Here is a 266,432-nt window from a genome sequence, read left to right on the forward strand (position 1 = left end):
TTCAGCACTTCTCACAATGTGTCCCCATAGTCCAGTGCAGAGAACGGACAGTGAGAAAAACACAAATATGTTTATAGACTATCTCAGAGGGGACAGGTGAGGATGCCAGGAGCCTCTCAAAGGAGACAGTAGACTCATGCACCACCCCCGGTTTTTTTTTGTTTTTTGTTTTTTTTTTTTTTGGCTTTTTGCTTTTTGCCATTTTCTGTTGTGGTGCATAAAAAATTTTAGTACCTTTTTAGAGAGAATAACAAGTAACAGGCAAATCAGTCTCGAGCTGTTAGGATGTATTTCTTCATAATTAAAGCAGCTTCCCCCCAGACCAATTAATTTTCAATATTAAGCAACATGTTTTGTTTTTGTTTTGATGTGGTTGCATTTTATATTCCAAACATAAAAATGTGAAAAGGGTCAATTCTGTGATAATGGTTGACTGATTGTGCATTATACTGCCGTGCAAAAATACATGGACGTCAAACATTGTTTAAGGCTGAAATTATATTAGAATTTCAGTTTTATAATTTTAGTTACATTTTTGTCCTTTTTATGTGCTTTTGTCATTCTTTTGTAATGTTACTATTTATGTTTGTTTTAGTTTTATTTTTTATTATATGTTTTATATATTATTGTTTTGTTTTTCATTTAATATTTATATTTTATTTCAGCTTTATTATAATGAATAGAAATGTTTTTAATAGTTGTAGTTTTAGTTAGCAATAACAACCCTGATAATGGCTGACTTGGTGTACATTATCCTGTATATATAAATGTCCTATATACTGCATTATACAGCTGCCCTAAATGTAGCGAGATCTGACCTGTGTTTTTACAGCACTTCACATGGTGGACATTTCTCCTGTATACAGCAAGAACGGGAGAGAGGGGGGTGTCATAATTTATGACTGACATGGCTCAGACAGCCATTAGTTGCATATAATGAATGGATTCACTCTCGCAGTGTGACACAGTACTGGGTCTGCAAATTGAGCCGTGATGTTAGGACAGATTGGAACTGTCACACACAAACTCAATCCCTCCTGCCTGGAAAGCTGTCAGCTGTGTCATAAATTTTTAGGTTGAACCACCAGAGATTCCTACGCAAAAGACATCACCAGACAGATGTTTTCCAGTCTTAATACTGAAAATGTGGCTGTTTAATTAGCTGTGTTTCACAGCTGTCCTGTGGATGTTCTTGTCATTTACTATGTGACCTAATCATTGTTGTGATATATGAGGCAGTGTGAAGGAGGACAGCAGGTTATGAACTTACTCGGATAAAATGGCTCCTGTTTCCACTGGCTGCTCCTGTTTTATTTGTGTAAAATGCGTTTTGGCCTTGGTCCAGCAGTGCAATGCGTGTGGCGGCAGCAGGATTACGAGCACATCCAGAACTCATTGCCTGCCGTCTTCTGTAACACTAGAGACCAATTAATAAAGTTGTGACAGCCGTAACGGAATGACACTCAGTAAGAACCCAGCCAACTGCAAAATGGCCACACACATGCCATTATTGATTTGAAAAATGTTAGGGTTACCAACATGCACGACAATTTGGTAAAAAAAAATAAATAAATAAAATAATATATATATATATATATGCTGATTTAAAATCTCTTTGGGTTTGAGTAGCTGTTTGCTCTCTCCTGTTGCAGATGCTTGATGTTTTCTCATCTAGGGAGGGACTTTTGATGTCAATCTGATGGCACGCTGCCATAAAAATGGATGACCAGGACACAGAAATGTTGAAGCCGCATATATTGTGCCTTTATAGGCCTAATCTTAAATGCACATACTTTAAAATGGCTTCTTGCAAGTAAAGATATGAAATCTATATTTTCCCTATTAAAGTTACATTATTATTTTCTTCCCCGAAACATACAGTGTGGTTCAAATGTCTATATATATAGATATATATTTTTTTCAATTTAATACTTTTTTATAATTATACATTTTATTATTGGCATAACAATTTGAAAGAAAAGTTGAATTGAGAAGTATTTGGTATTTGCTTTAATTACACTCCCTGAACTGCATGAACTCCAAATTTTGCATAAAACTTGGTGATCATGTAAACAGCATAATTTATGAGCATAGCAATCCAAAGAGCATTTTGTGCTTCATTTCACATAATCAGTCAAATCTGATTTAGTATTTGATTAGTGTCCTAGAAATAGTGCAGCATCTGAGATATTTCTTATTAATGTCATAAGGTTTCATAAAAAAAATACAAATCTTTAAATTTTGTTTATTCCAGATTTAAAATAATGATTTAATTCCACATTTAGTGTAGTTTTGCACCCTATTGTTATAATAATAAATAGGATATGACATACAGTCAAACAGACAGTAGTTTTTGTGCGTACAGCACTGGACAATCAAATTACACTATAAAGTGTGGTTATAAATTCAGGTAGTTACTTGTATTTTATAACCATGAAGTGTAAGAACAGAAGTAGACATACTCAGTTCTGCAGTTTGTCTGTAGCTGCAGAGAGCAGAATAAAGGAGAAGAGGAAAGCAGTGCAGGCCTGTCAGTGCTTTGATGTTTTTTATATATGCTTCATACAGTAGTTTTTGATATAGATGCTTTTAGTCTCATGAGATGCATCTCTAGTTCGACTGACGTTCCATAAGACTTCAAACAGAAATTACATTTAACTTTTAGACAGACACAGCTCCCATGATTCTGTCAGTCTTTCTGGGTTGCATTCCCTCCATGTGACATTCATATATCAATAAATATTGGTTATCAATGCTGCTTTGGCATTTAAAATGATTTTTGCTTATGTAAGTTGGCAGAACTCAACCTCTCTTTCTTTACAACTGTATTTACTGCTACACTCATACTGTAAACCCTATGAGCACAGAATGTTAAGTCAAAATTGAAGCAATCCATTTTCATCATAATCTCATCAAAGATTGCCAGGATCACGAAGTCCTGTGTTCAGTTAGCTGACTGCAGTGATATAGTTATATGTTAGATAATATAATAATCTCTGTATCAAAAGAAATCACAGGATGTTGTATGAATTCCAAATTTTTGCTTTTCTGAAGAAGTGCAAAAACAGCACAATGTTAGCACAATGTTAGGGTGTTAATTGTGGGTGGTAGCGTTAATATGCAGTTGCTTTTTTTTTTCTTTTTTTTCTGCATAATGTTAAAAGAGGTACATTTTCTATTTAGAGTGAGAGGGGACCAGGTCATATTCAGTAATATTTTTAAATGTTTTTTAACAAGTAATACTCTTAAATCTTAATCATTACTCCAGTCTTCAGTGTCACATGATCCTTCAGAATCAGTCTTATATGCATTATCAATGTAGAAAATGCTATTTTTGGAACCTGTTATACTTTTTCAGGATTCTTTAATGAATAAAATGTTAAAACGAAGAATTTATTTATTCAAAATAGAAATCTTTTCTAAAAGCTTTGCATTTTTTCTATTCAGTTTTGCATCAGAAATAAATTATATTTAAAAGTATATTAAAATAGAAAACCAATATTTTAAAAATACTAAATGGGGTGGGGAAGGGGGATGGGGTGTACTTTTTTGTGCTTGAAAACACGTTTCTTCTTTGACCAATATATGGAAAACACACTTAGAACAAATTAGCAAATATATAGTTCAATCATGAAACTCTAGATGGCGCAGGCTTATGGGTTGTTAACATAACTGATGATATTCAGAGAGTTAAACGACTTAGCACAAGCTGATTGGTTCATGCTGCATATGCAGCCAATGAGCTAACTGCCTTGCATGTATATGGTTGGCTAGCAATCACTCGAGATTCCTGCAGCGCACTTTCAGAGTTTCTCTGAAACCCTCCACCTTCCCCAGCTCCACCTGTATAGATCTGCTACAGGTTATTTTATATGATATTTGTGCAGCAGCAGTATGTCTTAAATACTCATAGCACCATATCGCCGTATGCATTGGCAGTATCAAGTTGTACTTGCTTGCAACAGCAGCAATAATCTACAACTACAGCAATAACCAGCAGCAGCAATTCAGCACCAGCAGCAATTCAGCAGCAGCGTGGCAGATCTATTCCGCCAAGACCAAATACATTAGCATTATCATATCCATCACCATGCTAAAATCTTCAGAGCGTTGTCATGATTGAACTGCTTATAATGCTTTATTTATTTCGAAAATGACATTAAAAATCTGCTTTAAACTTTATCATCATCATTTTAAAATGGAATGATGCTTCTTTGCTATGCAGCACAAAATCTTGTGTAGGTTAGCTGTGTGACTGGCGCAGTGCATTCACAGCTGGATAGATACACCCAATCAGATCAGTCATATGGCATCTCCAGAGGCATAATGCTGTCGTTTTATTATGGCAAGTCTCCCAAGGGGAAGATGCATCATATGTCATAGGTTAAGTAAATATATACCTATCAGCAGAGACACATACACAAACCCCCCACATTAACAATCTTTCTACCTTTACTTATTACCCTAAAAAAAAACCTCTCACTTCCCAACCTGGAAATGCCAAACAGTTCTTTGCACTAACTGTTGTAAGTTCTCCAGGGAGTTCAACATAGATGAAGTCTCCTTGTGTGTGACAGTAGAGGAGTCTGTCTTGCAGGCCGAGCTCAGGCTGTGGTCTGGTGCTCCAGCTTTTACAAAGCTTCATTACTGAATTCCTTTGTACTTTTATTTCCCAAGTCCACTTCCCAGAGTTGTCATAGTTTTAAATTTTTAATTTAATTTTATTGTTATTATTTTAGTTTATATCATTTTCATTTTAGTTTTAGTATTCTAGGACTACCAGAGGTAATGAAATAATAGCTATCATTAAAAATGTTTAACAGCGTTACATTTCTCAGCACAATCTGTTGTTGCATGTAGGAGCATTTTTATGTTTAATGTAGATTATATGTGTGGATATTTGTGTTTAATGTTAATTTTATAGGTTTCAAGTTGTTTGATTTGTCATGTAATAAGAGACTGAAGCTAAAATTACTTTGTGGCCATTTTTTATTTATTTTAGATTTGAAGATGTATTTTAGTTTTTTTAAAAAAAATATTTTGATAAACAGATTTTTTCATTTTGCTTTCGTTATTAACACTACTGCATCCTGCCTACAGTCACTTTTCTAGAGGTGCGTTGTCAGCAAATTTTGTGGGCAAAAAAAAGGTCCATTGTCTATTGTAAAAAGCACAGCTCACACACAATTCACTTTTGAAACCAAGCAGCTTTCTGTTGGTCAGCGGACCGAATTCATGTGGCCAACTTGCAAATGAGTATGAGGAATATTTTCACCCTCATAATCACTCTGATTCCTATTGGAATGGCTGGATTTCACCCTTGAAATTTCTCAGAGCAACAGTAAATGTGACCACACCTTAACTGGAAGGCTAAGATATATTATTATTAAACTTCTTCCCAATTGTTCTATGGATGTGAACATGATCTATGGATTAGTGTTATTGGTAACACTTTAGTTAAGGGATCTAGAATATGACATGCAGAATAAGGCATTAATATGTGCTTTATAAGTACTAATACACAGCCAATATGCTATGCATGCTAATAAGCAAAGTTAATAGTGAATAGTGTTCCCTAATCTAAAGTGTTACTGAATTATTTTAGGCTTAAACTGAAAGAGAGACGTGAGCTGTATCTGGGGACAAGAATATCATAGAGATGCAACCATGTTGTAAAATGTATATAACTCCAAGCACCTAAGCAACAGCAATGTGCTGGCAACTATCCAAAAGCGTTAAGCATTGTGGTAAGTTTTGCACAGGCAAGCACCACTCACGTTTTCGTCTGAAAATGTAAAATGCAGTCCATGCACAGAACCCTGGATTTACAAAGGACCCTTTAATTAGTATTTACACATCTGTGAATATTTCATGACTCTGTGCACTTAAAATTAAAAGGTCTCAGTGCAGGATGCAGTATAAATGATTATGTGCTTAACCTTGTGCATCAGCTTTTTGTGTCAGCTGTGCCTGCTTAAATCAAGGGTGTCAGTGTGTTTTGGCTTGACCATTTTTTCTCTCAGCCTGCGCCAATTTCTCATATTTTTATTGATTCCTGAAAAATTACATGCTAGTATATGCTGATTGGTTCTGGCTTGGTGCTACACTCTTAAAAATAAAGGTTCTATTGATGCCTGGTTCAGTGAAGAACTTTTAACAGCCATAGAACATTCTGCAAAGGTTCTTTATTGTGGAAAAAGATTCTTCAGATTTTTTTATGTTTTTCACACTAAGAAAAGGTGGTTATTTTAAGAACTTTTCACTGAAAGGTTCTTTAGGGAACCAAAATTGGTTCTTCCATGGCATCAGTGCAAAACCTCCTTTTGGATCCTTTATTTTTAAGAGTGTAGCTGGTGTTGTTTATCACCAAAATTTAGCTGGTCAACCAGCTTGGACACCAGCATGCTAGCATCTCATGCTGGGGACGGGCAAGCAAAATATAACCTAGACATGCTGGTGACCAGCTATGCTAGTTATATCAGCAGTGATATAATGCAGAAAGACTGAGTATTGTGGTATTTTTATTCAGCCAGTGTGAGTCAGTCTTTTGGCTTCTGTCTGCTAGCTTTAAACTTTCCCCTCATCAGGAGGCAGCCAGGAGCTTCATCTCATCTCTATTGCAGAGACTTGCAGAAACAAAATGTTTACTGTTATCAGAGGTCATTATAATGAGTACAGCTCCTCCAAATATCCACCGATGTGCTTGTGGTTTCGTGATTTTGCCTAAGTACTGCTGGTAATTAGTCTTGGGAAAGATTCCAATTAATAGAAGGGAATATGAAAAGATAACAAACAATGTCCTGTGGGGTGATGCTCATTCGATCCTCAGGTGGTTTGGTTTCTCTGCATGTCTAACTGTGTTTCCAATAGAAAAGCATCTACAGTAGTTTATGTATACATATACAGCACTGGAGGAGATGAATCCATAATGCACATAAAAGCTTTCACACATATTGATCTGCTCTTATGGAGCCAAAGAGAGAAACAGAGTAAATGAGACAAAGGCTGGGTTAAAAGTTTCCAGGTGATTTTCAAGTAGATCTTATTATTTTTTATCCTCAAAATTGTATGTCTCAAATGAAATTTAACAAACTATATTTCTTTCGGATAATGAAGGTATGAGAGGAAAAATGCGCACATGCGTCATTGTACTCTCCAAAATGGTGGAAGACGGTAACTCGGGGAGAAGAATTATTTAATAAATTGTGTTATTTTTGTTTTCTTTGTGCACAAAAAATTCTTCTCATAGCTTCGCAAAACTGAAGTTGAGCCATGATGTCACATGGACTATTTTACCAACGTCTGTGCAGGGTCAGAGAACTCCAAGATTTCATCAAGATTTAATATAGGTCTTGCGGGTTTAAAACACACTAATTAATGGCAGAATCTTTTTGGCGGGGTATATATATATATATATATATATATATTATATATATATATATAGGTATATATATATATATAAAGGAGTGTACATTACTCATAACAAAATGAGAAGAAACAAAAATGTTTAAATAAAATATCATGTGACACTTAATGCAGGAAGTAAAAGGCAATTCACAATTTTGCAAAAACCATGAATCTGGCATTAGTAAGTAATATATTAATAAGCAAACTTACCATTACCAATTAACAGGTTTGTACAATAGTATTTTCCCCCAGTAAATATTACAAAGGATTTTTACAGTGCAATGCAAAATTAAAAAAAAAAAATCAGAGTACAGAATATTCGCTTTCGTAAACATCATATTATTCAAACCATGCCATTCTTGTTTCTCAACAAAGATGAATGATTTTGACCATGTTTAAAAGGTTTTAAATTATATGATGCAGTAATGTGACCAGTTTTAGATAGAGCTGTTCACATTATTATTTGAATGGCTTTTTTCATGCAGGTCTCCTATTGTGGTATATTTGATTTCAGATTTAGCCAACCTCAAACAACAAAAATGGTGTGGTTAGTTGCTGTATATGTCGGTCAGACATCTTCCTGTCTAAGTAGGCTCTTGGCCAGAATAAGCCATAAAGTGGACCTTTTTACACCTATTCTTAGTTTGGCTCACAAGACTAAGGTCTTTCAGTGCAGGTATCCTGGCTAACAAATCACTGCACAGCACCCTGTTTGGAGCCCTGTGGTATTTAATGGTGCTAGCTGGGTTTTGTTGGAAGCTCGAGAGCCTCTCAAGGTCTTAATTACCCAGTGTTTAGAGGAGAGACGGTGGACAGAGTGTTTTATTTGATAGGTAGACCAACTGTACAGTATATAGATAAAACCCACACCCACAGGCTTAATGGTGTCCATTATGGAGCTGGTTGTTTTCCAGAGTCTGCCAGACTTTATTATCCTTCTTAACTTTATTGGTAAAGACATCAAAAAGCATTAAAACAACATAGTCAATCACAATAAGATAACACTAGGGTAAGAAGACAAACACGGGCTTCTGGCTTCCTTGAAGATTAAGGTGTGCAGGACATGTAACCTTGGAGCTTTCATTGCAGTTGTTGTGTGTGGATGAGATTTCCCATGAGGAGAACTCATTTGGGTGGAAACTAACAGTCTTGAACAGGAAGTGTGTGTGTGTTTTGTATCTCTGAACTATTGTGTGTGGTTGCGTTTGTGTGTTGGGTGTGGTTATAATGCATTACAATTGCAGGTCTAATCAGAGGGCTCTGCTGCTCTCTGATGTCATATCAACAGTCCTTCTGCCTCCCGGTGCATCATGGGAACTTTGGCATCTCAGGGACTATATTTTCCCACCAACCTCCTCCAGGACCTAACATCCCCACCTGCTGCAGAAACTCAGTGTGAACATGGACTCCTTACAGTGATGTTTATACACACACACCAGTCAATCTTTTATCTAATGTCTCATGCCACCCTGAATCAAACTGAAACCATATTATATTATATTATATTATATTATATTATATTATATTATATTATATTATATTATATTATATTATATTATATTATATTATATTATATTATATTGTGAAAAAAAAGGATTTTGTGACTTTAATATTTTATGCATGTATTACATCATGTGTGACAGGGATATGAAAACGCACACAATCACAATAACTGACAAATAGAGGTGTTTTTATTTTATTTTTATTTTACTTTTTTTTCTCAAAAAGAAATCAATACTTTTATTCAGAAAGTATGCATTAAAGTTACCAAGAATTATCATCGTTTCCACAAACATGTTATGGTGCACAATTGTTTTCAACACTGATTATAAGAAGAAGAAATGTTTCTTGAGCAGCAAATCAGTATATTAGAATGATTTATGAAGGCTCATGTGACACTGATGACTGGAGTAATGATGCTGAAAATAGCTTTGCATCACAGGAATAAATTATATTTGAAATATGAAAACTGTGATTTAGAAAATCAATAATATGTCACAACAGGTTTTCAAAAAAAAATTCGGGGGTGGGGGGTTAGTGGGAAATGTGACCTTGACTGATCTGGGCTAGTTTGTTGAGATTCACCCATAATAGGTAACATGCTGAGACATCCCTCTGTCCTCTGCAGAACTGCTGTTTCATAAAGATGCAGCTAGCAGTGTTTTATATTGCTCAATTATTTCTTGATATATTTCATCCATAATCTCACTTCCTTCACATTGTTTCTGAGATTAAGGTTATCAATCATTCCTCACTGGCGAGGTGCCAATTAAAACTGCCAATCAATTATCATAGTTTAGATCTCATTATATATTCCCCAGACACTCCCAAGAGCGCTGCCTCAGACAGTCTGGAAATCGCTGTTTTAACAAGGAGAAAAGTGCAGAGTCACATTTCTCTCTTCCTCTCAACCCCCCTCGGTTCAGTATCTGGAACAGTTGTGTATGAATGGGAATAAAGCTCTCTCACCTCAGAGAAACATACCCGCAAGAAGAGGACAAAAATACTCTGCACCAAATAATGAAAGTTATATAGACAGACAGACTGAGTGATTCTGACTGAGAAAGCTTCTTCAAATGTAGGTGCCCTTACTGATATTATGGGTGTTTATTTGGGATTTAGGACTGATATATGGTTTAATCCACAGTGTGCACTTCTCAGGATTTACTTAAGATTTATTTAAATATCTGCATAGGGTAACTTGAGGCCCAGTGATGACGTTTCGTCATATATATGGATCATTTTTGTGAAATTCCATTTCCACATAGAACTTCTATTTGAAAAAGCAAGAACTTGTCTGATAAAAAAAAAAGTTTAACAACCTAAGGGGTCTGTTTGGGATCCCCTCGGAGGAAAAAGTGTGCTTGTCGTGTTTTTTCTCCAATTTGCAAGTCAGTACTGGAGGCACTTGAGGATGCAGATCAGCAGATGGATTGTCCCACACCTCCCAGCCAATTCTGTCTGCCAGAGACAATCACAGACACAACGCTGAACTCACAGCTCCAGCCAAATCCGATCACGACATTGATCTGAGACAGGAACAAGGAGAATGCCCACACGCACACTGATAAATAATACCTTTCTTACAATAAACCGACAAACCTATATAACAATCAAAGGTATACTGAAGTGTAAAATTTTTGCTATTATCCTAACAAACTAAATTTTGATTGTGGGGATGTTTCAATGTGAGATGATTGTTTTAATGAGTAGAATGTTATTTAAAGAGAAAATTCTATCATCATTTACTCACCCTCATGTCACTCCCAACCTTTATGACTTTACTTCTTCTGTGAATCACAAAATAAGATATTTTGAAGACCATTGATAACCAAACCATTGATACCATTGATTTCCATTAGATACCACTGATTTATTTAGTTTGACTCCTAACCCTAAGGTTGTGGGAGTCTCGGGCCGGCAATACCACGACTGAGGTGCCCTTGAGCAAGGCACTGAACCCCCAACTGCTCCCCGGGCACCGCAGCATAAATGACTGCCCTCTGCTCCAGATGTGTTTTCACAGTGTGTGTGTGTTCACTGCTGTGTGTTTGCACTTTGGATGGGTTAAATGCAGAAAACGAATTCTGAGTATGGGTCACCATACTTGGCTGTATGTCACGTCACTTTCACTTTCCATTTGAATGGACAAAATATCTTCTTTTATGATCCCCAGAAGAGACTCATAAAGGTTTGGAACAACATGAGGGTGAGAAAATGAATTTAATTTTTTTGGTGAACTGTCCCTTTAAGGTTACCATTATTTAAGATATTAGTCCCAAAACACAATCCTAACATAACATTTTATAGTGTTAGGTAGACAAAAGCAATGAATTCAAGATAAAAGAGATGCGTTATGTTTATATTACATTACACTGCTTCTTGAAATTAAATGTCCTTTGGGAGGTGCTAAAAGGTCTCGTTTGAAAATAACAATCCACCTATATTAAACCCTGATGATAATTAACAAAATCTTAAAATGTGAGAAAAAAACACATTTGCGGAAGCCACCACGCCATTTTAATTTGCTTTTACAAGTCTTTGAGCTTTTATATTGTGCATTGTGTTTCATGGGACTCATACCTGAACGTGCCACATCATAAACTGACCACTGTTCCGGGTGCACTACTAAGCAAGTTTACTATGGGAGAAGTAAACGTGTTATGTGATGCAAATGCCAAAATGTATTTGTTTACAAATCATCCACTATAATACAAGTGTTTTAAAGTCACATCATAATGTAGATGCCACACAAAATTAAGCCTTTATTAATCAATTATCTGAGGGTTTAACTAGTTTGGAAGGGAAAAAATTAATTAATTTAGAATAGTGTGAAGGTGTGTGCTAAATTTAGTGGATGTATCAAGAATGGGTTATTGTTAGAAGCTTCAGTGGAATATCAGTATGTTGGCTTTGTCAGCCTAACATAATATCTTCCCACTAAACAGTAAGCATAGTTTATTTCTAAACTCCTCTGCTAGTCTGAGGGATGTAGCCTACATCCTGACATCCTGGAATGCAAGCCTAGCTAAAATAAGATTTGAAAATTCAGGCATAAATGTGCTGTTTTTATCTAAGCAGGTGAAATGTAATCAATCTCTTTCCTGGCCCTGGTTTTAAGGCCAGCTTGGCCTGTTTTTTTACATCCCACTGGTAAGCATTTCCTCTCCTAGAAGGAAAGAGATGGTTCTCACTCAGGAGGTTGGCACCCTCCCTACAAAACACACTGTAACAACGATGGCTTGAAAGATGGTGAAATGTTGTTCAAAGCGATAAATATAAATTCGGGACTTTTTGGCTGTTTTGATGGAAATAGGGATGTCCAGCTACATTTGCTAAAATGTGCAGTATTCCGCCAGTGCGGATGGCTAGGAACACTGTATCCCATAATGCAATGCATTCACATTGACATTTAAATTCTAATTTACATTTATTTGTATAGAACTTTCACAATACATATCCAGCATATTTACAGAAAATGTCATTTCAGTGTTACACTCAAGAAGTATCATGGTATCAGTCAGAACTGACTGTCAAAATAATGTCCATCTGGCAGTAGGCTTTATACAAGTTTGCCAGTGTTGTGTGTCCATCCAAAACTCTAGGTTATCTCCCTTAGTACTGCAAATTTTGTGTGACATGTGAAATCAGTCGTACAATTCTACATGGGTTTCCAATGCTAAGTCTGACTTCAAGTGTCCATTCTGTTGCTCTTTTTCAAGTAATAAGCTGGATCTTTCTTTTTATGACACCCTATTAAAGTGAATGCCTGTTGTGTAAACATTTTAATTTAATGTTTAAATGAATGCATCTGTTCAGACTGGCACAATCATTTGCATACCACCAGGTGTTGAACTGAAAGGTGTTCTAATCTCATATCTGCCACACTTTGAAGGCAACAGTCCAACGAAAAATATATAAGGAAAAAAAAAAAAAAGAGTGTGAATGTGGCTCATAGTTTTTCCTGCTAAGCGATAGCAGAGAAATATCCAGACCCCTATTGTCCTATTGCCTATGAACTCTTTGACTTCCTTTCTTAATTTTGAGTTTGCATTTTCTTTCAGACCATTTGGCGCTTTTATGCAAAAATCTGACTTAATTTTCATGCTGAATATTCGTGTTGGTTTAAACAAGTGGAAATTATGCTTATTTAGTCTCATTCTTTTTCTTTCTCTCTGTTTTATATCTCTCACCCCCCACCTCTCTGTTGATTGACCCATATAGACACCTGGATCAATTGGCAGCGCATAGAGGCAGGGAAAAAAATGATTCTAACAAACAGCTACTCAGACAAACAAGATGCCTGATTCTGATGATGAGGAGAAGGAGGAGAGATGGATTGGGGGTAAGGCGGTGCAAAACAGGAAGGATATATAGGCATTATGGACACTGATGTTGATTACTTTTGGTGAAAGTACTTTTTTTATCTGCTCATATTCTTTGCTTGCTCAGCTCCACTCATTTTTAAATTCATTACATATTCAAGCCGACACACGTTGGCTGCAGTAAGAGTGAGACAAAGTTGTGTGGCTGAGAATGATGAGAGGATGAATCAGCACACTGTGTGACAGCCTCTGGAGTGGCGCTGTGAGATGTGACTGTCTTGTGTGATGATGAGAGGGATCTGAGTCAACACTGAACCGCCTGAGCCAAGGGAAGCACACTCAAGGGAGGCACCTCAAAGTAATTAAAAATCAGAGCCAGAGATGTGTGTGTGTGTGTGTGTGTGTGTGTGTGTGTGTGTGAGAGAGAGAGAGAGAGAGAGAGAGAGAAGGAGAGGGGAAATGAGGAGGCAGAAAGACTGAGAGAGAAAGGTCATTTTGATTCTTATGTTCGCTGAGGGAGTTTTGGGTCAGAGGTGGGCGGCAGTTTGTCTAGAAAGCAAATCACAGTGGTCTAGTTTTCCAATGGGTCTAATAAGGCAGTCATACTGTGCAGAAGGAAAGGATAATTCTGGGTTCTTTCCAATCTAATGTCTGTTGTGCCACAGCCCACATCCGTGTCTTGCTGTCGATTAGCACTGGCAATAATATTGACTCATCCTGTGACTGAACAAACAGGAAACATGTTTACAGGAATACATTTATAATGGAAGCTAACCAAGAAAATGGGCACAAATAAACACTTAAAATGTACAATAAAACTGTCTTACTGGTAAACCATAAGATTTAGTGCTGAAGTGTATTATCACTGGATGGAATTGCAAAATAATGACTGTTTGTGCAAAGGTTTCCCAAACGAACCTTCCCCCGTCTACCATTTATTTACGTGTATAGTAAGTAGTATCTAGCTAATTTTATTACTTTACCTTTTTAATTCATACACTTATTTTGACCTTGCACTTCTCTACAAATGAAGAAGACGAAAGTGCTCCATAAGAAACTACTTCTCTTTTTAAGCATATTGGGGTTGGGGGCAATATTAGTCTTAAAGGAATAGTTCACCCCAATAATGAAAATTTTATGAAAAGGCACTCAAATTCAAGCTATGCAAGATAGCTTGATAGCTTTTTTTTCATTGGAACAGGTTTCTAGAAATTTAGCATTACACCACTTGCTCACTAATGGATCATATGCAGTGAATGGGTGCCGTCAGAATGAGACTCCAAACAGCTGAATAAAACATCACAATAATCCACAAGTAATCCACACCACTCCAGTCCATCAATTAACATCTTGTGAAGATGTTGTTGTTTAGATGTATCCAATGGCAAGAAGTAAAAGGCTCACCAGCATGTGGCAAAAGGCCCACAGTATTGATTAAACAAATACTTTAGCTGAAGTAATGTTTTGCAGAATGTCTATGATACTTGTTTAGAAACATTCATATCAAAAATGTTGTACCAGCACCTGTTTATTCTAAAACATATAAAATGCACATATTCCATTCTATTGTTGGTGGTTTCCTCGAGGCATGAAACAGACTTGTGTTTTTCCCTGTCTGTTGCCGTTGACATTAACATTTCTGCTTTTTAACCCAGCCAACTTGATCTATAAGTATATATTCTTATAAAGTGTAAAAATGTTTCTCCTTTATGCACACTGAGGGAGAATGACAATGCTATATATGCGTTCCAGAATATTCTTTATGAACTCCTGATAAACCCCACAGCACAGTCAATCAGCTCCGTTTCACAGCCACGCCACTGATTCAGCTCATCTGATGTTCATCTAATGCTGTGCACTCAGAAAGTACAACACTCATAAACAGAATCAATCATTCACTCTGACAGTGAGCCTGATTCAGATCGGCCAATGAAAGAGCACAGTGAGTCAGAGCCTCTATGCATTATGCACGTTTCACTCTGCAGACAGAACGAGCAGCTGCATGTTTGATGAGTGAACAGTTACTCGCAAGAATATTTTTTTGTTTAACAGGAAGCTGTAGTGAGTGCATGAAAGTATACGGGGAGTACGGGGAGATGGATTTGTACAACAGACGGCTGGTGAGTGGTATATATGTAGTGAGCATGTGTAAAGATAAGGTCCATTAACCTGTTGTATGATATCTGTCTCATACCCCTGACTAACAGTAATGATAGAATGAGAGAGGCGGAAAGTGGCAAGAACACTGTGCGTGTCATAAGAGAGTTGGAATAAAGATATTAGATATTAAACCAGGCATTTCTCATAACACTTCACAGTAAGACTCCTTTTATTAACATTAGTTAGCAGTGTTGGGAAGGAAAATCAGACTTTAGCACCTCTTTTTACTTTGAGACCATTCTGAGGATAAATACAGATTTAAAATCATAAAAAGAATTAGTTAATATTAATACAAGACCGCCCCGCTGTGTGGGTATATAAGGAGCAGCGCAAGCAACTCGCATTCAAGCTTTCGCTTCGGAGCCAAGCACATCGCTTGCCGCTTTCATCAGAGTGTTTACAAGCAAGTCAGCTGGTGTTGGTGTGACGGCGTGATTCAGCAGTTCGTCCGGGCTTCCTGCATTCAGCTCCCGCATTCCCCTGAGCGCTTCTGCACCACTGAAAGAGCTTTTTCTAAAAGCCTTGGGAGTTCCAGCGTTTCCCGAGTCCGATCCCGAATTGACGGCCGTGCTTTCCCGGGCAGCTGAGAGCATCGGGCTCGAGTGGAATCCTCCACCCTGTCCCGAGCGCTCGAGGCTGGATGATTGGTTCCTTGGGGCTGCTCGTGCTGATCGCCAGCACCCGAGCGCTCGAGGCTTTCTTCCCGGAAGTGCACCAGGAAGTGACCAGTTCATGGAGGGCACCTTTAACTCCCCGGAACTGTTTTGGTGCTTCCTCCGCCTTCACTGCCCTTGATGGCGGAGCGGCAAAGGGGTATGCTGGGATTCCCCCAGTGGAGCGCTCTGTTGCGATGCAACTGTGTCCTCAGACCACCTCCACAGGGCGTGGTGGTCCCAAGCTTCCCTCCAAGGCCTGTAAGTTTTCATCCACGCTTGTGGCCAAGGCTTACAGAGCTGCGGGTCAGGCCGCTTCTGCTCTGCACACCATGGCCACCCTTCAGATCTACCAGACCAAGGTGCGCAAAGAGCTGCACGGGGGCAGTGCTGACCCAGGGGTTTTGCAGGAGGCGCGCACTGCCACTGACCTCGCTCTCCGGGCGACGAAGGTTACTGTGCGCTCCTTGGGTCAGGTGATGTCCACTTTGGTGGTCCCAGAGCGCCACCTATGGCTAAACCTGGCAGACTCCTCAACTCCCCGGTCTCCCAGGCTGACCTCTTCGGCGACGAGGTGGAGAATTTTGCCCAGCAGTTCTCTGCCGCCCAGAAGCAGTCTGAGGCCATCAAGCACATCCTGTCCCGGCGGCCCGCTGCTGCCTCCACACTGCCGATGGCGCAGCCACCTCAGCCTGCTCGTCGTCGAGGGTGCCCCCCTGTGGTCTCCTCCACTCCCGCTCGGCCACAGCAGCAGCCTTCACCCCGGCCGCAGCAAGGAGACGGCCGCAGAAGGGCGGCGCAGCCCGTCTCTGCCCCTAAACCTGCCAAACGTCAGGCCAAGCGGCATTCCTGAGACGGGCGACCCGGAGTTGGAGACATCAGCTCATCAGGAGATGGTAGCAGGACCACTCCTTTCCCCGGAGGAGGGCCGGGGGAGAATCCTTTGTTCTCATTTTCTTTTTGTTCTGCCACTGGCCCCTCTGCCAGTGGTACCCAAACCTTCATTAAAAGAGCTGTTTCCTCTACCTCCGGGTCCCAAGAGGCCGCGGACGACAGTTGGTGACGTGCTCGCACTCCATCCACGCTAAGGGACGCTATGCCTCCCTAGGCCGGGACAGTCTATTCCGCCTCACTGCCCCACTGTGGGTACACCTGTAGTTCCCTTGACTCTGCTGGATCGGTTTCTGGGAGCCTGGCTAGAGCTCCCCAGGCCATCCTGCTGGCTCATCCGAATGATCAGGCTCAGCTACGCGATTCGGTTCGCCCGGCGTCCCCCCAGGTTTCGGGGTGTTCGTGCGACGATGGTGGGCAAGGATGCTCCTGTCATGCGTGCGGAGGTCGCAACCCTGCTGGCAAAGGGCGCGATAGAGCCGGTCCCTCCAGCCGACATGAAGTCTGGCTTTTACAGCCCCTACTTCATAGTAACCAAGAAAACAGGTGGGTTACGGACAATCCTGGACTTGCGTGCCTTGAACCGAGCTCTTCACAGACTTCCGTTCAAGATGCTAACGCCCAAGTGCATTTTCGAATGCATTCGTCCATTGGATTGGTTTGCAGCAATTGACCTGAAGGATGCTTACTTTCATGTCTCCATTCTTCCTCGACACAGACCATTTCTTCGGTTTGCTTTCGAGGGGCAGGCATATCAGTACAAGGTTCTCCCATTCAGGTTGGCCCTGTCTCCCAAAAGTCTCAAAAGTCGCGGAGGGAGCCCTGGCTCCTCTCAGGGAACAAGGTGTCCGTATCCTCAACTACCTCGACAACTGGCTGATTCTAGCTCACTCTCGAGCGCGGTTTTGCGAGCACAGGGATCTGGTGCTCAGACACCTTGCCCGTCTGGGTCTTCGGGTTAACTGGGAAAAGAGCAAACTGTGCAGAGGATCTCTTTTCTCGGTATGGAAATAGACTCGGTCGCCATGTTCGCGCAGCTTACGAGCGAGTGCGCGCAGTCACTGCTGAATTGCCTGAGTCAATTCAAGGGCAAAAGAGCGGCTCCACTGAAACTGTTTCAGAGGCTCCTGGGGCATATGGCGTCCGCAGCGGCAGTAATACCGCTCGGGTTGCTCCATATGAGACAGCTTCAGCACTGTCTTCATGACCGAGTCCCGAGATGAGCATGGCAACAGGGCACGTGACTGTCACTCCGGCCTGCCTCCGAACCTTCATCCCGTGGTTGGACCTCTCATTTCTATGGGCTGGCGTTCCCCTAGAACCAGTGTCCAGACATGTTGTTGTGTCAACAGATGCCTCTGCCACGGGCTGGGGTGCCATGTGCAACAGGCATGCTGCATCAGGTTCCTGGACAGGACCCCGACTTCAGTGGCATGTCAATTGCCTCGAGTTGCTAGCAGTACAGCTTGCTCTGCACCACTTCAGGGCCCTGCTGAAGGGCAAGCACGTTCTGGTCCATACGGACAACACTGCAACCGTAGCGTACATCAACTGTCAGGGCGGTCTACGCTCCCGCCACATGTCCCAACTCGCCCGCCATCTCCTCTTGTGGAGTCAGAAGCATCTGAGGTCGCTTCGTGCCATTCACATTCCGGCCAGGCTCAATCGTGCAGCCGACAAGCTTTCACATCAGCAGTCTCTCCCTGGGGAATGGAGACTCCACCCCCAGTCGGTTCAGCTGATTTGGGAACACTTCGGAGACGCTCAGGTAGACCTGATTGCCTCTCCAGAAAATTCCCACTGGCAGTTGTTTTACTCCCTGACCGAGGGCACCCGTGGCACGGACGCTCTGGCACACAGCTGGCCGCTGGGCCTGCACAAGTATGCGTTTCCCCCAGTGAGCCTTCTTGCACAAACGTTGTGCAAGATCAGGGAGGACGAGGAGCAGGTCCTTATGGTTGCGCCTTTTTGGCCCGGCCGGACCTGGTTCCCTGAACTTCTACTCCTCGCGACAGCCCCTCCCTGGCCAATTCCTCGGAGGAAAGACCTTCTTTCTCAGAGACAGGGCACACTCTGGCACCCACGTCCCGATCTTTGGAACCTACATGTGTGGGATCTGGACGGGTCACGGAAGGTTTAGGTACCTTGCCACCTCAGGTGGTAGCTACCATCACCTCAGCTAGAGCTTTGTCTACCAGACACGCCTATGCTTTAAAGTGGAACCTCTTCGTCACTTGGTGTTCTTCACGTCGTGAAGACCCCTGGAGATGCCCGATCGGGTCAGTGCTTTCCTTTCTTCAGGAAGGGTTGGAACAAAGGCTGTCTCCTTCCACCCTGAAGGTCTATGTGGCCGCCATTTCAGCTCACCATGATCCTGTTGATGGTAAGTCTCTTGGTAAGCATGATCTGATCATCAGGTTCCTGAGAGGGGCCAGGAGGCTCAATCCGCCTCGCCCTCATCAAGTTCCCTCTTGGGACCTCGCAGTCGTTCTATCAGCACTGCAGACGGCTCCCTTCGAACCCTTGCACTCACTCAACTAGGAGTGTAGCCTCCTCCTGGGCGCTGGCGCATGGCGCCTCGCTAACAGACATCTGTAGAGCTGCGGGCTGGGTGACACCTAACACGTTTGTGAGATTTTATAATCTCCGTGTAGAGCCTGTGTCCTCCCGGGTACTCACCCCTTCGGGCCAGTAAGGACCTGCTTGGTGTCAATCCGCTTGCTGCGCCATTCCACTCCACAGACTGGATGCGTGCGCTATTCCCTCAGGTGAGTTCCTCAGTTCAGAACCCTGGGTTCCTCCAGCACTGTTGATGTCCAGCACTTGCGTGCATGCCCTATCAGTCAGCCCTGTGTGGGACTAGGTGCCTCCATGTGTTGTGATTCCCCTTTCTGGGCAATCCCACGTGTGTATTTCCACAGTAAGTCTCTTCGTAGCATGTGTCTTTCCCTTGGCAAGCACCTTGCCAGCTCTGTCATTGAAACTTCCACCCTGCGGGCTGGGTACCTCAGAATTCATGTGTATCACCACCTCTCGGTTGATACCTGCGTTGTAAGTCCTCCTATGAGCAGGCAGCCTGCTAGCATACGTCCAGCTGGAATATGCTACCCAGTGTATTCTTTGTCAGGTATAGGCCCTCACCCGTGCTGGCCTCACGACAGGGTGCTATCACTCACACGGGTCACTGGAAAACAGCCATGTGGCGTTTTGTAAGGACCCCATTCGTTAGTCTCTTTCTGATGTAACGTAGAACGTGACCGACTGAAAGGGAACGTCTTGGTTACGTATGTAACCCTCGTTCCCTTTGCCACATTGCTGTTCTGCTGAATGTCCAAGAAATGGAAGCGTAAGCGTAAGTTCTACTAGGAAGACTAAATGTCACGTCACATTACAATTAAGGTCTAGCCAATCGGCTCTCAACACGATGGATATAAAAGCGCACTACTCACATCCTATTGTGTTTGCAGATACTGCCAGTGTCATTTCCCTCCATCCTCCCCACCACCACCAGGTTGGCCCTGTCCATGCGGGGGGTAGGCTCTGCCCTGCCTTCGTCTTCGGCAGGATTAGCTGGTATCTACAAACTTCAGATCCACGCTATGGATGGGGCCTATGCCAAAATAATTCTATTTTTTGTGTTTTTGTAAATAAATACTTCAGTCTTATCTCTACCTCCTGAGTCTTTCTGGTAGAAATATCTGCGTCCACACGAAACCGACACAAAACAAAGTAGTATACATTCCAGACCAGTATGTGGTGCTGTAATTCTGCCACAGTGATACACTAAAAACGGAGAAGACGACTTAGCGCATAAACCTTGCGTGCGGTATACAAATGAACATGGAACAATACATTAATTAATCTGCATTAATGTTAGTTAATAAAAAGACAATCGTTCAGTGTTTGTTCATGTTTTTGTTGCTGTTACGTGATGTAGCGGTATCTGACTAGGGGCGAGGCATGGGCTGATTATGTCATTGTTTCAGAAAATATACGGATTCGCTGTCCACACAAAAACGCAAGGGCTGCATTTTCAGATTTATCTACTCTATTTCAAAAAATATTGGTTTCACTCTCCTAAAACGCCGGATCCTTGTCTACAAAACGCCTATACGATACAAAATTGGACAGGGCCTAACATGAACTTACAATGACAATAAAATTTATTAAATGCAATGACATTGAAAATATTTAATAAATCTCATTGATTAAATAATTAATTAATCCTATTAAATACATGAATTATAAATTCTACAAACCTGAAAGTATTTGTAAATATTTGTATGTCTCTAAAGTTGTTTACATTTAAGATGCTGTTGATAAAAATATTAATAATGCCGTTTTAGTGTCTATGCAAATATACATACATGTATGTGTTTTTCATCACTTTTTGTACAGATACCTACAATTACATTGGCCTTTGAGATGAATGGAATTACTAAGCTTTTTCAGGATATTATAGGTCTCCTTATCAAGGATCCATTTGCGATCAGCACCAGTTGGTTAAAAGTGTTTGCAAAAATGACTCAGAGAAGTTTCTCTCTTCTCATTAGAACTCATGTCTACTTGGCAGTGACTGCTGTGACTAATTCTGTCTGGTTATATGGATTACTGGCCAAAGAAATCCCTATGGATTCATTAATCACATTAGCATAAAAAGCCTCATATTCAGAATCATTCTCATAACAGACAATGCAGTCCAATCTAATTTGCAGTGTGAATAGTATTTTTCCTCTTCATTTATTTTATTTATTTATTTATTTCCAGCCCAGAGTTAGTTCACAGCACTTGGTAATTTTAGCAAACTCTGCATGAAATACACTCAGTGAACTGCCTAGAACAGATTTCTCTCATTTACAACAGTCTGTCTTGTCTGGGATGTGGTAAAGAGCTTCTAATTGGGTGGTATTTACTTCATTTTAACTTTTTTCATGCACCGTCAGGTTTTATGCTCTCATGAGTAGCAGCTACTGAGGAAAGACAGGCACAGCAGTGTGGTTAAATAATTCCACACAAAATGCTTCACTGATGTAAGATAAATTGCACATTATAATTTATTATAAAAAGTGTCATCTTGCAATTAATATTCAGTCAGCAAGGCACTGGGTTTGATACGCTCTTGAATGTGGTATTATTCCTTAGTTTGTGAGTGAGTTGCATTCAGATTTTGTCTCTGTACTGCATGACTGTGCAGTGACCTGCAAAGCTTTGTGCTGTACTCCTTTATAGCTGTCAACATCTATCACACTACAACACTTTAAAAACATCATAAACTACTCTTAAACCTCACAAAGAGCTTCCGTTTCCCAGTGGACATGGGGGCAATTACTCATACTGGGTGAACAAACATGTATTCCCGCATCAAAATCATGGCATCAATGTAATAATTCACTTTAGCTGCCCAGGATACTGAGAGATGGTCAGTATCCTCATGATTGAGAGATGTGAACATGCAACAAACAATTGTAAACATTCATTTGCTGTAAACTGCTAGTTACCCATCTCAATGTGTGAGTCTGTGAGAAGCAGGCCAGATGAATGCAACTGCATTCACAAAGCCAAAACCCTCTATCCCTGTTCTATTCTTAGCTGCTGCTTGCACAGAGCAGATAATATAAAGGCTGGTATGGTAGAAAATGGACAGGCTGGGAAATTAGCAAAGGTCTAATGACTGATGCTATCTCTCTGCACTTTGAGAACTAGAAGTCAGTAATTAGAGCTGGTAAATTAGACCCCATTCAGGCTAAAGTCTATCATTCACACAGTGCTTATGGAACAGCGCCTAAGTGCATTATCTCTGCCTTTGATCTCTATCGAGACCTTTAGTCTCCTCATTCACAGTTATGATGGTGCCAACCAACCCCCTGCATTGAACGTTCACCATAATTCATATATTTAATCACCAGCAGATCTGCAGCTTCAGGCTTTGAGTGAGACTGATTTTAAATTACATTCAAAAGATTGGAATCATTCAATTTTTTTATGTTTTTGAAAAGAAGTCTCTTGCAACGATGCTGCATTTATTTAATTTATTTAAAATATTTTTTAAAAATATTGTTAAAACAGTAATATTATGAAATATTATTGCAATTTAAAATAATAGTTTTCTGTGAATTCTGTTTTTATAACTTGTCAGTCGATTTTGTTTTTTCATTCTAGTTTTGCTCCATGTAACCTAGTTTCCCCGTGTTGATTACTTCATTCATTTCCACCTGTGTTCATTAATTACCTTATTGGTCTTCATTCATTTAAGCCCTGTGTTCTCTTGAGATCCTTTGTTGTGTATGTACGTTCTCCTGTCCATTGTGTTTATGTTGACATTAAACACTGTTTTCATTCACTCCATCGTTGTGCGTTTCTTTACAGCCACATTCCGTTACAGAATACAGGACTGAAAAACATCGTTTTTTGAAGCGTTCCTCTTTCTTTTATTTTTGTCCTTTTTGTTTTTTTTCCCCTATGGATTTACCTTCAGTCAAGCTCCTCTGTATTGAGTAAGAGGATCACTCCCTCAAGGACCATACGGAGACTTTTTAAATCTTGCCCATCTAACCCATTACCCGGACAGCTGCCTGTGTACTTTTTATTTCATCGGCCTGAACAACACGACAAAGGCAAAGCTGTCCGGGGAATGTCCCTGAGGGGGTTTCGCCGCCTTCGTGTAGTTGGTGCTGTAGAATAATAATGGACTGTATTTCTCCATCTGCCCAGCTGAGGAGGACATCTCCGGCCCCATTCCCTAACCAGAGACCAGCCAGCCGTCATCCTGCTGCTGCATGGAGCAAATGCCTGAGCCCACCATTGACGGAGAGCCTGAGCCTGCTGCAACACATGAGCCAGCACATAAAACCGCTACTGAGCCGATTGTTGCCCCGGAGCCTGAGCCTCTAGACACGTCTGAACAGGTGTGTGAGCCGGCAACATCGGCTGTTCCAGAGATAGTACTGGTGGAGATTGAGGGCTTGGAGGGAAGCCCCACCCACACTCCCGCCGCTGAGGGTGAGCTACAACTGGCCCTGAATCTCCATTATTTCCTATATCTCCTAAGTCTCAGCCGGTTCCGTCCAGATCTCCTGTGTCTTCTAAGCTCCCTGTGACTCTTAAGCTAACCCACCCAGCCTCCCTCTCCCACCTCCTTTAATGCCAGCCAGTTCCTCAGCCCTATCTCTGCTGGTGCCTCTCAGTCCCTCAGCTCATCCTTAGTCAGCGCCATCTGGGCACTCTAATCTGCCTCAGGACTTCCTGTCTCCAGCTCAGTCTAGGCATGAGGATCCCATGTCTTTGCCTCCAGCCTCAGAGTCCTGAACGCCACCTCGGTCCTTCAACCCATCAGCTCTGCCTTGGCTCCTAGCTCCCTCTTTTCCACTGTGGCCCATCATCCCCCTGGCTCCACCAGGCTACCTCGTAGCTCCCTCTTTTCCACTATGTCAGGTTATTCCTTTTGTTCAGCTAGGCTTTTTTGTCCTCAGTAGCTCTGTCTCCGCCACAGTCTTCCAGATCCCCACCCTGGTCGCCTGAGCCTTGAGCTCCTCTTTGGCCCTCCGTATACTCTGTGTCGCCCTGGCTCTCCATCTGCTCTGCTCCACCTGGATCTCCACCTCCAGTGGCTCCGTCTCCCTACCTCGACTTTGCCCTGGGGCCTCATCCTAGCTGGTTTCTAGCTCTACACATGGCTCCTCCTGCCCCTGGCTTCCCCTTGGACTCATTTTTTGGACTTTGTTTTTGGACTTTGTTGTTTCTGCCTCTCCTGCTCCAAGCCCACCTCCAGAGCCCCCACCCTCCCTCCTCTGTTGGACTTTGTGTTCTGTGGCATGAGGAGGCATCTTCCTGGGAGCGGGTGAAATATAACATGTCAGTCAGTTATGTGTTTTCATTGGTTCTAGTTCTGCTCCCTGTGACCTAGTTTCCCTGTGTTGATTACTTCATTCAATTCCACCTGTGTTCATTAATTATCTCGTTGGTATCCGTTCATTTAAACCCTGTGTTTTCCTGAGTTCCTTTGTTCTGTATTGGTTTGTGGTTGTACATTCTCCAGGTGATTCTCCTGTCCATTGTGTTTAAGTTGGAATTAAAGGCTATTTCCGTTCACTCCATCATCGTGTGCTTCTCTACAGCCACATTTGGTTACAGTTTCTTGTTTGTGCAATGTATTTTATGGTCACACTTCATTTTAAGGTCTAATTCTCACCATTACCAAACCATTAACTACAACTTTTGCCACAATCTCTTAATTTACTGCTTATTAATGGTTAGGTAATTAAGTTTAGATATTGGGTAGGATTAGGCATATAGAATATGGTCATTCACAAAATTTGTTCTACACTAATAAACAACCAATATGTTAATAGGCATTCTAATAAGCAACTATAGTGAGAATTGGTCCCTATACTAAAGTGTTACCTATTTTACTAATATTTTTATTTTGCATGTCTTTTGTGAATATATTATGTGCATGTGAATAATGTTTCATGCATGTGAATTTGGCTATGCATGTGTGCATCATCCCTTTTGTGTGAATTGTTATTGAGACCAGTCCAGCTCAATCTGTGATCCTTTAAGTAGTATAAGGATGGGGTTGTTAGTGTCCTGTTAGACCAATGAATTGCATGATCTAAGCCATTTCAATTGGTCATGGTGACAAATTATAGAATAAAACAAAGCCTTGATTAAGTGGTAAATGCATAGAGATATACAGTAATTCCAAACAAACTGAAAAAAATAGAAAATTTTGGTGGCATTTTAAATAGACACAGATAATTGATTCTGACCTTCAGAAAGAATTTATAAACCACCATGTGTACATTTTATGTAAACTGGCTCTCAGCTATAGAAAATTTGACCCTTTAAACTTCAAAAAAAAAAAAAAAAAAAAAAAAATTTTAAAGGGAAATGTCATTTATTGTGGCAGATCTTACAAACTTTGTTTTTGATTAAAAAGATAAAAAGGTAAAATAAAAAATAGTATTGGCTGTGTCCCAACTTTCAAATATGACTTTTGAAGTTCAAATAACATTTTTAAGGCAACACAATTAAACAATCAGTTGATGTGTTTGGCGAAATGTCAAATGTTGACCTTTGAAGTTCAAATGAAATAAAGGCAACAATTATTTATTTAATAATGTAGTTGTTTTATGTGTTTTGATGCTGTAGGAATGACGTCTCCTTCACATTATAAAACCTTGAGCAGTCAGGCCACCTTCATCAAAAACAGATCATGTGCTGTATTTCAGTATTTATAGATTCTGTGCTGGGCTCCGTATGCAGATTGAGCAATTGACCTGCTCCGACCTTGTTGGAATGTCCAGACTGCACTAGTGCCCTTCCTTGGAGCAATGACAGGTTCCTTCACACTTTTTATTCTCTGTTTCCATTATTCTCTTTTTCTTTATCCATCCACTCAACTGTTACTATGCACCTTCTTAATTATAATTATAAGCCTCCTTCTTTGCAATCATAACTCCTCTCCTAGTCTCTCTAATTGCAACACATTTATTGCACCCCTTCCAAATAATCAAAACTATTGTACTCTGCCCCTCCTTCCCTCTAATCATAACTTCTCTTATGCACCTCCTCCTCTATAGCCATTGACTCCCCAACTATACCTCCTTTTTATTATCTCCTTTTCTCAGCTGTACCTCCTTCTATCTTATCATAACTCAGCTGCTTCACCTTCCTTTTTTAGAACAATTACTCCTTCAGTGCTCCTTCTTCCCTTTAATGATAACTCTTATGCACCTCCTTTATAACCATAACCTCCTTCCTTCTAATCATATTTCTTCTACTGCCCTCTTCACTCTAACCATAATTCTTCTATTGCACCTCCTACCCTCTCATTATCTTTCTCTTTTGTACTTCACCTCCTTTACTATAATCAAAACCCTCTCACCTTTGCACCTTGCACCCTCTAATTATGACTTCCTTCATAACTCCCTCATATCATAATTGTAATCCCCTTCCCTCTAATATAACTCCTCTAGTGCACCTTGCTCTTTATTGCCATTATTCTTCAACTACACCTCCTTCTTTATAATTAACACCTTTTCTCCACTGCACCTCCTTTTCTGTAATCATAACTCAGCTGCTTCACCTCCTTCTTTAGAATGATTACTCCTCACTGCACCACATTCCCTCTATTGTGCCTCCTCTTTTTTACAACTCCTCAAGTGTACTTCCTTTAATCATAACTCCTTTTATGTTTCTTCTCTTTTATAGCCATTACTTCTCAATTACACCTTCTTTTTTATCATTAACTCTTCTTTTTTGGTGTGCCTCCTCTCTAATCAGAAATCAACTGCTGCACCTTCTTCTTTAAAACAATTACTCCTCTACAATTCTACACTATTACTTCTCTGCACCTCCTTCCCTCTAATCATAGCTCCGCTTATGCTCCTCCTCCTTTATAGCATTGCTCCATATTTACACTTCCTTCTTTATAATGATTAACTCCTCTGGTGCACCTCCTTCTATCTAATCATATTTCAGCTACTGCACCTCCTTCCTTAAAATCATTACTCCTTCCCTATAATCATATCTTCTGCATTGTGCCTTTTCTTTTATCACAACTCCACAACTGCAAATCTCTTAATCATAACTCCTCTATTGCACCTCCTTCCTTCTAAACATAACTTATTTTGCTCCTCCTCCTCTATAACATTACTCCTTAATTATACCTCCTTTTATATCTATGAACTCCTCTGCTGCACCTCCTTCTCTCTAATCATAAATCAGCTACTGCATCTCCTACTTTAAAACATTTACTCCCCATTGCACCTCCTTCTCTCCAAACGCAATGCCTGTATTGTGCCTGTCTTTTATCATAACTCATCATCAGCTGCTCCTTCCCACAAATTATAATTCCTTTTTTCCACCTTTACACCTTCTTCCCTTTTATAATACCCCCTCTACTGCACATTTGTCCTTCAATTATAAGTCTTATACTGCACATATTTCTCTGCTGTCATAACTCCTCTCCTCACCTCCTTCCTTTCAATTTAATTTCTTTTAATGCACCCCCTTCCCCTTTAAACATGATTTCTCTATTACACCTCCTGCCATCTGATCATAATTTTTCTTCCCTATAATCATATAATCTTCTCTCCTCTGTGCATTTAACTGCTTTACTGCACCTCCTTTCCACAAATTTACACTCCTCTGTCGAACCGCCCTCCCTCCAACACAACTTCTCTACTTCACCTTCCCTTCAATCATAACTTTTCGGCTCCTTATCTCACTACAGTTCTAATTGCTCAAACTTCCTCGATCAGATTAATCCTTTCTCCACCATTCCTGCGCTCATCTCTGCCATCTCTGCTTACCTACCGTTCTCCACACTTCTCTACCATTCACATCTTTTCTTTACTGTACTGCAATGCAGCAGAGCAGATCTGGGCGCAGCTCAGGGAACCTGAGAGAGCAGCCCTCTGTCAGCTCGCCTGCACTGGCAAAGATGTGTCTTAATCACACTGCGCTATCTCTCTCTCCTTTACTCTCCACATCAGGCATACAGTCTACAGTGGATCAGTTTGTTTGAAACTGAAACTGATATTGATTCATAGATAAGTGAATCAGTTGCTCACATCCTTTTCACAGTGGCAGAAAAATCTTCTAGCAAATAAGACTTCTGTATGGTTCTATATAAAAATGTATTATTAAATGAGTGAACTATAAACTCTATGCTTTTACTATTGTTTCTGCAGTGTACAGTATGCACTGTGCATAATAAAATGATTACAGTCTCAGTTTCTTAAATGTTTGATTCATGATTTGATTAGGCTAACAGCTTTTAAAACATTTTTAGACAGCAAAATTTAAAAACGTAATGTGATGAGGATTTGACTGTAGCATGGATATTACTGTTTGAAATATTTGTTGTGGCTTAATGCACATTTTGTTTCTTAAGAATAGAAGGCAGCATATTATGTGTGGTATTCAGTGAATAGTACACCAGTTTTACATTTCAAACACAGACCCTCAAGGGGTTTGATTTTAGTGTCAACCTGGGTGCAAGCTACTGTGAATTGCAAACTCTATAAACTCTTTTAAGAAACTAAGAGAAAGCATCTGCAAAGAACATAAAGGTCTATGCAGCTCTATTATAAAAGGCCTTTTTAACAGGGATCTTAAAGCACAGCACAGTTCTTATCCAAACAGTGTTTCTGGCATCAACAAGAGGATCAATTGATTTCATCACAGGCAAATGCTCAGAAACTAAAATCCGACTGGAGCCTCCCTGCTTGAGAAATGATGAAGCGGATTGAGGTCGGCCCTGAAGCCTAATCTCAAAACCAAAGCGAAAAGCTTCTGATTTCATGGGTGTATGATATTATGACAAAATAAAGACAATTTAAAAACAAATCCGATGGTTCCACTAATTTTCTATCATCCTGAAATGTCTAACGTGTCTAATTTACATGAAAACAGACTAAATTAGCAATTTGGGAATCTAGCTGCACCTGCAGATTGCTAACTAAAGCTTTGCGCTTTAGTGTTAGTGAAACAAATAATAAATGCCACGCAAGCATACATAATGAAAATCCTTTAATATTTTGCACATAGATATATTCATATTATTGTTATAATAATAACTGTAAGTCAAAAATAATAGTCATTATATGCATATAAAACTAATCCATTAATTTACTGTATGTACTATGCTGTATTTCTGTATATAAAACAACATGAAGAAACACCTCATTAGCTTATATACAGGAGCTTGGAGGGAAGGAATAATAAAGCCAATAAACACACACATACACACACACACAGAATCAGTGAAAACACTGATGAGGTTATTCAGTCACTGACAACATGTACAGAGTCCATTCTGCTTTCGTTGGTGTTCGTAAATTATACACAAACACCTTGCACTGGTGTCAGTCATGTAAAAAACAATCCAAGATATGGAAAAAACTAGCAAACATGATACTGATGCTCCATCATAGATGCCTGGATGAAAAATGAACAATAGAGATATTTCAAATAGCTTTGGTTGAAAAGAAACTGCATAAATAAACATCAAGGGCAGGGAAGCACCTTCAGAGAAGCCACAGCGTTGTGTTTCATGTATCCTATTGCTACTCAGAATGATACAGAGAGACACGATATAGAGAGAGGGACGGCTCGAGTGTTTGATTACCCAAATGAAGTACTGTTTAACATCTGTAAACCACAGGAGATATTTGAATTCTAATAGTCGTGTGTGGGTGTGTCTGTTTCTGTGGTTTGTGCGAGCGTCGTCTTTCACCCGAACGGGTGGGGAAAACATCCTGCGTCTCGCTCCAGTCCCTGTTGAAATGATTGCACCATAGGGTCCACAATGCGACTGATGTTATGAAAACTCAAATGGGGCCTGACTGCTCAGGGATGGAATATCTGCCTGGTGAAAGTGGGGCTCCAGGGGCCCCTGCATCAACCCAAACCTCCAAGCAACGGCGTGGTCAAGAGGAGCCATCAAAACTGTGGAGAAAGAAATTTTGCTTTAAGCTGTGGCAATTTTCAGCAATAAAACTCCAAAGTAGGATTTTTTTGAGTTTGAAACCATCTGCATGCTAGTGTACTCTTAAAATTTGGCAAAATAAACTTTTAGCTCATATATGTATATATGTATATATATGTATTTAAAATATTGATGTCCCGCTAGTATAAAAAGAAGTACACTTGAGCATACCTTTAAAAATAGTATTTATTACAAAACTAATATGCTTTTAAAGTCAATTCACACTGCACCAACAGATGCCAACAAACATCAACAGGCATGTTCGTCGGGTTTTGTCTGATCAGTGTGTTGGCATTGGTCAGCACTTGTTTTTGCAAAACATGCAGATCTGGGGGGCGCGAGGACTGGAATTGAGAACCACCGGTATTGTCATTATAATACGTAATTATGTCCCCACTGGATGCGACAAATGCCTCATTTATAATGGGTTTAAATGTTTTCGTCTTGGCGCTCCGGGACACATGCCATCACAGGGGCATAACATTTCCATCACACGCTTGAGGTATTCGGCCAATCACAATGCACTGGATAGCTGGCCAATCAGAGCACACCTCGCTTTTCAGAACAATGAGCTTTGTAAAAATTGACGTGCTTCAGAAAGGCAGGGCATAGAGGAGAAACAATAATGTACAGTATGTGGAAAATAAGGTGTTTTTTGAAACTTAAACCGCATAAACCCATTTCATTACACCAAATACACAACATAATGTTCTTTTTAGCAGCACCATATGACCCCTTTAAGAATTGGCCTTAAAAGAATAGACTTAAGTGCATACAATTTTCAGATACTTAATTACATTTATAATTAAATTAAATTGTATCATAATTTACATTCATATTGAGTGTGATTATTTGAACTTAAGATTGCTTTTTCACCTACTTAAGTAGAACTTAAGTACGATAGAGTCCACAGTCGAAAGCATTTAAAGTAACTAAAATATACTTTACCTGTATATCTTGTTAATATCATGAGCAATATGTTGGAAAAACTAGTAAATTGGCCTTAAAAGAATATACTTAAGTGCAAACCATTTTCAGACACTTAATTACATTTACAATTAAATTAAACTGAATTAAAATTTACATTTATTATAAGTGTGATTACTTGAACTAAAGAGTAAAACTTAAGTACATTAAGGTCTTACTGTAAGTATACACTACTTTTTAAGTAATTTATAGTTATTTCTGTTGTCTATACAATATGTGTAAGTCCACAGTTGAAAGCATTTATGGTAAAAAAAATATAATTTACCTGTACCTGGTTAATATTATGAGCAGTTTGTTGGAAAAACTAACTAACATTCACCAAAGTGTGTTACTTTTGTGGAACAGTTTTGAATTTTGAGCTTTTCCATGTCTGTTCTTATTGTGTAATTTCTGCTGAAGCTTGTATGTCCCATATTTAAATATTATACCATTGTAATGATAAAGTTGAGTTTCACTTAAAATATAGTAACAATCAAATTATAATTATAATCAAGTCCTTTGCCCTACACCAATTTTTGTCCCATCAAATGCCCTTAATACCAGAAGCCGATTAGGTTGTACTTCTTCAGTAAGAAAAGTAGCTTAATTTGGAACTGTATACTAGCATACTACTCTTACAATTTATGCAATATGGCGGAAATAGGAAGAGTAGATTGCTATTCCAAATTCATCTTATGCCAACACTGGACAGAAAACTGTCAAATCAAAAATAATTTAATGTGGTCTTCACATACATACATGTGTCATCATTTACTAACCTCTGTTTTGTTCCCACCCTGTATTAGTTTCTTTTTTCTGTGAAACAAAACAACAACAACAAAAAAAGAGATCTTCAGGAGGGCTTTAGTTATTAATTCGAGTAAAATGACTGGTGATTTATACTGTCAAGCTCCAAAATAGGCAAAAAGGCACCATAAATGAAGTCCATAGGACTTGTGCTCCATATTTAAATTCTTCTGAAGTGCCTCTGCCGTATTTCAAACATATGCAGCGTTTATCAAACTTGTTTTGTCGACTGAATGCAAGCATAAATAAGACTTGAGAACTCCAACAAAGGGGTTTTTGGGAGCTTGGCAGTATAAGTAATATTTGTTTGTTTTACAGAGGAAAGGAAATAATACAGGGAGGGGTCTGAACATGAAGGTGAGTAAGCGATGACAACATTTTCACTTACAAAATGACAAAACTGTTCATTTAATGACAGGTTTTACAAGAGGATTACAGAAATCATCCCTGTATGGCATGGAAGTTGGTGTCTTTAATTACAACAAACAACAAGAAATTGAAAATCAGCATTCCTGTGAAATCTTGATGGGATTGGTGAGTAATCCCTAAGGACAAACGTCTGCCTTTCAGCTATTAAATATTAACAAAGACAATTTCTGCCCCAGCTGGGCAGCTTTACGAGATCACAGATAGACAGGGTCACCTCTGCCGTTGTATTCATACGCATATGGATGCATACATGGGCACATGTCCCCATGTGGGCTCTGTTTTTAACTATAGTAAGCTGCCTCGCTGTGTAACATCTCTTCTTTGACAGCACTCTAACTGAAATGAAAATTGAAATGCTCTATATAGGCAGCAACCCCATTAGGATCAACCTCAGACGCCGCAGTCTGTTCATGCATATTGCACACAAAACTGGAAAGCACTTGGGAAAATCAGATCAGACAGAACTCTGACTGCTTCACAATTTCCGGGAGTCAGGGTGAGCAGGTCAGTCTGCCAGGAAATAAAATTCTGTGTACCTACTTAATATAATGAGCATTTTGGTGGGAAGAACTAGTCTCTGGATTTGTGTTTAGATTTTTGAAAGATTCTCTTTCTCTGCAACATTGTAGACCTGTAGAACTATTTCAGTGAGTTTGTTGGTCTGTAAATATTTGGTAGAATAATTCAATTTGTAATCACTTTTTTCTATTTTTTCATTGATACTTTAAATAAATTATATTTACATTTGTCATTTTGTCATATTTATTGAAATCTGCACTTACTGTAGTTTGTTGCACTGCATCAGCAAAGGATAGAATGCTGTCTTAGATGTTGCTCTTTCTTATAAGGCAGCATAATTTAGCTGCCTACTGCTTTGGAACAGCCTTCACTTCAGGAACAGGACAGTGATGCCTTAAAATGCTGTCTGTGTAGGCAGCTCATTCAGTTTTGGAACAGAGCCGAAGTCATTTGAGCAGAACTCACCTGTCCCAGAGCTTCACGTTCCTGCAGTTGTTGCTGCAACATCCTGCTGATATCAAAGCTGTGAAGATAAAAAAAAAAGACTTTTATGAAGTTTTTGTGCACAGCAGTCGGATCTGGAAGAACAAAGCCCATTCATTTTCTCAATAGGGGAATATATTTTTAATGCATGTAAATCCACAAAAGACCTTTCAAAGATTGTTAAGCAAAGATGAATTTGGTTCCGCAGGAGCCATGCTGTTACCAAAATATATATAAATATATGAATATTTTGAAAATACAGTGATTGATTTTACTCTTGTAAGCAAAAGTCAGTTGAATAGTTTTACTTCTTATCTGCATTTTTGCTGCAGTTAAATCATTTGAGTCTGTCGTAAAAGACTTTTATACAGTTTTTTCATATTCAGTTTTCATAAACCTACTTTTTTTTCAGTGCATCAAAGGTTGTAATGTCATTATTTGTCTTGGAGCTGGTTGTTTTTCATAACATAACGTTCATAACTTTTTAATAAAAAAGGAATCTCTACCCTCTTAAAAATAAAGATTCCAATGTTTTTTTTTTTTTTTTTTTTTTTTTTTTTCATTTCCCCAGCAATCCTATTAAAGAATCATTTGGAGTCCCAAAAGAACCTGTCAGTAAATAGCTCTAAAAACTAACAATATTTTTTTCCTAAAGTAAAGAACTTTTTAATAATCTGGGGAACCCTTTTCCACTATAAAAACCTTTTTCATTACTGGAACATTTCCATTGATGTTCAAAGTTCTTCATGGAACCATAAAGTAGATGCCAAAAAAGACCTTCATTATAGGAGTGTATTAACGAAAAATACTTCTGGAACCAAGGCCACTTATTGTCATAATACAATCTTCAACAATGGGCACAGAATAAAAAGCATTTGGATTTGGCTTTTCCACAGAAGTGTTGGTAAATTTCGTTGAGGTTTGTGCACATTAAGGTTGACACTGAGGGTGGTCTGTAGGAAATAAGAGGCTTTTGACTTAATTTGTTGCCCTCACAGTGCCTGAGCAGTTATTTTCTTTTTTTAAGGTTTAGTTGCACACTGGAGACCACAGGCAAACCCTCTTGTTTACCTGCTTTTTTGAGCCTGGCGACAACATTTTCTTCTGCTCAGACTAAACCAACTGTGAACCTGTCTGCTTTTCCCATATGCCACCCTCATCAAACACACACACAAGCAGACATACCAGTCCTTTGGGTTGAAAAACCTCACTCTGTGGAGGGTGTATTTACCAGAGTAAGAGCATACAGTTAAATACAATTCACAGTGTCTCTTCTACATTCTCAGACTGCTCTTAAGAGTAGCTTCAAACTGACATGCAACATACCAGTGCACCTTTCATTGGCAGGCTAATCAGCGCTTAGCCAGTTTTCCGGTACTCTGACTGTTCAAAGTCATTCGATATTCATTCAGATAGAGTGATGGCACATCCATTCTTTCTGAACTCGCCTCCATTAAGCCAGCATCAGTAGTGCTCTGTTTCATTCACCACTTCTGTTTTTTCATCTCGTTATCATATTTGCTTCAGGCGTGCATACGCAGTCGGCCATTAAAGATTCATGCCAATCTGTGGACTTCTAAAAAACACTTTAGGAGGCTTTAGCAGACATCCTGGCCAGTTTATCCGCTAACATTCACAACGTGAAAGGGGATAAAGCGCAGGAACAACCGGGAACGCAAAGCAAAACTGATGTCCTGGAGAGAGATAGGCCCTCTGCTTTGATCAAACAGCAGATAATAAGAACGACAAAGAGGTTTTGGACTCTTCTCCACAAATGCTCAAAGGATGATCAAGGATAAGGATCCAATCAATATTTGGTGATGAAACAAATCAAAAGCAAGGATTCCCAGTATCATGCAATCAAGATTAGATTTGCATCCATTGAAGCACAGTGTTCTCCAATCATACTGGACAACATGATCATCAGGCTTTGCTGTCATTAATTTTGGCATGGAATAAAAATGTATCCTATCTGTTTTTTAAAAACATGTTAGAGAATGTATTATGATGATGATTCACCCATGCATATGGTTCATTTTTTAAATTTGTTTTGGCCTCATAATTATTAATCAAAATGTCATAACTGGGCCTTCCAGTGAAAACAACAGAGACTTTAACATATGTGACATATGCGGGACTTTGCATGATCATTGATCATGATCATTTAGTACACTTATGAAACTAGTCATACAACAGTAATATGGGAGAAAAGATCTGTTGCTACTTCCATTTTATTTTGACTTTAAAGCAAAAAGGGTTTTAGTTTGAGAAGAACGTGAGAAGTTTGAGAAGAGGAGAGCTAAACTGACCATAAAATATACAATTTGGTGCATTTGCTGATATTTCTATGACCAAAAAACAAGATTATTCTGAGAGCTTGTAATGTAAATCAATGTCATGCATATAAATATCAGTTGTCACTCTATATCTGCCAATACACAATGGTATTTAAATGCTTAGTTTTATTATCAAAGCTCTGTAGTTTTTATTGTGAAGGTCAAAACATATAATACAAAGATTGAGAAATGAACAAATAAACTTGAATCAAATGTCTAATATAAAATACTTAATACTCACATTTTAACGTCAGTATAAAATGTTTAAAGTATGAAGTCTTTTGGGGTTATTGAATTCTTAGATCATTTATGTGAAACATGGCAGGAGATCCAAATCTCTTGTCGTATTTTACCATCAACATTAACAATCATTATACTAGGCTTTACATTATAATAATGCCCTAAGCATGCGTTTAGCTCTTGAGCTTGAATATTGAAATTGCATTGTGTGGGCTTTTATAATGTCACTGCGCTTCTTGGCTGGTAGCTTATAATGTTCAATTTGCCCTGAGAGCTCATGGGCTGATATTTATGCCATGTGTGGCGACTCAGATCTGTCAGATAGAGTCTATCCTGAGAGAGGCGGCGCTGAGGTCAAGATGTGTGATTTCATATTTGTACAAGTTCAAAACTTCTGTCAAGATGAATATCTCTTTCACAATCTCCCATCTCTATAACAAATACACACAAACACGCTGCTACCGCAAATGCAGACAGACTTAAACATTTCCATCATCGTAAAACAGGGATTATGGGAGAATGTCCTATATTTTTACAGATCATGGGAAAGCTTAAGCTCTGCAAGCGGGAGGGGGATCACAAAATTCACTGAGAAGAGCAGCTACTTGCTCTATTCTCAATTGTTTAGAATTAATAATTAAAATAAAACAGTTATAAATAGATGCAGGCATCATAAGATCAGTTTTCACACATTTTTGTAACAAATTATTTTTTTGCTCACCACTGTGGACATTTGCTTGCAATCTATTTGTAGTGTAATTTTATTATTCAAAGGCATAGTTTCATAAATACTTGCCTATAAAAGCACAGATGTTGTCTTAGTTAATCATTTTCACACATCTGCAGTCCTAATGATCCTAATTGTAGATTCTGCATGTACTATAAGAACACACTTTAGCCCCGCTCCAAACATCAGCCTTAGGCTTTGTTCACACTGCACATATGTCATATGTAACCAGATCAGATTTTTTTTCAGAGTCACTTTTGCACCATTCTTGAGACTTTAGCAATAGATGTAGCAAAAATGCATGAAAAATGACAGTTTGCCATATGTTTTTATTTCTTGTTGTAATATGGAAGATTCACCAAAATCTAATTTCTGAAGTCTGATCAAGGCCTTAGACTCTGTAAATGGCAAAAAAAAAAAAAGAAAAAAAAAAAAAGGGAAAGGATGTTTCAGCGCACATGCTGAAAAATAGCCAATTGGAAATTCTCTCTGAATGTTAATTATTTTGTCTGTTAAGTTTTGCTGATTGTGTGATTGAAGTAAAAAGAGTTGAAATTGCTTAAACACACTAAAATAATGTCATATACTGTATCATCCAAAGGCCACAATGCCCCTCACAGAGCATGCAAACTGAAGGTCATTGCCTAATGAAGCTCACTGCACATTCATGCATCTCACAACTGTGTTAAACCATATCCCTTCAGACAGAGTCACGTTCAGTTCAGTCTGCTGCTGCCTCCACTTAAGTGCAGATTTCGTTCTCTTAATCACACACATAACTTATTTTTTTTTTTTTATATTAAACACAAAAACAATGGGATTTTGCTGTGTGCTACTGCTGAAATACATGGAAATAGGAAACCTGTCAGAAAACAGTTGTTTTTGCAATTATGCATGGTGCAAAAACACATGCAGTTTTTTTTTTTGTTTTTTTTTTTTTTGTGAAACGCACAATCCTCACATAAAGCCATGACTCAACAATCTGAGCTGAGCCTGCCGTGACAATCCATTAGGGGCCCGTGACTAAGAGCTCACTGTAATATTCTTTCCCAGGGAAATAAAAATACTCAAATATGGTGCACAGGGCAAGAATTATAGGATGTTTTCTAACTTTCCAGATCCTGTTTTTGTTCACTTCATCTGCTTAAACCAGGCCACTGCCTAAATGTTAGCCTATTATTTTCTATAACATTTTTGAGCATCAGTTAAACACTGCTAAAGACAACAAGGAGGCCATATATATAATTTAATAAATTTCACATGCGAGTCAGTTCCTTTTTTAGCCTTTTTCCACCTTTATTTAAAATAATATTTACATATTTTGCTTATATAACATATTTATATTATACACAGTTGATTTGTTATTGCCTAATTATTTTTATATTTTTATAACTGAAGTCATTGGTGTCAATTCAACTGAAAATAAAATAGAATAAATGCAACCATTAATAATAACTTGTATAAGAGTATAAACTGTACTAAAATAAAATTAAATGTAACCTTAACTAAAATAAATAAAACTAAAATGTAACCTTCACTATACAATAATTTGTTAAAAAGTGTAAACTGTAATAAAATAAAATAATGTACTGTTTTAGATTTATTATATAATAGTTTCTTAAAGAGTTTAATCTTTACTAAACTTTTTATAAAATGAAATAACACAAATGCAACCTTCATATACAATGATTTTGTAATCTTAAAAAATAAAATAAAGTTATGTTTAAAAAAATAAAATGTAACCATCATTATACAATAATTTGTTAAAGTGTGTAAACTTTACTAAAATAAAATAATAAAATGTAACTTTTATTATAAAGGTTATAAACTTTGCTTAAATTAAATTGAATTAAATTAAATTAAATTAAATTAAATTAAATTAAATTAAATTAAATTAAATTAAATTAAATTAAATTAAATTAAATTAAATTAAATTAAATTAAATTAAATTAAATTAAATTAAATTAAATTAGGGCTTGAGTGTTTACCTGATTATTCAGCAGGACACCTGTAAGACTGTTAGTGGAAGTGGGGGAAAGGTCTATGCCTACTGTATGTGTGGAGGTAAACACTGAGAAAGCCGTCAGCTTCAGGGCTAAATTTAGAGCCGGAGTCAGAGGGGGGTATCTCCCAAGGTCACGGAGGAGCACACGCAACCTAACGTTCACACTCACACTAACACACTCCCACATACACACACAGCAATTGAGATACAGGTTTGCCTAAACCACAGGCTTCCCTGGGGACTGAGAGTTTGAGTCTGAAGAGGTCTGACTTCTGTATTATCAGAAAATGGCCTTTTTTTCAGGAGTTGTGTAATGGCCGCTTTGTCTCCTCTTTAAAAGCCTCACTCTTATCTGTGGTATTAGGAAGGTCTCAGTTTCGCCACGGCTTGAACTGAAGTGAAAGTAGCTGAGAAAGAAATCTCACATGCATAAAAGCAGAAAAGCTTAGACGAGCACACTGATGTAATTCAACAGGCTAGAGTTTATGAGAGAAGCAGCGATGTCAGCTTTAAATGACTTCAAATTCTAATTTATTTCACAATCACACTATGCTATTGTATGGCTTCAGAGTCACGTGGACTACTTTTATGATTTTTTTTTTTTTTATGGTGCTTAGTGTCTAAACGTTTGCAAAGCTTGTTACAGTTTGATGGAAAAGATTGACTGCTGTATTATTAAAAATGTCTTTTATGTTCCACAGAAGAAACAGAACTTACAGGTCTGGCATGACATGTTGGTTAGTAAATGATGACAGAACTTTCATTTTTGGGTGAACTGGTCCTTTAACCTTGCTCTGTGTAAAAAAACACACACTTTGGTCCCTCCATCTGTTCATAGTGTGAGGTCAGCAAGAGAGAAACAAAGAATAGAGCACCCATTTTTCTCTGCCTTTAAAACAATGCCCTCATTTTAATGTTCAGACTTTCAAGACATCAGAATATTAACAGATGCTGCCAAATACTGTACTGCCTGTATGGAAACAGCTTTCATGTGAAATCCAAAACCAGCGACCAAATTTCCGGCATGAGCTGACAGCATTAGCTACTGTACAACGTGATTCCCATGCAAAGTCCAAATAAAGCTCCCCTGCATCTTACCCAGAAAAAAAAGCTAGCAGCATGATGGCATAAAGATTAGTTTAGAGGAGGTCAAGAGGTGCCTGTTTTCATGCAGGATTTCGTTGAAAAACACAGAGGGATTGTCTTGTGACGCTGTTATTTAGATGCTCATTTATCTGAACTTTGTTGGCTGAAGTCACTGTAATGTTTATAATCATGTGCTTTGGCTTTTTGAATAAGAGCCACACGCTAAGAAAGCAGAAAAATTATAATTCTCTGAAAACCCCTTACAGGATCATCCAGAGCTTCAACATCACTACATCTACGCACAAGTTTAATTCCCACAACAAATATTATGGTTATGATTTGCAGCGACTGCACACACTGCAACACACTCCATTTGAATTAATAGCTACACAATGCAATGTCAATACGGTAATGACTAACATCATGCCGGTCTGCAAATAGGCATACAAAGCTCTTATGTCACGAACTGTGACATAATCCTGGTTAAACTGTGATATAACAGTGATATAACTTAAAAATTCATTTTACTACAAAATAAATAAATAGCATTGGCTGTCTAGGCACCATGACCGCAACAATAAAATGCTGACAATGCTGATAGATTCTCTATAAAACCAGGCACATCAACATATACAGATGCCAGAACTGGAGTGTTTTTTGGAGTGTACTACCCCTTTAAAACCAATACTTTACACACACTCTATTAGATCATCAACACCACAAAGCATTTCAGAGCCTCATTAGGGTCGTTCAGAGGAAGATATGGATGATATGGAAGTGTACAGGGTCAGTGGACATGCGGTTTTCCCTTTGGGACCAACACCAGAACAGACTGTGACAGTGACAAATGTCTACAGCAGCATTACAGACACGTAGGACAATGTTGAAACCACAGCATCCAGCAACAACAGTCATCTTGTTAGCAATTACCTTTTATTGTTAGTGCTGAGCTGAAAGCCATTCTTGAGGTTCTTTGCCAGTTGTAAAGCTAATATCTTTCAACAACTATTATCGATTTCATTTTGACAGTGAGAGAATGTTTTTTCGTCACCAGGAAGGTGCTACCGTAAACGTAACGAATAAATCTTATCTGAAAAGATGAGGGAAGCTAATTTAACTGTCGAGAGTCAGCTAAAGAAGTTCTTCTGTATTTTGAGTTATTTAAATCAGGACATCAATCTGCTCTTTCTTGGTCCTTATTTCATCTTAAGGGGGCATTTCTTGAAGCTAATGAATGCAAAGTGAGTCACATCTTTCACCTTGAGGTGAGTGTTTTATGGGTGGTGTGAACTATAGGCTACTCAGCATGTTCTCCTGTACAAATCGTTATCTGCAGCTGTGGGATATGCACATAGCTGCCTAGAGCCTTTGATTTGCACCATTTCTCTAATGTGTGTGTTTATTTAAAATCATGGGATTTTGAACAGTCAGCACATCTTTTACCTCATAACAAGCTAGCAATTTCGTAAAGAACATACGTAAAGTAGCAAAAATGCTACATTTTACTATTCCATGGGGCCGCCGAAGAGGAGTTGTGAATGGCAGTGAAACGACACATGACACAGCCAAAATGATATAGGATATAGGATATAGTAGTCCCAATTACATTCTTACTGCACACATATGTGGAACATACTTTTTTTTTAACAGACAAAGAAAGTTAAATGTATCATCAAATGTACTTAGTGTGTGATTTTAAATGAAGTGTTTGATTTATAATTTCACCTATTATGTGTGTGTGTATGCTGAGGTGTTTGTCTCAGTTACAAAATAGAACCATTGCATTAGCATGATATTTGTGATTTTTTATTTTTTTTATTTTTTTGCTAATGCTAATTCTATGGTTTTTAATACATGGTATCCCATAGCAATCTCTATAGAGGACCTCTAAGTACCTTTGTAACTTTGCACAGAAATGTGCATTCTTAAATGAGGCAAAATAGGACACTTTCTGAATGGGAAAGTCCAGTTCCTTAGATTTGATACTCATTGATACCAGGCATAGGTCTGGTGTCTCTGGAGAAATAATTAACTGTGTTTCAAGATGGATGAGCCAATCGTGAGTAACTTCAGCAGAGTCCATGGCAATCTGCCTGTGGGTGGCAGGCTAGTCTGAAGAAAACTGCAAAGACCTCGACATCAGCAATCATCAGACATCAGGGCTATGCTGCCTTCACGTGCTATTGGAGTTATTGGAAATGAATGGCCTCAGGAGCCATATTTATGATTGGGAAACTCAAAGTTTCAGAGTTGAGTGCGCCATAAACTTTAAACATGGCGGAGGAGATAACCAAATGTATAAATAACCATATGATGCATACTGTGTGTATTTTACACAGCATTTATAAAATTTATTTGACACTGTATTGCTAGATTAGGGTGTCCAATCCTGCTTCTAGAGGTCTGATGTCCTGCAGAGTTTAGCTCCATCCTGTCCAAACACCAGCTGTATCTAGTAATCTTGATTAGCTGTTTCAGGCTGTTGCAGAGGTAAACTCTGCAGGATAGTGCCAGGAACAGGATTGGACAGTGTGGGTAATGTTTATATGTGCCAATGAATGGGATGCTACATTGTATTCGAAATCTGTTGGATACTGACTAAACATCTTCTATGTATATATATATATATATATATATATATATATATATATATATATATATATATGGCTTTAATAAGATTTCCCCAAGAAATAGGCAAGAATACACTTGCCATCCTCCATGATTCCTATTCTTTCCAAGAACAAAGCACTTGAACGTGACAAACTCATCATCACGACTTGAGAAGTGGAAAGTAGGACATTTCTAAACATGCACATTTTTCGATCAGACCTCTTAAAGATCTGTTATGTGTCGTTTTATGTGTCATTTTGCAAGTCAGACCCACCATTCACGCCATTGTAAAGGCTCCGATGGTGTGGCGACAGCTCTTCTCCTGCCAATCTCCGAGGTGACATCTCTCTACCAGGGCTGCCAAACTTTCCATGTTCAGGGCTCATGCTGTACTGGTGCCTCAGCATCTCAGGACTACTTCCTCCCAGCTTGCTTTTGTCATGGTGGAGCTCTGATGTTCCTAGCAGCAGGTGTCTAGCTTCTGGACTCCCAGGCCCACTTCCTAAGCTGCCCCTGTGCCTCTGGATGTAGAGCTCAGGACTCATGGTTTGTCCTGGAGCCAGATGGTGCTTCGGATGAGTCTCTGGACTACGGTGGCCCAGGGATCGACCGTACTTTTCTGGACTAAGCCCTCTAATCAGCCGATGGTCAGGCACAGATATGGAGCCACAGCGTGGTCGGCAGGGCTGGGGCAGTACAAAGGGATACTCCAGGCTGGTACTTCTGTGCCGGACGGGAGGCTCAGGGCTGGAGATTTCCACCCGATCTCCTTCCGCTCTTTTCCCAGGACGAGCCTTCTGGATCTCCGGGCTTTTATTCCCAGTTCCTCCGCTAGACGGCGGCTGTGGCTGCTTATGGTGTGGATGCTCAGAGCTGTCAGTGCTTCCAGCACTAGAAGTACTGCTTCCATCCCCCACATCCCGCATCAAGCCGGGTACCAAAAGCCCACTTTGACTATCAATGGAGTTGCGACACCCAATGGACCCCGTCCCACTTTGGCCTCCTTCCCCTCCGCTGCCTCCTTTCTCCTCTTCTATCAGCAGACAAAGTTCCCTAAGCTCCTGGTTCTCCCGAATGACCTCCTCCTGCTTGCGCTCCAGTTCTGTCAGCTTCTGAAGATACAGTGCCACCTCCTTACGCATAACGCTGGCACTGAAGCGGCCCAGACGCTGCCACTCACGCGACACCCGCTTGCCCTTTTGCCGGTCATCGTCCAGAAAACAGCACAGGTCTCGCAGTTCCCTATTGTCGTCCTGCAGCTTCTGGTTTACCTCCCATCACAATTGTGAAAAAAAAATATACAAAAAGTGTTTACATATTTTAAACTGTTGCTATTTAAGGACAATTCTTGAGGACATACAAACTATATCATATCATTTCTTTGATTTAATAATTCATTATGAGACTAAAGTGTAGTTAAAAGGGGTTGTTCAAGCAGAGCTCTCATGTATTTCTGTCACTGATCTAAGATAGAACAGTCTAAAGCTATGATTTTCTCGTAGTTGCCACATTTGACAAAAATCTGCTTGTCCATTAAAGCAACAGCTCACCTGACACACATGAGAACCAAATGAATTTGGCATCAGTGTTACCAAACTCTGCGTGACACACGATTATTGAACTTGAACTGAGATTAAAGATCTTCAAAATATTTGTAGTGAACGTCAACTAAGCTAAATTGCATGGCTTAAAAAAAAAAACGTATATATAGGGCAAGTGTCATATGGACTATTTTTATGGAACTTGACAGATGTGGTCATTGTCTTTATATGACATAAAGCTGAAATGTAAAAAAAAATTATAACAATAATAATGTATTTTTTGATAATCTGTTCATTTAAAGGGTACAACATTGTGCATTTTTATATGAATGTTTATTTATATGCAACTTGACAGATGTGGTCATTGTCTTTATATGACATAAAGCTGAAATGTAAAAAAAAAATTATAATAATAATAATGTATTTTTTGATAATCTGTTCCTTTAAAGGGTACAACATTGTGCATTTTTATATGAATGTTTATTTATATGCAACTTTCATGGTTTAAATGTGGGAAATGCTCACATCCATGCACAACAGGTGTTTTACCAGCAGTTCAAACATCAGAAATATCAATGATTAATTATAAATTATAAATAAAGAGTTATAAATAATTATAAAATATATTTATAACTATTTAAAAAACTAAGGTACTCATTGCTTATATCAGTGTTAAGTTGTTTTCTTTTTTTCCAGCAGCTTTTCGTTTTAATCAGAAGAAAAGCATATAATGCAACAAGAAATTATTCAATGCGTTATTCCTACAAGAAGAATGATGTGCACCTAGGTGCTTCTGGCGCATCCTCAGAGAGCGCAGGTGTGCTCCAGACACCCATGATCTCATCTGCTCACCTTCAGCCCCCGGATCTCGTTCAGATGCAGCTGGAGGCTGCGGTTCACCTCCCGAATCAGATTACTGTGATCCAGAATGACGCTCATTTTATCGGTTTCAGACCTTCGGAGTCGCTGCACCAGTTCCTCTTTGCTCCATTGGAGGAGCTCTTCATCCGTGAGGTTGGAGATGTCTTCTGCTGGACTTTCTGGCGCCTTGGATCCAGGCTGTGCTTGTAGAGATTGTGCTTTCTCCATCAGGAGTGGCGAGCTGCTGCTGTGATACCAGGTGCTGATCAAATATTAATGAGGCAGGCAGCATCCGCTGTGTTAGGAGGAGTCAGGGAGACAGAGGACGCATCGTGGAGTGATGCCCGGATCCGATGCCCTTAGAGTGGGAGTCGCCTCGAGTTTTCCCAAAGCAACAGCTGATGCAGCTCACGAGTAGGAGGAAGGGCGGCATACAGAACAAGTCCGCCCAGATTATTCAGCATCGACTCCCATTCATAGTTCTTGTAAGTTGGGGAAAGTGACGGTACAGGATAGCCGGGGAGATATGGGTGGTTTCAGGCGGCCCGATGCGCTCGCCTCCGTCCGCCTCTGCGCGCTCCAGCATCCTCGTGGAGATGGAGGAGGAGAGACGCAGCATCCGCAGCCAGAGCTCCGGAGAAATGAGCGTGACTGCAGCGACTGAGTAAATTCTCTCTCTCTCTCTCTCTCTCTCTCTCTCTCTCTCTCTCTCTCCTCTCTCTCTCTCTCTGTGTGTGTGTGTGTGTGTGTGTGTGTGTGTGTGTGTGTGTATCTCTGTTTGTGTGTCGTGCATGTTTGTGTGTGTGTGTGAGTTGCCGAGAGGCGATGCTGCTAAAGTTGCATTTAGGTTTGTATCGAGCGCCATCTATGGACACATTGCGGTACTACAGATGAATATGCTAACATTTTCCTTCTGTTGAAACAATAATGTTTCAGACATTAACTCAAGGTAAGGTAATTATATAATTAGAGCACGGTTTAGGCTATTCACTGTATACATACCTTTGATTACACAGCTCTGTACTGTCTTCCTTGAACATTTTGATGTAAACCCTCTTTCACATTTTAGAAAAGTTACGTTTTTGTATTTCATTTTTCATTAAAAATAAAAACAGTTCATATTGGCCCATGAGACAGCAAATACAGAATTACCCTGAAAGAAAAAAAAGAATATAAATATAGCCTATTAACTGTCAAATGACACGTTTTTAAAAATTACTATTTAACTTTGCCACATTCAATGACACTTTTCTGACCTTTGACCTGACCCTTAATGAAACATATTAAATTACATATTAAACAAGATTCTTTGTATTGTGACTTTATACATCCATCCATTCTTTTTTAATAATATCTATATAAATTTCATAAATATTCACAAACAGAGTTCAGTAATAATTTAATGCATAGCCTATTTTACATGTATATTTTTATTTTTATTTTTTAATGTAATAGCCTACGTTATCTCAGATCAACGGTATTGTGTGTAGGCTATAGGCTACTACTATATTATAACTACGAATCGATCAAAAAAAATGCTTGGTCAACATATGTATAGCATACTCTTCATCTATATTAATTTGATTATAATATAATAAATTATAATATAATACGTTCCTATATAACCATTGTTACGACTCACAACCCGTCAAAATATTGTTTAGTCGGTATTAAAAGTATGTGAGAAATTTGAGATCACAGGTGTTTACGCAGAACTCATTTGCATCAAACGCTGCTATAGAAACCGCTCAGCGCACCTACGCGCAGAAATTCGACACTGCGGCGGAACGCTCCTTTGACGTCACGCGGAAGCAGCCTGTCGTGGCGCACTGAGTGTGTAGTAACACGTCACTCTTCGGAGCTCCAGGAACCGGCTGCGGACGAATCCTGCTCGACGAAGTCATTTTCACTTCCAATGGTCGTGTGATCGCGGTTATCATATTTTATTTATTAAAGCCTCGTCGATTAAAAAGGTACGTCTATCGTTGTGTTCTACTGATGAAATCGGGGTTTGTTGATGTGTTTGATTTAAACCCACAGACCCCGGATTAACGTTAGGTCAGCGGAAGTCAGTAACGATAATGTTACTGTGTGTGTACGGGTTACACGGATACATTTAGTAGTATGTTTTGACATTAATGTTCGGGATATTCTATATTTTTTTAATAATATGACTGCCTTATTTCTTGCTTTTCCTCTGCTTTCTTTTTTTCTGTGGTGTATTGAGAGTGTGATGTTATTAACTAGCGCGAGCTTGTCCACTGAAATATAGATATACGCGTGACGTTATGACGATGCTCTTATTTTGACTAAAACGTGTATCATTGTTTAGTAATATATTAATATCAATATGTTAACACCAGTGTAATGCATTTAAGACCCTTCAGTCAGTTGTTATTAAGTTGTCTAGTGTGCTGACCATATCTTAATATGTTGGACTCGTTTAGTATTTTGTATCAGGTTTTTGTTATTTTGTGGCTTTTGATATGTCTTTGGGAACAGTGAGTTCATGTCTGTCTGGAAACTCTATCATTGTGTAACCAAACAGTCAATACAGGTATTGGGCCATGCTTTAGTGTTTAGGACAGGCATGTCCAGGGATCCCTCAGATTTAGGGTTATCAGAGGCCAAAGTCTCTTCTAATACTTTGAAGTGCTATGTGTTTCGTCAGCAAACCTGTGACTGGAGTTCAGTTGGTATTCTAGGACAGGTGTGTCCCAGCAGTAGTACATTCTGCTCAAAAATAGCATCTGATTTTGCTCCTCAACACATCTACGCATATCTCTGATCCGCAAGCTCTTAATGACGTTTTGGGCTTGGCGAGGGTCACCACTCATGTCAAGTGACTTTGTTCAAAGATGACAGTTGCGTGAACATTCCTTCTGTTATGAACAAACATAAAAGAATGCATTTCTACTCACATTGCTGACATGGGTGAAATTGTACCTGTCACTCAAGTATTTGCTGTTAATTTTAGGCTCTGCTATCCTACTCGTCCAGTTTTGGAGACACAACCCATTAGGTGTGGTCTAGGGTTAAAAAGACTTGGCAGCTCACTGTTTACTCATTTCGCTGTTTCTGGTCGTTCACAGTTCACACTGTCATGTCGACCTACCAAGAGTTCATCCAACAGAACGAAGATCGAGATGGAGTACGCTGCAGTTGGAACCTCTGGCCTTCCAGCCGCCTGGAGGCCACACGGCTAGTGGTTCCTGTTTCCTGCCTCTACACTCCGCTCAAAGAGAGACCGGACCTGCCTCCGGTTCAGTACGAGCCGGTACTGTGCAGCCGGGCCAACTGTAAAGCCGTGCTCAACCCACTCTGGTAAGGACTGAATCACATTTCCAAGCAGTGTTGAGTTCTGTGTGTTTGAACAGCGTGTGGTCAGTGTAGATTAATATCATGATGATATTTGATTTGCATATCTGAATTATTGATTAGTTGGTGGACTGGAATGCATTTTGATTATCAGCTTACACTTAAGAACAGTTAATTCCTTTTTATTAAATTAAACATTGGTGTCCTTAATCATATTGCTGTTGCTGTCATTATATAAACACAATAACGCGGGTTTAGAGGGTTTTAGGTGAAGCTGATTTTGCCTGGTTTGGATGTTGACCTTTTATGTTAGGGTTAGTAAAATAGTGTTTTGCTCAAGTGGAGGTTTGGTCTTTGCCTCTAGATTTCCACAGACTTGCTAATTACATTATTTCAGATCTTTTTAAATGTTAAAAGAGTCTATACAGTGTTACTTTCCAACATTATCATTGCTATGTTAATTAGATCAGGTTAGTTAACTGCTAATTGTTTCCTTCAACCGCTGTGACTAAAAGCAAGATGATTGTTTCTCTTTGAGTGCTAATGACTTGCATTAGAAAAGGCTTTGTCATTGACAAGTTTAGCAACTTTAACACTTGATTTCCTTTTGTAGTCAAGTGGACTTCAGAGCTAAGATATGGGCCTGCAACTTCTGCTTCCAGAGGAACTCTGTGAGTATACATTACTGAAACTCATTCTCAGTCTTGGTTTTCTAACGTCTATCACACCTTTCACTGTGAGTAAATATTCATCTATTTCTTCACAGTTTCCTCCATCATACGCTGGCATTTCAGAAGTGAATCAGCCTGCAGAACTAATGCCTCAGTTCTCCACCATTGAGTACATAGTGCAGGTAAATTTACATTTACTCTGTGTACTCTGTTCTGTACATAGACATACTTAACTGCACAAACATATAGATTAACTGTAACTCCTTTAGCTCACAGATAGCTGCTTGTGTCATGAAGCTAGTGTTCAATGTGTTTTAAAAAGTGACAGGATTTTTAAATAGTTTTTCTTGAAATGTAAAAGTCTGTATACACTTCAATAAATACTTCAATAAATAAAAAGTTCAAAGAACAGAATTGATTTGAAATACAAAATCTTTTGTAACATTATGAGTGTCCTTACTGAAACTTTTCATTTTTCTTTAAAACATCTCACTCCATTAATGTATATATTACTATTTAAAATGTATTAGAATAAATAAATGAATTAAATACAGTATGTAATATTTGAATTACCATTATGTAACCTGATTTATTTCTCTTCAGCGTGGACCTCCAACCCCTCTCATCTTCCTGTATGTGGTGGACACATGTCTGGAGGAGGAAGACCTCCAGGCCCTGAAAGAATCCCTTCAGATGTCTCTGAGTCTGTTGCCACCTAATGCCCTGGTGGGTCTCATCACCTTCGGCCGCATGATTCAGATCCATGAGCTGAGCTGCGAAGGTATCGCCAAGAGCTACGTCTTCCGCGGCACAAAAGAGCTCACGCCCAAACAGATACAGGTCAGTGATTGCGTTTTGATTTACCATTCCTAAATCTATAAAATAGCCAATAAGCGACCATGTAAAGCAGAGTTTTCAGTTACATTTATCAGGTGTGTCATCTGTTTGCAGGAGATGCTGGGACTGATGAAGCCAGCCACCTCTGGACAGCAAGGCAAACCACTGGCCCCTCATGACGCTGCTGCTGCTTCTTGCATGTATGAGATGGTCATCCGTCACTCTCCTTATCATGCACATTAGAAGTGAACAGAGGCTTTTACATAAGAGTCTCAAGAAAATGATTTACTTGAAGGCCGTTGTGCTTATTTGCTATTTTCTTTGCACCTGTTTTAGATTTCTGCAGCCTGTGCAAGCAGTAGACATGAACCTGACCGACCTTCTGGGGGAGTTGCAGAGAGACCCCTGGCCTGTTCCTCAGGGGAAGAGACCTCTCCGTTCCACGGGCATCGCCCTTTCTATTGCTATTGGACTACTGGAGGTATAGCCAGGACGTTATTCATTTAAAAGCTCATCTTTTATGGCATAAAATTTGACCAAAGAGAGATAGGAGAGAATTTAAAAAGCTGGATGAATGGATAAAACTCACTCATGAAAAAATGCACAGTTTTGCTGTTGCATGTGTTCAGTACCCTGAGTATTCCTGCAGAGATTTTTCTCCTTTCATTATAACTCTGGTCTGGCTGTGAGTTCAAATTGGCAACGTGTCCGAAATGCTGGCTGTGAGATTCAAAGTCCACTTCAGTTGTCATGTCATATCAGAACAGTTGTACCTAGTACTCGAGCCAGTCATTACTCTTACATAACTCTCAAGATAGGAAACAGACTACCTACTGCACTCTTGAGTTTGTTTGATAATAAGTCTAGCATGGCTGATTTAACTTAAGCCTGCATTATTTCCTTTAAAAGGCACCAATAAAGTTTGTAATATGATAGAAAAAATACTAAAACATACACTTTGACAATGAACTAAATCAAGTTTTTCGCATTTTATTCATTGTCTCTCTGTCATTCTATTTGTAGGGCACTTTCCCTAACACAGGGGCCCGTGTGATGCTGTTCACTGGTGGCCCCCCAACACAGGGGCCCGGCATGGTGGTGGGAGATGAACTGAAGACCCCCATCCGCTCCTGGCACGACATCCAGAAAGACAACGCTCGCCATCTGAAGAAGGCCACTAAGGTGATTACAGATTTTAGTTATAACGATCTGTTGATGAATTCTTTACGTTTATGATTTTCCGGTTTAATTTGTGAAAGGCTAATTAAGAACTTCTTTTGATGTGTATGTAGTATTACGAGGCTCTGGCAAACCGTGCAGCAGTAAACGGACACAGCGTCGACATCTACGCCTGTGCGCTGGATCAGACGGGACTGCTAGAGATGAAATGTCTATCCAACCTCACAGGGTATCTACACAATATCAACGTCTTGTTTCTTTGACGCCAAGTAATTCAAGTGAAATATGATACATTTCCAAAATATTTCTTGTTCTGTTTTAGGGGCCACATTGTCATGGGCGATTCCTTCAACACGTCACTTTTCAAGCAGACCTTCCAAAGAGTCTTCAGCAAAGACTACAATGGAGAGTTTCGCATGGCTTTTGGTGGTACTTTGGAAGTGAAGGTAAAAGAGTTGGACTTCAAATACCTTGCAATATCCTGCCAACCCCAAACTTTTGAACAGTAGTTGTAAATCATGACATTACCCATCTTCTCAGACCTCAAGAGAGCTGAAGATATCTGGTGCGATCGGGCCATGTGTGTCTCTCAACACCAAAGGACCCTGTGTTTCAGACAATGTAAGTCCCAAGCATGTAACTTCCCATTTCATGCCCGCTTCTGCAATGGATTCCAAACAGGACTTCACACATCTGGACACATATGTGAGAATGTCTCGTTTTTTTCACAGGAAATGGGTGTTGGAGGAACATGTCAGTGGAAGATTTGTAGTCTCACACCTGCCACCACCTTGGCCATGTATTTTGAAGTAGTAAATCAGGTATATTGTTATATAATTATAATTTCTATTGTATATGCAGTTGGGTGTGAGAGCTTATATTTACATTGATGTATCAATGACACTGGTATGTTATATTTTCGTAGCACAACGCCCCAGTTCCTCAAGGTGGAAGAGGAGCTGTCCAGTTTGTTACACAGTACCAGCATTCAAACACACAGCGGCGGATCCGTGTCACCACCATTGCCAGGAAGTGAGTCTTAGCTTCAGCTTTCAACCAGTCGATATCATATTAAAATCAAGGCCTTGGTTGGTTCTTTTCATTCATAAGATTCTCCTTTGTTAATATCAACTTTGATGTGGTACAAAAAGGTTATCTAAAGTCAACATATCTCATGTTTCCATGTGCTATTTGTGTTTGCGGTAGCTCAAAATAGATTTAGCTGCGTAAATATGTGTAGTTTAAGCCCTGAGTAGCTCTTCAGTAGTCAAATTCTTGAGTGTTCAATTTGTGCGTCATTTGTTCTCGACAAACCGGTTCTTTCTGTTGTCACACCTAGTTGGGCTGACGCACAGTCCCAGATCCAGCATATCGAGTCGTCATTTGATCAGGAGGCCTCTGCCGTTCTCATGGCCCGGCTCGGCGTTTTCAGGGCGGAGTCAGAGGAAGGGCCTGACGTTCTCCGCTGGCTAGACAGGCAGCTCATTCGCTTGGTGAGTATCACAGCTATTCAGAAGCAAATGTAGGTCAATGCCTCCATTCAGAAGAGGCAATAATGCAAATCATTGAACCATTATCATTATAATAATGACGTAGAAGTTGCGTCAAACTCAACTTTTGTGTTTGTTGTTTGGTTTCAGTGTCAGAAGTTTGGCCAGTTCAATAAAGATGATCAAAACTCCTTCAGACTGTCTGAATCTCTCTCACTGTACCCACAGGTAAAACATAAACTCTTATATTTGTGATAGGTTATAATACATTTTTACATTATGGTGTTTATATTCTAATATGTTATAGATGATGGTGTCAAAGTGCATATCTAATCTATATTTTTATTGCATTATTTATGTTTTATCTTTTTGAGTGAGCTGCCAGAAGTACTAAAACAAAAGACCTTTCAAATTAAGAGTCATGGTGTATTTATAATTAAAATGAGTCCTACATTATGCACAAATGTAGCAAAAATTATGCCTAAATACCCAACATTTAATTCATAGTAAAATCTTGTAGCCTGTTTAATAATCACATCAGCAAAATCCTATATTTTGGGTTTAATTGCATTTATTGATATATTAGTACATATCAAAGTCAGTACATAAGTATATATTGAATAAATCATGCCTTGAATAGTTCAAACTTGCAGTTACACTGTTTTGCAATTGAATGTGTGCCTGTTTAAATACATAAATGATGCATGATTTATTTTGAGGTTGTACTGTATGATTAAAAACCTGTATGAGAATATCACATTTCCGAAATTAATACTCGTCTATTTTCTTAACAGTTCATGTTCCACTTGAGGAGATCCCCATTCCTGCAGGTGTTCAATAACAGTCCGGATGAGTCGTCCTACTACAGGCATCATTTCGTGCGTCAGGATCTGACGCAGTCGCTCATAATGATACAGCCCATCCTCTACTCCTACTCTTTCTACGGCCCTCCAGAGGTGATTTGAGACCCGTCCATGCAACATTATAATACGGAATGTTATGTAATTCAGCTTGTACTCATCTAGTATTTGTCTGGTTTTGTAGCCCGTTCTCCTGGACAGCAGCAGCATCCTTCCTGATCGCATTCTGTTGATGGACACCTTCTTCCAGTTGGTGATTTACCACGGAGAGGTACGAATCAAGTGCTTTGTTGCAGCTCACTAGATTTTGGATCAGAACTGTTATTTTCATCGGTTCCTCAAATGTGAAATGGTGTTTGTCTGAGGTCAGTTTAGTGATGGTGTTATTCTCATCTTCACAGACTATCGCTCAGTGGAGGAAGGCTGGATACCAGGAGATGGCAGAGTATGAGAACTTCAAGCAGCTGCTTCAGGCTCCTCTGGATGACGCGCAGGAGATCTTGCAGACACGCTTCCCCATGCCCAGATACATCGACACCGAGCACGGAGGTTCACAGGCCCGCTTCCTCCTCTCCAAAGTCAACCCCTCCCAGACCCACAACAACCTCTACGCCTGGGGCCAGGTACACACCTTTAGTTCTGACGGCGGGTTATGTTCGTTATGTGTTCTTAGGTGCTTGAAATGCATTCAGTGTTGACAGGAATGCCTGATCTCTAATATTATATCTCCTCCTTGTAGGAGTCCGGAGCACCAATCCTCACAGACGACGTCAGTCTGCAAGTTTTTATGGATCATCTCAAGAAACTGGCTGTTTCCAGTGCCGCGTAAACTTTCTGCAGAAGATCAGTGAAGGATGTACATTTAGAGTGTTGAAGAAATGGACTTTTGACCTAATCTTCTGGAAAAACTTCCATATCCAACCTTGATACAACAAAGTGCATCTCTGTGTTTGTTTAGGAGGTCCTCCAGAGAAACGGTTGTTAGATGTTTTCTAATTCTCATCTACGCAAGTAATTATGATTTGTCTGTCATGTTTGTTTGCTTATTTAATTAACTGAGGTTAGTTTGTGTCTAACAGAAAGTGTTACATGTTAAACCTTAATAACTAACATCTGATTTCCCAAAGAGAAAATGTTTTCTGCCATCGTGTTGCTTGTGTCGCTCTTTCCCAAGCATGTCTAGACTGAAATTCCTGTTAATGCTTATTTGCCAGAATCCTCTTATTTGTGTTCTTTTTTTTGTATTGCACAGATCGACAGTCTAATCACTTTCATAAACTGTACCTGTGATCTGCTCACTTGCGGGGAGAAACAGTATTCTATAGTCCTTTCCCTCCAGTCCTGTAACTAAATGAATGTTGTATGTAAAGAATTTAAATGTGACTTGTGACCCACATTCCAGTTATATCTTGATCTACAATTATGAACTAATACTATGCATACTATTTATAGTGAAAATCTCTTATAGGTTTACTTCATTTCAAAGGTAAAGACGAGGCTGAGCACCTTGAATCTAAAATAAAACATTACAAATCAGCATGACTGAGGCATTTGTACCTATTTATATCAGGATTTTATGTCTGATGAAATGTGGAATCATTAACATTAAAATAAAAAACAATTTGTACTTATGCACATTATTTGTAACTGTAAAGTTCACAATATGATTTGTTATTTGTCTACCATAAAAATTTTTTATTTATTTATTTATAAAATATAAGTATGTGGACACCTAATTTGGTTTCTTTTTTAACAATATCTATCTATAACTAGAATGTAAAGTTAGTGAACTAACTTTGATGTTGGCTTGGCCTTGGGCCAAAAGAGCCACTGTACTTGTGTGTCCAACCTTCTTGAGCTGCCTTGGTGGAAAAAAAAAAAACTTCCAACAGTATTTTTCTATGGACCCTTGCTGTTTTCTGTTCCAATAAAAAGCCTTGGCTATGACAACAGTTTCAACAGGTTTGGCTAGCTGTATGCAAAATAAGTCATGCCTTTTTCCCCTGTTTGCTATTTCCCAGTCATCTAACTGAAGTGTTGTAGGCAAGAACACAGAAGGTAAAAGAAACAATGTGGTTTAAGTCAAGGTGAGAATAGATATGAAAAATAGATAAGTAATATAGTTTCTTTTCTTCACTTTATGTGTGATAACTTGAGAAATATGTTGTCAATACTATTCAAATGAAAAAAAAACGTAATGGTACTTAGGAGATTTACAGTTTTTGCATAAATACTATATTGGGCTTTATTAAAGTTTATGAAAATAGAATGCATGTATATGCATTTTATATTTATGCACATAAATGGAACATTTTAAAATCTGTGAACATATATTGAAGTATTTTCTGTCCTGTGGCGCCATCGTGTGGACAACATTAGCATTGTGGCCTTCATTTCTGAACAACATCATTATGAAAGGGTCCAATATTTTATGAATGATTACAAATATTTAATGATTAGTTCACTGATAATTTACCCACATTAAAATCGAATTTACTGATTCTGTATCTTATTTCATGCTTTAAGAGTTTATTTTTCAACTTACATTTTTAAGCAGTGATGAATGATAACTATGTGAGTTGCTAAATTGTATTTTGCAATAATAATACATAAACTATATAATGATGACAAAATAACAACAGTTATTGTTTTCATAATATTTACTATTGACAATACAAAATATAGACATACAAAAAAAAGCTGCCAAGACGAATGATTTGTCCGTTCTTGCAGCGAAAAGCCAGAATCAGCGTCATATGTAACTCGAGAGATCGATGCAGTCTTTTTCTGGCCTAAGACAAAAAAATATCTCACAAGCACTCATTTTAATATCTTTAATATATTCTTCTAATTGTTTTGTACTGATTCGCTGGAGTGTTTTAATGTAAAAGGCTGTAGTTTCAGTATGTAGACCTTTTTCCCCATGCCAGTGTTGAAGTCTCGAGCCGTCAGAGAGGCTGCTGCAAATCATTCAATTTCACAATATACCAGCTCACAAAAAATCTGAATTTAGCCGTTGGTGTGTTCTCATGGGTGGATTGTGTGCAATCGCTGTAATATTTTATTTTTAAAAGGTCTTAAACAGGAATAAAGTCGTTTGTTGTGAGGTCGTTGTGAAGCCCCGCGGTCTCGCGTTGTCAAAATAGATGACGCAAATCCTTCATTTTCCACACTTAAACAGCTGAAAAACACCCACTTTTAGCTCTTGGTTTGTTCTAATGGGTGGATTGTGTGCAATCGCTGCAATATTTTATTTTTAAAAGGTCTTAAACAAGAATAAATTCGTTTCTTGTGAGCTCGTTGTGTCAGTGCACGAGAAGCCGCGCCGTATCGCGCTGTCAAAAGAGCTGACGCAAATCCTTCATTTTCCACACTTCAACAGCTTAAAAACACCCACTTTTAGCTCTTGGTTTGTTCTAATGGGTGGATTGTGTGCAATCGCTGTAATATTTTATTTTTATAAGGTCTTAAGCAAGAATAAACTCGTTTGTTGTGAGCTCGTATTGCGACTGCACGAGAAGCCCCGCCGTCTCGCGCTGTCAAAAGAGCTGATGCAAATCGTTCATTTTCAAACGTCAACAGCTGAAAAACACCCACTTTAAGCTCTTGGTTTGTTCTAATGGGTGGATTGTGTGCAATCGCTGTAATATTTTATTTTTTAAAAGGTCTTAAACAAGAATAAATTTGTTTCTTGCGAGCTCGTTGTGTCATTGCACGAGAAGCCGCGCCGTCTCGCGCTGTCAAAAGAGCTTACGCAAATCCTTCATTTTCCACACTTCAACAGCTGAAAAACACCCACTTTTAGCTCTTGGTTTGTTCTAATGGGTGGATTGTGTGCAATCGCTGTAATATTTTATTTTTAAAAGGTCTTAAACAGGAATGAACTCGTTTGTTGTGAGGTCGTTGTGGAGCCGCGAGGTCTCGCGTTGTCAAAATAGATGACGCAAATCCTTCATTTTCCACACTTCAACAGCCCCAAAATACCCGCTTTTAGCTCTTGGGGTGTTCTAATGGGTGGATTGTGTGCAATCGCTGTAATATTTTATTTTTATAAGGTCTTAAACAGGAATAAATTCGTTTCTTGTGAGCTCGTAGTGCGAGTGCAGGAGAAGCCGCGCGGGCTCGCGCTGTCAAAAGAGCTGACGCAAATCGTTCATTTTCAAAATTCAACAGCTCAAAAACACCCTCTTTTAGCTCTTGGTTTGTTCTAATGGGTGGATTGTGTGCAATCGCTGTAATATTTTATTTTTAAAAGGTCTTAAACAAGAATAAATTCGTTTGTTGTGAGCCAGCTGTGAGACCACTCGCTGAACGGAGCGGTGAATTCTCTCTCGTCTTTCTCTCTGTTCTGTGGCCAGATATACATTTTTAATAAGCCCTGACCCCTGTAATATTCAAATATGTTGGTTTAGCTTGTCAGAGTGAAATAAATTCATGTATTTATTCTTATTTTTAACCGATTTAAAAGTGAAACTATGGCAGACTCCTCCCTCAGTCCCGGGAATTGCTCCTGTAGGGGCGCAATTTTTCTCAGATAATGGGAGTCTATGGGAGATTTCTGATTTATAAAAATTAATAATAAATAAACTGTAAGTCTGATCAGTCTAAAAAGATATAGCAACCAGCACCGCTATATCCCGCAGGTGTCTGCCGAGTTTGGGGCTTGTGGCTTAAAAGCCCTAGGAGGAGTAGCGTTTGGAATTCTGTCTCAGAAGAATAATAATAATAAAAAAAATAAAAATAAGTTTAAATAGCATAACAGTATGTTGGCTTGTTGCCAAGCCAACATTATTTTGGTTTCTTTTTTAACAATATCCTAAAAATGTTATTATAGAACATCATTACAATATCTTAAGCTATTAATTACAATTACAGGTGAGTAGCTTGCATTATGTAAAGTTATGGACTACAGGTGCTTTAAAAAGTCTTTAATCGAAACGAAAGAATAAAGGAGGGCGCAAAATGGACATGAAACAGTCTTTGCGATTGCTCAAAGACTTCAGTTTAGTGGGATCTGGCGCCCCCTTTAGTGGACATTAAAAGATTAGCTCCCATTCATTAAAAGATTAACTCCCATTCAAATCTAAGGACGTTTTGGTGACTGAACTCTATTATTATTATTATTATTATTATTATTTATTAATAATAGCAAAGATTGATATCTGACATGCAAATAAATCCAATCCAGTTCCTTTTGGCCAGCGCTGAGAAAAGTAACGGATACCAAGTGATCATCATGCTTTTATTTACTACTCAATCAATTACTAAAGAATTGCATTTAAGTAGTATTTGAATTTACTTGAATTAATATTTGAAATAATAGCGAGAAGTCGTCTTTTTTAGAGGTATTATTTTAAGGAACTCGTTCTGACTGGTCACTTCTCTAACAAGGAAGTGACAAAAAATAATTTGAAAAAAAAAAGAAAAACAAATATGTGGCAAGATAAAGATGTAAAAGGCTTTCTTTTACTGTCTATGGTAAAAGGTGACGTGAACCTACTGTTTGATCCACTCTCCGGAACAGAAGGTGGTGGTACTGTACCAATAAACTGGATGCCAACCGCTGTTTAAGAAGAAGAAGAAGCACGTGACAACAATTTAATGTCCTACATTTTTGACATTAAATTGCAGATATGAAGATAGATCCTGTAAAGTGGAACCGGAATGCGTCACTGGTCTACGCTGTTGGTGTTTGGACCATGCTTGGTTACGCATATTACAAATACACGCTCGGAGACGACAAAGCTAAAGGTGAATTATAATAGTTAATATAATAATAGGTTCAGCTGTCATATGCACCGAGTGTTCAGTTACTCTACAGACATTTTGAATGTATCCTAGAAGCTTAAAAAAAACACTGTGGGAGTTTATATACTAAATAAATGACAATGTTGTGTCAATTTCAGAACTGCAAATGTGTTGCACATAATGTTTTGTTTTGTTTTTTTAGTTGAAAAGGTCATCGAAGACAACAGACCTAATGTGAAGATATATGAAACAAAGCACACTCGGACCACAATTATCTATAAAGATGATTCAGTGCCATATACCACAATGCTTTTAAACTTCATCAAATCTTCTTATGGAAGTTCTACAGAGAGTCAAAAACAAGACGAAGCAAATTTTTTTTTTTTTTTTTTTTTTTTTTTTTTTTTTTTTTTTTTTTTTTTTTTTTTTTTTTTTTTTTTTTTTTTTTTTAGTTTTTTTTTTTTTTTTTTTTGTTTTTTTTTTTTTTTTTTTATGTGAGTTGTTTTTTTTTTTGATTGCTTGATTTAGTGAAGAAAATGTTATGTGTGTTTGTTTGATTTTTTTATTGAAGAGAATATTAAATGTTATGGTTTAATGTTTTAATTTGAAGTATTAAAGAGGCAATTAAGTTCCCTGGCTACGTAAATAAAATATTTTGATGATTGTCTTTTGAGATAAGCAACACATCTAAAGAGGTGTATTGTGTTCACAGCCTCTGTGTTAAAGGAATAGTTCACCCAAAAAGGGAAAATGTACTGAGAGGTACATCAAAGATGCAGATGATTTTGTGTCTTCATCGGAACAGATGATCCGCAATGGATCCTTTGCAGTGAATGGGTGCCGTCAGATTGAGAGTCCAAACTGCTTATAAAATCATCTCAATAATCCACACCACTCCAGTCCATCAACTAATGTCATGTAATGTGAAAAACTTTGTAATAAATGTAGTTTCTTTTCTAGAAACCAGAAAATACAACTTTGATACACTTCTGTTGGTGTGTTTATTGAAATGTATTTTTAAAGTTTATGTAATATTTTGGGGGTTTTGTTTTTGAATCATGTTAATTGGCACTTACTAGTAAAGAGACGAAACAGGTTTATAGACAGGGTGGTGTTGACAGGCTGTGAATTACACTACCAGTCAAATGTTTGGCCGCATCTACACATACCATTACTACTTTACACATTTGTGAATAATAGTAAGGTCCTTAAAACTATAAACACAAATTTAATACAAATTTTGAATGCTGCTTCAGTACCCAATTAAATAAAATACAATCAGGGATATATTTTAAGGTAATTAATACATTTTTAAAAATACAAGTATTTACCTGAAATGGTTTACTGCGCCAGTGCGCAGCCGCTGAAAGGGGCGGGGCTTCGCAGAAACCGGAAGATCAAAGTGTTCGAGTGTTACACATGATTGGAGACCAAAACAATGAAGGCGATCATTCAAAGAGTAACGAAGTCAAGCGTAACAGGTACGGCACAAAATTCACACATTTCACAATAAATCCTGCTGTCAGCTGATCGCTCCTTGTTAAACTCTCGGTGAATGTGTTGAAATGAAAATGAAAGCGGCTACAGGCATGACTGTACTGTACACTGTACACTGCTGTCATGCGCGCGCCATGCTTTAACAGCTTCACAGTGACGTTGCTGTCCTATTAACCGCATTTGAAATGTGCAATTTAAAATATACACAGATGTCGATCTAAAACTGTTGAGATCAGCAGTAAGTATCATGTTAAGCACGCAGCTCGAGTCACGCTCTCTTTACTGTACGGTGACGTCATTCACGCAGTTGGGGAGGAGCAGATCAGCTCCATTGGCAGAGGACTCTGCGTCTTGCTTGGCATCTCAGTGGAGGACACGCAGAAGGATGTTGACTACATGTAAGTACTACTGATGTCTGGCCAAAAGGCAGTTTTGCCAGGGAGACCATACGTAATATAATAACATCAATACCAATGTATTATAACAACATCAGATATAGTAATAATGTGTATTAGTATATTTAATAGTAGTATTATAAAACCAGGGTCTATTTTTTTTATAGATCAGATATTTCATTCATAAAACCAGGCTTGCAGGATTCATCCTCAAACAAAGTGAAGTACATATTTACACACAGATCTTAATTATCATGTGTGATCTTTCCGTTAAAGCTAAATTTATTTGATCAAAAATTGAATGTGAACTGTTAGCCTAATACAATTTAAAATATGCCATTTTTTGTTTTAGTATATTTTAAAATGTGATTTATTTGCGTGATTTAGAAGATGTGTTTTAATCATTTTTTTTCAAGTTTTGATTTTATCATTTTGATTCGGAGATGATTTTTATGTGCTGATTATATGCTCATGTTCTCTTGTTTTTCAAATGTATTTGCTTATTCGATGGAACACGAAGAGATGTTTTGAAGAATGTTTGTGCTGCTCGTTTCATTTTGCCATGCTGCTTACAGTGACCATATCAAATATTTTCTGTATGTCTGATCTGTATGATGTTGTTTATCAGGGTACGTAAGATTCTTAACTTGCGTCTGTTTGAGGACGAGAACGGCCGTGCCTGGAGCCGCAGCGTGATGGACAGAGAGCTGGAGGTGTTGTGTGTGAGTCAGTTCACTCTGCAGTGTATCCTCAAGGGAAATAAGCCGGACTTCCACTCTGCCATGCCGACTGAACTGGCCCAGCCCTTCTACAACAACATGCTGGAGCAGCTGAGGGAAGCCTATAAAGCAGAGCTCATCAAAGGTGAGCTGACTGTTGAGGGTTTCATTCTTCTGATTAGGATGTGTTCGTTCGTTGTTTAAGGTATTTGCTGCATTAAATAGATAGTTTTCCAAAAATGACCTTTTCACTTACATGTGTGATTCCAAACCTGTAGAACACAAAGGAGACCTTTCCAGTGTTTTTGTGTGTTGATGGTGAATATGATTAAAAATGTTCATCTTTCAAAAGTCACTGATACATCAATCGAACAGTGATTTAGAAATGTTTTTTCTTTTTTCTTTTGCAGTAAGAAGACAGTTGAACAGTGGTTCTTCATTTAATTTATTAATAATAAAAAATGGATCACTTACTGTGTTTAAGAATGACTGTATTAAAATGACTAAATTAATAAATATCAGCCAGTGCTTGTTTAGGGAAATAAATGGAAGCATTTGCTAATCTGATTTTTACTGAATGTATAAATTACTTTTAATATTATTTTATATACAAGTGTCATTAATATAAAATACTAAATAAAATATATATTTTTTAAAGTTGTTTTTTGACTATTTAGTTTAATAATTGTATACCTGATGACAGACTAAGCAGAATCCCAGTAAAAGAGATTTATCTGAAAGATTTATGAATATATACATATTCACTTGAATTAAAATTACTAAATCAGTATAGAATAAAAAAAATAATTTATATACCTAATTGAAAATGCTAAAAACATAATTTTTTGTTTTTGTTTTTTCACTATGAATTGGTGTTGGTTGTAACTTACACAGCTTGTACTGTGTTGCAGATGGGCAATTTGGTGCAAAAATGCAGGTACTCATTCAAAATGATGGACCTGTGACCATTCAGCTGGAGTCTCCTGCCGGCCCTACAGACCCTAAACTGGTATCCAGCTTTGATTCGCAGTGAAATACATGCCTAAACGTTATCTTCTACAGAAACTGTAAATTCTGTAGTTCTGATTACAGCATGTATTGTTTTGGGACTGTATAAACCCACAAACCAGTTTGCCTCTCTTCCTTTTTTCATGCTTCAGCTGTCCAAACAAGAGAAACAACAGCAGCGGAAAGAAAAAACATGGTCAAAAGGCCCCTCCGAGTCCAGCAGAGAGAAGGCAGCTCTGCGCTCGAAAGCGGGCGCCAGCGCCAGCAGCGGAGCAGAGGGAGATGTTTCCTCTGAACGTGAACCATAGAGTACCTCACGGTACACTTACAGCCACAGTCCAAACTGATACATTTCTAGAAGCTGTTTTTTATTATTGTTGAATTGAATCAAGCTCCAGGGGTTGCTCTTTGGAGACTGAAACCAAATATCACAGTCTGCTCATTGTATTTCTTTGCTTTTGTTTTATTTTTTATTTCATTTTTAGGATTTTGCAACTTGCATATCAGTCCAGCTTCCAGTGGAATGCTGCTGTCTTCAGGGACGTCTTTCAGTGCACAGCTCAGTCTTCTTACTGTCCCTCTCCACTGTCCACCGTAGGGACCAGTCTGATTTCCTTCTGAAACCTTGATTGTATACAAACATAAGAACGAGTGGCAGCTCCACATTTACTAGAAGAAAAAAGACTCAGGCACACATCAGTGGTATTTTAGCACCACTTTGAATATCATCTGAATATTTACTATGCCATCTAATTTATTTAAATGTATATATCTCTGTGATGGGTTTTAATAAAAACAGGAAAGAAAATGTGCGTCATTATTTCTTATTCCATAGCTGTTCTTTTTTACATAATGCCATCATATTTGAAGATCTTGTTTAGATCTACACATCTGAAACAATATTCATAAATCTATTTTCTATGAGGTTATTAGGGACCTAGTTTGAAATTTAAATCACCGTAAATACAGTGTGACCAGCAAAAAAGTAAATAATTTCATAGCAAATTGCTAAATATGGTCAGTAACATAAGGACAAAGGAGCTTTTGTGAGCTAACCTGCTTTACGGCATGACTTTTTAAGTAGAAAAAAAATTCCTGAATGTGAAAAACACGTGTACCTATACAATTTAATAATAAAAAAGCATAATGATTGTCTTACACTTGGAGAGGATATTGCTCACTATCAGAAGTTAAATATAATTTACAGGTAATTGATTGGGTGGGGGTGATGTGATTTTTCATACATGCATTCGCGGACATTAATGATGAATATATCATAATTTTTTTTATAATTGAATGAATTTTCATTTAGATAATTATTTTAAAAAAAAACACGCTAATACATAACTTTAATGTCTTTTTTTCATTATATTCGATTTTGTTTGTATTTTTCCATATAAATAAAAAAGTAGCAAATTTTATGAACAGTCTATTTCATAACACGGCTATTTCATCATAACGGTAAGTCAGTCTTAGCGTTTTTAGGAAACAAGGAAGTTTTTAACCCATTTAATTGTTCTCTTCAACGTTGTTCTTATTTACCATATTTAGCAGTTATTCAATGACGTGCAGCGTCGGTCATGTGATCATGTGGGCGCGTGTGTAAATCTGTGGGTTAGAGACAGAACCCCTGGACTGTAACTTAGTTACTGTAGAAGCTTGTGCTGCTGGCGGCACTCGCTTTAAATACAGACTGGAGAGGAGCACTCAGTGGTAGGTTTATGTGATATCAATTTTCTTATATAATAGCATTGCGTAATTAGTTATTAAATGCGTGAAAATGATTTCAGTTCGCATTGGGCATGTTTGTTTTCACTATTGAAACCCCGTTTCTCTGTTCTATACGCTGAATAATCCTCATGAACTAGTGTTTAGACCTTCAGACCGCAACTTATTAATATTCGTCATATTTACTTATTATTTTACATGCCTATATTTTACATGCATAACACGATATACAATCAGACATTACGGAAAGTTGGACGAAGATGTCCCACTGAAGAACAATGTGTATTTAATTTAAATTGTAGCATATTTAGATATGTTTGGCATGTGCCAGATGATAATTGTTTTAAATAAATACCTGCAGAAATATTTGCTAATTACATGTCAGCACAAAATGTGAAATTATTAAGTGCTACCTGAGGCAAAAAAAAGCCACTTAATATAATGTTTACTTGAAATAATTAAATTATTTTCTATTTCAAATTATGAGTTGACAATGTAGTTAAATAATAATAAATTAAAAAAAAACAAAAACAGAAAAAAGATACTCTTCTGAAAAATACATTTATTATTTGACTTTTACACAGGCATATGAATATATTCATACTTGATGTATAGCCTATATATTATATTTATGAAGAGAGCATTGTAAAATAAATACAGTGCATGATATGAACACTGTGTTTGTAGTGTAATCTTTGCCAGATTGATTTGCATTCAGCTATTCACAAATATTCCACAACAAAGTTGAAGTACAGTCATGGTCCTAGTTTGTTTGTGTGATCTCCAGCGCTGATGGCGCCAGCATGCGCTTGGTTTGCACTGAGGACCCGGTGCAATGATGTGGAGCATCTTTGTCAGGAATTTTTAAACATATCTCACACTAAATAGCTTCCATGCACTGTAGTGACAGGAACAAACAGGAAGATATGTGTGTTTGTGCACAGAAAGAAGGTGAAAGAGGAGCTGTAGAGCATTCACCCTCCTGCAGAAAACAGACTTTTAGCTTTAGACCTCGTTGACTATTGATGAATGTTTCCGTGAAGTATGCATGTGTTTTTCTGTGGTTTGAGTTACTAAGAATTATGTTCTTACAAAGGACTTATTTACATTCCTCTTATGTAAATGTCACTGGTGTGTGTAACGGAGTATGTCTAATGAGACATGCTTCCTTTTTCTGTGGTGGTGTGTGTGGGTATATGTAAGTATTTTTATTATTAGGTGTATTTTTAGTAATATAGGAATTTATATATGTATGTATATATACATAAAAACACATAAATTAATTCTATAGATTGTTTATATATTTGTATAACTATTATTTTTCAAGGCATTTTTATCAAATCTTAAACCCATTGGAATCTATAAAAATAAATGAAAATGTAATGTATTTAAACATAAATATTTCCAGAAAAATATTCATGAGTTATGTAAATTATTATTATTATTATTTATTTTTCAAGGCCTTTGTGTCAAGTCTTGAAGCCAATGTATATATAAATAAAAAAACATAATACTGTATATAAACATATATTTCCAAAAATATATTTATAAGTTGTGTAAATTATTATCATTTATACTTTTAAATTAATTAATAAATTAACATGCAGTCCTTTTTTCAATGCCAAAGCCTTGGAAATGTATTGTGTCTGCCAGCATACATTGCAACTCTTTCAGTGTTTTTAAAAATCATGAAGTTACAGAGAGAATGTCCACAGAATTTGTATGCAATCTTTAAATAAACCTCTAGCTCTTTTTTTTTTTTTAGTCTCAATGTATTGCTCATGCATGTCTTTGTTTGACTGCAGCTGTGTTTTAAACTCACATATGCACTAGTTTCACTTCAGACTATTGCCTGACTATGGATGCCCCCAAAGACAGAATCAGTAGTCTGAAGAACACAACAATGTTTCATTTATACAGCAATTCAGAAAGCGAGAGATATGACTTAACACCTGCTGCTTTCATAAATAGCATAACTTACCTGATCTGTAATTAAGAGTCCAGCCTGTTCAATAAAGCTAGTTTGCAGGTGACCTGGAGTGTGTAGAATCTCATCACACTGTAATTTTATATCTAGTGACTGTACTAACCACACAGTGTTGCACTTGCTGTAACTGAGCTGTGTAGCTGATCTAACCAGTGACCTCACTGTATTTTCTTGTGATTAACTTCTGCAAATTTTGTTTTGAGGAAATTATCTGTTTAAGATCTGTCTCCATGTGAGTGTGACTTCAGTGCTGCTGTGTACGCTAATTAAACAAATATCGCTTTCGAAAATATAGTTTCAAGAGATGTCAGGCAGACAGGGCCGTCAGTGTGTAATTGTCTCTTTGAGGAAATGATTACAGCTTCTAGACTCTAATCTCAGGCTTACAGACAAAATCTTTCATCTGTAATCATAATAATACGCCACAGACATGCACAGAGTATGACTGAATGTGAAGGGAGACAAGAGTGTGGCAAATACAGTATGAATGCATGCATCAGTCATACAGTTTTATATTGCAGGACTTTAAAACACCAAGAGCAATATGGCAGTGAACTCGTCATTACAACCCAGCCGGATGGACAGAAGGGCTAGTTTTCTTCAGGTAGGACAATCAGTTGTACACTAAATCTGAAACCCTGACAAATCAAAGATGGCATTTGTGATTTATTGTATATTTTAAAGAAAACGTTTGGGTGTTTCTTGGTGGCTGTGACTTGGTGTTGTTTTTAATGGCCAATGTAAAAAGTGCTCACTCCCAAGTCAAGCTTATTCTGGACCTTTGGGATTTTTATTAACCAGTTTTACTGTATGGCTGGTGGAAATTTTAAATCTGATTTAATAGTATCTGTAAAGGGAAAAAAAAAACACATATAAAAGCATATTTATCATGCATGATAAGATGCATGATTTGGGGCATCAAAAATGTTTATAGAATACAAAATGCAGGACTAACGCAAAAATGCAACAATAAATGCAGATTATTTCCTTAAAGATGTCATTTTTTTTACATTGATGTATAATGTTTAGTTCCAAATTCATTTTTCTGAGTTTAATCTATGCTGACTATGTGCTTAAAACAGTTTGTGTCTTAAAACATTGGTGTAACAATTTAATAAGAGCGGGACACGCAATGGGCTCAGGCAGGCACTGTTTTTGGATCAGTATAAATATCCCTATTCTCCTACAGAACATTTTCTGTTCCACTGCGTACATTCACTGGCTGTCTGGTGTTTCTTGTAAAAATCAATGGACAGAAACTGTGTGTGTGTGTGTGTGTGTGTGTGTGTGTGTGTGTGTGTGTGTGTGTGTGTGTGTGTGTGTGTGTGTGTGTGTGTGTGTGACTGCAGCAGGGCTTGTTGCCCAGACAGGACCATTCAAGCGCTCTATAATAGATGTGTCTTTTTGAGATGCACATCTCTCTCTCCTCTCTCTCTCTCCTTAATTAGTGCTTCATTTCTTCATCTTCTCAAGGGCTTTTTTATTTTATCATTCAGTCTAAACAATTGTTATCTCTGTTCCATCCTCATTCTCAGTCTTGCTCATCTAAAGTTTATCTTGCCTAGTTTATGTTGTATTTTATGCTATTCAGTCAAGGAATTTATCACTAGCACTAGGAATTACAATAGAAACCTCAAAGAACTTTTGTGTTTTGATTCTGTTTTCATCTGCATTTAATGGCCTGCAATTTAATCCAAAATAGCCCATAATTGCAGATTAGCATTAAAAGCACAGGAAGCTGGCATAGTGATTCAAAATATTTACATGGAGTCAACATTGTGCAGTCACCATGGTGGCATATTGGAAACATTACTTCATTTTCAAAGTAGTTTTGGTCAGAATGCCACTAACAGCCTGCTAGGCTGCCTTGTTTTTTTGTTGTTGTTTTTTTTGGATAATTTTGTTAATTAATGTACTTAATTTTTAATGTATGTAATATAGAGGGTTGTGTAACCTGTATCAAATTAATCCTGCTCCATTTGCACATGGAAGCATGTTTCTGATTAAAAAAAAAAAAGGTAAATAAAACTTGTTAATCCCACAACTCAACTTTTTTTGTTTGTTTTTTATTCTGAGTTTGTCAAAATTCAGATTTTTTTTTTCATAATGAGATATAAACTCACAATTGCAAGAATTGTGAGACACCTTTTTGATTTTTTACTCCATGATGGAAAAAAGAAAAAACACAATTGCAAAATGTAATAATTGCAATAGCAATTTAGAATTCAGAGAAAACGAGTCGTAATTGTGAGATGTAAACACAATGTTGAGATTATAACTCAAAATCCAACACACTGAAACACATTTTTCTCATGTTTGTAGTAGAGTTTATTTCGCATATCTACTGATGTCATTTAAAAATCACATGCAGTTACTTGCAGAGAGTAATGCTGTGATGGTTGGGTACTGTTGCCATGACAAATCCCATTTCCTGTAGGGGAAAATAGATTAAGACCACAGGAGAGTATCTAACTTGCTTCTTGCAGGGTTAGATAGATGACAGCGAGGCTGAAGCTGTTGCCCTTGTTTTGGTCACAAATAAGCCTCTTCAGCAATTTTTTATTTTTATTTTATTTTAACTTTCCGTTTTTTCTTCACTGTTCTCAGCAGGTTTCCTGGCAGTTTCTCTTTTTTCAGATTCTTTGTTAGCAAAGGAGAAGTTGCCAAAGTGAATTTTAAAAGAGCACTATATTAATTCACTGAAATGTTTTCTGCTTGGACATGTAAGATTTGACCTGTTCTATAAATGTGCAGCTCGTCGATGCGTTTGCATTGTCACTGGGAGCATTGGAGCTGCAAATGGTTCACGCTGTGCAGGAAAAAGACAGAGACACAGACATTTCTATGCTCATAGAGTGAGTACACATACCAAACACGTCAAAAATGCATTTAGACCAGCATTGTACAGTAAGCTCAATAAGAGTGCATTTAAATGATATACTGCATATATTTTCTGTACTTTTAAAAGATGCATTGCATTTACATCTGTTAAGTTAATGTACTGTAATATATGTAATTACATTTACAAAGAACCTCTTTATGTTTTAGAGTGGAGTTCAGTAGAGGGCGCCAGTGTCTAGTCTGTCTTTCTAATGCCTTTTCTTCATTTAAAGGACATAAAAGACATTTCTGTCAAAACAAAACAACCCTCTACACCCATGCCTTGTTTTGTTCTCTGTAGGATAGAGGGAGAGATAAATCCTGTGTGTCTACAGTATCCTGCGGTAGATGGGGCAGGTACGAGCATAAGTGTGAGTGTGTTGGATAAACTGATACACACACACCCCATCTGGCTTCTGCTTTCCATCGACCAGCGAGAGGCCACTTGCATCCTTCTGCAGCAACCAGCTGGGGTAAAATATGTTAGAGAGAGTGAACGCAAAGACGCCAGACAGATTTTTTTAAAGAAACAGTTCACAGAAATTCAAATTCTGTCATCATTTATTCACCCTTGTTTTGTTCCAACCGCATCAGACTTTCGTGAAATACAAAAAGAGATGCCCATGTTGCTGTTTTCCAGAGTGGATGCTGATTTATATAGCTTCAAAAATGACATTAAGTATCATAAAATGTTTATGAGTTTTGGCACAAGAGGCTTTAATCAAGATTTTTGACAAATACTTTTCAAAACACATCAACTCTTTTAAAGAGCTAATGCATTGCCATTAGAGCAGTATGAGTATCAGTATGAGTATATAAATTAATATATTATTATTAATAAAGAAATATAATTAATTAAAGCACATGAATTCAAGATGTAAACTGAATTCACATTTCATTTCACCCCCCCAGTAACTATTGTTTTACAAAATGAATCATGGAAAATTATTTAATATAGCAATGATTCTATTTTAGAACTGGGAGGTTAAAAATGGTTAAAGGTATAGTTCTGTCATCATCTACTCACCCTTATGTCATTCCATTTTGAAGAATGTTGTTAACCAAACAGTTGATGGTAGCCATTGTAATTCCATTGTATTTTTTCCATACTATGGAAGACAGTGGCTACCATCCACTTTTTGGTTACCAACGTTCTTCAGAATATGTTCTTTTTTGCTCAACAGAAGAAGTAATTCATACAGCTTTAGAATGACATGAGGGTGAGCAAATGATGACAGAATTTTCATGTGTGGGTGAACTGTCCCTTTAAGAACTGCTGCATTAGAAACATATACATAAAAAAAAAAGTTTTCTTTTTCCCTGTCCAGGTGTTTTTAGTGTGGAAATCATCTATCCTGCAAAAGAAGGTCCTGTCATTCCACATGGATGGTACCTCAGACTCCTCTGTCATTCACATCCCTGTAAAGGAGAACCAGTACAGTATGTTGGGTCCCTTATATCATACTAAGCCATAACTGTTGTTGACGCTCTGCTCACATCTAGCCATATCTGCTTCTGTGTACTGTGTCTCAATAAATTCAAAATGTTGGGCTGTGAAAGATAAATAGGGGTTTCTTTTTGATATTATGGTCTTTTATTGGGTATCTGTCTTTTTTTATTGTTTAAGCATTTATACTGAGCAGCTTGCTGCTTTCACGTGCATGCAGTTGTGAGGTCTAAGATTGACTGTACATGTGCACTTTGTATATCAATTTATAAATCTCTGTTTTGTGTCAGAATGGGTATTTTTCCCCCTCTTTTTTCACAGATAGTTAATAGTTAATCAGTTATAATAACCTGAGCAGCTATTTGCGACTGGCTTGGTTTAAAAAAGAGGCAGCATATTTGCAGCTAAATGTCACAATAGTAGCCTGGCAGCATTTCAGGAATTTAAAGCAGTGCAGTTCCAAGAAGTTCTGCATGTACAATATCAGACACACCCTATTGTTTTTGGCCTGGGCACAATCCAATTGATGTGGTCTGAGAGGCGCTGAAGGCTTCTGAGCGTTTTACCTGCACAGTTGAGAATCAGTTCAGATATTTCCCAAAACATTTTCAGAAAATTCCCAACAAATTACCAATCTAGGGCAACACTCAGTGCCCCAGTGCTGTTATGATGGATGAAATTGAGAAAATGCTTGGAGATTATAGTCCTTTATTGATTGTTGTGTATTGCTCTTTTTTCCTAGCATTTTCTCTACAGGGCTCAGGAATCAGTTTTGCTGACCTCTTTCGTCTTGTGGCCTTTTATTGTATCAGCAGGTAACACTTTTTCAATGTCTGAGACTTATTAAGGTATAGGAAGTTGAACAACCCTAACGCTAAGCACTGTACTTGGTGCATGTAACTCAACCACTCACATGAAAACTGAAAGTCTGCCCTCTCTCTGCTCAATATCAATTTCCTACCAAGTAACAGCAGAATTATTACTTTTTCTGAATGGGATGTATATGTATGATTTGACCTGTCACTGTAGGAAAAGAGTGAATGATTGTATTTTCTTTCCCGTCTTTGGTTTTCTCCCATTGTTTATTTCTCTTTCATGCACTATTTGTCTGTCTGACTCTCTTTGTTTCATATTAGAGACATTCTGCCGTTTACCCTGAAGCTCCCTGAGGCCATCCATTCAGCAGTGAGCCTGTCAGATCTACATGAAGTGGCCCAGCAAGGAGCAGGTACTGACCAAGCTCGTCTAACCCACTTAAAATATCGCATTTAGTAGAGATACAGTTATATAAAATGATATATAATAATACATTATTTCCTGTTTGGCCCCATGATTATTTATTTGCATGTTCTACCTATATGAATCTAAAATATTATATCTGCATAGTAATGTAGATATCTGTGATTATGTGTGTTATTTGTGACTGGTGAATTTACTCAAAATAGGTTTGGGGGAGAAATGTCCAATGCAGGGTTATTAACCAAAACTGAAAAAATGTAAAAATGTTTTTGTTACTTGAAATAAATTAAAACATTAACTGAAATTAAATCAAATATTAAAAAAAAAAAATTAATTCATTTTATTTCATTATTTGACAAAGCAATATTCTCATTTTCATTTAGTTTAACTTCACGTACAAAAAAAAAAAATACAATAAAAAAATAAAAGTGATTTAGACATTTAAAAAAAACACACACACAACAAAATTACTGAAACTTTAACTAAAATTAAAATGAAGAATCAAAAAAAAAATCGAATTCAGAATATGTAGGGAAAAAACTGCTAGTATATCTCAGTGTTACTAAAATAGCAGTGGTCCAACGTCCATTCAAATTCAGGGGTCATTCACTCTCTCTGATTTTGGAGCTAAGTGGAATTTGAAACGCAAAAAGAGTCTTCAGTATTATCAGAAATTAAAAATGGCCCTTTTCATACAATAAAATTATTAACAAATTTGCCTCATTTTTATTTTTTTAAACATAACAGTTTTTAGGATTAGAGCACTGGTCCCCTTGCACACTAAATTAAAACAGCACTAACAAAAAAAAGAAAAAAAAATGTCTCAGACCTAGGGCACCAAGTGAGTCAGATCTGCCATTGGTGCCAAAGCACAAGTGACATGATGCCAAGTGTTTCAGGAATGTAGAGTTTTTTCAGTAAACTCAAGCAGGTTGCATGGACAAGTAATAATTAGTATTGCAATATTTTATATGTTTTTACATGCTTCAGACCATCTTGAACTAGTATCAAATATTATTTGTCAGATAATGAAGAAATATTGCAATGTTCCTAGAGAAGAAGGAACCTTTGCCATGACTGTCTTGTGAATAACTATGTGTTTGAATCTCTCCGCCCACCACAGCTGAGACATGCTGGCCTACTATTCAGTTCCATGTTATTATTAGTCCAGCTGACATTCCAGATAGCGTGTGAGACTATGTGAGCTAATCAGAGCATAGAGGTTACTGAAGGAAAGAGTATTTGTCTGTGTGTGTGTGTGTGTGTAACCATATTTCTGGGGACAAATTTGTACCCAGAAGTGAGCTAAACCTGACAAAATCTCCCCAAACCTCCTTTTTGGATGTACTCATTTGACTTGGTTTAAAAAATGTTAAAAAAAAAGCAAATAAAGGTTTTTTTAATTATTATTGTAAAAATGCAGAAAGTTTTCTGTCAGTGTTAGTGTGTGGATTAGGTTACAAAATATTAACTAGCTGTATATAAAAACAATAGAAGTCTGTGCAGTGTCCCCATTTAGTTAAGTGTGTGTGTGTGTGTGTGTGTGTGTGTGTGTGTGTGTGTGTGTGTGTGTGTGTGTGTGTGTGTGTGTGTGTGTGTGTGTGTGTGTGTGAAATTTAGCAGACACAGTCATATTCACCTAAAAAGAAAACAGACACAGGATTTACATTTTTTCCTTAACAGTGATAGTTCTGTTCTGCATTAGCAACGAAGCTAAAGCTAGCAATGAGGTTAAAAAAAACAACAACAACATTTGTATGACAGAACAACAACATTTGTATCACCTTAGCAACACCCATCCACAGTAAAGTACTCTAAAGTTGCCATATCTATTCTTAATAGAAACTGGCCCATCAAGCCAACATAAGGAGAAACTATACTGAAATGGGTTGGGAGAGAGACAGAAAGCATGGGGAGGAGAAAGAGGAGGGGTTTGGTATGCTCTGTGAAGTCAAGTTACATGCCGATACACCTCCCCATACACGCTGTCTGTTTGGATAAAGGACTCAGTGTTTGGCCAGCTCTGTGTTGGGTGTGTTTGTATGGCATTTGTGAATCAGTTTTCTGAAATGCATGACTGAGCTCGCTAAATTTCTCCAAGAACTTCAGTGGGACTGAGGACAACAGAAGTGAACAGATGCTTTAGCCTGGCTGAACTAGATATAGCCACACACACTCACACACTCAGATTCACATGTGTGCTGACAACGCGTGGTGGTCTATGGTAGGAAGCTGGAGTGGGTGTGTTTGCTGCTTTTGTGGTTGTGTTTGTATAAAGACTGTGCATGTATGTTGTTAACCATTAATCAGATTCTCTCTTTTATTCCAGCATTCTGGGAATCTTCTCTCAACAAACAACAAGGGACAATCCCTGCTCCAAACAGTTCTCTGCTTCAGGACAGACCGCCGATCTCTCTGCACAGCAGCTGCTCTGATGTCTTACAGACAGAGGATCAAACCTGCGCTCCGTTTGGGAAGCTACTGACCAACACCTGCCCTGATACCTCAGAAGGTGAAAGGAGTTGCTCCAGCAGTGCTTTGTCTTTTATAAACCCTGTCTTTCTCAAGACACAGCAAGATGTCACAGGAAATTCAGAAACAGTGATCGCAAAGGACCCAACAGCCAAAAACGGAAAATCTCGTCCCCCTCCTCCACCAAGACCACCTCCTCCTCGCATTTTGGTTCATACCCCTACTTCACCTACAGGTCCGAGGACTATGCCTTTGAGTGCTGGCATTACTAGAACGAGTCGGAGACACAATCCTCCACCACGACCTCCACAACCTCCAGACATCGACAGCTACCGCTGCACCATTGCGTTAAATGACGAAACCATCTCTAAGGCCCTTTCTCAAGCCAATATGACTCCTTTAAACCCGACCAGCAGCACTATCCTGCAGCAATGGACTGGACCCGAAGAGAAAAGGCGAAGCTCAAGTGGCCGAAGCTTGTCTACATCCTCATCAGACTCTTTGGATTCTCCTCCGCATCCTCTCCCATTGGGACTATCCCAAAACGTTGGAAAATGCCTCTCCACGGATGACAGCAGTGATGAGTATGGGGACGAGGAGGACGACTACGGTGTGGGACTTGAAAGGGATCTGCATCTTCGCCTTCGTGCTTCCCGCATGTCAAAGAAACTCCTGTCGGTCGAACTAGTAGGCCCTCGACCAAGATCGCTTGTTATCCCACAAGCACTTAGGGGACACTTCCGTAAGGTCCGAGATGTTTTCAGTGTACTGGCTAAGCCTGAAAAACGCATCTTGCTTCGGATCATTGAGTTGTCCAAAGACAAAACTTCTTACTTTGGGTGCCTGGTGCAGGACTATGTGAGCTTTGTGCAGGAGAATAAAAACTGCCACTCGTCCAGCCAGGATCTTCTGCAGACCATCCGGCAGTTCATGACCCAGATGAAGGCTTACCTCAAACAGAGCTCGGAAATGAACCCACCTATAGAGTCTTACATACCTGAGGACCAGATAGGTAAGTAGATTTCCAGAGTTCCAGTCTGTTTTGGGCCATGTTGAACCATTCAAATAAAGAGTCATTTTGAAAGCACCTTTCTGGGGGATCAACCTAAGAATGGCTTACTTTCAGGGATATCTTATACTGTTCCTGGAGGGCCACTTTCTTGAAGAGTTAGCTACGACACACCTGCCTGGAAGATTCCTAAAGTAATCCTAAAGACCTCAATTAGGCTGGTTTAGGTCTGTTTAATTAGGGACAGAGCTAAACTCTGCTGGTGGCTTTCCAGGAGCAGGGTTGGACACCCCTGGATTACTTATAGTAACTGTGCTGTGCTGGCTGGGTGAGTTTTATTCACTGTTCATTTTACTAGTGTCTGGAAACTATTAGTGTGCTGCATTTTGAAATGCTAGCTCCCTTGTCTTCCAGATATGTAGCATCAGCTTGCCTTTTTGTTTTCGTAATCTTTGCAGTTTGCAAACTCATAGTTAAATTCAAGGTTTGATTACTTTGGCCTCACTGACAGTTCAATAATATATATATAGTCCAAAAAAATACCTTGAAATACCTTTCAAGTTCAGCTGTCCTCTCTGCAACTAGTCTGGTTTGTATAAAAATGACAGCTTCAGACCAGACTGCTATTGAAATAGCTGAAATAAGGTGCACATTTCACAGTTCACATAGAGTAGCAGTCATTTAAACAGCAGATTAAATATTGAATAACTGCATTTTAAGAAAATATGCTATAATCCTGTTTTAATTGCTCCTAATATAATGAGGATATTTATAAAAAAAAATAATAATTGGTGGTTTAGGACCAATAAAGAAAGCTTGAAGGCAGAAATTGTAGAGCTCTGCATGAATAGGCTACTTTACTTATACAAAAAAATGTAACTCAAGGCAAGTAAGAAAGTGTTCAAAGTGTAAATTCTTCATGAGCATAGCACTTAAACTTGTGTAATTTATCCCAGCTAAAATGTTGTTGGTTTAGCTTAAAGATAGGCTAATGATTTCCACAATAATGATTTATGTTTTCCAAAGGCCTGACTTTTCTTTGTTTGTCAAACTGTAATGTTAAAAGCTTTGAAGCTGTGTTGTGATACCATGGTTACACAATAGTACATAAGGGACATAACAATAAATCAACTCCAATAAACAAAAACTGGGATCCTTAATTCATAAACTTTTGTATGCTTTAAATGCTTAGCATACCACCTTGAAGAAAAAAGCCATCAGTGTTTTTAATACATTTATCAGAGGTTACAAAACAGCACTGATGGAATTAGATGGTTATAGCATGTTACTTTGATTTATACCATGGTACTGAATGATTATCCTAATCATATATTCATATCTGTATTCCCAATGTGCAGCAACCAATGTGCGTTTTTTTTTTAGTGGAATCAAAGTACTTCAGAAGAAGCGTATAAAATTGATTTTAACATCATAACAGATATAATAAATATCTGATTGACAGTTAAATGACACTCTAATTTCAGAGTTGTTTATTTCATTCAGCTGAACTGTGAAAGAGCGCATATTTGCTTAAATATCTCAGATAACGTCAGTGGTACGAATCATTTCAGATGCAGCCAAAATTACATTAACAGTGGTTATATGTACTTTAAATGTTATTGTTTGATCAAAAGTATTGCTAGGGACAACAGTAGTTGCTGGATATTGCTAGGGACATGTCTAGCATCACTGCTAAATTCTGCACACTTGCTTCAAAAAATGTTGCACAAATAAAATTGTGTTACAGATTTTGAAAAGACTAATCTAATTAAATTTTTAAAGCTCTCAGTTTTGTATGTCTGTGTCATTTGTACAGTAGGTAGTCACAATGGAGCAGGACGTGAGTTATTTGTGTGTGTTCGTAGGAGTAACCCTGTGAATCATGTGTGAATGTTTGTGAATTGTGAACATTTTGGTGCATTTTTTTAGGGTTGATTATTTTAAGTTTTCTTTAAATCATCATGTCTAGCCATTATGATAGTGGATCTGTAATCTACAGGTGACTGTAGCTACTAATATTTATAACTCCTGTGTATACTGTGAGAAATAGAGTTTCATTAGAAGTGTCATCGTGTGTAATTGCTTGTTTAATAACTCTATAGAGTACAGACAACTGATGTGAGGCCTGCTTTTGTCCTCATTTGACTTGCCCTTTGCATCTCAGAAAGCCCTTATTTCACAGGGAGAACTGAATACCAAGAGCTTAGGCCTAATATATCTTGTAACGTTTGTGTCAGATTTTCCATAAACTCAACAGTCACAGTACGCCAGGGTTATTCAAATCTGCCAATGCAGTGCAGAGTTTGGCTCCAACCCTAGTCAAACACACCTGAGCATGCTAATCAATGTTTTTGGGATCATTAGAAAATCACAGGCAGGTGACTTTGATCGGGGTTGGAGCCAAACTCTAGCCCTCCAGGGCAAGATTTGAATAACCCTGCGGTTCGCTCTCTAAGCATTCTGGGTGTTTTGGTTTTTCACTGGTGCAGAACAGAATAGGTAGAAAGAAATAAAAGTGAGAAAAAGAAAAGTTCAGAACAGCGTCATTTTAGCATCACTGATACTGTTTAAGTTTTTATTAATATTTTGAATTTGTTTATACTGTATTTTCATTTTAAATGTCATTAAAGTTTTAGTAGGTTTGTCATGTTATTGTCATTTTATACATATTTTTAAAATATGTCTGTATAATTATTATTATCTTTATTATCTTTATATAAGTCAAACTAAAAGAAAATGTCATTTAATTTGAATATTTTTCTTTAATTTCAAGTGACGTGTTTTTTAGTTTCAGTTATGATTTTAGTCTTTTTAGCCTTTCTTTTTAGTTTGGAACAACAAATTTCAAATTATGAGAATTTTCATTTGAGGGTGAACTATTGCTTTAAAATGTCATGCCTGTTTACGCTGCCTGTTTTTTTTTTTCTATGAATATGGTAAATGTCTCTCAAACTCTTATATATTAAAGCTTTAACTGAAACTCCGTCTCTTTCACAGATCCAGTGTTGGAGAAGGCCATGCATAAGTGTGTGCTGAAACCTCTGTACAGCTGCTTGCAGTCGGTGCTGCATGATTTCCAGGGGGCCGGTGGAGTGTGGCAGAGGCTGCAGGAGAATCTAGCCCTGGCCAAGACCAAACAGCCTCACGAGCTGGGAGTGAACGGAGCCCGGCCTCCAGACGCCCACGCCATCCACAGGATCCGCCGAAAACTCCGAGCCATGTGCCAGATGTACTCACCAGAGAGGAAGATTATGGTGCTGTTAAAAGTCTGCAAACTCATCTACAATATTATGCAAGACCAAGAAGGTGTGTATGGCTGAAGCTTATTTAAAGGCTTTAAAAGTCCATATGTTTTAGGGGTGTATGAGATCGGTAACTGAAAGCAAAAGTATTTGCATCTTAAATGACTGGATTGTACTTGCTGGAATAGTTTGTGTGAAGGTCACTAATAAATCTTTCCTCTGTGTTTGCCAGTGCGGATGTTTGGAGCGGATGATTTCCTGCCCATGTTGACATATGTGCTGGTCCAGTGTGACATGCCTCAGCTGGACACTGAGATCCTGTATATGATGGAGCTGATAGATCCCTCATTACTGCATGGAGAAGGTGCATTAACATGTACTCATTCTTGTGTAATAATATTACATAAACCTGAATTCTTTTAAAAAGATGCAAAAAAAAAAAAAGAATCCAAACTGTATGAGTTTCAGAACGGACAAGCATTTTCCATGTGTGACGAACTTCCTAAGTTCTGTTCCCCATAGAGTCATTTCCTCCTGGGTGTGCGTCTCCTGTTCTTACTGAGCACACTGTGGCAGCCATTCATGGAAAAAATGTATTTTGTTGGATGTACACAGTCAAGTCACAAACTTGATGATCTAATGTGATAGATACAATGATCCTCATTATAGTAATAATTTCCCCTTTTTTGTCAGTTTCAAAATGCACTAACAGTCTGGGCAGTGAGTAATGCATGTTTTGAAAACCACTGGCCAGTTCTGTCCCAAAACTGTCTTGCTGTCTGTTGTTGCCTATAGAGTGCAGCAGTCAGGTCCTGTAAGTAAAAATGCCATTAATTTTCCTGATAAACCTGTTTTATAAACTTATAAAACAGACCTGTTATGAGCTCAGAGGTTATTAATTGATTGTATAGCCGAACCCATCCATTTGTGTTAATTCAACTCAATTTTAAAATAATTATGTTTAATAGCAGAATTTGTGGTGGAAAATACCATACCCATGATGCTGTATAGAAAATGTCATTAATCAGGGAGTTTCGGTGAGCAAAGCGCACCAAAATGTTCCACCCACTCCCATGAAAATATTATGTTTCGTTTCTATAGATACAACCAACATCTTTAAATAAGTAGTTGTATATTTATCACAGTTGTTTTCATTTGATTATATCATACACAATGCTGCACGGGATTGTAGTTCTTTCCTACATTAAAGCTGTTAAGTACACAGTTGTGTACCTTTCTCTTTTTTTGTCTGATTATCAAATGCTTTTTTGCTTCAAATCAAAAGTTTGCTTTAAAAGTTTGTAATGTCGTGATTCTCAGTTGAATCAAACAAAGATTATGTCCCTATGGGAAAAATGAAAATATTTCCAAAAACAGCACTACTGAAAAAGTGAGCATGCACTAATACTCTACATGGGCAGCAACGTCATGACACAAAAATAGCAGTTTTCAAATGCAAAGGGATACTCGACTCACAATTGATTCATATATATATAATGTTAAAATGTTGATAAACTAATTATGCATTACTCTTATATGCACATAAACTTCATAACACGCATAAATATACACTGCCGTTCATGTTGTGTGCTTTTTTTTTTTTTGGAAGGAAATTAATGCTTTTATTCAGCAATGACAAAGCAAATTGACCAAAAGTGACAAAAAAGTGAAAAAAAAAAACAAAACAAAACAAAAAACACAACCACTAAAAAACATTGATAATAATAAGAAATGTTTCTTGAGCACCAAATCAGAATGTTAGAATGATTTCTGAAGGATCGTGTGACACTGAAGACTAGAATATTGTCATAAAAATTACATTTTAAAATACATAAAATTAGAAAGTTTTAAATTGTAACAATATTTCACAATATCAATGTTTTAACTGTTTTTAGCCTTAGTGAGCTTATTTCAAAAACATTTTTAAAAATCTTACCAACCGCAAACATAGGTTTAATAGGATAAAATAATAAATTTCCAAGTTGATTTTCAGCAATACTTTATGGTACCAAACATTTTTTTTTTTTTCATTTAGGTTTTGGGATGTTCACTAGGTTTTTGTTCTGTATATTAAGATGCTTCTTTCTCTTGATCCTGTACAGGAGGATATTACCTCACCAGTGCATATGGAGCGATGTCACTGATTAAGAACTTAAAGGAAGAGCAGGCTGCTCGAGTACTCAACTCTACAACACGTGACACACTCCACCAGTGGCACCAGCGTCGCACACTGCAGAGAAACCTGCCCTCAGTGGACGACTTCCAGGTAAAATCCTGACCTCCGAACAGTATTTGCAAAGTTAACTGCATTTTATAGATATGGACTATTTTCATTCCATAAACTCTGTAATATCTATTCGTTTGTGTGAAGAACTACATGCGAGTGGCTCTGCAGAAAGCAGATAGCGGCTGCACGGCTAAAACCCTTCAGGTGCGGCCCTACGCCACGACAGAAGAGGTGTGTCATCTTTGTGCGCTCAAATTCGGTGTGTCTGATCCAGAAAACTACGGCCTGTTTCTTTACATGGACGAGAACAGCCAGCAGTTGGCCGCAGACACACACCCTCAGTGGATAAAGTCAGAGTTACATAGTCGACCGAAGCGTCAACACTTTTACTTTGTCTACAAGTCGATACCCAGCATGAATTGTTCCACTCCTTTGTCTTGAAAGCAGGACGTTTCCTGAACACTCAATAGACGGAAAGTGTGTAATGAAGGTGTGACTTCACGGAATGTGTATAAAGATCGGGAAATGATAAGGTCTCATGGATAGAGTGGCTCAAAAAAGAATAATTTAATTGGCACTTTACAAGAATAAAGTACATTTGGGTTGTTAAAATGAGTAGTTTCGAAACAGACTTGGGTAACACGGTTGCACATATAGCCTAAATGGAGTCAGGACTAGCTAGTTTGGGACCAAATGTTGGTTTGTATTTATAAATAAAACTTGTATTTCCAAAAATTTAAGAAGAATGTAAGAGTTTGCAAAAGGTTTCCATTTGTTAACATTAGTAAACCAAATTAGTTAATCTGAACTAACAATGAACAATACTTTTACAGTATTTATTAATCTTACTTAAAGTTGAACTCAACATTTACTAATAAATTTTTAAAACCATAAGTAGTGTATTTTGTGAACATTTCATCTTACGGTAGTTAATACATTAACTTATGTTAACAAATGAGACCTTACTGTAGAGTGATACCAATATTAGTATTTTTATTTTAGGTCATTATTATATTAGGTCATTTTTATCTTACAATAACCATGGTAACTAGGTTGAATAACTGCAATTGATGGTTGCTGTTTCTATAAAATTTCTATAAAAAATGAAAATATACAATGATTATATTTTATTTTTTTTATAATTTACTTGTCTTTCCCACTAAAGGGTCCTAAATAACATGATGTTATTTCTTGGGTATCACAATTTTAAGCAATATTGTTTTTTTTGTTTTTTGTTTGTTTTGTAATGTTGGAAAATGATGTAGTAACAGGCTTGCATACAAAACACAGATGAATTGTATATATATATTGATTTAAAAAATGACAAATATTTTTATATTTATCAGTTCCACAGACTAAAATTGTAATGTATGATAATGCATCGTTTATGCTAATATAATAACAATAGTTCATATTACAAATCTGACAATAAGAAAAAAAACTTTTTTCTTTTCCTTTTTATAGTATGACACCAAAGTGTGCCATATTTGCTTTGTAAAAAGTCCCAAATATTACATTATGTAAAATAGTGTTTATTCACATTGCTATGTTTTGAATAGAAATGTTTAATATAAAAGGCATTTATTGGGTATTGTCAGTAATGTGGTGTTGAACCTGTGAGTATATATTTTTTTTTTCATTTGATTCAGTATGAATTTAAAGTAGCATCTGTACCCAAAAATGCCAGGACTGCAATGAAAGATATTGTGCCATTGTTATGTATATACAGAGGTGTCAGGGATTATCTCTAGTCAAACCAGTACATAGTTCTGTACATAGTCAAATATTTTTGCATTCAGGTTGATTGTGTGTTGAAGTGTTTAGAGATGATGCTTGATCACATGGTTGATTTTTCTTTAGCACAACAGAGATGCGTCAGTGTGACCTTGCAAACTGTTAAATTGGCTGAAGAAGCTTTTTCTCTCACTTTGTTCTTGTGAAAAAGGAACACTTTGCTCCTTATACTTCAGCCAATGTCTAAATGTACTACACTGTAAATGTGTAACATGTACAACACACCTATGGCAGAGAATGTGATTTTTACCAGTTTCCTTACTGTTGATGATCATTTAAACACTGAACTTGTGCATACTTTATTGTCTTTGTTGTTATTTGCACTGCAGAAAATAAAGAGTGTCTTTATTCTTTTTATGGTCTCAGACCGTTTAAAATGTTTATCAAGTTACACAGTAAAATGTTTAACCCATGTGGTTATTATTATTATTATTATTATTATTGTATATTATTTATTAGTATTTTAAATAATTATTTATTCATTTATTTTTAACTTTATTTATTATTTTATTGATTATATTAATATTGCAAAAAATCATCAATATTAATGTACATGCATCAATCAATTAGACTGCATAATTTAATTTAATTAGTAATGAATTATATTAATAGTGTACACAATAATGAATAAATTTATTTGTTTTATATTGATTAATTATATTAATTCTGTGAGAAAAAAAAAATAACATTATTCAGTATTAACATGAATGAATCAACCAGACATTGTTACACCAAAAGGTTGTTAATATTAGCATTTTAAATAATTATATTATTTATTCACTTACTTTTACATTTATTTATCGATTTTAAATACATGTAATCGATCTTGATATATATATAGATATCGGTATCAGGAATTGATCTTCCTGATATAGATATTGTACCTCAAAGTGATGATTTTACTGAGCATTTATCACCTTGTATCATGCATGCTGTGTTTTACTGATATATGGCTCCCCATTATCGTCCAGAAAGAACATTTGTTACAACCACTAAAGACAGATTCAGAAATAACCTGCCTGATTTATCTCAACTGGTCTGTGTACACATAAATACACATGAACTACACGAATTGACTAGTAACATGGGCACTATCTTCTCTAATACATTAGAAGCTGTTGCCCCCATCAAATTGAAAAAGGTTAGAGAAAAATGTACTGTGCCATGGTACAACAGTAATACCCACTCTCTCAAGAAAGAAACTTGTAATCTTAGCAACAAATGAAGAAAAACTAACTGGGAAGTTTTTAGAATTGCGTGGAAAAAAACAGTATGTCCAGCTATAGACAGGCTCTAAAAACTGCCAGGGCCGAGCATATCCACAAACTCATAGAAAATAACCAAAACAATCCAAGGTTTTTATTTAGCACAGTGGCTAGATTAACAAATAACCAGACGCCACCTGATCTAAATATTCCCTCACAGTTAAATAGTAATGACTTTATGAATTTCTTCACTGATAAAATAGAAAACATCAGAAAAACAATAACAAATGTAGATTCTACAGCATCTAATACTTCAGCTTCATTCATCGTACCCAAAGATAAACTGCAGTGCTTTACAACTATAGGACAGGAAGAGCTAAATAAACTTATCACTGCATCTAAACCAACAACATGTTTATTAGATCCAATACCTACTAAACTACTGAAAGAAGTGTTACCTGTAGTGGAAGAGCCGCTTCTCAATATTATTAACTCGTCTTTATCTTTAGGTCATGTCACAAAACCAATCAAGCTGGCGGTTATTAAGCCTCTTATTAAGAAACCACATAGATCCTAGTGAACTGGCAAATTACAGACCCATTTCAAATCTTCCAGGTACGTCTAATAAATGTAAAAGGGTGTTATATTAGACAGCAACTTGTCTTTCAAAAATCATATTTCCCATGTTACAAAAACAGTATTCTTCCATCATTGCCAAGCTGTCAACCATTTCTGATGCAGAAAAGCTAGTTCATGCATTCATGACCTATATACTGGACTATTGTAATGCACTGCTAGGTGGTTGTCCTGTATCCTCAATAAACAAGCTACAGGTAGTCCAAAATGCAGCGGCTAGAGTCTATACCAGGTCAAGAAAAGATTATCATACTACCTTAATTTTACAGTCTCTGCACTGACTACCTATTACGTCCCGTATCAGTTACAAAATATTATTGCCTACCTGTAAGGCGTTTAGCTCCTGCATACTTAACTAGTCTTTTACCACGCTACAATCCATCACGCTTCATAAGGTCGCAAAACTCTGGCCTTTTGGTAGTACCTAGGATAGCAAATTCCACTATAGGAGGTAGAAGCCTTCCTGATAACGTTCGGGGTTCAGACACAGACTACACACGTTCCACCAAAAAGTTATTAATATTAAAATTTTAGATATTGTAAATATCTATTCCTGACAGCGCTTTATATTTCCCCTTGTATGGATGCAGCATCCGCGCTGACTACGTGCCCGTCGCCATGGTGACAGTGCAGCTTCAGCACCACCGCTGTCATCCACAAAACCTTAATTTTAGCTGGCTGTCATTTCTTCCCTTATATCCCCAACCTCCCGCTGACGTTATTTTTCAAGCATAGCAACCACGTTATTTGATTTGACCCGTCATCAACTCACGATCTACACCCGTTCAGAACGTGACTTCGTGCTGGTGTGTGCAGTCACGCTTGTAAACGTTCTTCGTGCGTGAACGTGGTGACGAGGAGTCCACGCCGCGGCGATCCAGTTGACGACAGAGGCGCGGAGGGGGCGAGCCCTGATGCTGCGCCTGAGTCGACGAGATCCGCGATCCGCGACGCGACGCACGATTCACACCGGTGGAGCCGAAGATGGTAGCGGTGCACGCCTCTGCGCACTCCGTGGCCTCCTCAGAATGGATCGTTTGCCTGGACAAGAGGTGAGAGACACCAGAACGCGTCCAATCTTTACGTGCGTTCATGTTAATGTCCGGAGGGGCTGCAACAAGGTGACAGCAGCAGAACGCGCGTTCTCTGTCCTGCGTCCCCGATGCATCTCCTGCATCTGAATAGGCATCATGTATAAATGTGCATTTTGTTTTCTGCAAGGATTTTGTTGGGAAATCGTGTGGAAGCGGCGTTGTTTCTTCTGTCAGCGACAGTGAATGGCACGCTTCTCCACTGAACTCGTTTGCCGGTGTCACATCATGTGAATTGCATGCGTGCATCCTATATTTTAATGACATATTTTAAAAGGACAAAAAAAAATCAGCCTCTTTTATATATATATATATATATATATATATATATATATATATATATATATATATATATATATATATATATATATAAAAATATGACTGTATAAATCCAATAAGCAACCAGTTAATGTCAGGTTAGTTGTAATTAGGCTGCTGTTGGATGCTCACTTTTTAGTTCTCAACTTTAAGATGCTTAAACATATAGAACATTACTAAGAATATATGTTACCTTCTCCCAGCCCCTCCTAGTCCAGACACATCTCTGCAGGTTACCATGGCGATGGGAGGGAAACATGAGATCACCTTACTGGGTGTGATGGGTTTTCAGTGGCTGATGTTTTAATGGACTCTTTAAATGTAGTCGAGCACATCGTCTTCACACTGATCAATGTAATGGTTCTTAAAGATGTCCATAGTCTCATTAACATCCGACATCAGGATGCATTGTGGTGATCAATAAATGTGCACACACACAAAGAAGAAAAAAAAACGGACCGCACTGTTGGATGATACTGTGCTGCATTGTGCTGCTCTGGCAGTTTCTACAGATCACTGACACCATGAATAGGCTACTGACTGCAGAACAGCTGATCCCAGTTGTATCATTTCAAATTAGGAGCGGTTGGTTATCTGGTTTGAATTATATGTCTTTCGGTATCAATCATTGTACTGTATTGTGTTTAATATTCTTGATAATGAAAGGGTTAAATATTGTTGGGAAGACAGAGACAGTTAAACTGTTAGCTTCCCCTCCATTGATATTCATACTATGCAAAATTATGAAGCCACCTGTCAGAATAATGATCCCCACTGTATTGTTGCTGTGAGAAAACAAGTGTTATTTTAGATTATGTTTCAGTTTTGGTACTTCAGTTCAAACTTATATTTCGCTAAGGCAACATTTCAAATTTTTGTGTACATTTATATATATATATATATATATATATATATATATATATATATATATATATATATATATATAAAGTTTTTCAAATATATTAATATTAATATATTTCAATTAATGGAAAAAGCTGAATTAGCATTTTTTTTTAAATTGTCATATCTATATTGATTCAAGTTTTTCAAGTTCTACTTTGAGTATTTATAATCTACACTGTAAGAAACAAATCTGTAGAAATTAAGCTTACAGATGTTTCTTTTAACCGTGAAAAAACAATACAAGGCAATGTGTAAAGATACAAGTAAAACACCTGTGAAAAATCAATATAAACAATACAAGGCAATGTGTAAAGATACAAGTAAAACACCTGTGAAAAATCAATATGGAAAATTCCTTCATATTGACAGTTCATTGTGCCCTATTATTACAGAATTTTCTTGTATGTTTGCATTATATTTGGCTTGTATGATAAATTAATAAAATATTATAATAAATATGTTTTAATTGTATCATGACTTGGTCAAATAAAAAAAACATGTTTCAATATTCTAACCTTTTTTTTTTAACTACAGTTTTAAAGGAACTGATGCCTCTAAAAACCTCTAAACCTGCACCTTTAATGCCTACTGCAAAACCTCTGGTAATCTGAAAATGTAAAAATATAGAGAGAGAGAGAGACAAAGGGAAAGTGCTTTTTCAAAAGACCCTTTGGAGAGCTGAAGAAAGCTTCATAACGGGCTGGAGCTATATGAGAAAAAGAAAGAAACGTAGGTGAAAAGAGCATGAGTGAGATAGAGAGGCATGGCTTTGCACTGGCAGCTGCTGTAATGCAGTGTCCATTCTGTGCCCAGCAGATATATGCTGGTAATGTGTTTCCATGCCAGTGAATCTCAGCAAATAAAAGTCAATGGCACTCTCACCCTCTCACATCCACAGGAGCACAGGCGGACTGGTCCAGATCACACAAGATCAGCCTGCTGCTCAGCATAACCTGCAGGCAAATAATAAATATAGAACTAGTTAATGTAAATGACGTTCATCTGGTCCAACTGGATCTCACTGATGCACTGAATCATAAAATAGTTTTACATAGAGTGTGCAAGTAATAGCTAAAGAAGTTCACCATCACAGTCATATCATGTGATTTTCCCTCTTTCTGTGGTTTCAGAGAGTTCAAGTGTCTCTCCACTGATTTGATCTGTCCTGTTTAAAAGTACAGATCACAGCCAGTGATTTTATCTTCATTTAATCGCTGTGATTTGTCATTCTGAGTAGATGAGTTTACCTGTTCACCATGATGACGTTTAACGTCCCGACAATCTCTGTAGTTTCATTTAGCCACTTGTTAGCAACCACCTCTTTCAAGACAAGTTAAAAACTTTTTTAAAAATGTGGTATCCCTTACACAAAGAAAATGTATTTTCTCATATATTAACAATCAGTATATTAAATGATTTATTATATACAGAAAATATACAGAATTATATATTTAATATATTCCAGTATAATCAGTAATACATAAGGAATTGCCACGGTTCATATATTTAAAAAATATGTGACAATATATTAACTTATCATAACACTTTATGTATAATTTTTATATTCAGTAAAATCCTTCATAATATATAGGTGTAAAATCTGGTAATGTTTTCGGTGTAAATATATTTGCACATGCATGTGCCATATATTTACATATAGAATATATATACTCAGTTATAAGGAAAATATATATTGTGATATATATCCTTGTATTAATTTGTTTATTTACACAAAGTACTCATTTGATTAAGTTATGTCCAATGTCATTTTCCACTCACCATTTTAACAAGACACCCAATTGTCCAAAAAACTACAACTTTATTTTTTCAGTAAATTATTCAGGTATTTTTCTTATATAAAGTCACACATATTTTCATATATCAAATGTGTAACTATGCAAACAGTAAAGTGAGATAATATGTGTTCAGCTTCATTCTTGAGAAATTACTTGAGTGTTTCAATAAAGCTAATTACATTTTCTAGTATATTTCCATATGTTTTTGTGTCATAAGGGAATTACTTATGTATTTTGTGTCACAGAATGAAAAAATGTCTTGAGTTTGTGTTAACTACAGACCTTAATTCAGACATTTAACAAAAATCCCACTGACTTTTGTATGATTGATTCGTTTCTTCGGGTTTTGGCTTATAAAAATACATAATCCCTCCATCCACAGGAAATTAGTGATAGGTTATAGATCAGATATTTTTGTGTTGTTTATCATTTTATCTGTACACATCAAAAAAATAGGCTTTGATGTTTAGAAGCAATGACTCACCCGCCTTGGTTTGTTGCAGTTTCAAAGCCAGTACTAAAAGAGTAGGTCTAGTTTTTTGTTTGTATTTTTTTTTTTTTTTTTTTTTTTTATTATTATTTTTTTTATTTTATTTTCTTAAAGTTGTTGAAGCCGACCTTGTATAGGCAGTTTTTTTTTTTTTTTTTTTATTTTTTGTTCATATTTTTTTTTTTTTTGGTGAACACAAAACACAACAACAAAACACAAAAACAACAATAAAACAGCAATGATAGTAACAACAATGAAAAATAAGCAGAAAGGACAAATGAGTAATAGTAGAAGTATTTAAATAGAAATAGCATGTATAATAATAATGATTATAATATTTTAATATTTAATCATTTTTTTTTGTTTGTTTGTAATCTATTATGGAACTTCATTAGCTTGAGTAGTCTCCATATAAAATGTGTCCCACTGTCCTTGGTTTGAAAAATGTCTTTGAAGTCTTCCTCATGCTGTAATCTCCATAGCAACAAGGCATTTCGGAATAAAAGGAGTCCGAATCACAGCATACTGACATCGTTAAGAGAGGCAGTTTATTCACTCAAGTGCACAACACAAACACACACACACACACACACACACATGTACATGTCACCTAATGAGCTGAGAAGTGAGAGCATTGCTATATACAGTATGTGCAAATGTGAAGAGTGCCTGCGTACAGTCTCTCAATCTCTCATACACCATTAGAGAAAAAATATGCTGCCTGACAAATAACTTGTATAATAGTTCAGGTATTATGTGTTTAGTTTGTTCAGGAATGCTCAGAAACCAATGCAAATGCTAAAGTTTAAAATCTGCAAACAACTGTATCAATTTCTCTCCAAAGATGAATTATTAGTTCTAATCAAGCTGCTGAAGTTCTATATTCATGAGTATATGATTCATGGCTTGTATTTTGACTGGAGTGATGATTGCGACAAAAACCGTAATCTCGGTCACATTAATACACATTCTTTATCCTACAGACAGCACAATGTGCTTATTCTAATGGACACAACTTCGTCTGTCCTTGTAATTGTCACATGCATCGCTGCAGTGTCAGGATTTTCTTGTTGGTCAGTTTGGTTAGAGAGCGTCTACCCACACCATAATGTCTGTCTGTTTTTAGGCCAGCAGAACGCTCGGGAGAAGATGTGGATATCATTCTGGCTCGGCTGAAGGGTGTGAAGGCCTTTGAGAAGTTTCACCCCAACCTGCTGCAGCAGATCTGCATGTGTGGCTTCTATGAGTACCTGGAGAAAGGCATCACCTGTAAGAACAACGATTAGTATTTTTTATCATGATGCTTTCAGATATTATTCCAGTTTATGTTTTGTTTGTTTTGTTTTTTTCTGATTTGAAACCAGTCATGTGTTTTCAGGTGGCTATAGGAAAGACATTAATTATCTAAAATTTAAAAAATAGGTTTGTTTGTTTGTTTGTTTACTTTTTTTGTATGGGGTGCTTGTGTTCCGTACATGGTTAAAGAAATTAATACTTTTATTCAGCATGGATGCATTCAGCAAGGATGCATTAAATTGATTAAAAGTGACAGTAAAAGGATTTAGAATGGTAATAAAGATTTCTATTTCAAATAAATGCTGTTCTTTTGAACTTTCTATTCATCAAAGGATTCCGAAAATAAGAAAATGTATCACAGTTTTTAACACTAATTAACATTTATAAGCACCTAAAATGTCTGTAATGAAATGTAATGTAACGAAAACGTATCAACAGTTTTTAACACTAATTAACATTAATTAGCACCTAATCAACATATGAATGATTTCTGAAATCTTGAGTAATAGCCTCTGACAATTCAGTTTTCCCTTTTATATATTATTAAAATATATTAAAATAGAAAACGGTTTAATTTTGTAATTAAAATTAGAGTTTTGCTGTATTTTTGATAATAAAAAAATAGTGAGCATAAGAGACATTTCAAAAACGTTAAAAAATCTCACACTTTTGAATTGTAGTGTACATTATAGGTTCTTCATATCACTATATTGGATTCTGAGTTATTTAGATGGTTTACTAAATAACTAAAAATAAAATATTCTCTATGGAACCTGAAAATGTTCTCCTATGGCTTCAGGCTATAAAACTCTATTTTGTTCTTGCATGGAAAGTTTTATTGTTAAGCACGTAGTCCTGAATCTGTACTTAAGGTTGAATTGGCCTCTTAATGAGACAATAAGAAGCACATGCAATGTTAATGAAAAGAAGTAACTGTCCTGAAATCCAAATGAAGATTGTGATACAGTATTTTTTGCCTGTAGTGTATCGGCAGGGTGACATTGGCACTAGCTGGTATGCAGTTCTGTCTGGATCTCTGGATGTGAAAGTGTCTGAGACGGCCAACCATCAGGTAAGAGAGAAGCCTCAATCTGCTAGGAGTCAGCTGAGATAAGTAGTAGTTTAGCCTCGCAGACATCATTTGCAACCATCAGCATACAGAAACTGGTACAAAGAGCCCTGTTGTGAGTGGGCGAATGGTCCACGACTGGCCTTGTTAATGGTCTGATACTGTACATGAGGACGCTGATGCAGGGCTGCTGGGGATAGAAGCATCTTTCTGTGAATCCACTGGGAATACAATGAGTCACACTGTCAGATGTGTTTACTGGACCTAAAGCATGCATCACTCCCACACAGCTGAAGAGGGATTTCCAAAGATTTGCATATTAGAGCTTATAGAATCTATATATTGATGTATAGAATGTGATCTCTTTGCAGGTAAAGTTTAGATTACAACCAAACAGAATTGCAAAAATAATCAATGTTTCTCATTTGCCAAACTTACAGTCCCACCACAAACACATGGCACTGGTTGAGCCAATGGTTCTGTGTTAGACTGGTTCAAACAAAGCAATGTTGGGCAGTTTATGAAGTGATCATGTTTTTATAGACATATTAAGCTCAAAGATAGTATTTTTACATCATGTTTATTTTAGATTACTCAACAGTTCAAAAGTTTGGGGATGGTATGATTTTTAAAAATATTTTTTGATGAAAAACGCTGCTCACCAAGGCTGCGTTTATTTGATCGGAAATACAGGAAAAACAGTAATCATTTTATTTATTTTTTATTTTATTTTATTTAGTCTTCAGTGTCACATGATCCTTCAGAAATCATTCTTGCTGAATTATTATTGTTAAAATATTAATTTCTTTAAGAAAAAAAAAAACAATCATACTGACCCCAAACATTAGTGTATGCTGAAGTCTGCCTTTTAGATTTTTCTCATGAGAAAATATTTTCCCCTGAGTCTGTATGCATCATAGCCGTCATATTTAAAGCATTCTGGGTTGTACTTGCTTGTCTGCATACAGTATGTGAATATGAGAATCGCTGTTTCATTGATGCAATATTAACTGCTTGTGTGTTACTCCAGTTTCATGGGGTGATCCGTTGGGCAATAAGCTCTTATCACGCTGCTCTGATTAAATGCATGTAAAACGCAAGACAGGGAGTAGAAAAGAAGTGTAATTGTGAATGTAATATGACTCATTTATGAGTGTGTGAGCTTGTGTTTTACTGATCTCAAATCACTTGTTATGTGCAACGATCTTTTTAAACCTCACTGAGCACTTTTAATAATTGTTTGGATATGTTTATATATTTTTGAGTAATTTTATTTATTTAAATAGTTAGTTTCAAAATTAAAATTCTTTTCAATGCAGTTACAATGAATGAAGATTTAGGAGTCATTTAAAGCCATGCAGAGCTTTGAATTTAAAGCAATTGTTGACCTAGAAATGTAAATTTACAGAAAATATACTCCTCCTCAGGCCATTCAAGATGTAGATGAGTTTGTTTCCTCATCAGAACAGGTTTGGAGAAATTTAGCATTACATCACTTACTCAGCAACGGATCCTCTGCAGTGAATGGGTGCCGTCAGAATGAGAGTCCAAACAGCTGCTCAAAACATCACAATAATCCACACCACTCCATTCATTCAATAAATGTCTTGTGAAGTGAAAATATGCACACTTGTAAGAAACAAATCCATCATTAATGGGTTTTAACATAAAACTCACTTTTGGACAAAATAAAAAAAAAAGTCCAATTCCTGTTGTCCTCTCACATCAAAATCCATAGTTATTACATACATAAATACATCGTTTTTTTAGAAATGTTTTGGACTGTTTTCACTTTGGTTGATCTGTGCATATTTCTCTCCTTATTCAGAAAACAGTATTATAGCTAGAGACTCTATATTTTAGCTATAAGTAATGTTTAAAACATGTTTATTACAAACATGCAGATTTTTGCATCAAATGCTGTTAATTGATGGACTGGAGTGGTGTTGTTTATTTGTGGATTATTGTGATATTTTTGTCAGCTGTTTGGACTCTCATTCTGACGGCACCCATTCAAGGAATGTAATGCCACATTTCTCCAAATCTGTTCTAATGAAGAAACAAACTACATCTTGGATGGCCTGAGAATGAGTACATTTTTTTGGTCAGCTGTTCTTTATTTGTTTATTCACCGAAGCCTTACATGTTTACATGTGGAATGATAGCACAGTTTTCATTTTAGGTGAACTTCTCCCTTAAGATCTTTATAATTAGCTTGCAAAGATGTTTTCATGGTCTTTCTCCCTCTGGTTGTCCTTCGCTCTTCATAATATTTCTTCTTTTTTTCTGTAGGATGCTGTAACGATCTGTACTTTGGGAGTGGGGACAGCATTTGGGGAGTCAATTCTGGATAACACTCCTCGACATGCCACGATTGTCAGCCGAGAGAACAGTGAACTTCTGCGCATCGAACAGAGGGAGTTCAAAACCCTGTGGGAGGTTCGTTTGTGCGCAAATGTTACTGAACATTTTCATTACAGCTCCTGGCTGACAGGTTCAACTGAAATGAAAAATCTGTCTGTGGGCCGCTGACATAGAGTTTCCAGTTTTTTGAGGGTAGGGTTTTGAAAAGAGGCTGCGTGTTGATTTAATTGATTGATTTAATTCATGAAGTGTGTTAGAAATTAACAATATGTGTCCCTGGACCACAAAACCAGTCTTAAGTCGCTGGGGTATATTTTTAGTAATAGCCAAAAAAACATTGTATGTATTGTATTTTTCTTTTATGCCAAAAATCATGTTCAAAGATCATGTTCCATGAAGAAATTTTTTTAAATTTCCTACCATGAATATATCAAAACTTAATTTTTGATTAGTAATATGCATTGCTAAGAATTCATTTGGACAACTTCAAATGTGATTTTCTCAGTATTTTGATTTTTTTGCATCCTCAGATTCCAGATTTTCAAGTAGTTGTATCTCGGCCAAACTATCCTACCATACATCAATGGAAATCTTATTTATTCAGCTTTCAGATTATGTATAAATCTCAATTTCGAAAAACTGACACTTAAGACTGGTTTTGTGGTCCAGGGTCACATATGACAAACATTGGCATCTTAAGTTTTTAATGTTTTGATGCCATACAACCATACTTTATTAACAGTAATTTTCCTTATGCATGAAATAACTGTATGGTACAGTTGGCCAAGCAGTACCGCAGATTGTGCAGTTGTGTAGATTTCTTTAAGTGATTTCAAGTAAATCATTAATTTTGTAGGCTTTTGCCTATTTTTATTTTTAAAGTTAAATAGTACTAAAATGCTAAATGTTGCATACTATTGTTCATCATTGCATACTGCATTCTAGTCCTACTCACTATTCTATATATATATCTAGTTATATATATATATATATATATATATATATATATATATAGTGAAATTGGACTAAATGCAAACTAACTACAGTAAATTGAATTAAACATGCAACATGGTAAGGTCATGTGAAAAAAAATGTTGCATGCTATTGTTTATCATTGCATGCTGCATACTGCTCTTTTTTTTAACAGTCAATATACAGTACATAAAGTCCTCTCTGTTTTATTCTTTTATTTTATGTTTGTTCATGTCGTTTTTTTTGTAAGGAGGTTTTTTTTCATTAGTAATCACTGAGGATCAGTAAGGGTGGGGGTCTCTGTTTTGTTTGCTGCTCGGTCAATTCCTTTCAAGTAGGGCTCGCTGACTGCAGCCTGCGGTGGACATCCACCAACCCCGCCCACAATCCAAGTGTGACGTCAGAAGTCACCCCACACGCCCATCCCCGACACAACCCCGCCCACTGTGCCTGCGTCGAAGGGTGACGTAAAACGAGATGCCGACACGCCTATATAATATGTGTCATATTGTGTTATATCCGTACCTGGAACCCGGAAGTATGTTGAATCAATTTATGGAAGTTTATGGGATCTCAGTAAAATAATATGTCCATCGTTTTACTAATACACCCGTTTTTCTTATTTTTGTAAAGGATGTCTAGGTTTAAAAATGGCACATCTTAAATCTAATATATATTTATATGTCTAATATACGGAGCTGATTTTGGAAAAAAAAAAAAAAAAATCATAAAACAGCTCCTAAAATGCTTTATGTTGATTAAAGTAGGGCTAATTGTCAATTCAAAAAACTTTAAAACCTTACCATGTTCATTTATTGTAATGAGATAAATTCACGATTTATTAAAAAACGATTTTGAACCTACCCAAGGCAAAATTGAAATGCATCAATTTTTAAAGGGGACCAATTAGATTTTGGTATTGTAAAAGTATGCAAATGTATTGTAAAAGTTGGTATTGTATAATTGTCATTTATTTTCTAAAAGATTTATTCCACCTTATCATAAAGTGTTAAACATTTGAATGATAGAATCAACATTTCGCCCATATGCCGTAGGCTACACATACTTAGGCTGAATAAAGATTGCATTGATAGATTATATAAGTAACATGACACTGACCTTCAGTCCTTGTTCATCACAACTTGATATGAAACCATGTCCAGGGTCCTCCACATACTTAAAGATGAATGAAAAAGGCATCCATTGTTTCTCATTGGGTATTTTTATATTAGTATTTTACAAAAATAATACATGTACAATTTAAACAAAAAATAATATACACCACCAGTCAAAAGTTTTTGAACATTAGATTTTTATTAGTTTTTTAACGTCCTCTTCTGCTCACCCAGCCAGCATTATTTGATCCACAACACCGCAAACAGTAATGTGAAATATTTTTACAATTTAAAAGAACTGCTTTCTATTTGAATGTATTTTATAAATGCAGTTTATTCCTGTGATCAAAGCTGAATTTTCTGCATCATTACTCCCGGTCGTCAGTGTATTAACATAATAATAATACTAATAATAAAATGTTTTTTGAGCATCAAATTCAGCATATGAGAATGAAGGATCATGTGACTGGAGTAAGTCACCTTTGAAAATCACAGGAATAGATTTCATTTTAATAGAAATATAGAAAATTGTTATTTTAAATAGCAAAATATTATACAAATATTTTAAAATTGGACTGTTTTTCCTGTACTTCGGGTTAAATAACTGCAGGCTTGATGAGCAGAAGAGATTTCTTTAAAAACAAAAAACTCACTGTTCAAAAACTTTTGGACTGGTTGTGTTTACACAAAAGGTATTCTCCAAATATTATAAAGTCTGAGCAGCTGAATGAACAGCTGAATGATCATATAAACAGTTCTTGACATGCAGTACACAACAACAAACATACATAGACTACACAGAGAGATTCCTTGCTTCAATATATCCTCCGATTCTCCCTCCAGGTAGTCTTTGATGGCATTCTGTTGATTTTTTACTGTCCCATCTGGAGAACCGCAAGGCCCTGTCACCTCCCCACAGAATAAACCCACGAGATGACTCTGTACCACGCTGGACCAATGTCCCTACAAACTTCCACTTTATATGTCCTCTTGGCGCTCCTGTTAAAAAGAGAATACATAGTGTTGGGGGGGATATGTGTCCACTAAAAATTTTTACCTCATCATTCTACAATAAACATATTTATGAATTTTAAACCACAAAAAGCAATCAATATCTAAAGAAATGCGCTCTCACACCATACCTCCATGCACCACTGCATGGCTTATGTGGTCCTTCAAGTGAATTGTAACAAGTAATTTTCTGTTACTTGTGAAACTGCAGCAGGGACCCCCCTTAACCCGGGGAGAACTGCCTCTGCATCAGGCGTTTGGACTGAAAATGTGTGTAGAATGCTGTAAACATGACAAACAAACATTATGTGTTTCTTTTTCGTTAATATAGAAGACTACAAAGATAATTTGTGACATACACAGAGTTATCCAGCAAGACATTGTGAAATGATGCGGTGCCCAACCAAGTTACTGTGGATGGGTACTGTGATCAGAGTATATCATTAAAGATGTCATATGTATGTGAGTGTTTTGTGTGTGTGTGTGTGTGTGTGTGTATGTGAGTGTTTTGTTTTGTGTGTGTGTGTGTGTGTGTGTGTGTGTGTGTGTGTGTGTGTGTGTGTGTCTGTGTGTGGTGGTGGGGGGGGGGGTAGAGGTAATTACATATGTGTGAGAGGGATGAAGTGTGTGTGTCTGAGTGGGTAGAGATGAGTGTTATGTGTGGGGGGAAGGGTATAAAAAATTTTTCACATTGATTCATAATTGATTTATTTTATGTTGTAAGTCTTGTGCCTTCTATCTGTATATGTGCCTATATATATATATATATATATATATATATATATATATATATATATCTATCTATCTGTCTATCTGTCTATCTGTCTCTCTATCTATCTACACATTTTTGTATGTATGTATATATGTATGTATTGCTGTGTGTGTGTGTGTGTGGTGTGTGTGTGTGTACATACATACATATATACATACTGTTGTGGATAGATAGACCCCCCCCCCCCAACATAAAAAATCCAACACTCATAGCCTCCACGTAAGCCCCCCACACCCCCAAACATACACAACGCACACACACACACACACATATATATATAAGTATATTTTGTTGCTAGCTAAAAGCAATAACGTGCCGGTGTGAAGTTGAAATTAAAAATACTTACTGTTGTTTATGCACATGCACACAAACGACGCACACGTTCTAAAAGTTGTCAACGTTTGGTAAAGACCAAAGATATTTTTTTTTTACTTACCGACACGGCAAACAACAGCTTATTTTTTAGCGGTTTGGCAACCAATACAAATTATCTTCTTATCGATGCTTCTTCCTGTTTCAAAATGATTGAGAATGTGACGTATTTTGACATGGGCGTGGTCTGTGACGTCACACTTGGATGTGGGCCGGGTTGGATGTCCACCGCAGGCTGCAGCGAGACGCTCCTCATTCCTTTGGGCTGTTCTACACAATTCATAGGCCAAATCTCAGGCTTTAACAGGCTTTCATAGTGTGTGTGTGTTGTAAATGTAAGCCAGTGGTCTCAGTGATAATCGATTCAGGAGTCATGTGTTGGTCTTTGAAGTTTGTCTCATTTACTTAGCAGAGAATTAGGAGAAAATGCATTGGGATATTGTAAAAAAAAAAAAAAAAAAAAAAAAATGGCCTGGATATCTGGATTCATTGCCTTAAATGGATTTAGCATAGTTGTTCAGTCCCAGCATGTCAGAAGCTTCTGAGTGTGCTTGGGACTGTATGGATGAAATGCATTACACAGACACTTTGATACAGTCGTCCATGCTTGAATCTTGAGGAAGAAAGGCTGAAATTGCATCAAATACAAAACAAAACAAAACAAAACAAAACAAAAACAGGGTTTCCATCCCCATCTCATAAAGCCTTTATCTTGATATGATTGAGATCTCATATCTTGCAACATTCAATAATGCCTCAGAGGAGTTATAAGAAAACAACATAGTAGCATAAATGACGTATTTAAATATTTATCAGCCTTTGTTTATGCTTCTGCTTACTATGCATCTTCATAACCCAGATTAAAGCAATAGTTTAGGTATAAAAGTGAACATTCATTTACCTCATATATCATTCCAAACACTTTTCTTTAAATATTTTGCCGAATGTAGCAGCTCTTTTTCCATTCAATAATTGTATGCAGAGGCTGCTGAGGTAAAAAAAAATGACAAAAAAATTACCTTAATGTAGTCCAATTGATTCATAATCTATATTTCAATATTTCTGAGGGCATACAGAGACCATTTAAATTGATATTTCATTGAAAATCTTCCTGTCATTTATGTTATTTAAATAAAAGGCAACGTCCTGGGTCAAACTTATGACACCATATTTGAACATAAATGAGATTTCTAAATATGCACAAGTGTATAGACTACTTAATATATAGCTAATAAATAATATGTTACAAAAAACTATTTTAAGCTTTCTATTCATTAAAGGATATTGAGAAAAAGAAATATCATGGTTCCCACATATCTATTAAGCAGTACAACTGTTTTCAACATTGATAATAATAATATGCGATGATTATCAGCATATTAGAATGATTTCTGAAGGATCATGTGACTCTGAAGACTGGGGTAATGATGCTGAAAATTCAGCTTTGCCAACACAGTTAGTGTTACAATATCTGTGGACACCTGTTTTTTTATGAAGAATCTGTCTACAGTGCTTTTATGACTTTAATATGCTGATAATTTCTGATCCTAAACATTAAACATGAAGTGAGTGTGACTCAGTGTGTGAGAGACACAGAGGCTGTCGGGCTTCTGTCATTAGCGCAGTGTGTGTAGATAGTATCACTTGTGTCTCACAGCTCGCTACTGACCATATGTGGCTTATTTTTGTTTCATATCTCACACACGCAGCTTTAATTAGCATTAATTATGTATCAGTCTCTGCTGCATCAGTGGAACAATGTGGGTGAAGATCTCTGTCTTTCTACAATTTTCCTCCTTTCTCTCTCATAAACCTCCTCTCATTCAGGCGAGTGCTCATAACAGAGTGTTTTTGTTTGTACATGAGTGGTGTGTGTGTGTGTGTGTGTGTGTGTGTGTTCATATATTTGTGTATACGTGTGTCGTCCACCATTTCAAACCCTTTCAAACTCATCGGCCTTAATTATAATATGTGTACTCAACTCTAAACAATACAAATGGCATAAAAATGTTCTTAGAAACTAGTATGGCTAACAACACAGTCCATCTGTAAATAGTCTACAGATTTTACACCTCATTAAAAGTTGATAATATGCCAGGTAAACAACATTTATTAGTTGTGCTGGCTAAGTATTAAATTATTAAGATCATCCTGGTATTAAAAATGTAGCTCATCCCATGCCGAAAATATGAAAATTCTGTCATCATCTACTTCTGTTGCTCCAAACATGTTTATTATCTCGAGTTATCAAGTTAGGTGTTTGGTTTGGTTGCATTTTATTTCATGATTGCACTGCAACAAATATAATAAAATTTAAGAACAAATATAATATAAACAAATGAAATTTAAAAACAAATATATTATTTAATGTAACAAATTTTAAGACAATTATTCAGCCTGTGGCCACCTAAATCAATTATTAAAAAAGCATTTTTGGCAAATCCAGGTGATTTACCATAGAAATATGATGTTTTTAGATGTTTATAACGTTTATAGCGCCAGCTGTGGTCCGATCTCCCTGAAACATTACATGCTTGTTTAGAATCACCTGTCGCGTGCACTCAGCAGGTTTGTGAAGTTTTGAGGTTTAGTTTAGGCTTTATATTTGGACAGGCCCTAAAGGACCCCTTTATAGCTTCCCAAAGGGTAAATTTCAACATGGTTTTGATAATTATTGACCTAGAGAGTCCACAGAATTGCACTGCTGTGTTTTTTTTTCCAGATTGATCGAAATCAAGTTCGCAAAAGTAGGCTTTTCACATCTTCTCAATCATTTAAAAAAGCGGTTTGATTAACAGCAGTTGTTCTAGAGCCAGGGTTCTTCGGAATGAGGAGGTCTATCAAATTCATTGGCTATGTTTTTTTTTTTGAGATACGCAAATGTCCCCATAGACACTTATGGCACTTTGGACCAAGACTGTGCACAGCTATTGCACATGCATGTTGATATGACAAATGGTTGCCTAGTTATAGTCATTTTTATGTTTTTTACCCTCTTATAGCGCCACCAAAGTGGCCAATCTCCACATTTTTTTTTCCTGTGACCTCAGCTTGAGCTCTTACATAAGTGTTCCATGTTTGGCGAAGATATCTCATTCTGTTCAGGAGTTATAGGCATTTTACTAAAAGTGGCCCTGCCCCTTTCGACTCGGTGAGTCGAAAATTCAACTTTTTTTTATAATTATTGATATTCACTCACCAGAGAGTCTTTCTGCACTGGTTTGGTTCCAATCAGGGCCAAAAACCTAGGACTAGTTCGCTAAAGTAGGTTTTGCAAAAAAATGCAAAACCCCTGAAAATTTTGATTCACAATCAAATCTGAGGCGTGCGTTTTGTCTGGCATGAACCAAGGATTCCAACAACAGATTCCAAGACACTTGAGCCTGCAACTGACGGTTTAGGACTTACAAGCGATTTCGTAGTTTCGAACACTGTAGGGCCCCCATCAGGCTGATAAGGGTGAGCCTTGGTCACATTGTAGTCAGTCTGAGTACTACCATTCCTCCAAGTTTTACGGTTTGGTCTGCACGATCAGTTTTACATGGAAATCGCTCATCCGTGACCATTCTAACAATTACAGTAGGGTTTCAGCGCTACATGCTTGAACCACTAAAAATAAAATAAGAATATTAAAAACGAACATAATTTAAAATATATAAAAATGACTAAAAGTTAAATTAAAATGAAAACTGAAAAAAAAAAACTGATCAACATTTAAAAAATTCCTATAAATAATATTAAAATAACACTGGACTGACAGACAAGCTTAAATGGACTGGACTTGATCTGTAATATGCAACAAAACATGGTCCTCTTAATATCATAAAATTATATTAGTGTATACCTGACTGGAAAAGGACTGAACTAACTGATCCTCAAAGACAGCTACCCTCCTCTCTAATGTGATAACGGTGATTTCACTACAGCTGCAGGGCACACACACACACACACACTCACACTCTCACAAAACTCTCTGTTCAGGGTAAATACAATTTAATACCCTTAATAATTGATGATGCCACAAGCTTTTGAGAGCCTTTTAGCAGCCCTCTCTCTAACTCATGTGTAATGCTGTGGTACAGGGTGAATTGAGCGAATGCGGCTCTATGATTGGCTGCAGCTATTGCCTGGCAACGGCAACTGAAGTCCAGTCAGATGCTCAGCCTGAAAGATCCAAAGAGCAGACACTGGATCACATTATCCATACGTGTGTAACTGGAGCGTCAGGGTGTGCGGGTTTGATTTCATGTCTTTGTGCATCTGACTGGAAAGCAGAGGAGCGTTTGCCGGATAATGCTGGGAAGTTGGCCGGGTTTAGGAAGTAGCCAAGTATCACATCCCTGTCGGACTAAACTCCACAAACTCTTACAAGGGTGAGTCCCATTGGCTCATTGTCTTTAATGCATAAAGATTTGATGCTGTTTTTATAGTTTACAATCTGGAAACAACACTTATAGATATATTACAACCAGCACTGGGTTCAGAGCCACATCAATATCAATGTGGTTTTTGAGGTTAATGATGTCAGAGGTCTTTTTTGGCGAACGGCATTGATTGTTACTGGTGGAAATCATGGTTTTGCTTTTTGTTTCATAACATATGATGTTTAAAGATGTAGTATTGCTTATAGGATGTTCACGACTTGATAACAAGGCCCTGAACTTGTGGTGGCGGTGTGAGGTGAATATCAGCTGCTGAAAGCCGAGGATGTGCGCTGAATGTTGAGGGGCTTCTGTCTCTCTGGGACAGTTCTGTGCCAGGCTGCAGGGGGCACCGCCTGACCAGGCGATGACGGAGGAAGTACTCTTCTTTTGTGTGCTTATGTGCTGTTAATTGCATAATCCTGGCTGAATTACTTAACCTCTATTTGAAGACAGCCAGCTGGAATGCACAACAATGTATTATTATGTGTCTGGGGGATGGGAAAAGTTAAGAAATGTTAGCTTTTGTTTCAGCTTCAGGAAGCAGGAAGGAAACAGGATATACAAAGTGCATTTGTGTGAATGGGACAAAGCCTGTTTGAAGACTTCAAATCAGTGGCCAAAGAAAACCAAGTGCTCCAGTTGTAACCCTCTGTGTTTTCTCTTTAACTCTAAACATTCAGTTCACTTTGTCATACAGAATGTCCTCTGGACTCTGTCACTTCTACTCAATGGAAGCACAACGCCTCAGAGTAGCATGAGCTGTAGTACTGCGTTTGACTGAATGAAGGCTCAGTGCATCTGTATTACATCAGTTCACTCAGAGACCTGTAATCTCACAGTGTGTGGTGAAGGATCCTGTGGAGTTGCAAAAACATACATGTCCCTGCCTGACAGCACTTAGTTTCACTCTTTTAGATGCTTTTGAATGTTATGGCTCAGTTTGCCTTCTGGAAAAGTTCAGAAATGCATCGAATTCTATTCTATTCTATTCTATTCTATTCTATTCTATAACAATAGCATCATGGCAAAAACTTTTTATACAAGCATATTCCTCACTTTTTTTTCTAAACTTGTATGAAGTATATATAGTATATACACTAATGTTCCAAGGCTTGTGTAATATATATGTCAGTATTTATTCAGCAAGGATGCATGTAATTGCTAAAAACAAATATTATTTTGAACGTTATATAAAAAATTCAACATTCGAAAGTCAAATAGAATATAAAATTTTATTAATATTTCATAATATTACTGTTTTGGTGTATTTTGGTCATATTAATGCAGCCTTACAAAACACTAAAACTCAAAACATTAAAAATACTTATAGACCCCAAACTTTTGGATGGCAGTGTATGTGAATGTGATATTACATACATATATTTGTAAGATTTTATGAGTAATTGATGAAGTGAGGGAGATAAATCAATTGCTGAAAAATTAGAATAAACCAATAATTAGGCTTGTAGTAATTATAAAATATCCTTAATGCTTAAAATAAGATAAGTTTATATAAGATGCAAAACCGTGTAAAACATTGACTATATTCATAATATTTAGATTTCTATATATTTATACTTTGTATATCATGTTTCCTTATTTATTTGAAATGTTTTGCTGTAAACTCCATTCACACAGGCCAAATAGATAAACCCATTTTAAGAACATCCAAACAGATTTCCAGCAGGTGCAGTATAATGTGTGTGTTTGAACTCTAGGTGAGTTTGGGCTGGTATCAGAGTCTCATTCATTGCATGCTGTTTCTCAGCTGCATGTGCCACCTCGTCACCCATCACCATGGCAATAGCGAGAGGAAAAGAATGAAAACATCTGAATATTCATAGTGATCGTTGCCAAGCCACAGAAGGCTTCAATCTGATTGGTGGAGCTCTATGTTCTTACTACAGATCCTTCAGTTTAATGATGTAAAGGCAGTTCACCTGTTTGAAAATGACTCAGGTTTTGAGGCTTAGAATACATTTTCATTGTGTCAGTCTGTGTCTTGCAGAAATACAGGCAGTGCATGGCAGGGCTTCTCGCCCCACCGTATGGAGTGATGGACAGCGGAGCTTCAAATGATAGTGAGTATCACATGCAAACATACACACTCACATAACACATCAGTGATTATTTCTCAACAATTTTCTGTTGGATGCAGGAATGCCGGACAAAGAGAATCTCAACAGCGACCCTCTCAATTTTATGTCAAAAAGCCTGAATAAGGTATGATTGGTTTATTTTCTATTTCTATTCATTTCTATAAAGTTGTCCCCATTCATCACCTTTACAGTTTAATGGGTTGTGTAAACACAATAAAAATACAGTAAAAACTGTAAAGTTATTTTTTATTAAAATGTATAAAAAAAAAACTGTTTTGTATTATAATATATTTTAAAATGTAATATATTCCTGTGATCAAAGCTGAATTTTCAGCATCATTACTCCAGTCTTCAGTGTCACACGATCCTTCAGAAATTATTATAATATGATGATTTGCTGCTCAAGAAATGTTTCTTATTATTATCAATGTTGAAACCAGTTGTGCTGTTCAGTATTTTTCTGGAAACTGCTATACATTTTTATTTTTATTTGAATTCCTTGACGAATAGAAGGTTTAAAAGAAAAGCATGTATTTTAAATATATATTTTTGTAACATAATAAATTTACTGTCATTTGTGATCAACTTAATGTGTCTGTGATGAAAAGTATTAATTTCTTTAAAAAAATAAAATAAAATTGGCCCCATTCTGTTGAATGGTCATATATTTTTCTATGTTGGTCACAGTCCCTGTTCTTGGGACTTGCAGTTGTCAAAAATCAATATTTTAATGATGTCATTTTTGCTTTATCTTAATTTTTCTGGCACAGCTTCCTGAGAGTGACTCAAAAACAGTTTTTGATGATTAATTTGACTGTAATTCCCATTTCCATGCGCATAACTCAAGACCGCAGACACGGTTTTATGTTAATGATGTATAATTAATTGAATTTAAAACACAGCATCTGCTAACAGAAGGTCTTTTATGTCATTTACACTAGCAAAATGAGTGCAGGCCATTGAATCCCAATAATTGTGCTGCATAAATCAGAAAATAGGCTGTGCAGGAGTGTTTTTCTGTGCCTCACTCTCAACTTCCTCTCTCTCTGTCTCGGATTTCGCTTCAGGTCCCGTCAGAGAAGATTTTGAGGGCAGAAAAAGTCTTACGTAATGCTATACTGGCCAGAGCTCCCCACATGATCAGAGATAGAAAATATCATCTGAAAACCTACAGGTGTGTGGCCTGTGATGTTATATGGCACAGCATATGCAAGGTTTATTCTTTTAGGTCATGTCTAGTGTATGTAGAACACACAGTGCATGTGCTGAGCGTGATCTGCGTGTGTTTACAGGCAGTGTTGTGTGGGCACTGAGCTGGTCGACTGGCTGCTTCAGCAGAGCTCGTGTGTTCACAGTCGGGCTCACGCTGTGGGAATGTGGCAGGTGCTGCTGGAGGAAGGGGTCCTGAATCACGGTACACCTGTGCCATTTGCTGTAGTGACAGCCAGGTTAACAGTTGGGTCATTCCTACTATGCAGTAACTTTTCACATCATTGTCTTAATGCCTTGGTAAAAAAAATATCAAACTCACAAATTATACTAATTAAACTGAAAATCATATACTAATTTTTCTTTTGTGATTATTAAATTATCATATTCAATTCAATTCAATTCAAGTTTATTTGTATAGCGCTTTTTACGATACAAATCATTGCAAAGCAACTTTACAGAAAATTAAGTTTCTACAATATTTAGTAGTAGATTATCAGTGGTGACTGTCAGTTTATGTGCATACGGCAGAAATGTTCGAAAAAATCAATAAAAAACGTAAACAAACAGATGATTAACACTATTAACAGCAATTATGCAATCAAACTTATAGCAAAATGTGGTAGTTCTGTATGTTGTCTCTGGGTTAGCATCATCTGAGGTCCTCTGAGGGGTTGGCATCATCTCTTTTTCAGCTGTTCTGGATCCAAACTAGAGCTTGTGGCAAAACAGAGAAACAAATAGAGACATAATTAGCATAGCTGCTGTTCCAGCCAAGTAAAATTAATTAGTTTAACCCAAGCTAAAGAATAATAATGCGCATTTGATCAGATATAACTCCAGTCCAAAATTATGAGATGCGTTATTTGAATGCTTGGCCAAAGAGGTGTGTTTTTAATCTAGATTTAAGCAGAGAAATTGTGTCTGAACCCCGAACATTATCAGGAAGGCTATTCCAGAGTTTGGGAGCCAGATGCGAAAAAGCTCTACCTCCTTTAGTGGACTTTGCTATCCTAGGTACTATCAAAAGTCCAGCGTTTTGTGACCTTAGGGAGCGTGATGGGTTGTAGCGTGGTAGAAGACTAGTTAGGTATGCAGGAGCTATGCCATTAAGGGCCTTATAAGTAAGTAATAATATTTTGTAACTGATACGGAACTTAATAGGTAGCCAGTGCAGAGACTGTAAAATTGGGGTAATATGATCATATTTTCTTGACCTGGTAAGGACTCTGCATTTTGGACTACCTGTAGCTTGTTTATTGAGGATGCAGGACAACCACCTAGCAGTGCATTACAATAGTCCAGTCTAGAGGTCATGAATGCATGAACTAGCTTTTCTGCATCAGGAACAGGTAACATGTTTTGTAGCTTGGCAATGTTTCTATGATGGAAGAATGCTGTTTTTGTAACATGGGAAATATGATTTACAAAAGAAGTTGCTGTCTAATATAACACCCAGATTTTTGACAGTAGAGGAAGTAACAGTACATCCGTCTAATTGCAAATTGTAATCTACAAGATTCTGTGTAATGTTTTTTGGCCCAATAAGTAATATCTGAATTTAATAGGAGAAAATTATTGGTCATCCAATCTTTTACATTTTTAACACACTCTGTTAGCTTAGATAATTTAGAAGTTTAATCTGGTCTCGTTGAGATATATAGTTGAGTATAATCAGCATAACAGTGGAAACTAATCCCGTATTTTCTAATGATATTACCAAGGGGCAACATGTATATTAAAAATAGCAGAGGACCTAGGACAGATCCTTGTGGCACTCCATATTTTACTGGTGATAAATGAAATGACTCCCCATTTAAATAAACAAAGTGGTAGCGATCGGACAGGTCTAAACCATCTTAAAGTCTGCCCTTGGATACCTGTATAGTTTTGTAATCAATCTATGAGTATGTCGTGATCTATGGTGTCAAACGCAGCACTTAGATTATAATATTAAGTTGTAAAAGTTGTTTCACTACATTGGTTTGAGTGAATTTAGCCATTTTAAGCATTGCAGATGTTTCTTAATTTTCTTTTCTTTGATTTTCAGTTTTTTTAGGAGTATTGTTTTAAGCATGCAAAAATGTGAATATGATATATTTTTATTTTTATATAGTTTTGGTTTTCATTTTAATATTAAAATTTTAGAGTTATTGTGTGATTTTTTTTTTTTATAAAACAAAAGTTTAAAACGTTTTATATATATATATTTCTATTTAATATTTCAATTTTAGTCATTTTTGTTTTGTTGTTCATTTTTACCTTTTTTTTTTTTTTTTTTTACTTTATTTCAATAGCTGAACACAATTTTTAATAGTTTTAAGTTTTTTTTAACACTGATTTTGACAAGGAATCATTTAGGTTTTTTCATTGACCTCAAAATCACTTTCCATCATGTTTTTGCAAGAAGCTATTTAAAACCTGGAGAAAGATATCTAGTGTTCCCATTCATCTCAATGGCACTTTTTCAGCTGCCGCAGCTCTATACTGCATTAAAGAAATGACCCAGCTAGTTAAACCAAGTATGAATATCTATGAATTTTTTTTTAAAAGACTCTAATTAGAGCATCTGAATGGATTCACGCACCAGATCACATACTGTATTTTTGTCGACAGTCGACCACGAGCTGAACTTTCAAGATAAGTACCTCTTTTACCGTTTCCTTGATGACGAGGAGGAGGATGCGGTGTTGCCAAGCGACGATGAGAAACGTGAAGCAGAGGAAGAGCTGCAGGAGACCCTCCTCTTCCTTTCCCAGATCGGCCCTGATGCGCACATGCGAATGATCCTCAGGAAACCGTGAGTGACCAACAGCGCCCCCTGCATTATTGAAATGTGCATTTGGTTCCATTAGGACAGGAGTGCTTCTTGAGCCCACAAATTCTGCTGCTGTCAGCTTTTACTCTTCCTGAACTACTCCACCCATCTTTCTTTGTCCCTTGTTCTCTTTATAGGCCAGGTCAAAGAACAGCTGAAGACCTGGAGATTATTTATGATGAGCTGCTGCATATCAAAGCTCTCTCTCATCTGTCTAACACTGTAAGTCCTCCACTGAGACCTCTAGGCCTGATATCAGCACTGGTATGAGCAGACTAACATGATCTGTGCTGTTCTGCCCTCTGCAGGTGAAGCGAGAGCTCGCCGGTGTCCTCATCTTCGAGTCACATGCCAAAGCAGGCACTGTCTGTGAGTTTCAGTGTCTCTTTACTGCTCTTTACTTTACTTACTACTGCTCTTTACTTTTTTAAATTTTGAGTGGTTATGTTTGTCTGTGTTGGTTATAACCCCTGTATTTAGGACACAAGGTGTTAATATATCAAATAATTTAGTTTTTAACCTTCATTTTTCTGGCACATACTGACTCCAAACTTTTAAGCACTAGTGTAAATACTAAGTTGGCTCAGTAATATTCTGTGTATGTTTGCTTTTCTTATTTTAGTGTTTAATCAAGGGGAGGAAGGCACTTCTTGGTATATTATCCAGAAGGGATCAGTAAATGTTGTTATCTATGGCAAGGTAATGTCATGTCATGTTATTTCTGTTTATTTATGACTACATACGTTTTCATTTATTTATGCAGAGTGATTCTAGTGACAAACAGTATTAGATATTTCAGACTGACTCCTGTGTGTTTAGGGTGTGGTGTGTACGCTGCATGAAGGAGATGATTTTGGCAAACTAGCCTTGGTGAACGATGCCCCCCGCGCAGCTTCCATCGTACTCAGAGAGGACAACTGCCACTTCCTGAGAGTGGACAAAGAGGACTTCAACCGGATACTCAGGGTACACAAACATCAATTACTGCTGACACACAAGCGACACACAATGAGTAGTTATTGAACCTTATAGTGGCAGAATTACCTCTTGACTGCATGTATATTGGTTTGTGTATATGTTTGTTTGTGTGTGTAGGATGTTGAAGCAAACACTGTGCGTCTAAAAGAGCATGACCAAGATGTTCTGGTACTACAGAAGAGTCTCCGGCCCTCCAGCCATGGAAGCATCCCAGCCCACTTCAAGTATATGATCACATCCATCAGTCTGCTCAGTTTATCCATACATTTCTTGATCCATCAACAATAAATTAATCTATCCATGCATTTATTTAAACAAACTACATTTGCGGTGTCTGGGTTTTCTGGACAGATACACTGTGATGTCAGGCAGCCCAGAGAAGATTCTGGAGCATCTGCTGGAGACAATGCGACTGGACATTCATTTCTCTGATCCAGGTACTGCACCTTCTCATTCATCGTTAAATAACATTGTTCAAACTTAATCAAACTAATTAAGCTTTGTGTGAATGGAATAGTTCACCCAATAATGTAAATCTGCTGAGAATTTACTCAGGCATCCAAGATGTAGATGTTTGTTTCCTAATCAGAACATTTTGGAGAAAATTAGCATTAGATCACTTGCTCACCAATGGAGCAGTGAATGGGTGCCGTCAGAATGAGTCTAAACAGATAAAATCATCACAATAATCCACACCACTCACTGAAAAAAAAGGAAAAAAAAAACATTTATTTAAGGTAAGTAGTTGCAAACTATTTATTTTAGCTACATTAAAAAAAATTTTTTTTTGAAAGTAAGTCAACTTAATTTGTTTGTTTAAATGTAGGTAAAATAAATGGATTGCATCCACTTACCTTAAAAAATTTTGTAAATTCAATGAATATTTTTTTTCAGTTCTCCAGTCCATCAATTAATATCTTATAAAGCCAAAAGTTGCATGTTTGTATAAGAAACAAATCCATCATTACAGCATTTTAACTTTAAACCGTTGCTTCTGGTCAAAATATGAGTTCATAATCTATAATAACACTTCCTCCAGTGAAAAAGGCCACTGTTGTCCTCTCACACCAAAATCCACTGACATATTTGTTAAGAACTGTTTTCCGTAAAGAAGTCAGAAAGAAGCTCTTTCTGTAAAGAAGTCAGAAAGAGCTTTATTGTCAAGTGTTTGGGCATACAAGGAATTTGTTTTAGTGTCACAAGCTTCCAGGCTTTTGGCTTCATAAGATATTAACTGATGAACTGGAGTTGTGTGGATTACTTGCGGATTATTGTGATGTTTTATCAGCTGTTTGGACTCATTCTGATGGCACCCATTCACTGCAGAGGATCCACTGGTGAGCAAGTGATGAAATGTTAAATTTCTCCAAATAAAAAAAAAAACTAATCCACATCTTGGATGACCTTAGGATGAGTAAATTCTCAGCAAATTTTCATCTTTTTTGAACTATTTCTTCAATACATTTTTTTATTAATTCTGCAATATTTTTCATCCAAAGATCCAGCTCTGGATGATTTTGCGCTCATGCACTGCGTCTTCATGCCCAACAGCCAGCTGTGCCCTGCCCTTCTGGCCCAATATCCTTCTAGTGAAATCAATCAATCATCTCTATCTGTCTGTCTATCTATCTAGCTATCTATCTGTAAGAACAGCACACTGTAAGTATGGATATGTTTCTTAGCGTGTGTACCTATCACTCTCAGGCCTCTCAGGGCTCAGAGCAGGAGCGTCTAGACTACTCTGTTGCCAGCAAGAGACGGGTGCTCAGCTTGGCTCTGCGCTGGGCTGCCCTGCAGGGCCACCATCTGCTGGAGGATGACACTGCGCTCAGCTTTCTGGAGGTTATAAACATACACAAACACACACATGCTAGCATAGAATCACTTACCACCAGTTTGCATGGAGATATGGTAGTAGTCAGATAAACCAAATGTGTTAAATGTGTTTTGTGTGCATTCAGGAGCTGCATGGGTTTGCATCTAATGATGCAAGAGTTTTGCGTCCACTGAAGGAGCTACTTCCTGAGCTGGAGAGGATCATCAAGCAGTAGTAGGTTTTTAGTGGGTTTTGTATGTGCCTTTTGGGCTGTTATTATTAGCTTAATCTGAATGGTTAATGTTACTGATGTCCACATGTGTTTGTTCATTTCATGTTCTCAGTCCAGATGATGCACGAACCTCTCAAAAAAAGGTAATGTAGATCTGCTTTCATATACTTCATTGTTTATAGATCTACTGTTTAGCTATATCTGTGGTCTAAATTGGATTGTTAAAAAAAGAGAAATATTTTGCCATGTTCATATGCATTTGGTTTTTGTTCTCTCAGCATAAAGTCCTGCTGCGACAGTTCAGCTCTGGAGAGGAGAGGCTTGCAAAAAAGCAGCCAATAAGGAGCTTTGATGACAGTGAGTATCTGTATGTATATATCTATATGAACAGTTTAGAATTTTTGGGCGAAAAAAATTAAACAAAGGAAAGTCATGAATGTAAAAACAAATGAACATGAAATATGTTTCACTATTTCTGTGTCACTAATAAATACATTTGTTGAAAATAGCCTGAAAGGCTCTGCTTTATAACATAATCACCAGATTTTGCATAACCTTGCTGCTGATTTCAGCTTAAGTACTGCTATCAATTAAAACAAAAGAGGGACTAAATATTAAGATATTCTGACATGCAAGTTAATTTTAAACTCTAAACTTTTATTTTTATATTTTAAACATTTCACTTTTTTTCTGACAATTTTTCATGGCAAAATATGTATTTTTTTAAAGCATGTCTGCAAGTAGTCTCAGACCTTAGGACAATCCCAGCTTCCATTAAGTTATGAAAATGTTATTTCTTAATATCATCTGAACATTCAAATCATTCAGGTTTTTAAATGTACTAAAAATGAAATGTTTTCTATATATGTATGTATGTCTTGAAAACATTATTAAAGACCAGACAACTGTGAAAGAGCATTCTTTTGATGTTACTGGAAGAACATTTGTTCATATCTGATTTTGAGAACCTCGACAGAGCATTTGCCAAATTTCTGTTTAATTTATGGAATGCATTCCAAAATGCAAATTTCCTCTCTCTTCATCTTTGTCTTTCCATGTGTGTCTAGTTCTCCTGAAGGTGTACTGCAGCGATCACACTTACACCACTATTCGTGTTCCTGTGCTGGCCACGGGGAGAGAGGTGACCGCAGCTGTAGCGGATAAACTGGGATCCACTGAAGAGCTGCTTTTGATAAACCTCAGCGCATCTGGAGGTGATCCACACACACACTCACAATCACATGATGAAATATTGGTTGCCCTTAGAGATGTGACAAACAAATACACACAGAACTTTGTAGATATTCAGCCTTTTTGTTGCTCTAGCAACATTCTGTATTGAAGCACTCTGTTTCTATATTATATAATCCACTTCCAGATCAGTTTCAAACTAAACCTTTCAGAAAGTACCAGCAGAACTGTAAATCCTGTAATAGGTTGAAGTTTGTGTGGTCGTCTAAATATTAATGATAGTAAATAAAGTGCATAAAATCTATAATAAAAGGTATTAGGTGTCGATCTTATACAGCTGTTCAGAATGTGATTTGTGGTGTGGCTAATTCTGGGCTTTATTTCTGTGTAGAGAAGCAGATTTTAAAGCCCAATGATGTATCGGTGTTCCAGTCGCTAGGAGTGAACGGCCGATTGTTTGTCTGCTCCAGAGAACAGCTTGATTCACTGGTGAGACCAAATGTGGAGTATTTGGACACTTAAAGGAATAGTTTGATGAAACTATACTCACCTTCAGGCCATCCAAGATGTAGATGAGTTTGTTTCTTCATTAGAGCAGATTAGAGAAATTTTGCATCACATCGCATCACTTGCTCATCAATGGATCCTCTGCGGTGAATGGGTGCCGTCAGAATGAGAGTCCAAACAGCTGATAATTACATTGCAATAATTCACAAGTAATCCACAAAACTCCTGTCCATCAGTTAATGTCTTGAAGTGAAAAGCTGTAAGAAACAAATACATCATTATGGGATTTTAAACTTTAAACTGTCAATTTTGGCCAAAATACAAGTCCATAATCTATAATAACACTTCCTCCAGTCAAAAAGTCCATCCACTGTTGTCCTCGCACATCGAAATCCACCAACATATTTGTTTAGAGATATTTTTTGACTGTTTTTGCTTGTAAACAGTGCTTGATCTGTACATATTGCTCTCCTGATTCAGATGAGATGACTTTTTCACTGGAGAAAACAATATTATGGATAGAGAACTATTTTAGCCAGAAGCAGAGGTTTAAAGTTAAACGCATCTTAATAATGTATTTGTTTGCTATAAACACAGCTTCTCACTTCACAAGTCGGGTGGATTACTTGTGGATTACTGTAATGCTTTTTTTATCAGCTGTTTGGACTCTCATTCTGACGGCACCCATTCACTGCAGAGAATCTGTTAGTGAGCAAACAATCTAAAATTTCTTGATTAGTTTCTTCATTGGAAATATGTTCTGGTAAAAAAAAAACTCTTCTACAACTTGGATGGTCAGAAGGTGATTACATTTTCGGCAGATTTTTATTGTAAATGCAGCTTTAGTGAGCATAATAAACTTCTTTCAAAAACATCTTAATTATTCAAAAGTGTACAAATATTTTTGTTAATAATTGTGGAGTTGGTGCTTGTGTGTATTTAGTAATGACTGTGTATGTGTGTGTAGAATCCGCTTCCAGAGCAGGAAGGTCCCTCCACAGGCTCGATGTCCAGTTTTGAGCTGATGAGCTCTAAAGACCTGGCCTTCCAGATGACCCAGTATGACTGGGAGCTTTTCAGCTGTGTACATGAGGTAAAGATGCACATACACTGACACACACACACACACACACACACACACACACACACACATATGACGTTTTTAACCCACAAAACGTGTACTTTGACTATGTGTGTGTGCAGTATGAGCTGGTGTATCATACGTTCGGACGGCAGGCATACAGACGCTCTACAGCAAATCTGGAGCTGTTTCTGAAGCGCTTTAATCAGGTGCAGCTGTGGGTGGTCACAGAGGTCTGTCTGTGCGGGACGCTCAGTAAACGGGTACAGCTACTCAAGAAGTTCATCAAGATTGCCGCCCAGTGAGTTCTCCAGCACACATAATATAATTTATCAGGAACTCATGATGAATTTGCACCGGATTTGAGGCATTGCATGTTATACTGCCTGTTTTGATAAGCACTTTATATATGTGTGCTGTGCATTTATTCCCACAGCTGTAGAGAGTTTAAGAATCTGAACTCATTCTTTGCCATTATTATGGGCATGTGCAACCCAGCCGTCAGCAGACTCAGCCAGACATGGGAGGTCAGAATATAATAAGCCTAATTCAATATTAAAATAATGATAATCATATATATTTAAAAAGTGCCATATTCTTTAAATGAAATGAATGAATGAATTTAAAAATGAAAAGTGTCTATACCATTTTAAACAAAAAAACCTTTTTCCCCCTTTTTTTTAGAAACTGCCTAGTAAATTCAAGAAGTTCTACGCAGAGTTTGAGAGTTTACTAGTGAGTCTATTTCAAACATTTGGAATTCTAGATCTCTTTCTAAAAAAATGTATTTTGTGATTGAGGTGCATTATTTATTAAAGTATGATTTATGTGTTGCTCTCAGGATCCATCCAGGAATCACCGTGCATACCGCCTCACTGTGGCTAAGATGGAGCCGCCAATCATTCCCTTTATGCCTCTCCTCATTAAAGGTGTGGGCGGGGCCTAGCCCCAGTATTCTTAATGATAAATACTACTTGTCACAAATATTATATCACTACTGTTCTACAACATAAAACATTTATTCTCTTTTCAGACATGACATTCACTCACGAGGGGAATAAGACTTTTATTGATGGACTGGTGAACTTTGAGAAGATGGTGAGTCTCTTACTGTCATCTCTGCAGTGTTGTTGTATTATATACTTATAGTATTTACTATAAGTACATAGACATTTTTAAAAATATATATATTTCTGTTTATCTTTATTTTTATTTCAGTTTTTCATGTAATGCTTAGATTTTATTTCAGCTTTATTTGAATTAACATATTTATTTTTAATTGTTTAATTGTTAACAATATCAACACTGAATCCATGACTAGAGCATATGTATGTTTGTTTGTTTGTTTGTTTTTGCAGCGGCTGATTGCTAACACAGTCCGGGCAATGAGGCACTGCAGGAGCCAGACGTTCAGTGAGTCATCTACACACTAATGCTCTTTTTCATTTCTCCCTATGCCTTATGGGCTGCCTATTAAAAAGCTACATCCCAGAGATCAGTCAATCACGTCATATTCATAACAATCTGAGTTTAGGCAATCTGGAAAGCATAACTGGTCATGTCTAGAGGTAAAAGAGAATGGATTGCCATTAAATCACAACAATGGTAAAAATATCTTAAAGTATGTATAAAAATATTGTAAATAAAGTCCCATAAAATTTATGGTCAAAACTGGCAGCTGCGGTTGCCAGAAATACTAAATACTGAGACAATGTTTACATTATGGGCATAAATTGCATACTGGTACCTTATAACTTATAACTGTATATTTCTTCTAGAAAAAAGAGAGTTATTTAGCATTCGGTATTGTGTGTGGGGTTTTTTTTCTTATATAATCAGTCTGCTGAAAAAAAAAATCAGTAAAGAGAAAAAAATAGCAGCTGTAATCACACCAGGTTAATTAGTAAAAGGTTAAGTCATTTCATAACATTTCATTGTGGTTCAGCAATTACTGATGGAAGTTTGACACTGTTCCCTCCTCCATCAGATGCTGAGGTGTCTCCAGCTAGCAAGAACCCACAGGAAGTGAGGAATTACGTGCGTCAATTGAATGTGATTGACAACCAGAGAACCTTATCCCAGCTGTCCTTCAGACTGGAGCCGAGACGGGGCTAAAGACCAATGCTCAGACTCTTTCTCTTGCTTTCCCTCCCTCTCTCTCTCTCTCTCTCTCTCTCTCTTTGAAATACAACCACTGTATATCCAGTTTACAACAGTAGAACTCAATTTTACATCGATCAGCAGCTAAAGCAGCTGAATGCTGACTGTATGTGCTATCACTGCCAAAGAACTACATGTGCAAGATGCATTCTCATATGTATGATTGTTTGTGTGCGTGTGCGAGTTGCATGTTAATGACTTCAGTCATAAGAGCTACCTTGGTTGACAGTGTGTGTTTGTGTGTGTGTAAGCAGAATGCACTTGGTAAAAGTGTTCATCCTTAGATTCAGTCATGTGAGGCCCTTGTTCATTCCCATGATACAACAGTGTAAACCTGCTGCCTGTGCTCAAGCCTGCATTTCTATGATCCTACGAAACCTTCAGAACAATCCTAAAAATAAGAGTTTAGTACAAGCTACATATCATGCATTCAAATAACAGTGACACTATCGTATCCCGGCCACAGAAAATGAATCATTGGTACTCCGTAAAACCATCCAGGCCTCAATGTCTTGTGGTATGTTGTTTTAAGTCATATAAATGTCAGTATTCTGGCTCAAGGACTATTTTTTACCACTGGTTAAATTGTGTGCTAGTAACTTACCTCTCGCCATAGCCTGTAGCATTATTGAGGTCATTTTGTACATTGAGTTATATTTTTTAATATGGTTATATGGTTGGACCCATTTTGCTAAGTTATCATAATCGGTCTGAGAAGGCCTTTGTTTGTTCTCATCCTGCCTTTTGGAAAGTGAGACGCTTTGTGTGTAGGGCGCTTATTTTCTTTTAGGAAAATGTCTACGCCTGCCTTGTAAATAGTATAATCTAAATAAATGTATCACTGAACACTTGGTGTTGGTGTGACAGGACTTTTCACTCCAAACAAGTGTTTTTCTCGTTTCCTCCGTTTTATGTCTTCTGTCTCTGTTCTGTTTTGCTCTTATTTGTTCTTTGGGACAATAAAGGGTTAGTTCACCCAAAATGAAAATCCTGTCATCATTTACTCGCCTTCATGTTTCAAAACTTGTGGCTTTATTTCACCAGAGGAACACAACAATAGTTAAACGAGTTAAAAGATTTTTATTTTGGGGTGAACTAGCTTAACAGAACAATATAAACGTATTGAACAGAAAAGTCTTTTTGAAGGTTTGAATTATTTTTATTTTGTGGTGAACTAGCTTAACAGAACTATATATATATATATATATATATATATATATATATATATATATCAATACCATACAAAACATTTTGCAATATCTAATACAGTATTGCAACTCAAAAGTACTGCATTGAATAAAGATTTCGATGCAGTATTTAAAATATTTCTAGACTTAGCTAATACATATCTGCATGTTAACATGGGGTCATACATATGTATTATTATTTTATATTATTTTTCATTGCATTTCTGAATGTACATAAACTGATACATTAAGTGCTTAATTATTTCATGAATATAATTATTAACACTCCCTTTCGTTGCGTGTCTGTATCCGTGTAGAGGCGCTATTGTCATTAAAGTTGCGACACCGTTATCTGTGCTCAAGAGCAGATGAATTCTACTATGGCGAATGCTTGGCTAATAAATATTAATTACGTAACATGACGTCTGCCTAGTACGTCTATCTCTTTGGCTGAAATGCTGCCCGGCGGGTCATGAATATTAATCAGGTTACGGACTCTCCCGTGTGGTTACCGCTTAACGTCTGTTTGTCGTGATTAATATTCATAAGCCAAGCCTTTTCCGTAGTAGGATTCATAATTTGTCCAACCCTAATTGGGGTCCCAAGCGAGTGTCCTCTTATGGAAGTGCGGTAACACGAGACAATGAGGCTCCGCATATTATCTTATGACTGGGATTGTTCAGAGAGCGACAGGCCAACGCGTTTCACCGGACCGCACGGAAAACACGACTAACAGGTAGGAAAGCATGCTTTTAAATTGTAATCAGAACACACATTACGCTAAGTATGTGTTAATAATAACATTATTTGCTATATCATTGCGTGGGGTGAGTTTTAACTCTGCAGCTGAGTGGCATAATGTTTTTGCTTTACCGAATCTCCAGAAGTAACATATTCCAAAATGTACTGCACGTTGTCCAAAAGTGCTTTGAAGTATTTCAAACTCTTTCAAAGTATTTAACATGAAATGGAGGGGAGTTGAAATTAATAAACCATAAAGAACAACAACAACAGTTTACAAATTCCTTCTCAAAGAACATATATATGTGCACATATATGGACACAACTGATGTGGAAATAGCCTACTACAAATGATGTTTTAACTTAACCCTTTCTATTCCCATGGCTTCCTATTTGCTGTTTATTTGCATAATTAGTATAGAAATGTAAGGATGTTCTTGGCAATGAATCAAGTCAGAGGTATGAATGAGCTGTTTCTAGTTAAGAATAGTGACACATTTGCCTCCTGTTAGCCCCTGATGTCACAGCCAAAGGGCCACAGTGATGATATGCAGGTTGTTTTTAGAGACCGGGCGCTCTTTATGTGATAGACTGAGTACGGGACATAGGTTGGTCACTCTAAACCGGAGAAGCCAATCTGAGGTGAGGTCATAGATTTCAGGGAAGAGTGACGCATGTGTATAAGAAACCAGACCCCATTAACAACAAATACAAGCATTTACTACATTAAAGGTGAAAGCTAACTTGAGCCTGGTCTGAGTGTGAAGTACTCAGTAGTGCACTCATCTTGGATTGGAAAAAAACTGGCAAATTCATGCAGTGTTTGTTGCACCCGGTTGTGTCACTCTTAATGGTTTGTTGACATGATAGTAAGGTTAGTAGATGTTAAGGAGTAGCAGCAATATCCTCCAGTGTGACTAAGTTATAATTCATTTATAACAACATTTTTCTATTTTCTGATTTTTCATAACCTCATAGAGAGACAAGGGAAATCTAAATATATGAAATTGTATCTTAATTATTAATCATAAAAATATATTATAATAATAAAAATACATTTGTCACATGGCAGGACTTTTAAGTTAAATGAAAAAGGCTAATACGCACTTAGATGTTTTTTGTTTTTTTCTGGACAGTTCCAGTTTAGTGTTCTTCAGTTTGTAACAACAGCAGAACCCTTTTTGGTGCTGAACCCTTTATAAAATTCTATAAAGAACCATGATTTGTTATGAAACGTATTGGTGAACCTTAATGGTGCTATAAAGAAATGGTGCTTTTCAGTGTTGTAAATAAAGATTAATTCAAAATGTCTCATTTTATTCAGTTTTACAGTTACTGTAATTGTGCAATTTACTAACATTTTCAGTTTTTAAGTAAATCCTACACCATATTTTTCAGTAGATATATTGCAGACCATGTAACATAAGCCATATGTAGGTGGCAGAATATGCTAGAGATATATAGGTGCGCACTTTTGAGGCAGTGTGCTGAACCCCGTGCGGGGCCCCCAGCCATATCAGAATACCATAGAGACCTGGAAAATCATGGAAGAATAATCAGGCCAACATTGTGACACAGCAAGTTCTGATTGAGCAAGGGACAAGTTATAAATATCTGGTTTATTGACTCGTTAGTTCTTCATGGCTGCAGCTGTAAGTACAAACAAACACATTAACAAGTGTATAGTCATATCAGTGCTTAACTTCGTTTATTCCTCTGCGCCCAGTTCAATAAACCATAATTAGTTTAGAATTAAAAACAGATGGTTACATTCTCCCTAATCTCCCTTATTATGATCTCTCCTGCTGTATATTTAAAAGCTGTTTTTTTATTTTGTTTAAACAGAAATTTCTATTCTCTATTTCAACAACAATCCAAAACATTACAATTGTTGTTTAGCCCCCTCTCTCTCTTTTGTCTATCCTTGTGTTCTCATAATGCCTGTAAAATAAGACTAAGGTTTAGTGTAGACAAAAGTGGCAGGAGTCCAGTAGCAGATGTAGTGGAGAACACCGAAGGCAAATACATGGCAAGTCGTTTTGCAGTTATGTGAACATGGTAAAGGATCACACTGTAAATCATACGCAGTGGTCACAGACCTCCGCTCAGCACCACTCCTCACATGCTCTGATTGCTTAAGAATCATCGTAATTCATAATCCCTACAGCAGTTTTCTGTGCATGGCTGTGTAGCATTCTGCTTTTGAGATGTTTCAAATCTTTCTACATAACAGAGTGCTGCAGGAATGAGTCCTATGCTTGGAAATGAGTTATCAGTTTTACACTTCTGGTTCCATCGTTCCAAAGTCAATAGTTTTTAAATTTTTTAAAACACCTGAAATGCTTGAAAATAAAGTTTGTAGTTGACAGAAATGCAGGCTATTTGTACTTTTTTCTCTACAACATTAAAATAGGCTACAGTGATACCTCACTTGTGATTTTTCTAAGCTTTTACTACAGAGGTCATCATTCCAGGAACAGGAAAACTTCTTGTGTTCTTGTGTTTATACTGGCACTCTTGCAGACTATTCTAAAACTGAAAAGTTTCCAACTTGTAGAAATTAAATAAAAATTGAAGATTGATGACATTGAAGTCATGTGACCCTGGTGTAGCTGATAGCATTTAGTGTTTGACTATTTTGAATTACCTTTTATTTTTATATTTTCAGTGTTCATATTGAGAGTAGTAATTTTGTTATGTGCTTTAGACATTTTTAGGATTTTTTTTAATATATATATAAATATTTCAATTTACCTTTAATATATATTTGTTCAGTTTTGGTTTTATTATTTTTAGTTGTACAGCTTGACAAAGCAACATTACAAAAGTCTTTTTTAAGTTTTAATTTTTTTGTCTTATATTTATAGGTTATTTAAGTTTTATTTTAAAAATAAAAAAATCCTATTGGCCTTTTGTCTGTAGGTCGGCCCTACAGCAATCTGTATATGTACGCTTTTGTTGATGTGATTCAAAGTATTGGAGGTATATGTTCAAGAATTAAACAAAAGTATAAAATACACACACACACAATTAAACAGTCTACTTTAAAGGGGTCAAGAAACTATCACTAATCAATAAGAACCTTTCCCTGTACAAGAGGTTTGTATCAACAAAACTAAGCAAAACAAAAAAAAAAACTTTAAAGTGTAAATTAAATCTGGCAGCACAAATTCTGATCAGCCAAAAAGACATTACAAAAATTGTTAACTGTGGATGTCGTTTAATTGAAGATCAAGTCAAAGGTTTTGACTTTTTAGTATTTTTCTGTTTGAAAATACTGTTATTCTCTCTCAGTTTATATTTTTATATATTTTTTATTATAAAATTATTATTTTTACTATTATAAAAAATTATTTGCCACATTGTCCCATTGGGCAAATATGTTTATATATATTAATTGGCTTTGTCTCTCTCTTTCCTCAGCCACAGTGAATGTCAGTATGAGATGTCGTCCCTCAGCGCTAGCTTCGTTCAGATCCGTTTCGATGACGTCCGCTTCTATGAGAACTGCGGCGGTGGGAGTTTTGGGAGCGTGTACCGAGCACACTGGATCTCTCAGGACAAAGAAGTGGCTGTCAAAAAACTGCTGAAGATTGACGCTGAGGTTCTTCAGACTCACAATTTGTGTTTTTGAATAAGTCAAAACAATTTTATATTACAGTACACATTGTTTCAGAGCAGCTTTACAGAGAACCATGATGTTTATATTCATATCTTATTCATGCCTTATAGTAGTGCTGCACAATTAATCAAATTTCTAATCGCGATTACAATTATGGATGCCACAATTATGTAATCGTTCGAAGCGGCAATTAATCGTTCAAAGTCCACTTATGTTATGTCCTTAAGACGCGTTTTATTCTTTCTACATGTTATCTTAAGGGTTTTTCCCATTATTTACGTTTTAGTTTTAGTATAACATTATAATGCCATTCATGTTTTTCCTTTTTATAATTTAAAGAAGAAACCAATCCGATGTATAGTTGACAGAAAAGCACTAAAAGTTTTTCAGTTAGAGTGTTTTATTTTCATATAAAAATACGGCATGCAGTTGTATCAAACAACGGTATAAACATCAGTGTAAATTGTGATAATCGTAATTAATAATCGCAATTACAATTTCAAGGGATTATTTTTGTCATAATCATGCAGCCCTACCTTGTAGTCACGTTTAGCAGATTAGAGCTGGATGATAAAATATCTTACATTTTGCAACAATATTAACAATTAAGCAATTTAGATTAGCTTTATTGCTTATATTGCTTTACTACATACATGCATGCATATATGTTATTGTCAGGCCTGTTTGAAGTGCTAAACACAGTTGTGTTTAGCTGTTCATGCACAGTTTGTTTTAAAAGTCTAAATATGCATTCTATGCAAAAGAATAAGAAAAAAGCAGTGCCCTAGTATTCACTGTGCATGCAGGCAAACAATACTGAGATAACATACTGCATCCTTTGAGATATTGTTATTACCGTAATCAAATTCAGTACATAATCTAAATGTTGAGAAAGCTGGACACAGTATGTGTGTACATAGCCGGTGTTACATCATTTCCTGTATTCCATCCATCTGTCAGACTTGTTTATTGTCATGAGAGAGGGGGAGTGTAAGGATGACCATCTCTTTTTCCCTTCATCTCTCCCCCGCCTTTCTCTGTTTATCTAAAGCAAATTTGATATACTGTAAGTGTAAAATGTAGCATCTTAATGTGGGTTTGTGTGTTACTGTCAGTATTAATGCACGCTCAGCAGCACTGACAGAGTCTGTTCCACTGTTTACCGGAGTTTAGCAGCTTTCCTGGCTGAAGCCATTCAGTTCGAGTCCCAGCGGACATGTCCCACAATACTGCTAATGGCTCCGTGTTCACGCACATTTCTAGCCTAATATTTGACCTCGACATACTGTAATGAAAAAATAGTTTTATGACATTGATGCAGCACTCATTTGAGCCTGAGTGTTTGACCGCAGTCTGTGACTTTCACCTCTGCATCTGTTTGCTTTTTGTTCCTTCACCTCATCCAGGCTGAGATTCTGAGTGTCCTGAGCCACAAAAATATTATTCAGTTCTATGGAGCCATTCTGGAAGCGCCCAACTATGGCATTGTCACAGGTAGTAATAAAATGTGGTCTCTTTTTGTTTCATAACCAGTTGAATGTTTTATTGGTCAGAGGTTTCTCTTTAAATGCTCATAAGATAAAAAAAAAAAGTTACTAGGTATTTCTCTTGGTCATTGCTCATATTTCTAAAACCATGGTTCCTACATATTATGTAAAAGTATGGAATTTGATTTTAGTCATTACCAGGTCTGGAAAAAAATTTAAAAATTCAAACAGAGTAATATTTACTATAGGGTAATATTTGTTTTCCAGACTATTGTCTATGGGGGCCCGACTTTTTATCTCATTGTACTGTTTTTCTCACAATTCTAAGCATATAGCTCACAATTTGGAATTTTTTAATTCTGAGAAAAACTTACATATTTCATTGCAGAAAAAAACTGAATGGCTGAGATGTAAGCTCAGAATTTAGAGAAAAAGAGTCAAAACTGTGAGATATAAAGAAAAAAAGTCAGAATTTTGAGTTTATATCACGCAATTCGCGCAAGAAAAAAAATGTCAGGATTGTGAGATAATTTCCTATTTGAAATTAATTGTCCCTTACATAATTGGACCTATTCTGTTTTCTAAAATATATAAAATTAAGAATTTCTATGACTGAATGAACTCAAGGCACATATTTTCATTACGCAAAAAAAGTAAAAAATGTTAATTATAAAGTGTATTAGGTTTCTTTTAATCATTTAAGCCCATGCTATAACTTACTCAGTAGATTTATAGTATAGCCAACACTATATATTACATTACGTTGTATACATTTATTATTATATCTAATAGTTATTGCAATATTTTTAAAATAAATGTAATAAGTGACATAATTTTTTTTAAACTTACAATATGAAATTAAAAAATGTTTGCAGCCATGCAGTGGAAGTTTATCAAAGAGCCCTGTAGTTTTAATAAAAAGCTGTGTATTGAACTTCTGAAATTGAATCTGTTATTTGATCTGCAATTAACAGATCAAATTTGAAATGATTTTGAATTTTGAATAATTTTGAGATATTATAGAGATCTTCTTTGTTTTTATTTTATTCCTAATCTGTGCCCCTCTTCCAAAAATTTCACTACTGCTTATTGTCATGTTGTTGTGAGTGTAAAAAGCTTTGTGGGTAATCAAAGTGTGAGGATAATTCATCAGCAGGACAGACACACACTTACATGCTTGCACAGTTGTCTTGCTATTTTTTTAAACATCCTATTGTGAGCTTTGTCTCCAGGGATGTGAATGCGCTTATGAGAAGATTTATGTGGCCTAATCATTTCTCGAGAGCATGTCTTTCAGTGCCTTTGTCAGCTGGGTATTCAGTAAATCTAACGGCTGTGCATGCTGTCTTCCTCTGACTCCTGCTGCCAGCATCTGCTCCCTGTGTGGCTGTGGATGTGCGCGTGTGTAAATGGGAAGCCCTGAGTGTGCTAAGCTGTATTTGACTTCACTCGAGGGTTAGTGATAGATGATCTCATGTGCTGATTGACACCTCGACATGAGACAAGCTTTTTGCTTGTTCAGCTTGTCTATCTCTCTCTCTCTTCGCTTCTCTGTGTAAAACTGGTTACAATGACAAGCAATATGCACAAATTAGTACTTTTTGTTTGACAAGGACGTATGAAATTGAAGTGATAGTAAAGACTTTTATAATGTCACTAAAGATTTGTATTTCAAATAAATGCTGTTTGTTTGAACTTTCTATTCATCCAAGAAAGGTGAAAAAATGGTTTCCAAAGATATTATGCTGCATATCTGTTTTCAACATGTTCCTTGAGGCAGCAAATCAGCTTATTAGAATGATTTCTGAAGGATCTTGTGACACTGGGGTAATGATGCTGAAAATTCAGCTGTGCATCGCAGGAATAAATTACATTTTAAAAATATATTCAAATAGAAAAAAGTTATTTTAAATTGTAATAATATTACTGTTTTCACTCTATTTTTTAAGCAATTAAATGCAACCTTGGTGAGAATAAGAGACTTAAAAAACCTTACCGACCCCAAATTTTTGTGGTCCAAAAAATGAAGCTATCATCTGCAGTATATATCAGCTCCAAAACATTTAGTTGAAACACGTGGTGATATGTATATGGTTTGCGTGTTTGTTTTGTAGAATATGCCAGCAGAGGATCACTGTATGAATATTTGTCCAGTGCTGACAGTGAGGAGATGGATATGGATCAAGTAATGACCTGGGCGATGGATATTGCTAAAGGTACGTGCCTGTATGAATACGTGTGTTTATGTAATGAGCTCAGTCACATTTTCCTTATGAGCTAATGGCTGGTTCTGTGACTTGTTTCTCTGTAGGAATGCATTATTTACATGCCGAGGCCCCTGTGAAAGTCATTCACAGAGACCTGAAGTCAAGAAATGGTGAGTTCTTAGCTGTGCTGTGAGCAATTTCACATGCAAAAAATGCAAACATGAAGATTATATACAAATAACTGTTTTCTTTTCTCTCCATTAGTTGTGTTAACTGCAGACAATGTATTAAAGGTATGCTTCCTGTTTTTTATTCACATTTACATTTTTATAATACAATCTTATGATTTAAACTGTGTTTAAAATATCAATTTGACTGTCCCTTCATTATGCATTTTTTCGGCTTTAGATCTGTGATTTTGGAGCATCTAAGTTGGTTTCTCACACAACGCACATGTCTCTGGTGGGCACCTTCCCTTGGATGGCCCCTGAAGTGATCCAGAGTCTGCCCGTCTCAGAAACATGTGACACCTACTCATATGGCGTGGTCAGTGCTTATATTTGTAGCATGAATGTGCTGTGATCACATTTTTTTATATATCTCTGTGTCCCTGTAATTTAAAAAAGTGTTCATAAAATGGGATAGTTTAAGAATTTAAATTCTGTAAGATTCAAATTCTTTCTTTTTTGATGTAGCACAAAGGGACTTTGGAAATAATTATTTTATGCTTACTACTTTCATACTTAAATTCAGCAAGGATGCATTATAATTAATCAACAGTGACACCAAAACAGACTTTCACATTGTTGCAAAAAATTCTTTTTCAGTTCATCAAGTAATACTGAAAAGAATGTATTATGGTTTTACTTTCATTTTATGGAAAAGAGCAGCCAGGACATTTAACTAAATATCTTCTATTGTATTCTGTTTAAAAAAAGAAAAGCAATTGTGAGGCTTGTATTTTAGGATTTATATATACAGATAGATTGATATATATATATATATATATATATATATATATATACATAGATAGATAGATACAGTAGATAGATAGATTGATTGATACTGTAGATTGATATATATATATATATATATATATATATATGAATGTACAGTATATACACATATACACACACATGGCTGTTGTATATGTATGCTTGACTGTCTGAATCAATTGTTATTTCAAACACAGTCTGCATAAACTGCATTAACTGCAAAACAAAGCTTTTTGTTTGATTTGTGGTTGGTCTTGCAGGTATTATGGGAGATGCTGACCAGAGAAGTGCCATTTAAAGGTTTTGAGGGTTTGCAGGTGGCCTGGTTGGTGGTGGAAAAACATGAGGTACTACACAGTGTCCCTCCCTCCCTTAGTGTTCTTTCTTAGTGTCCACCACATGAATGTAATGTTAGTATAGTTACATTACTGTTTTAAAGTTTTAAAGTCAGTTTTGCTATGAATATGTCTGTCATACATTGTAAGTAGTTGTTGTAGCTTAACTCTTTTCCTGGCTTCTCCAAAACTTAGTGAACTTCTTTCCTACGTGGACAGCTGCATCCTCACTTTATTGGAACCTCTGTTTTAACCTCACATGGAATCTGTGCCCACAGAACTCATTCGCATTCTCATTTATCACATTTTGGTGAATTTAGTCATGCTTTCAGTTACCAATAAGAGTGCGGTACTCTTAGATCCACCCATCCGGTCTGTGATCCTAAGTGACATACATAGGCAGCAAATAGTTTCGCAAACAATGGATTTCACTAGAGTTTGTTTACTGTCAGCATGCTTCTAGGCTAGTGACGCAATACTCAAATAAGCCTAAAATACATACCACACAAAAATATCATACAAAATAGCCAACCTTAATTAGACTGAATTATTTTAACCAATACTTTTAATTACTGAATTAATTTTATAGTACATTTATAATCACTAATTCTCTCACTAGCTATGTTTACATGCACTAATTTTCTTCAGTTTGACTGAATCCAATTCAATTTCATATTCTGACATATTCTGAAAGTCCTGTTTATGTGAACCCAAAACTTTGCAGTCCAGTTTACGGATTACGGAGTTTACAAACGCATGCGTGCGCCATGTTCAGAACTGGAGAGCTGGTCATAATGACAAATCTGTACAGAGAGCTGACATGTATGTCAAAGATGTAAACAAAGATTTAAATATGTATTCATATGCATCACTGGACTGTACATGTGTGCAAGCTATTCTCAAATCTGATTGAGAAAATAGTAAATTTCAAGCTTTTACATGCTTATTTTTATCCTGTTGATCAGATTATTTTAGCTCTACACCAGTTCTTCCAATCCAACGAAAATATTAAAGTTATACATACGCAGTGCTTCCCAAGAATTTGAACTAAAGAAGGAATTTTAGAATTAAAAGTAATAATGCTGGTGAACTTTTGGAACAGGCTTTGCATTGATCCACACCTAATGATAATGGTTTCTTGTTCTTCCTGTGGGTAACGGAACAGTATGATCATAGATTCCATTGCTTGCTTTAGTTGGTTATTTATAGCAGGCTGATCAAGAGGCTTCGCTCTGTATGTGAACAAGAACCCCTGCAACTTTTATTGAGCTCTAGCATACATTAAAGAAAGTAGAGATATATCGTGGTTCTCTTTATGTGTTTGCAGAGAAGCCATCAGGTGAAGATGGGATGAGACCGCAGTGGTTTTAGTGCTGTAGGGGGTATTCAGGAAACCTCTTAAGATAAACATCCCAGTCTGAGACAGAGAAAAGGGAGCAAGTACTTATAAGAGAAAATGTTGGCGAGGGGGAGTGGGAGAGGTCCAGAGATGGACGAAAAGATATTTTGGTTTATGTTAAATTCCCAGTGGGAAGGAGCAGTTTCCATTCTCTCGTGCGCTCATGATTATGTGGTGTGCCAGTGCTGTTTGTCATATCTAATACTGTGCAGCTATTGGACGAGCCACTTGGACAGTATTAGATTCCTACATGTGGGGCTTATCAAATGGGATTCGACAAGTCTCCATTACAGCATCTCTCCTCACATGCTCTTAAAGTTCCATTATCTTGAGTGAGAACTCAGTTTTATCACTTAGCCGTGTAAACAGCGGCCATGTAAAAGCTCTTTGTTAATCCTTATATACTGGTTATTATATATCAGACTCTTTGAAAATAGAGATATACGCTCCATTTGAGTTGTGATGTAAACTTAGCCCAGAGGAATGCTTTGCAGCAGTTGCTTTTGGGAGCTTAAACCAGACTCGTGCTAAAATTAGAATTTTATGTAATGGCTGCTATAATGGGTTTTTGAAATGGATTCTCATGTGTGTGCATGTGTTCCAGAGGCCGACCATTCCCAGCAGCTGTCCCGCCAGCTTCGCAGACCTGATGAGACGCTGCTGGATTGCAGAGCCCAAGGTACGTGGTGGGAAAGAGCCGAAATTCAGCACATATGATGATCAGGCTCACTGGAATCCTATAAACTGTTTACATTTAGTCATTCAGCAGATGCTTTTATTCAAAGAGACTTTTAAATGAAGAAACATCACAAGCAGCTGTTCCTTCAAAAAAATGAAGTCTTAGTGAAAACAAGTCAGGAACATCTTCACACTGAGCCTCAAATAACATACTGCAAGAATCATTCTACATTCTTCTCTTTTTTCAGCAAGTGGAGAATTAGTGTATTTTTATTTTTATTTTTTTTGAGAGAAAGGTGATTCATAATCAAATTGTGTGCAAATTATGCCATTTATTCTCACTGACCTCAATGTGACCTCAGATTTCCTAAATATTAAGTAGTGAATAGGTATGTGTGTCGAAGGTTTACGACCTAACATTTTAAGAACTAAGTGACCAAAAAAAAGAGAGTGGATGAGGTTTTTATCATTCAAATGAACGCTTGAACTCAAATTTTGATTTAGTTAGTGTGTTACAGTACATTGTGCAGAAGGATGAGCATAATAAACCCTCTCCTTCATCTCCAGGAAAGGCCACAGTTCAAACAGGTCCTGAGCACCCTGGAGACCATGAAAAACGACAGCAAACTGCCGCGCCAGTGCAATTCCTTCTTACATAACAAAGCAGAGTGGAGGTATGTGCAGTCCAGAACTTGCTGGCAACTTTTTTTTTTTTTTTTGAAGTGCTAAATTAAAAAATACGGTTATATACATGTTTTTTTTCTTAATTTTTGCAAATGACAAGTGTGATTCATATGGACACATAATCTAATTATAAAAAGTGTAAACTTTGGAAACAATTCATCAATAGCCAGTTTCACATAACTTACAAGAATTAAAAACATATAAAGCATACGTTAAAAACCCAAATATGAAACAGGAAGTAACTGTCTGTAAGAGCCATGAACAACGTGGAAATTACTACAGAACATTATTTCAGTTGGTCTGTTGATTCGTAAAAACTAGCAAAACATATGTGTGCCTTATTGTACACCTGAATGTTAATGTAATGGACACCTATGAGTAGAGTTTAAAAGCTGAATTATTAAGCTTTTTTAATACTTTTAAAAATGTTTGTTATTTTAGGTAAATTGCATATATTTTATTAGCGGTCTGACTGCTGCACATTTTAGCCATATGAGATTACAACATACTGTATTCACTTACTGGCATAATTGTGAAATTATCTAAATTATTTTCTGTGAAGTTTAACTTTAAACTTGGTTTTAAACTTTTGTGAGTATCAGGTTTTGAGGAACTATAGTGTAATATTTTAAGCATAAATGTAGACTAGGTTTGGACATAGAGGTATGAGTTGTAAGAGCAAAAACAAATAGAGGAAACAGACACAATGAATGCTCGACTTCAGCAGAGCTGCAGTGCATGAAGGGAGATATGTCAGAAAAGAACTGAGAGGAATGGAAAAAGAGAGCGAGGAGCAGAAGGGGGAGGAAGAGGGAGGGTGAGACATTCTGGAAACGCTCCTCATGAGAGTGGTAGAGAAATCAATTCTAGCAGGAGGGAAGTTTTGAGAGTGTGTGTGGAGAGATTTTGGCAGGGGCTGATATGACTTTGAGGGCAGAGGGGTTGAGGAACACATAAACACATACCTGTTTATAAATAGCCACACTAAAGGCTTTGTGTGGGGGTTGTATTGTTTAGCATACAGTACCACCTGCTGGCACAGATAGGAATTGCAGACGTTAGGACGTTAGGGTGGGTTAGGTCAAAGGTGCATTTTGAATGTTTTTTGTACATGATGTAAGTGTGTTGCTCAAACTTCCTGTGTCTTGTGTCTTTAAGTGTGAGATTGAGGAGACGCTGGAACGCTTGAAGCAGCTGGAGAGGGAGCTGAGCTGTAAGGAGCAGGAGCTGGCGGAAAGAGAAAGGCGACTGACAGAGTGGGAAAACAGACTTATGGAAAGATCCAGATCCTGCACTCCTGTGAGTCCTCATCATTCTGTGCTCAAAATAACAACTCACACTTCTGCATACTTTGTGCTATATAGAACATAATATTGCAATCCAGATTGGCAGAGTTTGAGAATCCTCATTATTACTATTACAGTATTATATTATGAGTCGGTTTGATGCCACTATTGGCCCTTCATCTTTATGGAGTGTGTCATTTTTGCACCATTTGTGGTATCAAACAGAATTCAGACGTTCATATTTTCAAAATGTTATTTGGTACACAAAAACATAGGCCTATACACCTGCTCCTAACCATGTGTAAAACATCCAAACTTTAAATTTTTCAGACATTGCATTTTGATAACACTATATGTAATATAATAATATTTTACAAGTTTGCCAGTACTTTGCCAGTATAGATAGATAATCTGCAGTGGAGGGGCTTATTAACATACACATGTTTAACTATCGAATCTGAGGTTTGTGAATTCAATTTTCAGAAAGGTCCATTTTGCATGCCAGTTACTTTGAATTTATTCATATATTTGCAAATGTTTTATGAATGAGGCCTATAATTTCAATAAAGAGTTTATATGACACACCAATGCACAGTTTTTAAAGTTGTAGTTTTGCTGACATTGTTATGTTTTCACGTGACCTGCAGTGGTCTGAAAAAGTAGGAAGTAGGAACCACAAAGGAGTAGTGAAACTTCAACAACGTCTGGGCTAAAACAAACTTTGCACTGTGTGCAACATAAAAGTTTACTCTCTTTAAGTACACTTACAATTCCTTTATTACATCATTAATGAATCTAAAAGTTTTTTGTAAGTTTTTTTTAAATAAACTTCTAAGATTTGAAGTACCCTACAAGTGCACTTTTAATGCATTAAGTATGCCTTGTTATGAACCTTATAATGCATTGTATGATCTCACTAATAACATACGTTATAATACGTATCTATTGATTGTTACACCGTTAGAAAGTATAATGCATTAAAATACGACAAACAAACCTTGAAATATTATAATGCATTTTAACTTTTGTTACAAAATTATTTATGAAAAGATATAATGCATTACGCTGTACATTATGAATACCTTTATTATGAATTATATATAAAGGCTTATGTAAAGTGTTACCAAAGTATTTTTAAAAATCAAAGAAAAATTATAGAAATTTGTTGGCCAGAATGAACAGGAACACTGTTTCCATTGAAGTACATTTCCACCTTTAATTCTTATGACTACTTACAAACTGTTAATTGACTTCATGTTCTTTTCGCAGCTGTTTTCACATCTTTCCCCCTTGGCAGCCACTCTCAGTGCCGAGTCTTTCTATGAGGCTCACATGGAGGAGAGCAAAAGCTCGGAGGTCAGCTGTCAGATTTCATCAACATGCAGTAATGGGGATCTGGGCCAGGCCAGCCTACAGAAGCTCATGCTGGGGTTTGGGGACGTCTTTGACCTGGATATGAACATTCCCGGTGGTAACCTTAGCCAATCAGGGATACAGCTGAACATGCAAGCAAAGAAGAATTCCTCCACGTCCTGCAGTGTCCGTGAGGGACGCAACCTAAACATGACCATCACCATGGACGACTTTGGCTGGTCTGACGATGACAGCGATTAATGGAGGGCAGCACGGTACGATAGGGCGGGGTTAGATGGGGTCAGAGCCGGTCCAAGGTCAAATATCAAGAGTCGAAGCTAGCAAAATCAGGAATTAATAGTTTAAACTGTAACGATTGATCTGAATATTTTGAAAGATTTTAGCACCCATTTGTGGTTGGTTTCAGTGCAAAAAAACATGCATTACTTGATCCAGAGCAGAATATTTCACTCCCCTGTTAGCTGTAGGGCTGCTCTTCTGAATAAATAAATAGCAAGCTCGATGAATGATAATGCGTTTTAATTGGGAAGATACAGTGTACTGCATAAATGCCCATAAATGGCAGGATTTACCATTGGTAGATTTACCTCTGAGCGAGACAGCAGATCATACTGAGATTTCCCCTGTGAGACAGTCACATTTACAGTATTTATAAAGTGTGATGTGAGATTTAATGGGATTTCTGAAGCTGTGTTTTTGTAAAGCCCTGAAGTTTTTTTTTATTAAATGAAGTAATTAATGAATTGTTTGTGTTGGGTTAAACTAAAAGGGAACATTTCCAATATATGTAAAAAAAAAAAAATTATATATGTATAACAAAATATTATAATTCACTAAATTGTTTGTGGTACAGGCATAAATTATACATCATGTTATGTGACAGATGATTAAATAGGTAAAAATAATGCTAAGACCTATTTAAGGACCACAATATAAAGTAAGACAAATGTGCTAGCTGATTGTTTTAATGTTTTTATAAACAGAAACTGGGAAACAAACAATAATTATTTAGGGGGTTAAATAAAAAAACTTTTTACTATTTTAGACATAAAGTTTATTATTTTTCAAACAATTTTCAGATTATATTTTAAGATTGTTTATATATATATATATATATATATATATATATATATATATATATATATATATATATATATATATATATATATATATATATATAATATTGTTAATATTAAAGGAATAGTTCACCCTAAAATAAAAATTATATCGCCATTTACGCATCCTCAAGTTTTTCCAAAACTGTATTTCATTCAGCTGTTGAGCACAAAGGAAGATATTCTGAAGGATGTTGATAACCAAACCATTGACGGTAGCCATTGACTTCCATAGTATGGGGGAATATATATATATATATATATTATGGTTAATGGCTACTGTCTTCTTTTTGGTTACCAGCTTTCTTCAGAATATCTTTTGTGCTCAACAGAAGCAAGAAATCTACCGAGGTAATTCTTTAGATGAGGGAACACATTCCCTCAATGTACTATGAATTTGATGCTTATTAATAGTTAGTAAGGTGGTTGTTAAGTTTAGGTATTGGGTCAGATTAAGGGATCTGGAACATGGTCATGGAGAATAAGGCCTAATAAGTACTAATTAACAGCCAATACCATAGTAATGTGTATGCTAATAAGCAACTAGTTAAGAGTGAGAATTGGACCTTAAAATGAGGTGTTACCATTCTATTATTATTAATATATTCATTTGAATAATAAAGTCATCCTACACACTGCTGAAAGTCCATATGCAGTAAAAAGCAAAGAACAATTGCAAAGCAACTCCCTGGCATGGTGGCTGTTACATTTGCATTCAAACTTGTGCTCAAATCTCGGCTCAAGTCATCAGCCCACATAACTTGTTTAACAAATTTCTGGAGTCATGTGACAAGCATAACCAGTGCTTTAACTTTTTTTATAATTATTATTCGCTCAGGATCTAGACGGCTGTTTCAGCCTCTTTGCTGGACTGACAGATAAACTGAGAGCAAATTGGAGTCAGGGCAAAGAGTCCCACTTTGTATAACACATTCCATGAGCACTTAAACCACAACTGCACTCTATCCATGTCAATCAGGCACAGGAAGAAAATAGGCTAACAAAAAATTCATATTTGTCTGCCAGTACTCCAAGTTATAATTCCCATAGACTGTATAAACAATACTTGGTCTGGTAGCACACAGTTGTATGTTGTGTATACAGAGGTCTGTGTGTGTGTGTGTGTCAGAGATCTGGTGTTGTGCCCATTTTCAACCCCCTGCCAAATTATTGAGATGGTCCTCACTGCAGAACACAAGATCCAGGGGGCATGGTTGGATCCAGATCCAACTCCTCCCACATTACATATACCTAAACCTACCCATCTCCACCCCGATCCCTAAACCTACCCATCTCCACCCCCTAGATGTGGATCCAATCACGCCCCCTGGATCTTGTGTTCTCTAGTGAGGGGCTACTGAAATTATTACCCCGCTCATTGAAATCTCTATCTGATTGCTTAATCCTAACCCCTTCCCCACACCTACCAATAGTGGGGGGTAATAATCTGGCAGGTGTCAGAATTGGGCACAACACCAGCTCTCCTGTTTCACACGCAAGACAAAACACATAACCCTATACATCGTTTAATCCATAAACTATATCCAAAACAGGAGACCGGATAAGATTAACCTGCATCAAGAATAATAACTAGTTTGGTTCCATGGCATTGAATATATGACTCAAACATTTGCACGTTTGACTAAATGTAGTTTTCTGATGATCTTGAAGGTTTAAAGGATTTGGTTTGAGTGATTTGGTTCACTGTATCATAGATGCAAACTATGAGATTTGCTTGAGATCCAATGAGAAAGATTTTTTCTATAATATTCATATTTTTAAAAATAAAAAGTACTTAAAAAAATACCTTACAGTAACTATAATTGAGCATGTAAAGCAAATATTTTTAAAAGAAATTCCATGTGGAGCATGTCTCCTGATCCACGCAATGTTTTTTTCCCCCTTACCTGTTTGCATCTCCGCTGTATAATAACCATACAAAGGACAAGCAGTTCAGAAAATAGATGGATAATTACCATATGCTAATTTGTATTTCAGTTTTGATAATGTCACTATTTTAAATATAATAGTAAAAAAAGCTGTATTTTAAGCTTTTCCTGTCTAGCTTTCAATGAGGTTGTTTAAACCTTTCACCATCTTGTGTTATTTAAAAACAAACTCTGGAGAGTGGTCATATAATTATGCTGACACCCTGTTAGCATACCTGTGAAAAGCCTTCCCTTTTCTCTTACCAACACTAATGTAGACATAACATGATTGCTAACTAATAATCATAATATCATGTCAGCTACTTTAATATGTGAAGTTTTGGCAAAGCTCAGTGTCTTAGTCATGAGACAGAAAAAAAGACAATGGCAACAGATTAATTTTGCCTTTTATTGAAAAGGCTGAGCTAAGGGAACATTTTTATTTCATGGAATGTGGGTTTATAACAGAACATTTTCATATTTTTTAAGTCGGCATGAGTTGTCTTGCTTAGTTGTGCAAGGGTCAGCAAGCCCTCAATTTAATACTCCTCTCCTTCTTCATCCTCTTCTCCGACGCTGTCTGTTCCCACCTCTTCGTAATCCTTCTCCAGGGCAGCCATGTCTTCTCTGGCCTCTGAGAACTCACCCTCCTCCATTCCTTCACCCACATACCAATGAACAAAAGCTCTCTTGGCGTACATCAGATCAAACTTATGATCCAGACGAGCCCAAGCTTCAGCGATGGCTGTGGTGTTGCTCAGCATACATACAGCTCGCTGCACCTTAGCCAGGTCTCCTCCAGGAACCACGGTTGGTGGCTGGTAGTTGATGCCAACCTTGAATCCAGTGGGACACCAGTCCACAAACTGGATGCTACGCTTGGTCTTGATGGTGGCGATGGCAGAGTTGACATCTTTGGGAACCACATCTCCACGGTACAGCAGACAGCAGGCCATGTATTTGCCGTGACGAGGGTCGCATTTCACCATCTGATTGGCTGGCTCAAAGCAAGCGTTGGTGATGTCAGCAACAGAGAGCTGCTCATGGTAGGCCTTCTCTGCGGAGATCACTGGGGCGTAGGTGGCCAGAGGGAAGTGGATACGTGGATACGGCACCAAGTTGGTCTGGAACTCGGTCAGATCTACATTCAGAGCTCCATCGAAACGCAGGGATGCTGTGATGGAGGAGACGATCTGCCCAATCAACCTGTTGAGGTTTGTGTAGGTGGGGCGCTCGATGTCGAGGTTTCTACGGCAGATATCGTAGATGGCCTCGTTGTCCACCATGAAGGCACAGTCGGAGTGCTCGAGGGTGGTGTGGGTGGTAAGGATGGAGTTGTAGGGCTCCACCACTGCAGTGGATACTTGAGGAGCTGGATAGACAGCAAACTCAAGTTTTGACTTCTTCCCGTAGTCGACAGAGAGCCGTTCCATTAGGAGAGAGGTGAACCCAGAGCCGGTGCCACCACCAAAACTGTGGAAGATCAGGAAGCCCTGGAGCCCAGTGCACTGATCAGCCTGCAAACAAAATAGTGAATGTTTAGATGGGAAATATATAAATTATAATAACTTTATCACAATTATAACTAAATTAACTGATATTTTATTACCTAGTGACTAGTATTGTTTGGGGTGAACTTATATGTACTGTGAACTTCCTAACTAATATCTACAGTTTACAGAGAAGACAGTGGCAGTAAATCATCTTACCAGTTTGCGAGTCCTGTCCAGCACCAGGTCAATGATCTCCTTGCCAATGGTGTAGTGCCCACGGGCGTAGTTGTTGGCAGCATCTTCCTTACCAGTGATCAACTGCTCAGGGTGGAACAGCTGGCGGTAGGTACCTGTGCGCACCTCATCTGAAAAATGGATAAACTTTGTTTAACTGCAAGCTAACCAAAACACCTAAAGTTGCTCCAAAGCTCAAAATTTTACAGCTGGGAACAAAGTTCATTTATAAGAAATAATTACCAATGACAGTGGGCTCCAGGTCAACAAAGACTGCTCTTGGGACATGTTTTCCAGCACCAGTCTCACTGAAGAAGGTGTTGAAGGAGTCATCGCCTCCTCCAATGGTTTTGTCACTGGGCATCTGACCATCTGGCTGGATCCCATGCTCCAGGCAATACAACTCCCAGCATGCATTGCCCATCTGGGCTCCGGCTTGGCCGACGTGCATTGAAATACATTCACGCTGTAGAAAGAGGGGGGGGGGTTATTTGTGATCATGTCAATTATATGTCTTTAAATGTATCAAATAAATAACCATTGTTATAGAATAAAGTCACTGCACATATTTCTGTTAACCCCATGGAAAAAGAGGCCACAGCAGATATCTAGATGCACACACTATGTCCAAAAAGGAAATGGTGCAGAATGACAGGGCAGAATGTTTTATTCTATTCATTTAGAAAGCTGTTGAATGGTGCCTTTGTTTGAATGCAGTGATGTGACAGTATACATTGTTTTCACTGTAGCATTACAAATTCCTGACATTACAAACAAGGTATGTTATAAGTAGGGACTTTCCATTAACTGACAAGGTGTAATATGTCAGAAACATGCTCAGTGCCCAGTAACAGGGAGTACTGCCCAAGATGACCCATTTCCGTAGATCAATTGGTCATCATGTGGATCAATACCCATTACCAGCTCCCCACCAGCCACACTGCAGCTGTTCCAGTCATTTTTATCTGCATAAACGCATGTAGGCTTAAATGCTGACCAGGCCCAAAGAATAGGGAGAGTGTAAAATACAGCCATTTTGTTCTCTGCTCTTTGAATGTCATGTACTCATTTTGTCATATGAAACACAGAACAAGATTTATTGAGTCAGCAGGGTTTTTACAGATATGAACAAGTTAAATTTAAGACTTTTAAAGACCTTTTTAATACCACAACTCTCACACAAAATATCCCCACAAAAGTACTGCATTGCTGAGATTTGTGTAAACAATTTATTCTGAAGCAATATTATTAATCAGTGTTCTATCAGCTTTTACATCCTTAAATCTGCATATTTGTAGTTACCTTTACAAAGGCCTATTTTTTTAACCTTTTTAAATGTGTGCTTCATCTTGATTGACAAATCATTACAATTTATCAACAAATTCAATATAAAATATAGGGATGTTACCAGTCAGATTAAATTATTTTCACTGCAAAATTACAACTGTAATAAATAATGTTATGAGACTTGTGTTTTAAATACATTTATGAATATACAAATAAGAAATGTTGGGGGGAAATACATACGTTTTAACATACTAAACCACCAGTAGGTCGCGGTAGATCACTAAATGAGTGAGTCATTGAGTTCATTCATTTCAACCGATTCATTCAAAACGCTGAATCATTCAGTAACAAAACACCGCCGAGTGTTCCCTGGAGAATGTGCGATACTTCTGCTGAGATCTTTGATCGGAACTATTTTCGTTAGTGAAACAGAATAAAACAGTGCAACAAAAACGATATTTGTCCGGTCGGGCAAGTAAAAAAAAAATTTATTAATAATTTTATACTAACGTTAGCTAGAAGGCTGGTCAGCTGTAGCTCGACATATATTATTATTACGAACATTTATAAACAAAGAAGGTAACGTTAGTTCGACTTGTATGCTGCTCCTGCGATTCTGTCTGATGATGCAGTAACTACCGCGGGGGAAGAAAAAAAATCTTTGGCCTGTCCAATGATTGTAAACGGTCATTAGGTCTGTTAGACTATAGATATTTTAGCAGTAATGTGACCAGAAATATTTAAGACCTATCTAATCTGAATTTAATAACTTTAATCCTTTTTAATGACCCGCGGTGTAGGCAAAGAGACCCAAAGGGCAGGGCTGGGCCCTTCCCCCACCCATCGTGTAACGTTTCCACCCAGTTTTCTGTATTATTCAGTGACAAGAAACGAGTGGAAGAAAAAGGCGCGATATCTGATCGCGCGCCTTAACTGGAGACTTTAATCCGCGTCTTTGAATTTCTAACGTGTCTGCTCCTCCACCCTCTCGCGCATCTAACAAAAACCCAAGCTATACCATTTGTAACACTTATACGATTTCTGAATAATATATATATATATATATATATATATATATATAAATATATATATATATATATATATATATATGTATCTTATGAGGACGTTTATAAATTTTCTACTTAATTTTTTTTGGCTTTTGCGGCTTTCTCTTTGTTCTGCCTGTCTCTATGAAGTGCGCCAGACTGGCCACAGCCCTGCCGTTGAGCGCGCGCGCGCGCGCGCATTTGTCTCGCGACCGCCCAATGCCCTAAATACTGTAAAACATCACTAAACACCAAGATTAAACGAATTAACATATCTTCCGTCTTATATTTAAGACAGAAAGGTGCTTTACATTTTATACAAAACTCACTGAAGTGATTTCGTACTAAACACGTACATCTCAGGATGTAAAAGAACGGTTTCCACGCAGAAAACAATCGTCTGTGCTATTTACTGAAAATAGACGTTAAGTTAAGACTCACCATTTTGTCAGATTTCCTTCAGACCGACGTTAAGGCTCGGAGAATGAAGGCAGAATTACTGCGGAAGGGGGCAGGCTACGTTTATATAACGGCGCGCGACCGGATGGAGGAGAGGTGGGGCTCTGGCTGGACTATGGCGGGAGCGGCGGTTAGCGGTCACGAGGAAGAAGAGGCGGGAACATTTGGGCGGAGCTTGATGTGTGAAGCGACCAATCAGAGGAGGATGGAAAGTGCCCAGCAGAGCCGAGTAAGTCAAGGGAGGGTTTTTTTTTTATTTTAAAATGTACAAATAATACAAAATATAAATACACAAACCCCAAAATTTTACACCATATGCAAATATTGGACACTAATAAGTGAGGCCGTTTTTATGATATATATTTAATAATATCCACTATTAACCCTTATCACCACACAAGACGAAGACAGAAGCTAGGTTCTGTTTCAATCAGACTTACAAGGGTTTTAATAACAGTTTACCTAAAGAAATAGTTCACTAAAAAAAATGAGAATTGTCATTATTCAACTCTTATATTGTCCCAAATTCATCTGTGGAACACAAAATTTTTTTATGTATTTGGCAAAGTTCTTTTCAATATAATGTGATATAAAGTGAATGTCAAACCTAAAAAAAAAACACCACAATATAATTGTATCATAAATTATATTTTCAAACTTAGTTTTTTGTTATATCAGCAAGCTCAAAGCTATTGTTAAAACATTTCATTAACTTTCACATATAAATAGGCTAATATAAGTTTTATTAATTATATTTTAAATTTTAGTTATTTATTATATGGTTTTTTGTTTTTTTAGAAATGTTGATTTTTTATAATGTTTGGATTTATTTTTGAATGTCACGTTTATCTGTCATAAACTTTGCACTTACAGATATATGTTATGTATCCAAATCTGTTCTGCAGAAAACCTCATCAGATGTTCTCTGGAAGACAGTATTGTATAGTATATGTTCACATCAAACACAGTGACTGCAATAATGCTTTCTCACTCTTTTCCCACACAAGATTTTGTGGCTTAGATAAGTCAAATGTTTAGAGAAGGACTAAGCGGAGAATGTCTGGAATGCCTGGTAAGGCCGTTGGTGTTTTTAAGTGGAGGGCAGTACATTGTGCCAGCATATGGAGGAAAGAAGCTATGAAAGGGTCAAGTTCAAATTATATTATTAATGAATGTGAATGTCCTGAATCTGAGGGACCATAAAAAAGTCATTTGGTTTTAGAGGAAAAATGTCTATATGCCTCCTGTGTCAGAAAGGGTGGGGGCAGATTTGTTTTAAAAATTTAAATAAAATGAGCTGTATGTATAATGAGCTGTTAAGTGCTTGCTTTGCATCCAAATAGATGATCTTCAATGTAAATTAGACCATTGTTTGTGGAATTTACCTTGTCTGGACTATTTGCAATCTCACCTAACACTGATGAAAAAACCTTATTAAAAAGGATGAAGTGCTACAAATATTTCAAATATATTAAAATAAAAAAATTAATCTAGACAGAAAGTCCAAGTCCCTTTTTACCAATTTACTATTTTTTTTTATATGACCAGTAAGTCACGGCAATTATGTTTTTACATAAACTCATCAAAATAAGTTGAGCAATTTAAACTTTTTTGGATGTTATATGAAATCCGACTTGATTTTAAAGTCAGTTTAATGTAATTTACATTGAAATCACTTGTACAATTTCATTATACTTAAAAATTTAAGGTAGCAAATGAAGTTTTTATTTTGGTCATTTTTACAGCTTACTGTTAAACCTTAGTCTTCAAAGACTGATTGAAAGACTGTTGTCTAGAAATTATCTTAAAGGGACATTTTTGTCATTTAATTCAACAACTGATGACACATGAACTGATCACGTTTCAAATTTCAATTTGGTATAACATGATTTTAAACTTCAGGTCTGTGCAAGGCATGATGAAACAGACTTGACTGACTCATGATCTAAAGGCAGGCAAATTGTGAATGTAAAACTTTTGTTGATTGCTTCCATGGCACCCTTTCAGTGTTCAGTTTCATTTGCATTCTCTTAGTCTTCAGGCAGTCGAATTACAAAGACATTACACAAGCCGTCTTCAGGTGGCACAGAACCGCCCAATTTTTTATTCTTACCCCAGAGCACTTAAACCAAGAAAACAAAAGCTGTTAGCACTGTGGTTAGCGTGGTAACATTTAACCCTTTTAGTCACTATAGTAACTGTTGTTAGCAACCTGTTATCTTATTTGCTGATGAACTGTGTTTTATGACAGCCAACTCAGTGGAATAGACAAACAACTAAAAAGTCAATATGAAGATATCACCTTAACCTTTATGGTCTGTCACATGCACTTGGAGGTTGGCCTTATGAGTCATGTGGATGATTTGCTCATATTCATACACTGAACATAGACAAATAAAAACAACTTCCAATATCAATAATAAATATCAGTAAAATATAAGGGAAAAAAAGCACGTAAACTACATATCAAATACAGCTTTCAAATGAGCATAGGAAACATAAAACAATATTTTGTTACAGTGACAATACTGTTGTGAAAGCTATCTGTGATGTTTCTTGACAAGATTATGTAGGGATTCCTTTAATACTCCTCTCCTTCTTCCTCTCCCTCTTCTCCGACGCTGTCTGTTCCCACCTCTTCGTAATCCTTCTCCAGGGCAGCCATGTCTTCTCTGGCCTCTGAGAACTCACCCTCCTCCATTCCTTCACCCACATACCAATGAACAAAAGCTCTCTTGGCGTACATCAGGTCGAACTTGTGATCCAGACGAGCCCAGGCTTCAGCGATGGCTGTGGTGTTGCTCAGCATACATACAGCTCGCTGCACCTTAGCCAGGTCTCCTCCAGGAACCACGGTTGGTGGCTGGTAGTTGATGCCAACCTTGAATCCAGTGGGACACCAGTCCACAAACTGGATGGTACGCTTGGTCTTGATGGTTGCGATGGCAGAGTTGACGTCTTTGGGAACCACATCTCCACGGTACAGCAGACAGCAGGCCATGTACTTGCCGTGACGAGGGTCGCATTTCACCATCTGATTGGCTGGCTCAAAGCAAGCGTTGGTGATTTCTGCAACGGAGAGCTGCTCATGGTAGGCCTTCTCTGCGGAGATCACTGGGGCGTAGGTGGCCAGAGGGAAGTGGATACGTGGATACGGCACCAAGTTGGTCTGGAACTCGGTCAGATCTACATTCAGAGCTCCATCGAAACGCAGGGATGCTGTGATGGAGGAAACGATCTGCCCGATCAGCCTGTTGAGGTTTGTGTAGGTGGGGCGCTCGATGTCGAGGTTTCTACGGCAGATATCGTAGATGGCCTCGTTGTCCACCATGAAGGCACAGTCGGAGTGCTCGAGGGTGGTGTGGGTGGTAAGGATGGAGTTGTAGGGCTCCACCACTGCAGTGGACACTTGAGGAGCTGGATAAATGGCAAATTCCAATTTTGACTTCTTCCCGTAGTCGACAGACAGCCGTTCCATTAGGAGAGAGGTGAACCCAGAGCCGGTGCCACCACCAAAACTGTGGAAGATCAGGAAGCCCTGGAGCCCAGTGCACTGATCAGCCTGCAGGATTACATGAGTTATTTCTGCAATCACTGGCCAGGATTGTTCTATTTTAGTTCTACTTTAGTTCTTTAGTTCTAGTGCAACACCCAAGATAAAGCCAACTTTTGACCCCAAGATTTTCTTACCAGTTTGCGAGTCCTGTCCAGCACCAGGTCAATGATCTCCTTGCCAATGGTGTAGTGCCCACGAGCGTAGTTGTTGGCCGCATCTTCTTTACCAGTGATCAGTTGTTCAGGGTGGAACAGTTGGCGGTAGGTACCTGTGCGCACCTCATCTAGAAAATCAAATTGTGTCATATAGTCACGTCAGATTACTCTTGATTCAATGCACGCTAAATTGAGTGAAAAAACAAAGACACTTCCTCACTATAGAACTGAAATTATACAAAGAGAATCAGTTTCATTACCAATGACAGTGGGCTCCAGGTCAACAAAGACAGCTCTAGGAACATGTTTTCCAGCACCAGTCTCACTGAAGAAGGTGTTGAAGGAGTCGTCGCCCCCGCCAATCGTTTTATCACTTGGCATCTGACCATCTGGCTGGATCCCATGCTCTAGGCAATACAGCTCCCAGCATGCATTGCCCATTTGCACACCTGCCTGGCCGACATGGACTGAGATGCACTCACGCTAAATGACGTAAATGAGAAGCACTTTTAAACCTACTAAAAGTAAAAGTCTCTTGGGAAAAAATATCTTTCTATTTCAATTTTCATAACACAAACCCAAAACCAAAAACCAAGACAATCAAAACAAATTAATTGTTGACAAAAGCAGACATGAAGACTAAGACCATTCATTAAAAGTCAAGTACATTTGTTCAGTATTATAAATAATGCATCAGACAAATAAATAATTTAAAACATCCTACCATTGTAGAACTTTCCTTTGGCCGACGTCAAGAGTCCGGTTGAGAAATCTTGTGTATGTTCTCTGTGACAATATCACCACTATATAAAGAGCAAGCTGATGCCACAGTAACATGGTTTGTTGTTAGCAACTTAAAGGGTTAAGCCCAATTAAGTGAATGTCAATCATGAATGACTGCGGTGCACTGAACAAACAGACCTAGTCACATCCCAGTGCTTCTTGCTTCCTGCAAAAGGCACACTCTAACAGGCTAACACTCGTCCACTCACCACAGCCATTAATATTTAACCCTGCACAGATGGATCACAGAGGTTTATATCACCGATGTAAGGACCATCTAAAAACATAAGGGGGAAAGCACTGTGAACTTAATCTTTGTTCCAACAGCACTGGACCTTTGACACACATTGTGATCAAACCCTTAAAACTCTAAAGGCCTGTTCACACCAAGAATGAAAACTGTAACGATAACTAATGATAACTATATTAGCATCCACGCCAACAGACAATAACATTATGTTTATTCTAAATGCTTTAAAGTTGAATGGAACTTTGTTGGCTCACACTGTTGTCAGTTAGCTGGAAAAAAAATAGCTCTGAAAGTGATTCCTGCTATATTGAACGTCTGTCATTATAGTTGTAGTGTGGACTCTATTCTCTTGAAATTAGAGCAGTTTTTAAAGCATTGTGGTTATATTTAGCATTTTTTAAATGTGGCATGTAAATGGCCTGCATTGTTTTTGATATAACCTTTTTTTTTTTTTACCTTGTCTTCATGTGTTTTAGCATTTTGTGCATTTATCCATTTACAATCAAAAGTATACTAACAGCCAAATCTACTTCTCTAAAAGCTCTTTCTCTTTGTTTCTGTCTCTACATAAGTGGTGCAAACTGTCCCCAAGCACTTGCTATGTCATATCTGTACACTAATTAAGTCTAAACTATTGTTAACCGGCAGGGTGGCCATGGAGCCCAGGAACAAACATTTCTGTTCTGTTCTGTTCCCAGACTGTTCCCATGACAATAAATGCACATGAAACATGTACTGTAATCATGTCAGACTGGGGAGGCTGGAGCTTTTGTTTAAATTGTTAGTAGCTGTTATAACCTGTGTTATTTATTCTGAAGTTGATAGACACATTTCTGTGAGCCAATGAATAAGGTTATTAAAGTGCTGACAGTTTACTATTATTTTGGTTGGTAATGTCACATATATCCCATAACAAAAGTGGATTAATGATGTGAAATGAACAAAAGGAAGCTATATAAGTTCAGTATGATTTTAATTTTAATATGCTTTTTGAAGGCTTCTTGACAGGGTGTTTCTTACAGAGAACTGCATGTTAAGACAGAACATCCTAAGCTACTAAAATGCTGCAGGACATTTTCCCTTTCTGATGAAATGTATATAATTTTCATGTGAAACATCTCAGTTTTAAATATCAGAACCTTCACCATTCAGATAGTTGGAGTCACTTTCAACATTCACACAGTTTTCATTCACGTGAACAGACTAGACCTCTTGCAGCTGTTTGCTCAAAGGCCTGATAAATATTTTTATATTCAAAACCGATTCAAATATAGAGCTTACCAGGCAAGAAAATTACAGCGCTGATATGTAAACAGGTCAGAGAGAGATATTATATAAACTCTAGGTTTACACAGTACACACTGACAATGCCAGAGTTGACAATACATAGGAGTTCACAAAGTAGCAGCTAATTTACTCTACTTGGGAGATTCTATACTGTTTTGGCAGAAGCAGATCCCTGTATATTTGATAACAGATTAAGCATTAAAACAGCCCTGATTTTATAGCATTTCAACCAGGTGCTAAATGTGCTGAATACTGAATATAAGTCATTGTCATTTCTCAAGGATGCAGTGTCATTATTTAGATAAATAGAAATATGAATTTTAAAAAGAGATGTTAGTGTACATATTCTATTGAAAAATGGCATTTAACCAGATGCGGGTGCAGATGAGCACAATTTTGCCTTTTAAAATAAAAAATATGGCCCAGATTACAGTGGTGGAGTGATACTGTATCTCAATAAAGTATGTGAATAAATCTCGTTCAGTTCATTCAGTGTTTCCACCCTATCAGTGCATCACAGGCTACATTTTCCCAGATCAAAAAAAAAAAAAAAAAATCTAAATTTTTGACATGATTTTCTATTTTCAATATTAGTAAGATCATGAAAATGAGATATATCTGATCTTCTCCAGTTCTTTAAGAATAAAGCTTTTGTGCACCCATCTAAAAGGAACTTTAAAACATTCATGCAACCATGACAAATGTTTAAATTGTTTAAAGATTTGAAAATACATTGCAAAATGTGTTTCAAGTGAACTGTTGTTCATACAGTACAACTCAGTGGTTTGTCCCATTGTATCATTTCAATAATCTTTGGTGGCATATACCCGAAGACCTTTATAACAGAACAAAGAAAAACATAAATATTATGAAGTTTATTGAGATGAACCCCTCACATGCAGTGCAGTGCTAGAAACCCTATCTAGGAAACAACATGTTAAGCTATTGTAGGGGTTGAAGGGGCTCTACATGTACAGGAGACTCTAGAGATAATAAAACCAGCAAAAGATTCATTTGTCCCTGATTTTAAAGTCAACATTAAATGGAGTTTGCACTCCCACTTTTTTTCCTGAAATATGGCATATTTCTGAATAAAACAGAATATACTGTGTACTGGACTTCAGGACTTGAGTGTCTTGATTGCTTTGAGAGATACACCGAGAGAGATTTGTGACATCAGCAGGCTATGCAGGAAGCCAAACTTTTTGCCCACCGGATATTTTACCTTTAGTACAAAACGTGTATTCTATTTACACTTTGTGTGAAGAGCATCTGTCACTCTTTGCACTTGTATTCAAGATGCTATTTGTTTCTATTTATACTTGTTGGAAACAACATCTAACACATTTATTTTTTTTACAGTATGTGGAACAAGAACTGAAGAATTGTGCACAGTAATTTCATGTTGACAATAGAGTAAAAGATTTCACTGAAATACAATGATTGATTTGTGTCATATTCAGTTTAGGGCAAAAAATCTGATGCCTTATATCTTCCCAAAATGGCCCATTGACAAAAACCAATCAAATCGGCCTCAGTCTTAATTGTGTCCATGGGCATGTTCACACTGTAAAGCTTCAGGAGTGACAACCCATTAAAATACTGGACTGAATCCCATAAATGATCAATTCATGTGTGTACTGAGCAGTACTCAGTGCTGAAATTGCGACGACTGGCACCATGGTAATCTTAACGTTTTGGAGTCTTGCGTGTTTAGTATCTGCTATTTTTTATTTAAGTAATACTACAGCAACCAAATACTCATTAAATTCAACAACTGTAACAAAATTACTGTTGAAAGAGGCGTTGTTTATTTTTAAATAGTCTGCTTCAAAGAGCATGATCTTGCAGTGTTGCCATGTCCACTTATTATCAGTGTATTTGGGCTTATGGTCAGGGTTGCCAAGTTTTCACAGGAAAAACCCGCCCAATTGCTACTCAAAACTAGCCCAATCGCTTTTCAGAGGGGATTCCCGGTAAAAATCGTGTTCTGGTGGGGTAAAAAAACAAGTTTGTTTGGCGGGGTTCCCCTGAAAGAAGTCCAGGGGCTAAATATCATGTTATTGGGGTCACTTCAATCCGTGGACACGGAAAAACATCCCGCAGAAAGAGTGTTAAAGTAGCCCGATTCTGCGGGAAAACCACAGACTTGGCAACATTGCTTATGGTTTCGCTCATAAAGCGATCCAGTTTATTCAGGTGCAGGTTGCAATATTTTGTCTTATTTCCAATATAAATCATTTGGGTTATTTTTAGGTTTAATTTTTGCTTGTTCTTGTTTGCTGTTTTTTTCTAGCAAGACCTGGCAAGTCATATGCAAGTCAAGTTTCTAGGCGTATCTCCTTCCCTGTGACTTGCATGCACTGTGCATAAAGCAGAGCGACATATCTAGTATACATATACATCATTAACATCTAGTTGTTTTCTTCAGTTGTATAAAAACTGCGAAGAAGTTTTGTAAATGTGGTTGTCACTGTAAATTACTGAACTGTGTAGACAGATCAGAATTAGGCTTTAAAGGATGAACTGACAAGGCTGCAGTGTGTACGTGGCCTATATTACTCCATGAAGTTGTGTAAAACATGCTGCTGCAAATATCATCTAATGCCTTTTATTGTTTATTCTTACCCCAAGTGACCACAGTATGTAGAATAGAGCTTCTTTCTTTCTTTTTTTGCTTGAGAAGCCCTTGTTTTTTGAAGATGTTTTATAAAAATTTTATCACAGTAAAGTGGTGAGAAAACAAAGTATAAGAGTAGGTGATTCTGAGAGGACTGTTCCGCTCACAGTTTCTGGGTGAAGTTTTCAGGGAAGACTCCTTTAGCTAGGAGGTTTTTATTCTGAAGCCAGTGTGACTCTTTTACGCCCATTACCCAGCCTTCATCCTGTGCACACAAACAAAAAGACAATGAGTCATTGTCCCATTGTATGTGAGTGTGTATGCATGTCTAAACACAGGTGCCATGACTGACCTGTTCATCTGGGTTGGCAAAGGGAAGCACATACACAATGTCACCAGCCTTCAGATCAAGTTCATCGCTGTCTGTTGCTCCGTAGTCATGCAACACTTTCACCTACCAAAAATCATGTTAGTAAATTCTCTCTCTCTCTCTGTATATATATGTGTGTGCGTGTGTGTGTGCGTGTGTGTATCTATATTTTCTAATCATCAAAGAATCCTGAAAAAAATATTACATTTATATTTAGTGGTTTAGCAGACGCTTTTATCCAAACTGACTTACAAATGAGGACAAAAGAAGCAATCAAATCAATTAAAGAGCAATAAAATGTGCTATGACAAGTCTCAGTTAGCCTAACGCAGTACATGTAGCAAGGTTTTTTTTTTTATTATGTAATAAATAAAAAGAAAATATAGATTAATAGAATAATCTATATTAATAGAATAGAGTAAGCTAGTGTTAGAGGCCTTTTTTGCTTTGTTAATTGTATAATAAATAAAAAGAAAACAGATAGAATAAAAAAAGTGTAGAGAAGCTAGTGTTAATTTTTTTAAAGAAAACAAGCCGTTAGTATTATATTACTATATATATTTTAATATTAATAAGATATATTATATTAAGCAGAACAGCTGTTTTCAAATGTAATAAGAAAGTTTCTTGAGCACCAAATCAGTATATTCGAATGATTTCTGAAAGATCATGTGACACTGAAGACTAGAGAAATGATGCTGAAAGTTCAGCTTTGCCAAATTAGGAATAAAATTATTAATATTAAAACATAGAAATCGTTATTATAAATTTTGTGTGTGTGTGTGAGTGTGTGTATGTGTGTGTATTAGTGCTGTCAAATCAATTAATCGCAATTAATAGCATCTAAAATAAAAGTTTGTGTTTACATAATATATGTGACTCTTGACCACAAAACCAGTCTTAAGTCGCTGGGGTATATTTGTAGCAATAACACATTGTACATTGTACAATAATACATTGTATGGGTCAAAATTATAGATTTTTTTTATTTTTTTATGCCAAAAATCATTAGGATATTAAGTAAAGATCATGTTCCATAAAGATATTTTGTAAATTTCCTACCGTAAATATTAAAAAAAATCAAACTTCATTTGGACAATTTTAAAGTCGATTTTCTTTCGAATGGAAAGCTTATTTATTCAGCTTTCAGATGATGTATAAATCTCAATTTTGAAAAATTGACACTTAAGACTGGTTTTGTGGTCCAAGGTCAAATATGTGTATGCGGTGTATATTTGTTATATGTATATATAAATGCAATACAATAAATGCAATATTTATATAAGATTTATATTATACATAAATATTAATATATACTACATATATTTTTTAAATATATACATGTGTGTGTTTATATATACATATGAATATACACAGTACACACACATATCTTATGTAAACACAAACTTTTATTTTTGGATGTGATTAATAACAATGAATCAATCTGAAATATACAAAGGTTGCGTTTATTTGGTCAAAATACAGTAAAATACAGTGATATCGTAACATAACATAATATAATATAATATAATATAATATAATATAATATAATATAATATAATATAATATAATCACCTTATAGAGAACAGATGGAGGAAGCTCTCCATCTGATGAGCCATTTGTCACGGTTGGCACTTCATTCTAAACACAAAGAATAGAGAGAAACACCTTAATTAGCAACTCCACAGAATAAAACACACCTGCTATATATAGAAATGTACACAAAAACGGAAATTTAGCATGACCACAGTGGAAACCTGCCACACCCACAGAACAACAGGATCTACTTCTGAGCCATCCTAACTCTATGATATTACTTCACAATACAACCAAAATGATTCCTGTTCCTCTTACACTTTGAAGCTCCTCCCACTGAGGCGGCTCTGACTCCGCCTCCCAAGCCTGAACTGCACCGCTGCCCCAGTTTGTATCTACATCTTGCATTTGCCCTACCTGGGACCCTTCCTTGCCCCAGCGCTCTGCACCATCGTCCTCCCAGTCTGGCTGCGCAGGCGCAGCTGTTTCACTTCTCCAGCCTGACTGTGCAGACACGCTGTTCTGCTCACCCCAGTGGGGAGCTTCATACGGCTGTACGGCAGGAGCAACCTCATCCTCCCACGGCTGCTGGCCGTAAGTCTGAGCGGCAGCTTCTTCATCCAAGTCCCACTGCTGGGAGGGGTCTGCAGCAGGGGTCTGATCAGGCTGGGATGGGGAGGAAGGGTCGCCAGGATTGTTTGTTGGATTTTGGGAGGTAAGATAGATGGTGGGAGAAAAGGCCAGGCAATATGGCAAAAGGCGCAAATAATTTGCAAGAAAAAGGGAATAATAAATGAAAGAAAAGATGAAGAGATGTGAATTACTGTCCATTCTAAACTCCCAAAATTGTTATTTTAGTATTATTTGCAGGTTTTTTTATTAACATTTTGAATTAGCTTTTATTTTTAGACTTTTAGACATTTTTAGTCATTTTTTAAGTCATTTTTGTTTATTTCATTTATTACCATTAAGGTTTCATTTATTTTTATTTCAATTTTAGTTTTTACTTCATTTCCAGTTTTAGCGTTTCAACTTAAACTAAACAAAAAAGAGAAGTGAAATAAATTTAGGCTTTTCATCTAATTTTTATTTATTTTAGCTTTGTTTCTTTTTAAAAAAATGATAATAAATTTAGCTTTATTTTTAGTTAGGGTTAAGACCCTGACAATTACAATACATTATTTATTTTATTTAATTAATCACATTTGTTTGCAGTATAAATCTTGTAAGTCCAAATATATGGCCAAAAAGAAATGGCCGAGTGAAATCTGTTATTATATTATTCACCAGATAGCAAGTTTCACACACACACACCTAAATAGAGGTGCATGTAAACCCAAAGCAAACTGTGTATAGTATTTTTTCTTATCTATAAAGATATAACTTTTATTTATTTATTTATTGTTTTTGTGTCTGTAATGGACATCTGTTTTCAGCTCACATATCAACGGACCTGACCTGGCTGAACATGAGACATACTGTGACTATTAAAACTACTGGATGTGGCTTAACTTTTGCTGAAAGTCTGTTTGTTTGTGTGTGCTTTTTTTCTAATTTGTCAATTCAAAGTCTGTAGAAGAATTTCATCCAAAAGCCCCATCAAATGGTTATTTCTTGCTCTTTGAGTGCAACCCACTGCCATGATCAATCAGACCACAAGAATCACAAAGATGTCAAGAGCGATCTGATCCATCACAAGAGTGCCAGCACAGCACAAGGTCTTCTTACCTTCCATGAAGCCTCCTTCCATGAGGCAGCACAAAATGAAAGAGTGAAATAAATGAGGCCCATAATAATGCAAAGTATGTCTATCACCTTGACAACAGTAGGAAGAGAGCTCTCATAAACCCCACTGACAGGAGCTTACAATATCATTTTTATTAGAGCAATCCTGAGAGGAAAGCATTCGTTAAAGGGGAAGTGATATAATAGTGGATACTGGAACACCAAGTACAGGAGTAAGAATAAAATTAATATACAGTTATATTCACAATGAGTAAGCCCAGACAGAATCTATAGACTGCATTTTTGCTGAGATTTTATGGGGAAATATATTCATGGTAAAATGTGTTAAACAGAGCTGAGAGTACTACAATACAATTAGCAGCTGACAGCAAGTAAAATTAGCCAAAATATTTGTTTATACACTACCTTTGAAATGTTTGGGGTTTGTACATTTTTGTTCTCTTGTGCTCACCAAGTCTGCATTTTTTTTTTTATCAAAAAAAACACTGCACTACTGTTATTTTACATAGAATTCATTTTAACAATACTTTTGCACACTCATCCAACTGTATTTATTACCACTGTTCTCACATTGCTGATGTTCATAATGTGTATATTATAATCCTACATTGCTCTGTTCATAATGTAAATACAATCCTACACTGCATTCCTATTTATATTCTGTATATACTCTGCTCAATACTGTATATAGCAACCTCACTGTACATTCTGTAAATAATAGCTTCACTTACTCTGCACTTTTATGTATATAAAACACTATATTCTTGCACTTCTGGTTAGATGCTAACTGCATTTCATTAGCTCTGTACTTGTACTCTGCATAATGACAATAAAGTTGAATCTAATCTAATCTAATCTAAATCGTACTGACCCCAAACTTTTGAATGGTAGTGTATGTTTTATTCATTTCTTTTTTGTATTATTTATTTTTGTCTGTCCCTGGACCTTGTTTTGGGAACTATAGGAAGCAAGTTCACATGTGAGCAGTTAATGTGTTGCATGCTGAACCAAAGTGCCATTTCAGTTCCCCAAAACTCAAAGAGGAAACATGCAGAAGTTTCAATCCACTTCAAAACTCAAGAGGCAGAGCTGTTGCATGCATCTTAGATGACAGCATGTGCTGAATTCAGAACTGCATACTACTAGCATACTACTCTTACTACTTTGACCATATATTTCCACAGCAGAAATAGTAAGAGCAGTATGGGGTTCCAAATTCAGCAATGGTTTTGTTTGACTGTGAACCATGACCTTTACCCTTTGCCATCCTGACCCTTCCTGTCCTCTGACCCACAGCTGGTGGGCTGGAGCAGCGCTGAATGCTTGCCAAGCATCCAGATCTAAATCCAGCAGACTGCACACTGCTGGACTATTACACTGCTGTGCACAGCACAAAACACCAGCTTTACTACAGCAGTGACAGTATTCAGTGGAATCACTGGTTTGCAGACACAGAAGATGGTAATGCTGACAAACTCAAGAACCAGTGATACTTCAGTTGAATGAGCAGAAAAGAGATAATAATAAAATGACAACAGTCACTTTTAGGGTGAAAACAGAGGATGAATGTGCTAATTAAGGATGGAGATGATATATAAAGGAATGGAGATGAAGCCAGGAAGAGAGTGCTTATATAAGCAGCGGAGGGAGTCATTTGACCTCTGACCTGTGGCTGGGTTGAACAGTTAATGTCAGGCACCACCGCATCTTCAAGCAGGTTAATGATGTTGTCCTGTTTCACCTCCTGAGATGAAGCCGGCCTGGGCGGCCGTGACACCGGCGGTCCTTCTCTGGACTGCCACATCAACACACACATGCAGATACACACAAGCAGGAGGAAAATACATAACACACTGAGGGTAAAAACACCAAACCAGAAGCGCTTATTGTTAGTTTTTTATGTGTGTAACATGCTGAGTTTACTTAAACACACTCATGTTTACCTAATTATCTACAAATCACAGACTCAATTGTAAGGCAGTGTTGTAATTTTTAACTACAACTAAAACTACTAAAAAATAATATAATATAATAATATTAGATGAAAAACATAACTAAGTATAAATAAATGAAAACAAAATAATGATTTGAATATTAATAAATACTATAACAGTTTATAAAAATAAATAGCTCAAATAACAAGAAGCTGAAATAAAATAATGAATTTTAGGTGAAAGCCCTAAAATTTGTATAAATGTATTGACAATGAAACAAAATTTTGAGCTCTGTCACTAAAGCTAAAACAGAATTAAAATAAATCCAAGCTAAATAGATCTATTAAAAAGAATGAAAATGACTAAAGCACATAACAAAATTCCTAAAACTTAAACTAAAATTAAAATAAAACTACAATTTTAAAAATATGATTAAATACTATGATAGTATATAAATAATTCTAGATTATAAATCACTTATTTAAAATGTATTTAAACCCCATTGCAATGTATGATGTATAAATGTATAAAAAAGGGCTTGGTTTTATTCTGCTTCTTTAGTTTCAAACATACTGTATGACATTATAAACAAACAAAACATAAAACAGCACATAAAAACATCAGCTCTCTCACAGTACCTTTGCTGGTGATTTAGGGGCATCTGACCCAGACTCTGAGAGGTTGTGATTGGCTGCTTCTTCACTGCATGAAAAACACACCGGTAAATAAATACTCCTCTTGGCATTAGACGTTCATGAGTGTCTTGACTGAAATAGATCACTAGGTGGCAGAACAGATCAGTGTTAATACTGCAGGCAGATTGGTTGAAATCACTACCATGCACAATTACTGCATTTCAAAGACATTCCAGACATGCAGTTCTATTTTTGTTTGAGCATGTACACACAGCCCTGTGCAAGCAGCAATTTTCAATAACAAACAAGTGTTAGTGCATTTTTAATAAATCAGCTGTGATTTGCACCAAAAATTTTATTTTTTGTTTTATTTTACAAATGGAGGAAAAACACACGCTTCTCAAGAAAAAATAAATGTTTCTCAGACATTTCTTTAGAAGAAGGCCTGAGAGCCAAAACATTGGTTTTTCTTCCATGGAAAAAAAAATAAAACAGCTGAATTTCTCAAATCATTAAAAAGATTTAAATAACAAAACGATTTTATATGAGACGAGAGAGCGTGGTGTAAATAACCTTGTTGAAGTGCATCTTTAATGCAATTAATGTTGCATAAACACACATAAAACATAGGAGCTGTTACCTCTTCCCAGTGCTTGCTGTTGGGACACTTTTTCTGTGGGTTATTTGGGGAAGCGTTGGTTTAATTTACAAGGAAAACAAGAACTCGCACATCAGTGTGCTTAACTACAGGAAACCAGAAGTGTCTATACAGACAAGAAATATCCCAGGATAAAAGCACTCACTTGGCTAGACGCTGCTCATCCAGTTTGGTCATAATATCACTCAGATTCTGGTTCAGCTGTGTGTGAGAGAGTGCAACATACCCTGGTAACCAACAACAATAATCTCATTTATCCCTTGTTAATAAGTCTCTTATCATCGGCTCACTTTGCCCATGTCCCTGTGAAATTTTTCCTCCAGGCCGGCAACGCTCTGGAATGTGTTAACATAGATGCCAACACGACTGCAGAGAAAAAAGAGAAAATGACAAGTCAACATCAGTTATGTACTTGTCATGAACACATAAGAAGAATATTTGCACCACTTTTCATTATGATCTCTCAAGCTCAAAAAAGGACAAATAACAACGTTAAAGTATCATAAAAACAGGACTCATGCTATATTGCATGTCTTAAGTCATACAGGTCAACAGTTTAGGCTCAATAATACCCCGTTTATTGAAATAAAATACACATTTAATTGGCAAGAATGCATTAAATAAAAAAGTGACAGTAAAGACTTAATTAAAAATAAATTAGAAAACATTTCATTTCAAATTGTGCAAATATTTTACAATATTACGTTTTTTACTCTTTAATCAAATAAAGGTAGCTTTGTGTGAGGAACACAATCTCTGTTGTAGATATTGTATGGCTTTTATAAAGTATTTTTGTCCTTTTTGTAGCTTGTCAGATGTGATCACTTCAAATTGTTATTATATGGAAAAGAGATGTGTGAAAATATTACAAAATTATCCTTTTGTATTCCACAGAAAAAAATTTACAGCAGCACATAAAGTTTAGAACATTATTCATTTTTAGGTGAACTATTCCTTTAAAATGAATAAGAGAGATAAACAGAGATCATGGCAGGGTGAATAGCTGGTTATTACCTGTCCCACAGGGTGGGAAGTTCCTCCTGGAGATCATAATTGATCTCCTCAAATACCTTCTGAGCCCTGCCCAACTCTTCCTCAGCCTAAACACACACAAACACATCAACACACATGGTCATTAGGCTAAACACACTATAATTATGAAAATACATATACAAAGAATTTCATGAGGAAGCCACACTGTGAGTGGGTGTGGACTGTGAGTAGGTGGGTGGAGTTATGCAGATTAAGGGAGGGTTTACAGGCTGAGTGACAGAAGAGTCACCTGGCTTCTCGAGAGGTTAGTTTGAGCGATTTGGTGTGCTGTAATTATTCCCTGAGCCCAGCCGGGAGCAGCCCTCTCCACCAGAGCCAGAGGCTAGACGTGCAGCAAAGAGAGAACAGCGACAAACACACTGGAGTGCTGATGTGAGCTCACAGAATCTCATCATGCAAGATAACAGCTTGTGCAAATGCACACATACACTAACTCAAGCACACAAACTGACTGCAATACATGAATTATGTATTGTTATAGCAATAAGTTGGTTAGTTAACAAGGGTTAAGGACAAAAAGCCAGATAGTACAGCATACATTAAAGGTGGAACGAGCATCCGGTACCTTGGCAATTTTGGCCTCATCTTTTTTCTTGCTTTTCTGTATAGAGGCAAAATGATGTCTGGCACTGTCAAAATCTACCAGCTTCCTTTCACGCTTAGCGATGCGAGCCTGCAGAGGGAGTCAGAGAATCACAAGTCCATCTAACACAGCAGTAACTAGCTACTGTAAATAGTCAATGGCTGTAAATGGTTCCCAGGGTGTTGTTGTAAGGTTGTGAGTGTTGCTAGGGGGCTCTTGCTATGTAATGCATCTGCATGCTGGTGTCTAGATATGGCTAGAACCCTACTTCAGTGTAAAGCCCTATTTGAGAAATAATTGTTTCTCATGGGGATGTCTGCAAAAATAAATTTGCATGGGACACTGTCGATAAAAGTCATGCATTCTTATGGTGATTCACATCACGATGCTACAGTTGAGCTGTTATGGATTGGATTGCTCATATTTAATTTAATGACAGGACAAAAAATGATTTTATTATTTAAAGTATTTTAAAAATAGGATGATCAATGCACTATAGATTAAATGGCTTTTTGTCTTGCATTTTACCTCTCAAATTGATGTAATTTAAAAAATGTGGAAATTAGCAAAAATGTTTTATTTATAAGTAAACTCTTATTTACCAATCAGCCAATAGTTGTTTTTAAAATCAGTATCAGCCAAAAAAAAATAATAATAATTAAATCCTATTGGTGCATCCCTAATAATAATGACCCATTTAAAAAATTATACATGATTTTTTTTTCTTTTTTTTTTTCTTAACAGCTCCTATTTAGTGTAGTGGAACTGTGATGAAATAAAATCCTTGTAAACATTTTCCAGCATAAAAGTGTCCATATTTAAAATGCATGCACATTACCACAAAGCAAAACCATTACTCTACGGTGCTTGGCAGCGATCAAAAGACATTTACAAAACTACTTTTTGACTGATCCCTTCTTGTAAACTCAGAGATGTGGATTCACACTGCAATTAAATTACCACACAGCCTTGGTGTTTGACAAAAAACAGTAGGTAATTTAGCTGGGAATTTTTACGCGGGTGAAAAAAACCCAGACATACTGAATTTGGACAGCAATAAAATCACTGAGTAGTTCCTGTAAATGTTGAAATGCTTACATGTACCACTTATTAAAGCAAAAACAAACCCTTATGTCTGGAAATTGAGCCAAATATGTGTCCATGGAAATGAGGGCATTGTCCACAAGATTCTGGTGGAAATCTTGCCACAGGAGGTCAGTGTCCTGTAAAACAAATATGATCAGACACATACAGAAAGACAAATACTCTCACACTCTCTCTCTCACACACAAACTGACAAACCACTGAGGACAAAAGTCTAAATATATGTGTACAGAACTATTCTAAAATAGAGTTCACTGCAGTAGCACTGCTCTAGCATCACCAGCACCAGCTCTAGACTAAACCATCATGTTTACCTCCAGATTATTATCCATTTCTTTCTCTATCATCTCCTTTAATCACAGACGGATGGGAGAGTGGAAGAAATCAAAGAAATGTAGAAAACACAATCAATTTGCAGATTAATAAGTCAACAGAGATCTAAACATCAGTGTGGACAGCAGCGATCCTTCACTTGCATACAGTCTAAAAGAATAGTTCACCCAAAATGGAAATTTGCAGTTTTTTTTGTTTGTTTGTTGAATTTACTCACCTTCAGGTCATCCAAGATGTAGATGAGTTTGTTTCTTTATTGATACAGAATTGGAGAAATTCAGTATTACATAATTTTTGCAACAGTGGATGCTCTGCAGTGAATGGGTGCCGTCAGAATGAGAGTCCAAACATCTGATAAAAAAAAAATACTCCACACTTTTGTTTTGTTTTTATCAGCTGTTTGAACTACATCTTAGACGGCCTGAGGGTGACTACATTGTTAGAATGTTTTCATTTTTGGGATGTAGAATTAAACTATACACTTCTGTTTGGGGTCGGTAAGATTTTTAAAAATGTGAAATGTTCACCATGGCTGATTTATCTGATAATAAAAAAAAAACTTAAAAACTACAATATTGTGAAATATTATTAGAAATTAAAATGACTGTTTTATATTTGAATACATTTTAAAATGTAATTTAATCCTGTGATGCAATGATTTTTTTTTTGGTTTGTTTTTTTTTAAATGTTTTTTAAAAGTCTCTTATGCCCTCCACAGCTTGATATATGAAATTAAATCGTAATTATTTTTTTTTTAACAGTGTTGGAAACAGTATTGCTGCTTGATATATTTGTGGAAACTGTGATTATTATTTTCTCTCTCAAAAAAAAAAAAAAAAAAAAACTGGCCCTAAACTTTTGAATGGTAGAGTATAGGCCTATTCAAATGCTGGCAGATTTTGGTATCTTAGCACATATGGGATACGTATGAGACTTGAATAAATTGAATCTAGTCTCCTAGATCATTAACATTTTTCTCTGGCTCTTCTGAAACTCTACAAGAGACACATTTAAGGTTACTGTGGCCCTTTTGCATAGTATGTGAGAATCAAGAGACTTAAGAAGAAACAACTGACGTATTGAAGAGATTTTCCTTTCCTATGAGATTTTTCACACTGAAAACACTAATGTCACACAATCCAGACAGAGTGTTTTGCTCTGCCAGTGACATCCTTACACACCTCCGCGATGGAGTCCACTTCCTCTTTGCCAAACCACTCAGGGTCATACATTTCTGCCAGACAGTCCTGCAGACGCTTCGAACACTCGTGCATGGCTGCGGAAACAAAAAAACAGGTCAGCTAAGAGACAGTCATTGACACAGATGACTGCTCAATCACTCAACCCAACACACATCTTTCAGAGAAGTGAGAACTGCTGTGGGCACAGGGGAGGAAGCTGAGGCGATGGGGCTGTGCATTAGGGCAGCACACTATAGAGTCTGCTGTAAAAGGAAAAAGGCTGTCTGCTTACTTTTCATTTCTTTACTGTACTATCACTCACCAGTGGTTAAAGTGGTAGTTCATCCGTAAATGAAAATGCTGCCTTATATTGTATATTGTACAGATTGATGTTATGGTGAGTAAATGATGACAGTGTTTAATTTTTAGGTGAACTATCCCTTTAAGAGCAAAACAGTATGCCCAGACCCGAAAACACTTTCCACATGTTTACAACCTAGAAAGAATTTGTGACTCCCTTATCTCTGACACAGAGGCAGGTAGAGCTATAGATGCAGGACTGAGTATGTTCAGTCACAATCTTCTGTTTTGCTTTTAGAGAAGCTCCTGTATTTTATCTGGGATTATGTTTTTGGACATGATTGTGTTTGCATTTTCTTTAAAACTGACTGAATTGGCTTTCTCTAAATGATGTCATATGCCACTACAAAGACATTAAAAGCATAGCTCACCCCATCCCCAAATAAGGAACCATGTCATCGTTTACTTACCTTCAAGTCATGTAAGAAAAATATTATGATTTTCTTTCTTCTATGGAACATAAAAAAATATATTTTGAATAATGTCAGCGTTTTCGTTCATACAATGAAAGTCAATGGTTACCAAGATATATTCTTTTGGGTTCCACAGCAGAATGAAAGTCATACAGGTTTGGAACAACAGGAGGGTGAGTAAATGATAATTGAATGTTAATTAAACTCTCGTTGAACTCTTTTATTAAAATATATACACAGACACACAATTAGAGTCTTACTTTTCACTGCCGCCATATATGCCTTCAAGTCTTTCTGCAATTTGGTGCCATCAGCCTGCAGATATAGATCAGAGAGAAGAAACCACCACTAGATATTTATGAACTACGATGAGGGTTAGAGGTCAGATGTCAAGGCATGGAGTATATTAAGGAGGGGGGTCAGAGGGGGTGAAGGTTTAAGGCTCTTACCAGCTGCTTGTTGAATTTGGCCACTTCCTCCTCAAATGCTGTGTCTTTTGTTTCATCCGCCTTTCCCAACTTCTGCAACACCTATCAGAGGGCAACACAAAACAGGCGACATCATACATCATACATATGGTACACAACTTCTGCTTTACTGACTTGCGTTTGTGGGGACCAAGGCGAGAATTTATAAATATCATAATCTAACAACACCAAAAGTGATTTTCCTTTGTAAATGAAAGTGCTAAAAAAATCCACATTCTAAGTAATTTGAATTCATGTGAAAAGACTGGATTAGTTGCATCATGTCCCTCAAATCAGCTAATTAATATAGAACTTATCACACTGTATCAAAGACTATAGAATACTCAAGACGTGTCACTCCTATAGTTTTGAAAATGCAGCAGGAAGCCCCGCCTTCTGAATGAAAGAGCCAATTGCTATAGAAGTCCCGGTTGCTATAGAAACAGTCAGCATTCCGAGACGTGCTCTAAGCACTACGCATGCGCACTCGCTGATCTAGCCCAAAAAAATTGAGCATTTGAGCAATGAAACAACATTTATGATACTGTTGTTGTCAGATTTCTCTGGTGATGTCAAATATAAAATTCAATTGTAAGTTTGGTGAACAGTTTTGGAGAATTTAATGCTTCCCCATTCAAAGACATAGGAGTTGCACTTGCATGCCCAAGCGACGTTTAAAAGATGGCCGCCGAGTGACATGACTTGTCTTAAAAGGGACTTTGACTGTACCAGGTTAGAACTGAATGAAAACCATAAAAGGCCTACAGTCAGTGTGTGTCCTAAACAGATGTGACATGACAAAGCGACAAGCAAAAACAGTTATCTGTGCCATGTGTATATGAATTTCTGTCAAACTAATGAACTTGTTTATTGTGATTAACAGTAATAATAATCAATCTAATTATTTATTATTATTATTATTATTATTATTATTATTATTATACATTGGTGTCAGGTTTAACCACATCATATAATTTACATTACTGCTTTAATAACTTCTTCAGCAGCTGTCAAACATTTTGCAGGACATAGACTTCACAATTTTTTAATGCATTTTTAATTTAAAACAAAGGAAAAGCGCAGTCTTAAGAGTGTAGATGTGTATGTGTGTCTTAAAAAGGTGGCAAGAAACAGGGTCTTAGATGCCCAGCCACCACAAATGGTGCTTTCAGTATCAGTTCCATATTCCTCTTCCCCATGAAGAACGCTGACATACAGTAACTGTTCATAAAAAATGAAACTTATTCAAGGAGACTTACACTGAGTTCCCGAGAACTGAGTGTGTCATTGACTGCACTTTACTTTCTTGCCATGCACACATACAAACACCTGCCAAAAGTTCAAAGCACAATGTCCTTTTATTCCAAAAGAATTTCCATTATACAAGACATAACTATTTCCTAGCAGATTTAATTACGCACATTTCCTTTAGTTCAGATTGCACTACTTCCTGTCCAACATGTCTGCGGTAGTGCTTGAATCCGGTTCTATTTATTCAGAGGTCATTTCCTTTTCCTTCTGCTCCCCCATATCAACTCCTGGCAGCATATTAAACATGCCATGCCGTTTGTGACCCAAAGACATTGGTCTTCGTCAGCCTGACACGGACAACAGTACAGCACATCCTATGACGTCTGCTTCATAATGTCAAAAGATGAAAGGATGAAGTTTCTCAAATTTTTCTATTTTCAAATGCTTTCTAAAAAGTTTAATATGCAAAGACAAATATAAGAAAGCCATCTGAATGCTAATATACTTAACAGTTTGGGATGGGACTGTCTGACTAATGGAAGATGGAATTTTCACTTCTCTGCTACTAAAAACTACATCAGTTTCAATAAATTGCTGCACATAACAGAAAACTTTGTGCGTTCTGTTCATTTTTGTAACAAATGTCAGATATAACTAAATAGAAAAATACAGTAAGTTCCAGAGAAGTTCCTTGTCTAGCAGAGCAAAAGAATTCAATAAAGCTTTGCGGGGAAATCACAGTTACCTCTAATCTCCCACTGGCTTTCTCTTGGCCTATATTAATAAAGGCCGTGTCAGCTGTGCTCTTCTTGAAGAATGTATGAATGTGTATTACTGTGCAGGGAGTGTTTGAAAGCTGATCCTGAATGCATTGCAGCAGGACCCCTCCCTCGAGCCCCCTGACATCTTAAAATACAGCGGCCTGGATCTGTGTCATGATGACCTGTGCTCCCTGTGCAGTAGAGCAGAGCTGGGATGAAGGCATTCTCTCTGACTCAGAGGTCTTCCAGGAACACTGGATATGACTGTACTCACTGAGCTGGTGGTCTTACAGGATAAATTGATTTGGATTTTATAAGATAGAAGATGATTTATGTCACTCACTACTTACTCAAAATTCACTTTAAATTTTCTGAAATAGAGCAATATCCATTAATATGACTATCAGTAAATTTTGTTAATACTGAGTTTTGTTTAGGAGTCAAGCAGACATGGCTATTGGTCAATAAAAAAAATAAAAAAAGATTATTCAATTAATCAGGCTGGCTAGTATATCAGTTATTTGGTCTGTATCTAATAGGAAAACACTACTATTCAAAAATTGGAGGGTTGATAAGATTTTTTAATGTTTTTGAACGTTTCTTATACTCACCAAGGCCCTATTTATTTGATCAAAAATACATTAAGACAATAAGATTGTGAAATATTAATATAATTTAAAATAATCTGTTTTAATATTCTATTAAATTCTATAATAATATTGTAAAATAGGCTATAATTTAATCCTGTGATTACAAAACTGAATTTTTAGGATGATTACTCCAGTCTTCAGTGTCACATGATCCTTCAGAAATCATTCTAATATGCTGATTTACTGCTGAAAAATTTCTTATTATTATCAATGTTGAAAACAGTTGTGCTGATTAATATTTTTGTGGGCAAACCATTTTTTCCAGGATACTTTGATAAATACAATGTCAAATGAACAGAATTTATTTGAAATTTTTTGAAACATAAATGTGACCCTGGACCACAAAACCAGTCATAAGGGTAATTTTTTTTTTTAATTGAGATTCATACATTATTCATAAATAAGCTTTCCATTGATGTATGGTTTGTTAGGATAGGACAATATTTGGCCGAGATACAACTATTTGAAAATCTGGAAACTGAGGGTGCAAAAAAAAAAAAATCAAAATCTTGAGAAAATTGCCTTTAAAGTTGTCCGAATGAAGTTCTTAACAATGCATATTACTAATTAAAAATAATTTTTTTATATATTTATGGTAGGAAATTTACAATATATCTTCATTGGAACATGATCTTTACTTAATATCGTAATGATTTTTGGCATGAAAGAAAAATGGACCCATACAATGTATTGTTGGCCATTGCTACAAATATACCTGTGCTACTTATGAATGGTTTTGTGCTCCAGGGTCACAAATGTCTTTGATGTCACTCTTTTGATCAATTAAAGGCAACCTTACTGAATAAAAATATTAATTTTGAACTGGCGATGAGTCGTTAGTGAATGATTTGAATCATGTTTATTAATCTGTTTTCTTTCCTAAATCAAAACACGGGTGCTGATAATATTAGATGCTATGCAGCTAATTATACATAAAATAAGCTCTGTTCATACAAGTTGTGTTGTGTGCAACTTCACCCAAACGCAGCATTGATGAGAAGATCACATCATTCTGCCAACTTCATTGTTGAATTTCATGCAACTAAATGAACTAATTTATTCTTTTATGAGAAGGAAAAATATTTATTTTCAATATCCAAATTCCTTGAGTGCATCCATGTGCATTCTTTGATCATACTGCACAATAGGAAATCATAATAATTCAGCAAAAGATAAATTATGAGAAACATAAACGATTAGTTCACCTCCAGAGTCCGGAGTTTTTTATGTAATAGATGCACAATGAAAATCGTTGATTAATGACCCACCACAAGCGGTTTTAAAAGCACCACAAGTGATATATTCTTTAGGAAGTTCTATTCCGAGAGCACTTAATAAATTTAAAACCATAAACAAAGGCATTTCCTATGAAAAATATAAAAATATCCTGACTTTCTCACCTTTTGTTCAGTTACACTTCTGCTCTGGCTTCTGTACTCTTCTGTTTTACAATAGAAACTAAGTATTGGAGCACTGCTAATTTTATCATCCTGTATGTTTCCTCATTTGGAAGCTGGCTTGCATAACGTGTCCGTGTCCTAAAAACTGCTTAAATTACAGTTGTTCGTATGGCTTTAGAAGACTAATTTAGTACACAAGTCTGCTTTTTTTTGTCCTTTTTGGAATACTGTGTACTTCATCTGTATATGAGCAGCAGGAACCTTTTTCAAGTTGTCTCCTTTTGTGTTTCACAGACAAAAAGTCATTCGGTTTTTAAATGACTAAATGATGGCATCATTTTGATTTACAGCAGAAACTATTTGTGAATCAGCATGTTTAATTAATACAGCCCTGATCAAACCAGTGCCAAACATTTGTCCCGCAACTGAGAGATTCCTAAGTGTGTGTGAGCGAAACATTCGAGCAACCGAGAGGCAAGCTTATACTAATTGATGCAGTTATCCATATTAATACACCGTCAAGATCTGACGCCATACAAATGCAAATTCATTTTCTCTTTCCTCTACAACAGCATAGACTTTTATTGATTTATATAAAGAAGGATTTTTAGCTTCAAAATGCCCTGAAAGGTTTTGTCAGTCTGAGCTATATTTCTGGGACAAATCTGTCTAAAGTAAACACACACCCACACTTCTGCTGTAAATGGAGCCTTAACTAATAGCTTAAAGGAGCTTACAATCAGAGAAATTTAGCAGTAGCTTGTGCTTGTGCGTATTTATGACTGCATTCTCTCAAGTATAAACCAAATGTCCCTTCATCTGTATTTTATAAAGGCCCTTGGTCTTTACTTCTGGTCGATGTGTGCTGGTGTTCAGTTACAGCCCCAAAAATACCCCAGACCACAGCCGCTGGCATTCACACACACCAGGGTTTGTCGCACAAGGGGTTTCTGAGGATTAGCTCACAGCTACAGCCTGCCTGCTATTCATAGCCCAATCCAACACTGCTCTGTAGCTCTATGAGGACGGACAGGTGTGTGGGTGGAGTGCGGAAGAGGGGTGTGGCTCATCCTTGAGCTTTTGATTGACAGGTCTTCTGCCCAATCAGAGCAGAGGTCAGGGGAAGGCTGAGGACACTTCCTTTGGGTTTCTAATCTGAGAAAAGGAGGTGGCTGTAACTTTGCACCCATCTCTTGTCCTCCAGGGTCATTATGCGATTAGACACTTCTGGAATGTTTCTACACAAAAAAAAAAAGGATGGGTGACTCAAGAATAACCTGCCTTGGTGTTCCAAATTAGTGACAAACATCATTTAATGACAGACAGGTGGATGTGGGAGAAGCGAAGAGGGAGAAAAGACAGAGGAGAGTGCAGAGATGTGGCCATTTGCCACTAGAGGATCATGGTTAACTCTCCTCTACCTGGCCGAGTTTCAGGGGGGAAGAGGAGACTGCGACCTTACCTCAAAGCAATCATGCTGATGGCCAGCGTATCACTTAGAAGGAGTGTACACACACACACGAATACACACATACAGATTCTTTTAGAGTGAGTCCAGCTTTTCACACTCTGAAGAGGCAGAGACAGCTGAGGACTTGAGCCACCGTGAAGTACACTAAATGCAACTAAAACAAGTGCTGACAAATAATATTCAGGCCCACTGTAAAGCCTACAGATAAAAGCAATCTGTCCAAAAACAAATTAAATGGATCGGATTAAAAGCAACATAACAAACAGTAGTCAGCACTCCAACTTAAGTCTTCTGAAGATAGATACTAGCTAACTCTTCATGGTGAACAGAGCAAATTTTAAGTTGTAATTCCCTGAAAATGTAAATCTCACTCACAGTATCACATTCAAAGTTGGCATGTCAGAGACATGGCAGGTTCGACAAAGTAGCTAGACTGCCGGCAAGGACATCCAGTAAAATCTATTCTGTGTTCTACCCAAGAAAGAAAGTCAGATAAATTGGGAATGACGAGAAGAGTAAATGATGAATGGTTAACCAGTCATGTCACTCAGGTTTACAAAACATCTTTTGAACTTTCTTTACAAAAAAAGAAAAAAAAATCTATCAGGTTTTACACAACAATAATAATGGGCATAATTTCATACTTTATTGACTGTTACAGATACTGTTTCTTAAATGCAGCACTTGATGATGATGTTGAGAATGATGAGAAACCTCAGAATTACACACAAAGCAACTGAAAATAGGGACTATGAGTCTAGCATGCAGGACAGAAGAGCCCCTACAGGAAGAGGAACACAAACACAGAAGCAGACAATGGTCCTAAATAACCTCTTAACTCTCTTTGTAAACATCTATATGATTACAAAGTAATGAGCCTGCTTGGTTTATAGGGACAGGAAATGATAAAACTATCTTTCCTACAAATCTCCTATCTAACATGCCTAAGCTTCTTATGAAATAATAAAAGTGTGAAACTATATTTAGCATGAAACAACCTAAAACCAAAATGATCAGTATTCTAAAAGACTAAAATGTATTGATTTCTGATGTTTCTGTACTGATTCCAGTGCTAGTTCAGATTATTAACTCATTGAAACAGTTTGCTAGTGTCAGAACCCTAAAATAAACCTAGAGACTGGCTGAATTTATCAAGTAGTTCCTATAACCCTGGTCTTACATTTTAAAATTACTCAAATCAAAAGCGTGTCACTTTTGCACAGTGCAAGGCTCTGGTGTCCAGCTGTGCGGTCTGGGAGGCCGTTTAGCATGGAAATGACATTTCCTGTGTACCTCCTGCTTTCAGCTGGGGGTTGTTTGTGTTGATGCACCAATCATACCCTGAGACTTAAACTGTGCCACAACATCGCCATTTCCAAACTGCTCCATATGTTCCTGAGAGCCAGGGATTCATTTTGTAGTGGACATATGTCGTTTGTGGATATCTCTGATTCCATTCTGTTTTAAGTCCTAGTGTATCTTAAAGAGAACAGTCTGAGCTTTTCTGTGTTACAAAATGTTACAGGAGAGAGCGAGACTAGTTGGGGCATGAGGATGTTGTTGTATAGGTTGAGCAATTATAAAGTAACACAAATGCTTGTTTTCTCTAGCAGTGGGTTTTATGAATCCAAACACCTTAAACAAGTGAGCAAAAAAATACACTGACACACATTCAGACAAGTGCCAATTATATAATGAGGGTAGATTATAGACAACATTTTTCATAATAGGTTAGCGAGGGGCAAGTTGCCACGTGTGTAATTTTATAATTATTTATAATTTTGTCTGTTTCATAAATTGTTTCGGAATAATTTTACTGTTTACATACAGTTGAGACAAAACAGACACTGAGTGAAGAGAAAGCTTTATTTATTTATTTATTTTTAATTTAAATTTCATATTTTAAAAAAGGTGTTCTCAAATTAGTGTTAACAGCAGCTCCCTATTGTGACAACTTACCCCATATGACAACATGCCCATAAATTATCAATTATTTTGAACTTTAAATTTAACTGTATTTTAATTAATTTATGCATTTCTACTTGAGAAATGACAGTGGAAATTACATTAATTTAATTTATGTTTATGTATTTTTTATTTTTATTTTTTGTACTAAAGTGTTCCTGACTTTCAAAATAAATTAAACTTAACCTGTCAAATATTTAGTGGAGTACAAAAGTGTGACAAATAGCCCCCAGTCTCCACTACTATACTATACTATACTATACTATACTATACTATACTATACTATACTATACTATAATAGAATAGAATAATGAATGGTTGATTCAATGGCAAGAAAAACTCAAATGTCAAAAGAGCTTTGGTCACTAACAGCTGCTCTCTAATGCACTTCATCTCAAATGACCCCATCAGTTTCAAACATAACTTTAACAGGAACTGCTCTTGGAATGAGAAATGAATCCATCTTTTCAACGCAAGAGAAGATGACAGACATATATGAAGTGTTTCAGTGCTGTTCTGCTGTTATTTTTACAGTCTTATTTGACACTTAGAACACCTATTCAGCAGGCCGCAGCTGAATGTACAAACTAAATAACAACAACAAAACAGATAGCTGTTACATATACAAAGAGAGCAGATGTAAGCACGCACCTTCTCTTGTGCTCGAGTTATCCTCTTCTGTACATTACTGGCCAGTTTCCCGGCGTTGACTCCTTTCCCTACCTCTGCCATGTTTGAGCTTCAAGTTTCCAAAGTGAATAAATAAATAAATACACCGTTATGAATGAAGTAAAGCGCAGAGACACTGGCAGGGGATACAGAAGAACAGTAATGTGTGGGGAAATACTGTCGGATCAACAGGAGGTCGGTGGGTAAACCCTCTTAAAGAGACAGTGCGCGAGTTCAGTCCTAAATGTGGACACGGAGAGTTATTATTAGACTAAACTCCTTCCAAATTACGCTATCAAAAAGTTTAAACTTAAACTGTCAAATAATTTACGGTCTAACGGGTTCCGTTAGTCTCCTCTGGTGACAAGTGACTGGAAAACGAGAGAGAGAGCGCGAGAGAGAGCGAGCTGGATTATGTTTCCACTCCTTATTATAGACGCTCTCTTAAAGGCACAGGTAAACACGATCAAGATATTATAAGCATCTTCTTTTTTTTTTTTTTTTTTTTTTTTTTGCATTATGAAACAGATAAGCTAGTTACATTTACCATTGCTCTGCACATTTTCTCAGGTGAAATTCAGTATTTCAATAAGAACCAATGCAACCAGGATTTTTCCATTCCAAAAGTTGGTCACGTCAGTGACATGCTAATTGGCATGTACATTTATTTATTTAGCAGATGTTTTTAACCACACTCTTAAAAATAAAGGTGCTTCACGATGCCGTAGAAGAGCCCTTTTGTCTAAAAGGTTCCATAAAGAACCTTTAACATCAGAAGAACCTTTCTGTTTCACAAAAGGTACTTTGTGGCAAAAGAAGGTTCTTCGGATAATAAAAAGGTAAGAAAGAGATGGTTCTTTAAAGAACCTTTGACTGAATGGTTCTTTGTGGAACCAAAAATGGTTCTTCTATGGCATCGCTTAAAGAACCTTTTGAAGCACCTTTATTTTTAAGAGTGCAGGTAAGTGATAAATAATAATATAACATAAGAGGTCTATTGTAAAAAGTCAATAATATTAAAGCTGTCGTAATATAATTCCATAAAGCTTCCAAAATGTCATCCTTTTTAACCTACTGTTTTAGTCTCTTGAGAATTTAAAAGATGGAGATTAGTAAGAGGAGAGTTTATCTATTCAGTGGGGTCATTTCACATGTTTGGTGGGATTCCTGTTACATTAAACCCATCTGACTCTCTTGCACACTGTCCTGACTGTTTTCTGCCAGCAGGGAACAATTACATAGACCAGCGGTTGTAAACCAGTTTTTATTACAACAGATTCACAAGAGGAAAAAATCAGCTTAGACAGAAGCGCCTTCCAGTATTGTCTTGGACAAATGGGGGATTTGGAGTCAAAAACACTGAGGACCATTGACACACACAAAACATCAAACAGATGACAAAAATAATGAATAAAATTGCCATAGCCAACAAAGAGCAAATATGAGACAAAATAAATAATTTGTATAAAGTTTAATTCAAAAAATAGATTTTAAATACTTTACTCAAATACCTTATATTACCTTAATGATATTACAAAGCACTTTTTTGAAATAACATTTTTAAAATAGTTTAACAGACTATTTTAAGACTAATGACAATCTAATGAGGAAAGAGATTGGATTACAGGAACAGCGAACAAATATAAGGCACAGACAACGTTTGGTCTCTCGCAATTTCTAAGAAGCACGGCAAGAGGTCAGTTTGTAATCTGTTCTTTTTTTACAGTTAAAGGTGATGTGTGGAATTTTTTCAATGTGAAATACTTTTTTAATTTTAGCTTATACAGCTACAAGTATGATGATTCTCCAGAAAAGTGTAAACACTGACACTGCTCCATTTGTTTGAGCATCTTGACAAATCTGACACAGCAACACTGACTCAACCGATTTACTCTTTTCACTGACGGTGATGATGCTTTTCTCCAGGTATTTTCATTGTAAGTGTGTAGAGCGCTGCAGTGATGACATCGTTTTGTAGGACAACCTTAAAGTTCGCATCAAGCTGGATCCCTCAACAAAAAGCCAATATGATTTTTCCACTGACTTTTGGATTAATGAAGAAAATAAGCTCTGTGACCTACAAATGTTTATGATTCTTACGTTTTGTTCATTGTTGCTTTAAACAAACAACTTATTTACCTCTGTAGTTTAATGACCTCTGTAGTCCCATTTGGACAGTTATTAATTACTGAAATACTTTATGTCATAGAATATAATGTGAAAATATCTTGAGCTTGTGTTAACTACAGACCTAATTTGAGACATTTAACCAATAAACCATGAAAAAAAACACTGACGTCTAGAAGATGGAACTTTATGTGTTAAAATACTAACTTGTTTCCTGGTTTTGGCCTACAAAAACACGTCATCCTTGCAGCACTTCATAGAAGTTTATGTTTTCCGTTTCTGAGAACCCTGGAAATGTGTAAAAGGGTCCATGGCATGAGTTTGGGGTTGGAATATCTGAGCATTAAAAAATATTTTTAAAATTCTGCTTGGTGTCGCTTGTTGCAGAGAAATGACACTCTTCACCTTCAGTCATTAAAAAGTCTGCTTTTGGTACACATTTGCCGAGCATAGCACTATCCCCTTAAAGGGATAGTTCTCCCAAAAATGAAAATTCAGGTATTAATTACTCACCCTCACATCGTTCCAAACCCATAAGACCTTTGTTCATCTTCAGAACACAAATGAAGATATTTTTTGATGAAATCCGACAGACCCTTTTAGACCCTCCACATACAGCAATGGAGCTACCACATTTAAGGCCCAGAAAGGTAGTAAGAACATCGTTAAAATAGTCCATGTGACATCAGTGGTTCAACCGTAATTTTAGGAAGCTACAAGAATACTTTTTGTGTGCAAAGAAAACAAAAATAATGACTTTATTCAACAATTTCTTGTCTTTCGTGTCATTCTTCGATGCGTGTTCAGGAGAGTACCATGACTCATGCATGTGATGCTATTGACGGATAAGCTGCGCCTTGTTTGAAAGCAGAGTTAAACATGAAACAGTCTTCATAAACATGTCCGAAGATTTTGACAGAGGGTGACTTGCAATTTTTTGCACAGCCTTACTTATTCAAACCAGAATATACAGAGGATGAACGTCAGAAAGCTGGCTCCTGCGTCAGCAGAACCATATGTATGCGTTATTTTTGTTTTCTTTGTGCACAAAAAGTAGCTTCTCATAGCTTCATAACATTATGAACGACTGATGGACTATACATGGACTATTTTAACAATGTCTTACTACCTTTCTGGGCCTTAAATGTGGTAGTTGTGTTGCTGTCTATGCAGGGTCAGAAACCTCTTGGATTTCATTAAAAATGTCTTCATTTGTGTTCCAAAGATGAATGAAGGTCTTACGGGTTTGGAACGACATGGGGGGGGAGTAATTCATGTAATTAATAGGAATCATTTCTAGGTGAACTATTCCTTTAAGTCATAAACCCTGAGCGTTCAATCATTTCCCACCACTCACTCTTCTCTGAGTTTGTTTTCAATTCATCATCTTTGGTGATCTTCTAAGGCCCACGGGTGGAAGAGTTCTGAGTCTAGCAGTAGTGTTCCCACACTGAGTAGGACCTGAGAGTACCAGTGTAAGCCGTTATTGAGGATCCGATCCGGTCCGGTCCAGCTGTACAACAGGCGTAGAGGTGCAAATGCCCGGTGAGCTAGCCGTGGTTCATTCACCGCAGCGTAGCATGAGGTCATCACTCCATTCACCACCAAAGTCCCATGGGCAGTAAGTGGGGCGTAAGCCCCTCGGTCCTCCCGCACCTCCACTCGAGTGATCCGTGAAACACGCTTCCTAAGATCTCCTTCATCCACGATCAGCAAACACTGCCCTGGCTGGGCATCACTGGCAAATATCGTCCGGAGGGATCCAGGCTTTGGCTGGCCCCCGCTGGAACAGTTTCCAACCCAGACAAACAGTAAATGAGCTGGCGTTAAGGAGACGCTGGCCCCATCCTCAGTGCTTATCACATAAAAGTGCTTCTGGGTAATGGGGCTACGGTCCAGGAAGGCGAGGACTTTGCTGTAGACGAGCTCGCCAGTCCCGTCACTTCCCATCGAGGCCAGAACGAGGTCTCCTGCTCGTAGGTCTCGGACTGGTCTGTGAGTGCCGTCCTCCATCGTCACCAGAGCCCCTCCAGGAAAACAGCCCCCCGTCTTTGCTGCTACTGAGTGCTCTGAAGAAAAGTGTGAGGAAGGAATGGAAGAGAAGAATGGAAAGAAAGAAAGGAATAGAAATGTTTCATTAAGGAAATAAAGAATGGATTCAACGCCCAAGCCCGTTTCTAATCTTCACTTCTGACTAGTTGATATACCTTTGGCCTTCAACCCCTTGTTCATTGGTTGGTCCTATGGTGTTTCCCTCAGTGATTGGTTGAGTTGGTAAATAGGATCAGTGTGGCATCCTCAAAGGGGGACTTTTACTACTTCTTCATTGGGACGTTGGTGTAGGAGCGCCTTCTAGTGGACTGATTCTGACTTGACTGCCACTGCCAGCAATCTTGCCTCTTTAGACTCTTTAAATTTTTGTACAAATTGCAATATATACATAAGGATATACAGTATAAATATATAAGATTATAAAACTCTGTTCCTTCTGATCATGTCAGGGATAGCTGACTAGCATAACGATCTGAACAGGAAGGACAGGAGAAAAAGGAATAAAGAGAAAGAAAATAGTGGGAAAAACAGAGAAACAGATAATGAATATTAGAGATTTTATTATGAAATTCAATGTATGTAAGAAACAAAATAGTAAATCACATCTCTGTAAGAGATGGGCCAGATAACAACTATGCAATCTGCAGACTTTTTTCCACCCATTTCTCAGTTGTTTTTGGAGGAAAATCTGCAGAATACATTTAAACATGATAAAATGCTTTAAACATACTTATAATTGAATCACTGGCCAAAATATGTAATAAACGAGCATGCAGAAGTGGAAGTTTCTGAATGACGAATGTTCCAATTCTGCGAGTTCTGAGAGTTCTGTGTGCACAGATTACATTTATATTTATGCAGACGACTGTTTGTGGGCCTGCTAATGGCTAATGCATTTCACAATATTATGTTGCAATGAAGTCTTAAAGGGTGAATGAGAATGACTTTAGTCTTACCTTGTTGTTATATTGTTAAGCTTACAGCAAAATTACAAAATATAAGAATTTCCCCTCTGTTTGATGAATTGTTATCACTAGAAAAAGCTCAAATAGCATGTTGGCTATGGATGCTAAAGCTACATGAAGCCTATGTTGACTTGCATGGAAATAAGGGTCAAGGTAAAGCATAGCTGGAAAAGTCAGAAAGGTAAAGTAAATGTTAGAAATGGTGAAAAAAAGAAGTGTGCATTCATCAGACGGCCCAGTGCTGCAAGATTGTGCTGTTTTAATATAATCATGTGAAGCAAAGAAATGACATCTGATACCGAAGATGACTCAAACATGGCTCGCTACATTAGATAGCTCATTAATCCACAGTGTGTGTAGAAACAGGAATCTAATGCGATTCCTTCTGTATCCATAGACATGCTCTAACAGTCCATCTCTTGCCCTTGTTTTCTCACATTATATGTCTGTAAGAAGCTTTGTTAGTTATGGTTAGATTTAAAAAATAATTAATAAATAAAATAGAATAAAATAAAATTGCATTTATTGACAAAATAAAACAGTTAAAAAAAATTATATATATATATATATATAAATCATAATATTGTGAAATATACAGTTTAAAATAATTTAAATATTTTAGTTTTTTAATGGGATTTATTACTCTAGTCTTAATATTTTTGTTGAAATTATGATCTTTTTAGGATTCTTACAGAATATTTTGTAACATCATAAATGTATTTACTGTAACTTTTGATCAATTTAATGCATTCTTGCCGAATAAGTTATTAATCTATTTTTTTTTTAAATTACTGACCCCAAATTTTTGAACAGTAGTTTATGCCATGCCCACTTTTCTCAATTCAATTAATGCCCCAAAAATAAGTCCAACCCTACTGTTTTCTCATTGAATAGACTGTTTCACACAGAAATACATCTGATTGCAGAAATAAAATGAGATGCAAATAGTGTTTCATGGTGACTCAAAATTAACTTGCTAATATCCCACCATTTTTGTTTTCCTTTCACACCTTTTATCGCAAGGAGAAGTCTGTTTCTCACTTAACCTCTTTCCCCCTGCACAACCTCAGCGCAGACACACACAGCTGCTCTCACCTGATTTGACACTGCAGTGTATGTGGCCTTTGGATTCGTAGTAGACCCAGTCGAAGCCGGCCTCCACTGCCAGACGGGCCAGCATGGCGTACTTGTTCCGGTCGCGGTCCGAGGTAGTGATGTCAACCGCCCTGCCCTCATAATGCAGAGACTCTTCAGAGTGATGGCCGTCTTCATCCCAGCCCTCCGTCACACGCAGACGCACGCCAGGCCACAGGTTCATCACTGAGATGGCCAGGGAGTTCAGCTTATCCTTACAGCGCTGCAAAAAAATAACGCATGAGAAACACTGGCCAACAAAACAAGTCAAAATGGTCCATTTTTTGGCAAAATATACATCAAATATATTTAAATTTACATTTAGCAGATGCTTATATCCAAAGTGACTTACAAATGAGGACAATGAAAGCAATAAAAATCAACAAAAGCAATGAAATGCAATATATATATGGTATGTATGATTTTTTAGGATAGAACAATATTTGGCTGACATACAACTATTTGAAAATCTGGAATTTGAGGGTGCAAAAAAAAAAAAACTTGAAAGTTGAACAAATGAAGTTCTTATCAATGCATATTACAAATTAAGCTATGATATATTTACAGTAGGAAATTTACAAAATATCTTCATGGAACATGATCTTTACTTAATTATCCTAATGATTTTTGGCATGATTTGGGCAAGAAAAATCGATACTTTTGACCCATACAATGTATTGTTGGCTATTGCTACAAATATACCATGCGAATATACCCAGGTTTTGTGATCCAGGGTCACAAATGTGAAAAGTGATTATATAAATAACGAGGGTTATTAGGGTACTAGGGTTTATTATTGTTAACTTAAACTAAAACCATTAAATAAAACACTGTAAAAACACAAAGATTATTGGACTATATTTAACGAGAAAATACTTCATGTAAAATCAAAATTGTAAATAAAACAAATATTATTGGAGTACGTTTTACAAGACAATACCATTTCAGTCTTTCTACTTCAAAATTTAGTGTTTAATTCAATGCGTTACTTGCTGCTTTTTTGTAATTACTTATGAAATTTACTAGCAATTTCTGAGTGAAAATTGTTTCTACTCCTGTGTATCTCAGTCTTTCTTTTTAAAAATGTCATGTTTAATTCAGTGTTACTATCCATTACTTTGTAATTATTTGTGAAATTTACTAGAAATTTCAAAGTAATTCCTACACATTTTTTAGAGTACTTGAAATAAAATAAAACATTAACTGAAATATTGTAAAATACAAAAAATTTACTCAATTTTTTTATTTTTATTTTAGCTAGTTGCCAAAGTAACATTTCTCATTTACATTTAGTTAACTTAAAATACTAAAATAACAAACTTAAATTAAAAATAATCAAATACTATATTTAAAAATGTCAAAAATATTAATCACGATTATTCACACTAAGAAATACACAACAAAATTAATACAACTTTAAATAAAATTAAAATGAAATAAAAAATACAAATAAAACTATAATAACATCGACGATACTGAAATAACATTGTCAGGTAGCTATAGCAGCAAGTGTCTCAGTAGAAGTGTGTTTTATGATCTGTTGTTCTTCCAGGCTAATAATTAACGTATTCAATGTGAACTAATAAGGAAATTAGTCATGTAAAATATTACAGTAACTATGATTATAGTGAAAAAATGTTACATTGTCTGGGGAAAAAAAGCAACTTAATGACATGAGTACAAAGTGAGTTAATAGATCAGTCACAATGTCTCACAATGAAATATATAAATATGTACTTCTGGTGGTTTATGTAGCGTAAATGACTACTGTGACAGCATTTAAACCCAACTGAATGCTGAACTATGATACATAAGTTACCAATTAAACAAACAGAAGGAGGCGTTGCGTGCCTGAGCGAGAAAGAACACAAGGCCATTGTCTGGACTTTGTGAATTTCCTGCAAGAAATATGGATTTTAGTACGCTCATGTCAAAAAGCCTGTGGCAAGCAGTTGCTAGGTGAGAAACGCGGTGAGCAATAGCAAATATAATCCTGACAGCCATTTGTAGAACTGACGCATTTGTGGTTAGCACAAACACACTCAGCCCATGGGCTGATAAATCCCTGTCTCAACCAAAGGCCACGAGACATGCAAGGTCACTGGAAAACCACCAACTAAGTGGTCACAAATTGCTTACTGAGTGACGGCAGAGATTCTTTGATGTCGCCATCCTAAGTCCTCACTACATAGTTGTGCCATCAAACCGTCTATTTCTGTTCTCTGAATTGGAGACCCACCTTTCCACTCAATAGCTACTCTACAAAGCTCTGCGGATTATCTGTTTAAATCAGTGATTCGATGTCTCTGTGCTATTAGGATCTATCTCTCAGAGTTGAGCTGGGTCTGTATGGATACCATCAGACCAGTCCAGAGGCTGGTATGGGAGAGGAAAGGAGATTTGAAAATACAGTGCCAGTGTGTTTGGTTTCTCTGTTGAGTCTCCAAGGTTCACTGAAACCAAAACATGTACAGCAAATGCTTAGACTACAGTCATAGTGTCAACAATGATAATGCACTCTCCCACACTCGAATATGCTTACTTGTATGCAAACCTGTATATATGCAAACCCTTGGCTTGCTTTTCTCCATGGAACCCAAATGGAGATGTTTTGAAGAACTTTTACACTGCTAATTCTCAAATAATAAATGAAAATGTAATGGTAGCAGATACCAGGGGCTGTCAAGCTCAAAAGAAATGATCGAAAATGTATCATAAATGTGGTCCACGCGCTTTTTTTCCAAGTCTTCTAAAATTAAACCATAAGTTTGTGTGAAGATCAAAATTTGTTGTTATTCGCTGCAGGAATCCTAAAACCTAGAAACGACTTTCCGATTACATTGCCCCAAGGTCAATTGGTTTTTTGGAATAAGGTTCGTTAAGGTATTTTCACTTTTTTATCTGCGACATAAAATTCACAAATACCCCCTGTGATTTTTAAGTCTTTCATGTTTTGAAAAAGGTGGTTGCTAATAGAAGTGGGACTACAAAGGTTGTTGGGGATATTAAATGTTATTTTATAAAGGTTATCCTGATGAATAAATTTTATAGATCATAGATCCTATTGGCTTTTTGTCAAGGGAACCAGGGTGAAGCTACTATAACTGCCAGCTTGGCCTACAAAAGTACGACATCACTGCACAACTCTATAGATTTAATTTGGCTTTGTGCATATTTAAACTTGCAGGAGAAGACAAAGCACACCAGGTTTGAAATCAGATGCCAAATGCTGGTTTGGATATGAATATGCAGACAAGCAAATGAGATTTGAATTCTACAGCAAAGGCCAGGATTTCTAGAGAATGATTCCATTATATGGAATAGAGCAGTGTGAACCTTTTCAAATAGATCTCCTTTGAAAATCATATGGGCTTGGAACACCAGAATGACTGAAGTTTCATTTCTTGGTAAATTTTCTTTAAAGAACAAAACCCTCACTGTCCCTTGTGAGATTTGGGGGACCGAGTACCATTTTAGATGCAGCTTGCCCACTGCAAATATAAAGTGACATTTTAAAAATATCAAGTCTTCCCCATTCCAAACGTTAAAACAACCAACTGCTGAACCTTGAAGTGCTGCAGTAAATCTTAAAAAGACCAAGATCGATAAACTCTAAGACTGCAGAACCGGTTTATGGTGACCTGCAGAAGGAAACGGTAGTTTATGGTTAACTAGAAATATGTGCATTTGGCATGCTTTCAGAAATGCCAATCTGAATGGAAAAAATATGTGTTTTTAGTTATAAGAATACAAATATAGATATTTATGAAGACGTTTTTCCGAGCATGTCTCCTAAAAGAATAGTGACTCTGCGAGCTGTAATAGATGCCTATTCACATAGCAGTGTGGATTTTCAGCTTTTTTCGTTGTGGTTGCAAAAGTGAACTGGACTTCATAAATCAGCCCGTGAACTCTGTTAGTTTTTGCTTCAAAGCGGAGATCGACGGGTTTTCAGGAGGTGAGCCTTCACACTAACCGCGGGCTACACAAACACGCGCACCGACGGCGCAGGGCCCTGAACACTCGCGCCTGTATGAGAGCGCCGGGGCCACTCGCCACTGAATCAAAAATAAGGTGGAGAAAAATGTGTGTGTAATTAAGGCTTAAATGCATGTGAAGCTGACTATTTTTAAACACGTATGCCACAAAAACAAACAAAAAATAACACAGAATAAAAAGGAAAAACAGACCAGAGGTTGTCTCCAGCAGTCCCTCATAAATCGCGTGAAGGTCAGGTAAACGAGCGCGGCGCTCGCCGGAGAGGTGACAGGTAAAGACGGGGAAAGATCTACGAGCCCCTCCTCAGTTCCCACACGGCTCTCCTGGATATTAACATGTGGGCATTCAGAGGAAAAGAGCTGATATAAATACTTTTATGTGAGGGGGAGATTGGAGTCAAATGAATTCCACTCGGTACCACATCAACGTTGTAAAAAATATCTGACGGTTCGAAAAGGGGGTGTATGCAGTTAATCACAAGCGGTCGTGTTTAAGCATACGGGTAAACATTAAAACAGTCACAGGTCATGCTCAATCTACAAGGGCCGTTTTAATGTTTTCTTTTCCAATCGCACTTAAAACAGCAACGGCACTGTTTTAATTAAACGTTTCAGGTTTCCCTTCCCTTCCACTTTATTGACAGTCACCCCTTTTGCATTCATTCATTCACATAAATTGAGCAAGAGCCCCATGGGAGAAAGTTCAAATATGCGGTTATAAAATAACTCGACGACTACTGTGTCTCTCATTTGTTATGATATTTGTTCTGTTATGAAGACTGAAAGACCTGAAACCTTGAATGAACTCACTTTTCAGAGAGAGAGAGAGAGAGAGAGAGAGAGAGAGAGAGAGAGAAAGTGGTCTCTGTGCCTACATGCATCAGTGGCCACGACCATTTTTCATTTATGAGACAGAATAAAAAAAGTGACTTGAACAAAGGGTCCACACTGAAAAAGGTCTGGGAAGGTGACTTAAGGGTTGTAGATCTGAACCCCACAGTGATTGAGCCATAAACTCAACATACTACTGACTCTAAACCACTTGTTACTCCAGGCGGTCTATCTCTAAGTTCACTTTGGATGGAAGTCTCAGCTATACAATGAATCTGCATATTTTCTGGACCATATTTTCAGAATTATCTCAAGAACATTCCAAACCAAATCCCTGACATTTATTGATCTCCAGTACACTTTTGACAGTATGACAATGTACCCTGATTTATTGGGCAAATACAAAGCACACTGTATGGTAAATTAAATAACAGCATTGAAAATATTGTAGAACTGTCTATGTTGAAGATCTGGATTGGAAACTTAGGGTTGCTGGTTCAAGCCTCACTCATCCACGAATTATCACCATTCTGCCACTGATAAAGACACTTCATCCCAGAAGTCAGTTTGGATTAAATTTTAAACAGACCTTCTCTACCAAATTTCCTGAATTATCTCAAGGATGCCTACTACAATTTTTAGCCTAAGTGACAGTACCCTGAACTAATGCACTTGATCTTGAAAAGGCGGCTTTACTATAAAATTTAACAGTAGGATTAGTAACAGTACTCTACTGCATGAAGCATAGAGTGGTGTAGTAGCTTAAAGATCTGGGTTGGTAAGGGTTGCAGGTTCAAACCTAATTGACCAAACTTGTAAGACTTTCTCTCCTTGGCGGAACACAAATGAAGATGTTTTGAAAAACGTACAACTGACTTCCACTGAATGGACAGAAAACCCCAAGACATTTCTTCTTTTATGTTCACCAGAAGAAGGAAAGCCACACTGGTTAAGAATGTCATAGGGTGAGTAAAGAACTGTCATTTTTGGTTGAACTAACCACGTTACACTTTCAGAAAGGTACACAACTCTCGCTTGGACGGTAATACTAATATGTCCTTTTAAAATACTATTCAGGGGTTAATAATATACAAACATGTATCTTTTAGGTTTTGTACATTCGGGTACCGCTGTTACCCTTTATTTCTAAGAGTGTAATGCAAGTCGTTTTGGATAGAAATCTCAACTAATAAATAATAAATTAACACTTAGCCGACCTACTTGCTCTGATGAAACATTTCCGCGTGTGTCTGCCTCACCTGCGTCATCATGCGGTCCGCACCTGTGTTCTCCTCATCCTTGAAGATGATGTCTGGGTTGTAGTTGGGTGTGAGCTCTTTAAAGCGCTCGGAGTTGCGGGTTATCTTCCCCTCATATCTCCCACTGGCTCCCAGTGTTTTTTCGGCAACGTTTGGACTGAACTGCTTATAGGCGAGAGGCGTGAGTTTCCTTGGAGTCCGTCTCTTGCCGTAACCTCTGCCCGGTCCACAGCTGTCGTACGCCGGCGAGAAAGCCAAGATGAAGCCGGTGAGGAGCGCCGCCGCTGTGGAGAGTCTCATGCCAACCGCTGCCAGCGGGCACTCCAAAAGATGGAGTGTCAAAGATGGTGAAAATGATGATAAAGCGACCCTCCTCCCCCCAATCTCAGCTTCAGTCCCCGCGCAAGATCACCGAAGGGGGAGGAGGACCAGTCTATTAGGACACCTGGCGCTCACCATCCTTTTACGCAAGGAAAGACACCCCGGCAAACGTAGGGTTCCTCAGGCGGCGAGGCTGGTGCCAGCTCGTCGGTCCTCCTCTCAGGTCTGTAAAACTCGCTTTCTCTCAGTCCAAGCGGAGACAGGGGGAATAAATAGAGAAGTTCCGTTTATCTTGGCAAGCGCGTTTAGAATCGCCTGCAGGCGGGTCCTAGTTGCGCAGAGCCGCGGTCAGAGCGCGCGTCCCGCAGCGGTTTCTGGCTCCTGGCTCGGCTGTTTGACTACTGCGCTGTGGCACGCGGCTCTCAGTCGAGATGGAAATGGAAGTGACCCGAGCTCAGATGCTACTGAAGCAGCCGCACCCTGCCAGTCCTGCCCTCTGTCTGTCTCTGCCCTCCTCTCCACCCCTCCGGGTAGACGCGCTTTATCAGCCCTGCCGCTCTCCCCCTGTACCGCACCCGGCGGCTGCCAAGACGCGAGACAAACAAAAGGCGCATTACAGGTCTGGACTCTCGGACCCTGATGTGTCCAGTCCTTTGAACCTCAGCAGCAATGCTCTACTTACTGCCTGTCAACGGTACGTCAGCACACGTAAGCACACACAAAGCTACCACTTTGAGACAACGAATCTTTAACATGACTGACACCTTAAGTTTTTATTTTTCAAAGATCGTTAAGTTTTTATTTTTAATATATTTTTAGCATTTAAATTGTAATTATTAATTCATTAAAATTTTATTAATTTATTTAATGAATAATGCAATTTTTATTTTAGATTTTCAGTTTATTTCCAATTTTTATTCCAATTTTATTGGTATACTGATTTGGTTAAGGCGGACCATGCAATAGTAGTTTGATCATTTGTGACACTTTTTTTAGTCAAGGAGTGACAGGTCATCGGCAAACGTGTGGCAGTGCAGCATATATATATATATGTATATTTTTTTATTAATTCTATAAACATATCAGATATATTCTTTAATCTTTAAATTAATTTCGTGCTATTTAAACAATAGAATTTTAAAATAAAAGTTTTATTATTATTGATGCTCATTATTAAACCATTAAAACTTTTCATTAATGTTTGTTTCACTTTTGTATTAAAGGTATTAACTTTTTTTAATAATTACATTATTATATTAGTTATTCAGCTAATTTAAAACTTTTATTTATCCACTTTTACTCTTTAAAGTCAATTGACTGTTTTATTTTTTTAAGCATTTACTTTTTATTTACTGCATGTAAACTGGTTTTAAGGTGGACTGTGAGAATAGGACAGTTTGTGGAACACGACTAAGGTGGGACATATGGTTTATAGTGTTTACAAAATACATTTGCTGCAACTGAAACTACAAAAATAGAAACATTTTCTGCTATTTATAAATTAAAATTTTGTCAAATTAATTAGATCCCTACCTCTGGTCTGAAAAAAAAAAAAATATAATAATAATTTCAGCTTGAGGTGGTCAAGGTGTTTGGAACTTGGTAGATGGTTTGTTACTGGTGCAAAGTGGTCTTGAGGAAGGTCTAACAGGTCATCTGTGGCCAAACAAGCTTGAAGTCTTGCTGATCCATCATCTAAATCAGCTTTGACCAGCTGCTGACCATAAATGACCAGCTTGGTGTAGCTAGAAGTCACGTAAAAACAATCACTACAATGTGGCTGTCAGGAAATAGCAAGGCTCTAGTACTGGATGACATGTTTCATTATATGTTAGCTTATAAAAGAGCGGTGATAAAAATCCATCAGAACAATTTTAAAAAGTCCCAGTGGCAGATCATTGTGAATTATAAACTGACTTTTAACTGCTTATTTACTTCATGTTATTTAAAGGACAATCAACCTTTAAACTTATTTGTACCACTATTTCTGTATCCTTTTTTTATTCTTCAGTAAAAATTGGATTCAGTAAGTGTTTAACAATGTGTTCCAGATTGAGAAGTGCAGTGATTGGTGGTCAGGTTTAGTTTCACTGACAGACACTGGAGACAAGACATGAAGTGTTGTCCCTCCCAGGAACTCTAATGTCTTTAAAATAACACTAATGGCTTCTCCACTGAAGACGAATCACCAGTTAAATGCCAGAACTATTACCAAATGATACTTGTAGGAAAATAATGACAGTTCTGTGTCTCCTTCAGTGGCGCAGACATTTTTTTCTGGTCCGCTGTGACCACAATGTTGACAGCTTGAAGATGTTACTGGTATTGCTGAATACATTTTAATTAGAGTGTGTTTTGGCCAGGCTTCAGAAAAAAATCTGTGGACAGCAAAAACACTACAGTAAAAAGGGATTACCCAGATCCTTCTATCAGTCTACAACTAGATTTAAAGCATCATGCATTTCATATTTAATTCAGAAGGTTTTAGAGTAGTTTCACAGAGTCAGACTGTTGACTATTGGCATGCTGTCTGGTCCACTTTAAAGCTTACTCTAGCCTGAATTAGACGAGGAGGCATCTGGCTAACAGGTCAAACAATTAACCCCAATACACTTTTTATGTTATGTTTAGAGATGTAATCAGTAACCTTCTTGTCTTGCCTTCTTTCTTAGAAGCACTGGTTGTAGCAGTCCGTACCCTGTAAAACACAGTTATCCTCCCAGCAGACTAATAAAAACCTGTGCATCTTGACTTGACGTAAAAGTAGACACTCAGATTTGAAATTGCAACTAATTTTATGCATACTCTGGCCATCTGTAATTTTTTTCACATGCTGCCAGTTGAGGTGCATCAATCCTACCAATGAGAACATGTATTAAGAAATGCAATATTTTATTCATTACTTTTAAAACATTAAGATGGGCATACAGACTAAAATACAATAATGAAATGTCCATAATCACTTAAAAATCAAACCTAAAAGAATAAAAATGTTTATAAAGCATTCAGAAAATAAAATGATCCATATGTGCACTATTCTGATTCAGAAGCAAGAACAGTCACCGAAAAAGCCCCACTGCTTTCTTCTTCTTCGGCCGTGAGGTGGAACGCTCCTCAGAACCAACAGTTGATGGTAACGTGACAGCCTGAAAGAATCATTCAGAATTGGTTCGAATTCCCTCAAAGGAATAATCTGGGTCCAAAACCATTGATAATTGAAACCTTAATCTTTAGCATTTCTGTTAATTGCCACAGAAAATGATTTTGACTCTCAGCTTGATATATATCTGCAAGTCTAAAGGCAAGCATACAATGTTCATTGTAGGTGCAGTTTTTGTACATGTTTTGTTCAAGCTTAATTTACATTCAACCCTGAATATTACTTTAATCACATCAAGGTGAGTAACATGTTGTAGCCTGTTTAGATGCATGTTTAAATTGTTCTTTTGTTGTACTTCCAAAAACAAACAGAGGTCAAACTCTACCAGCCTAAGGCTCAGCAATGATGGGGTCATGGTAGACTGAGGATTTGAAAAGACCAGTTAAAAAGATCACCTTAAACATTGGGTTCATGGCACGACAGTCCTCTGAAAGAATCAATCAAATATTTCATTTGTTAAATTAAAAGAAAAACTAAAACGCAAACCTGTTTACTGTCTGTCACCTGAGGTCTTCCTGATGGTGCTTTGACATCATTCTGTTCTTGAGAAGCCAGTGAAGAGCCTACACCAGCACAGCAGACAAGACAATGCTCAAAAATGATGTCATGTCATCATTAATTCACACTCATGTTGTTCCAAACCCATCTAACTTTAATGTATCAGTGGAACACAAAAGGAGACAAAAAGGCTCCAAATCGACAAAAAGGTTCCATAAAAGTGTTCCATACAAATTCCGAAGCTATACAATAGCTTTGTATGCATAGCCATAATTTAAGCAGAATTTAACCACCAATCACATGTGGTGCCTTTATATGCATTTGACGCCCATAATGTTTGGTTATGACACACAGCAACAGCCAATGATGTTTGATACGACCAATGTCACACCTGGCCGTATACAGGTGCAATACAATGTAACAACACCCGTTGCCTCACTCATTCTATGGAAATGACAGTCTGCAAAACATTTCCTTTTGTGTTCCCCAGAAATACAGTTTTGGAATGATTCCTTTAACTCATGCACTAAATTCAATGTCAGTGAGGCAGTAACCTGTGGGGACATCAGTGATGTGTTGGTGATGTTCAGAGACGTGCTTGTCTTCTGCCGCAGGGCTGCTGTCAGGAGAGCGTTTGCGTTTCTGACCCGTCTTCCCCGAGCTCACGGCCATGTACAGTGCCTGCAACTCTGAGTCAAAACCCACACTGTCCAGCGTCACACCCATCTGTGGAACAATCTAGTAGACAGAAAAGAGAGAGAGAACGAACAATAAAGAAAGAGGAGACATTTAATTACTTATTAGTCTCCATAGAGGAACTGTCTTGGACTATAACTTTTCCGAGTGCCATTTCTTCAGAAGGAAAATGTTTTAAATGGAAAAATTGCTTTTGTAATATTGTTCAAACTTGTGTTCAATTTTTGGGTATATATGTATGGGTAATGGGTTTGTGATGGCAAATATGAATTTTCAGCATCATTACTCCAGTTTTCAGTGTCACATGAAGAACAGAGGACAGGCTGTTTCTACAGTGCCACTGGTAACCAGAAACATTTTCATTGCATGATGCTGCATCCACATTGATAGGTGTCAGTATAAAGTCTGAAAAAAAAAAAACTGAAATAAAGTACATAGCATTTAAATAAAATTTTGCCTGAATAAGATTAAAGCCATTTTAAAACAAAACCATGTGTATGCATTATGACAATTTAGAAATTGTGAGTGAAATGTTCTTAATGGTAACAAAAAAGAAATGCAACTACAAAGAAGTCTTAATGGTAAAGGTTGGGTGACAGCAAGTTCAACAGGGTAATGGTAAAGATGACTGCATTCACACATTTCCCAAACACATTCTCTTTCACAACAGAGAGGACAAATTCTCAAAATTAGCTTGCCAAATATTGACCTGGTGAGATTGGTGACCACTGGATGAATGAAGGGCCCCTAAATATATGTGTAGACATTTGGGGTTTACATTGATTTATTTTTATTATTTGTTTGTTGAAATATCATAAAAATAAATGAATGCTTTGAGTTCCTCTTTGGGGACAGAGAGGGCAATGTGAGGAGAGAAGCCACAGTTCATGAGTGTGCACTTCCTGTCTCCCCTCAAATCATTTCTCCACTCCCGATCCTTTCATTTTTTTCATCTTCTTGTCATATCATTTAAGCAATTCAGTTGTTCTGCTGAAAACGTGTGAGATTTAAAACTGAAGTTGATTATATGTGCGCTGTACAATCACACCAGTACCAGCTCAGATGATCATCCATCATCATCATCTTTGTGCGTCAGAGAGGGAAGTGTCAGGAAAAGCGGTTCATGTGTTAGTGCATCATGTTGATACACCTATTCATAGCAGGTAAACAGCATTGGCTGGTTTTTAGTGGTTTGTGGAAGAACCCTAAACTAATGGACTCTAATGGAAGATTCCAGAGAGCGTCCTGATTCTTGTTCTGAGCTCTACACTTTGTTGGTGAAGGGCAAGCATATACTAGTGTGCAGTAAGAAATTGTGACTAATTCATTAACTTTTAAACTCAAAATTACTCATCCTGTAGATTCATACATTTAATGCATTTTGTGGCAGTATCTATTACTATTGTTGCAATGTCAAATATGCCTACATACATTTCATAATATATATACATATACAAATTTGGTTGGTACACCCTACAAAGCTAGTGCCCAAAGACAAATCAGTGGCATTTGATTTTGAATTTGACATCATAGCAGCATAATTCTTTGTGAAAGTTATTATTGTGAAATATTATTACAATTTCAAATAAGTAAATAGTTTGAATATATTTGAATATATTTTAGATTACATTTAATAAAAAAAAAAGAATAATTTATTCCTATGATGGTGAAACAAAAGTTTTAGTGTTGTTGATACATTCCAAATCTCTGGTGCTTTGGATCAATTTAATGCATCTTTGCTGAATAAAATTATTATTAAAAAAAAAATTATAATAAAATACATTTTCTGCAAAGTTGCTATCTATACAGATCCATTTTTATTATTATTTTGTTATTATTTATTTAGTGGCAAAATATGACCCAGACCTATCTTTAACAGATTTTATATGATTCAGATATAGATTGTTATTGCAAATAAAAGTTGGCATAAAAAAAAAAAAAAACACATTGCCAGCCTCAAAACCATTAACAATAAATATGAATAAACTGCATGTTTTCTTTTACATTTACATTTAGTCATTTAGCAGACGCTTTTAAGAGAATGAGGACGATGGAAGCAATCAAAATCAACAAATGAGCAATGATATACAAGTGCTATAACAAGTCTCAGTTAGCCTAACGCAGTACACATAGCATGGGCTTTTTAAATAATATAATAAATAAAAAGAAAACAGATAGAATATAAAAAGAATAGAGCAAGCTAGCGTTAGAGGTCTTTTTTTTCTCTTTTATTGCCTGAATTGAAACCAAGTACACACACACACACACACATACAGTCTGGTCCGCTATCCTTGTATAATGGTTTTTATACTGTACAAACCGTATTTTCTATCGCCCTACACCAACCCTACACCTAAACTTAAAGGGTTAGTTCAGCCAAAAATGAAAATTATGTCATTAATGACTCACCCTCATGTCGTTCCAAACCCGTAAGACCTCCGTTCATCTTCGGAACACAGTTTAAGATATTTTAGATTTAGTCTGAGAGCTTTCTGTTCCTCCATTGAGAATGTATGTACGGTATACTGTCCACGTCCAGAAAGGTAATAAAAACATCTTCAAAGTAGTCCATGTGACATCAGAGGGTCCGTTGGAATTTATAGAAGCATCGAAAATACATTTTGGTCCAAAAATAACAGAAATTACGACTTTATTCCGCTTTTTCTTCTCTTCCGGGTCTGTTGTGAGCGCGTTCATAACACTGCAGTGAGGCCGCTGACGTACAATGCTGCTGACGTGTTTTCTTTGTTATTGGGCGCACCAGAAAACACGTCAGCAGCGTCGTACATCAACAGTCACAGCAGTCGCGTTCACAACAGACCCGGAAGAGAAGACAATCCTGAATAAAGTCATAATTTTTGTTATTTTTGGAACAAAATGTATTTTCGATGCTTCAATAAATTCCAACGGACCCTCTGATGTCACATGGACTACTTTGATAATGTTTTTATTACCTTTCTGGACGTGGACAGTATACCGTACATACATTTTCAACGGAGGGACAGAAAGCTCTCGGACTAAATCTAAAATATCTTAAACTGTGTTCGAAGATGAACGGAGGTCTTACGGGTTTGGAACGACATGAGGGTGAGTCATTAATGACATAATTGTAATATTTGGGTGAACTAACCATTTAAACTTTCAGCATTTTTACTTTCTCAAAAAAACTCATTCTGTATGATTTATAAACTTTTGTTCCCATGGGGACCTCAATTTAGGTCCCCACCGTGACACGAGTCCCCATGAGTCTGTGTATTCAGGTTTAAGTCCCAACCAGGATATATAAACCTGTACACACACACAAACTGCAACAATCTCACACACACAATCTATAGGGAAACAAATAAAGGCAGGTGAAGTCTTAAATGGGCGTCATGGACTAAACCCAGTGAAGAGCTTCATTTTACAGTCCTCTATAAATCTGTCCTCACTCTCATTCAGGCAAACCCCCTCCTAAAAATATCTATTACCTCTTCCTCTCAGTTCAGCCTCTGTCTCACACTCCCTAGATTTCTTTTTAGTGGTGCGTACTAAGACAAACATCACATTATTATCATACTTAGGGTTAGGGATTTAAACAAACCTTAGAACAAATTATGTGGCCTGTTGAGGAGAGCTGTGTTTACTTTTCTACTTGACTGGACAATTTTTGCAGCAATAAAACAGGTAAAACCTCCCATAGATGTAGAATGAAGGAGGGACTGAGCCATGTTTTTGTCTTGGGCAAAACATCTGCACAAGCAAACACCACTATTGCTTTAGAAATCATAAAAATGTAGTTATCTCATTTTGCTATCTATTTTTACATTTTCTACAATGTTTCCATTCCATCTATGACATTTACGAGAGGGACTGGTGTTTGACGGGATGTTACTCTTGTTCTGGCTGGCAGGGCAGCTCTTCTCAGGGGTTCAAAGTAGGCAGAGTAAACCGCAGCCCAGCTACAGCTAACTAATTACAGATCAGAGCTCACCCTGTGGAAAACTGGACCAGAGCTACGGAGGGAGAGAGAGAGTGAAGGAATAACAGAAAGAGAGACATCTGACCTCGAGAAGTGGCCCTGAATGGGTTTCATGGTTATCAGATTGGGGTGATTATAAAGGCCAGAAGCCAAGAGCTTCAGTTACAGAAAGACATCTTGAGCTTTAGCTGGAATTAAGGCATGGACACCTGACAGATCCTGGTGTCTTACAATAAAACACACACTCACACAGGCGCGTAGCAGTTACAGGGGATGCGTTTTCACTTACTTTACACCCAGAATTTTACTTTAGAAAGCTGAATTTTCAGCATCATTCCTCTAGTCTTCAGTGTCACATGATTTTTCACTAATCATTCAGATATGCTTATTTGCTGCTTAAGAAACAGTACTGCTTAATATTTCTGCGTCAGCATTTATTTGAAATCTTTGGTAACATTATAAATGTCTTTAATGTCGCTTTTGATTATTTTAATGCATCCTTGCTGAATAATTTTTTTTTTTTAATCTTACTGAAACCAAACCTTTGAATGGTGGTGCAAATGGTTAAAAAGATAGAAATGTTTATTTTTTTTATTATTTTTTTTCCTTCTAGATGACCAAAAGTGATCTAAGAAAACATACATACTATGATATTAAGAAAAAGTTATTTCTGTTTAGTGCAATAGCACACATCTTTGTCACAAAAAGCCTAAATTCCTCATTCTTGTGTTGTTATCCTGCAGTTTCACTCAGGATGGGTGATGCTGCTCATGTGGCAAGAAGAAAAATCCAGGAGAAAAGAGTATGAAGATATACAAATCAACCCCCTTATAAGTACTGGCGGATTGGAAAAACTTATATTCATTGAAAAATTATTTTGTAAATAAAACAAAGATTGTTTTATAGAGTATGCTTTACAAGAAAATACTACTTTTTGCTGTAGTTTTGATCAAATAAATGCAGAACATAAGAATCTCTAAACTCTTGAACTAAATTTGCCCATTCTTTACAGTAATAACTTAGACTAAAAGCATGTTAAGAAGGACATCTAATTGTATATATGTCTCAGATACAGGATGGTTTGGGGTGTTTTTGCTGGTCTTTCGGTGTGGCGGTGGGAAGGGTCACGCCGTCAGTGCCAAACCCAAACTGGTTTCTCAACTCACCCGGTCAAATTTTCTCTTTTTATGCCTCAAACCTAAAAAAAACAACAGTTTGCGTCACTTAAACACATTCACACATAAATACATTCAACCCCAAAAGACCTGCAAAGAGGACGGCATGCACACTAATACGGACCCTAAAGCAAGTCTTTGTGTTAATCAAGCTAAGTACACACACCCACTCAAAACACAAAGTAAACGTTCACACTCTCCTCTCCCCTCAAAAAACCTGATCATGCGTCACCGGTCTGGGGTAGACATTCTCAGTCTTTCAAACTCAACTTTACGAACTCATGGGAACACGTCTTCTCTTAAGTTTTGACTGGTTAAAGACAGCACTTCAAACAGGACTATCCATCTATCCATCAAACACACTCTCATCCAGGCTTCTGCCGATCAGGAATCTTAAGAACGGCCTCTATTTTTCCAGAGACTTGCTATGTTTGTTTGGCATTTCAGTGAGACATTTTTCCAAACACACCTTCATTTTAATTCTGACTTGGGTCTTAAATGATTCTTCAGAGTGGAGTGGAATTTCCCATTGTATTGTGAGACAGCGGCAGTCAAATGACTTTGATATGTCCAAAAAAATCAAATAACGTGATAGTTCACATTTCAATAGACACAACAAGTACTGTTAAAAATCTGGAGGCATTTCCAAACCATGGACTAGGAGGTAGCAAATGTGCTCCTTTTTTAAATGTTTATCCGTTTCTGCTAATCATGATAAATTAATAAATCATTTAAATAATTTATTTGAGACAGAGAAAGCAAATATGACACTGAATATCCAATTATTGCCACTTATTGCCACTTAAAAAAAATCTAACTCTAATTCAAAGTTTAATTCACTGAAGGGATTTAATTCATTAGGACAATTCTGCAGTTTATCACCATTTTCAACTTCTATACAGTGTAAATACAGTATCTTTGCTATTATACATTATATACTACACTGGTCTTAAATAGGAGTTGGTAATTTTTTTAACCCCTTGTGCTCACCAAGGCTGCATTTATTTGATCGACAATACAGTAAAAATTGTGAAATATAATTACAATTTAACATCATTATTTTCTCTTTGAATATATTTTTTAAATATAATTTATTTGTGATAGCAAATTGAATTTTCAGAAGCCATTACTCCAGTCTTCAGCGTCATATTATCTTTCAATGATTAAGAAACATTTCTTATTATTATTATTACAAACTTAAATAAGGGCAGAAAATATGAGTGATTATTAAATGTGCAGGAGACATTCAAAATTATTTTTAAGTAGTTAATTATACTTATTTTATGGAATAAAGTTAATGTTGTGGCCTAAATGTTTGGCTTGTCAAATATGTTACATTCAGCTTCCATAAATTCATTGACTTGAAAACCAAGTTCACTCCTGGAAAGGACTGGTTTTGATGCACAACATTGTTTTTATTGTCTCTTATAACAAAAATCTTTTTTTAAATGCATAAAAATGCAGATCCTGTGTAAATAATAGTGAAAATTATATATAAAATATAAAATATATATATATATACACACACACACACACATAATGTATGTTATTGTTATCAGCTGTGAAAGCTATGGAGAAATACATCTAACACTGGTGTCACCATGGGTTGGAATTCCACCAGTTTAAGGGGCGACTAGTAAGTCAGTGTTCGGTACAGTGGGCGAGTGGGTGAGTAGACTCATATCCTTTTCTCACACCAACAAGTCAAGCCACACATATCTGACTGCACATTCACCAAGCCAGTGAGAAATACCGGTGGATTCACACATACACACTGACAGAGATCAAACATAGGCCTATCAAAGGACTCACCTCACGGTTTTTGGCTGTACTTTTATAAAGAGCATTAATTATGATGATAAACAAAAAGTTGTTTTTTTAAATTATGACTGCGGCTTTTGCTCCTCCCACTGTGGTCAGTGTGTTTGTAATGACCGTAAGGCATAGCGGTCAGAAGTGTGATTGACTGGCATTCTTGCTTGGTATGAGTAGTTATATATGACAATATATCATGACACAGCTACAGTTTTACTGAATATTCATTATAAAAAGGCTTAAAAACAAATAAAAATGTTGATTATCAGCTAATAAATTAAATACCTGATGGACGTAAACCAACAGATCAGATTATTCAAAAGAAGTGAATACGTCTGACAGTTTCAAATATGAATTCAATATTATTATCACACATATTAATCAATACTATCAAATGGATAGTTCAGGATGAGCCACATTCAAAGACATTATAAAACAGCCAGGCAAAAGACCACATATTAGTTGAATTTTATCCATTAATTAAGTCCAACACTGTTCACACTGAAAATATGAGATTAAAAATCTAAATGTAAACATGGAAGTAAACATTTAAATTTATCAATAAAGTTCTGGAATGTTTAAATATTTTAAGAAATAAATAAATTATAAGATAAAATGTACAGAAATATTTAAGATTCTGCATTATTTCTACATCACCAATCAAATAAGTGCAACCCCAACTCCCAAAAATGTAATCAAAGTGAGAATCTGTCATTTGTTAATCCTCTTTAACTTTTATTTAATTGACAAAAGTACAAAGAAAAGTTTGTCATGGTTTTTACTGACCAACTTAAATGTATTTTGTAAATAAAAACTAATTTTGATTTTGTTGGCTGCAACACACTCCAAAAAAAGTTGAGACAGAGGCAAAATTAAAGTGAAAAGGTTATAGAATACATATATGCTCTGAAACAGTTCACAGTAAGCAGGTGAATGGGTATTAGGTGAGAGTATCATGTTTGGGTATGAAAGGAGCATCTCAGTCTTTGCAAGCAAAGCTGGATCATGGCTTATCACTTTGTGCCAAATTTCATGAGAGAAGGGTCAAACAAGTCAAAAATCTAATTTCTCAATGAAAAATCGCAAAGAATTGAGGTCTTTCAACAACTACCATACATAATATTGTGAAAAGATTCAGGGAATACAGAGAAATCTCAGTCCGTGTAGGGCAAGGCAGAAAACCTCAGTTGAATGTGCTTGATCTTTGACCCTTCAGATGGCATTGCATAAGAAACCATCATGCTGTGGTGTTAAATATAACCACATGGGCTCAGGAGTACTTCGGAAAACCGCCGTCACTTAAAGGGATACTCCACCCCAAAATGAAAATTTTGTCATTAATCACTTACCCCCATGTAGTTCCAAACCCGTAAAAGCTTTGTTCGTCTTCGGAACACAATTTAAGATATTTTGGATGAAAACCGGGAGGCTTGTGACTGTCCCATAGACTGCCAAATAAATAACAGTGTCAAGGTCCAAGAAAGTATGAAAAGCATCGTCAGAATCCAAAATATCTTAAATCTTAAATCATGTAAATCATGTTCCGAAGTTCCTGCTGCATCAATAAATGCAACTTGAATCTCTGTTACTTTAGGTAGGAGAAAGCTATACATCAATTCTATGCAGTGATGCCGTGGGGTTCTCTGGGCCAGAGCTCATCTCAGATAGTCAAAAAGACAGTGAAAATGTGTGCTGTGGTCAGATGAGTCCACATTTCAACCTGTTTCTGGGTAAAAAGGACGTTGACTTCTCAGTCCCAAAGACCAAATGGACCTTCCAGACTTTCATCAGCGATAGATGCAAAAGCAAATGTCTGTCACGGTATTGGGGTGCATCAGTGCAAACGGCATGGGTGACTGGAATATGCACGAAGGTACCATTTACATGGAGGCATATATTGGGATTCCTAGAAGATTAAAATGTGTAATTAAAAGCAAAGGTGAATTCAACATGCCTCTGTCCCAACTTTTTTGAAATGTGTTATAGGTATCAAAATCAAAATTTGTTTATATTTACAAAATAAAATTAAGTTGGCCAGTGAAAACACTGGACATTTCTTTCTTTGTACTTTAGTCAATTAAATAAATGTGAAAGACAATGAACAAATAACATATTCACAAAACGTCTCAACGTTTCTGGAATTGGGGTTGTACATTAGTGACATTGATCATCATGTGAACATCTTTGCAGCTGTGCTATTTTAGTACTTATTTAGTTCTAATTTAGTATAATACTCTATTGCCACAATCATAAAACAAAATAAATGGAAACAGTAAGTGCTCCTTAAGCTGTAACTAGCTTAATTTTTTATTTTTTCAATATTTCATTTTATTTCAGTTGACTTTTATTTCAGGTATTCACTCAAACTGTTAAACTGATAATATGTTTTGTAATTAAAAAAAAAAAAAAAACAACTCCACTGTATAAACACTTGAGTTTTACCATCATATTGCCCAGTCCTAATCCCACTCATTGCTAAAAAAGCAGGAAATTCTAAAACACACACACGCCTATGGCGGGAAGAGAAATAAAACATGATCCAGTCAATAGACAGTTCTGTGTGAGGCAATGCTACAACTGAGCTGTCACTGCAAAAACCACAGCCTAATTATACACTGTGTGTGTATGCATGTGTGTGGTGACCCTCAGCTCTGAGTCAAACAGCGATCCAGTCTCTCTTCATGTCTAGCTTTCACAGTTCTCTCTCCCGTAACAAACCCTAAAAGCAGCACAGGGGCCTGGCTTCAGTACATACATGTGACTGAATCACGGTGTCACATGCATGCTAGTTCTGACGGAGCTTGTTTACACTGGGTAAATTTAGCAGGAGTCTGAATGTAAAAATGTTTCGCACCTGTGTGAAGAAGTTCTCCCTGTACCTGTGCACCTCAAACGGCTCCGTCTGTAGTCTGGCTGTGAAGGCAGAGTTTTAGATGAGTGTCAGCAAGCTAAAAACAGACATAACAGAGAATGCTAGATGCGAATGTTACCTCTACTTAGGACAGCTCCGTTCTCCTGATAGTCCTGTATCTCTGCATCCTTCCGAGCCAAAAGAGCAGCTAGATCCTCCACTTGCCGCTGTAGGACTCTACTCACTGCCAGCAGGGGGCGCACCAGATGCCTGCACACCTGATTCACAAGAAGAAACATACTGTATATTTGATACAAAAATTTTTAAGGCCTTGAGATCATCAGCATGATACAAATCTACTTTATGCCTTCTGCCTTTTGGTTGCTAGTTTGTACTTTTTTTTAAAACAAGTAAAAAGCATTTTTATTATAATAATTTTATCTTTTTGATAAAAAAATATTTAATGATTTTGATAAAGTAAATGCAGAATAACTTGTATATTGTTAGTAATATTTTAAAATGAATACTTGCTGGACTGAAGCTACTTGGGTGATTAATTATCTACACAAAATTTTTATTTAGTTTTATTTAGTTTTGAAAAATGATCAGGCTTTTGAGGAACGCTTATTATATCTCCCATCATTGTACTGCATTGCACTATATGTTTTGACCTCGCAATAAAACCTACAGAGCGCTGATACTTTAAAATATTTTACTAAAACATATTTTTGGTAGATATAGTGTGACAACTGATATTTATATGCATTTTATGCATGTATTCTATTGTACTTTTATAACAGATCTCACTGGTTTACATTACAAGGTACCAGAATTTCATCTTTTTGGCCATTTGAATCAGCAACTGCACCAAATTGAATATTTTTGCTATTTTTTCTCCTGTATCAATACTATATGAGCCATAAAAGCCTAATGTATCAAATATGACACTCAATAAAAACACATCAGCAAACTTTATATCCATCTATTCATTTGTTTCAATAAACGGCTTCATTTCATATGACTATTATTTCATATGTCAGGCTTCACAGGGTTAAAAGAATAGGTTAAATGTTTCAAACACATTTGAAACCATGTTACATCACAGCTGCAGATATTATTTTATCAGATAAGGGTCATACCACGCCGACAGGTGTTGTGGTGCAGCGGAACTCCCAGTAGAATGGCAACCCAGCCAGCTCACTTTTGAGTTTGACTGTTAGATTGTCACCATGCTGTTCAAGAGTAACGTGTGCAGTAGAAATCTGATCATCATCTTCACTGGAGAAACAAGGCCGTGCCACAGAACACAGATGAGAGAAAAAAGCGTGTGTAGGAGCCCTCAGACGCTTATTCAGATCCTTTCTTACAGAGGAAAAAGAGAAGAAATCAGTATGAAGTATTGACAGGCTAAGAATCCCCTTAGAACTGAACATTGTTGTGATATAATCCTCTATACTATAGTACTAAGAAACATTTCATTCTTATGCGCTTTGCACCTTTCAGTGATTTTAGCTGAGCAGAAATACATTGCCTTGATTCTACAGTATGTTTTGTCTCCTCACAGTGTTTCATGTTACAGAATAAGGAATTTATAAGATCTAATAAAGCTCCAATTTAGGTATTTAATTAAAATCACTAGCAGCAGTGTTGTTCGTTCTTGCCTGTGCTCGACTCTGGATGTCATCTGTGGTCATTTCTTCTTCCCACACAGTGTTCAGGTCACTCAGCAGAACCCGGTACTGTGTGTCACCGAACCAGGCTTTGGCCAGTAGATCAGAACCACCAATATTCACTGGCACCCATGGGAGAGCAAACAGGCCTGTTTCCATTTCCCCACAGCACACTGTACACAATCTACTTCATATGAACAACAATAACATGTTTATGCACAGCAACCACATTTTAGATCAGCAGAGCCACAAGTTAATACATGAGTGGTTATATCAATGTATGTTTCCTAAAAACTAATTATGTAAAGATGAAATATATTACTTTAAACATTTAGAAATGAGATAAAACATATTTCTCAGTTACAAAACACTTCGCCTGAAACAGTTAACGTTAACACAGTTACTAATCATGGTACATTTTCTTAGGTTTCAGCAATTCTTAATGATAAGTTCGATATTTTATTCTTGCATTCGTGTCATGACGAGCCTTGCGCAAACCATGATTAACTCGAGGTTGAAATGTGCACATTTCGTTTCTATTTTCTAACGCGTAACAGGTGCACTTCTTACGATATGCGTTAAATAGTTCAGGCAGACACTTAAATACATAACGAATTTAAGAAAACTTTTTAAATGTTTCATGGGTGAAGAATTTACCAGTTTCTTTTTGGCAAAGGGGGGGTTTTTAGTGTGGCGCATTTTCCGTGTAAAAAAAAGGGGGTTTTAAAGTTTTGTGTGGGGTATTTTTGTTTTTATAGGCGTTAGGTATTAAAAGAAAAGAAAACAAAACATTCATTATCCAGCGTCTTTATTGAGACATTCATAAGCAAAACATTCACAAGCCTCTGAAAGGGCTGTAATATTGTGTGAGAAACACCACATATTTTTATAACCATCTTCTGATTCTTTCTGTTGGAGAATGTGGCAGGTTTCTTTTTAAGGTGATGTTTCCTTCTGTGAAAGTGGAGTCATAGGTTAAAAGGGTAGTGATTACATATGAAAAAACTTGAATTTATGTGTTTACAGGGTTACATACTACAGGACTGAGCTTGCTGATGTGTTTGGTTGCTTTTCTGATTCCAAGTTGTTTGTTGTCCAGGGTGATTCGGGTTCCTGTCTCATAACCAGTTTCTCCAGAAACTGAACAACATCTTGCTTTGTCTCACATTTTTCTAGAGTTTTATAAAGCTTGTGCAACCTGGGGGCACCACAAAAGGGGGAACTGAAGAGTCACTGCGCAGCTCTTTTTAATACATTTTAAATAATCTAAAATGACTGTCAAACAAAAATATATATATATATAAAAAAACAACCTATGGTCATATTACTATGCACAGTATTCTGTATTCATATATGTGACCCTGGAGCACAAAACCAGTCTTAAGTCGCTGGGGTATATTTGTAGCAATAGCCAAAAAACATTGTATGGGTCAAAATGATAGATTTTTCTTTTATGCAAAAATCATTAGGATATTAAGTAAAGATCATATTCCTTGAAGATATTTTGTAAATTTCATACCGTAAATATATCAAAACTTAATTTTTGATTAGTAATATGCATTGTTAAGAATTCTTTTGGACAAATTCAAAGGCGATTTTCTCAGTATTTAAATTTTTTTGCACCCTCAGATTCCAGATTTTCAAATAGTTGTATCTCGGCCAAATATTGTCCGATCCTAACAAACATACATCAATGGAAAGCTATTTATTCAGCTTTCAGATGATGTATAAATCTCACTTTAAAAAAAAAAAAAAAAAAAAAACTGACACTTAAAACTGGTTTTGTGGTCACATATACATAATGAATTTTGTTGGCAAAACAGCAAAAACACATGATATTGACAATGCTGTGTCTAACATTAATTCCACTTATATTATCTTGTTTATTTAACTTTTGTATAAAATAAGGGACATTTTTCCCCTCACATCTTAAAATACAAATGAAACATGAAGATTTTTTCTGAACTTAGTGTCAAGGCATATTAGAAAGATTCTGTAAGTGAAAAATTATAAATTGTTACACCCACACATACACACAAACACAAAAAAATCTCTGCACATTTTTTTTTTTTTATTTTATTATTTATTTATAGCAGCTCTGGAGAAAACAGTGATGTCATCATCAGCTCACTACAGTTCTTATCCAATAGTGACTGTGAAATTATATAGCCTTATTAAGTGTCCCCAACTAAGCAAGCCAAAGGTGACAGTGGAAAGGAACCCGAACTCCATGAGTAAGAGAAGATTCAAGATTCAGAGAAAAAAAACCTTGGGAGAAACCAGGCTCAGTCGGGGGGGTCAACATGGTGTGGCTTAATTCCAGGCTGCATCACAAATCAGAAATTTGGATTGATATCATTCAGAATAGGATAAGCATATTCGTTTTTGCACTAGGGATAGGATTGACTCAGGATTTGTTTTATTTTATTTATGTTTTGAACTAGGAATAGAATAGGCTAAAAATGTCATTTAATTTAGGCTTTTTTTTTTTTTTTTTTTTTTTTAATAGGCTTAAGATTTTTTTCCTCTGTTTTCTTTTCTTTGCTAGGGTTCTCTTTCCTTTTTTTCTGCACCATGGGAGAAAGCAACCTTCAGTGGCCGGTTGCCAACAATATAGCCATTCATTAATGATACAGCTATATTGGCATCATTAATCGAGGAATATGAAACAAACCCATAACCCATGCTCTGGCTGTTGTTCATAATAACCTTTGCACTGGTCACATATCCAAACGCAGAAAACAGGGAGCACAGCTCCTCACTGCCCAAGCTGTATGGCAGGTTGGATATATAAAGACTGTTGTCTTTCTTTCTGCAGCATTTGGAGTTGGCATTTTGGTTTGCCTGGCGTTCCTCGTAGGGCTTGTAATGGCTTATAGAAACTAGATGGTCATTTAGCAGCATACCATCTAGCTTCTCAATTGCCAGTTCAGCAGCCTCTGGTGTGGCATAATGGACAAAACCATAGCCTTTAGGTTGACCATTACTGTCGCAGACCACTCGGCTGGAAAGAACTTCCCCAAAGCATGAGAAAGTGTCATAGAGGGCAAGGTCATCGATGTTTCTTATTAAGCCCTTAATAATTATATTTCCAATTCCACTTTTTCTCAAAGTGGAATCGCGTTGAGCCCACATGATTCGCATGGGTTTGCCCAAGAGCTCAGAAAAAATCAAAGCATCTAGGGCGTTTTCTGCATCGTGACGGTGTGCAAAAGTAACAAAGCCAAACCCACGAGAGAGGTTGGTTGCTCTGTCTCTGCACACTTTCACAAAACAGACTGGTCCAAATGGGAGGAAGACCGAAAGCAGCACCTGTTCGGTTACATGTGGGTGCAAATTACCCACAAACAAAGGGCCCGACTGGTCTCTTTCGCCTTTAACCTCACCTAAACCATAGCACGTGGTCATTTTCACGTGGTCTCTGAAAGCTTTTTTGTCAGAAAGCTCTTGGACCAAAGCAAACCGCTGTGTGGAACTCACAATGGCTGAGTACAAATCACGAATGCTAAGTAAAAATTAGCTGTCGCAACTGTTGTATCTGCAAAGGGAATGCCTTAGTCAGATGGATCAGTCAGAAATGATTCAGAATCTGACAGCTTTGCTGCTTTTATAGGCGGAACATTCTAAAATTCCAAATTATGACATCATCATGTCACATCATCTTAGCTACATTCCTCAACAGTAAAACACAATTAAAGCCATTTTGGTCTGATTTTAGACATTAAAATTAAGTCCTAAACATTAATTGCAGCCAAATAAATCAAACTAATGCACTACATGTATGAGATAAAATGAGTACATTAAAGCTATGGTATTTAAATGCAACAACAGAGTTTAATAAACGTTCAGTCAGTTTATTTTTAGTAATTTTGTTAGGTGCTTCTGTCATTTTTATTATTTTTCAAATATTTTTATTTAGCTTTAATTATTTTTATTTCGGTTTTAGTCATTTTAATTATTTAACTCATCATTATTTATCATTTGTGATACATTTTGCAAGTTTTCATGAAATGTTTATCTTTTATTTATTTATTATTTCAGCTTTATTTCAATTATCAAAAACATTATATATATATATATATATATATATATATATATATATATATATATATATATATATATATATATATATATATATATTCTGTTTTAATTTTAGGTAACAATACAGGTTTGATAATCTGTAGTTCCAGTTTATTATATAATTCAAGTTTAAGTCATTTTGTTATGTGCTTTTGCCATTTTTATTATTTTTTCAAATATTTCTATTTAGCTTTAATTGTTATTTTATTTAATAATGTTGTGTTTTTTTTTAGAGTTCTTCATCAAATATATATATGTATATTGTATTTCAGCTTTATTTCATTTACAGAATAAGGATTTCTGGGTGAACTATTTCTTTACAGGGGTTACTATTAACACAGTGTAGCCAATGACATTAGAAAAATTTACATTCAATTAAACATTAAAATATAGTTCTCACCTGCCTCTCTTCTCTATTTGGTTCATAAGATCACTGGAATCTCTGCCTCCTTGGCTGTCTCTTTGAATCAAATGAGAAATAATGTCTGACTGAGTGTTTTTTTCATTACTGAAAGAGAAGAAAAAAGAAGCATGTTTAGTGGCTCACATGAAAAATCAGTAATTTGACTATGCTTATTTTAGGAGGGACTCTCACTAGTCAGGATCTTGGAGGTTGTCTGGTGAAGGACAGCGGGGAAAAAGTGATTTTTCCACTTGTTCCTCCACAGTCCTTTCAGGATGCTTCACCTAAAGAAACGCCATGATCAGTTTATCATTGTAAAATGCTTATGCCTAACTGATCATAAAGAGCTTATATATAGAACATAACAGCATTCTTAAGTAATATTACTGACCTGATGAGAGTGTCCATAGCCAAATGACCCATATGTTATGGCCATCTCAACATCTAACTTGCAAACAATCTACAATCAAACAGAAAATCATACTTATTCTCTCACACATGAACCCAACAAGGCACTTTCCTAGAATAGAGCACAATTTGGTCATTTTACTGTACTTTTTAAAATCATTAGATATCAGACTTTTGTAGTAAAATCCTCTCAGATGTGTTAGACAAACAATTATGTAACATAAAATTTTCATAGCACAAAAGGTGGGCAGTTAGTTATACATTATCTTAGGATAAATTTGCAAATCTGTTACCAATTATATAGTTCTGATTTATACTTCTCATACATTTTCTTTTGTTTTGTTTCGTTCATTGTGTAATTGTTAGAAAATACACTTAATATTGCTAAGCCTAAAAGTAAATTAAAAAAGGATATACTGTATAGTCAATACTTAATTTGATATTTAGATTGATAATTGACATTTTCTGATTTAGCACTTCCTATCAAAGACTAATAGCTAATTATGAAGTTAAAAAAAGAAACCAATCATTAAATTGCATTTAGAACATAGACAGTGAACTTCAATTTCCAGGCTGCATCACAAATCAGAAATTTGGATTGATATCATTTAGAATAGGATAAGCATAGGGGTTTTTGCACTAGGGATAGAATAGACTCAGGAGTTGTTTTTCTTTACACACACACACACACACACGCACACGCACACGCACACGCACACGCACACACACACAAACACACAAACAACAGTAAACCTAGTGGTTACCTGTTTATTGAGCATCACATTAAACTGGTGAGTGACAATGGATTCCTGGATAAAGATAATCTCATCATTATTTGTCAGTCATCAAGAGGTTTGAGTATTTGTACAAAAAAAACCAAGCCATACATTGAGAACTTTCAACACATTGAAGAAAGCACTGCCCATTGGTTTAGGATCTCTTGCTGCTGGCTCAAAGAAAAGAAGCTCCACCATGATTTGATTGGGATTCACAGCTCTGGAATTCTGCTCAGGTATCTGAAATAAAAAAAAATAAAAAAATAAAAGATTTATGTATATGAAAGTTTTTAAGCAAGTCATAAAGATGCAATTTCTGAGAACTGAAAAATATCAATTTTATCAGTGTTTTGGATTAAATTGTTGTTCCCGAATAAACCTTGATATTAAACCAGTATATAATATTAAGATAACTGTATGATACAGATCTTCTAACATCAGATCAGAACACATAAATTAATACAGCGAGCACATCAGAAACTGTGCACTCCATGGAGATGCGGAACAATTCAGGGTAGTGACAAACCTGGATGGAGAAGTATTTCCACTCATCAAAGCAAAGTGAGAAATCTGCTTTGCCTCCTCTGGCATCTTTGTTGCTTTGAAGCTTGGTGCACTTTTCCTTTCCACCAACAGATATCCTGAGAAAAAACTGAAAGTCTTTTGTGTAGAATGGATTAGTGATCAAGGAAAAACGACGACAAAAAAAGTTCAGTGCTAAAATTATTTAAACCGCAAACTTTTTAAAAATGTTATTTTGAGATGCTGGAAAGGATACAGATGTTTGGAAACACTTTGCAATCCTTTATATGTACAGTCAGAACTCCGGTCTGAAAGCAGAAGCATTGTAGGCACATATTGTACATCACTTTAGGAAAAAGGCCATGAGGCTATGTAAACAATGTAGTTTGATTTTACTGCTGGTATACTTGTAGAAAAATCTCTCTTCATTTATAACATATAACTATATATACATTTGCAAATAACCAAAGTTGCTTCAAAATGAATGTACTATAGAGGTGCACTTCAGTTAATTTATATATGCATATGGCAAGTAGCTACATCTGATTGCATGTACTGTATGTGTGCATGTACACTGCTAAACATCTGGACATTCCTTATTACTATTTACATATTTTATAATAGCATAACTGTAATCAAAACTACAGTATGGAGTCTACTGTATCTATCTATCTGTTTATCTATAAATACTGACTGGCACTTCATGAGGCACCAGCATATCCAGATTGTCCTCAGTCTCCTCTGTCGTCTCTTCATTCTCATTCTTTGAGTCCACGTTGTAAGTCTACGAAAACAAGTGTGGTGAAGGAAAAAATCAATGTACTATAAGGAAAAAATCTTACACACAGGTAGAATATCTATTAAAACTAAAAGTAACTCTAATATGATCGTTTGTATTTCCTGAATAACAATATCAGACGCAAATATCAAACAACAAAAGGTCCTGAAACTCTTCAAAAAATAAAAGATATTGCAGAACTGAATTATTTCAAAATTCTTACGCTGTGTGATTTTAATGGATAAGTTCAGTTCAGAAGGTCAAGACCTTTAAAATGAGACAGGTTAAATCTAACGAGACAAACAAAATCTAAATGCAATATTGTTTAATACTAGTAACGTTAACTAACTTATTCAGTCTAGGATTAATTTTGTTAGTTTAAGTTTTATGCTAGGGCCTACCTAATGGCGAATTCTAGTGTGTTTAATATAGCTTTGTGCCTCCAATGCATGATAAAGAATAGAGAAAACAGACATAATTAGAAAAAGAGAAAATTATTCAAAGGGAAATCTAGAAACTCTTTTAATTAAAGACCGATCTCAAACGAAGTCAGTCAGTATGACGTAATCAATGTCAGTTAGATTTCAAACGCGAGCGCCATGTCAATGTTTTTCAAGCTAAAATTTACAAAAAGCAAGCGCATATAACACAGTTAAACTTACATTTTCGACTACCAAGACCTTTACCCTGCAATAAACTGACACAGATACAAAACATAAACTTTTATCTTTACATGGTCCACCTTATGCTTGTTTTCTCCGTTTGTTGGGTTGCCTCCATGTTCATCCATCGGGTGCTTTCACATGAGATTTGACAGTTAAATCTTTTCACTGGTCCCTGGCTATGCTGTTTGTTAGTTGCAGAATTATGATTGTGTCCTGTTACTGTAGAAAGTTTATTAGTGTCAATATTAAATCAATTTAATCTAAATCTCCTATAAGTATGTGACCGAGCCAATGAGAGTAGTTATGGGCGGGGCGATAACGTAGCCCCGCCCCCTTTACAGGTTGCAGCCAAGAGCCAAATGCCACAGTAACTGCAGCCTGCAGCTATTGTAACAAAAATAAATTAACTAAATATTAATTTGAAAACCGATTTTGGAGAAAACATTACCATTATTAGTGATCAAATCAAAATAAGCATTACATCGGACAGGGCCTGATGAGATATTAAAATTTGAGCAGAATATCCTCAATCCTACAGTGTATATATATATATATATATATATATATATATATATAAAAAAAAAAAAAATTTTAAGCCAATGCTGCCCTAGCTGCTATTTTATGTTACAGTAATAAGAATTTATCCACCCTTAGAGTAGCGAATACAAATATAATAAATCTGCTTAAAAAGTGAGTTTTATTAACTGAGGGCCAAACAATTAAGAGCATAATGAGTTTCCAATTTTGCATTAAAATGTAGAATGCATTAAACTACCTTAAAAGACTACACAGACTTGTATTCATGATATAAATTTGAACGTTTATCTATGGACCATCATGACAGAAACACACAATAATCTTTTTCAACAGGTTGAAATCCTTTCCAGCTTCTCTTCCTCTTTTATACCAAGTCAACAATATGTTAAAATCCACACATACAGTAATTGTGGTATGTATCACTTCCACAGATGCCGACTTTTGGATCGTGAATATGTTTTATCACAAAAATGGTCTGGATTCAAGACAGTGATTCCTACATTCAAAGAACAATGCGTTAAGACAAGCTGGCATGTAAGTCGACACGTCCAACACCAGACAAAGCTCAGCTCACACAAAATTATTCTGATCATACAAATAACACCCACATATTTTGACAGCCATTTATTATTTGCCATTAAAACAAGAGAATGGCTCGTTGTATATCGCACAGGTTTTGTTTTTTTTGAAAAGTAAATATAAAATGAAACACTTTTAGTTTCAGGACAGCATTAAGAGCAAGTTGCTAATACACAGATTGAGCTGAAGAACAGTAGAGAAAACTGGATTTAAATGTGTGTGGCTAACCAGATCAGACTCAGCAGATCCCCTCCAAAGCATTTCACAGAACATTCCCAGCATCTTCCCAGGACAGTGTCTCTGTTGAGTTTCATATTGTCGCTGCTTCCTCAATGCAGTAACAATACTTGTTGTCATAGTTGTGAGCGTAACGGTGAGTTACATGGTGAAATGCCTTGTGTAATCATATTCTATTGTAGGAATGACAGCTTGCACAAATTTCAGGAAAATCAGAAGATACCTGGAGTTATTAAAGTTAAGGGAAATTGTGTTTAAAAAAAAAAAAGTTACTAACATAAACATTTGTTCATTATGACATAAACATCAAGAATAAGTCTACAAGATGCGTGTAGTTTAGGCACACTAGTAACCATACTTTTTTTTACTACAAGTGTACACTAACATTCTAAAGTTTGGGGTCAGTAAAAATCTTATACTTTACATGAATACTTTTATTCAGCAAGAACACATTAAAAGTGACCAAAGGTGACGGTAAAGAGTTAATCTTACAAAAGTTTTCTATTTCATATAAATGCTATTCTTTTGAACTTTTCCGCAGCAGAACTGTTTTCAACATTGTTTTTATGAGCAGCATATTAGAATGATTTCTGAAGGATCATGTGACACTGAAGACTGGAGTAATGATGCTGAAAATACAGCTTTGCATCACAGGAATTTAAATTACATTTACATACATATACATATATATATATACATATATATATATATATATATATACATATATATACATATATATATATATATATATATATATATATATATATATATATATATATATATACACATATTATATATATAGATATATATATATATATATATATATATATATCTATATATATATATATATATATATATATATATATATATATATACACACACACACATACACATACATACATATATATATATATATATAGAAAACAGTTATTTTAAATTGTACAAACATTTCACAATATTACTGTTAGTATAGTATTTTTGACTAAACAAATGTGGCTTTGGTGAGCATTAGTGATTTCTTGAAATTAAACTGTAAAAATATCGTACTGACCCTACTATTACAACCTATTTTTTTTATTGAAAGGATACATATGGACCCCAAGTTCTCCTCCTCCTTCTGCCACTGTCTCGATAATCTTTTTCATCACCTCTGCATGTCTGACGAATAAAATCAAGAGAGCAGCTTTTTAGTTTGCTGATTGTAAATGAGAGGTACATTTAAATGTAAATAAGAGGTAGATGCATGTAAAGTTTGAGTTTACCTGCATGGATGCACAGAGCACATAGCAGGTGGGGGCAGGTGGGGATGATTCTCAATGGTGACGGTTTTTTTAACATGATCCTGGCTGATGTCTTCATACATCTGATCCACTGTCAGAGGCTGCCTGTCCTGAAAAATAAGGACATCATGCAGGGTTTTAACAAAATGTGTTTTACTTTAGTGAACAGACTAATGCAGGCTTACATCAAATCACATTACCATCACATGAAATTAAAATATAGCAGAGTCACCTCATCATATCCAAACAGCCATAGTCTTGGTGTCTGGTAATATTTATCATATGTGATGTAAAGATCATAAGTTCTTGTCTGTAGAATGGCATCTTCCCCTCCCGCCTCTGGCTTGGTTTTACTTAAATCAGCCATTTTACTCGTGTCAAGAGTTGCCTAAACAAAGAATATGAATGAATAATGCTGCAAAAGCAAATCTTGATGTTGAAAACTCTTGTCGAGGATAATTTCTTACTTCATCCGTCTCCAAAAGTCCACTTTCTTCATATTCTGAAACATAAATATAAAGTATACAATGACCAGTTATGGCTGCTATTACTGACTGATAATGTGTCATGAATATTAAAACAAACATTCAGAGCTACCTTCCATGTCTGCTGGCTCTCCTTCGTCATCATCATCTTCATCACCATTTCCACATGCACCTGTCTGCACGTTCATATTCATATTGTCCCACATGCAAAACAATATACAGTATATTTACATAAACACAATATGATTAACATCTCACCCAAAAATGAACATTTACTCATCCTCAGTGCATTCAAGAAGGGGACTGGATGCAGAACAGATTTGGAACAATTTAGCATTACATCACTTGCTCACCTCTGCAGTGAATGGGTGCCGTCAGAATGAGAGTCCAAACAGCTTTGACAGTAATCCACACTACTCCAGTCCATCAATTAATGTCTTGTTTAGTGAAAACCTGTGTGTTTGTAATTCATAACCCATAATAACAGTTCCTCCATTGAAAGTCCACCCCCTGTTGTCCTCTCACATTAAAATACACCGACATGTTTATTTAGGGCTGTTTTCACTTGATCTGTGCATCTCTCTCTTCAGATTTTTAATTGGAGAAACCAATATTATGGATGGAGGATACATATTTTAAACAGAAGCAACAATTAAAAACATCTTAATGATGGAACTGTTCCTTTCAGACACTGTTCCTTTTTTTTTGCTTTACAAGATGTTAATTGATGGACTAGAGTTGCGTGGATTACTTGTGGATTATTGTGATGTTTTTAGCAGCTGTTTGGACTCTCATTTCGACGGCTCCCATTCACTGCAGAGGATCCACTAGTGAGCAAGTGATGTAATGCTAAATTTCTCCAAATCTGTTGTTATTATGGTGAGAAATTTTTGTATTGGTTAGTTTTTAAGATTGTATTGGAGTGAGTAAATTTTTTGTATCTTGTTTAAACCAATTCCTTAATCATACAAAAACACGAGGCTGTCTACCTTATTATCCAATGAGATTTCCCGAACTGCTTCTGTCACCCCTGTAACGCCTAGTAACACAAAAAGAGTCAATGAGAATGTCTGTCAGAAACTTAAGCATGACAAAAACATGTTTTAACAGCCACATGATACTGCTTGTTCAGATTCGGTTTCATACCAGAGTTATGATAGGTATCCACCCATCCCCCATCTCCATCATCCTCCTCTATAATGGCCTCCAGCTCGTCAGAATACTCCATCTGTTTACAGCGCTTGTAACATGGAACTGAATCATATTGTAACATTTACAAAACAGCTATAGCACATTCGTCACAGCTTCACACAACAATTACAATTGATTTATACTTTGAAAATGTACGTTTCAGAAACTGAATAAGATTTTCACTTCCTTTACCATTTCGGGTTAACAGAAACTGCTTGTCTTTGGGCAGATAAGGCTTCACCTTTGCTTCTTCTCCAGATGCCCTAGAAGTAAAGAAAATATATTCTCAACACTGTAAAAAGCCACAAAAGAAACTGTGCATAAAAAAGTAAGCTACAGAATATTACTCATATGAAGTTTTACTCAAAAATAACAGATTTTTTAATGAAATTCCCTCATTTATCAAGGTTTTCCAAGTGACATAAATTGAGGGAACATATTATTTAATAAATATAACGTTTGTTTATCTGAGTGTGTTTTAGCTTAATTTAATTACTTTAAATAATTTAAGACATCTTAATTTAAGCCTGACAATCTTAATCTAAATCTGACAAAACCTCCCTTTGGCAACATCTTTTTTAAAGTTTTTTTGCAAAGATGTAAAGAATTGTAAATATGCAAAAAGCTTTCTTTTTGGGATAGGTTATATTATGTATAACTAGCTGCATATAAAACAGTAGAGAAGTCAATAAAAAGTCCTCATTAAATAGCACAATGTTTGTGCGTGCGGTGCAGCTCAGGTCTGTGTTTTTTTTTTTGTGTTTGTTTTTATGTGTAGCTCAGTGTTTTTTTATGTGTCTGATGTTTGTGTGTGTGTGTGTGTTTGTGTGTATGATCTCCGGCTGCAACAAACTGCAAAGAACACCAAACACTGTTGTGTTTGAATCATTGTATGTAAATCCTATTAAATTGAGTATTTCACACATAACAATATAAGAATGCACACTCACCTCCTCTGGAGTTATAACCCCAGTTTCTTTAAACTTAGATTCCTGGAAAAGGGAGATACATTAAAATGATTTCCATGTTCTAACTAGTCTTTATAACAGGGTTGAACAATGTAGATGGCCTGGGTGTGTGACAGCTTTGCCACCTCAAATGCCAGTTGACAAACTACCCCTTCCTTATTTGCTGTCATCAAAATGAAGTTGTCTAGTTGGTTAACACAGATATGGCCCACAAATTAATAATGTTTTGCACTGCATAGAATGTCATTGTTTCCAGTATATGTGAATGTGAATTTATAGTGGTTATGGAGTTACAGTAAATTGTAGCAATACATTCACATTTAACTTACATTTATGCATTTTGTAGATACTTTTATTCAAAGCTACTTACACTGCATTCACACTATATATTTTATCAGTTAATGTATTTGGAGTATATATTATGTTGATGTAATTAAATGTAACAATTCATAAATGTACATCCGTTATTAAAAGTAAAAAAAAAATCTAATGCATTTTAGTTCTAAAATTAAAAAATGTTTACTGTAAATGAGGGTCTATAGATTAACATGCACTGCTGTTTACCGTGTTGTTGCACATTTGACAAACCTTTGAGTGATGTGGCATCCTATGTATCACTCCACGAAGAAAACATGACGTTTTTATGGTCTTAACTAAATCACATTTCAAATTCCATGCGATTCAAAACTTTTTTCCGTTTATTTTGTCACAGTCAAATATACATGGCGTCTTTTGATCTCTGGGCCATCTGACAGGCTGCAGGTTTTCTAATGTTGTGACATGCACGCCTGCTTGTACTGATCTCTGCTGACATCAACATAGCATAGGTTCGGTAATTTCTGTTTACAGATCAATGTTTGAATTATAGACACTCATTAAACCCCTTGTTTTATGCTGCATCTACAGGATACGGACCGCAAATCATGCTAACACTCATCGCCTTACCTTCAAAACTGGCGTTAAAAACTCCGCCACTCCCAAAGCAGTGCCTTTCACCGAGTTTATAACGTTCTGCATGCTGGAACAAGCGTCTCCAAGATAGATGAACTCGCGCAGAGATTCAAACGTATTATAACCGACTAACACTACATACAGAGTCTGTTTAAAGAACGTCTAATCGAGCTACTACACCACATGACCTAAATCATCTGACAATCACTTCCGCATCTCAAATATCGCGATATTACGTGTCACGCCCATCATTGACAAGCAAAATGTCTATAAACTTCCACTTATATTATATTTATAGACGTTTTATTTCATGCATATAGAAATCTTCGAGAAGAGCTCTAGACTAATAAACTTTGAAAAGAAGAAATATATATATATAAACAGTTTAGATCAACAAGGTTGATCGAAAACGTAATCTGAAATAAAGTGTGTTCTTTGACCATTTCATAATGCGAATAAATAATCGTCTCTGAATATTTTGGACATTCGTAGAAAAATAAATAATAATGATTTGATGATGAAATATAATGATTTGTTGAGATTATGAGGGACAAGATTTTCGTATAATTACCGATTATAAAGTATGCATCCAGTAACCTACAAGCGTGTTTATTTATTTATTTATTTATTCATTGTTAATGGCTTTATAATTTGCTTCGAATACGTTTCACTGAGATATGCGACGGTGAAAGTCTTTCAATTTCGATATTGCTATAATTGCTCGTGGTTACAGACGCGAACAGAAAGGGCAGAATTTAATACAGTTTGGAAGTCGGTAATTGGCCAAAGCGTAGTCATGTGACGTGTGTGACGTCACCTGCGGGAACCTTTAATCGTCTTAGGTGGTCCAAAAGTGAAGAAGGGGAATGATACAGTATTGCAAATCAAAGTTTAAAAAACGCACTGACGTTACTCTTTTTATGTCTGCTGTATCAACCCTCTCCACCGTCTTCTTGTAACTGTGACCTGTATTTAATGAACACAGTTTGTTAAAAGTAAACTACAACGTGCAACTTTACGTGCATCACAAAACCATCTGAAAGTAACGGTGATACTTATGATTTTAAACTTTCTGAAATGCAATAGAGCTTTTTTTCTTGTGTAGTCTCTAGATAGAGACTCCAGCGTGAGACAGACCACACAGAGACTCGCATTCAGAGAGAGACGAGACCGGAGCCGCCATTGCGGTGCTAGTTTCTGAGACTCTCATCAGCGAAAACTGTGAATAAAATCACGATACCGACTACTGTAAGCGAGATTACATACCATCTAGAGCAGCGAGGTGAGTTGGTCAGAATTTGTCACCTAATATCTGTCCGAAGAAAAGTTATTTTTAGTGTACTAACATTGGACGTTGTGTTTTGGTCTTTGTTAAATCAGAATTGTTAGAAATCCTCTTATCAAATAAACTATATTAGATCATTCTCTATACTAAAACACTAAACTATACTTGAGGTTTTTATATTGTTTTTACAGTTTGGGGGTTAATACATCAATATTAACTTAAAGAGGAGTGTCATATCAAAATAAACAACATTTCAAGTTCTGAAAGAGTTGCATGCAGTTCACTTTAATTTAATGGTAAGCTGTTTAGTTTTAATATCTTGTTGCTTGGGACAACTTGTTTGTATGTGCAGCATAGTAACAATATGTTTTTATGTTGTAAACGCTTTATTACACCTTTGTTATCTGATCCGGGTTCAGACGGAATGCTGGAAGTTGTTACTTTGTACCTTAGCACTTACATTTGCGTTTGCTTTAGTAGTTATATTTGTAAAATTAAAGAAGAGTCAACTGAACAATGGATATGTAGTCACCCTCATGTTGTTCCAAACCTGGAAAAATATTATTTCTGCAATATTTTGACGAATGTCCAAGCTGCTTGTCCACACAACAAAAGAAAATGAGAATTAGAGTGGCTGTGGACAAAAAAAAAGTTGTCATAAAAGTCATCCATAACTCAAAATAACTCTATGTGTCATGTTTTATGAAACATTGCATGGCTTCAGAAGATTTAGGGGTTGAGGCTGCAACTATAATTGTAATAACTGATTAATTGGCCAAATTATGTATTCAGTTAATTTAATAAAAAATGCAAAACTTATTTTCAGTACTTTTTCCAAAGTAATTCCCAATATTGTCCCCCAAACAATGTATGGCCTGTGTAAATATATTGTATGTATCTATATAAACTATGCTATTGTGAGCAAAAAAGTGTTAAAATATAAACATTACATTATAGTGGCATTCAATATAAACAACTCTTATTATAAACAGCAAAAGTGGAATACCGGTGCTCTGTCGATTTGTCCTACGCTGTCAGATTTTCCTACCTCCCATTAAAACAGTGGGTAGTAGAATTCGACAACGAAAAATGCTGTCGATAAAATTATGGTTTATTAACATCTACATATACCATAACCCTAAACCTACCCTTAGAGTAATGCAAATACAGTAATTATGTGTTATATTCGTGGTTGAAGCTAGAAGGGATACATTTACAGGAAACCAACAATAAATATATTTTTTCTACCTATTAGATTGTGTTTATTAAAGTCTATACCTACCCAACCCTAAACCTACCCTTACAGTGATGCAGATACATTAAATCTTGTTTGATGTGCATGAGAAAAAGGACACAATATTGCTGTGCGCATGCGCAGTAAACACTGGTAGGAAAATCTGATGGGTAGGATAAAATGTCAGGACACCGGCATGTGGGAAATGCTCTATACAAATAAAACTGGGTTCATGTACATCTCATCATTCAGTACAAATCCAAATGCAGTTTGATCATTAAATGAATCATGTAAGTCCCTTTGAAATATAAGTCACAGGATGTTTCAAAATAACATGAAAAACGTATATTCTTCTCATAAGTAACGGAATTGTCTTTTATGGTGTTTTTGAATTTTTTGAGATTGACTGCTTCAGTCCCCATTCAGCTTTACTGAATGCACAGGAGTTTTTGTATGAACATATACTTCAACAATCATAACTAACTACGTTTTTAACTTTCTTAGACATCTTTGTGAGATGATCAAGCAATGGATCTCCAGCCTCTGCAAACATATCCTTGGTCTGCATTTGGATGACATAGCGTGTTTACCATGAACACCAGCTTCAATGAAAGCTTACTGGGGAACGCCACAGACGTGAGAGACAGCAGCGCCCGGGTCGTGGAGTCTGTCGTCGTATTAGCCATTGCCTTGTTTGTCTGTCTGGGCAATCTGCTCGTTGTGTTGACTCTTTATCGGAAGCCCTACCTCTTAACGCCAAGCAATAAGTTTGTCTTCAGCCTGACACTTTCCAACCTCCTGTTGTCGGTACTGGTGCTGCCGTTTGTCGTTGCCAGCTCTCTTAATGGAGAATGGCTGTTTGGTGTTGTATGGTGCAACTTCACGGCACTGTTGTATCTGCTCATCAGCTCTGCCAGCATGCTCACGCTGGGAGCCATTGCCATCGACAGGTAAGGAGTATAATGAAGTGAATGCATTTTTGTATCATGCAAAAAATCATCAAACGGACTCATCAGGAGTCTAGACATTAAACTCTGCATCCTGTAGCTGAAGTACAAATGAATGGCTGCTTTGTTGTCTGGTTTGTTGGCCCCTGATGCCTTTATTTATATGCTTGGTATGAGTGGTTAGGGGAAACCATTAGAAAACATTAAAACTTGAGAAGAATTCTTGATCTGATGCTTTGTGTATTATAACAGCTTATTCAACCTCATGTTGTTCCAAGCATGATTTTCATTTTCCCATGAAACACAAAATTATTAGATATTTTGAATCAATGGTGTTAAAAATAAGTAGCGTGAATGAGGAGTGTTTATTTATGACTATACATGAGATTTTAATCCGTATTTCCAAATAAATAATTGATTATATTTTTCAAGGTTTTTTATTATTATTATTATTTACAAACATCAAATAATATAGATAAATTCAAATAAATTATTAAAAAATGTAAAAAATAAAAAATAAATTCATTAATCCAGGTTCTTGTTTCAATTTGTTGACATATTAGAGTCAGTGGTTTTAACTGAGGTGTTTTTGGGTCAGCAACTAGGTAATAAAATCAGTTTTCACCATGTTTTTAGGAATAACATTAAATAAATAATGTTAATGATAAAGATAAATGAACATGAACATCTGTATATGTATTTAGATTTTGGATTTGGATTGGACTTGCAAATAGTTGGTATTTATATGTTGGTTATGTGGAGATTTCTGTTTACTTGGTGCAAAAGAAAAAACTCATTTTGAGAAAATGGCCTTTAAATAAATAAATAAATTGTCATTAAAATCTACAGGTGAAAATGGATTGAGCACAATAAAATAAAGCCAAATAGGCCAAAATATCAAAATTGCATGACAAAAATGAATTAATAATTAAATAAAAAATAAAAAAACGGTGCTGTAGATACAACAGCTGTCATATTTGATATCATTGACACTGTTCACAACACATGCAAAAGCGGTTTGTCTTTATTGGCATGATTGTTCCTTTTAGGTCAGAGTTAGAACATATTGATATCTAAAACTACACTAACCATGTTTTGTGTTCTGTCAGGTATTATGCTGTGCTGTTCCCGATGGTCTACCCTATCAAGATCACAGGCAATCGTGCAGCGGTGGCTATAGTCTACCTGTGGCTGCACTCTCTGCTGGGCTGCCTGCCTCCTCTGTTTGGCTGGTCCACATTTGAGTTTGACCATCTCAAGAAGACCTGCACTGTGGCCTGGTATCGTGACGTCAGCTACACTGCATTCTGGGTTGCATGGTGCTGCCTACTTCCACTGTTTGCCATGCTGGTGTGCTACGGCCTCATCTTCCGCGTGGCACGGCTCAAAGCTCGCAAGGTGCACTGTGGGTCAATTGTGGTAGTTCAGGAGCCCCCGTCCTCCAATAGGAACGGACGAAAAAACTCCACCGCCTCGGTTTCTTCCGTCGGGAGCCGAAAAGTTTTGACCTACGCTGGAAGCCAGTGTAAAGCCCTGGTCACCATTTTGGTGGTGGTCGGCACCTTTTTGATGACGTGGGGGCCGTATGTGGTAGTGATCTGCACCGAGGCAGTATGGGGGCGAGGAAGTGTTTCACCGGCACTGGAGACGATGGTGACCTGGCTGTCGTTCATCAGTGCTGCCTGTCATCCTCTCATATATGGGCTGTGGAATAAAACTGTAAGGAAGGAGCTGCTTGGCATGTGCTGTGCTGACCGCCACTACCGGGAATCATTCATTAGTCGCCACAGGAAGACGCGCCTCTTTAGCATCTCCAACCGAATCACAGGTGAAATGTTTTACAACAGTTGTTTAAATGGGAAGTTTGCACATCATTTCATGGTTATACGTGGTTATGTGTGTGTGTATATATACAGTGGGGAAAATATTTATTTGATCTCCTGCTGATTTTGTAAGTTTGCCCACATACAAAGAAATGAATGGTCTGCCATTTTATAGAGTCTTATAGAGACAGAATACCAACTAAAAAATCCATAAAAAACACATAATATAAAGGTTAGAAATTGATTTGCATTTCAATGAGTGAAATAAGTATTTGATCCCCTGCCAACCAGCAAGAATTCTGGCTCCCACAGATAGGTTATGTGCCCATCTGGAACACAGATTAGTCCTGTCACTTTAAGAAGTTTCTACTAATGTCAGCTCGTTAGGTGTATAGCGCAGGTAATTCACACACACAATTGTCATCTCTCGATCAGTCGATCACTAATTAATTTAAAGAAATGTTATAATTCATTCATTTAATTTTGGTTGAAGAATCAACCTGTCCTCCAACTAATACGCTCATATAGGTCGTTTGTCCAAATCCCTGAAATACGACCCATCAGAGCGTATACTACAATTGCGCCCCTATCGGCAAAAGGTCGTTTTCATATTAATGTTTTGTACTCTTTTATTTGCACTGTGATCTGCGTTTCGTGTAGCTCAGTTGGTAGATTATTGCGTTATACCTTGATATGCAATCATGCTATCATGGGTTCGATCCCAGAGAACGGACGTGCACGTAAAATGTATATGCTCAATAAATCATAATTTAGCATGATTTCTGTGAGGTTTAGGTTTAGGGGGTGGGGTTAGGTGTGGTCATTCGAACGAATAAGCCACCTAGTAAAATATGTACGAATTACTGTGAGATCGGTGTAAAAAGTCCACACATTGCATTTAAATAAACATGCGTTTTGATTGGTAATGACGTTATACGTCATTTCATGACGACAGACGCAACGCGATACTGTCATTATTTTTACGCCCGCTAGAGGCCGCTTAACTTTAAAAAGTAAATATAGGTCATAATAAGGTGCTTGCACAAACGACCTATATGGTCGTTTTTTGTTGGAGGACAGGCTCTGAAGAATACTGATTTTTGCAAATATATATATATATATATATATATATATATATATATATATATATATATATATATATATATATATATATATATTTTTTTTTTTTTTTTTTTTTACACTGATGAATTGTTAAGACTAATAATGTGCACTGAAAGTAAATGGTTTCGATTTTGATTTCATGTGGACTTTAAATCAATGTTTTTGTGTTGCAGATCTTGGTATGTCTCCACATCTGACGGCCATGTTGGCTGGTGGAGGCCAGCTTTTAGGTGCTTGCAGCAGCACAGGAGACACCGGCTTCAGTTTTTCCCAGGACTCAGGTGCGTGTAGATAAAACTGTATATTTAAATAACTTTAAAAGTTGGAGGTTGGTGATTTTTTTATGTATTTAAAATATGTCACTTATACTCACCAGAGCTGCATATATTTGATTAAAATAAGATTTGTTTATTTTAAATGTATTATATTCCCGTGATGCAAGACTGTATTTTCAGCAGCCATTACACCAGTTTCCAGTGTCACATGGTTCTTCATAAATCATTCTAATATGCTAATCTGCCGCTCAACATTTCTTTTAAATATCTGTATTGTGCTGCTAACTGACCCCAAATCTTGAATGGTGGTGTACATGCAAATATATTTGAATTTATCTTCAAAAACAACTTCTATAACGGTCACTCACAGGTACAGATATCATGTTGCTGGATAACTGTTCTGAAGGAGCAGAAAGCTCACACTGCAGTGCTTTAGTCGTCAAGCGCAGGAGTTCAGTGATGTTTGAGGACCAGGTGGAACAGGAGTCTAAAGGTATAGTCAACTACCTCGTAAATAACAAAAAGTTATTTCTTATTTCCAATTCTGTACATTATTTTCCAGCAGGTGAGGATCAGTCTCAGTGCCTGGTGAAGGCGGAGATACACCAGGTGATTGACAGCTTTGCATCCAGTATGGCCAAAGCCATCGAGAGCGATGCCAAACTTCTGCTGTTCGGTACGGAGTCTCTGCCTGACAGCGTTTCATCGAGTCGACCCGCACAGAGGAGCTCACGCTACCCGGATGGACAGAGGGTCCGTCTGGAGAGCATCGATGAGGGAATCGTTAACGATGACAAGGTTGAAGATGACGAGGATGAAATCGAGGAAATATGTGCATAAATAAATCTACACATGGCCTGATATTTGTTTATTACATTCTCAATGAAGCACATATTCTGATTGTGTATATATCACTACATGTATAGCACACATACAGCGAAGATGCTATTATATTCATCCAAAACTCCTAGAAAAAGCTCAAAACAAGTCATTTTTAGCTCTTTGAGGAAAAGAGCTCTCTTGCAAAGCAGTTAAATTTCTGACTAATTAAAACAATTTATGTATACACCAGGTGTGTCCAAACTTGGTCCTGTAGAGTTTAGCTCCAACTTGCCTCAACACATCTGCCTGGATGTTTCTAGTATGCCTAGTAAAACCTTTGTGTAGCCAGTTCAGGTGTGTTTAATTAGGGTTGGAGCTGAACTCTGCAGGACTCTGGTCCTCCAGGAGCAGGATTGGACACTCCTGATATATACCGTATTGAACAGACTGGGGCTGGTTGTCACGCGCTTATTGGTCCAGCGGTATTTCTCCGAATAGGTTTGTTGAAAGACCATTGTCGGTGCCTATAGCCTAGTGGTTAGGGGCACTGATATATATAGCGCAACTGCACCTCCAGCCAACCTGGGTTTGAATCTTGACTCAGGGTCCTTTGCCAATCTCACTCCACCAAACACTTTCCTGTCAATCTTCACTGTCCTGTTATCAAAAAGGCCAAAAAAGTATTTTCTCAGGAAAAATTCTGGGCATATTATTCATAGCATTTTGAACAGTTAAACAATTATTATTAATTAGTAGTAATTAATGAAACTACCGAAATTCAAAGGATAACAATATTTCAAAACATTATTTTGCCAACAGGCAGTCCAATTGATACAAATGGATGAACTACATCCCTTTTATTTTTTTAAAGTACCTTTATTCTAAAAACATTTCAACTTCAGTTTTTTTGGGGTTTTTTTTAACGAGGTCTTCAAGACCAACATGTAAGCAAACATTTATGCAACTAAAAGTCTGACATAAAACCTTATAATTACTGTGATATACTACCTGTGACAACTAGCCCCGGTCTCTTTTAACTGTAGTGACTTCACATTATTCATTATAAATGAGCTGTGTAAAGGTGTTCAGTGTGTAATGTGTTTGTACAGATGGAGGGGACCCACAGGAAAAATGATCTTTTGATTTTTGTGTTTAGCACTGTTTATATACAGTATGTCTGCTTTTAAAATTCTGTGTATTACTTAGTCTTATTTTCATGTCATATCTACTAAGTCTCATGTTTGAATACAACCATGAATAATGTTTAGACCCGCCAAAAATGATGAACCACAGTCCATTATGAGTGCAAAGCTTTGTGTCATGCGGTGCTGTTTTCAAGTACTGAGCTTGTAACATTGTAAAACACATATAGTCTTCTAATTAAGAATATGCATACAATCACGATACTCACATTTGATATTTCTACAGTGGAAAAATAAATGTTGTAAAATATTTATAATACCTTGTTCTTAAAATACTCCAGATATGCAGGTGGAAATTATATTATGATATTTCTTTGTATTGCATTTCAAGGTGTAAACATTTTGTAATTTAGTTTTTCTTTAAAAAAAAAAAACATTTAAATTATTCTTTTACAAAACATTCAATATTCTTTGTCTTTTTTAATCATAATTGTCTTTCTGTAAAATAAACAGCACTTGTATTTCTAAATCTGTTTCTCACAGTGGTCAGTATGTGAAGGTGTTTAATGATTAGAGTCTGCTGAACATCTGTAAGGATCTCAGCCAACACTGGTGCGGCATGAGAAGAAGAATGTGCAAACAGAGAAGGACAATTTCCTCTGTCTTCAGTTAGAAAAATTATTTTGTTAACCACTATTTTTAAATCTTGTTTTACAGGGAAATATATTTTTAAAATTGTACAAAATTATTTGAAAGCAAAAGGGTATTAATTGTTCATGAAATTAGGACTGAGAACATATATATATATATATATATATATATATATATATATATATATATACATATACATATATATATATACACACACATATATATATATATATATATATATATATATACGTATACACACACATATATATATATATATATATATATAATATATTATATATATACACACATATATATATATATATATATATATACACACACACATATATATATATATATATATATATATATATATATATATATATATATATATATATATATATATATATATATATATATATATATATATATACACACATATATATATATATATATATTAGTTTTACTTTTATAAGCCTTTTAGCTAATTGTTTTTCAATTTATGCATAGAAATAACATTTATTGGAATTCATGACTAATAGCAGAAAGCAATTTGTCAAGTTTTTCTTTTATATAACTTTTTATATAACTTTATCCTCATTTGTAAGTCACTTTGGATAAAAACGTCTGGTAAATGACTAAATGTAAATATAAATGTAACTTTGTTTAAATGCTTGCTATGCACCATGTCACCAAACTGTGACCTTTTATCTCACAATTTTGACCTTTTTTCTTGCAATTTTGCATTTATATCTCACAATTCTGTTTTTTTTTTGTCTCCACCACAGAATAAAGAATAAAAAGATAATTGCAACTTTTTATCAGAATTTTTTTTTTCTTGCAACTGCGAGTTTATATCTTACTTTTCAGATTTTTGTTTTCCTTTAAAACTCAGAATTAGGAGATATAAACTATAAAGTGATTTAAAAAGTCTGAATTGAGAGATATAGGCTTGCAATTCTGAGAAAATAAAGTTTGAACTCTGCAAGTTTACATCATTTCTGAGTTTAAAAAGAAAAAAAAATCTGAAAAGTGAGATATAAACCCGCAGCTGCAAGAAAAAAAGAATTGTAAAACAAAATTTGCAATTACTTTTTTGTTATTATTTTTTTTATCCTGTGGAGAAAACAATCTTACATACTATTCATATGCACCTTCATAACTTTCATTCATCATTCTCCTGTCCAGAGCCTTCTGATCGATCTCCTTCAAAACAATCTGCAAACAGCACAAAAAAAAATCTGCACATTATGCTGTGATCATGCGTAGAGCATAATCAGAGGATGATAAAGGGTTAAATCAGACCTGTTCTGATGCAGCTGAGAGACGCCAGCATTCTCAGCATGAAGGTCGCTGGGACTGTGATGGTGTTTCTGGTCTCTTCAAGCATCCGCTCATTGCGCACAATTACCTGCAGAGGGAGACAGACAACTTAGTCCGAGCAAATCACAGCCCACTAACGCCAGGAAGCTGTCCATGACTGACTGTAGATCATTTATGATCTTTGACTGCATGCATAAACATACTCAGAGAAGAATAGAGTAATAAATGAACAAACTAGAGTTCACCCACCTCTTCTGTCAACACTCTGTTAAATGATGGAGACTCCTCCATAGGTGACCAGATTTTAATATCAAAATCAATTACAGAGGAGGCAAGTACTAAAACAGATTAATCTATAATTATGAACTGATTTTGCAATCAGACAAGTAAGATACTAAAATACTATTTTAGTATCTTACTTGTCTGATTGCAAATACTAAAATACTGTAAAATACTGTTTCACTGAAAAATGGAGACGATTTAAACTTAAAACCTGTTTAAAACCTTCTTCAATCCATTACAACATGCTTGGCAAGATGCAATGGATTCCCAGTTCCAACTTCATTTTAGGACAAAAACACTGGGTGAACCCACATGGCTAGTATGGATGAGGCTACAGACAGTTGACGACATGATTGTCAGTATCCATCAGCATCACTGTATGTCTGTCCCATATGAAGATATGGCCACAGTCTGATCCGCTCTGCACAAAGTTAGTACCCCAAAAACACACAAATACAGAAAATCAGTATGCAACCCAGAACATCTGAGATGCTTTAAAACAGAAAATTTGGATGGATTTTTTTTACAAAACACTGCCTGGTGTGGAGTTACTTGATTACCAAAAATATTTAAGAGAGGTAAATATTATGTGATAAAATATGAGAATATTTACATGAAAAATATGAAATTGTTGGCTTCACCATTGTCCTTGAGTCACGGTGGCCTTCATAGGTCATTTTTACAACAGGTCTCCTAATATTGAGTGCCTCTGCCTTTGCCATCTCTTTCCGCTCTTTGCTGTTCGCCTACCAGAAAGATAAAGACTATATTCAAACCAGTCTATTATATACTGTGTGTGTGTGTGTGTGTGTGTGTGTGTGTGTGTGTGTGTGTGTGTGTGTGTGTGTGTGTGTGTGTGAGTGTGAGTGTGTGTATGTATTGCAAAAGATTTCTTGCCATCTATAGACAAATTGAGCTTTACCATCACAAGAAAAAAAATCAAATTTTAAAATATATTCAAATAGACAGCTAATTTAAATGGTAAATATTACCATCACAAGAAAAAAAATCCTGTATTTTATAATTATTTCATTTTTTTGTGTGTGTGTGTGTGTGTGTGTGTGTGTGTGTGTATTTATATATATATATATATATATATATAGTATTATAATTTGCTGTATTTTTAATGATTTCATATGTGTCTAATAATATTCTTTGTATAATAATATTCTAATAATATAGAACTTTTGAACGGTAGTGTATGTACAATATATATGTATTTCACCTCAGAACCTGTTCACGATCACTGATCCCCTGAAATTTAATCTGAAAGAAGCAGACCAAAAAATGTAAAAGTTAGTGGTAAATTACAATAGCATTCTGTAATCAGTTTGATAATGACAGGCTTACTGTACAAAATAAAACCTGACAGGATGATCACAAGACAAGTATCACCCTGAAGGAGTTTTTTTTTTGCAGTAATGACCTCTGAAATAGAAGTATTAATAAGATGAACCTCTGTGTGAGTGGAGGATTGTTGTTTGTTGAGGGCGTGTGGTTGGTCTCCTCACTGTTGTCATCCTGGTCTGCTGTTGGCTCTCCAGATGTGCTATTTTGTCTATTTGTGTCTTCAGCTGTTGACACACAAGTTCACAAACTTGACTGTAAACTTGACCTTCACTCTTTGCATTTACAAGAGGCCTAACCTGGATCAGCTTGTCCTGAGCTTGGTTCTGCAGAACTGCCTTCCTGTCCACTGATACCTTTGCTACTGGGATGTCCACAGCTTGGCCCAGCATCAGTCCTGTCAGAGATGAGTCGTACAGACACAATGACAGACCACCAGTCAAAACACAAAAGCAGATGCAGTGAATACAAACCAGTGACTGGTGAAGTCCATTGTGATGGTGCTGGTGGAGGTGCCTTCTGGACTGTAGTGCAGGTCTGCTGAGGCACCGCTGACAGACTCTGAGGAAACACCCCCGTCTGGAATCATGGATGAAATCACATTGAATCATGATTCATGTCATTTAGATTATTTGTACATTTATTCCATGCATTTTGTAATTTTACTGTATGTATCCTTTAAACAGAATTGCTTTTCATACACAAAATAATAAGGCCTCTAAATTATGAACATTCGCTGAAGAAACAAAAACAAAAACAAAAAAAAAACAGTTAATGAATAAGCATGTAGAATAAAGGACTGTTCACACCAAGGATGATACTTTTCAAGTTTTAATAATCATTCTAATTCTATGAAAATCAGGAAGTCCACACCATAGAGGAACAATATGCTTTCATAATTATTTTTTTTTAGATAATAAATAATAAAACATTGACAGCCAATCAGAACTCACCTGATGTTAAAGAGCTTGAGCATTTAAAGTGGCAGACAACATAACTGCAGCAGTGCACACACTTATGATAAACAGAACGTTATTATCCACATGTGTGGACACTAACGTAGTCATCATTATGGTTATTTTTATAGTTATTGATCCTGGTGTGAAAGGGCATTTAAACGGATATTTCACCTTAAAGTGAAAGTTCTGTCAACATTTTCACACCCTCATGTCGTTTTCTACTTGTATGACAGTTTGTGTTCTAAATAATTTGTTTTTAGACTAAAGTAATTCAGTTCTAGAATTCAGTTAAATTTACTTAAATGATCTGATCGCAGTGGTTACCAGCTCACTGGAGAGGAAGACTAACACTGAAATAATTCAGTTTGTTGCATAAGAATTCAGAACACTTGGAATATAGCACACAAGTCATACAAACCCTGTTTATGATATTTTTATGCTTTTTAGCTTGCAACCATTAAGTGCATAGTGAGTAGAACGACTAGTAATCATTCAAACTTTCTTTTTTGTGTACCACAAATGAATAGGAAAGTGTTTGTGTTTTTTTTTTGTTTTTAACTGTTATCTAATATTTTCTACAGTTTTCTGTGTTTAGTTCTGAAGGTATTCCAAACATCTGATCATAAAATATGATTTATAAAAGACTATGAATAAATCCAAAATCAAGCATTTAAACAAAGAAAAAATTAAGGACATGTCTTTCTGTTGTTCCTATGGTCAGATGTGCTTTTCATGCATAAAGATATTCTTATGCTGCTATTAAAAACATAGAGAAGAGACTGTAAAGACTAAAGATATGGCTTTTGCAAACTATTTAACTTTTATAATATAATGCATTTACAAGTGAAATAGGATTTTTCAAGAAATAAAAGCACTTGATTTTCTCCAATAATAACTGATTAGATTGTGAAAATACTGACTGAAGGAAAAGGTGTTGGGAAGAAAAAAGGCTTGGTGAAATCCATAGAGACATGGCAAATAATATTATGGATGTATATATTTGATTAAAGATTACAAATACATATTTTTCTTTGGTATAACATGCACAATCAGTCACATCAGAACTAGTAATAGGAGCTATTGTGATTTCACATTGACTTTAAATAATTGAATTCCTGTAGATATGGTTCCCAGCATCCTCCTGTCATACTGTATGCAGACTGAACTATCTGAGCAGCCCAGGGCGAGGTAATATGGTACAGTGGGAAGAGATTGAACTTAATAGAAAGTACATATTTTCCAAATATTTTTAATAATATTTTCTTATTTACACATTCTTATAATCTTTTTCCTGTTAAAATGGGGCTTCAAATACTGTATATGATCATGTGTTGCTGACTTTATATTTTAGTAAGGCACTCCCTCACAAGCAGATCATCCTATTTGGGGCTCCATGCCATCAAAAAGTTCTTTAAAAACCCTTTCATATGCTAAAACACTTGTTCTAACCTGGTGGGTCATGATCCTATTAGGTATAAACACAATGTCAATAATGAAGCCCTTGTACCTGATAAGCTGTCCCGTGGTGGCAGGTATATTTGTACTGGATGAACTCAGGGCTGCGGGTGATGTTGGTGTAATGAATATTTCCATCTCCTGCTGCAGACACAGTCTAGTGATTGCTGGACTCAGATATAAACCTGGCACTGTAGATGCTGGCACCATTATTAGATGGGACTGTAACAAGCACCTACAGAGTCACAGGACAGAACAGACCATGAGGTTTCATGTGATTTTGTGACATGAGTGGCTGAATGAAAAGAATAAGTAACTCATCTTCCTGCTGTAAGTATGTGTGATGAATAAATTACAATCATCTGATCCAGATAAATATATTCACCCCTGTCATTCCACCATATAGTATTTACCTGAGAAAGAAAGAAAATATAAACACGTAAATATTTGTTTATGTAGCCTACACTATACTTTAGGATTACAAGTTTTACTCACACAGCCATAATGAACATCAAGTGAGGCTTCAAGCTTCAGTTACTGGACAAACTCTAGTCTGTCTAAGAAAAAAAAAAGTGTTAAAACATTAGTTTAGAATTTAGATTATTGTAAGAATTAAAGTAGTTTTAGTCTTGTTTATTTAGGTCTTAAGAAAATTATTACAATATACAGTGAGTTCTGTATTATCTAATAATAAAGAAAGTAGTTATCTTACCTAAATGATTTGTTTGTATAAAGTTGGTTCTTTCATCGACACCGAAAGTGCGTTTCCTTATGTCCCAAATAAGTTTATTCTTCTGCCACATAGTCAATCAGTTTGTCTTTAAATACTATACAGCCTGCTACTTGTTTACTTTTGTCTAGCTCAGTGACCACTTGATTTAGTGGTGTTTCGATGACAGCTTTCCTGTGGCCTTACATACGGACTGTAAAAGACACTTTCCCATCATCTACTGGCATGACGATGGCTGCATCCGAACTCTAAAACACTGCCTTCTGAGGCAGCATTCCAGGGCAGGAAGGCATCAAGCCACGTTCGAATCCAAATACTGCTTTACTTCCTGTCTGGAGGTACCTTCTTCTGATTGAATTTTGAAGGCAGCATAGATGCTTTTTTTATTTTTATTTTTTATGCCAAAACACTTTATAACAAGCATATAACCACAACAACCTCAAATACAATAGAGGACAAAATTCAAAAAAATAATACAAGATAGAAAGTAAAAAATACATAAAATAAATGAATAAATAAAACTAAGAGCAAACAAATACATAACATAAACCAGAAGTGGGGAATTATAGAAGGTTAAACATCGAAAGCAATTTTTGACTTTTGAATGATTTTTTGTTTTTTATGCCCATCAAAGATAAAACGTGAGAATTATAGTCATCCAGAGAATTGAAAGTACTGGGTTCTTATACAAAAAATTGCACTTATGAATAAAAAATTTGCCAAGTATAATAAAAAGATAAACAATTTATTGAATCCAAAAGTTAGAGTTATAATAAAAGAAAATAATATCAAAAGTGTTGATACATATTCTAACATTTGTTTTATCTGAGAGATAGGTACATAACTCATTCCAAAACTATTTAACAAAAACACATTCACAAAAAACGATGTACAATAGTCTCTTCTATATCACAGAAAGTAATTTTTTTTTTCCAAAACTTTAGGCAGCATAGATGTATCCTTCGCTGCCTTTGATATCCCACAATCCTGGGCCTGTGCGTTCCATTCCGTGATGGTTGAGCTTAAAAAATAAATAAATAAAGATGGTGTCTGAAATTTGCGTTTGGTGGTCAGTTTGTGTGTAAATGTATATTTCTGACTAACTTTTTGCACTTTTGATGTGAGTTCTAGCTAGAAATCAGTATTATTGTAATTAAATATTCGGTTAGTTATCACAAAACTCATTCTATTTTGTTTTAAACCGTTGCGTTGCGTCTGTCCAGTTTCATGAGGTGTATTCGTGCAAAAACGCTGCCTGCAAAGTCATTGCCTCATACGGCAGCGAGGATGCAAGTCAGCTGCCTCGGTTTCGGATGCAGCCGATGTAACCTGCAGACTGGCTTGTGAAGAAATCTTTTGAGTGAACTCAAAAGATTCGAGTCACTGGGAAGAATCAAATTTCCAACCATCACTAAAAAAAAAAAAATGTGGAAAAAGCCGTGACATTTATTGGAGCCGCATTCAAAATGCTAAGACTTTTGTGCACGAAAACTGTAAACAATAAAAATGATAAATTTCCTGCAAGCAGCCTCTTTAAAATGACTGAAAAAATCGCATACCTCGGTAATCACAAACAATTTAACTTACGCCTGCCTTCCCAGTAATTTATCTGAATTAATAACATAATCTGAATAATAATCTGGGGGAAATGTAATATCTTGAATAATGGTTTACTTTAGCAGGTAATTTTTTTATTTTATTTTATTATTATTATTTAGTCATGCTTGCCACCTTGGTTTCTTAAAAGGCACTATATAACTCAATTATCAAACTATCAATAATAATTTTTCATATTTATTTTATACTATATATTTCATTATGAATTACATTTGCATTTATTTTCCATGTATATTACAGTTTAAACATTCTTATGCAGTGATTGTTATGGATTATGCTTATAATATGACTATTTATCATAGGCAGAATTTCAGAAGTGCTGCTGCTGGACCTGCTCCAGCCAACTAAAGTGTTCCCATTAAAACCAAACAGACATCAACAGCCAACATCATTGTTTAAAGGGCTCTTCCCATTTTCCCTTCCTGGAATACTCAATTATCTGGCTCTTATTTAATCAAATAAAGCAGGAAAATTATCAATCTATATGTGAAGCTGCCCATATTCCTCCCCAGCACTCCAACTCCTTTTACACTGACATTTACGCTCCATTTACTCACAGCACATGCTGCTCCTTGGCCACATTTAGGGCCATTTCCTCTTTAACGGCTTGAAAAACCATTCTGACACAATTTTTGTAGAAAATAAACATTGTCCATTGTGTTCATTGTGATGGCAGGATGAATCAAACTCAATAAGGCAATCAGGATTGTGGAATCAGTGAAGAAGCATAATTAGCCACAGATAAAGTCTGATCTTTCTGTGTTTATTCTTTCATGGATGGTCTCAGGGATCAAGACAAACTTCATTCTTATTCTATTATGAGGCTTCTGAGACCCTTAACTGAAATTCAAGGTACCTTAACGCTGGTTAAGATGACAAGAAGTCATGCAGAAACACATCAAACCTTTCTTTGCAAAGGTGCAGTTTGTAGTGAAGGAGCTTCATTTGGAGGAAAGAAACGGTTCAGTAACCACATCACAGTTCACCTGTGTGCTCTGACAGCTACACACACACACACACACACACAACATGTGTCTTATTAAGGGTGACTTTAGTGTTTTCAAGCAAGAAAAGAAGAAATATGGACAGAATAACCTCTAGTTTAACAGAAAGCTTTTTATTTTCCTCAGCACTTAAACTGTTCTTAAACGTGTCACTGTATAAATGTGAAAATTTCATCCTTCATATCTCAGAGTGAGTCATGATGAAGATGAGGTTTTTAATATCCATGTGACAACAGCAGTCGATATTTCATTAAGATGAACGTAAGTAACAGTCCAGAAATGTCCCCAGACACATGGGCGTATATGAAATAAAACAAGATGTGCAGACGGACACTGAATGACCTGCTCTGCCTCACAGCACTGATGAGAGAAATATTATCCAGATCAGTGAAGATCATATCAGTGCTGACACTCGCTTACACATCCTCACACACAGGACACAAACAATGACTTTGAGACTTCTGTGTCTTTGAGGCTCTTTTTAAACAGCTTTTCTCTGTCTGTGTGTGGCGAGTGACCTGAGGACGATGAGAAGAGAAGGTGTGAAGCTTCTGCTGCTGTCAGAAATGAGAAATGGTCTGTGTGTCCTTCTCAATCCTTCTGTCATGTCCATTCTCCATGTGAGTCTTACCTTCAAGTAGAGACAAGGCACAATAACATTTTATAAGACATCAGTCTTGTCAGTGCAAACTGAGGAGAGATGAACCGTTTTATTGCATTGATCTTCACTTAAGAGAGAAACAATGTTTTTACTTTGTGTTTATAACTCTCTGAAGAATTAGTCTTATTTTTATCCTTTTCTGTTGGAGGAATCATGACGCATCAGTTTGACATGAAGAGCAAAAATGAAATATAAATAAAGAAAATAACATGTGGATTCCTGAGACTCTAAAGCCATCAACATCGTGTCTAAAACAGGTAATTAATACCACAACAAACATAGTAAGTGCATTAGTGGTCCTGAGTGGTGTCTTTAGATGGAGTTTGATTTGCATAATAAATGAAGTCAATCAAGTCAGATCAGACTGGAGTAATCTTGAATTAATCATTTCTGAGAATCTCATCCCATAAACTCAAAAGGGGGAATCTTATACAATATATTGAAGTATTACAATGCCACTTTCTTATTGTATATTATTAAAAACACAACTACAAATGATCAAGGTTCACATGAAGAAAACACTTTAGGTTGGAATATCTGAACATTTTTGTAACACTCAATGTTTCCTTAGTAATTGAGCATTTGCAGTCTTTGATGTATGGTTGTCTGCTGAAGTTAGTGAGGCAAGGCTGCCAAAACAAGCTTTTTCATTCTTAAAGATACACTCATGTATCACGCTTTGCCTCATGAATGTGTGCCTGTGCTCAGTGAAAAGGTTTCTCTTTGAAGAATTCCCTCAGGAAAGGAAAACCCCAATGTGTTTCTTACCGATAATGATTTATAGGGATTCATTCTCACCTTCTGGCAGCTCACCTTGTCTGCTGTGGCCTTTGTAATCTTCTAAACCTTCTGTAAACTTAAAACTGTTGAGGTTGTTTAGTGCTAGTTGAGTCTTCAGAGACAGCTACTTTTTGTCCTAACAACACAGGTCTGTTGTTTTGAGCTGTCCACGGTGCTGAAATGCTGCCAGGTTGATTGCTATAAAATGTACAAATTATAAGCTTTATAAGTTTATATTGCCAATATTTGTCAAAAAGATAAGTATTCTAGATTAATGGATGATTGCACAAGTATGTAATTCAAGACTGAAATGTTGCCTCATTACACTGTGACAAATTGCCTCATTGAGCAGGCGTCTGAAAAAAAAGTTTGTTTTTTAATTTCACAGAACATGGAATCGACACAAGAGGTTTGCAAAGAAACATTTTTCTTGAACTCATTTTGTGTAGAAAGCCATGTGAATAAATTATAGGAAAATAGTATCTTAAATGGAATATGTAATCAATGCACATGAGACACAATTCAATTCTGAACCAATTTCCAGCTAAACCCTTCTGATTCCACCCCAACATAAAAACCTCACTGATACAGAAACAGCTTAATATGTCAAAGCATGATATCCACAAAAGTAATGACCATATTACATCCAAATAATAAATAACTGAGCACATCTTTGACTATAAAAGAAGTCTATAAAAGTCAATTATTGGTTTTCTGTTCAACATATTCCCCACAGAGCGTTTAGGTTTGCACACTGTGAGACTGGCAGGTATTGGTTACATGTAGTCATTTTGAGGTAGTAAGTGAAGCAGGCATGCTGATGAATTGAGATTTTAATTCGGACAGACAGGCAGGCCAGTGCAGTCTGTTCCTGTTCCTCAGACTGTTCCTGGATCAGCAGACCAGTCAAACCAGCGACACCGCGGCCCTGAGGGAGTCATTAAGATGTCACAAAAGAGGAGAGCACAAGTTGTTTATTTAAACACCACAGATCCACGAGCATTGTGCTAGTCAATATTTTGAAGGCCTATCTCATTAGATTTGTCTTCATGACTTTCTAATGAACTCAGCAGGGATTTAATAGAAGGAACTTGCCTTGGCTTATTTAGGAAATGATTGATTAAATCATTTCCCAAATAAGCCAAGGCAAGGTCCTTACACCACTCACATGTTTCTGGTGTAATGCAAATGCAAAACTGTTCTATGCCTTGTCTATCAATTTTAGGAAAAGTTTCCCACTATTTTTGCTGTGTTCATCCAACTTTCCTGACGTCTTCTGACTCAGAAAATCGCCCGAGCTTCCCACATGGTGCCAAGGAAAGCAGAGAGGGAGCAAATTAGGTGGCTATTTCAGTCTTCTGTTGCTGGAAAGGTGATATCTTCTGCATCCATCTTTCTGAGCAGGTGAAAAATTAATTAGGGATACGTGTCTGGTGTCGCTGGAAGCCATCGGAACAATGCATAAGTCTTTGGGATAGATTGCTGCCTGTCACAGCACAAAAAGTCACAGCGTGAGGCTCATTAATGGCATTTATAGATTTGCCAGGGGAAAATGCCAAAGTGTGTGAGAATGACAGTCTGGACATGCTGTTCCCACACACTGTCTCAAACTGACTGGTGTTTTTCTGTTCCATACACACGGTGGAGTGTATTTATCGCTGCCCCTCATGCACCTCCTTTGTCAAAAATGACAGGGTCGTTATCGCATATAAAAATTTTCAGCACAAATAAATATGGGACATGCACATTTTTGCTATATTACTTAAGTCAAATTACTCTGTATATGTTTTACATAGGCTATTGTGTATTTCTATATAAAAAAAATATTTTATAATAAACAAATATATCCATCAACCCATTCTCTAAAACCTAAATGCATTTTTGGCCTATATATTATATATTTCTATATAAATATTCATATAATAAATACAAAAGTATTAGTATATAATATATATTTATAGACCTATTTATATTGCATGTACTTATTTTTAATTTTGTATGATATATTTATGCAGTAAATACAATTGCTTGTAGTTTTACTCAGGAATTGCTAATTGCACAATAAATTACAAAGAAATGGCAAGTAACCAGTGATATTTTAGTGCCATTAAGATACTATTATAGTTTTTATTAATATTTTGAATCAGTTTTTATTTTTATATTTTTCATTTTGATTTTAGTTTTGTCATTTTTAGTAGTGTTTATGTGTGTCTGTATAGTTTTAGTTAACTAATAACCTTTTAAAGTAGCCTATTGAATTAAACATGAAAAAGTGGAAAAGGCTGATAATAAATGACAGTTTGGGAAAGTTTGGAAAATGTACAAGTTGAGCAATGTGTGCTTTTTTTATTATTGAGGTCTTATATAAATCCCCTAACACAAAACAAATGTTTCAGAGTAAGAATGGGTCACTGCAGCATTACTGAAAATCCCAGGGCACCTGGACCTATCGCTCTCTCCACAGAGAACAGGGCTGTGAGTAATGGCTGTGGAGGGCTGCGGTCGCCACAGGAGAGGGGCCACATCCTGCTGTCCATACTCATGAGCACATCCTCTTCTTTACTGCAAGTTTCCTCTAGAATGGCATTTGTAACCTATTTAATGTCCCACTCTAACTTTCTAGCACGTCTTTAAAGTGGTTGAAGCGGTTTAGTGACACTCAATGCCTGATTCTCCAGTGTCATCAAAATATAGCACAAGTCATATGGACTATTTTTATGATACTGTTATGGTATTACTGTTCTGGTAATTTTGTGTTTTCAAAATGAATCACAGGAAGAAATTACATTTTAAAATATATTCAAATAGAAAACAGCTATTTTAAATTGGAATTATATTTCACTACATTATTATTATTATTATTATTATTATTTTACTGTATTTTCAGTCAAATAAAATCAGCCTTGGTGAGCATAGAAGAGCAGAGACTTTTGAAAAAAAACATTTAAAAAAATCACACCAACCCAACTTAAACATATGGATTATGGCCGAAAGTATAGACTCCCCCTTTGAATGTACAGCTTTGCCTGTTCCAGTATTTCCAGCAGAAACAAACCTTAAAGCTATAGATATATTTACATACAGTAAAGGTATGACAGAGCTGTTGGATTTCCTCATTCAGAATTTCATTTTCCTTTCATCAGCCTTAATTTTGCTTCAGAGCTCGCTTCTGTGGTCTATTTTAGGAGACCCTTCCTCGAGGTTTCAGGAGATTAGAGCTATGAGGATGGAAGCTCACAACAGCTCAACAGCTCGTCTGTGCATGACCACATACAGCTCACCAGAGACCACACATTTCTGCATGCTCAGACCCTTTGCCAGTCCAAACACACACAGAGTTTCTGTCATCTGGAATGTTTAAAGAGAAACCGCATCAAAAATAATATCTAAAAATATCACTGTAATGACAATGTGCAGACGATTCTCTCGAGAACCTAAACTGTGTAGACATGACTGCTAGATTCAATAATTAATTTAAATGGACTGCGGTGTGACAAATGAGAATTTGAAAGGACAAATATTCCATGCAGTCTCTAAATGAAAACAAAAGTATGAAAACTGCATGCATAATTATAAAAGAAATTATGAAAAATCTGTAATAGTTTAGATTGAAGCAACACTGCAAGACATGGCACACTGTCATCACACACATATATTTATTTACCATGCATTTAAACTGTATTGTACCGCTTTGACATTTTGATAAAATTATCATGTTTGGAGCAAAATATACAGGTGCACATTATTTTCAGATATATAATACTTCTTTATTTATCTCAATAAGTACACTTGGAAAACAAATCGATTTACACCTGTAGTTGTGACCATGCAAACGTCATTCTCATTCTATTCATTTCATTTTTAATATCTCACAATCTCGCACACTTTACAAACTGAGAAAAACAAGCAAACATAAAAAGATTCAAGTAGACAAATTGGTCTAGTCAGACCTTTTGGTCTAGTCGAGCGTGTATCCAGTGTATGTACACATGTCCCTTATTTGAATATTTTCCAAAACAGAAGAGAGTATACTCTCAGACAGAGAATAACTGTTTGTTATTGCAAAAATGAGATAAACCAGTTTTCAGTTGAACAACATTCAGCTGTTGCTCCTCTTAGATTGGTTTATTGGCTATTATAGTGGTATTTAGTCTAATCATTAACCCATTTAATCCCACCAGTCACAATATGTGCAGTTTCACATGGTTAGTGCAAATTGTCACATGACCAGAGCAGTTTATTTCCTGTGTGCACCACGAGAAGCTAGTAAAGTAACAGAAAGATTTTTAGTCCACATGTCTAGTATTAATATATAAATTCACAATTACTACAGTTTGTTGAGTGTTGTCATAGCATCAGTAAACATGTTGTGACCAGTGGGATAACAGTGAATTTAGGTATACATATACAGTAAATCCATTTGCAGTTGTTAGTGAAAAATGCACTAAAGTGTTGCAATTACAAAATATCATACTAAATTAAAAAATTCAAATGTTACAAATAAGTTACACTACTGATGTTGTAATACTGGTAGTACTAATATAATAGTTTTATGATAAATGTTACAATAATGTATAACCATTCTGAAATATGTTGATGGTTGTATTTTATCTCAGTACTCCTATGAATGATTTATAAGGGTTTTATGCAGAATAGTAACCCTAGAATGTGATGAAACAGAGTTTCAAATAGCTGGGCTGAGATATACAACAATTTTCATGACTATATGTTTATTCAGTATATACATTATCCCACCGGTCACAATTGTGACCAACCATAAAACACGATTTTTCGCACACTTTCCCAAAAAAAATTCCAAAAACAATTATTTCAAAGGCTTACTAATGACACATCACCTGATATTTTTATGTCTGAAAAAAAAATTGGGATTAAATGGGTTAATGACCTTTTGGTCTCATGTGATGAAAGATATCTTCTTTTCAACTGTTTTATACAGCAATATTGTAATGTGCAAAACAGACAGTAAAGCTGCAGGGGGAAACAAGTTTTCAATTTCATCAGAATGGATTTAAACATTACAATTGCTGGTAGAGAGTTTTTTATGATGGTCTTAAATGAGCCTGGGTTTACTGACCATCAGACGCAAGACAAGGAGGAGGAGACCTGTTAGAGAGGATGAAGATGAATAAAAACAGACTGAGGCTTTGTTCAGAATAGAATATTAGCTTACTACCTGACTCTCGTGCAGTACAATAGTCAGTGACACAGTACACATTATGCATGATAAATGTTCCTGTAGTATGCTACATTGCTGTCACATGACAGTTATTAAGCTGGACTCCAAAATTAATATTTTGCAGTTTGTGTGCAAAAATGTTGAAACTTTTGGCAAACCAACAACATAATGAGTGAAGAAGTAGATGTTAAAATTTAAGAATGCACTGATATTGAAATTCTTTAACTTATTATACTGATAAGCCAATAAGCCAATTATTATATTCATGTTATGGCTGATATTTAAACGCTATACTATTTTACCTAAATTATATAAATATTACACCAAAAACTTTTTTCTTTTAAAAGCAACATGTAAAATTGAAGGTGCAGTATGTAATATTGACAGCTAATTCAAAATATTGGAGAGCCTCCTTCTCAGACTTGACTGACGTTCAATGCGGGTTGCCAGATTGAGGACACACAACAGGAGCGCAATTGACCATGGAAGGAGACGAGCTTTACACTGTAAGCTGACAAGTTGATTTATCAAAATGCTATCAGGTTAATCGGCTGTGGGAGGAATCACACAGACCAAAACAAAAACAGACATTCCAACATTGAACACACATGTCAAAGTAGAATGACTGGCTGTAGCATTGCTTTTCATGTTTCTTACATATCTGTTAACATGATAGTTTTTGGTTTTAGTACAGTTTTAGTACAAAAATTACATACAGCACCTTTAAGCATCACAACTTTATAACACAGTATGGAAATGTATATTAATTTTGAGATTTATTAATTACTGCATTGAGCAGTGCTAAGTAGCCTTTTTCACATTTCTGGGGTTCTGGTAATATATTATTTACATGATTGTGTATTTTTAATTATTTTTTTTTATATTTTGTTATACTGTCTTTTTACGCGTTGCGTATCATGCTGCGTAAACATAAAACCATGTCTGCATTTGTGATCTTAGAAGCAACAAACAACAAGCCTACTCTACTGCTCAAAACTCGCTCATCATTGGCAAATTATTTAAAATTAAAAAATGTACTTACAGGCTGTGAGTCAGAAGTGCCAGACTGTCCTTGCAAAGTTTGAACTGCCCAACTTTATAGAAATAGCCATTGTGCCACAGATGTATTGCAGGCTACTGGTTCAGGAAACAGTCCTCATCCTCCATAAAATGCGAAGCACACATCAGAGTATTTGGGTTAAACTGTTCTGAAACAGTGTTGAAATACAACTTAACCACTGATTTCTAGTCATGTCCTCTTTTGGAAGACCAAACAAAGTTTCACTTCAATGAAACACACAGCGACTCCACGACATCACATCTGCAGCAACAGAGAGAATAAACGTTACGCCTTCTTTCTTTGCATGAACATTTGGGCGGCGTTATGCAAATCTTCCCACATAGTGACATAGAGATGTGGGGGCGTGTTAGAACAAGATCCATAACTTTTATAAAGAATAGCTCTTTGGATTTGAGACTTTAGTCTTTGCAACTTTATAGATCTTCTTTATGCACCAAGAGCTTGTAACACTCCAAAGAGAAAGGAAAAATTGAAATCACATCATATGACCCCTTTAAAACTAAGAGAAAATGGTTATTTTAAGAACGCTTTACTGAAAGGTTCGATGGGGAACCCAAAATGGTTTACTGGAAAAAAGCTGTTTTTAAGTGTATAGTAGGCGGCTGCATATTCTGCACAGTATGCATACTATATACAACCAAGATAGTAAGAGTAGCTTGTTAGTATGTTATTCTGAACAGAACCAGAGAGTACAGCATCACCACCTCACCACCTGACTACTGTAGTCCTCCGTCACAACAGTTAACTCCGTATTTTCCTGCTCTGCGTCTTTTCGTTCATCGTCCTCCTGTTGTTGAATCTGTGAAGCTTTCTGTTCCTTCATTCTCCTGCGTTGCTGCCGTTTCCTCTCTCTCTCCTCCTGCCGCTCCTGATGGTGGCAGTACTGCACGCGCCGTGAGAAAAGCTCCCGCGCATATTCGTACAACTGCATGTCTAGTGCATTCAGCTCCTCTATGCGCCTTCGGGTGGACGTCCCAACTGTGATCCCGGCCGCCCGCGTCCCGTTAATCTGAGTGAAGGCGTTGATGAAGTGCAAGCCAAACGTCCTCTCAAAAAGGAACTGTGTTTTGCGCTGGAACTCAGTTAGGCCGAAGAACGCCATGCGAAGCAGGTTGCGCTTGGCGCTGCTGAGGAGCAGCTCGGCACGCCGTTCTTCGCTCATGGAGGACAGGTTGTAGCAGCCCACCAGGCTGAGATCAGCCAGCATGCGAGTCTGCCGGTTGTTGGCCAGGTTCGAGGGACAGGTCATGAACTCCTCCAGAGACACGCCGGTCCAGTCTTCACTGCTGTAGCAGGCCGGCAGCTCGTCTGGAGTGGGAGGACGCCCGTCACACATGTGCAGTGCCGTCTTCCATGTGGCGCCACGCTGCACGTGCTTCCACTCACTCAGGTAACGTGACACAGGGTCCCGCAACAGCGTGATGTAGTAGAAATTCCTGCAAAGAGAACACAGAAGGTGAGGAATATGAAATATGAAAAAATTTTTATGAGATTTTGCTCTAGAGTTTTTTTTTTTCTCAGAGAAAATATAAAGTTTTAGTGACCTTTTTGTGTTTTTATGTGGAAGAGATAATATTCAATAAAATTAAAATTCTGCAAACCTATAACATAGTTTCATATACTACTGTTCAAGTTTTGAGGTCAGAAGATTATTATTATTATTATTATTTTTTAACAAAGAAATGAATGCTTTTATTGAGCAAGGATGCATTAAATCAATCCAATAAAGACTTTTATCATTTTTACAAAAGATTTCTATTTGAAATAAATGCCATTCATTTGAACTTTCTATTCATAAAAATAAGTTCAATAAAATGTTTATCACAGTATCACAATCTTTTTTCAACATTGATAATAATAAATCAGCATATTTGATTGATTTCTGAAGGATCATGTGTGACTAAAGACTGTAGTACTGATGCTGAAAATTTATTTTTGTAATCACAGGAATAAATATAACAGTTATTTTATATTGTAATACTATTTTTTAATATTATTTACTATTTCACAATATAAAATAATTTTATTGTAAAACATGCTTAATGAACTCATACTCACAAAAACATGAAAACCATTTTTACAAAAAAAAAAAAAAGAAGTATAAATTATAATGATTATTAAATGTGTATAAAATATTTTATGGGAAATATTTAGCTTCTATAGTTTCTAATATTTAGATTGAAGTCAGAGGACAGAGGAAAATTCGCTCATATTTCATTACAAAAGTCTGATTTAACCACATTACAATCACACAGTCTGAATGCGGCAAAGAAACAATACAGGTGATAGAAACTTCTGCCATTAATACTTCACAGCCTTAAAGAGAAAACAAATTTCCAAATGATATTTATCAGAAAATGAGAAAAACAACCCCAGTAAAACATCCAATTTTCTCGCTCGGCAATGAAATTGCTCAGCACTCAGAATAGCGTGCTCATGCTGGAGCGAACGCGTGGTGAGATGTGGTCTGCTCATTGTCACCGAGTTCCTCATCATTTGTCTCATTTCCTCTTGCTGGGATTGTTACCTCCTGCACAAGGAGCGCATTATTTCCAATCAGTTCAATAAGAGCTGAGCGTATCTCTGCTGACACATGGACACAAGTCATCCACGAGATTATGAACTCAGAAAAACAACATAAATTTACATCCTATAAGCAAATATTTTCTTATGTGTGCAAGAGACACAACGTGCAAAAACAATTGCTTAAATACAGTGTCTTGGGTATGAATTTCATATTTTAGTTTGCAGGGAGCTGTTAAAATTTCTGGGTAAAGAGATACGTTGGGATGTGATGTCATGCCTGCAAATTCATCTAAGATCTATCGAGTGATTCGCCACATCACGGTCAAATTACGGCCCAGAATGTCATACTGGCTATGGCATTATAATGCCGTGAAATCAATAATGCTCCACTATGGTAATCCATCTGCTCTTCAGCACTGACCTATTGGAGAAGCACTGTCAAATGCTAACCCGCTCAATACAGTCAAGCCGAGCAGGATATGATATGATAATGAAGGTCAGATCGCTGATCACAGGCTGCACAGAGGTCAGTCTGTTACTGCGCTAAATATCCATGAAGCATTCAAAGTGTTTTAGAAGTAAAAGAACTTAATTAAACTGAAGAGAAGTCTTCTTTACAATCAGGCCTTTTCAACCAAAATAACCTTTTTAAATGAATTTGGGTTAGTCTTTCAGAAGCATAAATTCATTTAGTTATGCCTACTAGATGCAATTAAAATCTGAAGGACTGAGCGAGATTCAAACTCAGGTCAATGGCACACATGAACCATTCATTACTATGTTCACTCCTCTGAAAAAGACACAAAAAAAGAGCACTCCAATTTTTTTGAAAAAAGGCCCATTTTCCAACTCCCCTAGAGCTAAACAGTTGAGTTTTACCGTTTTTGAATCCATTCAGTCGATTTTAGCTTAGCTTAGCCATACCATGGGTGCAGCAGGCGCAATAATAATACACAGCACCTGAAAATAGGTTTATTGGAAGTTACCTAGCTGGGATTATTTTCAGGCACTGCATAATATCCTTGCGCCTGCTGCACCATGGTACGGCAGCAAAGTTCCTTGATTATTACACCGGAATGAGAGTATAGTTTCTAGAAATATCAGCCAAGAAAATCACAACTTTTCATTTTCTGTCAGTCTAGTACACAATGTAACTACAGAAGAGTCAAGTTTTAAATAGCAAAAATATAGAAACTCTTTGGTCATTTTTGAGCGAGATGCTAACGGTCTAATCTGATTCAGTGATCTATGCTAAGCTAAGCTAAAAGTGCTACCGCAAGACCTGGAGATCGGCTGAATGGATTTGAAAACGGCAAAATTCAACTGTTTAACTCTAGGGAGTTGGAAAATTAGCCTATTTTCCAAGAAAGTGCAGTGTTCCTTTAATGCTGTATTAAAAATTTGGAAAGTTTGGAAAATAGATTTCACAAAAATATTAGAATTCAGATAATTGTTAACTATAAAAGTGTTAATTATTATTTATTATGGATTATACTGTGTGTGTGTGTGTGTGTGTGTATATATATATATATATATATATATATATATATATATATATAATGTATATACTGTGTGTGAGTGTGTATGTATATATATATATATATATATACTGTATATTGCTCGCATTCTGCCTGCTTCAAATCGGACACGGGGATGAAATAGTGCAGTTAGATTACATTTATATGAATGAATTATAACAGTTATTTCGATTAATTAGCGATCGAGGGAGAGAGAGAGAGAGAGGGAGAGAGAGAGAGATGACATTTGTGTGTGCTTTACCTGCATGCTGTGTCTGCGCATCTCTCTCTACAAACAATTAATTACTTCAAAAACAGTGCCACCTCGTCACTGAAAAATACAATGTAGCGATCTAGTATCTAAGCTATTTTATTAATAAAGATCACCTATATCACCTATATCATCTATACACCACCTGTATAGATCTGCTACGGGGGTTTTATATGTTATTTGTGCAGCAACAGTTTTTTTTAAAATACCCACAGCACTGTATCGCTGTATACACTGGCAGTAGCAAGTTCCCATACTTGCTTGCTGCAGTAGCAATCTACACCTACAGCAATAGCCAGCAGCAGCAATTTAGCACCAAATACATTAACATTGTCATAACCATTACCATGCTTAAATCTTCAGGGAGTTGTCATTGAAATACATTAATATAAGGAATAGTTCTCAATGATCCACAAGTAATCCACACCACTCCAGTCCATCAGTTAACATCTTGTTAAGTGAAAAGATTAGTTTTGTAAAAAAATATATATAGTGGTGTGAAAAATTGTTGCCCCCCTTCCTGATTTCTTACTTTTTTTGAATGTTTGTCACACTTTGTTTCAGATCATCAAACAAATTTAAATATTAGTAAAAGATAACACAAGTGAACACAACATGCAGTTTTTAAATGAAGGTTTTTATTATTAAAACAAAATCCAAATCTACATGGCCCTGTGTGAAAAAGTGTTTGCGCTGTGGAGGAATGTTGGTCCACTCATCTATGCAGAATTGTTGTAATTCAGCCACACTGGAGGGTTTTCGAGCATGAACTGCCTTTTTAAGGTCATGCCACAGCATCTCAATAGGATTCAGGTCAGGACTTTGACTAGGCCACTCCAAGTCTTCCTTTTGTTTTTCTTCAGCCATTCAGAGGTGGAGTTGCTGGTGTGTTTTGGATCATTGTCCTGCTGCAGAACCCAAGTTTGTTTCAGCTTGAGGTCGCGTTTTCGTCTTGGAACTCTGCCATGCAGACCATTTTTGCCCAGTCTCTTTCTTATGGTGGAGTCATGAACACTGACCTTAACTGAGGTGAGGCCCTCAGTTCTTTGGATGTTGTTGTGGGGTCTTTTGAGACCTCTTGGATGAGTCTTCGCTGTGCTCTTGGGGTAATTTTGGTTGGCCGGTGACTCCAGGGAAGGTTCTCCATTGTTCCATTTTTTTTTTTCATTTGTGAATAATGGCTCTCACTGTGGTTCGCTGGAGTCCAAAGCTTTAGAAACGGCTTTATAACCTTTTCCAGACTGATAGATCTCAGTTACTTTCTTTCTCATTTGTTTCTAATCAGGCCTGGGTGTGGCTAGAGAAATTGAACTCAGGTGTGATAAACCACAGTTTTAACAGGGGGCAAACACTTCTTCACACAGGGCCATGTAATTTTGGATTTTGTTTTCCCTTAATAATAAAACCTTCATTTTGTGTTCACTTGTGTTATCTTTGACTAATATTAAAATTTGTTTTATGATCTGAAACATAAAAGTGTGACAAACATGCAAAAAAAAAAAAAAAAAGAAATCAGGAAGGGGGCCAACACTTTTTCACACCACTGTGTGTGTATATATATATATATATATATATATATATATATATATATATATATATATATATATATATCAAGAAGTTTTTAACCTTCTGGCTTCGTTTTCAGCTAAAACACAAATCCTCTATCCAAAATATTGCTTTCTCATCTGAATCAGGAGAGATATATGCACAGATCAAGCCCCATTTACAGTACAAGCGAAAACAGTCCAAAACAAATATGTCAGTGGATTTTGATGTGAGAGGAAAACAGGAGATGCACTTCTTCACTGGTAGAACCGTAATAATGAATTATGAACTTGTATTTTGGCCAGAAGTGACGGTTTGAAGTTAAAATGTTTTAATGATAGATTTGTTTCTTACAAACATGCTGCTTTTCACTTCACAAGATGTTAAGTGATGGACTTGAGTGGTGTGGATTACCTGTGGTTTATTGTGATATTTTTTGCTTTCATTCTGACGGCACCCATTCGCTGTAGAGGATCCATTTGTGAGCAAATAATGCAATGCTAAATTATTCCAGATCTGTTCAGATGAAAAAACAAAATCATCTACATCTTGGATAGCCTGAAGCCTGACATTTTCATAATTTTTGGGTGAACTATTCTTTAATATCTCTACATTTCTATCCCTCAAAAATAATAGAAAAAATAGAAATACAGAAATCATTTTAATTAAGTAGAGTAAAAACAATTAAACTGCATTGGCAGATTACGTGTTGGTTTGGATCTGGATCTGTAACATTTACCACCCAATGACTGACAAAGACAGTTACCTTCAATGAACAAACTGCAGTCACACTCACTGGTTTATACTCTACACAATCACTAACAAAGAGCAATATCTAGCTGTTAAAAGCTTTTTATTTATTTATTTCACTTCAAAATTATATCAGGGAGAGAGCTGGAGGACTCAAATCCAGTGTCCCATGAGCAGAACAGCTCTTAATATGTCAAGAGCAACACAAACTCTGCTGCACCACAGCTCAAACCCTGAAAGAGTTTAAAGCAGAGCACATCTAGAAAAGTTTATACATTTAAAACTGAAATTTCCATCCATGACTTTTAAACTTAATTTCCATTTATTTTTATAAGACAGATTTCCAATCTATTAAGACAGAGTTAAAGCTTCCTCCCTGACTTCACGGAGGTGTGCTAATTAATCTCCTGAAATTGTTTTTTAAGCACACCATTTAATTAGTCAGCTCAAAGTCTATTACTGTTGCTCAGAGGAAGGCAGTCTCTTCTCATTACTGATATACAATCAATGACAGTATTACTTTCTCTCCGGCTGGCAGTCTAACAGATTATGGGAATTAATCACTATAATGAACTTCATCAATTCATTGAACATCCACAGATAAACTAACCCTTTTTCTAAAAGTAAACACATAAATAAGAGACTGATGCTAGTTGTCACATTTAGCTGTGTATATATTCTCAGTTGTAGTTAAATTTTTTTAAGTCAGTTTCTGTATACAATTCATTGAACACATTGGGGCATGTTGTCACACTGTATATGGGGTAGTTTGCCACAATGGGAAGTGTCCATTAAACTGCCTTTTATAGGATGTTCAGTCAGTAAAATTATTATGAAACAATACAATTCATGCAAAAAAATACACAAGGTACAAAAAAAAAAATCTAAATATTTTGTCTGGAGGACAGTCAGTAATTTTTTAAAGGTTTTTTTTGGGGGTTTTTTTTTAAAGACATTAATATTTTTCTATTTAACAAGTACATAATAAATTGATCAAAGACACAGTAAAGCAAATCATATTTAGTCCAAATACTGTATATATTGAAAATGGAGTGATCCCATGGTTGCAATTGATTGACGGTGCATAATTCAGAGAAACTGCACACTGGCAGGCAGAGAAAATTTCAGAAGTCCATTAGTTTCTGTGGGCCTAAGTGAGTGGTCTAACGCAGATGCTAATTTAGTTTGTGAGAAAAAAGGTCTGTATGTGGTGGCTGACAGAGCGGATAGCACATTAGACCACTTACTTAAATGACCAGAGGAGTGAGGGATAATGTGTTCTGTGCCTTCTGGACAGCTGAAATACCTACTAATATCAACCGAATTTAATTACTGAGGAGGCGGTGTGCTAGAACCCCAGCTCATGCTAATGCTAACTGATAATGCTAACCGAAATTCCTTTCAACATCAAGGGCCAGATTTACTAAACTGGGCAAATTAGTGTGAGAGCACAATCCCATTAAAGCACCGATGGGAGTGGAAAGTTATGTGGCTGATGCGACTGACAATGCACAAATTCACAAACACAGACGCAGCCAGCGCATTTCTATAAAGATCAAAGCAGTCTACCAAAAACAGTGCAAATTAGCATTGGGTCGCAACGAAGCAAAGCTGGAGAATCACGTGAGTACAATCTACCAACAACACAGGTGCAAATGGGTTAGGACGTGCATTTTTGGGGCGTTAAATAATAGTGCAAATACCAGTAAACTCACTACCCCTGCATTTGTAAATCTTCTCCTCCCATAAATTTTGCATCTGAAGGGGAAACTCATGCATATGCAATAAGGTAAAAATATTTATGCATGCCTTTTCTGTAGTTTTTTTATATAACTTTAATACCATTATACAAATATAGAATTTCTTAATATTTTTAATTAGCTTTTATTTAAAATTTTTGCTTTCGTTTTCATTTTAAATAAGTAAATTATAAAAATAATAATTTAATAATTCTGTTGCCTACTTTTGTCATTTTTATTAGTTATTTAGGTTTAATTTAATATTATTTATTTTTTTAGTTTCATTAATTTAGTACTTCAACATACAGTTTTTTTTTTAGTTATTTAAGGCAACATTTCTAATTTTAACCTAAGGTTTTTTTTTATTTTATTTTAGCGTTATTTCAATTACTGTTAAAAATAACAACACTATACAGGATACACTGATTTAAACCGAAAACTCATAAGTTCAAGACTGTTTCTTCTGAGTCTTTTTAAACAATTCATGTAAAAGAACTGGAATTTGTATTAAAAAAAACTTAAATTAAAATTCAATTAAATGAAAAAATCATTTAAAATTGATGTTGTAGAATAATCAGCTCTGAAAACCTGCAGGAAACGTAGCAAAATATAATTGTGTAGTGTTTTCCATCTACCGCATCAATGAACCGTTAATGGAAACAAAGACACTAAAGAAACAGGTGGCACTTTTTTAGAAAACAGAATTGTTGAAAAATTACTGGTTCTTGGGTCCAAATAGGCTACAGATATGTAAACTGAAACCTTTAATAAATATTTCATACATACAGTTCTAATCTTCACCGTCCCCCTGCTGATGTCATCGCACAGGGACAGCTGTCATTCTGTAGATAAATTTATCTTGAGAACACAGTTACCTAACGCAGAACACAAGACGTCCCTGATATCTCTGGCATTTGAAAATAAGTGTTTCAGAATGATTCATGGGACAGATAATATATTAGAAGAACCACAGGCCATATGAATATTTCTGAGGGGATATGTTACAGGTCACAAAATGTCATTTACAGTTCCTCTGTGTGGTTTATTGATCAATCAGTCATACTTCATAAGTGTTCTGCTTGAGCCCCAGTAAGATGAACCAGAACAGAGGATTACTTGTATACATCATCATTAAAGGTTACAAAGAGTTTTTTCTATATATATTCTGAATGACATATATTATGCTTGATAAGACAAAGACATGTATATTTAAATATTGCACTGCAGCTAAATAATACATTTAGATTTCAAGTTGATTTAAAATCACAGTTGTGCACCACTGCGAGCTGAACTGAAAAAAAAAAAAAAACTGACATTTACGGTAAAAAACCAGCAGCTGTGGTTGCCAGAACTTCACTGTTAAAAATATGGTAGCAACATTTTAGGTTTTACAGACTTAACTTATTTTCACAATAAAACACCATATTTCATTAACTGATGTAATATTAATAAACCAACATACTGAAGTACTACTATCTGTTTTGAACCATTGTAATGCACTGATAACCACCAAAAACTGGTGGTGATGAGAAAGTCATATGATGAACCAAAGCTCATCACAAACAGCTTTTCTAAGAGCTGAGGAGGGCAATAATTATATATAAGGTCTCATTCACACAAATGCTAAACCCCATCATGGTAACCCACATGATACTGAAATAATGCAATAACATGTATTTAACAACATTAGCTGTAAGATTAAACCCTAATGTACACAACTTATAAGAAAAAAACTAAGAAGAAAAAGTTATTTCAACAACAAAAAAAACATCAAATATGAAGTGTCATGCAGGGAATTCTGGGAGTGTCAATTTACGTTTTTTCACTGTAAATTATACAATGACTTTTTCTTTTTCACTTCCAACAGCAGTATTTTTTAAAAGTGTTTTACTGTACAATTACATTAAATGTAATTATGTTTATTCACCGTATATAGTATGGAAACTTACTGTTAACCACTTAACAGGTTTTACTGTAGCATTTTTACAGATTTTACTGTTAAAATCACAATATTTTTTTTAAGTGTAGGAAAGGAAGCAAAATATAAAACATAGTGAAACTGAAAGATGTTTATGTCACTGAAGTTTTGCCAAAAAGCAAAGTTAGTCAAGAGATAGATAGTGGATGGATGGACAAACAGATGGATGAATCAATAGACAGACAGACAGACAGACAGACAGACAGACAGACAGACAGACATATAGATAGATAGATAGATAGACAGACAGATAGACAGACAGACAGACAGACAGATAGATAGATAGATAGATAGATAGACAGACAGACAGATAGACAGATAGATAGATAGATAGATAGATAGTGAACAGATGGATGAACAAATAGATAGACAGACAGACATATAGATAGATAGATAGATAGAGATAGATAGATAGATAGATGGATAGACAGATAGATAGATTGATAGTGAACAGATGGATGGATAGAGAGATAGAGAGATAGATAGATGGATAGATGGATAGATAGATAGATAGATAGATAGATAGATAGATAGATAGATAGATAGATAGATAGAATGGTCGGCTGACCTAATCAGGCTTTCACTTCAGTCAGACACACACTCTGGCGTTATCGATCAGGGCGAGTGTCGACTAAACTCAATGCTTGTCTCCTTGCATCAGAAGGGAAGCCCTACAGAAAATCGATATGAGCCAAAACAATTTTATTTCATTAACTTTAAGGCCACTGGTGTAATTAAAGAGCAGGTTTCATATGCTTACGTTAGCACGTTTTCAACATTACCATCTAAAACAATGAGTATCCCTGAGAAAAGCAGCCACATTAAAGACTGCGACTGCGAGTTCATTTCGAGGATAGCTTTCAGAAGTAACATCTGCTCTGGTGCTTCATGCTCTACTGGTTTAACATTAACTGATGATTTTAAAATCTTCTGTTTCACTAAGCAGGGTGTTTGCTCGAATGGAAAGCAGTTTCACAGCACATTTAAACTGCTCTGATAAAGGACAGCCAAGATGAGGGTCCACTGCAGTGAAGAACATTGCAAGAAAGACCTTAAAAGGATAGTTGACCCGAAAAAGAAACATCTGTCATCATTTATTTGAGTTATTCCAAAACATTATGACTTTCTGTCCTTCATGGAACTTTTTCAATTCAATTACTATAATTATTAGTAAAAAAAATAAAAATTTAAAATGATATTTTTTAAAGTTGTAAATAAAACTGGAGATTCAGATACAGTTTACAAGAAAATACTATTTAAATCTTTTTACTTCAATATTTAATGTTTAATTCAATGTGTTACCATTTCTTTGTAATTATTTGTGAAATTTACTAGCTATTTCTGAGTGAAAATGTGTTTTTACAACCAATTATTATTATTTTTTTTAATATTTTTTTTTTCAGTTTGGAAAAACACTATTAAAGTAGTAAAAAAGCAGTCCATTTGACTTATTCTTGGGCCCTATGAAATGTGTTTTATTTTTTCCCAAATTCTGTGTTTTGTGTTTTTAATAACTAAGTTTTAATGGTTTAATAAATTTGAATAATCAAACAGGATTTCTAATCAATTAAATTAAAACTATTATATTTATAAAGTATGTTCAAGATATAGTACTATATTTCTGTCACAATTTCTTCAAATTACACTGAACTTTTATTTTGGCAGGTTGTCGTGAAGACCTTTTAGACAGTTTGATCGAATGAAATGAATGAAAATTTAATTCATTGATCTCAGAAAGGCTTGACGTCTACATTCATTGACTCCCAAAACGTTTCAATGAATTAGCTAAATCTGAATCGTTTACTAATGGGACTAATAAATCAGAAAGAATGTCCAACAGGTTTGGAACAACATGAAGGTGAGTAATCTTTGAGTAAACTAATCCTTTAAGGTTATCCACTGGTTGGCTCTCTATGCCAGGCTCAGGAATACTTTAACTGTGCTGTTTTCAGAATTTTCTCAACCGCAGCACATTCGGAAAGTGCACATTCCTTTCAATAGCATTTTCACTTAAGAAAAGCAGATGGCAGATTTTGCAGTCATCAGGCATGCGGCGGCTCTAGTCATATCATCAATTGCAGAGGCTGTGGCAGGAACAGCTTGCCATTTCCATACAGACAGCAAAGCATGAATGCCCCACAGGCCGTTTCTGTCTGGATGTGCTGAGTCATCGGCCGCTCGCCGCAGTTATCGCACTGCTCCAGGCTCTTACACAAATGAGATTGGGTATAGATGGGGAAAAATATAAAAGGATAAAAATCAAAGCTATAGAGAACTCTGTCATCCCGGATTCACTTAATGCTCTGTGAAATCAGTGAGGAAAGTTTAATGACCTCTAGTGGTGATTATGCATAACAACAATTCATGGCTAAAGCAGATTGGTTTTGAGTATTTCAAAATCTAGTTGATGGTGATGTTACCACATGGAGCTGGAAATGTACTTGGCCGAATCCCATAGGATGCTGAATTTCAGTTAGAATGACAGGAAGAACAATTTAATCAATTGCAATTCAATGTCACACAGCAGAGACAACATAATTCAACTGCATTCAACAGAATTCAATCTGAACGTTAGAGTAAAACAATTAAAATATCTATTAATTGAATATGCATTAAATATGCACTAATTTCTGTTGTTATTTTTTTTTACATCCAGCAGTCCTAGGTGTGTTTGTGTGTGTGTGTGTGATAACATGCTTACAATTAACAATTAAAAATAAAATGCATTATTAAAAACTACACTTCCAGCAAGCAGCTTTGTAAATGTCATTACATTTTAATTCTACTTTTAATTGAATATTTTAAAAAAATGAATTAAAATTAATACAATTATGCATCCTGTCAGCTCAATTTAGATTCAGGAATTCAAAAGCCATTCTCTGTTCAGAATAATGCACAACCTTGTCAGCTATAAGAAGTTCTCTTTCCAAAGTATAAGAATGTAAGTTTTTGTTGCCATTAATTAATATTAATATGAACTGGTGTTCCTTTCTAGATCCATTCTGTGTCATCATCCTGTTAATAATTGGTCCTTTTGTAATTACAGTTGTCTGTGGCACCTTTGACAAAACCATCATATATCAAAAACCCAAGATCAGTTTCCACTGGACAGCTAATCATTTTCATTTTCCACCAAACTGCATGGAGGACAAGACGTGATTGTTAATTGCAGCATTGTAAATCAAACTTGATGCCAGCCTGTTGTCTGTTCACCTACAGGAGTTGCTAAGCAGCCAATTAGAGTCATGCTGACTTGATAGCAGACAGCATTATATACTTTAAAGGAACACTGTAAACATTACATTTTACCATATCAGTAAACAGTATCTGATACAATTTTGGACATTTTCAGTTTTTAATGAGCATGACAGACATTGCTATTAACTTTCATTGAAGGAAAAGGAGTTGGATGAACATTCTTTCAAATGTCTTCTGTTGTGTTTCAAGGAATATAAGAGCAAACGTGTTCAGAACTACATGTGGGTGAATAAATCATAGAATTTTCTTTTTAGGCTGAAAAATCTCTTTATGTATCTAAATTTTAGCATCTAACTGCCTGTGATATTCTTAACAAGCCCCAGAAAACACTCCTCCAAACTATTGATTTGTTAATTTTTAATAAATTATTAACTGCAGTCTTAACCAATTATTATTTTCTTTAGATTTCAGAGTATTTTTTTTTTCAGAGTACAAAAAGCCTGCAAACAGAAGTGACACAGACAGACACTAACATTTTCTCTGACTTTCTTACTAGTTTCTTCTTCAGTAGCAGTTTAAAACTAATCTGAAACAGGCCAAAAGTCAATAAAACTGCCAGGGATCAGGACTAAACAAAATTGAGCCTGTAGCCCCAACAACACAATGAAGGAAGGCAGAGGTAGAGAAATCTACCGCCAAAGTAACAACAACAGATTTGTAATTTGTTGTGAGTTCACCGACTACATGAACTGCTCCTGGAAACTGAATATTTGCACATTCGCACAGATCTCATAGTCCTGAAAAGCTGAAGGAGGGATGGCATGAGAATTCATAATATGGAAATTCTCAGGAAACTATTGTGGATGATTGTGATGTTTTTATCAGCTGTTTGGACTCTTATTCTAACGGCACCCATTCACTGCAGAGGATCCATTGGTGAGCAAGTGATGTAATGCTCAATTTCTCCAAATCTGTTCTGAAGAAGAAACAAACTCATCTACGTCTTTGATGACCTGAGGGAAATTCATCTACATCTTTGATTTTTTGGTGAACTACTCCTTTATCAAGCAGCTCAGTCGCATAAAGTGGCCCCTGAGTTAATATGGTACAATTGTGTTCGCTACAGAAGCATGTTAAAGCAGGGATAATTGCTGCCATTCCTCCTATGTGTCAAACATATTTTGATAATGAGCAGTTGATGAGGGAACATATAAAACTGTAGAAGAAAAGTGTGCCTACACACATACTAAAATAAGAGGACAAAAGAGAAGATAAGGGCAGAGCTTGTTCACTCATTTAGCTCATTTGTGCAACAAAAGGCTTTGATGGAAGGAGGTTTGCTTTGATCTGTTATCATTGCATGTGAGCCGCAGACAAGACATACCGGTGTGATCCCCCGCGCGCATGGGAGAAAAAGCATCTATTCATTGCTAACATGTGCTCCTGTGTGTTTGTGCAATATCTGCATGTGTCAGCGTTTTATCCACAGAGGTACTCATTTTCTCTCATGGGTCCTTAACAGCTAACAGGTTTCCTACAATAGAATAAGTAACGAATAAAAATAGATTTTTTCAAAGAAATTTGAGAATAGTATGGAAGCCTGTTTCCACCATGAATAAAAAATAAATACGGTAATTCTGACTTTTTTTCTTGCAATAGCGAGTTTACATCTCACAATTCAGACTTTTTTCTCGCACTTGCGAGTTTATATCTCACAATTCTGAGAATAAAATTTCGTAATTGTGAGTTATAAAGTCCAATTCTGAGGAAAAAAAGACTATTTTCTTACAATTGTGTTTATAGTATTTCACAATTCTAACTTTTTGTCTTGCAACTGCGAGTTTACATCTTACAATTCTGACTTTTTTCTGGGAAAAGAATGATATAAACTTGCAACTGCAAGTTATAAAGTCAGAATTGCATTATGTATACTCACAATTCAGATTTTTTTTCTCACAATTGCGAGTTTATATCTCAGAATTATTACAATATAACCTCGTAATTGTGAGTTATAAAGTACAATTCTGTGGAGAAAACATTATTTTCTTACAATTGTAAGTTTATACTGTATAGCAAAATTCTAACTTTCTTCTTGCAATTGCGAGTTTACATCTTACAATTTCTGACTTTTTTCTTATAATTGCACGTTTACATCTCGCAATTCTGACTTCTTTCTCAGAACTGTGTTATATAAACTTGTAATTCTGACTTTCTCACATTTGTGAGTTTATATCTCACAATTCTGACTTTTTTCTCAGAATTTTGAGATAAAATCTCGTAATTTCTAAGTGTTGTTGTGGAACGCCGTACTGGAGAATCTCTCTCCCTCTGAAGCTGCATATGAGACAGAGCAACTGGTTTTTATATGAATGTATCTTTACTTGTATGTAAAATAACCGACTATCTTCAGAAAAGCTTTGATGTCATTTTCATTTCATCTTTCCTGTAATGCCTGATAAAGTAGTTTGTGAGCAGTGCTTATTTGAGTACAGCCGTTACCAGGGAAACAGCTATACTTCTCCCGCTCCAACAGCGCCTCCTGCTGGCAGAAAATCAATTTGCATTTGCAAGTCAGTGGGAAACACTGATGTCTGTCAGCAAACATAAGCAAAAAGCATGCTTAAGACCTGTGATGTGAAGGTGCTTAAGTTTTTAGTCATGTATTATTACTATGAATTAGGCTGATACTACTACTACTATTACTATATTGTACCCTGCAATAATCATTTACTTAAACTCTCATTTATGAGATGAAGTGGGGAAAAAAGAAAATCAGGCAAGCATATAGATGCTTAAGAAGTTTGATGTGAGGTTGCTTGATTTCTAAATATCAGCATTGACATCGATAGAGAGAAACCCATATCGGTCTACCTCTAATTTCTTGCAATTGCGAGTTTACATCTCACAATTCTGACTTCTTTCTTAGAATTGCTTTATGTAAACATGCAACTGCAAGTTATAAAGTCAAAATTGCGAGATATAAACTAATTCTAAATTTTTTCTCGCAGGTTTGCAGGTTTACACCTTGCAATCCTGACTTTTCTTGCAGTTGCACGTTTACTTTTTCTCAGAGTTTTGAGATATAATCTTGTAATCGGAAGTTATAAAATACAATTCTGAAAAAAAGAGACTATTTTCTTATAAATTGTGTTTATATATCACAATTCTGTCTCTATAACTTGCTATTATAAGTTTATATCAGAATTGCGAGTTCATATCTTGCAATTGCAAGAAAAAAGTCAGAATTGTGAGATAAAAAGTCGCAATTATCTGTTTTATTTTCATTCAGTGCTGGAAACAAGCTTCCATTGAGCAAAGCCCAAACAAAATGAGTAAATGTCTGATTAATTTCTTCAATGCTAGCATTAGATCAGTTCTATATATTGTGCAAATCAATGCTGAAGTTTACATTTGTCTTTAGTGAAGTAAATAAGTGTCTGGATGAATTATTCTGGCTCAGGTATTGTCGTGAGACTCTGTGCTGTACTGAAGTGCTTGTCACGCTGTGACAGATGAAATGCTCATGCTCAGTGCCACCAGGGCCCCAAAGTAAACAGTCTGTGCTCGAATTTAAATTTGCACTCAGACGTTTGACACTTCACGCTTTCATGACCTTGTTTGGTTTAATAATGTCTTGCTTATTTATTACTTGTGTTTTGAAACAGTTATCACTGCAGGACTTCGGCATTCGCTCACGAGGGAGCTGTCACAATCAAAACACAAGTGCCCACACAAGAGCGCTCAAATGTGAAATTATTCAGGTACAAATATATGAAAGCAAGGTACAGCGATTAAAGGCATCAATCAGTCAACTGTCTGGTTAGTTTGAACAACAAAACTATGTTAACTTTTAAGTGTTCATATCAAAATTTCTTTAAATTAATTCATTAACATTTATTACTCCCCTAAATATTTATTTACAGTATACCCAGCATTCAAAAGTGTGGGTAAAATCAGTAATATTGTGAAATATTATTGCAATTTAAAAGAACTAATTTTGATTTGAACATATTTTAAAATGTAATTTATTGCTGTGATGCAATGCTAAATTTTCAGCATCATTACTCCAGTAATCAGCGTCACATGATCCTTCAGAAATCATTCTAATATGCAAATGTGCTGCATTATGATGATTTACAGTATATAATGATTCAATCATATAATTCTTCACATAATCTTTTCAAATTTAGAGTGTGGAAGACATTTTAAGTTTCAAAGTACATAGACAGGAAATTATATGATCTCTTTTTAATATAGAAACACTACGCTGAACCACATGTACAACATACAACTGCGGCAAACTACAAAACATGTATTTTCACACAATCAGGTTCTCTCTGTCTCCTCCCTCACACTCTCCGTCCGTCTCCTGTCCACCTACACACATAGAAAACCATGTCTTTCTGTCTCTCTGATAAAGAGGTCTGCAAAGGAAGTGATTTCTCAGGGCTGATGCCAACTGGTTGGCAGTGGATTCCCGACTGACACTCAACTATAAAAGCTGCACAAAGATGCTGACACTCTCACTGCTGCCCAATTTGATCTGTGATACTATTAGAAAAACAAGCCTGAGCCAAAGCCTCACTCAGAGATTCCTGCTCCATCTGGCACTGACGCGAGGAACTAGTGTTATAGATGGCAAATCATAACCTTCATATGAGCAGTACCTGTGTATTGTGTGCTTTATTTGATAAAATATCATTGAGATTCACTGATATTAGTGATTCACTGATATTTAAATAATTTTAGCCTAAACCATGACTCAATAATTTTTTTATGTAATGGCCATTATCTAATATATAAATTGATATATATATAAAAAAAACACTAAAATCAATTCTTTTAAATGATATAAATGCTAAAATTAATTTTGAAATTTGTTAAAGATTATATTTAACAGTGTAAATCATTAGCATTTTACAGATGAATTTAAAGTGAGTGTTTAGATAATCCAAATATAAAAACATGAGCATGCACAATTATATATCCACTATTAGAGAACATATATCAATAATCGAATTAAATATCTAATATCCAATAAACAATATGAAACAGATATATTATTCATACCTAATATGATAAGGAAGTGATCATATAAAATATTTAAATAAATTAAAAATAAATTCCTTTCTTTGTCAAGTAGGAAGAGTATCTAAAAAACATATGCAAACAGATTCACAGTAAAAAAATAAGAGGGGGAGGGGGTCTTAATCAGTATTGTTTGTTGCTTAAAAAAACAGAAATGTATTTTTGGAGCAAAATTACATATGATTAGTCATTGTAATAAATGATTTTATTTTACCACATTCGCAAATATTTTCTTGTTTTAAGCATAAATCTGAATTTGCTGTCATATTAATATTAAAAACTAGAAAACACTATTTGTCAATTCACTCCTGGAGCAAAACAACATAATATTAGGATTTTTTAAATGCAGTTTTAGTGAATTAAAGTATTATTTTTCTTACCACACTCACACACAGTTTTTTTTTATTTTTTTCCTTCTTCTTGTTTTAAGCATAAATCAGAATTTTAAATACTGAAACACTATTAGTCAATTTAATCATGGGGCAACATTGCATAATATTAAGATTTATTTTTAAATGCTTATGTAAATTAATGTTTTATTTTTCTAACCCCATTTGCAAATAGCATTTTGTTGTTTTAGGAATAAATCTTCTTGTAATTTAAATAATAAAAACTAGAAAACACTAATAGCTGATGGGAGGATACATAAATTGAATTCAAGATAACTTTTCGTGAAAACTAGCATAACTTTGCTTCTCAGGTAAATTTATCTTGTTTTAAAGACATTTGAATATTTTGACTGTAAAATGAGACAAATACTAAGTGATTTTTTCTACGGTGACAGATGTGTACAGGCATTCATTTAGTTAAAAACAGGCCACTACTTTCAGCAAAACTAGCCAGCTGTGTGTGTAAAAGAATGTGAGGGAGACCTATAGGCTCAGAGACTAGCTAGTACACACATATCAGTTTCACTGCAGCCCGTACAGTGTGCCTCACTGCTGATCCCAGACCAGAGTGTAGTCTATTCTTGGAAAACGTTGGAAACCCCAGGGGATGCAAGACTGGAAATGGAGTAAAAGGAGAATTTAACAAAGGCAGCGACAGAGTGTATGTGTGTGTGAGTGAACGTGTGCAGTGTGTTCATGCATAAATCTGCTCCTGACTTTGCATAAGGACTCTGAAACTAGATAGCATTTAAGAGCTCCAGCACCAAACCCCAAAGGCTCTTGGACCAGATTCAACACACCTCTGGCATCAAGCGCTATGTGCTGCACTCGCTGCATATCTCTCTGCATTGGCTCTTAAGTTGATTGGTGGTCAAATCACAGTGTGTCTCAAAGTTTATAATATATGATCCGTCCTGAAGTGTTTAAAGGTACGCTGTGCCACCGGGCCAGCGTTATTTTATTGCCACATGTGATAGAGGCACAATCGTTCAGACTGGTCTGATGATATGTGTGTCCGGTCATTGAAATAAAATAGATCATAAATTCCCAGCTCGGTATTCACATAATGAAAAGGCTCTTTTTCCCTTGACATTTTGTGAATGATTATGAGTATAGCTGAATCAATGTGAGATCTCTGTACTATGTGAATTATTCTTGCTAGACAGCATTGTTTTTGTAACATAGTTTATACTGTAGCTTTACAGTCTTACTGAACATAAACAACGGTTTTTTCCCTGTTTATATACCACTGTTCAAAAGTTGAGGTAACATTTTTGTTAATTTTAAAGAAATGAATACTTTTATTCAGTAAGTAGTTTATTTAAATTATCAAAGAATTAAAAAAAAAAAAGTCACCATTTCCATGTAAATATTAAGCAGTTTTCAACATTGATAATAATAAGAAATGCTTCTTGAGCAACAAATCAGCATATTAAAATGATTTCTGAAGGATCATGTGACAATGAAGACCGGGGTAATGATTCTAAAAATTCAGCTTAGCATCATAGGAATAAATTACATTTGAAAATATATTAAAATAGAAAATAGTATTTTAAATTGTAATAATATCAGAATTGTAAGGATTCAGTTTGCAATTCTGAGAAAAAAAAATTAAGTATACAAAAAACTTTTTTCTCTGAACTCTGAGTTTGTATCTTACATATCAGTTTTTTGCTCCCGCCACTAAATAAAAAATAAATAAAAAATTATTGCAATTTTTATGACAATTATGACTTTTTTCTCTGAATTGTGAGCTAAAAAGTCATAATAACCTTTATTTATTTATTTATTTTTATCCCATGGTGGAAACAAGTCTTCATATATATCTCATAAGTAATGCTGAGAGAAGCTTCCGGGAAAAGTTTGATACTTAAAGGTAACACAACTGAGAACTGATTGGAATAAATGTGCTTTTCACACTTGCACAATAACATTTTCTGCTAGATAAAGCTGAAAAAAAATGTTAAGTATTACACAGTGGTTGCATACTGAAAAGGAAAACCGTTCTCGAGTGCTGGTGCCAGTGATGGGTATCATCAGCCTGATTTTCATAAAACAAACTCCATGCTCTGAATTCTCAAGGACCGGAAGGGCACAACATAAAAAAGCACATTAAGAATAAACCCACGGGAGTTGATGGCAGCGATCCCCAGAGCAGCGGGAGGACACACAACTGGTATTAAGACAGAGACTTTTGCATAAATCTGGATGGTAATCTCTCACTCAGATGATGAGATTGCCGCTCTCGCTTGCACTAATCTTCCTGAAGGAATACGAAGATTACAAGCATCTCAAGAATACCTTGCTGGAAGCGAGGATTTATCACAAATGGAAGGAAGGGGGTGAAGAGAGAGAGAGAGAGAGTGAGAGAGAGAGAGAGATGGTGGCATACATTCACTTAAAATAAACAGGCCAAACCTGTATTTGTGCTTTTCATAACTTCACTTCCAAAAATCACAATTCTGTCATAATAAATTCACAATCATGTTGTTCCAAATCTGACCTCCTTTGTAATACAAAAGAAGATATTTTAAGAATGTTTAAACAGCTTTTACCCATACAATGAAAGTCAATGTGGTCCAAAACAACAATGAACATCACTGACTTTCATTATATGGCCATCTTTTGTGTTCCAGAAGAAATTCTATACTAGAGCAGCATAATTAATCAAAATAAAACTGGAACTGTGATATGGTTTACTGTGATTATCAAATTGCAAAGGCTGTGATTTTATTAAATAGATATATATGCTACGTGTTATAGAGTGAAGCGCGTCACTGTGTTCATTTAAATGCGAGCCCGTGTTTCCAGCATCTCAGAGCGGCTCCACACAAACTCCATCTATGCGTCTTTGAACATGCATCAAAATAAGCGTTTGATGGTTCTGCATTTGCAAATGAAGAAATTAATACAGCCATAAATATTAGTTTTTAACATTGTAATATAAAATAAAATTAATAGTATTATTTTAGTAAAAAAAATTACTGTTTAAATTTTAAATTATGTTTTACTCTGTACATTTTAAATTATTTTTATAATAATTATAATTATTATTATTACTATTATTATCATCATTATTATTATTATTCATAATATTAATATTCTTATCACTTATTTTATAGCCATATTGATATTCACAACTGATAATAACGAAATGTTATAATGTTAAATGTTATTGACTTCCAATATATATATATATATATATATATTGGAAGTCAATGGGAAACTGTTTAGTTACCAACATTCTTGCATGTAAATGCAAAACAGATTGGAACAACATAAGGGCGATTAATCAATGACAAAGTTTTTTATTTTTGAGGTGGACTATCACTTTAAGTTCCATTTCTTTGTTGTGTTCTGGTCAAAGCTCTCATTGTGGTTTTCCCACTGCTTCCTTATGGATATTCAGGGAGTCATAAATAAATAACACAAATTGACAATGCAGCAAGCCTTTTAAATACCCTAGAAGCAGTTAGATTAATGAGAGACACCAACAGAAAACACTTCTATTGTGAGAATGCCAAGCAGTCTATATAAAGGATTGTTACTCTATCGCTGCACATAGGACATGCTGCACTCCTTCATGCATTGCTAATGTAATGCCTGTAGTGCTCCATTTCCAAACATGCCTTATGCTGCCTTATGCATACACACACAAGTGCTCATCACACACACACACACACACACACACACACACACACACACACACACACACACACACACACACACACACACACACACACACACTCATCATAGGTCATTTTTTCTCCAATGCACACATGAACATGTTTTCCACAGTCCTGCATCTTTACTTACAACACAATATCTCAAATGCCAAAGCAATAATACATGATTATAGGGGACGGGCACTGCAGAAGCACTTGTCTTCACAAAGTACCCAATAAAAGCTATTAATGTGTCTTAAGTTGGATCTCAGAGCTATCTCTCTTGGTCTATCTCATCTTGTTTTGCCGTTATCTGCTTGAATGCTGGAGTGCCTGCTTGACGAGGCATCACGAACGAACAGAGGATTTAGAAGATGAGAGATTCGGCGTGTGTGTATGCGGGGAGGGGATTAATATCCTGAATCGTGGCAGCAGATGGGATTTTTTTCACTATTGTCTGCCATAGACCGCTCAACGTAACACGATCGTGTAAATGAAACCACATCCATTGTTGCATGCAGAAAAGTGAGAAGCTGCGGTGCAATACATACAGTGTTCCACTGCGTTCTGCACCGTGAGTTGCAACATTTATGCATGCACGTTTCTTTACACTCTTGAAATAATGTTTCTAAAAGGTCTAAAATGCCACAGAAGAACTATTTCAGGTTCCACAAAGAAAAAAAAAATCCTTTTCTACTATAAAGAACTTTTGCAATGGACAGTTTCCAAGGATGTTAAAATTACTTCATCGAACCCCACACTCTTAAAAATAACTGTTTAAAAAAGGGTTTTTTGCAGTGATGCCATAGAAGAACCATTTTTTCCACCATGAAGAACCTTTTGTGCAATGGAAAAGTTACATGGATGTTAAAGGTTCTTCAGATGGCAATAAAAAACCTTTATTTTTGGAGTGTATAGATACCAACCTTATTTTTTAAAAGTGTAGCAGCAGTCTTTGCATCACACTTGGACTATTTAGTCTACTAATATTTTGTCTAAACTAATGAACAATGAGACGTTCAGTCACCTTAAACCTAGCAAAAAGCTGTTTTTCTGTTGTCTCAGCAATTTCAACACATCTTAATAGTGTGCATACAGCCGATAATGCAGTAGTTTGGCTATGCTTGCCCATAATAACATTATAATGATAGCGAGTACAAGCCCTGTGCAGTGGGTCAACACCTCTGACTCAGTCAGCTGAGAGTATCGATTTATGTTTTGTGGTAAAGAGGAGGATCATAAACATGCTTGAAGAAGCTCTGCAAGGCCGACTGAGACGAGGAAGGTAATGAGAAGGAATATTCATGTGGCTGCAAACATATGTTATAAGAGGTGTGTGTTTTATAGCATGAATAGGCCTGGTAAGATAAAAGTTTACTGGCCCTTGCCATCAAAATGAATCTGTCTCACTTTAATCAATGAACAAGTCTTAAACAGACATTTCACCCAAATTCATCAAACCTGACTTTCTTGCTTCAGTGGAACACAAAAGAAGATATTTCGAAGAATGTTGGGGTCTAAGCGATACTGGACCACTGACTTCTTTAACTAAGTAAATGGTGACAGAATTTAAATTTTTGGCTGGATTGTCCTTTTAAATCTTACTTGAGTAAAGTCATACAGTAGACATTCCACTTCTTAGTTTGACATAAGCAGTTGTGCAACATATTTACAGCTGTCTCACACTCATTCACACACATATTCAAAACTGCATGACTCAGAATGGCCCTCAGCAGGAAGCTGATATTCACAGATGTGGATCATTTTTAGACACACAGTGAAGGATCCAAACTCATGACACTAGCAAAAATATTGTGACGCACTGACAAAAAATAAAGATATATCATTTGTTGCCAACACATATAGCTTCCACGCTATGCTGATGCATTTATAATAAATGGTAACAACTTACATTTTTTTTCATATGCATAGGTTTTACAGATCAACTACATAAAACTATATATTTTCATATGTCTACAGGCCTTTCCATGCATATTAATGTGTTGTAACACAGGGAGAGTTACAACACTATCAGTTTAACTAAGCAGAAATGAGCCCCAAAAGTGGGTTTTGCAGTGATGCCTTAGAAGAACCATTCTGGGTTCCCCAAAGAACATTTCAGTGAACAGTTCTTAAAAGAAACATTATTTTGAAGAACATTTTATTACTCTGAAGAAACTTTTTCCACTAAAGAAACTTTTGTCCAGTGGGAAGGTTCCATAGATGTTAAAGGTTCTTCATGGAACCATATGCCAATAAAGAACCAAGTGTATGAGGTGAAATCACCATCATGTTTGACTACCACTCTTCTGAAGTGAAAAAAAGATCTCGGTACATCAACTGTAAAATTCCAAAACCACAATACAGTAAATCCGTTAACAAAATTTGGAACATCTTTGTTTTTTATTGGTGTTACACCTCAAAGTTGTAACGCCTACTTCACGTTACTTAACACCGCTTAGGAATAAGTAGGCTAGGTTTTAAAACTACTTAAAAAAAAACATGGTTTAAGCGCATGAAGCAAAAAGGGGTTACAGATGATGAAACCAGCACCTCACACGTCCTCACCTACAGCTCAGCTTTTGATGTTTTACATTATATAATGGTACTAAATGTATTTTTTAGTATTTAAAGTCTTACCAAATGAACTTTAAATCACTTTCATTAGGAGGCACACACACACTTACCGTCTGTTCAATGGCGCGTCTTTCTTTTGCTTTTTATTCATCACAGCAGGGACGCAGCTCGTGAGCTCGGTCCAGTCCGCGTGCAAACCGCAACTCCATCCCGTGGAGAAGCGCGAGAAGAGCCACGACTCCGCTTTACCGGGCCGGTGACACGTGCATTTCTTCTGCCCGGAGCGGCAGTCGCACGGTCGCTCCAGGTGGATGTTGCGCACCAGGTGCCTCCCGAACGTCGTTCCTCCGGTCTTCTGGATGTGGAGGAACACGATCACGTCGTTCCCCTTGATGTCGAAATCCACGTGGCGATAGAGGTCCTCGCTCGTGAAGTTGAATTTAGACGGGAATCTAAACGGAGGGTCCTCGTCCGGATCCGGAGACTCTCTCTTGACGTCTGCTGGATATTTGGAGAACGGAAAACTCTCTCCATTCCCAAACCGACAAGACGTGCTCCCCGCTGGACAGATGTACTGATAGCCGATCATGACAAATAAAACGGTCAAAACAGGAACTAAAAGGAGTTTGTTGGATCTATCATCCATTTCAAAGACAATGAACCGGATGATCAAGCCATTGGTGAAGCTGTAGCCGCTGATAGAGTCCTCCAGGTGCTTCCACGATGATGCTCGCACACGAACGCGCCTTCAGTTAGTTACATAAAGGTCAGTTGGACCGTCAATATCGTGGACAGAAAGGAAAAACAAGCCTTGCGTTTCCGCATTGTACTAAACTTGGAAATGACGCTTTACAAGCAGCTTCATACACTGTCAGATAATACGTAGCACGTCTCTCTGAACATCCATTTGCAGTGCAGATCGTCTCAGTGTTTAATGTAAATTTGAGCTTTCCTCGTCCGGTAGATTGTAACGTGAGCTCCGGTCCCATTGTAAACCACATCCAGAGATCCGCTCCGTCGCGCAGGGCTTCAGCGCTGATTGCACCGCTTTGTGATGCAGGTTTCCGAGATGAGCTTTAAGAAGTTGAGTTCCTGTTGCAACTTGCTCATCGTGTGAGGAGAGAGAGAGAGAGAGAGAGAGAGAGAGAGAGAGAGAGATGTCCCTAGCAGTCATTGGGTGCGATGAGAGCTTGTTATTATGATGGGTCTTGCTGGGGAAAAGGGTGACCCTTAGGACTTCTCACAGTCTATCAAAAAAACTTTGACATAATCTTCACATACTTGTCTGTTATAGTTGAAAATATTTAGGCTGTCCAATACAAAATTATTATCCCTAAACTGTAGAAATATCCAATACAGAATTGATAGTACAATAGAAAACATGGACAGTAAAATGTTGTTGTAATGTAAGTGTATGTGTAAAGTGGGACACTTTGATCCCCATTATATCCATACAATAAATATTCAAATCATTACAAAAGGTAGCTTTTGGAAGTGACATTTTTGGGGTCCTAAAACAATGATGTCACATATAGGGCCGAGACAGCATTTAATTCACAAAACACTGGTGAGGAAAATGACAAAAATCTGAGGTAAAACCTGTTAATATACTAATAAAGTAAAAGGTCATTTAATGTTAAAGAACAAGAAAAGGATGACTTAGAAACTGAGTAAGATATATTAAAAGTGGGAAGCTACAATAGAATATATGGAAAAGTTTCATTTTAATGATATTTTAAGTTTACTTAATAAGTATATATTTTAAACTTTATGTAAGCATATGCTGGCCAAAAATACTCAAACTATAGTAGCTACAAGACCTGTCTTGGTTGTTAAAGAGACAAAAAAAAGTTTTCCACTTTGTGTCCTACTTTACCTGCGTTGCTGGGAAAAAAATCCAGAGTATGGTCCGAAGAGGGGTTTTAATCTTAAATGTTGCTTTCCATATAATGTCAGGTTATATGGCATTTGGATTTTATTTGGAAGTGCAAGTGTAAAATGTAAAATTTCCATTTTTTTCTAATTGGTTCTTGTAAACCCATTAGAGTACTCCCTGGTCTCTCTTACCCCAAATAACCTCTCAGTCATTCTGCTTCTCAGCTTACCTACTAAATAAAGGCAAAAGGCTGATAAACAAAGTAAAATAAAAAAATAAAAGAAACACTCAAATCAGTATTACAAACAACATTTAGGCATAACAGTGACTATTCAACAGGAGTTGGATATCTAAAAGTGAAGCAACCAAGATATGTGCAAATGGCAACTCATAATACTTGATATCAATAATGCAAGATGCAGCCTCTTTTAATTCACTGTTGTCATAAAAAAAATTTGACCATAATTTGAATACAATACATAATTATTCTGGAGAGAAAGATGGGTTTTCTACTTCAAAATGTTATGTTTAATTCAATGTGTTATTTGCTGTTTCTTTGTAACTGTGTGTAAAAATTAGTAGCAGTTTATGAATGAAAATAGTTTCTACACTAACAGACAATATGCATGTTTTGTCATTTTATGACATGATAGCAGTGAAGCAAATTAGCCTTGATTTGCCTATTGATGCAGTCATCCATTCATCCACAACATATCTCTTTTTGAAAATGCTTTACAATGAAGAGCTCTGTATAAAATGTAGATTTTTTTTCTAGCCGTCAACCTGGCAGTATTTCAGCACCACGGACAGCTCTAAACAATAGACCTTTACTTGCAGATGCCTTCCCATGACATTAAATCTGTATGATTATATTGTGCTTTTCAAGGCAATCTATAATTGAACCAAGTATTAGATAATCATTTGAAAGTTTTACCTGTCAGAAATAAGACAACAAAACAATAATACAATAACAATATATAATAATACAATAACTAATAACTTCATAATAGCTCCACCTCAAAATAATCCACACTCCTTTTCAGAATAAAATAACCAGCACTGTGCTAAAATGCAATCTCTTTGATGGATTGGTTGAACATTTAGAAAGAATGAGAGTCGAAAATATTCTAACTGTGATTCCTTCAGTCCATTCCTTCAGTTGGTGAAGAATTGGAGGGTATGCAAATTGTTATATTCCATTATTCTTTTATTCATCTTGTGTAATAGACAAGTGCAGATAATTAGAGACGCATCCAGCTTTGATAAGTTTAAGATTATTCGAGAGTGCATGGCTATGTCTGTGTAGATTCAAGGAAGTGGCTATCTTTGGAACAGTAAACATCTCATGAACACAGAGCTGGTAATTTATCTTTCTGTTGAGTGCATTTACATACATTAGTCATCAAGCACCACAGGAGCCTTGACAACAAGAAGGGGACAATTAGTCTTTTTTTTTCTTTTTGAAGACACGACACAGCCTGGTGGCTATTAATGGTAAGCTGCCTTAAGTGTCACTGTTGTCTTTTTGTGTTACAAAATACAACAGTTTCAAATGGTGAACACAGACCTGATTCAGCATGGATGCTTGAACAGGGTTTCTTCAGCTTTTATGGAAGTTAGAGTCTTTTTAAAAGTTTTTTTTTTACTCCTTGTAAAGAAATTCTAAGGGATCACAATACATACATATGTTCTCTATATGTAAATGTTTAGGGAGCACACAATGAATTATATTAGCAAAAAATACA

At 36.5% G+C, this 266,432-nt stretch overlaps 15 protein-coding genes and 2 long non-coding RNA genes across 32 annotated transcripts; 6 read left to right on the forward strand and 11 right to left on the reverse strand.

The window, feature by feature from the left end:
* Positions 1–29,458: 29,458 nt before the first annotated feature.
* Positions 29,459–45,737, reverse strand: ccdc85al (coiled-coil domain containing 85A, like). 2 transcript variants are annotated; one of them, XM_019066212.2, is made up of 5 exons: positions 45,033–45,737; positions 42,914–43,913; positions 33,618–33,675; positions 32,177–32,213; positions 29,459–30,391 (listed from the first exon to the last, which is right to left on the reverse strand). In XM_019066212.2, exons 1-5 carry the CDS (start codon positions 45,267–45,269, stop codon positions 30,386–30,388), a joined length of 1,338 nt encoding a protein of 445 aa, XP_018921757.1. In that variant the 5' UTR covers positions 45,270–45,737; the 3' UTR covers positions 29,459–30,385. The 2 variants fall into 2 exon arrangements, with proteins under 2 accessions (XP_018921757.1, XP_018921758.1); XM_019066213.2 differs by lacking the exon at positions 32,177–32,213 and having other exon boundaries at positions 45,033–45,734.
* A 1,101-nt stretch (positions 45,738–46,838) lies between these two features.
* On the forward strand, positions 46,839–54,935 carry LOC109048572 (protein transport protein Sec23A-like). Of its 2 annotated transcripts, none has more exons than XM_019066211.2 (19): positions 46,839–47,014; positions 48,134–48,365; positions 48,973–49,030; positions 49,126–49,212; positions 49,634–49,870; positions 49,982–50,067; positions 50,204–50,348; positions 50,891–51,049; positions 51,160–51,275; positions 51,369–51,492; positions 51,587–51,667; positions 51,778–51,867; positions 51,972–52,078; positions 52,386–52,539; positions 52,687–52,764; positions 53,331–53,492; positions 53,581–53,667; positions 53,798–54,019; positions 54,136–54,935. In XM_019066211.2, the coding sequence occupies exons 2-19, from the start codon at positions 48,145–48,147 to the stop codon at positions 54,223–54,225; spliced, it is 2,304 nt and encodes a 767-aa protein (XP_018921756.1). In that variant the 5' UTR covers positions 46,839–47,014; positions 48,134–48,144; the 3' UTR covers positions 54,226–54,935. The 2 variants fall into 2 exon arrangements, with proteins under 2 accessions (XP_018921756.1, XP_042581340.1); XM_042725406.1 differs by lacking the exon at positions 46,839–47,014 and adding an exon at positions 47,141–47,163.
* A 5,536-nt stretch (positions 54,936–60,471) lies between these two features.
* On the forward strand, positions 60,472–63,571 carry dtd1 (D-aminoacyl-tRNA deacylase 1). Its single transcript, XM_042725407.1, has 6 exons — positions 60,472–60,625; positions 60,949–61,039; positions 61,665–61,900; positions 62,667–62,764; positions 62,916–63,082; positions 63,249–63,571. Exons 1-5 carry the CDS (start codon positions 60,583–60,585, stop codon positions 63,069–63,071), a joined length of 624 nt encoding a protein of 207 aa, XP_042581341.1. The 5' UTR covers positions 60,472–60,582; the 3' UTR covers positions 63,072–63,082; positions 63,249–63,571.
* A 661-nt stretch (positions 63,572–64,232) lies between these two features.
* On the forward strand, positions 64,233–83,143 carry LOC109048784 (ras and Rab interactor 2-like). 2 transcript variants are annotated; one of them, XM_042725409.1, is made up of 12 exons: positions 64,233–64,476; positions 67,000–67,082; positions 69,233–69,333; positions 69,660–69,831; positions 70,687–70,798; positions 71,548–71,620; positions 71,942–72,033; positions 74,374–75,528; positions 78,523–78,831; positions 79,000–79,131; positions 80,870–81,033; positions 81,139–83,143. In XM_042725409.1, exons 2-12 carry the CDS (start codon positions 67,023–67,025, stop codon positions 81,433–81,435), a joined length of 2,667 nt encoding a protein of 888 aa, XP_042581343.1. In that variant the 5' UTR covers positions 64,233–64,476; positions 67,000–67,022; the 3' UTR covers positions 81,436–83,143. The 2 variants fall into 2 exon arrangements, with proteins under 2 accessions (XP_042581343.1, XP_042581344.1); XM_042725410.1 differs by lacking the exon at positions 64,233–64,476 and having other exon boundaries at positions 66,112–67,082.
* A 2,040-nt stretch (positions 83,144–85,183) lies between these two features.
* On the forward strand, positions 85,184–117,613 carry LOC109060408 (rap guanine nucleotide exchange factor 4-like). 2 transcript variants are annotated; one of them, XM_042725411.1, is made up of 30 exons: positions 85,184–85,681; positions 90,354–90,496; positions 91,507–91,595; positions 93,885–94,031; positions 104,631–104,703; positions 104,781–104,845; positions 105,789–105,895; positions 106,014–106,135; positions 108,547–108,730; positions 108,886–108,970; positions 109,057–109,117; positions 109,371–109,447; positions 109,568–109,714; positions 109,844–109,950; positions 110,078–110,163; positions 111,226–111,304; positions 111,418–111,568; positions 111,688–111,776; positions 111,887–111,917; positions 112,053–112,131; positions 112,842–112,988; positions 113,357–113,454; positions 114,440–114,565; positions 114,676–114,854; positions 114,990–115,080; positions 115,238–115,288; positions 115,395–115,482; positions 115,587–115,651; positions 115,912–115,966; positions 116,541–117,613. In XM_042725411.1, exons 1-30 carry the CDS (start codon positions 85,614–85,616, stop codon positions 116,666–116,668), a joined length of 3,018 nt encoding a protein of 1,005 aa, XP_042581345.1. In that variant the 5' UTR covers positions 85,184–85,613; the 3' UTR covers positions 116,669–117,613. The 2 variants fall into 2 exon arrangements, with proteins under 2 accessions (XP_042581345.1, XP_042581346.1); XM_042725412.1 differs by lacking the exons at positions 85,184–85,681; positions 90,354–90,496; positions 91,507–91,595; positions 93,885–94,031 and adding an exon at positions 101,706–102,571.
* Positions 117,614–118,480: 867 nt separating this feature from the next.
* On the forward strand, positions 118,481–133,109 carry LOC109060407 (mitogen-activated protein kinase kinase kinase 20-like). Its single transcript, XM_019077579.2, has 12 exons — positions 118,481–118,636; positions 122,065–122,245; positions 123,670–123,757; positions 125,865–125,966; positions 126,062–126,127; positions 126,222–126,250; positions 126,366–126,503; positions 127,213–127,299; positions 129,291–129,365; positions 129,932–130,038; positions 131,206–131,347; positions 132,604–133,109. Exons 1-12 carry the CDS (start codon positions 118,566–118,568, stop codon positions 132,946–132,948), a joined length of 1,431 nt encoding a protein of 476 aa, XP_018933124.1. The 5' UTR covers positions 118,481–118,565; the 3' UTR covers positions 132,949–133,109.
* A 3,037-nt stretch (positions 133,110–136,146) lies between these two features.
* Positions 136,147–140,407, reverse strand: LOC109052333 (tubulin alpha chain). The gene is made up of 4 exons (XM_042725413.1): positions 140,253–140,407; positions 137,722–137,944; positions 137,461–137,609; positions 136,147–137,268 (listed from the first exon to the last, which is right to left on the reverse strand). The coding sequence occupies exons 1-4, from the start codon at positions 140,253–140,255 to the stop codon at positions 136,291–136,293; spliced, it is 1,353 nt and encodes a 450-aa protein (XP_042581347.1). The 5' UTR covers positions 140,256–140,407; the 3' UTR covers positions 136,147–136,290.
* A 1,950-nt stretch (positions 140,408–142,357) lies between these two features.
* On the reverse strand, positions 142,358–144,822 carry LOC109052332 (tubulin alpha-1A chain-like). Its single transcript, XM_042725422.1, has 4 exons — positions 144,706–144,822; positions 144,242–144,464; positions 143,961–144,109; positions 142,358–143,832 (listed from the first exon to the last, which is right to left on the reverse strand). The coding sequence occupies exons 1-4, from the start codon at positions 144,706–144,708 to the stop codon at positions 142,852–142,854; spliced, it is 1,356 nt and encodes a 451-aa protein (XP_042581356.1). The 5' UTR covers positions 144,709–144,822; the 3' UTR covers positions 142,358–142,851.
* A 1,148-nt stretch (positions 144,823–145,970) lies between these two features.
* On the reverse strand, positions 145,971–169,859 carry bin1b (bridging integrator 1b). 8 transcript variants are annotated; one of them, XM_042725414.1, is made up of 19 exons: positions 169,444–169,859; positions 161,277–161,357; positions 161,088–161,142; positions 160,055–160,149; positions 158,855–158,890; positions 158,564–158,659; positions 157,419–157,526; positions 157,083–157,175; positions 156,815–156,900; positions 156,091–156,166; positions 155,946–156,001; positions 155,783–155,815; positions 155,146–155,209; positions 154,240–154,368; positions 152,556–152,570; positions 151,146–151,493; positions 150,867–150,932; positions 149,274–149,375; positions 145,971–149,186 (listed from the first exon to the last, which is right to left on the reverse strand). In XM_042725414.1, exons 1-19 carry the CDS (start codon positions 169,522–169,524, stop codon positions 149,085–149,087), a joined length of 1,722 nt encoding a protein of 573 aa, XP_042581348.1. In that variant the 5' UTR covers positions 169,525–169,859; the 3' UTR covers positions 145,971–149,084. The 8 variants fall into 8 exon arrangements, with proteins under 8 accessions (XP_042581348.1, XP_042581350.1, XP_042581351.1 ...); XM_042725416.1 differs by lacking the exon at positions 158,855–158,890; XM_042725417.1 differs by lacking the exon at positions 157,083–157,175.
* Positions 169,860–172,739: 2,880 nt separating this feature from the next.
* Positions 172,740–182,673, reverse strand: LOC109048560 (indian hedgehog B protein). The gene is made up of 3 exons (XM_019066207.2): positions 181,828–182,673; positions 175,701–175,962; positions 172,740–173,657 (listed from the first exon to the last, which is right to left on the reverse strand). The coding sequence occupies exons 1-3, from the start codon at positions 182,125–182,127 to the stop codon at positions 172,972–172,974; spliced, it is 1,248 nt and encodes a 415-aa protein (XP_018921752.2). The 5' UTR covers positions 182,128–182,673; the 3' UTR covers positions 172,740–172,971.
* A 2,251-nt stretch (positions 182,674–184,924) lies between these two features.
* Positions 184,925–205,929, reverse strand: LOC109048285 (non-homologous end-joining factor 1-like). 4 transcript variants are annotated; one of them, XM_042725424.1, is made up of 16 exons: positions 205,684–205,926; positions 204,858–204,947; positions 204,420–204,471; positions 204,168–204,301; positions 203,753–203,881; positions 203,630–203,674; positions 202,849–202,917; positions 202,650–202,741; positions 202,455–202,562; positions 197,966–198,158; positions 197,444–197,662; positions 196,444–196,582; positions 196,308–196,366; positions 186,361–186,544; positions 185,795–185,871; positions 184,925–185,294 (listed from the first exon to the last, which is right to left on the reverse strand). In XM_042725424.1, the coding sequence occupies exons 1-16, from the start codon at positions 205,729–205,731 to the stop codon at positions 185,208–185,210; spliced, it is 1,725 nt and encodes a 574-aa protein (XP_042581358.1). In that variant the 5' UTR covers positions 205,732–205,926; the 3' UTR covers positions 184,925–185,207. The 4 variants fall into 4 exon arrangements, with proteins under 4 accessions (XP_042581358.1, XP_042581357.1, XP_042581360.1 ...); XM_042725423.1 differs by having other exon boundaries at positions 204,168–204,313; XM_042725426.1 differs by lacking the exons at positions 184,925–185,294; positions 185,795–185,871; positions 186,361–186,544 and adding an exon at positions 190,961–191,661 and having other exon boundaries at positions 204,168–204,313; positions 205,684–205,929.
* Positions 200,455–201,869, reverse strand: LOC109048283 (polyadenylate-binding protein 1-like 2). Its single transcript, XM_019065976.2, has one exon. The coding sequence runs from the start codon at positions 201,380–201,382 to the stop codon at positions 200,519–200,521; it is 864 nt and encodes a 287-aa protein (XP_018921521.2). The 5' UTR covers positions 201,383–201,869; the 3' UTR covers positions 200,455–200,518.
* A 476-nt stretch (positions 205,930–206,405) lies between the features above and the next one.
* LOC109051295 (ubiquitin-like-conjugating enzyme ATG3) lies at positions 206,406–212,047 on the reverse strand. Its single transcript, XM_042725427.1, has 12 exons — positions 211,829–212,047; positions 210,866–210,907; positions 210,718–210,767; positions 210,108–210,178; positions 209,871–209,978; positions 209,714–209,763; positions 208,837–208,924; positions 208,707–208,741; positions 208,472–208,627; positions 208,222–208,349; positions 208,049–208,117; positions 206,406–207,182 (listed from the first exon to the last, which is right to left on the reverse strand). The coding sequence occupies exons 1-12, from the start codon at positions 211,898–211,900 to the stop codon at positions 207,101–207,103; spliced, it is 951 nt and encodes a 316-aa protein (XP_042581361.1). The 5' UTR covers positions 211,901–212,047; the 3' UTR covers positions 206,406–207,100.
* Positions 212,048–212,660: 613 nt separating this feature from the next.
* Positions 212,661–221,219, forward strand: gpr161b (G protein-coupled receptor 161b). 2 transcript variants are annotated; one of them, XM_042725428.1, is made up of 6 exons: positions 212,661–213,116; positions 214,858–215,303; positions 216,410–217,128; positions 218,419–218,526; positions 218,891–219,013; positions 219,083–221,219. In XM_042725428.1, exons 2-6 carry the CDS (start codon positions 214,945–214,947, stop codon positions 219,358–219,360), a joined length of 1,587 nt encoding a protein of 528 aa, XP_042581362.1. In that variant the 5' UTR covers positions 212,661–213,116; positions 214,858–214,944; the 3' UTR covers positions 219,361–221,219. The 2 variants fall into 2 exon arrangements, with proteins under 2 accessions (XP_042581362.1, XP_042581363.1); XM_042725429.1 differs by having other exon boundaries at positions 219,086–221,219.
* Positions 221,220–223,384: 2,165 nt separating this feature from the next.
* LOC122137546 lies at positions 223,385–224,648 on the reverse strand. The gene is made up of 3 exons (XR_006154937.1): positions 224,194–224,648; positions 223,963–224,003; positions 223,385–223,483 (listed from the first exon to the last, which is right to left on the reverse strand). It is a non-coding gene; the product is annotated as an uncharacterized LOC122137546 (long non-coding RNA).
* A 10,276-nt stretch (positions 224,649–234,924) lies between these two features.
* Positions 234,925–237,589, reverse strand: LOC122137632. Its single transcript, XR_006154979.1, has 2 exons — positions 237,530–237,589; positions 234,925–236,414 (listed from the first exon to the last, which is right to left on the reverse strand). It is a non-coding gene; the product is annotated as an uncharacterized LOC122137632 (long non-coding RNA).
* Positions 237,590–237,967: 378 nt separating this feature from the next.
* Positions 237,968–264,467, reverse strand: LOC109060399 (heparan-sulfate 6-O-sulfotransferase 3-B-like). The gene is made up of 2 exons (XM_019077561.2): positions 262,922–264,467; positions 237,968–239,004 (listed from the first exon to the last, which is right to left on the reverse strand). Exons 1-2 carry the CDS (start codon positions 263,455–263,457, stop codon positions 238,266–238,268), a joined length of 1,275 nt encoding a protein of 424 aa, XP_018933106.1. The 5' UTR covers positions 263,458–264,467; the 3' UTR covers positions 237,968–238,265.
* Positions 264,468–266,432: the final 1,965 nt, after the last annotated feature.

This window comes from Cyprinus carpio, chromosome B6 (genome assembly GCF_018340385.1).
Source record: "Cyprinus carpio isolate SPL01 chromosome B6, ASM1834038v1, whole genome shotgun sequence".
NCBI lineage: Eukaryota > Metazoa > Chordata > Actinopteri > Cypriniformes > Cyprinidae > Cyprinus > Cyprinus carpio.

What these genes read in the sequence shown, in the direction of transcription:
- ccdc85al (XM_019066212.2), bottom strand. Translation starts at nt 45,269, where the DNA reads ATGGAGAAAGCACAATCTCTACAAGCACAGCCTGGATCCAAGGCGCCA. An exon ending in ACGAGATCCGGGGGCTGAAG is followed by an intron (nt 43,914 to 45,032) that starts GTGAGCAGATGA and finishes CAATTGTGATGG; the next exon opens with GAGGTAAACCAGAAGCTGCA. An exon ending in CCTTTACAATGGCGTGAATG is followed by an intron (nt 33,676 to 42,913) that starts GTGGGTCTGACT and finishes TTATCTTCACAG; the next exon opens with CTTTGATATCAGCAGGATGT.
- LOC109048572 (XM_019066211.2), top strand. Translation starts at nt 48,145, where the DNA reads ATGTCGACCTACCAAGAGTTCATCCAACAGAACGAAGATCGAGATGGA. An exon ending in TCACGCCCAAACAGATACAG is followed by an intron (nt 49,871 to 49,981) that starts GTCAGTGATTGC and finishes ATCTGTTTGCAG; the next exon opens with GAGATGCTGGGACTGATGAA. An exon ending in GCTGCTGCTGCTTCTTGCAT is followed by an intron (nt 50,068 to 50,203) that starts GTATGAGATGGT and finishes CACCTGTTTTAG; the next exon opens with ATTTCTGCAGCCTGTGCAAG.
- dtd1 (XM_042725407.1), top strand. Translation starts at nt 60,583, where the DNA reads ATGAAGGCGATCATTCAAAGAGTAACGAAGTCAAGCGTAACAG. An exon ending in AACGAAGTCAAGCGTAACAG is followed by an intron (nt 60,626 to 60,948) that starts GTACGGCACAAA and finishes TCATTCACGCAG; the next exon opens with TTGGGGAGGAGCAGATCAGC. An exon ending in TAAAGCAGAGCTCATCAAAG is followed by an intron (nt 61,901 to 62,666) that starts GTGAGCTGACTG and finishes ACTGTGTTGCAG; the next exon opens with ATGGGCAATTTGGTGCAAAA.
- LOC109048784 (XM_042725409.1), top strand. Translation starts at nt 67,023, where the DNA reads ATGGCAGTGAACTCGTCATTACAACCCAGCCGGATGGACAGAAGGGCT. An exon ending in GCCTTTTATTGTATCAGCAG is followed by an intron (nt 71,621 to 71,941) that starts GTAACACTTTTT and finishes GTTTCATATTAG; the next exon opens with AGACATTCTGCCGTTTACCC. An exon ending in TATTATGCAAGACCAAGAAG is followed by an intron (nt 78,832 to 78,999) that starts GTGTGTATGGCT and finishes TGTGTTTGCCAG; the next exon opens with TGCGGATGTTTGGAGCGGAT.
- LOC109060408 (XM_042725411.1), top strand. Translation starts at nt 85,614, where the DNA reads ATGGTAGCGGTGCACGCCTCTGCGCACTCCGTGGCCTCCTCAGAATGG. An exon ending in GACTCAGCCAGACATGGGAG is followed by an intron (nt 115,081 to 115,237) that starts GTCAGAATATAA and finishes CCTTTTTTTTAG; the next exon opens with AAACTGCCTAGTAAATTCAA. An exon ending in TGGTGAACTTTGAGAAGATG is followed by an intron (nt 115,652 to 115,911) that starts GTGAGTCTCTTA and finishes TTGTTTTTGCAG; the next exon opens with CGGCTGATTGCTAACACAGT.
- LOC109060407 (XM_019077579.2), top strand. Translation starts at nt 118,566, where the DNA reads ATGACTGGGATTGTTCAGAGAGCGACAGGCCAACGCGTTTCACCGGAC. An exon ending in ACGGAAAACACGACTAACAG is followed by an intron (nt 118,637 to 122,064) that starts GTAGGAAAGCAT and finishes CTCTTTCCTCAG; the next exon opens with CCACAGTGAATGTCAGTATG. An exon ending in CAACTATGGCATTGTCACAG is followed by an intron (nt 123,758 to 125,864) that starts GTAGTAATAAAA and finishes TTTGTTTTGTAG; the next exon opens with AATATGCCAGCAGAGGATCA.
- LOC109052333 (XM_042725413.1), bottom strand. An exon ending in CCTGGAGCCCACTGTCATTG is followed by an intron (nt 137,610 to 137,721) that starts GTAATTATTTCT and finishes TCCATTTTTCAG; the next exon opens with ATGAGGTGCGCACAGGTACC. An exon ending in TGGACAGGACTCGCAAACTG is followed by an intron (nt 137,269 to 137,460) that starts GTAAGATGATTT and finishes TTTTGTTTGCAG; the next exon opens with GCTGATCAGTGCACTGGGCT.
- LOC109052332 (XM_042725422.1), bottom strand. An exon ending in CCTGGAGCCCACTGTCATTG is followed by an intron (nt 144,110 to 144,241) that starts GTAATGAAACTG and finishes TTGATTTTCTAG; the next exon opens with ATGAGGTGCGCACAGGTACC. An exon ending in TGGACAGGACTCGCAAACTG is followed by an intron (nt 143,833 to 143,960) that starts GTAAGAAAATCT and finishes GTAATCCTGCAG; the next exon opens with GCTGATCAGTGCACTGGGCT.
- bin1b (XM_042725414.1), bottom strand. Translation starts at nt 169,524, where the DNA reads ATGGCAGAGGTAGGGAAAGGAGTCAACGCCGGGAAACTGGCCAGTAAT. An exon ending in CTCAATTTCCAGACATAAGG is followed by an intron (nt 157,527 to 158,563) that starts GTTTGTTTTTGC and finishes CTCCCTCTGCAG; the next exon opens with GCTCGCATCGCTAAGCGTGA. An exon ending in CTAACCTCTCGAGAAGCCAG is followed by an intron (nt 156,901 to 157,082) that starts GTGACTCTTCTG and finishes GTGTGTGTTTAG; the next exon opens with GCTGAGGAAGAGTTGGGCAG.
- LOC109048560 (XM_019066207.2), bottom strand. Translation starts at nt 182,127, where the DNA reads ATGAGACTCTCCACAGCGGCGGCGCTCCTCACCGGCTTCATCTTGGCT. An exon ending in CGGACCGCATGATGACGCAG is followed by an intron (nt 175,963 to 181,827) that starts GTGAGGCAGACA and finishes ATTTTTTTGCAG; the next exon opens with CGCTGTAAGGATAAGCTGAA. An exon ending in ACACTGCAGTGTCAAATCAG is followed by an intron (nt 173,658 to 175,700) that starts GTGAGAGCAGCT and finishes ACTTTTCTTCAG; the next exon opens with AGCACTCAGTAGCAGCAAAG.
- LOC109048283 (XM_019065976.2), bottom strand. Translation starts at nt 201,382, where the DNA reads ATGACCACGTGCTATGGTTTAGGTGAGGTTAAAGGCGAAAGAGACCAG.
- LOC109048285 (XM_042725423.1), bottom strand. Translation starts at nt 205,731, where the DNA reads ATGGATGAACATGGAGGCAACCCAACAAACGGAGAAAACAAGCATAAG. An exon ending in TGGTGCCTCATGAAGTGCCA is followed by an intron (nt 204,472 to 204,857) that starts GTCAGTATTTAT and finishes TTCTGCTTTCAG; the next exon opens with ACCGGAGTTCTGACTGTACA. An exon ending in CATCACTGATGTCCCCACAG is followed by an intron (nt 185,872 to 186,360) that starts GTTACTGCCTCA and finishes GTGCTGGTGTAG; the next exon opens with GCTCTTCACTGGCTTCTCAA.
- LOC109051295 (XM_042725427.1), bottom strand. Translation starts at nt 211,900, where the DNA reads ATGCAGAACGTTATAAACTCGGTGAAAGGCACTGCTTTGGGAGTGGCG. An exon ending in GGGTTATAACTCCAGAGGAG is followed by an intron (nt 210,768 to 210,865) that starts GTGAGTGTGCAT and finishes TGTTCTTTGCAG; the next exon opens with TTTGTTGCAGCCGGAGATCA. An exon ending in AGAGCCAGCAGACATGGAAG is followed by an intron (nt 208,742 to 208,836) that starts GTAGCTCTGAAT and finishes TTTATGTTTCAG; the next exon opens with AATATGAAGAAAGTGGACTT.
- gpr161b (XM_042725428.1), top strand. Translation starts at nt 214,945, where the DNA reads ATGAACACCAGCTTCAATGAAAGCTTACTGGGGAACGCCACAGACGTG. An exon ending in GGAGCCATTGCCATCGACAG is followed by an intron (nt 215,304 to 216,409) that starts GTAAGGAGTATA and finishes GTGTTCTGTCAG; the next exon opens with GTATTATGCTGTGCTGTTCC. An exon ending in CAGTTTTTCCCAGGACTCAG is followed by an intron (nt 218,527 to 218,890) that starts GTGCGTGTAGAT and finishes GGTCACTCACAG; the next exon opens with GTACAGATATCATGTTGCTG.
- LOC109060399 (XM_019077561.2), bottom strand. Translation starts at nt 263,457, where the DNA reads ATGGATGATAGATCCAACAAACTCCTTTTAGTTCCTGTTTTGACCGTT. An exon ending in GACGCGCCATTGAACAGACG is followed by an intron (nt 239,005 to 262,921) that starts GTAAGTGTGTGT and finishes TTCTCTTTGCAG; the next exon opens with GAATTTCTACTACATCACGC.